The 288358-nt window shown below is 33.3% G+C and overlaps 2 protein-coding genes and 1 pseudogene across 3 annotated transcripts; 2 read left to right on the plus strand and 1 right to left on the minus strand.

Annotated features, from left to right (window-relative positions):
• Positions 1-20202: 20202 nt before the first annotated feature.
• LOC119635525 (roundabout homolog 2) lies at positions 20203-131175 on the plus strand. 2 transcript variants are annotated; one of them, XM_038030353.1, is made up of 12 exons: positions 20203-20274; positions 89263-89456; positions 105955-106057; positions 120157-120441; positions 120661-120801; positions 123113-123244; positions 123348-124670; positions 124867-124965; positions 125189-125429; positions 125789-125949; positions 127099-127282; positions 128666-131175. In XM_038030353.1, the coding sequence occupies exons 1-12, from the start codon at positions 20220-20222 to the stop codon at positions 130368-130370; spliced, it is 4623 nt and encodes a 1540-aa protein (XP_037886281.1). In that variant the 5' UTR covers positions 20203-20219; the 3' UTR covers positions 130371-131175. The 2 variants fall into 2 exon arrangements, with proteins under 2 accessions (XP_037886281.1, XP_037886282.1); XM_038030354.1 differs by lacking the exon at positions 123348-124670.
• A 13381-nt stretch (positions 131176-144556) lies between these two features.
• Positions 144557-148822, minus strand: LOC119635422 (annotated as a pseudogene).
• A 52774-nt stretch (positions 148823-201596) lies between these two features.
• Positions 201597-204613, plus strand: LOC119635275 (carboxylesterase 1E). The gene is made up of 3 exons (XM_038029994.1): positions 201597-202525; positions 202583-203044; positions 203103-204613. Exons 1-3 carry the CDS (start codon positions 201647-201649, stop codon positions 203808-203810), a joined length of 2049 nt encoding a protein of 682 aa, XP_037885922.1. The 5' UTR covers positions 201597-201646; the 3' UTR covers positions 203811-204613.
• The last annotated feature ends 83745 nt before the right edge of the window (positions 204614-288358 follow it).

The raw sequence follows: 288358 nt of genomic DNA on the forward strand, positions 1-288358 counted from the left end.
TCAAATTAAATCATAGCATTGGAAATTTTTATAGGTTCCTGTCAATAATACTATGAATTTTAACGACCATCGGTTTACCTATGCTTTCCACCAAGTCTTACCAGCAACAATGCTTTTGTAATTATATGTAATAAAATTTAAATTAAAGAAAAAAAAAAATTCGGAAATTTTTAACCGTTTTGGGGCTCAAAGAAAAAAAATATTTTTTTTTTTTTTTTTTTTTTTTGTAAAGCATATTTTTACATACTAATGAACAAATAATTATTTTCGCTTTTTATTGTCTACCTTTATATGCGCTGTTAACAATTTCTTTACAGACTTGACTTTGAATTAAAATGTTACCCTTGAAAACGCACACGCACATACTTATGCATGTGTATACAAAGAAAATAATTCCCAAGTTGTTGTTCACAATTAGTGCTGCATTAGCGAGGTGAAATTACAGGTGACGTAGTAACGCGGCGTTCATTAGTAATACTAGCAAACAGTAGACTGGCGGACAGACAACTAAAAAAAGGAGAGATAACAAATATTTCTCTTATATGTACTAACTTAAGAAATAATAATATATGCGTATAAAACAAAAATAATGCCTGACATGTGAAAGATTGCGATGGCAAATGGTTGTACTCTCTAGCAATTACTTTTAGTGTCAGTTAACAGGGTAAAAAGGAAGAAGATGGGTAAGCAAAGCATTGGAGGCACAATATCTAGAAGAGAAAATTAATTTTGGATCAGGTCGTATCTGATGTGCATTTCACTTCAGCGTTTGTACAAACATTGTAAATAGAATTTTAATGAAGACCGTCAACCTGAACTAACTTAAGGCACAGAAGCTTCGTTAGGTTATTAGAGGGGAATAATTAATATATTGTTACGGAAGGATAATCTACAAATATTAGGGAGGCATTTTTTGCAAGTAAGACGGCTAGGTGGGCAACGGAAATGGATATATAACGAGGAACAGAAGAAATACTTATTTTAATAGAAATCATTCAACACAACGTTATGAACGCTTGTTGTTTAAGCCAAGTAGAATAGATTACTTACTTTATCTATATGGGTGCTTCGAAGTATCTAAAGTTCTGTCATGATCATGTTTAAGGTAGCAGATCCGTAAATATTGCTTCGCACCACATGCTGCCGCTAACTTTTAAACCAAATATTTACTTAACTCATTCAAAAGCATTGTGGCTTTCATCTTTAAGGCCAGAGAATACTAACTAACATTCATTTTATAGGGGCTATAAAGTGCTAAAAGAACATCGCTTTGTTTTTTGCGCTATGTAAACGCATTGCTAAAAACTGTCGTACACACTCGCATATATGCGCATACATATGAGAGCAGCAATAAGCTTTAAGGTTGTGAAATGAAAAATGAAACAATAACAGAACGATAAATAATGCATGTATGTAATCGGCAAATACACGAATATACAGCAAATACACAGTTGCAGTCAAACACATGCACTCATGTACACAATTAAGTGCAGTATGAAGTATGAAGCCATGCAACATTAAAGGTTGGTAAGATAGGTAACGTTAACAAGCAAAAATATATGCATCGGAAAAGTAAAAAAAAAAACAAAAATGGGGGGAAAAACTAGGGAAAGACGAAAACTGAAATTAAATGCATTTAATAAAAAGTTTACGAGTGGTAAGCAGAACACACACAACAGTAGAAAAAAGAATAAATTTACGTTTTGTTAAATCATAAATAAATCTTAGTTTTTGTTAAATTTTCCCCGTCACTGTGCTTGTCACAGAAATTAATGGTTGTTGATGTAAGCGTGTATTTAGTGAGTGAACGAATAAACACGCACACACTTTTATACAAGTTATGAATATCCCGTACACACTACCGCATGTAAAGCTCTCATAGAGTTTCGTGTTTTTTTTTTTTTGTTTTTTTTTTGTTTTTTAATACGAAGCACCTGCAGTAGTTGGAAAATTCAAAAAAGCAAAAGAGAAAAGATTTAAAAGCAAGGGAGGAGTAAAGAAAAAGCACTTTACTCAGGCGTAGCACTTAATCTTAGCAATTTAGTTAACAACCTTGTTCATTGATGTTGTTATGCCGAGGTATGCAAACACAGTTAAGTAAACATGGATATGAGGTTAAACGATTCAAGTGTAATCGCAAGGCATTCTTCTCATATACAGCACAACAGTGGCTATTGAAATATAACAGAGCCGTAATTCAATTTCATGTAAAGAAGAAGTTTTTCATTTATTTTTCATTTCTTTCATCTACGATGTAAGAAGTGTACAAAGCCCAAGGTTAAACAATCCATGCGGCTTCTATCTGTTTATGCTATCTACTATTCGAAATGACTGAGATACTAAGAAGAATGTAAATAATTAGCTCAAGGTTTCACAAAATAATCGCTTATCTACAAAATACTAAGCTTTTGCAGATACAAAGTTAGTACATTTATGTATGCATGTATGCATATATATATATTTCTTCGTAAAGAAAAATGAAATTGTGAAAGCATCCTTGTACGGGTTTTTGTCGGCAAGAATTTCCGATATACCACAAAATTACTATTCCAGTAGCGAGCTCTATTATGGATCCAATGTATTTCAACTAAGTTCTCTCCGTTTCTGGCGACTCCTTTATGATGTTACATGGGCTGCTCTTTTCTTTTGGTGCGGTTATCCTTTTTACGGAAAACGATGTACATAAGAATTTGACTCTCAGACTTTCGTCACATTTTACTTCTACATGTGCATAGCAGAGGAGGATTCAAGCGTGGCGATGTGAGGATTCACATTTTAATCGAGCGAATTTTACATGGATTTGAAAAGTGGTAGACTATCATGTATTGATTTATATAACATATTCAGCTAATATGTGATGGCTTTGATTGAATTCTTAGACAACTTTTTTAGAATAAGGCCTACTTTGCGTGAGTGAGTATATATGGAATTTTTCAGAAGACCGCTATTGACCCTCCTAGTACTTGCTATGATTTGTCGGTGTGCTTATGTTGTAAGTCATTCACTTTTTTAAATTAGTTGTGCTACGGAGGACGTCCGCAGCAGGGTGCTTAGGATTTACGAGGTAACTTTTTTATTATAGATTAAAGAAATAATCTTTCAAACACAATTACAAAGTTTTTATTCTTTTATTCATCCGTTTTTTTAGTCCTTGAACGCATTGCACTTTAAATCGGGGAAGAAACTTGGAGGAGATGCTCGTGTTCTACAGACATTTTCTCTTATGTAAAAATGATTTATCTTGGAGCGTAGAAATTTGCATTTAATTCCATTTCATTCCTTACCCGGACACTTCCCTAAACATTAATTATTTTTATATAAAATCAAATCAATTGAAATTTGTGAACTGAAAGAACCTTAATGGAAAACAATATGAAACTCAAACATGGGGTCTCCCGTTTTGATTTAAATCACACTTTCTTCTTCTAGCTAGATGCGAAGAATTTGTGTCTTTTTATTTAGCGGTAGAGGTAGGCAAGATCTGAACTCTCATTATTCATTTTTTGCTTAGCTGGACTGTCCCGCTTTCCGTAAACGTAACTTAAAAAAGTTTCGGAAATTTGTTGCGATTTTTTCCGACGCTAGGTTAAACTAACCTTTTTCAGGTAGCTAGACAGATAATTAAGGCTAAAGGTATATGAAGCTATGTAGAGCAGTTTTATGTTTATTTTGTAAAAAACCTTCAAAGCATTCGATTATTCTATAGAAGCGAGATGTAATTTTTACAACGAAAGATCAAAATGAGTATATAAGATACGTTTTACTTTTTTATTTCGAAATAGATAAAAGAGCTGCAGAAGCATATAAAAAAATACTTGTTGCCTATGCAGTGGAACGCGAAATTTCGTTGTGGAAATTTTTCAGTGAAAGCTTGATCGCATTCGAGTAAGTCGAATACTATTGGTGACGACCAAGTGAAGGTTATGATTGATGCTGATCCACACGCAACAATTCTTGAGATTGCAGTAAAACTTAATTCATCCAAACCAAAAAAGCTATATGTTTGGTTTCCACATGATCCATTTAACCCAAAGCGTTAATCTCTAAACGAAACCAAAAGGATCCATTTTTGAAGAAAATTACAACTGGTGCTGAAAAATGGGTCCTATACGAAAATAAGCAAAGCGACAGATCGTAGTCGTAGTCAAAACAAGATGAGCCAACTCAACCAACACCAGCAGCGGCCAGACAAGAAAAGAAGATTTTGCTGTCAATGTGATGGGATTAGAAAATAATTGTTTACTATGAGCTACTGCCGCATAACAAAACGATCAATTCTGAAGTATACTGCAAACTATTAACCAAATCAAATGAAGACAAGCAGCAAAAATGTCCAGGAAAAAACTTGATTTTTCATTACGATAGTACAACTCATACTTCTTTCCTTAGTCGTGAAATATTATTTCAACTTAGCTGGAATGTATTAACAAGTGCACCATACAGTCATGACATTGCACCATCAGATTACCACCTCTTTCGTTCTCTGCAAAATTCTTAGATATGAAAGGAGCTCAGTTTTCATATTATCTAACATTTGTGACTCTAATGGGTTATTTCAAGCAAGAGACTCAATACTTTTTATGTACACTGATAAGAATCACAAATACGTACAGGTAACCGCACAAAATTATCTATTTTGATTAAAAAACTACTAAACACTTTTGAATGTTTACACTTAGATGTTAATTTTACATAAATATTCTATAAAAGGCCTTACCTTCGGTGCTAATAACAATTTTGCAAAATATCATAAAATATTTTATCCTTGGTGTTAACATCATTCGTAAGTGTTACCATAAACTCGTAGGATTTGATTGGAATTCACACACTAAAATTATATATACAAACACGCATGTAGAGGTAACGTTCTTTCAAACGAAAGCAGTCGTACGCAGTAAATGCTCAAGTAAATTATTGTCCATTAATTATACGTGATATCCAAACGTACACATGTGCATTATTGTTTTGAGTTCTCCATACGCTTACTTCAATGTCTATATGCTTAAGCTTTGTGTAATAAATATCCTCATATGCATGTATACATGTGTATATCTGTATGGTTGTATCATAGATATCGTCGTCATCATCGTCATTATCATCGTCATCATCATCATCATCATCATCATCATCGATATCATCGTTTGTTTCGTAACATGCACAACATGATGAATGTCTTACTGTTAATGTCTAATGGCAAATATTTAATGTACAAAACACACATTTATACGCATTACGTAGTTAGGTAGCTACGTATACGCAATAATTACGGATAAGTGATATCCACAAACAAGCATCTACACGCGAGCATGTTGTTCTGACATTCTTGTGCGTTATAAATTCATAGAATAATATTTCTATGTGTTGTATGGTTGTATGTGTGTGTGTGGATACGCGTGGCTACGCTTCTAAATTCAATTTTCCAAAAAAACTCAAAAAGAATGAATAAAGGAATGTTAATATGAGAAATTCGTTATAAATTTATTAAGACAATAAAATCAAAATTTTTAACAAAAATTATGAAAGAATTTTACTTTAGTAGCTTTGGTTAGCTACACTTTACAAATAATCCGCGGCTGTCTTGTGTTGAACTTTAGAACATCACTCAAAAAAAGAAAAAAAAAAAAACCCAAATCTCCCTGAATGCTTAACTCGATAATCAGGCACATAAATAACGTAAGCTAAAGAAAGAGAAAAACGAATCGCTCATCTACCACAAAGCTGTACGGACGTCATATCACAGGAAGTCTGGGAGAAAGAAGCCAAAATGATTACAAAAGACTGCCTGACGTAGTATATGATGTATGTACGAAAGGAACACAGAAAAAAAGGGAATTTTACCAAGCAACGAAGAGAAAAAGAGTAAGAGTCCTAGATGAGGAAGAGTGAAATATGTTAACTAAGAAACTTTTGGCAAAGATAAATGCGATTTTTCATTGGGCAGGGCAAAATAAGAAAATGAGCGGAATCGCAATTCAAAGAACTAAAATCATTTTGTTACCTTTCTATAACGAACTCGTGCATTCCGGGTAGGATTAAAACATGTATCGAATTTTCATATCAAAGGCTCTTTGCAGCTAATTAGACAAAAAATAACATATTGATAAGCAAGAAAAACATTCTAGTGAACTATATGCCACTAATAGGTCGTTGCATACGAATTGATTGAAAAGCCGTTCCCAATAGTGTTCGTCCTTGGGTCGAAACATGCCAATACCTATACGAAAAAAACAAGATAGATGGACGGACAAGCTTAGATTAATTTAGAAACTGTCCCTTTTCGGTATTGGACAAGAGGGCTTGGTATAGACCTAGTTTTTATTAAACAGACAACAAACTTAATATGTTCTCGTACCACAAAGTAGAAGAGTATACAAATGGCGAATGGGTTCAGATATGCTCAGGAACATTTTACTTCAGTTAAGCACATAATTTGAATAACTTTCTCTGCGAACTTGTGGCAAAGTCGATTGAAATTAAACAGTTTCTTTTGTCGTCCTACCTATCATTTTCTTGAGATCTGGTTCCAAGCAATTACTGGTCCTGTTGAAATTCTCAAAAGGATCATTCTGCGGAAAAGGATTAGGATAAGCTTACTGATATTGATTGATTGGTTTTGTAAAAAATGCAAGGAAATGTTGAAAAAACTTTGGACCGATTATACGGACTTGGAAGGGGATTATATCGATGAATAAAGTCATATGTGACAAAAAAGCTTTTTTGGCTTTACTTACTACAATGACCTTGATGTTTCATTTTATAGTAACCCCTAAAAGTACTGCTTCAAGCGCAATTAGAGGTATATTCAGTTCAATGTGTTTGTGTACGTGTTTGTAAAAATCGTGCCGGTTTTTTGCTTTATAAGTATTTAGCAAATGTGAAGGTAGTAATGGTAAAATGAATTCAGCATAGCAGTATGCAGCTGCTCTTAACAAGTTAATAAGTAATTGCACTGTTAGTTAAGAGACGTTATCTATCGGATTAATTTCTCATAAGATCCCGTTCTGTTCACGTATTTCCATAAAATATTCACTCGAAATGTATATATTGCTTGGTAAAAAAATGATGTGTTGTCGAAATCCCATTTTTATGTTTACACTCTTACGTGTTGATTGAGATTTTGACTTGAATTTAAAAGAAAAGAAAAAGTAAAACAAGTTCTGCCTTAGAACATCTAGCTGGTAATGACATCTCTCTTTGACACACTTAATAATCATCAAAGGGGGATTTGTTATGAGATGTAAACAATATTTTCGGACTTTCTTTACCAAATAAATATACAAAAACAAGTTTATTCAAGATATATATATTTTCTTCGTTGTCTCTATGTATTTACTAAAAATATTTGCACAAGGCTACACCTTTGTGAGCACGATATGATATTACATCAATGACTAAATTTTTTTCTTCTTTTTTGTTTACTTTTCTTTCTATGTAGAATAAATGCAACTTTAACAAATTTTAAGAAAAACAAAAAAAAGGATAGCAAAAAAAAAAGTGTAACCTCAGGATTTCTAGATGACAGTGACAGCCAGCTTTGACACACTCAATAGCCATGAAAGACTTTACGAGGGAAAGCCACGATGCATATAATACCTTGGAAAATGAAAACTAGAGCACGAAACGGAAAAATTATTCACATAGAAATACTTTTTTAAGTTAAGCAACATGTAGCTTCGGTAAGGAGCTTCGCTTCTACTACAATATAATGCCCTTACACTCTGTTTAATGTCAATAATGAACGGATGTTGCACGTTATATGATTCGTGTTCTTACCACATCAACAGTAACAGAGTAAAGTTCTTGTCACGATCCAAGGAAATATGTAATAAATGACACAATTTCGTTGGCAATGCTTGGTGTCAACTAATGACAATTTGGCACATATCATTCTGGCATTAGGATGCGTGCAAAACGGAGACATTAAAAGCAAGAAAAAGAGAATGAAGAAAAAATGCAAGTAACACAAGAAGAAGATTAAATTAAAAAATCATACAAAAAAAAAAAAAAGTTAATATTTGTTCGGATTTTCAGCAGCTGTTCATAGGGAGAACATTTGAATGAGTGCAACGGGAGAAAAATATATATATATATATATGTTTTTTTTTACTCTTTTCTCATCTTTTTTAAACTGTTACACATGTTAAACGATTGTGTCACTTACATATGTATAAAAGTGTTCCTCAATCTTTCCACTTTTCAAGGCATTTTCAGGATAATTTGTTATTCCCGTGCACACAGACGTATGAGCCAAACCAAAGTCATGCATATAACACACACACACGCTTTACCAGCATTTTCATCTACATCTCAAAGCGTTGGTGAACGTGTCTGCTTTTGATTTTAATTTTACTATTTTCCTCCTACGCTCTCTCTTTCTTTCTCTGTCTCTCTTGGTTTTCAATTCATTTTCAGTTTCTTTTTTTTTAATTTAACTTTCGGATAGAAACCATTTTACTTTTCTATTTCATTTTTCTAAATAGCCTTTAATTTGCAGCAATTTCTTACTTTCAAACTTTTTGCATTTCTATGCTTTTGTTAGACAACTATTTTAATGTGATAAGTTAAACTGATACGGCAGGCAACATGTGAAATCCTTTTCATCTTACGAGCAGTCAAAGTCATTTACACATTGTTCTCGTATACACCCATAACGGTACACAATTTTATGCTTTTGTTATCTATTGTCGGCCTTGTGTATGGGTAGACAATTAATTAAATTAAAATGTTAGAGAAATTGTTACGAGAGGGAATTTCTCATGATACAAAGGAAACGGAAACTGGCCATGACTATGTGTCAAAATCAAGTTTCCAAAACTATGCAATTCACTTAAGATTTTTATCAAACATGCTTAGAATATGGGTCATTTTGGGAAAAAATTAATTCCTTAAGGTCCTCGAAATACAAGGAAATTTAAACACAAAACAAAGTAAATTTAGGCAATAAATAAATGATGTTAAAATTAAAAGAGGCAATCGGAAGCGGGGAAAAAAGGGAAGTGATGGGAATCCAGTGAGTGTGTGTTAATCGACTAGTGTTATGCCTTTACTGTCTGAGAGTTGAACTCGCGAACACCGACTTGGTAGTCACGGCTCTTATTTACTTGATAATGCGGCACAATATGAATCCCATAGATGAAACAGCATCATTTTCCAACCAAGAACAAAGCTAGACAGAAACAATTAGGTAAATGGGCGGGAAAGCTTTTTTTGTGATTTTTTGCAAGCCGAGACTAACTTTAATTTTTTGTGCCATGTTGGTAGCTCACTGAAGAGCAAAAGGCAAAAGAACAACAACAAAACTGTTCTATGCGGGCGAGAGAATTTCGAACATCAGAAAAGCATTGGGCTCCTTTTGGCTTTGGACTTATCTACCAGCACAGTGGACAAATTGAACTAATAGAATTTTTCCGAAGTAAAAGTTCTCGTCACAAGAACAACACGGCCAACGATGTACATGAGTATCGGGCCAGTATAGGCGGAGAAAAAGCAAAGCTCTAAGAGAGTAATGATTTCAGAAGCGAAATGTTGTACGTGAAGAAGAAAAAAAGATGAAATACTTACGGTGTCCTCAGAAATGGCTCGCCATTGTTAATATTTTCAATGAGAATAGAGAGGAGAGATACTAAAAAAGTGTCCTGTCTGCAGGCTATATCGGTTCGCTACTTAAGGCGTACGGGATAAGTGCGATTGGATTTGTTGCCACAGCCTGGGCTCTCTTTCTTTCGCGGTAGTTTATACTTTAATTACAATTGGTGTAGAAACGCGTCTATAGTGACTGCACATTGTGCTCGCTTCCGGTCTCTCTATCTCCCGTCTTCTTTCCAATTAGCAGTGTGTAAGAGACGTCCTCTAAGTGATTAGTCATTTAAAAGAAAAGTGGCCTTGGAACTTTCTTTCCAATCCTTTCAGTCCGCAAATCTTTTACATTCACTAATTTCTCAATAGGACGACGCTTTGCCAAACAGGCCGTTTTAGTGCCACCATTCACGTGAAGTCCAATATATTTTGAATGAATGAAAAGTTTTCATTTATTGTTACGAGTAGTTAACAGACAGTTCGCTACACAGACGACTTATGTGCCTTGGGGCTTGAGCTTGTGCAATGCATTCGAAAGATAGCTAAATGTTGGGGCTTTGTATTAATTCAAATTTTAGGGTGTTAACTCGTCGACCTTGATAATAATCAACCAAAATAGACAGGTTTCCCAACCAACTGAAGGAGTTTAAAAAAGAAAAAATAGAAATAAAATTTATAATCAATTCCCCCCAATTTTCTTAACCAAGAATTCTTATTATTCTTTGCTTTTTCTCCGAATTGCATTTTCTTGTCAACCCCACAACTTGGGACGTGCACAATTACTCGCTGCTGTTGTTCTATTATCAGCATTGAGCGGACAGTAACCCGGTACAAGTGAAAGGTCACGTGTGTTAATTTTTTTTTTAATATTTGACATAAAATTGGCAGCTTACAAGAAATATGCTAGTAGCACTTGCTTGATGGCACTTGCAAATTCAACTGGCAAAAGGAATTGCTCACTGAACTGACACCTGCAAAGACACAAATGTCAAAATCAAAAATTAATAGCAAACAAATGACGTAATACACAAAGAAAAGTAGTATATATAGATGAATAATTGAATATCAGGCTAAAAATATGCTTTAAAATTTAACATAATTTTAATTCGAGAAGCAAATGTTACTTTGGCCCTTAGGTAATACGCGTATCTTTACAGCTTACTTGATGACGTACAAGAGAGTAATTAATTTGCTCTACATTCGTAGAGAGGAAGTACTCAAACGATTTAAATTTTCATGTAAATATTGTATTGAGCGGCATGGAAATGAAATTTTTTTTTTTTTCGTTTTGTTTAAGCAATGAATTTGTTTCTTTTCATGGCATTGAAGATAATGCCTCCAGCTTAATAAAATAATTAGTTTCGTATTTCATTATTAAGAGAGTTTTTAAAATATTTAAAATATTTCGGCATTCACACCAGTTCATAAAAATTATTGACATTTCCGCATACGACACTGAAACATCTGCTAAAGTTGTTACCTACTATGGACTCAAGGTATAGGCCATAATTTTTATTTTCGTTTTAATAAATATGACCAATCCCTCTGTGGATGACGTCTACAGGTAATTTGTGGCCAATATGTGCGTTTTCAATTGGTACCATTCTGAGAACTAACTTCACTATAACTGGCCGCACAGCAGTAAGATTTATGCCCGCGAATACTAAACAGACACTAAAATATTTCAGGGGCAGATAACTCTTGCCACAATTTTTAGTTTCTTTTTACATAGGAAAAGATATCATAATACAATGTCTACTGAATTCCTTCTTTCCTTTGAGAGGATAAAATATCATGCCAAGCGACGTAATTTTTGTTTACGAATTAGTTAACAAAAGGCAATAATACTTTTAGAGTTATCAGGAAATTCGGCTTCAACACACCTCAGGTTCTCTTTTCTATTTAATTTTTTCGCTTTTTTTTTATCGTTGTACAATAGTTTTACTAACCTGCTCTGTTTGGCATTTTACTACTTTCTCTTTTTTTTTTTTCCTAGCGCTGGTTTGCAAATTTATTTGTTTAACAGTAGAACATTTTTCATTTTTTTTTTTTTTTTTGTTGTTGATATAAAACTTTCTCTGCAGTTTGGTGTTTTTTTTTTTTTTTCGTTTTTCATTTTTACATTAAATCACGAATTGCTCTGCTTAACTATGGACCACAAGTATTTTTCATTAGCTTAATTTGAAAATTTGCAAAATTTTTCCTACAAAGTACACAATAAACAAAATTGTTCAAGTAGCTTGTGCTGATAATTTTTAAATTAAATAAAAAAAAAAATTCTTTTAAATTAAATTTTATGGAGCGACTAACCCTATGGACATTCTAAAATCAGCTACAAAACAGAATATCAATATAATATATTATTTTGTTAAAACTATTAGGCTCAATATCTTATGTACTTTTATAAATTAGAGCCGATAGCTAGTGCTCTATGTCTTTTTTTTTTAAAATTATAATAATAATAATAAAAAATTAAATTTTAAAAGTTGGAAAGAAATCGAATTATATAACAATTTTCCCCTTGTGCGATTTCATAACATGTTTTTCGGCAATTTTTAATGCTCTTTCTATTTGTTTTTGTTTTTTTTTTTTTGTAATTTTATGTGTCGCTAGCACATGCTTCCCTTTAAAATTCAATAATAAATTCAACCTGTACTCTTAGCGTCGGTGTCCATTTTCGTTTTGGACGTATTGTACGTTCAACAATAAACATAAATCAGTTCATAAATTTAATATAATAATAATAAATACTTTTTATATAGAGGGGAAAGCGAAAGATGAGAATGTGCAAATTTTATTAATCCATTTGCAACAATTCATAGAAAGCATATATGTCTTTGATTAGCCCTGACATTCCGAAGTCGAACAAGCGACGATCTTCTACACATTTATCTGTTTTTGGATTTATGAAGAGTCTTTCGTTAAGAGCGAGCCCATGTCTACGCTGAAAAGCTATAAATTTGGGAGCACTTGGAGGCAAACATTCGCCACGCTGTCGCAGACATAACGCAACTAATGTTTGACAAAGTGATTAACAAGTTGACGTCTCGTGTGCACATCAGTGTGTTGAAAGCCTTGTTGAACATTTCGTCACTATTTCATTCAGAACATAACTGCAATCCCTTAATTCAAAATAAAGCACAATTTACTTTGATACGTTAAGTTGTTTTTTTATATCCTACTTCACGTGTGGTAGAAGGGTATATTATGTTTGTACGGATGTAAGAGGTACTAAGAAAGACTGAGTGCAGATGGATCCACCTATTATTATACCGACCGATTCAGAATAATTTTCTAAAGTAATTTGAAGCTTGTCCGTCCATCCATCCGCCTGTTCATCTATCCGCCTGTCCGTTTTGGGTTTGTTTGTTCAACCTACAGGCCGAAATTGTTGAGATATTTTGATGAAATATGGTAGACCGATTTGTTTCACCTCGAGGAGGAACGCTATACGAACGCTTGCCACATAACGCCTTATTTTGAATGTTTAGGCGACCCGTGAACTTCTAAAGTTCTTTTACTTGTGTTTTTCACATTTTACGGAAGATCACTCGTAATGACAGACCCTCCACAAGCTAGAGGAACTCATATATTTATATATATATATATATTTTCTAATCTAATTTGGCAAATCGCTTTGGATTTCATTAACTTAATTCATCTAGAAAAAGGCCTAGAATTTCAAGAGAATTCTTGCAAGCCTATACCCTTACGGGTATTCAATAATCGGGTAAAAAACATTTTTCTATTTATTATATTGACATTTTTGTTATCTCTGGGAGACTATGTTAGCAAATCCTCTAGAGACTAACCATAAAAGGGACAAAAAAAAAAAAAAGCTGTAGTAACGTTAAGGCAAAATTGTAAATATTTGTTTTAAGCTTTAAATATTTATTTTGCTTTTTTCTTTCTATATCAACAGCTTCAATTAAAATTGCAATTTATGGCAAATGGAAGATTGTTACACTTTCATAATTGGGTTTGTATGCAAGCTCATATATGACTGACTTTCTCTCTTTCTCTTTCTATTCTTCTACGTGCTCGGCCACAACCTATAAATATTTCCGTTACGCTTAAGTTCCGTTCATTGTGTATCATTTTATGGTGGAATCAGTAACGTGAACAAAAGAATTACAAAAAAAAAAAAAAAAAAACAAAAGTGTATATAACAAAGCAAAACTCACCGTACATATTATATAATAAATAAATAAAAAAAAAAAAAAAAAGCCGACAACAATTGTTCTACTTTGCATGGCAATAAAAGACAAGCATACACGTAAAGGAAAGTACAATGCAAACAATACCTTGATAATAATAAAGGAAATTAAAGTTAAAAAAGAAGAGACCGGTGAAGTACATAATAAGAATGGGAAATGAAGCGAGGAGGAAACATTCAATAGTACCTGAATTTTTCAGGCTGTGAATGCATTCTTACGTAAAACAATAAGTATTTAAGGTTAACCGAAATATATGACTTAAATTGAGCAAGAATTTATTAATCATTTCTGGTAGCGATAGACAGAGATTAGCTCGATCGTAGTCTAGAATAAAAGTTTGGTATTTGTTTTATAAGCCATAAAATTTAGATTAGTAGAAAAATTGAGTAATAACGGGATGTTCAACAGTTATAACGTTTGCATTTTCTCGCTGCTTATTTATTACATAGGTTATTAAGCACTATGCGTAGCAAAACATCATTCAATAAGTTCGTAGGATCACATAAAGATGGATGGAAAAAGATATTGACGAATCCATATGTTTTTTTAGATAGCAACAAGCCCCAAATTATTATTATTATTATTATAAGTTTAGCCAGAGAATAAATTCTAAGACTAAAGTCTTAAAGCACTAGCTTCAAATTAAATATGTGGAAATCTCATGAAATTTCGATCATTAATTTAATTACAAGCTTTCTAATGACGACGCTAGAAAAGAAATTCAGATTTCTACAAAAAGAAAAGTAGTGTGTTTACGATTGTATCTTATCCGATACATAAGAATTCAGCTTGAGTGGCCTGTGCCCACTTTTGTGATTATATGAATTGTGGCCACAGAAAGATAAAAGGCGAAGAGACGTTTAAACGCGCAATACGCATTTATTGGCAAATGCAGTATTGACAGGCACTCTACAGAAATAAAAGTGTCGACTAAAATTTTATATCCAAGACAATTTTTTCTGACTTCGTTAAGATGAATAGATCGATCAATGAACTGAGTTAAAACGCGAACATTCTGGTGCATTGATTCTGTTGTATTTTCGATGAGAACTGACTTAATTATAGAAAGCCTATCGACTCACTTCAAGATCTGCTGATCAGCCTAAGAAGCAAGTTTGGAAGCATACATTCGGAGCTAATCATCTTTAGAAGAATGTTGCCATGTAAAAAGATGGCAACGTGTTGACAACAAGGGCCAAACGCAGCACGCAAAAGCAATGTTCTAATGACTTATTCGTTCGTTATCAGAGAGGATAAAGAAGATTCTAGCTCCGCAAAACTTTTTTGAAGAACATCAGCATGACACGGCTATACCGAATTAAAGAAATTTTCAACACCTACAATTCGTTCTTGTTAACATCATAGTGACGTGTTCGTTGGACCCAGAACAATTTATGTAAGATCCCAGGATTGTAGCAGATTTTAAGCTTTGAAGCCTTTATGTCCCTCATAAATAGATAACTGCTAGCTAAGTGGAGAAGAGGATTTGTTTCTAAACCGTCTTTGCCTTTGCCTCTTCCTTTTCGACACTTCTTATCTCTAATACATTTAGCAAACTCTTAGGTGGTTACAAGCCTGACGACTCTTCGACGATAATACCCTTATTCATCAGTTATGGCTATTAAAAGGGTACGTCGATCATTTTGTTTTTACCACCAGCATATAATATATTTAAAGCACAATTGCATTTTAAGACGCAGTAGGACAGTAAATAACCAAGAAAAAATTCATTTTCTTCTGTTTTACGAACAGTGGAGGAAGAGAGAGAAAAGTAAATAGGATATTACAATCTGTCCGTTATATCAATATATTGCCGCATCGATTGAAGAGTAAAATTTTTGCAAGTATGAACTAAAATTTTTTCTTCTTTTGAACTTTGGAGGATCTTGTTCGTATCATTCGCATTCATCTTTTTTCACTGTAATTCAGAGACCGGAAAAGGCGTATGAGTATTAAAGCAATGGCAGATATCACTGCATTAATTTAATAATATCTTATCGTGTTCATCTGATTGCAGGACTACAGAAGTACGTAAGGGTGCTCCGTAGAAAAGTGGATTATGGATTTCATCTCACGAGTGATACGGAAATGTGATGAACAATTGTCTTTCTTAGGTTGCGTAGACTGCTGCTATTAATTTTATATGAAGTAGGTAATTTATCATTCACTCAACGTTCTTTAGTTTCGCACACTTACATGCCTATAAGCAATCTTACCAACCACAATCTTAAGTAGCATGCGAAGCTCAAACGAGAGAAGGAGTGCGGGCTTGAATATTTCATTACTAGGTCGGCAACTTTAAGACGTTATAATCATATCGTACTTATTCTCTTAAGCATGCTTGAGTGGGAGGGAAACAATTCATATTTCTGGTGTTTCGCTTCTTTTTGGTTTTTCTGTACTGTATTAAGCGGATGACAAGCAACAAAATTATCGCAGGCAACCTCCGCACTTCAACACACAAGTTAAATGAATGATGGTGCAGTTCAATGGTTTTATATAAGGATAGAATCCTGTATAAGATGGCAAGAAAATTTATACAAAAAAAATAACGTAATTGTGTATATAACGGTGGTAAAATCAGGTCACAGAACCTTAGGTCTTCATTTTACTTTTCTTCTTTTTTCTATATTTTATTTATTTTTTTGCTATTTTATTAACAAGATTTTAAACTTTAGTCATAAAGATAAATTGGTATTGGAAGAGTGGAGGAGAACGTGCTGCAATGAAAGCTGAAAACATAAATTTCGAAGGCAATGATAGCAATTAACACCATTTTAATCTGTAAACATAAAAATTAAAAGTCAACAAGAAATGATGGCCCGTCATGGCTTAAAGCTAAGAACTATTATGACTGTTCGCTACGAAGACAATGAAAAAAACTAATGCTAATGAAGTTCAAGTTACGACTACAAGGGTATTAATAGCAAAGTTAATGTCGCTCAACTAAATCTTTTAACATACACCTATACATAGTTGTGTATAAATATGTATAGAAAAGCGAACAGGAAAGCATTTCTTAGAGAGCATTGCCCCCAAACAACATTGAACTCTACCACGATTACCACCATTATATGCGCGAAGAGTAAAGACAAAAAAAAAAAATATGCCACATAACTTTATATATTACTAAATGCCTAAAGGTAGGCAATACATTCCTACCGTTTCAGCAAACTCCTACATATATCCTACGTATAATTTATATGTATACATATATATATATATATATGAAAATATGTGGGTACACATGTGTTAGAATAAAAAACAAATCAAAAACCATAGCAGTAACAAAATAAGTAAAAAGAAGAAGAAAACAATCAGTGAAAAAAGCCTCTTTATATCTCTTTACTGTTCGTCGTTGTAACAAGTCCAAGTTTAACTTTGTCTTTGCGTTATTTTTTTACATTTTTTTTTTTTTTCTTTCCATACTGGATGCATTTGTATTATATACCAGATTGCAAAGATGTGTGCATGTGTATATGCCTGATGTGTTTTTCTTCTATAAAGTTATTACGATAATTGAGAGCATAAATATTCAAGTGTATATATAGAGTGAAGAGTAAAACAGAATATGTAGTGATGAGAGAACGTAAAGCAATTATTGTAAATAACTGTTGAAGTACTATAGTCTATGAGAGATAGAGCGAAAGAGTTTTTACATGTAAATATAAGTATAGGAATTCAGACCGGCATTAAGTAACACGATAAAACGCATGCTCACCAATTACGCCGGTCCAAAAGCAACAAATGACTAAATTATAGGCAAAAATTATAGGAAAATACAGAGCGTACGTGTACCTCAACAAAGTTTACATACTCACTTAAGGATATGTTGCCAAAGAACGCAGATACTTTCATGTTTCGGAATATAGATATTCCGAATTTTACTTAAGTTTTTTACTTAAGTTTTACTTGATTCTGTAATTTTCAATTATTAGCAAATAAAATTTGATGGATACCTCATCCCCGTGGCCTTGAAGCTTGCATCTAAGAAACAGGCGCGATAGCTGGTTTTATAAAAAATACGTTCATTGCTTAATTCCCTTTTGAAAACAGTATGATTCGGAAGGTTGTGAAAAGGAAAATTTATAATCTGGCTGGTCCAAGTTCAAATAGTGGATACATTAAAACTTCCCAATCAAATTTTTTATTCATTTATTTATTTATGTACGTAATATTCTGCTACAAGGGAGAGTCACCAGAAATAAAAAAAAATTACATTTGTAGGTAGCTCAGACTGTTGTTAAATCCTCTTTATCGTAAAAAAAAAAAAAAAAAATGAAACAACAGAAAAAATTTAATAATAACACTAGATGGAAGTGGCAGCTTTTATTATTTTTGTACAGCGTATGACTGTCAATGGAATATATATGGAAATTGCTACCTTTGTATTGTATCGATGGCGTATGCCTTGACTCTTCTAGCCCATGTTAAATGCAAGAGTGCAAGCAACAACTTTCAATATGTATGCTAAACGTAAACATAATAATATAGAGCAATATAATGTATATAGAGGTCAACAATCCTTAGTGATTGTAATCAAACATTGATGTGTTTTGGCCGGAGGGCGAATACCATCGGAAATGGATCAGATTGGGCCAATTTTTCGACCACGAAGGCCTTAGTTTGAAAAGTCGTTATATAAATAACACTATTAAGTGAAGTGGCGTGGCATACTTGGTAATGGTGAGCTGTATGCTACTATAGCTACTATGTAAGTTGTTTTTAAAAAGAAAATTGAAGTATTGCTTTGTTGTAGTTGTCGCATTTATCTACATTTCTTAAGCAAACTTGGCTCAAGTAATAAATAAAAGCAACTCCGAACACTTGCACTAAACGCATGCAATGAACTTCGTATAAAAAACTCCGAAATGTGTTTGCCACCCACACAATATTCAACTATAACAGAAAATTTATTTAGAAAGAAACTCACCACATTTTCTGCTGTTGCATATGTATGCATGGATAGAAATAACTTTAGATTTCCTGTGCGTTGGCTAGTTTCCTGGCAGGATACAAAAATTCAGTTGAGCTTTGATTATAGACGTTAACGGTATCACTTAACGGACAGGTAAACGTTGCTAAGAGAAATCAAAAAAATAAAAAAGTATTTATATTTTTTTCCCCTTTTAATTATAAATTTTTAAAAATTTCAAAAAAAAGTTTAACGTGAACGAAGTGAAGATAGGAGTATAGAATGAAGTTCAAGTGTTATGTGATATGAATATTAAAAAAATATAAAGAAATGTGTGTAATAAAAACGATAACTACGACGAAATATCGCAGGGAGGAAAGAAGTAAATATTTGAAGTGTACTTAAGGAAATAAAAAACAAAAAAAAAAAAAAATTTATTTTACGATGTGTTGTTATTGACTGGTACGAGGGTGCATGTGGGGTGCGCGAATGCGGAAAAATATTGAAAAAAGTGTCAACGCGTAGAGAGAGAAATTCTATGTGAACGGCTTCGAACGAAATTAATGAAATGTTAATAATAAAAGATTTTGGCAAAACGTCATTTAATGAGCCTTTAATAATGTGGACAAGACCTGATTAAGGGATCGAAGGAAATGAAATAAATTTCATTTTTCTATTTATTATTATGTTTTTTTCTCTGCAAAGATAAGCGCCTGCAAAAAGACATGAACATAATCAAAGATATGTTAAAGAAAAGGAAAAAATTAAGAAGCAAAGAGGACTCGGAAGTCCTTAATAAAAATTAAATCACTTTTAAATTCTGGAAATTGGCGATAGAATGAACTAATAAAGTATAGAAGCCTTCTTACACATCTACGCAATCAAACTAAACTAAACTAAACTAAACTAAACCCACCTTCCAAAAATTAACATAAATAAGGATAAAACTATGAAGAGAGTTAAATATTTACAAGAATTTTTTAAATTTGAAATCATAAAATCATACATTTATACAAAAATTCATTTTCATATATCCAAGTCATGCTAAATTTCCTGATGTTTTCCAAGTGCGTCTAAGCATACGAAGAACAAAAAAGAAAATCATACCTTACTTTGTAATGTAAAATAAAAAACTAAGTAAAACTAAAACTAAAAAATGTATATATAGTTAGTTATATACATATATATATATATATCTATATATATATATACATATACATACGAATAAGAAGAAATCATATTCTCACCCTCCTATGCACACCTAGCTCATCATACAACAAATATTCAACAACCGTACAATAAATATTACGTTTTATTTTACCAGGAGTTATTTCAGTGGTTTTACCTTAAGCGCTTCTTACTATCGTCTCCCTCATCTTTACGTTTAACCGTCCCCTTCTTCCCACAGACAAATAACAACTAACTACAACCAGCAAGTCTACTCCTTATATATATATATATATATATATATACATATATATATATTGTTAGAAAATAAGTAGAAGAAGAAAATGGATATACGTTTTATATTCATTGTCTTTCTGCTAGAATGGACGTATGCACAAGGTATGTATTAACGAATATGTGTAAACAAAACACATTACTATCATTTATCAATTTAAAAGGAACTATCAGAGACTTCTTGAAAAATCCGTCGTTTATGTACGCATTATTAACCAGTTTTGCACTAGTGAAGCATATATATAACGTATTCCCCAATTTTTTGAATTTTTCATCAAACGATGAATTTTTCTTGTAGTGTTTGTATTACAATAATTTTTTGCTTCTTTTATTTATCTTCCTATATCGTAAACTATTTTCAGATGGAAATTTTTAAAGTTCTCTCTCATTTTCTTGTCTTTTTTGTAAGTGGATGCTTGGCAATTTGTGAAATTATTTATAAATGTACAAATAATTTTGTGACTAGAAGAACGCTTAACCAAGACATTTCTCGGACGCACAGACGGACATGCTAAATTGATTCGGAGTTTAACGCTGATCAATCGTTTATGAGGTCACCAAAGCGTCTTTCTCGGTCTTAGTAACATTTTAACAGGATGAATATAAAATACATATATATCTATATATTTACATATATAGATATGTGTGTGTTCTGTGACTATATAACAATGAAAAGAATATGTTTTTGATAAGACACTTGACTTAACATTGGAAATTAGGAGCTTAAAATTGACTTAAAATTAAAATTTATTAATCAGATATGCATGGTATTTGGAAATATTGCAGCAGAAAAAATGATGAGCTTTGACAAAAAAAACAAAAACAACATGAGTGCACAAATTGTAAAACCTTTTGTGAATACCGAACTTGAAGACTAAATTGGCAGTTAATTCTCATAGCAAATTAATCCAAAATATAATCTGCTCTCCAACATATGAAGTCTCACCTGTTTAGGGTTAAAATGTACTATATATTTAAAGATCAAAAACATTTAAACATACAAATGTTAAAATACACATATATATTTATTTAAAATATTTAAGTAGTTTAACATGTTTTTATTTTCACTGAGAAAACTTTAGTTTATATATTTTATAACTACTTACGGTAAAACTATAATGGAAAAATGAAACATAACTTGGCCTTCTAAGGTTCCTTAATCACATTTCACAGCAGCAGCATTCTTGAATCTTAAGGGGTCTTTACGGCTGTAAATATAAAGAAAGTTGTTGATCTGATTATTACTTTGTATATATGTTACTTTGCATTCGTCTGTATTAGTAGGGCTAATTGAAAAATTCGCTGCATCACACACATCAAGAAGTCTACATGAACTCGTGGAAAGTTTAAAGTCAATTCACTAATCCATTCGCACTAATGCAGCAGCTGAACGTCAAGGCGTTAATATAATTATATAAAATAAAATATACTCTAAGGTCTTACAACGCTAGCAGAAGTTTTAAAAGCAATGCAATTTCATAGTGCAACGAGAAATCTATTGGGAAGTTGAAGTTTCTCTGTAAAAGGGAAGTGAATCCTACCTTGCCTCACCCACTTACACGAGTTGGTTCCAAGAAAACCACGCGCAATGATAATTTCTGCATTTGTTAAATTGTAAACAACGATGAGCTCAAAGAAGGCTTTCTATTCTAGACTCCGACTTTGTTTTGGTTGAAATCATAGAATATATTATGTGATTATAAATGACACTGTTAGTTTTCTTACTCCGCTTGCAGCACTTAACTCGGTATATGGCTTAGCTCGGCAGCTTTGTTTGAAAATAATGTTCAAAATGAATATTAACCGGCAAAATTAGATTTTTGCGGAAACAGATAATTGAATTTCCATTAGCACCAGGAGAGCACATCATAAAGTTTCGCACTTTATGGATTGCAACAATTCTGGAGAAAACATGAATGCTTATGCGAGAAACATGAATCTTGCTTGAAATTAGTAAAACATTTAGCCTTTCTAACCTAAGTACTCTTCAGTAACAGTTTACGTTACACATTTGATTGAATTTGGATACGAACGTTGATGGATGCGAAAATGCGCATAAATCTGTGCAAGGTTAAGGATTCCGAAGGAAGATTAAGATGTTTTAAATGTCGTACAAAAACAAAGAAGTGCATATATGTTCACTTCTATAAGTATAACGCTTTAATTTTAGCTTTCTCATCTGATTAATTTGACTTTGACAAACTAATAATAGTAATAATATATTAAAGAGTAACGTAAGTAATATGCGTCGATAGTAAGCTTTTCGCTTATTACTCGTCCCTACAAAAACTTATTTTTCGCAGGGAGCTTTGTGGTTAAAGAAAAAATATGAATCTTTGAACTCTCACTTATGTTCACCTTTGTTATATACAGTAAACGAAGGCTATTTTATTACTATTAAGTATTAAAGCTTTGTAGTGAAATGACTTAAAAGCTATTTAGCTAAACCAAGATCAATCTCTAATCTTGATCTTGACCATCAACTTTACTGTTATTTTCTTTCCTTTTCTTTGATTAGATATTTTGAAGCTGCCTGGTAAGGAATGTATGATGAGAAATAAATTTATTGCCTATGCCGCATCTAATTAGTGTTCTTGTATTCATTTTAATCTATAAATAAAGGATAATTTGTCGTTAAAAAGGCGAATCCATTAGAGTCAGCTGTTGCCAACATCCGGGAATTTATTTATATTATAAAAAAAAAAGAAAATGAAACTATTTTAATAAAGTTTACATCCACAGATATATGCAGATATCTATGCGCATATGAATGCGTTTATTCCACCTGACATAAAGGTCGCACAACTAAATTTTTTACATTTGATATACAATATATGATGAATACAATTGAATAACATCCTGTCATATGGTTGCTCAATATGACATTTTTATCTGTGCATAAAAATCTTAAATCACACATAACAAAACACACTGCCACTGCACACTTAAACACACGCATGCATAATGCATAATACAAATATGTGCACGTGCATGTAGTTTTTGTGTCGATTTTTGCTATGCTTCTTTTTTTTTTTTTTTTTCTTTCTATTCAATGGAATGGTGTTGAGGTGTACGAATATTACTTTTATGGCATGTTTAACAAGAGAGGGAGACAAGCTCTACGTGCGTATGTATAGTCTCATAAATAAATTCAACTCAACTGTGTCATAAAATTCATTGCAGAGAGATACACTTCTGCACAAAACTCAAGCAAAGGCAAAAAAAAAAAATAAATAAAATAAAAATAAAAATAAAGAATAAAATAGAATCCATTGCATATTTACAGGCACTCATGTATACTACCGAGGCAAATATATGCAGTTTTTCTCTTTTATTTTGTTTTTGTTATACATATTGTATTATTACTTACCAAATACACGACTTTCACATGCATGTGTGAGTATATGTCGTTAAAAAAAATAAAAAAATAGAAAATAAAAAACGCAAATAAAATTGTTTATGGCCGTTTAACTATAAAATTGCAACAATTTCCACGGATTTTTTTACCCTATTTAAACATTATTGTGTAAATGTTTTTACGCAGAACGGCAATAATCGACCTAACAAAAGCATTTAGCAAAACAAATGATCTTTCTCGCTTTAATACGTTCGCTTTTCCATTTCAGTCATACTTTTTAATTGTATTTATTAAACTTTTCGAGTTGTCAGTGAATATATTTCAATGAAAAATGTTATTAATGAATCAAACGTTAACTCAAATAAGTTGGTTTTATGAAGAGTACCATGTTATCGGGTTCTGTTATTCGATAGATAAGGGTCCGAACTATGGGATTCATATAATTTTAATTACCATGGCGCAACCTTTAATCATGACGGTCCAGCTTTGCAACGATGATAGACTTCTTGCAATTCCCATTAGTTTTATTTTACTACTCACGCCGCATAGCGATATACAAAAGAGTTCTTCTACCACATCACGAATCGAGCCTGGGTCTTTCGGTTGAACGTCCTAACCACTAAGCTACACGACAGCTCACGAAGTCAGTAAAACTTACTTGGCCCTAAGTATAGCGAATGCGAGTCGTTTGGGCACACATCTACTAGCTGCGCTGCCTCTCTAGCTGTTTTTCTTTTCTCACTTCATGATGACAGTCAGCGTGTTTCACGTAAACAGGACCATACCCTAACCGAGTGGCAATATAACAAAGAAAAAAACATATTAATTTTTGCGATTGCAAATTTTCAAAGATGCGAACCGTTGAAGGGAAACCGAAAATTGAGCAGTGTCTGCTCTTTGTTGGAGAATACAAAAGGTGTCAGAAAATGAGCGTAGTCCGAATGCTTAATCTTCAGGTTTCTCTTCTCTCTTATAGTGTTCTTAACATTCAAAAGGACGCATCGGAAATTCAAGAAAGTAAGTCTTTCTACCTTTGGAGGTAAGCCAGCTCGTCTGGGAGTAACACTACTAACAGAAGGGCACGTAACCAAAAATTTGTTTCTTATAGAAAATTTATGTATGCGTAAGTGTTAGGGATCGCAGATTCATGACGAAAACTGATGATGTTGTTTTTGCCATATTATAGACCTTACTCTTATCCACGTAGAATTTGATTTAGTTGTCCTCCGTCCTCCTTAGTTGGCCTCCGTCCGTTCATGTATTGTCTAACTCTTGAAGTCATAATAATTAGAGCAAAAACCCGACGTATCGTCCTGGTCAAGCTTGAAGCAAAAAATTGACTGAGAAGCACGCGAAGTTACTATGCGACACTTAGGCGTTTTAGTCTCAATATTAAAAACAATTACTGAACCTTCATCACGACCGTTAATCGGAATTATATATGTGTTACGAGTTCAAAGTGCTTGGCTCTGAACCTGATACGTACGTTCACCGCACTTCTAGGGTATAACGTAAGCCGGAAAGTTCCTATGAGGTTGAGCAAAGGTTAACCTAAGTTCTAAAATCGCGATTATCTGCCGGACATGCCCGCCCTGAGCAGAGTACTTTGCATATTTTATATATTACCCTCTGGTCATGGACACATAAAAAAGGTCGCGTTGGAATTATAATTTTCTGATGTGATTTATTGGCTTGGCAAGAAAGTTGCTCACATATTCAGCTTACTGTACCAAAGTTTGGTTCGAAGCATCGAAGTAGATCGAATGTAAGAAAACATACACATGCATTTACATACCCATACACTTACACATGCATATACAAGTCCTGGCTTGCTTTTACTTTTTTTTTTTTTTTTTTTTTGTAACACAACATTTAAATGAACAGTCAGCCACATAGTTACAATATGAGCTTTAAACGACCATAAAGTTGGCCAAAGCGAATCCCTAGAGCAACCCAAATCACCCTTTTTTTTCATGTTACAATGCAAAGTCATGTTTACTAAAAATGAAATGTGTTTTATTTATAGAATTTTGTGTTGCATCTGATTGTAACAAAAACGTAATACTAAATGGGCGGTTCTTAGCAATAATTTATCATGAAAATCACGAGTCACAAGTGATTTTATACATGTTTTTTATTCTTTTTATTATTAAGTAAGGAAAGGTTCAAATATTTTTTCCCTTTTTTTTGGTTTGCCTCTGTGGAAATATTGCATTTTTTATGAATGGTGAACAGAAATCGATTGTTTTCGTAACCCAATTAGAAATACATAGAAAAATCAATCAGTTGTATTTGATATTCCCAGTAAAAAGTTCTCCCAACAATTTTTTGAATATTATCCAAATAAATTTTAAAGACAATTGATTTATATAAACTTTAGGTAAATTGTAGCTTTTTATTTTTGCAAAATGAAATTTTTAAATATTACTGCATACACTAGTGGAATCATTGTAAAACTGACATGCATTGCAGTAGAATAAATAGTTTTTTGCCATTTAATGGGAATTTTTCGGTACGTTGCACATGAAGTTGATTAAAAGATGGTGTAGTGATATATTCATTATTTAAAATCCTACAAAAAGAAATGGTTTTGGCAAACGCTTTATGTGATGGGAGCGTGGAAAAATTTCTAGAAAAATTATCCTTACTATCTGAGCCGACTATTAATAGAAAAGAATACAAATTCCGAGCGAATTCAGAAATTTTGTATTAAAAACCCTAAGAAAAAAAATTAAATACGTTGTTCTGCATCGATTGCAAAACCTCGTGAAATTTTCTTTATTAGAATTTTCATATTCTCTTTATATCTGTTATCAACGACTCTTATTTTGATCGGTAATATTTTGACATTTCTCCAGTGACTTACATCGTCACTAAAGAATTTTTCTCAATGCATATAATTTTCGCCCGTAACTCCTACACTCTGCTTGGGCCTAATATTATAGCAAGTACCCAATTTGACTGAATTTCATCAATTGCCTGACATAAGAGAAGATGGTTGAAGATGTGAGACAAGGTTTAATAGAGAGCATATATTAAATAAACATCTTTATCAAGTTTACAAAGGACGTGTATAAGTAATATTGGCTTTTAAAGGCTATATTCATTGAGTACTCGCTGTAACATTTTATTGGTAGATATACGACATAGTGCACACTTTTGCATATCATATGAGTTTTCAATCAAGGCTAATGAATGTCATGGTGCGTAATCCTGCAGAGAGCTTGTGCCTTAAATGCTACACTCTGAAGTCGCTACAAGATTGAGTTTAAACGAATTGGGCATTGGGGCGTTGTTTCCTATTTCTGCTCTCAGATCCTTTTATGCAAGCTCAGTACTACAGTTACGCAAAGTGTTTTTCCTTGCAAGGTCGTTTAGTAAATAGCAAATAGTATTCATAAAAGAAATATATATATATATATATATTGTTTCATATCTGCATTAATGAAATATTTTCCTATACCAAATGGATTAATCAATCATCCAAAATTCTCGATTCGCTAAGATGAGTCGTCAAAGGGCATTTGTAACCACAAACCGAAGCAATGAAATACACGAAATTACTAAAAGTTCTGATTAAACATTTTTTCATGATAGCTTTTTTGGTTATGTTCCGAGGCGAACACACTTTAATTGGTTGTTTGTTTCTGAGAAAAAAAAGCAGAAAATTTCATTTAATTGCTTATGCTAAAAAAAAAAAAAAAAAAATAATGAACATAGAAAAGCGTAAACCGCGGCTCTGGCTTATTAACTTTCATATATATTGTTGTTTGCAAAGCAAAATCAAAAGTCATTTGCATTAAAAATGTTATAATCCTTTAAAAAATATTTATTTATTTTTTTTTTATTTTTTTTTCATTAAAATATGCGAATAAAAATATTATACAATATATTTATTTATTTGCATATTTACCGCAATTTATATAAATTGGAATACAAAATAAATAAATAAAAGTTTAAATTGCAATAAATAAATACAAACGCATACAAATGCAAGGGGAAAAAGTGGAGAAAATAGCCAATACATAAACACAAATGCAAACAGCTGCAGCAATCAATGAAATTATCAACGGAAGTTTACACTAAACGAACACAAAGCTATTCTCGGGCTGAATGTACACATAAAGCGGGGCAGTGATAACGTCAGAGAGGAGGAGAGAGAAAGAAAGAGAAAAAAAGAGAGAGAGAGAGAGAGAGAGAGAGAGATCGAGAGAGAAAATGGGGGAACGTGGGCACATGTAAATGTATTTGAATTTAAATGGATTGGAAGCCAACACCAATGTAAACAAAATCGAAAATAACAATGTTAAGTTTATTGGCATACGTTTGGTTTGCCAGACGGCAAAAAGTAAAAACAGTGTGTACACATAGCATACACATACATTATAAGCAGATACCAATACGAGTTAAGTGAGTCGGCTCGTCGTCCGGCCAGCCGGCCGCTCGGGTACACAAATTGGTAAATATGCCAATGCCAATTTATTGGAATTTTTTTTTTCTCTGCAACCAAACAAAATATTTATAAATCAGTATCACTAGGTCTAGGTATGGAATTGTAACAACTTTATGGCTCTTTAGGCGTGCACGCACACATTCATGAAGCTGTGCAAACAGAGAACGTATGATGTATTATATTTGCATAGCTGCTTATACAACTAATGATTGCAAGAGAAATTCATAAAAATTTAGAAAGCTTTAGGCGATGCACTCTAAATATATTTTGCAATTTTACATCGCAACTCCTTTTGAAGTGTATTAAAATTATCATTTATTTTGTAACACCCTCAAGTAATATACATGGTAGAAAACTTTCTGTATATTCTTAAAAACTTCGACGTTAAATCATTAGAGATTAAAATTGAGGGAATACATATATACATATATATATATATATATATTGGAAAGTACATCTCGAAGAACACTATAACTCCAACTGCTACGAAAGTCTTTTAAATTGTGGAAGCGGTCCCTCTTGAAATCCCATTAAGATCAAGCGGAGGATTCCGTAGAAGATGAATGAACAATGAAGTTATCAGTTAGCAGTATCGAAAATGTAAACACTGCCCTACTTAAATTTTTCACGTTTTGGTGAGGTCCCGTAGCACCCATTGCAGAAACGATTACGCACCATAATGCGAAGTCGCTTGTTTCTATAGGCGTAGAGTGCTTTTTTTTACTATGACCTATCACTCAGAGGATGTTCTCCGTACGTGCAGAAGCAGATAAGTAGCAGCCCCATAGGTTGGCGTCCGATCGATATGTATTCTTACGAATACGTATCATTTAATTGCACTGAGATTTGAGCCCGGAGACAATGATTTCGTAGTCGTGACTGTTACCCAGCCGATGGATTTTGCCAGTGACCATGCAACTGGTTTAATATCTAACTCTTTTCTTTTCCTCTTATGAGTCACGTCAATAGGAGCCCGAGTTCCTTACTATTCAATGGACAGAAAAACGATTGGGAACTTTTTTTTTAGTCCACGACAGTCAGTTGCCACGACATCCATATATAGGCACTCTTTTTAAAAACAGTTTCACGTTATAAGTTTCTGGACGACATTATGAATGATTAAATGATTGGAAAGCTGAAAAACGTTAGCTGTTAGTAACGTTTGCTTGGTATGAGTTTCAGCCAAGGTTAGTGCAGATTAATCAAAATTGCTTCGTCTCTCCTACATTACATTGTTGCGCTTTGACGGGTTTTAAACAAAGTCGTTTTTCCCTCATAATCAAATAAATCTTTGTTGCCCACTTTGTTACTCATTATAACAAGTCGGCTGACAATGCAATAAAAATTATGCTTATTAAATATTTGTGAAGCAATAAATAAAATAGAACACAGTTTAATTAAGGAATATGACAATACATGATGACATAACGTGATAACAAATACTAATTAATTTTATGCCCAGTTCATCAGTGTCGGCGATAGCTCCCAACTACAAAGAAATGTGATCGACGATGCCTACTCATTGTCTGGCAATCAGCCCGCTTGTGTATACGGCGTTCTTGGTCAGGAAGAGAAAGCGGAGCAATTCTTGTGCTCGTTCCACTTGAGCTTTGCCACAACATCACTTACTTTGCGACTAATAAACCAGTGTTGGCGGATTCATATCTCAGTGCAGTGAAGCATGTTTGGGCGTGGCTGTGTGGTAAGTGCTCAGCCAGTGAGAGCATAGCTCTTACCGGATAGACACAGATCCCCTAGCCTGCAGACGCTTCCTCTCACTTTATCTTCCGCTGCTTCTCTGTGACCGTCACCGTGTTACCCGAATGGGGGACATTCACCGACTGATGGGTCATATTGGAAAAAAATAAAAACTATTTTCTATGTATTAGCCTCAAAAGTTTAAAATCTAAGATTAATGGCAATACTATTACATCCACCATCAAGTCAGTGAATTATTGTTTACGTAGGAATACTTTTGATAAATCCACTGAATTGTTTTTTAGTTCCCTATAATATAATATTTATATCGCCTTTTCATCTACTCCAGGCTAGAAGGTATTCAAAATTCGTCTAGAAGTAGATGTATTTCTTATGCACATTTGTTTATTAAAATGATAAATACGCATGCAATGAAACCGTAATGCCACATATATGAATGCGAAATGAATAAATATAGTAATATTTTTGAAAAACTGTTATTTACATTTAATTTCCGAATACGTCTGAGCTGAGCTATATAAAACGTTTCTAGGGCTTGCACACATCTATCATCAAAAATGTATATGGGAAACTTGTGCGATTATTGAAGCAAAACGAACTGTAAATTTATTTAAGTCAGATATATAATTAATGCATGGAGCCATTACAATAACAAAAACAAAAAAAAAAAACCAAAAAAGGGGAAAAAGTAAGAAACATTTATAAAGAAAACATTAATAAATGGCAGACAGACAAGCTTACTTTTTACGCTGACTGATCAAGGTGTACACACACGTATTATCAATTGATATATAAAAAGAATTTCTGCTGGTTTGCACAGGCACAGTTGCGCATGCAGCAAAGAAAGAAAAAAATAAAAATTGCTTAATTAAGTTAATCAAAGTATTGGTGATGTGTTGCTATGGCTCTCGTAGCCGGCATTTGTTTCATGCGTTGTATATATGTGGTCAGATATTTCGTATCCATCCACACCGGAATAATAAACCTGGTGTGATTTTCTTTTATATCTTTTGTATTTTTTTTTTCCTGCCTCGCATGCAATAAGACCACAGGTAAAACTTTTTTCTTTATATCTTCGTCTATGAAATTGTCATAATTCCAATATCAAAAAAAAAGAAAGAGAGAAAAAAAAAATGTTTTCTCTTTCTTTTTCTTTTTTCCCTATTTTTTCTCGTTTATTTAAAATATTCAATCTTTAACATGGAAATTGTATGTATGGTCATTACAAGCAGATATAGACATCATGTTAAATGAATGTACGAACACATATACATTTGTTCGTATTTATAATACACACAATAAATTTGCATTATGTTGTGTTTATATATGTATACGCAAATATTCTGAACCATTATTGTACTTATATCAGTTTACATAATATTATCATTTACAGTTATAAACGATTCTTGCATACATATAATGTCTATGTATTCATACATTGTATATATATATATATATATAAACGCATATATATATATAGATATTATGCTTTTTAACTTTGACGTAAGCATGTACGCATGTATGTAGTCAATAAAATGAGTTGTAAAATTCCGATGAATTTAAATAATTAATTTCATGCATTCATATTTATGGGAATTCGTCTTTTACAAGGAAGAGAAATTCCTTTTAAATATTGTACACGAGAATGGATTGGGAAAAAAGGCAAAATATTGGATTACGCTGGTCGCCGTCATTCAAGTTGGGTCTTGGATATAATAGGAAGTTTAAATAAATAATATTAGGAAAGATTGGAAGCCATCAGCCAACTCACAACTTTTCAGTAAAACTTTCAGTAAGGTTTACTCCATTAGACAGACCCACAGCTATACGTTCGTTTTTCAAAGTAAACTGGGCATAGAAAGTACCAGATCTAAAGCGTAATTAATATTAGAGATAACACAGACTTCTCTTCCTTACGACAAATTAAGCAAAGCATAGGCGGTGAAAGCATGAGAATTGTGTCGATGAAACAATCTTGCTCTTTACAAATGGACGAAAAGAGTAAGTCGAGGTATTAGGGCAAACTACAAGTTTCCAAGCAAAAACACATGCATCTTAAGCATTTCAGCAAAAAAATACTAATTAGCTTAGTGGCTTCCCGGTTGACTCTAAACCAGGGTACATGTTTGATCAGACCGGCAGCCAGCTCAACCAAAACTAGCTTCATCTATCTTCATCGCTCAATCGTCCTAGAGGAGTCTTGCAAGAGACAGATAACAATTCTACCTGTAGAAGAGATTTCGTCGAAATTTCATGTGAAATAAATCTTTCAGTAAAGATTCAGAGTTTAATGAGGCTTTAGGATTTAGGTAAACAAGGGATAAACCCAACTTCTATTATGCCGACCGATTCAGAAGTGATGTGAAACTTGCGTGTCCGTCCATCACGTTGTCCATTTGTTCACCCGTTTGTCTTGTTTTCTTTTGTTCACCCTACAGGCCGTAATTTTGGAGATATTCTCATGAAAGTGAGAACAATGCCTTGTTTCAGTCCTAGGACGAGCGCTATTGTAAATCGTTCGAATCGGACCACTTTTTCGGAAGCTTGTATGAACCGTTGTGGTATAGAGTATTTAATGATGGCTGGTGGCCTACTATATTGATTGATTTTACTTGTTGTTTCTTTCTGAAAGTCTGCAGGATAGTTAAGAGGCTTTTCTGTAGCTATAAAGGGAGAAGATTACTAAAAAGACCAAAAATCAGTATTACGTGTAGCTAGAATTTGAAAATTTGAGAAGACATTGTTGAATGGGTCTCACCCTCCCAGTTGAATAATGCAGCAGAAATATTATTGAATTGACGACAGTCCGCAGAGATATCCGCAGGAAAATAAAAATGAATTAGAAATAATTCTCAAAAATTCATTTCATTCAAACATCGTTTAACCGATATATTAAGATCGACTTTTAAAAGCGGGTTTCTTTTATTGAATTCAAAGCAATTTCATTGTTTTCCATTCATTAATGACTGATAGTTCTTCACTTTTATGTAAATATTTTCCTTTTTGATGAGTAGAACGCCATCTCAACTTATTTAAGGGTCGCACCGGTACAGCAGCCTGAAAAAAAAGTGTCTTTTTAGTAAATTTTCGTATTTATTGAATGGAAGGGAGAACAATGGAGTCATAGTATTCGGTAATATGGTTCCTTGTAAACTTTTTATGGAAAACTATTATTTTTTCTCAGCCTCTAAAAAGAATAAATTCTTAATCGATCGGTTGGTTTTCGTGATATCTTTTCTTCTCTATTTTTAATATTGCAAGTTTTAAGGCTGGTTTAAGCTAATATTAATCTCTTGCTTATATTTTTATCAGAGTCCTTCATGCCACGCAGCAACCAACCAGCTAAATAAATAATAAAAAATAAATCAATAATACATTGTCGTATATAATAATAGCATTCATTATAAACTATTAAGTATTTAGGGAAATTATTTTTGGAAAACGTTAAAAAATGGCAAATTCAGTCCCTCTGTAGCCTATAGTGTAATGCAAATAGTTGGGTGAAATTTGAATGTAAAAAAAAAAAAACTTTTAATCTACATATACATAGCTATTGTGATAGCTATCACACTTCAAAATTATTAATTTTTGTTGTAATTGGCGAATATATGTGTGAAACCATGGAAAGTCCAATATTTCCCTACTATCGCCCGAACTATTTTTAAATTAGCTTATTGAAAACCTACTACATACCGCGCTTTAGGAATTTGTTTTAAGGATGTATAGAGAAAAGTCGAATAAAAATTGTAGGTTATGCTGCCTGCTTGGAGTCTATATATGTGTATGTATGGTGTCCCAAAACTTACGCAAGATTTGATTTTGCCGCCATTTGTGCGGTAAAGTGTTGGCAACAGCCGACAGTTCAGGATTAGCGAAAATGGGGAATTGCGCGAGAGAACAACGCGTTTTCAGATTCGGCTATCAATGGCTGTTAGTGGTGTTCGACATCACGCTGTTAACACTGTTCGGGACGTGCTAGCAACAATGATGGGCTAGCTTGTACTTGCGATCCAAGCAAAAACTCATGACTAAAAGACTATCAATGGAAACATCGATGCCACCAGCAGTGTCTCCTTTTTTGTGGTCAAATGAAAGCAATATTGCGCGATCGACTCCAAAGCACTCTGTCTTGCACGCGCTCCTCTTTCGCATTATTGATGACCGTCGTCGTATAGATTTGAAAGAAAGTGTTCAACAAACGACTTTCGTTCTATTTGGCGGCAAATTAATATAAGTTGAACGCTGAAGAGGCCTTAAAGTTTTCGGCCAACTTTAACCAGAACAGTAAGCAGCGTAACAATAAATACCAACAACAGCAGCATTATATGGTACATTTCCAGGATTTTTGGACGTATGAATTACATACATCGAGTACGGATATTTCAAGAACCCCATCGAACAGTGTGGCCGAAATTGCAAAGCTGGCCCCAAGTCGGTAACATTCTCATCAACCAAAAACATGCCATCACTTTGTCTTCTCTCTTTAGATTTCCCATATGAATTGTGATTTGAACTGCGCGCAACTACGATGTCAACCAATGTTCCATTCCCTTACAATTACTTACAATACCCTGTATGTGTGCATATTAGTCCCAGGTGCCTATATTAACAAGAAAACAAAAATCTTAGTTAATAGGAAGTGCAAAAGCAATTTGATTTAAGCCGAAATTATTCTTCAATATAACGGCGTTACCGCCGATTAGCTTTGCGTTTCCTTTTAATTGTCTGAAACTCCTTTAAAGAGTAAGTTGATGCGTGTTTATTGAAAATTTGCTATTCACCAAAATGAATTATTGTTTGCACTCATGTTAACATTTTAAATTTAAATTACATAAACAAACAACCATAGGGTGCACACTCCCTGTCTTTTTGCTTGAGCTTTCGCCATTTGGCTGTTATGTTCGTACGCCTGTCTGTCTGTCTGTCCCTCGCTTTAATGGCTTTTCAAAATTAATGTCTATTATTAAAATAAATTAAGTAATCCTTTAGAGAAGTCCAATAGAGTGTATGTATGTATGTATGTATGTATGTATATGCTACTGATATATATATACACGCTCGTGTACTACTATCGCATGTATGTAGAGTGAACAGAGCGATAACCTAAGAATTTTAACAAAGTCACGTGAACGAGAACATTTTACAGCAATTATCGGTAAATGTGAAATAAATGGACGCAAACAAAAAAAAAAGAGGAAAACATGGCAACAATAATTCCCTTAGCTGAGCAAGTAGTAGTAGTAGTAGTAGTAGCGGTCAAAGTGGGCTAGCACGACAACATCGTTTACGTACGGCAACCTGCCAGTATATATCAAGCTGGTAAACAATATTATTGTGAACTAGTTAATGAACACGAACCAAAATGAATACATAAACTATCAAATGAACCAAATAACGATTACACAGAATCATAGTCATAATGAAATTGCAATTTCCGTGCATTAAATTTGAACAAATTACAACAAATTGCATGACGAATGCATTTTAATTGTACCGCTATTTTATGATGGTATTCCCGGTACAGGTAGATAGAAAGAGAAAAAAACAAAAAAAAGAAACGGGAGAAAGAATGAGTTTAATATATTGTGTTGCAAGGTGTAATTAAATAAATGAAAACCGAAACGAATTGAATGCACTACTGGTCAGGTCAGTCAGCAAAAATCTTTACCTGCAGAGGAATTTTTCAATGCAAGGCAATGCAATGCAAAGGGCAAAAAGGGTTGATTCGATTGATTTAAAAAACGTAATTATTTTATAATTACGAACGGAAAAAATTTATTAAAAATTGTATCATTTAACAAATACATGAAATTGTATAAATCATGAGCAGCAAACAATTTTATCATGAAATTCTTCTTCAACACGCAAAACATTAGTTTGCGAATTTTGACTTCACTTCATTTGTATTCATGACGGTATCTCTGTTATATTTCATCAACAAATGGATTTAATGTGAAGTAGCACCGCAAACATTACATATACAAGTGTAAGTGTTGGGTATAGGTCGGGGATTCGTCGTTCTATCGTGCAGGAAAGGTGGTCACTGTTCTTTTTGTACTTGTGAACAAGCATTGCATCTAAATAATGTGTTATGGAATTTTCATGTTTTAACCTTTCACGTAAATTATAATCCACCTACCTTGCGATTTGCCATTGAAAACAATAGAATATTTATGCAAAAAGGAAATGAAAAGAATTATGGAGAGAATTCATTTTTTATGTAATATTGGAAGATGAGATTTCCTTTTTATTATGTCATTCTTCTTCTCTTTACTAAGTCTCTATATCCGCGTGCACAAGCTTTGAGAGGTTTTACAAACAGCAGCAATGCCGTTGGACTTAAGCTTAAGAGTGCCCGAAGGTATTTAACAAATTAACCATGAGATTATGATTCAAACGTCGGATTAGCGTAGAATCTAAGATTACCAAGCGAGTGAATAAAGAATACTAGGACGAGAGATCCTTCAGGTAAATCACGTAAATACTTGAGTCTTATTAACCAGCAAGGAACAAAGTAAGCGTGTGCAGTTTCTCAGAGATTAATCGATCCCTATCGACGTCGTGGCCATGTCGTAAATCTTTACTCGCAATTAGTGTAAACAAATTTAGAATTAGCTTGGAACGAATTAGCTTGGAAAGGTCGATTGTCTGCTGAATAAAATCCATAAAAAAGCTGCTTGCAAACTTATGAATGAATGTCAAAGGTTCGATAAATAAAACGGAACGAAAGTAGTTCTTTATAAGAATCGTTGATATTTCGTATCCCTCTAACCAAAAAAAAAAAGCTCCTGCAAGTGTTTCTAAAGTCATGTGTTTGGTAAAACATATTTTATGCTTCGGCACAGAGAAATGCTAAAAACAGTTAATTAGCAAATAGCGAACCTTATCCTAGCATTGTTATTAATCGCAATGAAACCTTTCGATGTCAATTTTACTATAACACAAAGATTGTAAAGTCGCGACAACCGCATTAAACAAAGCTCGCTTGTGAGTACCTTGTAACTTGTAGTGTTGATCACCAAACGATTGTAAAAATACAAATACACAATAGCTTATTATAATATATATATAAGACACAAAACGCCTCGAATCCCTACCACGATATTATTGGTATCGCATTGTAAAATTAACACAAACATTCAATTTTAAGTTCTTCAAAAGTCTCGACAGGAACTTTCAAGTGCAAAATTTTGAGTATTATCGAGATATTTCATTGTTGATAAAAAAAAGAAATGTTTCGTACACAATTGTTCGCATTTTAGCTGAAATTTACCTGAACGTGCTTAAAGAAATAACCGACAAAATAAATTTAACAAACAAATTTGAGGGGAAAAGGTAAAAAAAATTACTTCGAATTACAAAAAATTGTTACCTTCCTACAACGTACATGTGTGCTTATTATTGCGAGAGAAACAACCACCCAAAGGCTGAAAAAAAAAGGAAAAAAATAATTGTGTATTCTTCCATAAACTTTTTTATCATGTGGAACGAATTTACATTAATGTTATAATAATATTGAGGATATTAGAACCACCTTAGATGCTATATTAAAAGGTATTCAACGAATTGAAGTATCACTAAACTCATATATGTTCACAAATTTTCCAGATTTTCCAAATATAGCCTAACGAAGCTGCTCAATCTAGCTCAATTAATTTGACAAAGAGAATTTTTTTTTTTTTTTTTTTTTATTAAAGACGAAGCTGGTTGGAAGCAGCTGGGAGCACTCTTCAGATCAAGAAATACATGATATAACTCGTATTAAAGCTACATACTTTTGATAGGGATTTTCTCTGTCACGGAGTTTGTGGAAAAAGGCGAGACTTTACAAATTCCGCTTACTCTTATTAATTGTAAGCCTTCCAGTGCTTACGACTACTTTGGCTTATTTTCCTCTTCAGTAAATTTCGACGAAATATCCATGCAGACGGAAGCATGTAATCCGAGGCTTTCCCTTTCGCCATTGTTTAAAGAAATCTTCGCGATCCTTTATCTCTGGTGACTGCTTTGTGGCAGCGGCTTCTCGACTTCTTAAAGATACCAACATTTATGCCATTTATTGTCTGCTGGGCTGAATTTAAAAATTCATTAACCTGATATGCAGGAAATGCTTCCAAACCTTTCGCCAACTCCTTTGAAAAATTGTTTCCAATTCTACCAAAATTTTTGGTCATATAGTGATAACATTTTTTTATTTGTTTTTTATCTCCGAAACGTAAATACAAAACCTTAAGTAAATGTGAAATTTCTCTTCTTGTGATTTTTGTTTTTCAACCACACTTACCTGAGGTGTGTATGTAGTATATATCTATTTTCGAAAATAGAATTTAATATGAGACAGTTTTACTCGCGAGATTTTTCTGCTTCTCGAACAAAAACTAAACATTGAAGTAAGGCAATGAGAAAGTTAGAACTTCAGAATCTTGAGAAAAAAGCTTTTTTTTTTTTGAATAAAGAAAGCCAAGTGTACTGCAGTATTTGGCGTAGCAAGTACAATTATTGCAATTATCAAAACAAACTTCAGTGGCTCGAGATATCATAAAGAACGATTTAATGCCGAAAAATTTTTATATGAATATTGATGAAGCATCATCGCTTCAATACTTTTATAGCAAGCACTAAGATACTGAAGGATGAAAATGTCTTTTCAACGATTAACGTGCACAAGCCGAAGTCACAAAAAATGACTTTTATTTTGTTTGGAAATCCAAGGACGGGTTAGCCGGGTTGGGAGTCAGCGCGAAGGAGCCATATATGGTCATTCCGCTCGAAAGTTGCAGCAACGTTTTTCAAAATGTCAATGTTTTTATAAATGAGGAAAGTCGGCTACTAGTCATCTGCAGCCACGAATATAAGAAACATTTTTTTGCGGAATCTCAACGGATCTTCCAGAAGTACAGCTTCTGAACGTAGGGCTGCGGCTTAAAAACTGCTATCCTTTTGTCATAGTCTCCAAATAAGGTGCTAGTGACCCGACGAGCCATTGCGTGGAGTGACGGAATAGTAAGGAATTACTTGTTTGGGAAAAATATCCTTGGGCTGACCTCGAGGTCATTACTTACCATCATATTTTAGGATTAACTTGCTTGGCTTATGTCTGCTTAACAACGAGTTGATAGGCTAATACTCTGACGGGTTTCGTTCATCACTTAAACATTTAAATTACCTTGGTTTACCAAAAGAAGGTTGACGTGTGTATGTGATATGATGGCAAGAGCAACGTGACATACTTTGTTTTTGAAAATTTCAAATTCTCTAAAATTTCATTCGGTTTACATAATCAATAGTTTGGATTCATTTTCAGCTCATTCAACCTCGGAGTGGCTACAGACACTTTATTGAATCCCTCTAGGAGACATAAGAAAATGTGATCTCGTTGCGTCGCGGTCTGATTTCCATTTGATGCAAAATAAATGTACGACTAGCTCTAGATTACATTTAATACGAGCGCAAGACAAACGAAATTGAATACATTTATTAAATACTTATTCGTAAAGTAATGAAAGATGCTTGCACATGAGAAACTGACTGTATGACTACATCCCACCCGCAAGTCATGTTAGTTCCTTGGTAACAGTCAAACTGTCAATGGAGACATTTTACAAACGCCACCGGCTTCTATTTGCAGATATTGAAATGCATATGCGGTGTTGCTAAGTATATTTTCTTTTCATTTATTTTTAGCATTTTTCGTATGCCAGCACGGCGCTAGCCTATACGCGATTACGTATGAATATGCAGAATTGTCCTTGGGAAGTTTTCATGCAGTTCAGCATAAAACGAAAATTCCACTTGCTATGTGAGGACAATTTTTCTAAAAGTGTGCTAGATTAAGCAAATATAAAATAAACTGTGTAAATAGTAAATGAAAAAATATTTTTTATTTTTTTTTTGTATATTTTTTACACGGAGCTTTTGTCAAACGGTCTCATTTTACGACTATGATCCTGATGCTGATGCTGATGCTGAATTATGCAAAACAAGACATACGAGCAATTAAAATAAAAAATTTTTTGCGGTCGAGCGTTTTCACTACGAAAGAAAAAAAATTAATAAGTAAATAAAATGCTTATCTTTTTTAAAATAAATACCGACATGAATTTCTTCATAATTAAACGCAGTAAATGTAAATAGCACTAACACCCGCTCACATATATGCATTTATGTATTCATAAATACGTAAAATGTTTTATGCCATTTTTAAATGAAATTTTATATAATAAAAACAATTAAAAACAAGAACGAAATTTGTATATAAGAAAAAAATTGCCGAGCCTGAAGTTAATCCACTGCCCATAACCAACATTTGAATCGTTGCTGAAAAACATAGCGATTCATGTTTTTGCTAAAACGTAAGCTAAGGTATGGAACGAAATTTGTGATGTGTTTTCACCAAATCGCAGGCGCATTTTTCTTATATTTAAAATAAATTTCATCAAACCAAACCCGCCTCATTTTAATCGATAAACTTTTCCCATACCACACTTGCATTACAATTCTGGGGTGTTCCCGAGTTTGAAATTGGACTAAGCGGTTAAACTTCTTTTCAAGTCAGCAAGGCGATGTCAAGAGGGCGAGAAGCCTTTAAGATAGATTTGTCAAAACTTAGTTTCACTTTCATCGCGCTAGCAAAGGTGTGTTTGGTCTGGCATCGCCGTGATGGAAGGCAACACTTTTCCTGCTAGTCAGTTCATGTCAATTGCCGTTTAATGACATTAGTCGCAGAAAGTAGACAATGCAGTCAGCTCATCAAGTTGGAGTTATGCACGGCTCCTCTCCAGGCCTACCAAACTCAAGGCATAACGTCATACGGTATGCGAGGTTTTTGCTGTAGCTCGTGCTTCACACTCAATGTTTTGACACGGTGTGGTTTGGAAAGTCGTATGTGACTCCCCCGTAATCAATCTCTTTAAAAACGGGGGGGATATCGTTTCCTCTCAGCAGCAATGGGCGGATGGAAGTTCGGGCCAATTAATTTTTCATTGTTAGGGCATGAGATACGATGCCGCATCTCCTGTATTGGGCCCTATACAAATGGTTCAAAACCGATGTCCGTTTACGGATCGCTTTAACAAGCTAGCTCACTCACTTTTCGTCAAGCAACTTTTAATGAGCAGGGAGTTGATTGTACTCAAAGTATATAAACTTTGGTCGACATAGACTGTAAACTTATATGCTTGTGTTCAAACGATCGCATCACGCTTGTGTTACATGTCACGTGGACTAGCTCGATAGTTGTAAACTTACCCTTGGGTTTCGCATCAAATTTGATTCCGTCGTAACGTAAAAGATACCGATTTTTCTCAATGTTTTGAAGAATTTGATGGAATTTGTGGTCCGTATGTCGACCAGAGCACGATGACTTTTTTGGATCCAATTTTCAATCCGATAAGCGAAATCGAACTGAAAAGTTAATCTTTTGGTTCTTTGCCTCATTTTTTTCGATTAGAAGATTTCATACAATTTGTAGGTAGGGGAAACTTAAACCATTCAAATCTATATAGAATTTACGAAATGAGTATTTCCCAATGTGACCAAGTACTAGTTAAGCGAACAAAATTACTACGGACAACCCGAAAACTCGATATAAAGCTATTTTATCAACCCGAAAATTATTTTCAACTAACCTAACAATTTCTTATTTTGTTTTATTTTTTTTTTTTTTTTGCACATATAAGAGACTGCATATTTTAAGTTAGTATTAAAAGAAAAATTAGATAAAAACTGTAAGCGCATGCATTTTTTTTTTGTTTTTTTTGAATACCGGCTCTGCGCCAACTATGATTCAGCACAGATGAGAAGTAATGATAAAAATTTATTTAAGCCCACAGGCAGTGTATATGCAAATACATATGTAAATGTTAACAGTATAAAAAGGAGAAAAATTCTTGGCAAAATAAATTCATTAAATTCTACATTCATATATAAAAAGTAAAAAAAAAAAAAAAACAGAAAAAAATGAAATCTTGAATAAACATGGATTTGTTCTTCTAGACGTATGTAAGTAGGAGTAATTTAGAATTTTTGGCTTTCGGTCTTTTGCAGGAAAAATTTGTTTCTGCTTTTTTATGTGGTTTATAAACACCAAACCAAAAATGCTCCTCTTCCCCCCTCCTCCATACCACCGTACGCTATCAAGCAGCCACTTAGCGTAATGAAATGCAAACTGCAATTTTGTTTTAGGAAAAGGTCTTTGAACTTTAGCAAGTTTTTCATTTAGATAATGATTCGAGAATTCTTATATAAAAATACAAATTTCGTTTTTATTACTTTAGAGTATCAGTTACCACACAGACCACAAAAATTTCATCGCTTTATGTGAAATTCGACAAAGACCATTAGGATGACCTAATTTGCTTCAAAATATATATTTTGAAAAATTTAAACGCTTAACAAGTCATTCGCGAATTAATGATTTGTGGATTATGTCTTTTGTATTCAAGTTTTCATGCATAACGTACGCGTGTAAATAATTGAAATTGCCACTGCACCCTTTAACACATCATGTTTTCATGTTACGCTAAGTAAGTTGTAAGCTTTATGAACTATGCGGATAGTTCTTTTCTCCCTTAAGCCAAAAGGCCTTTAAGGCATTTTTTTAAGAAGTTACTTTTTAAAGTCTGAGATAATGTTTTAGTCAGCACGTAAAGAGATGTGCACTTGAAGTATCGATACAATAGCCCTCCTTTTTCGACTGCCTACACGGTAGTCTTTTACCGACTGTCTACACGGTAGTCTACCTACGCAATGCTTCGATTCCATCTGCATTATACTCTATGTGTAACTTTCACTTGCCAGATTCATAGCGTCGGTCGTACGTGTAGTAACTAAGGCAACTTACATAGCATTGTGTATAAAAGGTAGGACTATTAAAAAAGAAGCACTTCTTTCGATCCACGGTGGTGAGGGTATCATTGCCGAGAAGTATTCTTTGTGTGTGGTACGGAGCAATGTGTTAACGGTATAGTCTAACTAGATGCTTGAAGTCCAAAGGGGCGAAATCCTAATAATTATCGAATGACTTACATCTGATATGCTGCAAAAAATTAGCTTCTTGCGATCCTACTGCTGTAATCACGATAACGAGGAAAGGAAGTGAGTAGATGAATAAAAGAGTATTGAAGTTGCAAAGAGAGGAACGACGACATGGAATGATAGTAGGTTGTTGAGTGCATGGGTCCTTCAGGCACAACATCTCAATACAGTCACTAAAAGTGGTTAGAGCACGTTAACACTCAGGTCTCACGGTTGTTAACATCCATCATTTGATTAGCAATATTTTGAAAATAACATTTTAATAATTTCCGATCAGCGCTTGCGTTTATCAATCACACTACAACCAACAACAAGTTTAATAAGCTTGGAAAGGGTTGCTCACTCTTTCGAATTAAAAATGTAAAACTCGTCCGATAAACTTTAATCACAAATTTTACACTGCTCTCTATATGTCTGGCAATTGTGCAAGCGAAAAAACAATTCCTAACGATAGTCTTAGTAAAAGATCAACAGGAAGGCTACTCTACAAAAATTAGCTGCTATGAACTGGGATCGAATAGTCATAATCTTGTACTTGAGTCTAACGGGTAAATCTCTTCATAACACTCTTCAATATGTTTGCACAATTTTCTTAAAACTATTGACCGTAAGGACTGCTGGCAATACGTAACACGTTTTGTCCATAAAATAAAAGGAAAAACTGATATACTGTTAAGTATATCGGCGTAATATTCCAATTCATAGCACAATAATAATAATATGAACATTAACTCTTCTGACACCAATACAACGCGTTCAGCCGTGATGTCTGTCACATTCAAGCCTTCAATTTTGACTTTGAAAAGTTTAAACTCATCTCCTTGTAGCAAATACATTTCAGATCAATTGTAAACAAAATTTAATGCAACTTCTTCTTCTTGCAATTTAAAAATTTTAAATCAACCAATTTATAAAAGGAAGAAACGCAAAAATACTAATTTTGTTTCGAAACTCTTTCCCGTAATGGATTTTTCTTACATTGACTTATAAAAACATCTTTTTCTTTCATACATTCAAACTTAACCTCCTTCTGCGTACGACTATATCGAAAAGTGTTACAAAAAAAAAAAAAAAAAAAAAAAAAAAAAAAAAAAAAAAAAAAAAAAACAAATCTACAATTTTGCTTTTAATATAAGTCACATAGTTTGAAAGAAAAAAAAAAGAAAAACAACCGGAGGCAAAGATCTTTATAAAACTTCATGATAATCCTGCTTGACATATGGCACCAAAGTACATTAACGTGGTGCTAAAATATTCCAAATTTTTAGTACAAGAGCTTATAAGGTTGAATAATATTTTCTTAAAGATTTAAAGCAAGCAAGTGTAACACAATATCACAGCACAATGTGAGGGGCAATAGCATTAGCGTCTGTATAGCAGCAAGCAAGTAGGAGCAGCGATAGGGCTAGCAAGTGATTTGAAGTGGGGAAAAAGACTTTTCTAGGCAATCGTTGTCTTGTAAATCAAGTCGCATCACACATTACAGTTTCTAACAAGTCTATGACAAAGTCATCTTGGCATAAATGCGCATATGCAAGCTGAACGCAATGCTCAACCTTGTAGGATTAATTGAACCCATTTTCATAAGTGATACATACATACAGTAACACGCTAAGTTTCTTTCTCATGTAAAATCTTTTTCTTTTTTTTTTTGTTAAAGTGACAAAGTTCCCTTGAATTTCTTCTTTAGCACAACGATCCATGCTAAAGGAGGTCCTTGGAAAATTTTAAATATAAAGCTTTTTTTACTCATTTATATTTAAAAGATTTGATTTGAATTTGCACCCGTCCAATCTTGTGTGCGTACTTTCTCCTCGCTTGACTCTGCATAAATGTAAAAATGCATTTTTCATTCGGATTATTTTCTTAGAGAATTTTCCTCAATTTCGTTTTGTTTTTATTAGGCGTTAGTGCTGCACACGATGACTTCTTCTTGGAGTATTACCTTTACGAGAGCATCTTAACATAATTTTATGTTTATTTTTAGCTCTCAATATTGAGCTCAATGCTTACAAAGGTAGAGAATTTTAAAAGCGAACTGCAAATGTTTAGCAATAACGAATGTTATAAGCAATGCATAGGTAATTATGCAAAGAAAATAATTATATAAATGAAATATTAACTTTTTTTTGTTTAATTGAATAAGCTCAAGCGATATTCATAAGAACAGAAGCTGAAGACATTAAATAGACTTCTAAACTTTGACAAGAAAAAACATTTTCGTAACGACTTTCAGAGGGGCATTGCCACCTTTGTCCACCTTGAAAGGCGATAAGTGGATTTGAAATGTGGCAGCCGCGAAGTTTGAATTGGAAAGTTTTAACAGTGGGTAAATAAGCAACGGAGACGCCGCCACAGCAAAATTGATTAAGAATTTTTATTTACTTTGTTTACATAAATTTTATAGAATCTTAAAAGTGAATATCCAGTCATTTCTAACCAGCTGACTATGTCGATCTCTTTAGCGATGTGCTCGCATCCTCGTTAAATACAGAGTACGTTTAATATGAAAATATTTTGTAGCGAAATGACTTGACTAAATGGCAAAAATATTCTCTAAAAAAATTCTACGAGGAAATCTGGATGGATGGATCATGACATATACATATACATTAGTTATAAGCAGTTAAATGGCTAAGATCATCTACATGCTATTAGGAGTATGTCTAGATATTGTTGCTACGTTACAGATTTTAAAGGAGCAGTTCTAGGTATTGTAATGTTGTTTGTGATATATTTTTATACTTTTACTGTTTGAGAGATCATAATAATACGCGTCTTAAACTAGATAGTTTCACGCTTTGTTAGTCCAAACGATGAGCGTGAGCATGTGGGCTTGGCTGAGATTAAGTTAGGTCATTTTGATCCGCAGAAAAATCAGTATTCTTTGGCAGCCTTAGACAGATATGTGGATGCATTTGTAAAATGCCTTCACGTTTTGAAATAACATCGTCAGAGTTTACCTTTCACTTGTGAACATCAAATTACAGCATTATTCCGATCCTGTGATCGTTCAACGTTTCGTCGTTTCTCTGCCTTTGCATTAAATTTTGTATTTCGAAACAAAAGTGACAACCAATCGCTTCAATATCGATTTTACACTAAACAATGGGTTGTTAGGTTATGAAAATCACAAGTTAAACCGTACAGTCAATGACATAGTGTTCCAAAATAGAGCGAGTTGAAGTTCTTATCTCTTCATGGTTTTGCTGTAATCTAATAAAGTTGAACAATAAATAATAAATTATTAAATAGAATAATATTTTTTTGTACGCTTAGCTTTGTTTATTTTCCACAGCATTCCCTGGAAACATTACAATAACAAGTTGTTCTATAAAGTGCACACTTTTCTTTTTTATTATCTTTTAATTTTTAAAAATTTTAAGCGATAACATTATATTCTGTTATTATATTCGCAGATGAAAATACTATAGCAGAACAGCGCTCACCCTTAATTACTCTCTATAAGACTACAGTATTTCAAATTTCAAATTAAAGCGTCATACTGGAAGTGGTCGAAAAAGCGGTCCGATTCGAATTATTTTCAATAGCGTCCGTCCGCAGGTCAAAAATATGTTAGAGTAGGTAGAATATAAGCAAAATGGCGGACGGATAGACAAGCTGAAAGTGCCCCTAAATCGATCGATATTGTTTATACTCGCACAAACTTAATATATCCTTGTAGTACAAGTGATGTAGGGTATACAAATGCTTACTAATCTCAAGAGTAGAGCACAAAAATGTCAAGTCTCTTGTAGTCTCCACATTCATGCTTTAAAGCTAGAATACCAAAAACGCTTTAATACCGATTTTACTTTTGTTTGGAAGAAAGCCAAGGTCATCAAAGATTGTGTTCAATAGAAGGTCGGTGCGGCTGACATCAGTTATATTCTTGGAACGCTGTGCTTATCTCATTTCTGGTTTTGCGTAGGAAGCTTCGCCGAAACTTGACAAAATATGCACAATGGTGCACAAGTTTCTTTTTGATTTTAAAACGTCAGCCTTTACGTTACAATATTAACCTAACGAAATCCAGAAAAGTATTCTTCTGCTTTTTGAATTTTGTTTCTTGCAATCTTTTAGTCAAACTGCTTTTTAATCAATTGTATTAGTGATTAGTGATTTTTAGTTGTCTTTTACAAAAGGATTCCTATTCTTTAACAACGCCCCACCACAAGTTAGTTAGCAACTAGTCGGCGGAAATTCTGTAGTAAAGCTTTTAACATATATCGTGTCCGTGGTTTATAAAGCCTTCTTCGAACGATTTCAATGCGTATATCAAAAGAAAGGAATATGTTTAGGGTAAACTAATTTACGGTTGATTGCAACATCATGTAGCGATCCGATCATGTACATCCATTTTGCAGTATTCAAAAACTTCACATGTTCCATACATCCAATGCTATCCTGGCAAACAAAAAATAGGTGTGGCAGTGACTGTCATGCCAAAAAAAAAAAAAACCAAACACGCTTATGGAAGATAGAACAGATATGTGAAATGTATTTGATAGTTCACGTTGTCTCTTCGGAATTATTTGTTATTCGAACAGGTTACCATTTCTTTCTCATCATATAATAATGTTATATAATGTGATTACCATTACTTCCCCGTAAAAAGGAGTTTTTCTAAAACCAAATAGCGTACAAACCAAACATACATGTCACGATAACAAATTTTGTTTAAATCTTTGTTAGTTGCCTTCTTTCATATTACTGAAGGCTGATGATTTAACCCTTATAAACGAACTACTATTTGAGTGAATATTTGTATCTCATAAGTCAAGTAAATGAAAAACCTTTAAAAAGCTCATCTACAACCAGAAAACTTAAATATTTGATGTAAAAAAAAAAAAAAAAAAAGCAGAAGAAGAAACAATTACAATAAAGATAAAAAGAAATAAATAAATTAAGAGTTAAAGAATAAAGTAAACTGACTTTTACATTGTAGATGTCGTAAACATTCCCATCTCAAAGTAAATAGCTTAAGGCGTAAACTTTACCAGTGAATGGTGTGGTCGGTTATCAAAAGAATTGCAATTTTGTGTCGTTGTTGTATCATCTTGTCTCTATACTCTAACTGTTATTATCGTTGCATTGTTTGTACGGTAGTGCTCACATAAGCAACTACATATAGAAGCATTGTCGATGATCTGCAATATAGTCAGAGACTTGAGGAATACTAAATGAATGACAACACAGGAAAATGTATTTCTCTTGCTTAACGCCAAGTGCACTTCAAAGTGGAATTGCAAAATAATGTTTTAATTGATGTTAACTACAGGAACGGGAAGCAAAAAAAAAAAAGAAAAAGTTTTTCAAATATAAGTAAATGTGCGAAGTGTTTTAAGATAGATTACTACAGTCGTCTCCAGTCGAAACTTTATCTACCATCCAAGATGACGGATAAGATCTATAAAATGTTATTTCCGATAATCTGAAGTGACTGATGTATTCCGCCAGATCTTGACCGAATTATTTTTGAGAAGGTCAACAAAGTTCAGGCAATGACAATGCAAGTGTTTTCTCATATAAGATAATTAATAATAAATTAAAATTTGAAAAAGTCAAAAGTCTTTGCAGTGTTTTCATTGCCAGATATATTAGTTTCAAAAAATGCTTTTGCTGAGCAAGAAGGTCCAGTGTATTTGTAAGTAAAGAAGAATACTGCAATTTCGACGTTAACTTGTGCTTCTGCATTATCAGTAAGCAATCGACTGGACATTAAATAGCACATAACTGATCATTTGTTGTTTTTTCTAAAGAACAACTTGGTAATGTTGTCTGCTTTGCTAATTTTTTAATGTTATAATTCGATAGAACAAAGAATGGACATATAGGCTTTTATAGGAAGAACTGTTGTCATCAAAAATTACCCATATGGCCCCTCACAACAAAATTACAAGCGACAGGGCGGCAATTGTCGTTGGCTGTATACATTCTCCTCGGCGACAGGGGTCCTCTCCCTGCAGAGTCATCAAGAGCACCGGGGATCGTCTGCTTGCAGACTACCTCACTGCATATTCATCTTCAGTGGAGGCCAAGGGTATAGTCGGTGACAGGTCTGTTATCACATGACTACGGAGAAGGCTAAAGATTCTAAAGTGTGATAAGGCGCCTGCTGCATTCTACCTTGGTATCTTCTCCTTGTACAATAAATCCAAGAAGAAAAGTAGTTCGGTGGCATGTCAGGATAGATAATCGGAAGGCAACTGTAAACACAATGGCAGACGCAAGGCCGATAATCCTAAAATCTGCTACAATAAGACTATGAAGCCCACGGGGTTTAGGTTGCCCGCTTATTCAATGTCACGAGCACCTGCTTAGGCGGGTAGAGGTAGCTGCAGCGGTTAACATGGACCAAGAATTGGTGCTTGCCAAGATCCCTCGCGGGAAAAGCTTGCACTTACATATGCCAGGCAAAAACTTCGGTGGAAGCGGGTTTATACAAACATGAACTATACAACTTTCATAGATGATTGTTTGCCTAATAAAGGACGGTTTTTATATACTTGTCTTAAATGAAGAAATCAAACGGTTCAAATGAGGGGGCATTAAATGATTAGAGATGGTTGGTAAGCCTCGTCTTGCTCAGAAGGGAAGGTTTCGATCATATCCAAACTTTTATTCTCGCATTTTTGTTCTGAAATAGGTTCTGTCTTGCAGGATTGTCTTGCAAAGCTGAGCAGCGTTCTAATTCACTTACTAATAGTCAATGATTCCAGGGAGCTCGTCTGATTAAGGCTACACGTTAGCTGCAGGCGTTAACAATTAATAATATCTAAATCTATACATTGCACTTGAACACATAGATGCTTGTCGATAGGAGAATACTAAGAAAAATAACTTTATGGGAGCGACTTTCAAGGGTGAGTTTGTGGGGCTCCCCACACAAAATTATGGACCGAAGGAGACCGCAGGTAAAGGAAGGTGCAAAATAGCCTAAGCTATAACATCGGCCCGTTCGGTAAGAAAGTTTGCATCGTTTGTCTGTTTCTATAAGCGTTTCTGCACGTCTATGCCTTTAGTGTAACCGTCTGTGGACTGTTTGCTAGATAATCTGTGAAACCCCTCTATTACTGCTACACTAGCTAGCTGACCGGCTGGCCTTTTGACGATATTTCTATAATATATTATTCCGGGGCACACAGCGTGAAGCCTCTTGCACAAAAGCGTCTAACTTTGATCGGATGATTAAAAATATTACGTTCCCTGACACAAAGTAATTTAAGAGATGATTTTGTTTATATCGCAGAGCAATTTTGTCGAAAAAATGTGTTTCGCTAAATTTAATTTAGAAACTTTCTAGGAGATGTTTAACATGCCCTAACATATGTCGGTGTATAGTAGCAAAGAAGAAAAAAATTATAGGGAAAAGTTCTATTTATTTTGCGCTGCATGGACGTTATCGAATTTTAGCGATAGCTTTGATATCTGTCTAGGACGTAGATGCAGTACCGTAGGTGCAAAAAAAATTCGTTCTAAGCTAAATGTAATTTGGTTCCGATTATAGATTAGATTAAGCCTTTTTACTTTGCTTTAGGACATTGTTTAAAAAAAGTCATAATAAAAAACAAAAACAGCGAAGAAGGAAACCTAGAATAGGTAAATCCCCTGTCAACACTTGCACTTTTTGCCTACATGCGAGTATATGCACATGTATAGGAGTATGAGTAAAATAGCAAATGACACTGTCATGTGTGCCGCTTTCACTTGCTGACGTTACTTGTCAGCCAGCTAAGCGGAATGAATTTAGAGTGAAAACACAAAATAGGTAGAAGATGTAGGAAAAAACAATGACGCAAACAAAGAGCTGGAAATATAGAAAAATTCTCTGCAGCAAGGCAGACTTACAACAGGAACAACAACAAAAACAAATGCCAACTACATACGAATTTCTCTCCATAATATTCATAGGAATAGTGGTAAGTAAGCGGACGGAATATACACGTATGTGGAAAATTCAAGTAGAAAACTTCAGAATGCCTGTAATTGTTATGTAGGAAAACGTGAATGTTTCGATGTATATTGTGGGTGGGAGAAGGTGGTTGACATGTGTACTCTGCGTTGATATGTTGTAGACTGTGGCTGACAGTCGTTTGTAAACATGTCGAAGCCATTATGACAATTAGATTTTTCTTATGTCTATCTCCGCTTGTTTTTCTCCACATTTTCTGGTACGTTCCATAATAGGGAATGGCACTGAACCAGTTTTTGCATTACGTTTGTACCACTCAGAACAATGCACGGAAGACTCTGTAAAGCAAATAGATATTAAATTGTCGAGAAAGTGAGTTTTATAAAAAAGCGTTTGTTAATCTCAGAAATCTGTGTGAGGCAACATGAATTGAAAACATATATCATAACCAAATATTGCTTAAAGTGTGAGCAATCCGTACAGCGACTTGGACGATCTATTACTTCACTCGTTTACACGCGTACAACTTGATTTCATCGCTATGGATTGAAAGGTCGAGATTTTATTGTCAATTAATTAATAAATAAGTATCTCTTGAATTTCAGTCTTCAGAATCCCATTCACTTTCGATCGAGCAAAAGGCATTACAGGAAACGAAATAAAACCATGTGCTAAAATTTAGTTATACAGCCATTTCTCGATTGACTTTCGCTTGGGAAATGATGTCAATCATATTCATAAGCAATTTAATTGTCATAAGGTAAAGGTAAGGTAAAGAAAGGAATTTGTTTCGGAATTCTGAGATTTAAAGGCTGTTTTATCGGCATTTTAGAATTTCATCAGAGTGGACAATCTTTGTGAGATTTGATGAAAACCATTCCTCCTATTTAACTTAGGTAATGATTATTTTACGTTCGTCTGAAATCGATTATGATTTCTTGCTAATTGTGCCTACGTGTTATGTCGTGTTGTGTAATCCAGGAAAAGTTTTTTTTTTTCCTATGCAAACCGACTTGGTACTGACGCCAATGTGTTAACTGTTATGAAAACCTTATAAAAAAATAATGTGGAAACAGTAAATGGTCAGTAACATCCGCACTTTTCCTTTATGGTACTCAAGTGTTTGTGTTTTAAATGTTATCGTTAATAGTTTTAATAGTAGTATGCGGATACTACGCGGGGACGTGGACGCAAATAAAAGTACTTTGTCCGAAATTATGATATACATTCCCGAATATATTTTGGGAGTAAAAAAATAACAAAAAAATAGCGAAATGGAAAATGAAATTCGGCAACCGACAAATAAATGTTTTCTCTAATTGCTCGCAAATACGGTATTCAAGCAAAGAACTTTGCCTTCGCATTGAACATTTTTTAGACAGCGCAGTGAATCATCTGTTGTTCATTTATTGAATTTAAGAAGACGAAAAAGAAAATATGGTCGTCATTTCGTGAAAAATTTGTGTTAAACACCATTCCTTTCAATTCATTTTCTTTATGTGTATAAAAGTAAATGAATCCTAGAGAAGCCACTGCCCATAAATTACGGATAAGCTATTGCGTTGACATTTGGATTAACGGAAACTTTTTGTACCGGCTGCTCTGACAAAGGGAACAATTTTCATCGTCCTTCAGCTGAATACTTTTTACCGATATCTGAAACCATTTCTCAAACTCTAATTAATTGAAGTCGTAAAGGTTTGTCATATTTTCAAACATGGAAAAATGAAAATTGAAATCATGCTTTTGTTTTAATAAATTTATTTTTACAGTTTGAAAAAGCGTAATTGCAAGTAAACACGCGACTTATGTACATAAGGAGCGCACGTTTACTCTTTAAGCTATAAATCATTTGTAATGGAAGGAAGGATATTGCGCAAGATCAATTGTAACGAAAAGAAAACATTTAAAGGGAAAAAGAAAGAAATCGACGTGATAAGTGCAAATAAACATGAAAAGTGCAGAACGCAACTATGAGCATACACTGAAAGAAAAAAAACGGAAAGGAAATAAGTTGTAACCGACGTTAACGAATCTGTTAACGTGCGGCAGCGCATTTGTTAAGGCCCGGGATACCTTCAACTTCCAGGGGTTTACAACAGCAGACCCCCGTCTTTAACCCCGCAGTATATAAACCCGTACAGTACGAGTCGCTTAGATTATACAAGTGCAAGACGTTGAGTTTTATAAAAAAGACCATCAAACCCCTTCGCATTCTTTTGCAATCAAATATCAAGCACATGCAAATTCATATAGAACTTGCGCTGAACATTCAATAATTTAATCTTCTATAAGCTATCACTTATTTTAGGGTACAGCCAGCACTCGAAATGAAACGCTGCACCTTCTAACTTTGTCGAAATAACTTAACGCTTCATTTTTCGTGCAACAAATTCTGGAATTAAACTTGAGTTATTTGCCTTCTAGATATTATCTAAAGCAATTTATGTCGATGCTTGAAAACCAATATAGAAAACGTTTTTAATAGATTTAGAATAGAAGTTTACTTCAATGCTTGCATTCCGAGTGCTTTGCACATATCATAATATTATGTGACATACTTCTCCAATAAAAGGCACCTCACAATTATATCATAGAAAGTTTTCGTTATGAACTACTTTTACTCTCTGCAGCACTATGTTCGTTTATTAAACAAAAAATATTATTTATTTTCTAGCATAGACAGACGAAAAATACTGCAAGTAAAATAAAAACTTACTATGGCAAAAAGTCATTCGAATGCAAATTCTCTTAATTAAATTAAGTTGGTTTACATTTTTAAGTCTATCAATAACGAATTTAAGTGTGTTAAGCTACTCGCAGTATTTGTATCATCTAAATATAAATTAATGAAACCACAATAGTAATATTAATCAATTGTGTACACGCTATGTAGTGTACGATACGCTATAATATATAGAAGTCGACTTTCCCCATCTATCCAGGGTCAACTCGTACCGTTTTGTACCGAAAACTTTATTTATTTAAATTTAGATACAAAATGAATGAAGGCATTGCGTGCCATGTTGCATCGAAATGTGTCTTGACATTGAAATAATATAAACCAAGGCAATGAGTACCGTATAATGTAGCGGCCAAGTCTTACGATATAAAATTCTATAATAGCTAAAATTTCGTTCCAAACATGTAAGAAAAACATTTAATATACTATGATGACATAGAAATATTAAAAATATATATAAAAAATTAATATGACGATCGCAATATTAACTTTCGTCAAAAATTACAGATAGTCCAGTTTTTCTCTTCGCAAAGTTGATCGCATCTTCTCTTATTAGCGAGCAAGAAGGCATTGAAATAAAATTCATTGGAACATACATTCAATTTTTAGATATCGTGTTATGTCAAAACAATGATATAACAATCGCAAATGTGGTCCTTTATTATATCGGAACTGTGTTTGACAAGTACCGCGTTGTACAAGAGAAACTCGTATCTCCTTTGCGGGAAATTCGAAGTTAATTAATTCATTTAACCGTACACCTCTCTTGTCTTTGGCATTATATCTCTGAGGGTCTGTGACCATAACAGAAGTTTCCAAGTGAGAGTATAGTTGCAACACATTATATAGATATCTATCGACGTACATCGCTATAATCCAAAATCATATCGATAGCCAGGCGAGTGGAGAGAACGAGCGAAAAGCGACTGAAGAGAAACGTCGCCAAAACATGTACAACTTGTTATCATGAAATTTTGAAGATTAGTGCTACCTGGAAATCACATGGATCTGTCATCAATGTTGCTATATATGTTTGCCAACCGGTTACTTATTGAATTGAGAGAATTATAAACCTATTCGCTGACGTGTGTAGACCAGTTTATCATATGCGAACGTATGTTTCTATTAAAATCCCATGGACTAAACCAAACAAGACAATTAAGAAAGTTTTATATGAACTATAGCGGCTCTTGAATGCTCCTAAACGAAAATTTCAATAAGAATCGCTTGAAGAAGCTTTTTGTCGGTCGCTTTTCAAAAAAATCCACGAATTGCGTAAATTTCTTCATGGTGACGCAGTGGAGTCTATTTCTCTTACATATGTTAGAATCTTCTTCTTCTTCTTCTTGCAAATCAGATCTTTTTAAAAGTCAGCTGCCAAACGAGGATCAACTTCATCTGTTATCACACATGTAATCCGATGTTTAGTTGACCAAATCCTCGCATGCTATAAGCGAAATGGATCAATACTTTTTAGATTAATATTGTACTATGAATAGATTTGTGAAATTTTTTTGAAGTTTTCATGAACAAAAACCAAAAAAAAATCTGATGATTAAAATTTGAATTTTTTTTGTTTATCTTGAGCATATTGTTTTGTTCCCATTTTGATTGCATTTGTCATTGATCGATGGTACTTTTACAATAGTCTTTGTTGAACTTTGTTCAAAGCCTAAGCATAGAGAGAGAGCCATCGCAACTCTTGCTGTTATACAAAACCACCGTCATCATTGCTCTTCATTAACATCATCATCGTCGGCATCAACGGCACGAGAATCAGTATCTGTCAAATCCTCTTTCTGTCAAACCTCATTCTCTCTCTCTGTTTTTTTCTATTTTAATTTTATAGAGATTTATTCACGTATGTGTTTGTGCTTCAGTTTGATGTCATTGGTGTTGGTATTTTTGTTAAAAGTCATTGTCATTGACCAGACAGTTTTCTTTTTTGGTCATGCCCACCGACATATGAAAATCGTCATCATCGTCATCATCAACGACAACATTTCATTACAAAAATTGAAATTCAATTGAATTTCATTCATTTGAATGATTTATTTCTTCAATATTTTTTATCATACTGTCGTTATTCAATATACGCACACTATTCGGTGTTTTTCCTGCTTCCGTCGTATGATTTAATATTTTTAGTGACATTTTATTAAAATTATACAAAAAGAAAAGGAGAGTAATTCTTTTACATCACATTTTCAGATACCGGTACTCAACTAATTGAATGTTATGTGAAAGAGAGTTTTTTTTTTTTTTCAATTTTAAACGATTTATTTATGAAAGCAATTTTAGGAAGATCCATATTAATAAGTAGAAAACGGTATTTGCTTTATGTTTATATGATGTATCTTTGACAGTTCAATCAATCAATCCATTAATCAATCAATAGCGACTATTATATTATAGTTATTGTACCTTACGTTGTCAAACAACAACATAATCTGTGTGCTGTTCTTAACTCTTCTTCTTCTGCCTTCTTCTGGGTAATTGATCCATACCCATATCAAAAGCGTAATGCAATATTGGTAACTAATTGCTAGTTAGAATTTATTTCAATTTATTTTTCTTTTTCTCTAAGACGTAATTAAAAGAAACTTAATGCTTAAGCTGATTGTCGACAATTGCTTGCCGTCACGGGAATACAAATTAATCCGTCTAAGCGTAAGCATGGCCGTTTGTCATTTTCACATAACTATTAACTATTATCGTAAGTTAAATGTATTAAAATAAGACAAGGAAAACTAGACTAACTAATCTAGCAATAAAATAAACTAATGTCTGACATTATGTCCGCTAATGATTGGTCCGAAATAAATTCTATGGTAAATCCACTAATAAGATAAGGATACATGGATTTGAGGAGATGCGTTTATTGAATGAGTGTTTTATTGTAATTTGAGTGCAAAATAAAGTAATATCATGTAATGATTAGACACAGGGGTTCAGAATTTCAATAAAATGTTGGCCAACGAAAGTGGACACCAAAAATTCAGAATCTTAAGTTGGTGAAGTGTACGCAATAGGTGCCCATATATATGTAAGGAACTAAGGTAAATACCTTAAAAAGAATTTTTTTACCAGTGGTTTCGTTTATAATATTTTGCTCCGTAACGTGTAAGTGAGACCTGATCAGGGGCGTCTTTGCAGGGGCGTCTACTTGTTCAAGTCGTGATTGCTAGCAAAAAACATTGCTTATAAAATTTGATTTCAATGTTTAGGGCAAGAAACCGGTAATAGTTCTATACCGAGAATTGAGCATATAATACAAGTGTTGCCCATTGGTAAACCTTGCATTGAACGTGTACCCTGGAACCCCGCCTTCGATTTGATATTTAAATCTATCTATCGTTTGCCGTGCATGAATATGTGTAAGAATAGATAGTGGGTTAGAGAGAAAGAGCGGGAGAGAGAGAGAGAGAGAGAGAGAGAGAGAGAGAGTGAGAGAGAGAGAGAGAGAGAGGGAGCAAAAACTAGAACGACTCGTATTGAATTATGAATATTTTGGCAATATCTACACGGAAATCGGAATTTAAATCATTTTTAAAGTGAAAAAAGCTCATATATAGTCACTAACCAGAAATCTAGCAATAATTAAACGGTAGCAAGTAATATCAAACGAAGTGCAGTGAACATAAAATGGGGTATAAAAGTTAACTCAGTGAACTATAGACGCATCAAAATACCCAACAGAAGCATTTTTGCACCGACCAAGCAGATCTGTTCTGTTGAATATTTAAATAGCAATTTTCCAAAAACAAATTCACGGGATCAAAAGCTGTAGGCGAAAATTATATAAAAAAATTGTCAGTGCTTTGCGAGTTCACTTTAAAATTCTTCTACATTGTACGCGTGTATAAATAGATCACGCCCATTTTGTAACCTGATTTTTCGATTCCGATCAAGGAATATTTATACCAAATTTTTGTGACGATGACTGTGACGACTCACAACATTTATGTGTCAAAATGACAAATTTTTGTACACATACGCATGCGACATCTAGGATTAACAAAATGGGCGTGTTCTAGAAAAAATGAGCAGACACATGTCCGATTGCTGCATTATCTCATTGAAAATTAATATATAATGTCTAAAGCTATGAGTATGTGCTCAGTACTTTCAAGCTTAAAATCAATCCAAGAAAAATCCTTCAAATTGATGAGTACATCGAGTGTTAAATCGAAGAATTCACGTAGAGCGACAGGTTTCTCAGTTCTTATATGGAAAACTTCGAATCTATTCTAACAAATATGGATTTTTGAAAAATGCTGCCATAGCGACAAGCTTAGTAATTAAGAGTTGTTCGCCTCAGCTGGAACGCATAAATTTTCTTAGAAATTAATGTAGATTCCTTCCTAGTATTGCAGACTTTGCCTTTTAACCTTCATATCTCCTTTATGCAATGGGAAAAAACGTGAAAAATAGGTTGAAAAATGTGTAGCGTTGTTATTACGGTTTTTATTTTTTTTCACTTTTTCATTTCAAGATAAAAGATTTTTTTATTATATTTTTTTTTTATTTTTATATCATTATTTATGGCTTCTAATCAAGATGAGTGAAAATAAAGAAAACATTACGTAAAACCGTACTTAATCTTTTATATGTGCGTTGCTATCGAGATTTTCTATGCTAATGAATCGACAAATATGCTAACGCACGCATTTACTTCGCATTTCATATTCTATTTTATACAAATATTTGCTTACCATCGATTTTCGTTTGCTTGTTTCAATTTCTTGACTTGACTTGTATCTGCTTAGCATAATCTCCAAACGAGGGAGAAAATCAACGTCGGTCTTCCCTTCTCCCTGCTGCGTTCAATTTATTGATTTCATTTAATATTCTATCATTTTACTACATGTGGTAAGTTTTCTTTTGCGCATACTTTCTTTTCTTTTGCTATATACGAGTTTGCCAAAATTGAATAGAGAAACTTAACGTACGTATTGTTTAGAATTAGCTTAAATTGTCTTATGCATGCGATTGGATTAAGTGTAAACTTTATTTTGTAAGGAATAACAAAAAACAAAATTTGTGTTAGTTTCAGACTTTCTAACAAAAGCAGAGATTAACAAGTTTTTTGTGAAAAGTTTGCAATGTTAAGTAATTTCCTTAAAAGGCTAAGCAATATTCATTAAAGGATTAAGATTTAATATTTATATCCACTATGGCGGTCGTGCGGCATACTGAATTAGACCAAACATTTGTAACGTATATATACGAAGATATCTGTGTAGTACCGGGATGCAAGTATAAGCGGAATTACTTTGAAGCGCACAAAACAGGTATTGATGAATAAATATATATTTTTCAAGAACACACCTCGCATATATATCGCATAGGATAACAAAAGCAAAATAAATCCAAATGTTTTCCGTTCATCTGTCGTCAAATCCAGATCAATTCATGAGCCTCATCAATTCGCTTATAATTAATGCATCCGTAGGATTATTCTTTGCTTGTTGGCCACTCCCGCTCGCAGCACAATTTGGCTTTAAACTAAAGATATCGTGAACTCACTGCATAGAAGAATTCTTCTAATCAGATCGTTTTGAATGTGAAAGGAATTTGACAAAGGTCGATTCGTCAATCACTATTTATCCTCTTAAGGATGTTGAAAGCAATCCTTTCAGTTGAATTCAACATTAAGATAAGACTTTATTTGCGCGCATTTGTAACTTATTCGCCCATTTTTTCGCAAATAGACGAAATATTGTGACGAGAGACAGTTTCAGTTTTGGAAACATGCAATTCGGAAGAATCAAATAATTGTACTGTTTCGCAAGTAACATGAATTACCCGTAAACGGCTGAATGCAATGAATGCATTTGCATCGCCCATCACTCCCTTTGATGTATGTGTTTCCATTTAGACGAACATATAGCTTGCATTGCGTTGCTGAAATAAATATACAATAAAAAAAAAAAAAAATTATTTTGCATGATGCACGATGTGAACGATGTAAATTCATTGTGTCGAACGTTTATCACGTGATATATTATCTTAACATGATTGATTAATCCTTTGATTAACAGGATTAAAATGAAATTTTAATAATATTGACATTTTTATTGAAGTATTGCAAAATCTACTTGTATCATCAGCTCTCCCTGACTATCGTCGAATTCGAAAGCCATGAAGTTGTTTTTGCCAGCATACCTAAAGACGAGGCTTAATTGACCCTGAGATTGCGCATTTGTGAGGCCTTTATTGCACCGACCCATTCCGGATCTCTTTCTACGTCGATTTAGACTAGTCTGTCCGTCTTGTTTACTTGTTTTCAAAATGCAACTTTTGAGATGGGTTCATGAAATTTAGCACATTCTACGCATTATGGCTCAACAACAAACGCTATTACGAATGTGTCTCAACCGCTTATCAGGTAACGCCTTTTTTGGAAAATTCCAAGGTAGTATCGGGTATTTGCTGATAGTCTGTGATTTATTGTAGTGTTTTTACTTGTTTCATTTTCTATTTTTTTTTTAAAAATTGAAAGTGGTGAGGCTTCGTCCTAGTCATGATATATAGACAAGCGGCTGGTTTATGACTGTCAATATCAATGTCTAAGCCCGATTGTAGTTGGAATATATTTAACGATCAAGGGGTTTTTTGTACGATACTAAGAAGTTTACACACTTTACCGACGGCTGTAAACTAACTCACTACTCATTACAGCAAGCTCATGACCCACAATTAGCTATGGTACCCAATATCGGCAGCTATAGAAATTCGGCCCTAGCGTGTCAGCAAATAAATATAGCCAGTCTTAAGTCGAATAGAACTGCTTTACATTCCGTAACTCTGCAGACGGATTTATTTAATTAATTTGTGGCAAAACTGCATAAAAACTTTGATTTAATATTAATTTTAATTCAATTTTTCTTTCTCTCTCTATCTTCCAGGTAACGAAATATTTAATTTACATAAATTCCTGATAATGGTAAAATAAACATTTAACAAGGAGAGAAAATTTGCATAATTTGTATATAAATTAATTAAAAACCTATTCTCCTTTATTTATTTCCCAAAGTATTTGTAAACATTTGCGTTAAAGACCCAAAAACTAAAAGCATTTGAGAGAAAATCTTAAGCTAAGTTTTGTTCGAAAACTTTGCGTAAATAATAAAAAGATTGTTGTTGACCTAAGTATTTTTTTTTTTTTTTTTCAGTTTAGGCCCCAAAAACAAATTCATATATTTTTATTAAAGCAATGAATGAATAGGGAAAAGGAGAAAAAAGGCAAAATTCTAATAATTTCATATCCATTTTAATTATTTATGTGTTTAGTATTCGTGGACAACTAAAGAAGGAAAACTGCCGCTGCTAGGAAATACACCTCTACCCTGCCCACCACCACCAACACCGCTCTATCCTCGATTTCGTTTATAGTAAAACGGCACCAGCCGGTTAAATAAGCCTCATTAGTGAAACTATATAAACGACATTGAATTAAACGTATTCTAGCAGAGAGCTGCCAGTTATCCGTTGCTAGACTTTTGCCACAAAAGACATAACACAATAGCGAAACTTTCAGTCAAAATTAAATAAACATTACCAGTCGATGATGACAGCATGTTTGGTATGAGATTGTTTTTGTAGCCACTACTGTCACTGAAGCACGGAAGTATATTCAATTTGTCAAAGCACTTGCAATGCAAAGAAATAAAGTGCAGTCACTCTATAAAGCGCATTTATGAGAATCAATCTAACTCGGCTGTTAATTTGTCTTGGCTGAATTTCGCGAATAAATAAAATTATAAATAAATATTTAGTGCAAATAATTAGATGAATAAATAATTAAACATATATTCTTAGTCATTCTCATATACTGAGTTCACCGGGGCAAGTCGGGCTGTCCGTTTGCGCATAGTCTATGGCATGCATTCTCTTTCAGTTCTTGCACGAAAGTTGGTAATGGAAAAAAGCTCAATCGCCCTATGGACACTCTTACAGTAGCAGACGAACCGGGAACACCTCTGTTCTCAAAAGCCAACAAAACAGATATGCTACAGCATTTGTTTGGAAATAAGCAACAATGGACCATGCCATTGCAACGTTATTAAATACTGAGGGTCGATATTTTCAAAGTTTTTGTTATTTGTTTCTTCTTTAAGATTAAGATATTGGGTATCAGGGCTTCGATCACAGCCGAATAAAAATTTCCAACTTGGTTTTCAATTGAGCTGCTTACTCGAATGCATCTGTTATATAAAAGCAAACAGTCCTCCACACCTCTATTCAAAGTCTATTGAAAGCCTGTCATCAACCCTAATTTACTTTTAATAACTTGAATTTTAAAAACGTACACAAAAATACTCAGTCACCAAGGGCTTACAAAAAACACACGCACACACACACACACACACACACAAACATACATACATATATATTCGTATTCTGCCTTTAGCAATTCGTATTGTAAAGCCTAAAAAGTGTCCTATCATTAAAGAATCATAAGAAGAAGAAAAAAAGTAAAAAAAAAAAGAAAAAGCAAAGAAACGAAGGTTTATTCTTCTTAATGTGCATCATAAACATTTCGCATTGATGGGAAATATGTGCAAATGTTCACTTTTCTTGATATATTTTAGATAGTTATTAACGGAATTATACATAGTTCGGTGAGAAGGCTTACTAGTTTTCGTTGCGAATGCTTGTTCATATAGGTATGGCCTCGGAAGGGAGCGGATATTATGTTAAGTGAATTTAAGACGCAAATCTGCAAATGCAAATCTCACTGCAAGCTTTGTTGAATTTTTTGCAATTAACAGCTTTCCGAATTTTATAGAAAAGCCTTTTCTAAGGGCGTCGTATTTAAAACTTTGGACTTGAACTTATATTATTATCAATCTATAGCATAATGGGAGGTGCTTGGTATTACCTTAATTAACAGGATGCTTTTTCTAAAAGAGTTCGCCACGCCGATATTAGATGGCTGTCAAATATGTATTTTTTAAATGATGCAGAAGCAAACTCTTCACACACTTGACGCAAACTAATCAAGACGTTTTAGTTCTTCTTCAAATTTTTTAATAGTCTAACATGTTTCTCTTTGATTTTCGAAACGTACACTTTTCTTGCGTTGCAAGTTGAGAGATTAACAAAGGTTGCCTCTAATCTCCGAGGGTTGGATAAAAAAGTGGTAACAATGACAAAAAGAAACTTACACAGTAAGCTGATTTAAAGTGAAAAGAGAACGAAAAGAAAGGAAAGAAGGCTTACTTATATGCAGGCGTACAATATGTGTGACGATATGCGGTTGTGTAAGGATTCTGTCTATAAATTTTTTATTCGTTCATATATATACGAAAGACTATCGCACGGCTTATTGAACACAATTTGTTAATGGGGGAAAAGTGAAAGCGTATATATCCACATGCACAGAGTCACAACACGATGGCAATTATATATTCTGTTATACTGTGCATATAATTACACCGTTCAAAGTATAAATAATTAATGAGTTCATCATATGTGTGCCTATGTAATGCGCTTTTGTGTAAGCTTGAGTTTGGACATGCTATTGACAGTATGTATGCAGCAACAAATCTCTTTGGTGCTTCTTTTTTTTTGTTTTTATTTTACTTTGTATTGTTTTATGCGTGATTTCATCATTTTACCACCTCAGCATTTCTAGGTTTGCTTTACAGTGGCTTTTGTGAGTATGTTAACAAAATGCATAGAAAACGTTCGAAAGAAAAACCTTCTTTTATAGCCTCAAGCGCGAACAGCGTTACAGATAAACTCATTTTGTTAACATGTTCGCAACATTGAAGAGAAAGTTTCAAAGGCTTTATAAGTTCCATCTATCCCCACCCCTGTCTGCCCAATATGCCCTCGTCGGGAAAAATTAGGAATTCCCTCTGACATTTAACAAAAAAAAAAAAAAAAGGGATGAAGACGAGCCAAAGAGCACATGTGAAGTGCAATAAAGATTGAGAGCATTTTTACTTTCGGTCTTTTTAGTCATTGTAGCACTTCTTGAAAAATGGAAAACTAATCACGCCCAACCAATATTATAATATATCAAAGTTTCCTTCAGTGGTGTGTATAAAAGATTTGGCTGCACTTTCTATAATCTTTGCACTGATTTATTTTATTTTGTAAGTAACTTTTAAATATTTGGAAAATGTACGAGAAGCTTTTTTTTGGGGTGTGAGCTTTCAGTTGTTACTTATATCCCCTTTCTTTTGATATGCTTTCGTTTTTTTAGTTAGTGTAGTTAAAATTTAAAGCAGTTTAAAAATTGATACAAATCTTCTTATAAGATCTTAGCAGCTGTTTTCAAAGTTGAAATACTAAAAGTGACAAGAGCATATTAAACGATTACAGATCTTTATAGACAATATGAGAAAAGAAAAGAAAAGAAGAAAGAGCATAAAAAAATGGACACAAAAGCAAAAAGAAAGAAAAGAAGGGAGTATAAGAGCGACAAAATATTGGAAGGGGTAACGATGAACGTAATGATAAGAGAGCAAAATGAATGGGGCCATAAACGAATTAATTTTAAAACAAATGAAACCTTGTATTCAGCCATAGCCGCGCATTAAATATCGTACACCACTTCTTCGTCTAAGAGAATACTTTATTTAATTTTCTGTGAAAGTTCGGAAACTTATAGCTTGTCTCCAACATGAAAGCAAAATGCAGTTTTCAGATTTGTACGCGAGACGACCCACAACGTCAGCTGATGTTAACTGTTTGTAATAGTGTACTAAAAGGACAATATGCCAATTAGATCCTCACTTCCCATATAATATGGGATACAAAAACTTAAGCCACTTGTTCCAAATTTGTTGCAGTTAGTTTCTATCTCAAGTTGTTCTTGTGGACTAATTATCGTAATAAGATACCAACTGCTTTCTTATCGGAGCAAGTTTATAAATTTTGCCCATTTAAGCGAAATTTCTCATTTCGATATAGTATGCGGAAATTGCAAATTGTTTTATGCTATAAAAAAAGGGTTAGGCTACAATATCTCACTGTGCGAAATTTCCTCAAAATATTTCGAAAATGAAAATATAGAATGGGCACAAAGTACATAGACAAACATCAGACGGATAGGTAGGTAGAGGTGCTTAAATCGATTCAGAAACACAGACATGCTTAAGTCAATTCGAAAATGCAATAACGTTTACCTTTTCCTCATTTCATTTTTCAGAGCTGAGAAATATAAAGAAGTAGGATGACACCGAGCATTTTCAATAAAATGAAAAATATGAATGAACTGATGTTGAGAAAAAACACTAGACATAATCACAACTAAATACTTTTCATATATATTATATATACACTTCGGAACTTGCAAGTTTATAAAGTAACTTTCAACAAAAATAATTGAAGAGAGTATTTACCTTTACGTTGACGTTGGAATTTTCACAATCAGACTTGTTCACACTTTAGCATATGATCTACATATATAAATATGCACTTGATGTAGTGGGTAATGAGAGCACGATTTCGTGTTGTTTATCTGTCGTCAATTAACACTATATTTTTTCGGTTTGGGGAGAGACATGTAAAAGTAGAGTAACTAGGGTTAAGAAACCCTAAAACCACAGAATGTGTAAATAACTTTAATGGTTCAACTAAATGCATACACATACCAGGACACCATAGCGGCAACTATGCGTTTAGAAAGATAACGCCTCTCTTTGTCACCCACTTAACTATTAAAGCAAATAAAATTTTAAATTGAAAAAAAAAAAAAAAAAAAATGAGAGAAGAGGAAAAAACAAAGTACAGAATACACATATACATATGGAAAACTCAAATAGCTAGACGATTGCATGCACACTAACATTTATATGTCAATCGAAAAAAATTTTCCATCCCCGTTGTCAAAACACCTGCAACAGATAAATAAAATTTTCCAAATGGTAAAATTTCTCTTTTCAACTTCCTTTCCTTCCTCCATACTTTTCACTTTTTTTTTTCAAAACAATTATTGAACTAGAAAATTCGATGCGAAAAGTTTTTTCTTTCTTTCTTTATTTTATGCAAAAACTTCACTCACACATGTGCAATACTATGTTTTGAAAAATTTTCTTTCTTACATAGTCATCTCGAAGCCAAGTACACATTTACTCTCAATGCTGATGCATTTATGCTTTTTTTTTTTTTTTTTTTGCTTCAATTCTGCTCTATTGCATGCTCTGGTGAATTCTCACATATATATATATATATATATATATATAGCATGCATGAGCGTATGTGTACATTTTCTGATCAATACGGTATATGTGTGTATGGGTTTATGTGAACCCAACGCCTAAGCAAATACTTTAACATAAAAACTAAATTTTGTTTACAACAACAAAAAACTTTAGCTACAGAATGCATGCATTCTTTGGTGTTGCCTTACCATGACTTATATGAAATGGAAAATAAATGTTTTTTTGCGGGATTTTGACTTCAAATCCAAATATGTCAAGAAGTGTTCGTACACGTGTGTGTAAGAAAATGAGAAAAAGTTTGAGAAGATAGTTTTCATTTCGGGCAAAAATTTTATTCAGTTTATAAAACTAAATATTGTCTTTAATATATATGTATTCTACACAATGCAAAAGCTAAGAGGATTTGTTTAACTTTATTCGGCATTAACCAAGCGAAGCTTATTTTATTATAGATTTTTCAATAAAAAACTATTTGAGCCATCTTTTATAATTTGTTAATAATTTCTTCCCATTCAGACAATGACTCCTTATAATGACTATATTGACTTGGCCAAGAAAGGTATTTAAGAACTGAAAATTCTATATAGAATGATTTGTAAACGCTTCTTTTCTTTTAAATCCTTGCACTTTAATTGCCAAAACTGTTTCGTGCCATATCCAGCCTTTAAATAGCGATGTGGAAAGGCAATTTAATTTGTTAGAATATGTTGTGATGTTAGTACTAGCCTGTTATACTTGTGGCCTAATTGTTTTATACTTTGACAGAGTCTTTGGTCCGACCGAAAAAGAAATCGACAGCTTGCGCCCAAATTGGAAACATACGCATATCACATTGAATTGATAAGGAATTATTTATTGCAGCCTTATCTTTGGTTTATTCTCGAAACAATATATATAATAATTTTTTTATATTTAATTGCTTAAGGCAAATATGTCAATTACTAACTAATTAAAATTATATTTAATTATGGGAAAAGCGGAGGAACCGTTTTATTGGATATTAAATTCGTCTTCGCCGTCTACTTCGCGTGTCATGAAGAGTTCAATTACAAGGTTATTAAGAGCGACTGCTGTGTACCTTTTACAAAAGTGAATAACGGAAAATATGTCTGCAAGTTTTCTTGTGGTTTCGTCTCCTTGTCGTCTATTATACCGTACTTGCGCCTACTGGCTGCTCTATCCATATGCATCTCATTTAATTTCGATCAAGACGACACATCCCATAGAGCGATCCAAACGGTAATGCGTAGTGAGTGCATGGGTCTCTTTCAAATCCCTCTTGACTTGTGCTCACTGCAAATGCCATAATTTTACTTTTTTACGTAGGTAGTGCCTCTTCAAAAAATATAATTCTCTTTCCATGGATGGAATTTTTTCTGGCATAGGGAAAATTATATATGACTTGGCAATGTATAATAAAAATTTAGTTTCTTTTTCTAAATAAGTTAAACGTTTAATTCAGAGTAAGATGAGTCGCGCGCTTATTGGCGTGAACCTTTTATTTTGCAAGTAAACTTTTAAAACTACGAAGATTTCTACATCTAGTTTAGTAAGTTCATGTTCATTAAGATTCTCGATTTTATATTCCGCGGACTCAGTATTCTTTGAACAACGTACTATGTACACTTAATACAAAATCCAATGCGTATTTACAAAGAGAATGAAAAAAATTAGTATCTCGTCATTCCTCTCAATGAAAGGTATATAATTTTCTTCCTCTTAACATAACGAACGCGATGAAATTTGTTTGCAATTTTTTCTCCTTTTTTTAGGTAAGATATAGAAATGAGTGAAAGGGTGAATATTGAAAATGAAAGTAAAGGAGCGTAATTAACAGCAAATTGAAAAATCTGATAAACCAGGCAGGCAGCAGAGAGTGTACTTTAGAAAGCCATCAAAGTCAATAGCAATCAGGCAACAACACCAAGAGCACATAATGATGATGATAGTAATGAACCTGAGTTCGTTTGGATTTCGAGAGCTAATGCGTGTGTTTTAGGAATAAATATTTTCAGATAAAACAAACCAGGAGAAAAGGATGTTATTAGAACAGTGTGTAACATTTTTGCAAATTTTAACGCACGTTTGCTTGCCGAGTTGCCGGCACGTAATTCTTGCCCCAATCTACATAGTCGAGTAAATATATTTCTGTATACGTGTATGTATGTATGTATACTTATTTCAATTGTTTTCCCTTTTTCTTTTTTTTTTTTTTGGTTGAAAGATAGGGAAGAACAACACTTAATATAGACAGTTATTTGTTGTTTCTTTAAGGAAATCACGTTTTCGGTATCATATTTTTCAGCCGAAAATTTTCAATTATATTTAATTGTTAAGCACAATGTAAAGAACCTTAAAAAGTGAGTATGTATGTATTTATCCATTCAATGCTTTGTTGTAGAATTTATTTATATGTATATGTGAAATGAGAATAAATTTATGACAAGACTACAAATCGTAAAAAGCCTTTGTGTCCTATTTTCCCGGAAGGGTAAAATAAGAGAGTTAGAGATAGAAATCTAAAATTTATTTTTGTCTCTAACTTAATCAACGTATATTTAAACTGTTTGTTTGGTTAGGCTGCGTAAAATATGTCATCACTTAACTTAATTAAAAAACAAGGGACAAATGCTACATTAGTATAAGTATGAGAATGAAATTCACTTTTCATGGTTTTATTGTTTTTCTTATGGATTCGCTCAAAGAAAACATACATAAAGTGTATTAAAGTTTTTGTGATATCAGTTAGAAAAGTAATTGAAAGAGAAATATTTAATTACAAAACAAAAAATATTAAAATAAATTACTCTCAGTAATTACTAAAATTGTTCTTCGCCTAATAAATGTGTTTTTTTATTTCAACATTAATTTTTTAAGAACGCAATTTGAATTATCTCGGATGTTGTTGCCGTACAGAATTTTGTATCTGTTAAGTGAAAACCGAAGAAGAAGAGGTGGACAGACGAATAGATAAAGTTAAATCGAATCAGGAAGTGATTCTGAATCGGTATAGAAAACGGTAGATCTATGTCAAGTTCTTCCGGGTGTTATATACATACGAACAAGCTTAAGCGGTGCAGGGTTTAAAAGCAGTTTTTTTTTTATATATTTTTTGGATGGAAGAAAAGGCAACCGGATAGCAACGTTCAATAATGCTAAGCATATATTTAAATATTAGTTCGAATAACAACTAACTTCCGTTTTTTTATCAAACATTTATTGTTCTTTCATTGAGCACCAAAATTGTATTAATTTATTATGTAATCGCAACTATTATGTATGACCTTCCCCCAAATTCATTACAGTTTATTAATTTCTTCCTTGTAAAATGTGATTGGCTTGGCGTGGAAGAAATTTTTGACAACCTAAGTGCCTGGCTCTTCAGAATTGCACACAAAAAGTTTTGCAAGAAACAAAAAAGGGGGCGTCCTGTTTGAGCAAGGTCGGGGGAGTAAGTTGCGTGTGGTAAAAATAACCATCCAAGCTCAAGAAAATTTTCTTGAATCATTATTGCTATATCCGGTCGCCCATTGCCATGTAAGAGAATGACGTTTTTGCGATTGACAAGTGCTGGACGCCTTTCATGGAGTTTCTCTTGCACTCTTTCCAGCTGCTGGACGTGGTAATGGTGGTAATTGATCAACAGCACAGTGGAAGCCTTATGGCGGAAGCAGTCAGTTGATCAATTTGTGAGTCCTGACTGCTTGGGTGCGGCCCTTCGGGGAGTAGTCGTGGTGGTTGTGGTTGGCGAGTTCCTAGCTAAAATGGAACAATTGAGTGCAGCTAGGCCTCGCCATTCACCAGAGTGGGGTTTATTGTTCCATACACAATAAACTGTTCTGGACTCTGGTGCTGTTTAGGCCCCTACTCTGTGGGGATTGTCTAAATCGCCAGGGGGCGTAGTACGCTTAAAAGTGGCTTGGGCCACCGTGGGGTTAAGCCTTTCAGGCAGGAACCCACGTTAAACCCTTGCCACAAATTCTGCTGGACGTGTCTATCTGAATATGCCTCGACAATCCAATGGATGTTTGTTTTCGGATCTGGTAGGCGTGGTTGATTCTTTCTGAGCTACTATCTTTTGCGGACAATAATACCGTTGACAGACGAATTACTGAATACGAACAATAGATTCTACCTACCTGTATCGGAAGTTATTTAGTCCGACTCGACCTAACATTATAAAAGCCAGTTATTTAAAAAACAGGTTGAAAAACCTTGCAGTATTTCGTGCGTACTTTCCCCTATCATGGTTTTAAGGGTGTTGTAATAACTTAAAAAGAACCATAATTTTGAAAATTTTTTTCGATTAGGAGCCAAGGCAATAGAATATTGGAAAAGTTAGTTAGTGTACATTTAAGTATGAAATTATTATTTTTATAAAATATATAAGTAGGTAGAGTTTTTATACCTATTATAGACACGTCTTTTGTTATAATATGTAGATAAATTTTTAAGGGTTTTCCTCATCAGCCTGCAGTCCTATCATTCTTTCATGTTCAAATAATTTTGTTTATCCCAGCTCGGTTACAAGATATGTAGTTATCGTGTACACTACGGACGGAAACTGTACTATGTGAAGATTCGACTGAAGGGCCGCTATCCGGAAGTTGGTCTACACGATTCCTAGTAAATATTTTCTGCTATCAACAGATTTAATAATGTGGTCGATTTTATGCCCGCAAGTGGCTTTTTTAGAGCATCTGTAGAAGACAGAATAGCGCCTTTTGTTCTATACAAGTTGCTAAATGATGAAGAGAACGACAGAAAAATAGATATAACTCAATAGCTGAACTGATAATCAACACCAACAATTTTATTGTCAAACTTTGAGTTTCTTGGCAGAAGCTTCGAAAACTTTCGAATCACTCTCAGCTTGATGTCCACCCAAAAATCATTTCGATGCAGCTACACTCACATATTTTTAATTGGAAAGGCTCTTAAATGAGCAAAAACATTTTGTAAGGTAGTCTGGGAGTGAGAAGTTTGGAGTTAGTAGATAAAATCTTGGGTTGCCACTTCCCAGCAGGCACTCATTTGAACCCTAGACAAAATCTTGGGTTGCCATTTTCCAGCAGGCACTCATTTGAACTCAGGCAATCTTTTCTGAACGCTGGAGTCAAAAGCCCGAAATTTCCAAGAACACTTTTCTTTCAGATAATGACTTTTATTGGATATACTCTATAGGCAAAGTTTTGTCTGAAGAATTTACAGTCTTTTCCACCCTAAATAGTTCTTACTATTCTCACGATTATGGAATCTTGAATTTTATTGTCAAACACCTTCGACTGCAGCTTAACTGTCATTAGTTTCGATATGACTAATAACTGTCCATAGGAAAAATGTTTTGAAAGCATTTCCAAATTGTTGTGTCTTTGCACCTCAGTTGTAATACTTTACATTCCCCGTCCTGTAGATATATCTATCTGGCAGGTTTTTATTAACTTTATAAATTTCAAATTTGTTGTACAAGAAAGTCTTTGAAAAATTAAGCTCTTCTCTAGATTACTAATAAATCTAAAGCCTGCATATGACATAGAAAAAAAATTAATTATTGTTTTTAAAAAGATTTCAGCTCTTCTTAACAAGGCATTAATTTAGTGCTAATTGCTGGATTTACTCACAGTATATTACACAGAATATATGTACACGTAAGCTGCTGGGGTTACTTTAGTTATACCTATCCTGTTGTTAATACTGTGCCGTTATTGTATAGTTTTATGCTTGAAATTAAGTTTAAATTTGTTGCGCTTTTCCAAGGGTCATATAAATAGTTTTTATTATTGTTGATGTTGTTGCAGTTGAAAGAAAGTTTTACTGCCACTATTACTATAATTCTACAGTTACTGCTACTGTTGTTGTCGTTTAGTCGTTTTTCACCCTCACTGACATTAACAAATTGTGTGCACTTGTTAGCACAATTTCCACATACTATTTTATTTGGTCATGTTTGCTATTTTCTTTGTGTACTTGTACGTGTGCGGCTGCTTGCATACATATTCGAGCTAATGCATGGTTAGTTTAGTTGGCAAAATGATAACACTTAGCGTTAACTCCAGACTTTTATATGCAGCAATTAAACTGTATATATCTATATATATATAAATATAAGCAAGCATATGCCTGCATGTATATGCATACGTTTGAATAAATATACAAAACAACGAGTAAACAAGAAAAAATTAAAGAATGAAAACAAACAAAACTATATAGATCTTATGCTCCGGTTAAAGTATGCCCTCAGACGCACTTGATGTTAAGGACTTTAGAGAAAAATTTTTTTATAGAGAATCTCCTGAGGAAAAATTCATATAAACCCATTTTTTTCCTATAAAAATGCATACAATATGTTTTGTTGTACACTTATCCGCTGAGTAGAATTTAAAACGACCTCAATATGTTTGTGGGAATTTACTATAGTTTCTGGTTAGTATTTCGAAACTAAAGGAAAAGTTGAGATAGAAATAAATGCTTAATGATAGGAGAAAGTAAATGAATTTTAACTGAAACTATGTAGAGAAGAAAAACGAACAACACAAAAATTGCTTGAAACTTTCCAAAACCCGAAGCATAATATCTTACAGAGATTTTATGCTTGCAATAATTCATATGAGCAAAGTATTGCTAAGAAGAAAGCTTGCACAACAATTCGACGTCTAAGTAAAAGTTTAGACTTGTCGTATTGCTTTAGTCGCGCTTTTTATGTTAAAATAATTAGAGGCATACGTTTTGTATATTATTATATAAAAGAAAATCTTTTCCTGCAAAAACGCTAACACGAAAGACACACTAGTTTTATAATCAAGTTTTCTGATAATCATGAAAGAAACCAAAAAAGCCAGCCATCCAGATATGAGCTTAGTTAGTTAGAAGAAGCCACAAACTTGCCATTCCCTTATCAATTTTATAATGATATAAATCGCCGCAACATCGGTGAAATTCTCTTTGCCTTTTCAAACTTTCTGACTTTGGTGGACACACCTCCAAGGAATTTTAATTCACTGCTGATTAAAAACACATCAAAGTTGACTTGAAGCAAATATCATTGAGATGCAGGAGTATCACGAAGCGCTGTTCTCTTTTCTTCCTTCTTTCTGATGCTCTGTGGATGATAGGAACTCCCATTTATTCATTCGCCGATGATAGCATATTTTCTCACACATGCGAAGCAGGGAAATGCACGATAAATCGAGACCTCATAAAAACATCAGAACGGGCTCAGGCTTATACGGTAAAACTTTAATATCGGCAGAGTACCATGCTGTCTTTTAAAGCATAGTATCGAACAGGCTGTTTCCTCTGACGGCCTCACGGTGAAAGGGTTAGTGCGCCCTCATGTTCTGTGCATGAGAATACAAAATGATGTTTGTTAGACAGAGGTGTCAAAAAATGCAGGGAAGCTTGGCTTTTTCCAAGCGGTGCGAATACTATTTCGCCACAGCTCATGTCCTTATCATTTACAATGCCCCTATTGGGTTGATATTACAGTATCACTTACATGATCTCATATAACGAAGATTGCAGAAATAAATGGGCGATAAAACTACGTTCAAGGCTGTCGGTATCTCGGTGACACAAGCTGTGTAGTGCTTACATTTAGGTCAACATTTGCTTTCACAGCGTTCTCACTCACTTGCAATAGAATTGTCTGTCCTATCAACCATTCCCGCGTCATTCTTTAAACGAAACAGCCGCCTTTGAAGCAAGCATCGCACCTGATACGCCAACACTATTCACGTTTACCAATTCTCTGCTCCTATAATCACTTATGACCACCGCCGTACTTGCACGTGCGGGGGACATCATCTGAGTTATATACAAAGAAAAAAGAAAGAAACAACAACATATTTTAAGTCTGTGGTGCATATATTGTGGTATTGTAACAGTATAACGAAGTTACAGATCATCGCACTCTCCACCGACTGCTACTAAAGTGGAATTAAAGATGTGTGTGGTAAAGTCAGCATATCTTATAAACTATATGATGGTTTGAAAATCCGTTAGTCGCAAGTGATGTAAAGAAAAAATTTGCTTCTTAAAAATGTAGAATAAAGTCTTCCTCAAATTACAAGATGCTTTTTAGCTAAATGTTTCGTATTGCCACATGCTTTGCACTCCCTGAGGACATTTTACTTTTCTGCCATCATTGTAAGATTCACACAATATCTTGTTAATAACTTGTGCTCATAATTTAATAACACATAATGATGTCGTATGTATGTGCAAGTATAATAGCTTTTTTTTTTTTTTTGTGCTTAAGAAAATTTTGCAACATCATAAAATATCAAACAACATGAATATGTGAGCATATGCTTATGAGCGCACGAGCATACCAGTGCACCCGTATATTTATTATGTATTTGCATTTTCGTCATTGTGTGTGCCTGTTGCGTCTGTATCTGTGTTTAAATATTAAATAAAATGCCAAAGTTATGTGGAGAATATGCACGTTGCACATGTTGATACATAACAACCATCACCACAACACAACAAAACATAACATAATTTTGAGATCCTTTAGAATATCAGCATATTTCACACATAAGTCATAAAATGTAACCGGTACACAGAAGATTGCCACAAAATCTCTTTCCACAAATGTAATCTAATGCACCCTTGCAGTCACATAGCAGTGGTTACTTGCACACAGAGTAAAGCCAAAAATAAACTCATTTGAGCCCTAAATAAATGCAATATGTTATGGTGGCTCTGAATAGCTGTATTTGGTTGCGTGTGCATCGATGCACACACACACACACACACACACTCTCTCTCTATCTCTCTCTCTCTCTGTCTCTCTGTCTCCCTTTCTATTTATATTATAATTATATGTATGTATGATAAAGTTATAAAATAGGATTTAAAGTCGGGGGAAGGGATATAAACTTCGTTTGATGTCATAGCATAATTTCATGTTTATTCTGCATATTCAAGTGGGTATGCTAGTTAGTTCTGCTATCACATATATAGACAAATACGTATAAACATCGTTTCTCTGATGATTCTTGCTGAGCCCCCCTCCGCCCATTGCTTGTTTGTTATGTTCATGTTGTTGAATTTCTTCTATTCGCACAGTTTCTTACATTCGTAGAAATATGTAGTTTTGTTGTTTACATTACATAATTAATTTAATGTATTTGCTGAAGTCTCAACAAACAAACACATGCAAAACTTTTTGTCAATTAATTTATGTGAGAGTTTTATTCGAGAGCATAAATATCTTTACGTACGTGAGAAACAAGAAATTGCATAGTGATGTGCGCGCTGCAATGGGTTTGCCAAAAATATCTTTATCTACTTCTCCACGCACTATACGGACGTGTTTGTGAATACGGGAATTAAATGACAATTTCCAACAAATATCTTCAAAAAAAAAAAAAACGAGACAATAATTTCAGTTTAGTTTGATTTAAAGATAATTAAAACGAAATTAAACTTGATTTTCTAAATCAAAAGTGAGACAAACTCAAAATTGTAATAACAGAGTAAAATGTTATTGGATTTCATTATTAATAAGTTAACCGTTTTCATCAATTTTTATTGTTCAACTTTGATTTTTAAGTTCAAGTGACGTGCTATGTAGAGGCGTCATAAAGTTACCGGCCTGAACATGAAAAAGGAAGCATTTGTTTATAAAAGTGTGGGAATACGTCTGTGCATGCGTTGATTAGTGTTCATCAGAATTTCAATCATTTTATATGCTCAGTTATTGCTTGATAATCGTTTGAATGGGTCGATGCGAACGTTTTAATTAAAATAGACAAAATCGACTATCGGGCTGCTGGTAAGTGTTTGCTTTTCAAGGTCAAACGCCATACGTCAATACTGACAGACGAGTTGACACGCTGACAGGGTCGTGGCTAGGAAACGTCGTTGTACCAGCTTCGGTGACGATCAATGTTCGGAATGACCAAAAACTGCCAGCTAAAACATGGCTGGATGACTTCATGGATGAGCGTCGTCCCGTATCGTGACAAAACTGTCTCAAGAGTTCATAGACAAGTTTAATCCATTCGATTTGTCACAATAGTCGTGCGTACAATCGTAAATAGGGTTTCTAAGCATGTTATCGTGGAATCGAACCCCCTTCGAACTCCCTTTGGCTGTCAACTGAGAATATATATGACAAACTTAAACTTTCTCTTCCAAAGTTCGCTTCACGCAAATTTGTACAAGGGTCTACAGGGTCGAACAGGTTTGAGGGTAATATTAAATCCACCTACGTTGCTCATTATAATGTTTATTTTATAGTGTCTTTCGAGCATGTTCCTCAGTGTTGCAAAGGGAAGGTTATTTTAAGTCCAGTGCCATACTTCATTGATATATAAAAATATTACAAATCATGTAATTAAATTCAAATAATATCATTATTCAGAAGAATCACCCCATTGCACATATTCACATTTCCATAGTAGGTTTTCTCTATTTCCCTTGCTTCAATTTGGGCTATCATCTTTGCCTATTAATACATTAGGTATTCAAATAAAAAATGATGGAAATTTCGTGATTTCAAAGCGAAACACTTATCGATATTGTATCGCCCATCTTCAACTTTGCAGAACCGCTGATCTGCTAAATGTGACTACATCGATTTGAACATAGGCATCAGAAAAGGACATGTCTGAGGACTACGCCGCAATCGGGATAAGTTCCCAGACTGAGTTGAAATTCTCCTCCTAGTCTGTTTTTGTTAGAGACAGATGGACGACATACAATACGAACCCATACGAACGTTCATCAGACCATTTTTCAACTGCTTTATAACTTGATCCACTTTCCCTCCCCAGGACAACTTGATCATCTCCGTATCTTCTGCATTTCTTTTCAGTTTAAAATAGAGTAAGACATTGTGTTTAAATTTTCACAGCATGGTAGAAAGAAAGCCAGACTCGCCTTTCTATGCTGCCAGCATTAGTTGTCGATTCAAAATCACAAACGAAACCAAGCTTCTTTCTCCTTAAGACCCAATAATTTTGGAAAAAACATTTTTACAATTAAAACACGAAAAATGAAGCGAAATATAAGTTTTTTAAGCTAATTTTTTGGAATAAATTTTTTTTTTATTACAATTTTCAGGCGGCAAATGGTGAAAGCAAAAAAGGACAGAAGGGCAACAATATTTCAATAGAATATCAACGCACCCATTCATATGACAAAAGCAAATATTTAAAAATGTTTCGTTTGACCGTACTATGATTACTCACCTAATGTTACTTGACGGACATATATTACAGATATGTTTGCCTTCTGACACACTTATATAAAAGCCATGTATTGAATGTTTCCCTGTACCTAGGAAAAAGAAAACCGAAAGTCAAGTTAAACAATCATTTTTCATATTTTCACTTTGGCTAAGTGTTGATATTTCAATAGTTTATCAAGGAGAGCGAGACAAACATGTCGAAATGACCAGCAAAGTATACAAGAGACACCCTTGAAAAATGAAATTACGACCAGCGGGTCACATTAAACAAACGACCCGCCATTAAAGTCAGAAAACTACAAAACAAAACTAAAAGATAGATCACATGCATTAAAAATCAAGAAAATGAAGAAGAAATGTTCAAGAGACAAGACCTTCTAAAAGTATTGAGGGTAGAATTCATGTATTCAACGAACCGGAACCGACTGGGTTGAAGGCTGGGTGTTGGTCTTTATAACTTTTGCAAATAATGGTTTGGTTAAAAAAGCAGACACGCCTTAATTGCACACAAAGTATAATTTAATAAATTCATTGTTGTTGCGTTGACATTATTGTGTATAGTCGTTGCCTTAACTCTCATTGTTACACAAAATGACACAATGCATAATTGTGCATAAGCACATAAGGGGTCTTTGTCGCTTTTCATATATTTTATATTTTTCTCTTTTTTTTTTATTCTCTTCTTTTTTTTTTCTTCAATTTACCCCTCCATGACGTTGAGCAAACAAGAACCCACATATATGCATTAGCTGGGCTTTAAAATTCTCTCGATATTTTTTTAATTTTTTTTTTTATTATTTATTTCTTATTAGTTAAATGCAACGACATTCGCTTATGATTGTTTCAAAAATCCATTGCAAACCAAGGTACAATTTTTTTTCTCGCTCTCATCCGTCTCCCAGCGCACATCAAACGAAAATATAAAAAAAAAAATTTATTTATAATAAAACGCGTGCACAGTTACATACGACAGATAGATATAAATGTAAGCGCTTATGCATGCATGTGCATGGGTATGTATGTGTTCTTATTCATTGCGGCTCTATGTGCTAAAAAGACAAAAGCAATAACAGCAATAACAACGAATATGACGTGTTGGACCCTTCGGCAAATATTGCATGTCATCAGGGTATAGAGTGTTAATAAAAAGGAAGAGAACGCAATCTAACCATTTCAAGCGGGTGCAGCTGGTTTGGGGTTGAATAAACCCTTATAAAATTCGTTTGTAGGTGTGTATGCTTTACGACAGTTTGTTAGCACCCGTGTTTTTTCACTTGTTTATTTTTATTATTCCAAAAAATGAAAAACAGACAATTATTTAAACAAATAAAATGAAAAACGTATACGTATAATGCAGCACCACCCAAACACACACAGACTCAATATGGTAACCATAGAAAACCTCAGACTGTCAAACCGAACTCTGCTCTTTGACCTCGTATAGTGGTTTGCTGCGTATTTTATCTTTATATTATACATATGCATACGTATCATTTGCACTGTGCATATAGTTTGCATGTTAATCTCATTCCCTCTTCTAAATCTCTGGCTTTTCATGCTTCTCTTCTTGTAGTTAGTAGTCTACCAACTGTCTGTTACTACCGTGTTTGCTTTTTTCTCATGTTTTTTACCCAATTTTCATATCTATTGTTTGAAAGACTTTCGTGTTTTTTTCACTAATTGTTTATAGGGAGTGTCCTGCGGCAATGTTTAACATAAAAAGGGTTTCCTGGGCATTATTTTTTATTTCAAAAAAGTAAAAAAGAATTCTTTTTAAAAAATTATATGAAAAATAAACATTTTCATTCTACAGTGATTGAATCATCGTTAAAGATTTTGTTTGATTTTTATACTGATGGCGGAGAGAGATATCACACACACACACAAGTTAGGTAGATGCAGCACGGACATGTATCGTATATTAAAGAGTGAAATGAGTAATATTTTTATTGCATTAAAAAAGCTGTTCATCATGTCGAACTGCATACCTACATGTTATATTTACTTATAACTCATACGTAATGCCGTCTTGCCGTTTTATTCTCATTCTTGCCTTCGCTATTACAACATAAGTTTGGTATTGCGCTTATAATTAAGTCTTGGGAAATTTTTAACGTATGGCTTAGTTAGTATTGCATATATTGAATATGTATGATCAACATGGTCTTTATTTCTTCTTCTTCTTAATTTCAAAGTATAACTTCCAGTATTTGTAAAACGCAACAAATTAACGACTATGCTGAGTAGAAAAGGCTCAGTGTGAACCTTGCGATTAGCTTGAGTTGCAGATATATCTTTATCTATTTATTTAATTTGTTTTGCATGTTCTTCCGTCCGTCACGTAAATGTGATCATTTTCTGCGCAGCATTTTTTCCATACTTTCTTTTTTTTTGTAATTTCATTGTACACGCTTTTATGTTCAATAAATATGGGGAATTTTCATCTTAAACACGCACGCTTCAAATAGAAATTTATTTTTGTTTATTTGGTAAAACAAGCTAACAAAAGTTTCGTGCCATTCACTTTGCTAATTTGGGAAGAAAAATGTCGGTTTGTAATTGTTGAAATTGCTAGCGAGTTTTCTAAAATTTATTAAGCAAAGAATTTTTATTAAAAATATTATATTGCTTGTGCAAATAAAGGCATTACGGAAGGGACGAAACAATCACACATTTACAAGGAGTAAAGAGCCTTCACAAATCAAGGTGAAGACCGGTTGCAAATGCTAACAGTGGCGCACTGAAGCTGTTTTATAAAGCTTTTAAGAAAGTAAGACAGAAGCTTGTCTCGGACGACAACAATACATACATTCTACAATACAAATCAAACTGATGTCGCGCGAACAGCAACACATTTACCTTCGTATTTAGTTCGAAGCAACTATTTTCTTGATCACGTTAAAAAGAAAACGCCACATCAATCACTACAATCCCATAGAAACAGTCAATAGAAGCTTTTAAGGATAGTTTTCTGTCTGATTTGAAGTACAGTTACATGACACTTTTGCCAGATTTTGATAGCAATTGTTGAAGCTTAGTAAGAAATGCCTGACAATCATTTATATTTAAATTGACATTTTTCTGACATTTTCTGGACTACTCAAAGTCTGAGAAATAGCCTTTTTGAACACATATATATATATATATATATATATATATATATGGATAGCGCTGCTTCATGGAAACTAGTGTGGAAAGTTATCAGCTACACTTATTCGATAAAAGGAGAAATAGTGTTTTGGACAGGAAAGACAAATAGTTTACATACCATAGAGAAGGGTTTGAAAAAGAGAATCACAGATGCTACTGCAACTACTTGATACTTCTTGGAAAATTATTTCCAAACGTTGTAAAGCGAACATGAATGCGGCAGAGTCGACGAAGTTGAACGCCATAAAAATTAATATCAGACCTGAACAAACGCTGCAAAGCAGCTAACACAGCGCTCGATAAATTCGTAGGACGACGTACAGATGTATGGTCACAATTGACAAGCTTGTATTATTATTCACAAATACAACTTTCAAATAAATTGTATCGAAATGGCATGACATTTGCTTTAGGACCACTATTCGTGGTCCTACGAACTTATTGAAAACTGGATGTGAAACTTGAGTGGCAAAATCGAAACGAAATGTATGCTAGTTCGAGCCCATATTAGTTATTTCTTGAAATAAGAGGAATACCGTGAAAACTCATATAATTAAAACGAACTTTAAAGCGTAGCCATAAGTCAAAGGACTTTATTAGATTATTTTTTATAGGGAGAAGAGGAAAGAAAGGAAAGCGCTAACACATTGTTCCTTCGGGCTACCAATTTTAATACTAATTCAGCTCAATTTTAGATTTTTGTGAGATTATTTTATAAAACTTTTACATAGAAGATATCCACGTAGATGAATTAATTTTCTACAAATTCAGCCTAAACGCAATTTTATAACGGATAAAAACGGTGCAGGCATCCCGATTATATTATTACGTATTGAATGTTAAAAATTGTTTATATTGCATTTATTTACAATTCTTCTGTGTGTTGGCTTTTTTTTGGACATTATTTGGATGGATACATGCTTTGCAATTTCATCAATTGAGTATCAATTACAAAATTAAAAAAAAACCGAATGGTTTAATAAATTTATTTATTCGTCTGCATGCATTATTGAATTCAATTATTGGAAAATTCTATCAACAGAAACATTCATTTGTTTCCTTGCCATAATGATTTGAGTAATACTTCAACAAAATGATCAAATAATGTGTACGATTTTCGGTTATCGAAAGCCATTATTGAAAACAATTTGCATTTCATGCGCACAATCACATTGTAGAGTTAATTTTATAAATTTTATAAATACTTTACATACAACTGTCGTACAACGGCGAGAAGAATGACAATGCGTGATGTTTGTCCTGATGTTGTCTGGGAGAGAAATACGCACTAGAGATTTCCTAGAATCTATGCGTGATATTCTTGATTAACTAGGCCTTTTTTGAAATCTTCAAGGCCGCGAAAGTTGAAATGGGGAGATGATACGCATGTTTGAGTTAGTTACTAATATATTGAAATCATTTCCAAGCTTAGCTGATACGAATGTTATGCAAACTGATACCATATGCTCTAATTGTAGAATTAATGGACAATAATTAGGCAAAGACGGTCGCTAGGTTAGGGTTGAGCTGACTTATACAACATCATGTTCATCATTTTGGCTTCCTGATATAGTTCGTTAATAAAGCGTCTATTAAATTCATTGAAGAGTTTCCCCATAAGTACTAGGTTTTCGCAACTCTCAAATTTCATTCCACATTCAAAAGTTCGTCGGCAAATTTTTTAATCATGCGGCAAAATAATGTCAACTATGAAAATTACTGAAAACATCTGCAACGTACAATGGCTGCAATAATTCTCTCTGTCTGCCTGTATATCGAATTACTGACTTTATTATTTTTGGGCCTAATCTTGAGTATCATTTGAAGAAGATCGAAGTTTGTGAAGACGGACGCACGACGTGTCATTGTAGAGCTAGTGTTTTAAATTTTTGTTCAACGAACACCCCAACAACAGTTGAATCTAAAGGAAATACATGTGCAAAACCTGCTTACCGAACGGGTACATCATAAGCCTTGGGCCATTCTGTACACTGCACTATCTAAAGCCTCCTTCGGCCACCGATTTGCTATGAGGGATCCTGAAAGTAAATCCGACGACTCTCTAATCTGCTTTCCTCTCACAAAAAACCAAAACTTTAGCATCTTTTTTTTTTTAAACTTAGCATACTTTTTTTTTTTAAATTCATATTACTTTCAGTAAAAAAAAAAAATATTAATATCTGTAAGCATATATGTTTGACTACCTGCATTATATCAGGTGCTAAACGAATTATGTAGATATGTTATATACATAAAATAAATACGAACAAGAATATTATATACCAACTTTTGTCTGCTGCAGACGATGACATTGATATTAGAGACGATCAAGTTAATAATGAAGTTAATGCAGTAACAAACAGATCTTCTTGTTAATATGTTTTGGATCCCATCTAGCAAAGTACTACCTTCGGTGCTTCCTTGCGAAAATGAATGCAGAATTGTGTTAGGAGAACTGACGTAGAATATTTACAGGTCGGCTTTGTCTGAAAGTCAGTCGGTCCGAACAGATGCAAAGGAAAAACTATCGGTTTAGTTCTTCTTACATTCTGCATCTTTTCTAGATGGAGTAAGATACATAAAACAATTTTAAAGCTAATGATTGACATGAGTAAATCAACGAGTGTAAGTATGTCACCGAATTTCATTTATATGAGAAGTTATAAGTACAAAAATTGAAAAAAGTAAATCAATAAGTTTCATTTCAAACACTACACGCAATTTTTAGCACTAGTTAGAGTATCTGCCAATAATTATGACATTATTCTTCGTGATTGTATAAACTTTGTCTGCAACAAAAATTTGCAGCATTTGTAACATACCTTAGACAAAAAAAAAAAGCAACCGAAGAAAGGGTGAACAGAAAAAAGGACGGCCTTCTCTTAGTTACGACATTTGTTCGTTTCTAAAAAAACAATCAAAACACCTTGCATTAATGAATTTTCTCGCCAAACATTAACAGTTTAATAGCTGAGAGTTAATTCTTAATGGACCCTCATGCATAAGCAAAATTAACAAAGAAAAAAAAAAAAAAATAAAAGAAAAAAAAAATCACAAAAGAATAAAGTTTTCAGATGAATTACACACAAAAAACGAACAAAAAATAAACGAAAAAATTACCAGTTTTTACGTTGCTAAGAAAACTTTACTTTTTGATTTTAAATTTACTGCACATTCTTGGCGGACGTGTCTCGTTCCCCCCTCCCATTTGCATTGTATTCCACTGCTCAGCAACTGAAATATGCATAAACGTGCTCGAACGCATACGTAGAACAGTCGTGGAAATGCAAAGCAACAGAGTCAGCTATATGTGCATAAAGTATAATTTACAATTTACCGTTATACAACGGTGTGAATTGCAAGCAACTTAAAAAGTGGAAAGTGGAACAATAAATAGAATAGAATAAAGTAAAAAAAAAAAAAGCAACAACAAAACAAAAAAATGCAATACAATACAGGCAAAGCGTTGAGTTAAAACTTTATGAGTTTACTTTCAGAAAACACACGCACATACCTTCGCACATTAACATACGACTCCTTAAGTAAGTTCGGTATGGAAAAGTGTTCTTATATTTGCATGAGTCAGCGCCTTTACTGTATTGTTAAATAAAAAATATAAGAACTTGCCAACCAAGCGTGCAAAAGAGAGAAAAGAAAAAAGTGAAATAATAATTGTGGCGCCTATTTTGTGTGCTACTATAAAGAAAATGTTAAAAAAAAAAAAAAAAAAATAGGAAAGAAACAAGTAAACTTTAAGTTTCTATGTTAAATTAAAGCAACAAGTTTTCACTTCACTCAAGTCAAAGGGGTGCAGTTGACATTCTATATGCCCGTAAATTTGAGACAAGCAAATGTATTATGCTTTAAAATAACAAAATAAACGTACTAAAGAAACTGTAATTTTTTCTTCCTTACAGCCTTACAAACAGAGAGAATCGTGTTAAATAGGAAATTACAGACGACGTTTCAAGTTTACGTATAAAGAGATGGTTTTAAATTACTTGCCGCAGTCAGTTCTGCATATACATAAGCCTACATGTGCTCGGGCAAATGGCGTTCTTCCACCAGAACGATGTGCGTAACAGCCAAGAAGGGCTATATCCGTTTTGTCTGCAACGTTTGCAACGCTCAGAAGAAAGCCCCATCTGTCCTATAAAGTTTATATATTCTTAGGCAATGTTAAGTTCTGAATCCAGTACTAGAGATGTCCGTCTGCTCTTTTGTCACTCTACGTAATGTCTCTGGCGAATATTGCCCTGGTTGCAAAAATTAAGACAATGCCTTTAAATTAGCTGAAATCATTGAGGCTGCTTTCGTTCAGATTGGTAGCCAATGTGGAGCCAAACAGTCAAAATACGGCCTTATAGTACTAAGAACACCTCTGCTTTCAAAATGAAGAGATGGTTTCCTGCTCATTACCCATAACCTACAGTAGATGCAACGATAAAAATTTGAGTGTTGTTACAGATCGAAAAAACCCCACCTAATATTATGAATCATTGAGGTTTAGTTTTTCTCGACTTTTTCCTTTAGAGTAAAAGTGTGGGCATAAAAGATTCGATCATAGCCGAATATTATCTTCGTACCAGGTTTTAAATTATAAATGAGCCAATTTGAACCAGAGGACAAAGTTTGTGGCGTTTTTTATCAAATTTCAAAACAAGTTGGTTTTGTATTTTTAATGAATTTTATTAAAGCGAATGTGTGCCGTTATGATTGATAAGGCTTTGCCATTTTTCCGATAATATTCCTAAGCGGTCATTGTATAGTTTTTGAGGTTTCCAAGCAAAAAATAATTCAAAAGAGCTTTATAGGCCTCGTTGTAGTCAATTTTACACAGATAAGAAAGTCCTACAACTGAACTACACAACCATACACCAATAAAGTTCGCAAACGAATCGCCAAAAATGTATATAGTTCTGGGAGAAGACGACGCCATTTTTATAGATCAATTCTGGGGCCTTCGCTTTAATCGCGCAAGTTCCTAAGAGTAGCGAAGGTGGAGACTAAAATCAATCATTTTAGTCAATAATGAGTAGAAGGGAGTGAAGAATTCTATTCCAATTCCACTGACTAAGCATTATTTCAACCTAGTACCCAGGGTTCAAGATTATGTTTTAGCTAGCATGTAGGATTATAGAGGTGTCATGAAGTGAAATTTTTGCAGAATTTCACTGCTTACCACTTAAAGTCTGATCCGCTCAAGAATTCAAAAACATCTTCAATATTGAAATTTTTCGTGCGAAAATAAGATAATTATATATGTGCTATTGATTTTGATAAAGAATCTTTGCCATAGCCAGCACGAAATTTCCCATCGGTTTTAAAAAATCAAAAATCTAGCTGACTAGCCTCACAAGTTAATCAAATCTTCAAATTCTTTTATTCTAAGGATTGTGACCTTTTAAAACGCTCTAGAGTTCCACTTAAGAGTGTTGCGCAACTTTACATCATTTATATGAAAAGACGCCGCGAACTTTTTTGTTGACATTGTAGATAGATAATACATACATAGTAGACACATACATACCTAACCATACATATACATATGTAGATATGTATTGTTCTACTTCAAAAAAAAAGTTTCATTGCACTCGGCATAGCCGTAATTTATCTGTTGAATAATCCGTATTCAAGAGGCGCAGATGCAAGCACGTTTATATGAAAAAAGATTTATATATATATACATATATATACCAAGCATATGGTATGTATATATGCTTGGTAAATTACGCTGGCTTACAAATACACCTAATTCTAGATATAAAGCCGAGTGAAAAGAGTAACGGGTTTTATAAACAATCGATAATATATACGGAGGATATAACACAACACAACACAACATACTCTTTACTTTTCGTTCTTAAGAGAAAAACACTTCTTCTACTTGCATACACACAAACCATCCTAATGTATTCCCCTATTAGTGTTTGTATGCCTGCCACGTTTGGTCGGTTATGTTGGTATATTTTTGTTGTGTTAGTCTTTCGTGTATAGCTTAAATTTGCATTTTGGCATAATTTTTGCCAACCTAGAAACTTTATGGCAATTTTTGTGTTACCGCAACTATATTTATTTCTTCCTTTTTTTACTCAGGCCTTTCTCGTTCACTAACTAAAATCATTACGCAGACATGCATAGCCAAGTTAAAGAGTATATGGAGGGAGTATATAGTTACTGCTATTGCTATTGCTGTTGTTGCTGCCGTTGCTTTCTGTGTCAGCAAAGTAAGCGGCAATTATGCCATATATTCGTTCCGAGGAAGAAAATGAAAATAGGAGAACTATAGATGCATGTATACATGTACCTAGGTGCTTAGGTTTATAAGCGAGTTTGTAATTACAAAACAATCATGTTGTAGAGACAATCATAACATATATGCTCAGCTATGTAAACAAGTTTGCTTACGTGAACAGCGCAAGCATCATATGAAACAATCTGTGCACGACGATATTCAACAACTGGAGCGCAAGAAATTTAAAATTCCAAGTTTTTTTTTTTATAATAAACATTTTGCAGCTTTTTTTTTTTTAACTTTAGTTTAATTCATGATTGATTCTCTAAGGCATTGGTATATAATCATTGAATCTGATTCGATTATAAAGTTCAATGGTTAACGTTAATTAATTAAAATGCTAAGCTGGTCTTTTATGTTTGACAATCAATACCTTCCAGCTATTAATAGTTTAAAGGAAAGGAGAACCAATTAGTCTATCATATCGCACGTATATGGTATTTAATATATTTTTTTCAAGCATTACTTGCGTGCGCGTTTGTTCGTTTTGCTTTCGTGTGCTTTACCTGCAAGCTGTCATTTTTGGGGTATTTTAATGAAATTTGGCACTGTAACTTGTTTTGGCCCAAAGACGAGCGGTATTCAAAATAGTTTGGACCGAGCTATTTTTTCGGGCACTTGGTATATAGCGCCCTATTTTGAAAATTCGTTATACGAATAAGTGCAGTGTTGCGTAGGCTATTTTATGATGGTATATTTCCATAATGCGATACTGCACACAGATGGCAATTTAAGTGAGAATCTAAAAAAGGTACTTGGGCGATATGACGTTCAAAAAAAACAAATCTTATTTGATTACCTTATACAAGCTAATCAAATTCGAAAGTTTCATCCTATTGATGCAAGTTTTCTTTCTTTTTGCATTTTCTGGAATAAAAAAATGAAATTGAGCCGTTCAGAAGTAAGACTTAAAAGGAAAACAGAAAATGTAGACGCCTTTTTTTCAAGTAGAAACAAGGCCACACATTAAACATCCGACCAACTTCGTCTAATTCATTCGTTTTCATCATAATAATACGCGAATAACGTTACATTATTTTCATGTAAAAGCACACTTGCAATGAAGCCCTCCTATTGGAGGATGTCCAAACCGTCAACTGACATGACCCGATTAAGACCTTCGTCTTTGGCAGACAGAAAAACTTAGATTGATTCAGAAAATGTTCATCTTTGGAAAATGATTCTAAATCGATGGGTGTAGTAGAAGGTGGGTCCATCCTTCTAAATCAGTGTCCTCCTGCGTGGTACATATATGCAGCTGTCATCTGATCACACTTTGTAACGGCATTATCTATTCTCTTGAGCAATTTGTGTAAATTTTCTCCCCACATACATACCAGTCGGCACTCCCTACAAAAGCAAGCGCAAAAAATGAAAAAAAGATCCTGTTTAGTGGTTCTTTTCCGAAATAAAACTCAATTGTACCGAGGCATGAAAATGACGCCATAATGTGTTAATTATAATGTTGCTATGTATTTAGCCCGGGAAGTAAGACTAAGTCGTAAATCGCCAGCATCTAAAGTTGTCGGTTTTATTGAAGACTCTCCTGTACTTCAGATTTGAACTCACGTCCATTGAGTTCTTAATTATACACAAAAAAGAAGGCATTAAATTTTTTAAGAAAAAACTTTAGTTTAAAAACTAAAATAAGGGTTCGGGTTGGTTTTTGTCCATCTTCAGAACTATTATTTACCGGATTATTTGTAATTGACTTGCAAAGAGAAAAAATTCAATTTCAAATTTTTCTTTTTTTAGAAGGTTTTTTTTTTTTAAGTAATTGTTTTTCTTGTAAACATTTGAGTTTCCGACTACTAAACCTAGTTTCAAAAAAAACCTATGTTTACCATATGCAAATCAGTACATGACCAATTAAAGAACACATGCATATAAACTTGTTTATTAGAAGAAATAACAAAAACCTTATGCATGTATGTCTATGAAATCTGAGCTCCTGATTATATTGTTTTTTATGTCAACTCTGGAGGGGAATGTGTGTGAGTCCTTCTTCAATATATTGCATGTTTCTTGCTATTATTATACCAACTTTCTCTATGCATTTAAGGAATTTTTCACATAATTTCTTAGTTCAACAGGAAATCATTGCAAACATGTAAGAAAGAAAAAAAAAAAAGAAAAAATTCTTTACTAACTGAAAAACTAAACTATAATCAAAGTAAAAACAAAAGAAAATATTAGCACAAAATTAAAGTACACTACCAACTAAGTAATGATTGTTAAAAATGTATATCATGCTAGGTGGGATAAAAGTGAAGTATAATTAAGTATATGTGGCTTTTAAAGCGATTTACAAAAAAAAAAAAAAAAAAAAAAACATGATGTATAAGTGAAAGGATTAGAGTTGATGATAATAACGGTTATTAGACGATGAAAGGCCAGGAAATAGATCTTCAAAGATAATTGAAGAATTATAAGTTTGTTGTTGCTTGGGTTTAAGGAAAGTAAAAATATTTTTTAATTGCAAGAAAGCATTTTCGAAATTCTGTTCTCTCACTCCAACTTTCGCTGTGGGACTCCCTTCCACGAGCTATGCCCATATAATATCAATTATAATAAAAAATCTCAGTACAGCTTGATCACACTTCCTTTTAGCCAATCGGTAAAGGCATAATACTTACAGGCACCCACTAACCAACGACCACCTTTTTCCTTTCTTCTAACCGCCACCGTCTGTGTTAAACCGCTAGGGGTTAGGGGATATAGCGCGAAATTGCAGTTGCTAAAGAGAAACTCGAAATTATCTGAAATTTTTTTCAAGCTAATATGTAATATTGTGCGTTATGAACAAGAAGAGCAAAGCTAAAGGTGAAAGCGAAAGCTTGCAAAAGCAAAATTTGATGCTTTAGCGATGTGGTTACGTAAATTCGTAAAAATTTAAAGAAATTCGTTCCATTCCGAGCCTTTTTACATCCACTCGTTTTAATTCAATGTATTTATGTACGTATGTATGTATGCATGTATGTAATTTGAAATTTCATTTTCATTCATTTTTTATATTCTTATTTTTTGTTGAAATTCTTTACAGGTTCACATCCGCCCCGAATAGTGGAACATCCCATCGACACCACCGTACCGAGACATGAGCCAGCGACGCTTAATTGTAAAGCGGAAGGTTCACCGATACCAACCATACAATGGTATAAAGACAGAGTACCATTGAAAATATTGCCAGGTTCACACCGGATTACCCTGCCAGCCGGAGGATTATTTTTTCTCAAGGTAGGAGCAAAATATTGAAAAAAAAAAAGAAGACAACATCAAACCAATATTAATGAACAACAAAATTAATAGTTGAACACAGACGGGGAAAAGTGACACCTGAAAAAATGTGAAAATGTAAAAACGTGTAGCAAACGGAATGCACGAAGAACGTAATAAAGAAAAACGACATAACATTACCGCTGCCGGTAGCAGCCGTTTTTGACTCTATAATTATCCGGAGGTTACTCAGATGGTTGCCTCAACTCTTGTTTGTGAATGTTTACTTCTTCTTTTTTTTTTGTTTTTTTTTTAAATAAATTTTATGTACATCTACACCTATATGTGCGTGTATATAAAAAATTCATATTTTTCCTGTTGGCTGCTGACATTGCAAAAATGCGAAATTCTTAAGGCAGACGCACATACCGGGCGGCTGTTAGCAAAGTGCAAACGATGCAAAACTATAATCACACATTCCTGGCCTCTCATCTGTTGAGTCGGTACGAAACAGTTTCTTATTTTTTTTTTTTTTGTTTTTCATTTACTGAAATTATTTGTGTATAAGCTCTTTATATTGCTACTCCCAGTTCCCCGTTCGTTGCAAGTTTTTTGTTTTTTTTTTTAATGTTGTTGTTGTTGTATACGTATACCCGTGAGTCAAAAATGTCGAGTGAATTTAAGGTAAAACAACTTCATTAACGCAAGATAAACAAGAGGAAACCGTTTGACTTAAAAAGTACTCGGTGGTTGTGACGTTGGCGGCTGATTGCCCCAGCGTTGAAGCGATCCGTTAGTGTGTTAGTGTGTGAAGCAGTGTGAAGCAACGTGAAGCAGCAATGTAACACAGCAATAATGAGGTTTGCACATATACAAAAGGCTTTTTTGCGTATGTTTTGTGTATTTAAATAAACTATACATATCGAAAGCTGACTGACTTCATTGCATTTACTACACACACTCGTACTCATAAAAGCATTCAAAAAGAACTTGGAATTGTTTATTTGTCTTTTGTGAACAAATACGTACGTGTGTATACTTAATTTTTAATTCCTTTTAACTCGTACCGCCAACATCTATCTCTATCTATCTATGTCTATTTATATTTGCTTTTGTTAGTCTACACTATGCATAGTACTGCTATGCCATCGTCATAATCATCATCATCTATAGCGTCAGCATACTTTTGTCATGTGTTTATTTTCCCCATTTCAAAGTACTCTCCTCTCTATGGGTCTGTTGAATTTCATTCATTTACCTTTTGAGAGAGAATGTGTTTGTTTAGCACTTTTAAATACGAATGTTTTTTCAGCTCTTCCGCTGCAAAACTCATTTACATTTCACTCTTTACTGCTTTGAGATTTCATTTCACATTTGCACATTATTTAATCTGGCCACCCAACCATTTAAATGAATTGATTCCGCTACTTTAATTTTAACTATAAATGCAAATAATAATAACTCTCTCTCACATCCCATCATCATCATCATCATCATCATTATCATCAACATTCTACTTACCATTATAATTGTTGCTATCATTTTATTTCTTCCGTTTAAATTATGTATTATTATGATTCCTAATATTTTTTTTTTTTTTTTTTTTTTTTGCAATTCTGTCTATTTATAATGAGTTAACTATTTTGAAATAATTACTGAATGGTTTTCCAACCATTTTAATATTATTTCTTTTTTTTTTTATTATTTTTGTTGAACCCTCAGGCGCTCTTTTGTAATTAATTATATGCATTTTAAAATGAATAAAATTATAGGGAGGGAAATGATTATAAAAAATTCAAAATTAAATAAAAATATTATGTTTTTGTGTTTAGAGAATAATTTAGTAAATTCTTGTAAAAAGATTAATGCAAATTATTAGGTTGTTAAAAAAATAATTGCAATATTTTTTGCCAACTGCCCTTATGTTGCGTGTGTGTCAACATGCATAATAACTTGAATTTTTGCCTAGAAAATGCATGAAATGCATGAAGTCTTCTACGTATTGTCCAGTGCGGGCTTTACATTTTTCCAACCTGTCATATGGCAATGCCAGTACTTTAAAAATCTTCCCTAGAGCCAATCATTGGGTGGGTTTTTTTTTACATATTCCTATGGTCCAAAGGGCTACTTAATAAGTGCACGGCCAATCGACATAGATAAAAGGTGATAAGAACGAGTGGGATAGTATGAATGTAAACGGGGAGACGGGCATTCCAAGACTCTACGATAGCCGCATGGGCTGTATGGCGAACAAGTAGTGCTGTATGAACGTATGGGCGGATGGCAAGATCTGATCTTGTGCCACCTTTCTTAGTCTTACCGTCAACTGAGGATGCGTCAAAGTCCTCCCGTGATCGCCGGTGAGAGCTTTTCACTAAACAAAGGCACCATATACGTGGGTTAAGTTAGATACAATTGCCCATCTGTTTTGGGGAAGTTTTATATGTAAATTACTTCTTATAATTAAATGTAAAAATATTCAATAATAATTCATTTTCTAAAGATATTTCAGTTAACGATTTAGTTAACAGTTTAAAAATAGTTTTTCCTATCAGAAGTGATATTAGTTTGCTAGTGAGTACTACAAATTAAAAAATCACTGGACTCCTATTAAATTGATGCTTTGGAGAACTCCAAAAATAGTTATACCAATTAACTGAACAAATCTCAAGAATAACAGACGAATCCAATAATGGTCAAATAACAACTACAACACAATGACTAACTGCTACTTGTCTAATGTTATTAACGTGATCGTACGTCTTTCAATGAAAATTTTGAATTTTTTAATATTAAAACGGAAATAAGTAAAATTACTGAAGTTACGTCTCTGGCTGACAGACAATGGTGAAACAGCAAGTAGAGAACGATTATTTTATTCATGAACTTTGAAAGCAACAACGTTAACGTTGCTGTGTTTGGAAATGAAGGGAAACACCCACTGAAAATGTATTAAAAATCTATAGGAAACTTTTACGAAACGAATGCAATTTGAAAAGTAAAAGAGGACGAAGTGGTTTCAATTTGGCTATAGTCACAATTTAACTGTAGCATGCTTTCGGCTTAAGCTTGAGTAAAAGTTCTTATTGTCATTATTGCTGCAGCCATTAACAGAAAACGAGCCGGGCTACTGAAGCATTCAGAATAGATGGCATACGTAGCTCATTTATTATCCATGAATCAAACAAACTAAAAGTCAAACATTCAAATTGTTTACCATATAGTGACTTAGTTTTGCTTTCTGGTGATTCCATCACACTGTGTTTATGGCTTTGGTTGAGGAGGTTGAGGAACATTCATAGATAAATAAAAATTTGATTTAAATCAGTTCCAAAAGCCAAAAAAAAAAAATATATATATATATATATTTTAATTTTACTAAAGAAAAAGTACAAAGAGTTGGTTGAAAATTCCCTAACTATGTGAATATTACATGTAATGCTAATGTTTTTTTTTTTTTTCAATCTACCTGCATTTAATAATCTTGAAAATACTTCAAATCGGATTTCACTTTTCTATTTTAGTTCATTTACGTCTCTGGGTGCATATTTATTCTTCTTTTGTTGTTTTTCGATTGTGTGACTTTTTCCGTTTCATTGCAAAATTTGTAAAGAATGAAAGCAAAGCAACTGACGACGTCTCATTAAAGGAAGATTTACGGTATTGAAAATTTTATATGAAAAGTTTCTTTCTCTCTACACCCGCAAACTATACACAATATCACCGCTGCACATTGCATGTTTGACTGCCTAGACTATGCAGTAGTTAGTTGATGATGATGAAACTAAGTTGTGCTCCTAAAAATTTTTTATTTTGTTTTTTATTATTTATCTTTACAAGAGAGTATTCTTTCAATTTATTTCAATGGCTTTACGAGATTTTTGTATATTTCTTATATATTTTTTTTTTTTTTTTATTTTCTTATTTATTTATTTATTTTTTTTTTAGTTTTGTTTGATGAAAGAATGAAACACAATAGTAATAAGATTTAGAGATTTTCCTTTAAAATAATAAAAAATACTTTAATAATATTTATATTAGTAATACATTTTTAATTTTCCTTCTTTCGATCAGATTTAAGTTAAGAAGTAAAATTTATTTTCGCATTTAATTGTAATTTTTAAAGATTAAATTAAATCATATTTAAGCTTAGCAATCAGTATAATCGGAAAGAACAAATGCATTAGAATTCGTTATTTTCGAGCCGACTTTCCTTAAACGTAGAAAGGTCTAAAAAAAAACAAAACAAAAGTATATTCGGTTTTGACCAAATTTTATTTTATGTTGTATATAATCCATATCTTCCCCTGGAAGTCGGCAAATCAACAGAAGCTGACCCATCGAGTTGAGTAATTCAAATCGTAGCCCTGCTGCTCAGTGTAAAACTCATATTTTTCTACTTTGACATATCAGTTGAAAATATTTTTACAAAACAGTTGGAAAAATAAAAGATTTATAAGACGCAACAAGGTAAAAGCTATTTTATTCAATGTATTCAAATTCAATTATCAACGACTAGTCTTTGTCGTAAGCAGGACACATCTGACACATCACCGGCATTATCGTTTATATTATAAAATTTGGTAGAAAAAATATATTATTTGCAGTAGTATAGTGACAATCGCTAGCTGCACACTTTGCACATCTAAGAGCGTCCGGACGGCACGACTAGCAAACTGTTGCTCTTTCGAAACAAACGAGCCATCGAGCCTTCTTCGTAAAAAATGAAGCGCTGCTCAGTGAATGCGTGTTAATGGAACTAAGCGTGTCTGATGATTAAGCTTTTAGATCCTCATACGAACCAAAGCGGTGATTAGCATGCGCGTGAGCATTTCATACAAGCAAGTGATAATCGGAACAATTTGAGCTGGAGCACACAAATCTGGAAACACACACCCTAATCATTAGACTATACGGTAGCCACATAAGCCCGCACTGCCTAGTTAAGTGCTCCCAACGTATCGCGAATCGGTCTTGCGATAGATATGGATGGTACACCTGTAAGCGTTGGAACCTTAAAATGCATCTTTCGCCTCTAGAAATAGTATCAACTTTCTATTACCTTGTCCGTGCGAAGAAAAAATGCACAATTCGACATTTTTGTTATCGGAAAAAGTATGCGATATTTGCTAGTACTGTTCCCTGATTTCTAGGCTGTAAGCGAGGGCCATCTATGAGCTAATTCTGTTATTTTATTTGCGTACTTAGAATGTATCAGCAAGAGGTTTTTTATAACTATATCAGAAAATTTGTTTTCTTACTTTTCCTTATTGCATTCTTCTCACTTTTCATTACCTTATCTAACTATTTTAAACCGAATTGTGCCGAAGTTGATGAAAAGATCAAGAAAAAAATGGACAGAAATTCTAGCAATGGACAGGAGTTCCAACAAATTTTTTTTTAAACCCCTTCCCCGATTGAAAATTCTCCTTAATTTGACATCATACATATGTATGTATGCACGTATGTGCGGCTCATAAGTACCTAAGCGTTTTGCTTTTACTCATACATTTTATGCTTACAAATTCAATCTGTCGGCTTAATTTGTAACACATTCATGTTTTCAGACATAAAACATTGCACATATTTCAACATTTGGTTTTTGGTTTCATTGCCGACGTACGCAATATGGAAAACAACCAAAATATTGTCGCATTTATATGACGTATGATGAACATTTATTTCCCTATAAATAATTAATGTCACTCATACACCAAAAATAATGTACATAAAGCTATCGTTTCTACTAGCATGTCTCGCCATTATATACAATGCAACAAAGCATTGAATAAGAAAAACAAGTTCGATGATAAACATAATTTTCATTAAAATGTCATAAATTATTAGTATTATGGCAAAATTTTATTATCTTGTACAAAATTTCGTGTAATACATAAGTAAAGCAACAATAATAAATGTCAACATGCATGTTTTGTATGCGTAAGTTTGTGCCCTCAGACAGACGTCCATATACGTTTGAAAATAGACGTAAACCTAATTGTAAAATCATTAAATCATAAAAGGTTACTTTACTTACATAAGAATAACTAACACACTCAACATAGCATGTAAGTTCGCATAAGTATCTTAAAGTTGAACGGATTCATAGAAACTTAGATCTGTGATGTAATATTTTAAAAGCGAAAAAATTTAAAGCAATAAGTAACAACAATGCTTCCACCGTATAAAGTATTTTAGTAGCGTTTAGTAAAAACGCAATAAAAACGTTATACAATGGGTACTAAGGGCCACATTACACAGTCTATTAGGACATATACACATACAAAAGCACGTATACATGCACAAATATAATATAAACACTTGCCTAACGAAGCACAATAGCACATTTGGGTGTCTACCAGGGGGAGAGCCTAGATATTTATTACATATTCTCAGGTCACGCATGCTGCAAGCATGAATGTTTGTCCTATATTTTCGTGTCGTTTCATTTCTTTGCACTCCTCCACACTCTTCTGTACTGAATCTTAGTCAAACTTATTTTTTTCCTTTTACCCGCCAGCTGACAGTTAAAGTAGCAAAATAATACTTTAGCGTTGTCGGTAAAAATGCTGCCGCTCAGCCGAGTTACATATGACTGGGCGTACAGCGTCGAGCAGTATAAAAGCCTCTTCAAAACTTTCTGCTACCATTGACAAAATGAAAGTACGAATAAAAAACTTCAAGTGATTTAGTAGTTCTATAGCTAAAGATAGAAAATAAGAGAAAAGTAAAGCAAAAATAAGAAGAAATTTTATACTTTTTCTAACAAAAATAATAATAATAATAATAATGGAAGAAGTTTTGTGCAACTTAAAAAAAAAAAAAATTTCTTCAATTACTGCCAGTTTAAACGCGAAAGCTGTTTATTAAATACTAATTTAAGCGAGAAAATAAACCAACGGTCGTTCGACAACATCTTCGGCAAACTTATTGCACTGTCAAACACTGCGCTGCATTATAATTATCTGCCTGTTCTGCATTACGTCGTGACGTAATGACGCATAGAGGGCATGCCTCTGAGACCTCAAGTTTTTCTAGGTTCCGTTCACTTTTCGTTAAAATTCGATCGTTAAGAGGTAGTCTGTGCTATTTATCAGCCCATTACAAGTCATCTCAATATTTATAACAAAATTTTACAAAGTCTGTTCGTGAAATTTCTCCTTTAGATTTATATTTACTTTTTTTTTATTCTTGATATCTTTAAAACCTTCTGAAATGGATGAGTCATCTTTCTCTACTTAACATAGTCAAGCGTACATTGATTTGAAGAGAATCACCACTCTAGATGTTCTAGATGTACATTTGCTATAGGCGATTATGGCAGAAGTCTAAACTAAGATTAAACAATTTTTGTTCTGTTCCGTAGTCTTTACAAATTTTTCAGAGATATATTTTGATTAGAAGGATGCAGTCGTTTCGGGTCGACATGCTGGTAAATTGACGAATGTTATAGACGAAGTCTAAATAATTATGGTGAGGAATTTAATATATTGTTACGAAAATGCCATATTTTATAATCCGAGTTTCATGAAAATTATTTGGTTTTAGCAGAAAAAAAATTAAAGAAGGGGAAAAATCAAGTGTTGTAAAGATAAGTAAATTGTAAGTACATTTTAAATGCTGCATCTAAAAATTGTAGATAAAATCCACAGTGTTCACGATCTGCTGATACGAACCTCGTCAAGATATACAAAAAGGGGCCTTTATAATAACGTAAAAATATTATTATATACAGTGTTGTTTTAGGAATATGTTAGCAAGATTGAGTGATGTGTGAAGTGTGTTTGCTTGAAAAATAAGTCTTGCCCCATGCGGAAGCACATCCTTGCTAAAAGTTGGAAAATGTTACCCTAGATACGCTAGCTCTTTAATTAATCCAATTTTACATCGTTCGCAAAAACTTAAACGCAGCTTTCGAATTAGCCATCTCATTACACAGAGAAAGAGTATAAGGATATATTAATTTTATGGTAAATTGGGCGTATTGAGTTTGCAAGGATTTATGTAATAACCAGAAGAACTTGAGATAGACCATGGTGTTAGGACCCGTGCCAAACTGTAATGTATTCATTTGTTCTTCGAACATTTTTTGTACAAATTTTAGTAAATGATATCCCGAAAGCCTTGTCACTAAACCCGCACTCTTCAAATAACGGTCAGTTTGATTCTTAGCTTAGAAATATGTATGTTAAAGGAAGCCTTTTCTGATATGTTAGATTTATGACTTTTCTCTCCAATGTCCTCTGCCTGTAGACGCGGAGCGGCCCCTTAACCCTTCGTCTATTTACAGTAGTATAGCGGTATGGCAAAATACGGTCAAGTATGGTACTGGTGCACCGACGCGAAGTTGTTAATTAGAGAGAGATAAAGAAAGAGTTACGACACTAGAAAATTGAAAAAGTTATACGCATGCAACAACTCTTATATAAATTTAAATTTACGTTAAAATTGTAAAATATTATTTCTGGTTCTGTCCATCCGATTCCTTCGTCCAGTTGTGTTGGAGTCTGTTAGTTAAATGTGAATGAAAGTCACGGGGCGCATTCAAATATCCAGAAACTTCGCCCTTGCCGCCATACTGCTTATGCTAAACTTATTTAACCAACGAAAGCGAATAAATATATTTAGGCATTCAACTGTGAATATTATATGAATAATATAAATGCCTTTAAAAAATAATTTTTAATTAATATACAAATTAAACAAAATTTATCATTAAATACATAGGAAAAACTAGAGGAATAAATTTACTAAACTTTAAATAAAATAATAAGCATTTTGTATGTCATATTATTTGAGAATGCTTTCAGTGCAGCAAGTGTTGTTAGGATCGCGAACACATTGAGGTGAGAAGTAGTGTTTGGTTGAATGTAACCGAACGCTTATGAATTTACGAGCAAGAAAAAAATGAATAAATTTACATTAACAGCATCGCACGCGGTAGTACGCAAATATTAATGAAATCAAAATAAAAAATGAAAATAACAAAGCGATCTCCTTTAAACGCATAATTATACATGTATGTAAACAAAATTTTATGTGTAATAAAAGACCTCACCGAACAACCACAAAAACCCAACACTCTTGTTACACGTTCGTATATATTGAGGCACATTTTATAATATGATAAATAAACCAGTAGAGTGGTTTTTATGTGTGAGTGTACATATATATATATATACGCCTGAGTATAGAATGTGTAGCTGTTTTGTCTGTAGCGAAAACCATTTTAACCGCAATAACGTGTGACAGACAATGCATTGTAAAGTTTAAGTGTCTCTTTGTGCTTACACATGCACATGTGTGTGTGTATGTGTGCGTATGTATGTGAATGTAAGTGTACGTTATGATGAAGAAAAAAAGGGCAACAATTCATTTAAGTGATAAAGTGGCATTTTCGAAATTTAAATAATTACACTTTACTCTGAATGTATCGCTTTTAAATTGAGAAGTGTTTTAATTTTCTTCACTTTAATTTCATAAACAAGCAAAAGCTCTTCCCAATCAATTTGCCGTTTAATTTATTAAACGACAAAAATTCGAAGAAAAGAAAACATTGCATCCCACTCCAACGTAATCGCGCTTTTAATCAACTGAAAAATTAATCTCTTTGTTCAGTGTTCATGCAAGCGTTAATTTCAAATTCAAAGCTATTGATCTTGTCGTGTAAGACAAGTAAGTTATATCGAAACTCTTCGCTTGACGATGTCGCCAACCTTTTGTTACAAAATGCCTTTTTTTCTTTCCCATTCATTCTCTGTCGTATGAAGTACAAACTTGTTGCCAGCAACTGTTCTATTATTTGATTGCTCAGCGATATTCCTCCTATTGTTCAATGATCCAGCTAATGTTTAGTACGTTTTTGCTCCGAAGAGTCGTTACAACTGAAAAATGAATCAGTGAAGAAGAATAAAAGCAAAGTTTTTTTATTTATACTCAAGCAAGTGTCACAAGTGACAAATTCCAATTGGTCCGTTTTTCTGTTCTGACTTCATTGGCTTGAACTTATTCTTGAGTTACCGTAAGCACTATAGATAGCCTGTTTTCTTTCAGTCAATTCAGGTCAAAGAGGTAGCCCACGTCCGTTATTTGCCAACTCTTAAGTCATCTTTAGAGGCAAATCAAATTTAGCTCCCAGAATTCTGTTGTCTCTTATGCCTCATCATCACAATTTTCCCATTTCAATATTTCAAATTGTTCTCAGCTTATGTACTTATATTGCGATTATTGTTGTTTATCTGCTGTCAGGCGATATGCCTCCATCTCCTTAGAATGGCCAATCGCCAAATTTTTACAATGCATCAAGTTCTCCAACGGATTTATCTATAATCAGTCAACATGGTTTTGATTTGAAAATTCTCAAATCTATCCTTGATCGCTTTCCTGCTCAGATCCTAAGAGAAATTTTCTCATTTCAATATTTCGTAGAACAACTATCTTTACATTAATACCTACTTATTGAAATCTTTATATATACCAGAATAAAGCGTTATTTCAGAACACAAAAGTCGCTTGAAAGTCGCTAGTAATTAAATTATCAGTTCCTGAAAACATAAATTTAAAACCAGAACAAAAAACTCAGCATGTGTTAGTAATTGCTTACTCTGCCACAGTAAGCCCAAACAGTATAGATTTCCATATAGGAAAGGACGGACAACAAGAGAAGTAAACAGTGGTAGCAGCGAAATGGAGGAGCAGTCAGGCATTCTAATATAAAATGATATTTTTACTTTGTAGAGATTAGAATAGTCATTAACGCGACGTGGGTGATTCACCGCATAGTTGGCAAAGGATTGTAGCTTGGAGAAAAGGCATCAGTTACAGGTTAACGTTGGCGAACTATGAATATTTATCTCGTTTGACCAAATAACGATTGAATTCCGCTTCTCATAATTCTATTATAGTTCTATTATCTATCTAATGTAGCAAATAGTAGTGAACATAAGAATGCTTATTGAGCTTCTAAATTTTGTCTAACTCTACCTCCAAGCAATACTAACCTAGTCCTAGTGTTAATGATGTCTTTCTTTCAGTAACGTTCTTAAATTTAATGCTGTTAGCAATTTGTTTACATATATTGCGATAAGCATTATTATTCGGTTACGCTTGTTCATAAAGAAACATGAATCCATTTTTGATGAGTTCCGTCCGAGTTTCTGCAACTTTGTGGTTAACATTTAATATGATTTCTGAACGACTCGATTTGTAAATAATTTGCAAATTTTTCGAAAGTTATGAGTCTTGTGTGGGATGTATTCTGCGCTTGACTTTCGTGTCTAATGGTCTGCTAATCCGATCAGAAATAATACCTATTAGCCGGTATATGTAATTTACCTTAAAATAGAGATCTATGTGTACTGGTTCATATAAATTGCTTGAAACGAAGAGTTTTTGATGTTTTTTTTCAAATTGTTATTTTGTCGGAGTAACGAACTCGCGTTATTAGCCTGCATGCCTTTATCCAGGTATTCGTCGTTCAATAAGTTCGTAGGATGGCATATAGATGTCGACACTATTGACAACTCCATATGATTTTCGGATAGTACCAATTTTCAGCCAAAAATGTGAAGAGTGTCATGATACCTAGATTTGAAAGAAAGAACAAAAATGGCCCTTCACGAAAACAAAGCGTTGTGCCGCAAGTCGGCCGTGGCAATGACAAAATTGCACGAATTGCATGCTCACGATTTGGCCCCAAGTGACTGTTATATGTTTGCGAACCTCAAAAATTGATTTATCGAAGGGAGTTATGGCTCCAATGAAGATTGCCGAAACTAGACTATGCGTCCCATAAGGCATAGCAATGGTCGTGAATGGAAAGAGAAGAAAAAAAAAGCAGAAGAAGGTGTTACCCTTGAAGGAGATTACGTTAATTAATAAAGTCGAACTTTGTCTAAAAATTTTTATTTATCCAGTGACCCTACGAATTTATTAAGTGATATACTATGGATCTTTATATAATATTTATATACAGTAAACCTGTTCTATACCGTTACAAGGAAAGTAAAAGAAAAAATATACCGTATCTCTTAACTTTCAGATATAAAAACAGAAAAGCTAAGAAAAACCATATTCAGCAAAAACTTGCTATCGCTTTGAAAGTGTGTGTCAACATGAACAGCTGCACATTAATGATAATAATAAAAATAAATAAAATAAAAGAGTTTTTTTTTTTTTTCAAAGCTCTTTTGATAAAGGAAGAGGATGTGGGCAAAGCATATAATACACACATGTCATGTGGAAATTGTTTAAAAATTAAATTGGGAAAAGCAAAACATTATCTTTTTAAAGGACATGAGCCAAACCTAAATACATAAGCAAACAAACAAGTCATTGTATAAAGGATATGTCGCATTGCTAAGCAAATAAAATGTTGCAAACACATTTGGATAATTATTGTGTGTGTTGAGTTTATCAATGCACAAATGTTTTAATATACGTAGTGCTCTCTTTCTAGCACAATAAAAAACTAATAAAGTAAAGCTTCTAAAATGACAAACGTAGGCAGAATTTTATTTAAGAGAACTTACGTCTTTTCCCGCCTATTTGTTTAAGGTTTCATGTTTAAGGTTTCAGTTTTGTTTAGAAGAAACTTAAAAAAATGGTAAAAGGCTTTAAAATTGTTATTTCTGAATAATGTACTTTAACTTTATATATATGTGGTATATATATTCACTAAACATCATTTTCACATCAACAACACTGGCGCTCAGTACGTTCTACGTCATTTAATAATAAAATCAAATAGCTGTGCTTTTCATTTTATACGCTGTATGCATTTGTTCAGTTTGGGATCGATGTAAGTGCGTGCAATCTTTATGGGTATATGCGTATGTGTGTTTATACATGTGCAACAAAAATACATTTATATATATGTAATATTCAAGTTGCTAACTAAATTGTGTGCTGCCATATGGAAATATCAAATGGAATTACAACTCGGTTCTGCCAGTAGCAAATATTTCACATTTCACTTGGAAGGAAAACACTAGAGAATGTAATTGTGGTTGTGGTTGTAGAAAATTGAGAATGTGGGTCTTTGCGAGAGGAGCATTCAAGACGTTAGTTAAATTTAAATAGATTTTCTGTCACTTTACGTAAATGTATAACGAAAAATATTTATTGTACAAAAAGCAATCTGTAAATAAATACAAATAAATAACATTTTGTACAAAATTCTCAAAAGATATTTAATTCAAAATTGAAAACAATAAATTGAGAATTTACCAATGTTGGCCGACTTTTCTAGCCTCTGCAGAAATGTTTAGATTGCTTTCTTAAGACTGCATTCAATCTCCCACTTTGGAGTGTTTTATTAAAGCTCATTGGGAACAAAAAAGCACTAATAACATCAAATCTTGCACCTAAGTTTTGTGAAAAGACGAAGAAAGCGCGTGCAATTTAATTGAACAACAACAAAATTAACCTCAACTAAGTGAAGAGTCTATCGTAATGAAGATAATCGATTGTAAACATTTCACATGATTAGTTAATAACAAACGATTCAAAAATTATGTTAAAGGGATAGATGGTAATAAGCGGAAAAGATTTAACTATCTGGTCGATAACTTGAAGCTGGGTATGGCATTGTTATGCCCGTTGCAGTTGACAAAAGATTAACACTATGACCTATGCACCTTGAAAGGTAGTTAGTTTCTACAAGTTCAACTTTTCCTATGATAATAGAGAATAGAATTGTAACAACAAGCAAGGAATCACCAAAGCGCTTAACCTATCGCTTCTACTAGCTATAGAATAGTATTACGACCTAATAGCGGTGGACCATTAGAAAACTGAGCCAAGTGAATGAGATATTAAGCCATTTTGCGATGACGGGGTGGTTCGAAATAAGTCTCTTGTTTTCCAAAAATGTATTTTGTTTATATAGTCACATTACTGTTGAGCTCTCCGATTTGATAAGATTATCAGGATTAGAAAACTAAGAAGTAGTAGCCAAGTTGAGCGCGTGGTTACTGGCTGCCATCTCAGTACTCGGCTACTCCATCCTTATAGCTCGGGTCGGCTCTTTGAGGAGGTTTGTGCTAGCTGTGTCCCGAAATAATTAGAAAATTAAAAATCAAAGCACTACGTAGGGCTTGTCTAGCATATATCTCAGACCTTTTACGCTATTCTTGCTTTTTAGGAAGGACTAGCGCCCTAAAACTCAAGAAGCTTCTTCCACTTTCTTAGAAGCGCTGATTAACACCTTTCATTTATATACTCTTATCAAGCTTACAACTTGGAAAGCTTCCAATCTTTCTCCTTGAAGATAATGTAAGGTAAATGACGTTCTTTAATAAATATTTATATTTCAGTCGTGAATGCGCTTTTTTAGTTGTTCCGCAGTTACTAGTAGAAGTCATGCTCTTACGAAAACTATCATTTGCCTTCCAACAAATGCCTCATTAAAGTTAGCTTTAGAACTTGAAGAGATTTGTTCTCTCATACATAAATATCTTTTTACTACAATTTTATTTCTCTTCTTCTAATTATTTAACCCAGAACTGGTTCGCCCGAACTTAGTATCGTAATATTTGCAAACTCTGTTATCTAAAAATGCCTCCTTTAATTAAGAATCTTCAAGAATTGGTGCTGAAGTTTAAGATTGTGCCTGTAAAAAATTTCTAAAATTTAAATAAAAAAAATTTGTGCTTTTCACATTTAATCTCAACATATTAAATTTAATTACCCAGAAAAGCAGTCATGCAATAACCAATAAATAAAGTCGACATAACATAACTGCATGGAAACTAATGCAAACTGAAAATATTTAGTTACTCAGTTTACACAAATCTAACACCGTAGCAGATGCAATGAGAGTTTGCATTAGGAAAAGAAAAAATCTTTAAAGTAACGCAAGAGGTTTGCAAAATGTTCTCCGTGGACGTGAAAATTAATCACAGAGTTTACTTTGTTCAACCTATACGCGATCTTTTCACCGTTTCAACCGGCCGGTATGTCTTAAAGACTGCAAATTAGAATTGTTTGCGTACCGTAGCCTCGCCCGAAATATACCACAGCTTTTCACTATAACCTTAGGTGCTAACTAGGATCACATTACTATGTGCGAGAATTTGTAAGTTAAAGTTTCGTCTACCGAGGACAAGATTGTAAAAGATTCTATATCACTTGACAACTTTGATCTGTAATCTATGGCCATGAATCAGCAATGCATAGGTCAAATTTTTACTTTTTAAGTGAATTGCTGCAAAGATGAGCGGTTAAAAAATGGATAGCAAGAGGCACAGAATCAAGTTGACTTAGAATTCAGAGTTAAGATTATCTATACTTTATAGGATCTCTAGTTGGTATTTTTGGATGATATGGAAGGACAAATCAATGGTTTTGTTTATATATTCCTTTACATGCAAATCGATGATCCATTGGCAAGACACCCGCCGCAAGTCCCGGATTGTATGCGAAAAGAAAATAATTTAATATAATTTTTAGCAGAGCACACATACTAATCGAAAATTGCACACAAATTGTTAAAGAAGTATAATACGTTGCTAACCTTGTGCACCGATTTCAGTACACGCTAAAATTTTTTAGTAAGCCACGATATTCAAGTGTAATGATGTGTCCAACCCTCATCGATCTGTTATTGACATTTATTTCTTAACAGTTAGGCCAAGAAGGTATTAAAAATTCGTTGTAGACGATGCGCCGATTGGTTTATTAATAACACATCACGGCAACTAAAATATGAATTCAAAGTTATGAGTATTCAAGAACATAATTTACTTACTATATTATATATTGCATTATGGATTGATCTAAGACGAACAGAATTTCCTTTTTATTTGGTAATAGAGAACTTTTTACTTTTCGTTTACCGTTTCATTTATTTGATTTTATTTTGTCATTTTTGGCATTTTTGCCCTCCCACTGGAATACTAAGAACACATTAAACTGATTTAATATTTTATCGATAAAGCTAAACATCAATAAACCTCTAAGGAATAATTCAAAATTCAAAAACTCTCTTTCCCAATTTCAACCAAAAACACATTAAGGGTGTTCATGAGAAAGCACACCCTTACACTGCTTTGCTATTTTGTAGAGTTGAAAATAGGTCTTAATAGTTGGTGAGTGAGTTAGGAAAAGTAAGGAAAGTTGAAAGAAACTCACGGTCTTGTGTAAAATTTCAATATTAATTTCAATTCGGTACTAGAGCCAAAGCAACATATATGTGCTCGCTATAGAGCGAACTTGAATTGGTTCTTAAACTAAACTCTTTGCTCGATGAATCTGAAGAAGTTTAATTTTTATTAAATACCAAAATAGCTATGCATTTCTATATGTGTACACATCGACGCTTTTAGGACTTGAATAAACCTTAGATGTATTTTTTTTTTTCAAAAAAAAACCTACTTCTTCGTTCCTTTTTATGTTAAGGGAAATGAGAGAAGAAAAAAAAAAAAAAACATATCCTTTAACCCTTAATGGAAAAATGTTTATTTTGATACAAGTTTTATTTATATTATTTTTACTACTATTTCCTTATTTTTACTTTCAGGTTGTGAATTCAAAACGTGAAACGGATGCCGGCGTGTACTGGTGTGAGGCTAAAAATGAGCTGGGTGTAGCGCGTTCACGTAATGCTACCTTGCAAGTGGCGGGTACGTTTTAACATAAATTTGCATAAGAATATACATTAGCTTATCAAGCATGAAGGGTTACGACTATGGGTTATTCAAGCAATTGTTATAAAAGAACAGAAAGAAGTTTACAAAATTCTGCCTTAACAAATATAGAAAATTTATAGCTTGTAGATGAATCCTTCTGTTATATATATGTATGTATTATAACAGTTGAATAACGTTTTATGCAATGTTTAAAATCAAAGTACAAGATTCGAATACAATTCCTAATGCTTTCGCATTTGTTTGAAATTCTCTCATTTTTCTAAATAGTACGTATAGGCGTCACCATTTTCTGCGAATGTCGCGTGGATTATTAATTTCTGTTTGCCTAACTAGTTTTTTTTTTTTTTTTTTTTTTTTTTAAATCGATATTGGCTTTTTATATGAATGTTTATATACATGGGAACATATGCTTGGCAAACATCTTAAGGCTTATAAACGGTATTTTCAATATTTGCATAAAAATCACGCATAGCGGCCTGCTGTCACTATGCATGTATGTGCTGAACCTGTGTATTATATTATATTTCAGTTTTTCAACGTACTCTCAGAACTCTTACTCTTTGTAAGAAAGAATTTTCATATGCCCGGAATATGTGTCAGTCTTTTTTTTTTCATTTTTTTACATTTTTTTTCTTTTCTTTTCAACTTTTTCACCTAAACCAGCTGTCACATATATATATATATATATGTATGTACGTATATATACATATATATAAAGTAAACATATATAAGCCTCTGGCGGTTAAATTTGTGGCAAATGTGGTTTGAATTATTAAATGATGAAAGCAGAGGGTACGAGATGCATACACACACACACTCTTCATATGTATATTTATACATGCACACTGAAACGAAACGAAAGTATTTGAAAAAAGAATCAATATAAAAATTGCCACGTCTGCTGTTGATGTTGTTTTCTGCTTCGCTCTAAGCTATTTTATTGGAAATAGATTTTATAAAATTTAAGTTATTTGATTTAAAAAGAAATAAAATTTTGATATGTGTAAGAAAATGCTGATAAAACTGACATTAGAATGCCAAGTGCGACTACAATCTACTTAAATTTTCCCGGATTATTTTTGTTCAATTTTTTTTGTTATTTTTTATTTTTTTTTTTTTTTGGAAACATGGAATGAGCATAGGTGCCTACATTTGAGTCCTTTTTGTTTATCAAAAAACTATAGCTCTTAAGCGAAATTTTGGCGACCATCAGGGTTGCACTAGAGAACTAAAGTGTGACACAAAAGGATGCTCCGTATATCATTACTCATAAACTGCGAAAACACGATAAAAATTTTAGAGTTTGCTACACAAAATTATAGGCTGAAGGAGACCGATATGGCAAGGTAAGAAAGGTTCGATCCTCTATCTATCTACACAGTTTTAGTCGTTCGTGGAATGTTTATTGAATTGTTGTTTTTTTTTTGTTTTTGTTTTTAAAGATAAATGTGGGTGTGCAATAGATTCAGTCAGTGGCATTGCGAATATGATTCTCTGACTTGTCAATATGGAAAACATGGCATTGACTGTCTAAGCTTTCTCTTATTTACACATACATGTGTTTTTTATGGAAACATAATTCAACAAATCAGTCGATTACTACTGCTATTATATGCGTACATTTACACGTTTATTTACATTGTCTGATAATTTTTTTATTTTATTTACATTACTTTTTTATTTATGTGTTTTTCTTCTTTTTTTTTTGTATGTAAAAAGGATACAACGTTTTCGTTATATTAGCAAATTAAATTTTGTCGTAAAATCAATGTAAAAATTACAACAACCTCAAAGTACTTTCACGTTTTTTATTAAATTATGAACAATATCGATTATTTTACATCAATGCACAAAAGTGTAGTAATTTCCTTTGAAATTTCCTGCTCAAACAAATATTAATTTTTAATAAATTAATATAATTTACACTTCTATCAAATCGATGCAGCACTATCTGATTGAAAGCAAAATATTCATTTAATGATATTATCACCGATGGTGCGGCAACTAATTGAAAGATTAAAGGTTACTTTCATATTATTACTGTTACTGATTATATCGACTGATTTTTATTACTTTATCTCAATCGTCTATAAATTGCCTTGCCTTCTGCTGTATTGCATGGTATGTTGACATGTTCCTTATTTCTCTTAGAAAATGTCTCTCGTAGAATCCTACTAAAAGGATTTTTTTTTTTTTAATTCATTTATTTATTTTTTATTTATTTACACATGAAACTCAACTAAAATAAAATAACGACTTTAATTGGCTCTTAGAAGTAAATCTTATATAAGAAAAAAAAATAAAATAAAAATAACAATTAAATGATAATTCATGTATAAATAAATAAAAAAGATAAAAGAAAGAAAAAAAAAGAAAAAAGTGCACAACTGGCACAGAACCAAACACCCATCAACCAAATTGCAAGTGAACCCCTAAGCCATAGCAAAGATGCGAAAGCTTGACAACCGATACAGTGATCAACACCAATTAATTTTCGAATCATAATGAGATATTAAGATTAAAAGTTCATTTAAATACGACATAAGCAAATCGCGCGTATTAAGCAAAGTTGTTTAGATAGACCTTGAAGAAATCGATATCGATATTAGGTGATAGATGTTATTTAGGTTTCTGCAAACAACCCTAAACGGGTTAAACAGCTCATGATTTCATTTACATTGACTCAGCTTAATGAACGTAAAGTGCGGTTAGGGACATTAAAGCTTAGCTCACAAAGTAATGTGGACTAATCGATAGATTTAAAAAAAAAAAACAAAATTTGAATGACAATTTTGAGCTGACTAGTCTGATTTTCGATTTAAGGAATTGAGTACAATTTTTATTAGTAACTGCACAACTATATATATATATATATATATTTAAAATAGTTGAAGGAAAAGAATAACGTCGGGATAGCGGAAATTAAACACTGCATATGTGTAAATAGAAATAAAAATTCAATTATATATACATATAAAATTAATTATGAATACAAATATAACACATTTTTATGATTTTATACATGTTTATAAACATATCAATTAATGAAAAAGAATACAAGCTATGTAAATATGTAATCGGAATTTGCTTGTGAATGGCCCTAGCACTCCACGCAGAGGACAATGCCTGAAGTTGTGTTTTTTATAGCTTGGACATCTACCACCACATATCGCAGCTCCCAAATACTTTTTCCAACAACGAAAATATCGAGTTTTGTGTACGAACTCTGCAAAAGAAAGTCTTTAAAAGTGCGTCTAATTCATAGATAAATTCTTATCCTCCTTATCAACTGCGAAAATGAATCCCTTTGGTGGTAAGATGGTACTCTGCGTTTCTACGGGACCAGAAGATTGTGGCATCTACCAATTATCAGACCAGTATAACGAAACATATAGCTAGCTGTAGGCAATAATTAAGCAGTAGATTTGTTTTTTTTGTAGCAAAATTGCGATTTCATATGCACACATCTCTATGTGTCGTAAGCGTAAACGTAAAATATTTCGTGTGCTTTCGACTTTTTATCGGTTAGCTATCTGTTTCTTTCTTATTTAAATTTAACGAAAAATATTGTTACGGAAATCCCAAATCCAGTTCATTCCAGCTAAGTAATAAAATCCCTAAAGACGGAAAAACCAAGTGCACATACGCAGCGCGTCATGCAGCTGCCGGCCGAGGAAGACGAGTACCAGAAAAGCAGCTTAACGAATTAAAAATGAAGCTATAAAGGAAGGGAGAGGCAGTAGAAAGAGGATTTAGAGTTGAGCCGTTGAAAGTATTGCCAAAAATAAATTGCGAATAATCCTATATTTAAAGAAATATAATTGTAAATAAAATAACTTTGAAGTGTATTTCGCTTAACCAAAATATCCACGATCTAGTTGTACGAATCTTATAATAGAAAAGCGAAAATTTCTTTAACTTGTAACACAAAAACAAAATTTCAAACTCTTTGCAATTAATACTAACCTTCTTTTTGACAACTACTGAAATAAGAACTATTAAAAAAAAAAAAAAAAACAATAATAACAACAACAACAACAACCAAAAACCTTAAAACTGTTTAAAACTTTATGTTTGATTTATATATTACTTTTACTTTGACATTTTTATAACGTTCACTTCCCTCTTAAACTCAAAATGCATTAAGACAAATGGTTTTAAACGGTTTGACCACAAAAATACGAAATAAGGAGAGAAACGAAGGATAGGTTTTTTTTTTATACATTAACTGGAAGACAATCAGTATAAAAAACACAAGTTATCATACAGTTGATGACAAAATTACCGAAATATTTGCCAAAACTCATACAATCAGGCTTGCCTTAGGATGAATCTTGAATTCTCGCTGACAAGAATACATAAATATATGAAAATTGTACAAAGAAGGAGCTGTTTCCAGCTAAGATTATTACACGGACTTTGGCGAGAAGAAGTGTAGGGCAGAGTTAAGCACTTAATAAAAGAAAAATTTAAACAACAGAAGCAAAACCTAATTAGTAGCCCGCAATCCCACGATGCCAGTAAGTAAGATTCAGCAGGTAATATATCCTATAAAGCAGACCCTACCGAGCTTTCATAACATATTTGATTCAATTTTTATTGTTTTTTTTTTTTAATCTTAGTTGATATATTCAAACCAAGAACAAAAATAGATAGAATTGAACATTGAAAGAATCTTAAAGTTCGACTTTCACACTTTCACATGACGATTAGAGGAATAATTTATATACAATTCATTAAGATCAGTATTAAGTTTATTTCGATTAAATTGTGGCAGAGATGATAAGTGCTTTCAAATCTACATTGCATTTGTTAAAGGTAGATGTGTTAAGTTTCAGTTATGTATTTCATTTCATCCGACTATTACAATCTCAATGGATAGATCAAGAATGTACTTTCTTGTCTGCTATCTTTTAGCGGGCATGAAAGTTCAAATGGGCCGATCAAAGCAATCTTCCTGCCATCAATTCACCCCAATGTTTGTTCTTATCTATAAAAGAACAAGGACTGATCGATTTTGCAGAAAAAAAATTACAATTGTTTTCTTCGTGACTGTGAGCATATACATCGTAGGAACGCCCCAGTATGACAAGACAGATTTACGAAAGTGACCACAGTTACGTGGCGCACATGAACATAAAAATCTAAAGTCATGTTTCAGGTCTTTTTTACTCTCCATTTAATACTAAAAAAAGAAGCAAAAATTTTTTTTTAACAGTTTTTCAGTTTACTTTTTGTTTAAATTTCTTTCTCTTTCTTTTTTGTTTTTGCCGCCTTTTCCCTGTGAAAAATTTTACTTTGGAAGACAGAGATGAGTAAATCACTCTTTCAAATGGTTTTATTTTGTGTCTCTTGCAATTTTTTTTCCCTGATATTTTCAGATTGTGTCTATGAAAACGTAATAAAGTGCAGTTAGAGTTAGAGTGTGTTGCTTGGTCTGTCTTTCCTGTATAGTCATAAATCATTTTGATTGTGTGTTCAAATAGTAATTTACATTTTCACACATTACGGGAAGGATTATTTCATGAGGCGACAGGTATTTTATAGAGAATTTAAACAATTCAAGTTATGTTTGAATATCATTTCATTAAGCCGTAGCCGTTTCAAACTGACATATCCACTTAAGCTTTATATAGTATGGTAATGACGAGAGAGAACCGTCTGGAAACATTTATTACAATTCTCAATGTTCCTGCAACAACATTTCTGCAATAAAACAGTTTAAAAGGGAGGGATAAACCGAAAAAAAAAGAAAAAAACATTTTAATTCATTTCAGTTTTGAATGAAAGTTGCTCAGTTCGCTTGACTACCATCGTTTTCAATTAGAGGAGAAGAAGAGAGTTTCAATTAAAAACAATTCACTTTTGAATTCATAAAAAGTTTAAATAATGAGGTTTGTAGATGGTCCTCGTTCTCGCAGTGTTAAGAATCAATTTGGGTATTACTCGAACTTAACCTAAAGAGAGTAAGGAATGAAAACTTAAGATCAAATTTATTCTTTTTACGAAAGTTTCGACAAAGTAATGAGGAGTTCCAAACAGGGACGCATGAAATTTGTTCAAGAATACATCTGTTAAGGATAGCAAAGAATAAAACGTTTGACACCTGATGACATTTGCGATAGTCTTTCATGATGTAACAAAGTCCGAAAGTAAAGAAATTTTTAAACTGTCCTCCATTCCATCGAACTAAGCTATACAACCATAAAAGTACAATTTATAACGGCCCATCTCACCCGGAATCCGATGATTGTGTGCTGGCCATCCGGAAACGACCAAACTCTTTTTATGCGGTGGGATTGATTACTGTTTTGATTACTTTTATTATTGCTATTAATTTAGTCAGAGAAATAAATTTTAAGATTAAAGTGTTAAAGCATTAGCAAATAAAGGGCTTTATTCAAAACTCTACCGTATTTGGGATTCGAACTCACGACTATCGAGTTGTTAGTGGACACCCTTTGCTTACGCGGCCATTCAGGCGGATTATTGTTTTCAAACATTTAAGGATTTCATAAAAGTTAATTAATTTTTGGACATTTAATAATAAAAATTGCCTCACCGACTTTTAACCAGAGAGTCACCAAAAATTGCATAAAACATGATTATATGTGAATAGGTTTTCCATTGTGCTGCTAGTGTGCTTACAGCACTTTAGTCCAAGAATTTATATTTTTTACTTAAATAAATTGTGTTAATAATAATATTAATGAAAGATGACGAAGAAGCGGAAGTAACGTCAAATTTGGGAAATGTCCGAAGAACCGATTTTCCGAAAATGGTCATAGAAACTTATGGCGCCAATTTTGAGTGCACTGGATACTTTAATAAAATCAAAGAAGATGAAGAGGAAGAAAGCAAACAATTTTGTCCCGCTCGTTGATGTATGAAAGCAGTAGAAAGCGTAGAGTGGTTTGCAAGGCTAACGCTCCGCTGGCTGTCTTCAAGGATCTTACAATTTTAGCTTAAGGAAAGGTCTATATAGGAGATTTTGGTGGATATAAATTCCCTCCACAGTAATGAAATTACGTTTTTTTAATTATTTTCAACGTGCGTTGCAAGAGAATAGGTGTACAAATAATTCCTTCTGTTATTTCATAAAATTCGACTCTATTTAAAATGTACTTGTTAGGGCGCTTGTACCATTATTCATATAATAGGAATATTATCCATATATGCCATAAAGCGGGTAGGTTTCCGGCACAAACTTGCGTGCTTGGAGGCGAAATAGCCCTCGACTTATTTTCGTGCATCTACAACTTCTCCGATCTTCTAAGCTAAACATGAGCTCATTTACCTGACCAAGTGGTAACCGGAAGCGGCCAAATCGGGAAAATAAGCAAAGTGCGGTAAAACTTCCCAGCCTAAGTTGAAAATCACTTCCAACGTTTCCTTTGCTGTAAACAGACGGACGTATGCGAATTTCATCGTACTCAAAATACAAATTGTTTCGGTTTTATGATCATTTATTTATTTATGTATAAAAACAGAGTTAAGCTACAGCGAAAATTCATATAAATTACGTAATTCACATAATTGACGGCTTAGCCCACTTGCAATGCAAGTAAAGAAGAAAATTTCTTTGTACACTAAAGAAATAAACATGAAGATCATTACTCATCAAGCTCATCCATAACCCAACGGGTAAACTACCAGCTTTTCTAAACATGAATCAGTACGCTGGTGGAACGCAACACACTAGAATAGAATTTAAATTTTAGTTTAAATACGACGATGGCAGTAAAAGGGGTTTAAGAAGATTAGTCTTAATGGAAGGAACATGATCTCTGATTACGAACTTAGGTTATAAACCTCATTTAAATTATTCTAGAGGATCCTAAGTGAATTAAAAAAGCTCATAGTTTAACTTACATTGGCTAAGTTTTATAAAAAGAAAGTTACTTGTTGAGCGGATAGGAACATTAAAATAGACCTTACCCACCAAAACCGGAGAGTTCGATAACACAATGAATTCGCTTCACCATGAAAGGAATTCGTGATAGCATCTTACGTTTCTCGACTGACGGCGAAGATATAAGTGCAACCTATTCTCATAGCGAGGTAAAGGGACACGTGCAGCCAAACCTAAATTTCTGAGACCAAAAAGCAGAAACTGCTTCCACAAAGATTCTATGGACTTCACATGGCAACAAGGCGAAGGTGATCATACGACCGAGGCGTATTCAAATGCAGATCGTACTAAGCTAACATAATTGTGTTCGCATAATTAAATGTTTGGCGAGTCTTAAAAGTGCATGCTTGCAGTTACTTTTTTACTTCAATGCCCTTTTTGTTGGGCCTTTTTGACTTTCCGGTAGGTAGTAAGTTAACAATCACACATTCCTTAAGAAATGCGAAATTATCTCGTGATCTAAGTTCACTGCAGCAATTGCATGTATTGTACCTAACCTAAGAGCACAGAGCTAAAGGCAAAATACTATCCGATAGCGAAGATCATCGATCACATGATTACTTTATTAACTGCTTGTTTATTTTGAGAGTTCGGCAAGCTTACCGCGTAGACGGCAACGCAATTAATCCAAAGTATTAGCCGTCTATCAACTCTGCATTATTCTGATGCATAAAAGAGACAATTGTAAGCAGATTATCGACATATTATGAATGATTAGTATTAGTACGAAATATTCAGGAAAGATTGCTTTGTCGTTATATTTTTTATTCACATTTTAAAGTGCTAGAAATTTTGTAAAAGCTTCCCTTATTTTCCCTGGAAGAGCCTATAACACACAAAAGTATTGCTTTGCACAAAGCTGAACCGAAGTCAAAATCGCCCCAACGCTTGAGAATTTCACGGGCATCGAAAGTCTTTGTTATTGGTTTTGTTGAAGTGTCTGGTGAATACACTTCCTTAAAGCGATTATTCATAAGAGTCATGTATAATTTGACGCGCTCCCGTTGGGCATCTCTCGCTGTCATAAATCCACTCTCAATAAAACGATAGCGTACAGAACACGCACAGCGCTTGGGTCATCATTCATAATTTCTAACCCCCGAACATGCACTTTGAAAGGAGTTTTAACATTTGCTAGGAACTCGCGACAACTTTGTAATATTGTGGCAGCCTTATTACGTTCTACGTCATCCACAAACACACAAGCGCCAAGAGTGGCATGAAGACTTGAGTCAAGTTGAAATAAACTTTCATCAATGCTGGGTAATTGGGCAGACAAAATTAGTTCTTTGAAAACTTGAAAATTCTCAAGTATTTCATCATAATTTAAGGCTACTCCATAAAAGTGCGTAGCATTCATTCGACCTCGCAATGAGGCCACCAATACATCAATTTTATGTTTAGCGGTAGCGACAGCATTTCGAATTTTGCCTGTAATTACGACATTAGTTTCGCGACTTTTATTCCCTTTGTCAGCGACGCGAGGGGTATCATTATTTCAGTTGACGTTTCGGTTTCCAAACGGCGTTTAGTCGCACCCTTAAAACCAATAAGACCGCCATAAAATGAAGATGCTACGTGTATCTTCAGCTTAAAAATCGAGTTTTGGCATTCAATGTCACTTAGATCATCATCTATTTCGTCGTTATGTTGTTCCCCATATAAATCTCGTTCGTTGTTCGCTTGCTTAGCGTTGTGAAGATTGCTCTTCATTGCGGCCTGGGAAGCTTGGCGTTGATCGTTAAAATCTTCATGAACCAAATTCACCCGGTAGCTGCGATTGTTACTTATATACACCAACGGCGGAGCTAATATATTCCGGCTCATTATTTCAAACAATTTAGTAAAAGGAAAAATTCGAAGACTTTGCCAAAATCTAAATTACTAGTGAACGATAACTCGCCAACTGTTATGTTATAAAATGTGCTGAAAGACTGCTTTGGCGGATTTGTGACTGAAGTGGAAACAAAATCGGGTATGAAACGAGAAACGTTAATTCAGCCAATAAAAAATGTTCACATTTCGCGTCAATTACTACTTTTGCGTATGTTGGAAAAGCGTATTAAGCAAGAACAAAAAAAAAAGGACCGCTTTCTTCAAATTGTACAAAGGCCTTTAAATCGCTTTAAAAAGTTCATTTCAAATTAGTTTCGAATACGAAAGAAACAATTCATCAAAGGCTATATATGTATATACCGATACCATAGAAATGTCTGAAAAAGTTAACTGCAAACACTAAACGAATATGAAATGCATTTCCAAATAGTACAAACGTGGTATATACATACATCCAGAAACAATCTGAAATCAAGTCGTTAATTAATGTCAAAAACTTTACTCTTTTTCAAACGAAAGTCAACTGCAGCATAAAATCAAGCAAAATATTACATAAAAAGCAAAAAAAAAAAAAAAAAAAAAATTGAAGAAAAAGTCAAAAAGCTAAAGTAATTAAAGTTGAATATTAACTTTCTCTCCAAGCACAATTGCAAATGATTGTTAGGAAAACAAAAATAGTATAAGCAAAAAAAAAACCTGAAATGAAATGAATTTGGAAAACATCAAGATATCGATCGACCTCAAGTTAAGGGTAGAGCTCTGAAGAAAGAGATTAAATTGAAATGTTAAGAATCAGAAAAGACAAAGAAGAACAACGAAAAACTATTTAAGATTGATTTATGTTTAAAAGTTAACTTTTTTTGAATGTAAATCGCATTTACGTAAGTGTTAGCCACACATGTAAAGCGAGACAACACACAGGTTACTTGTTAGATTACTACATAGATGGCGTGCTACAAACTCTTTTCCTTCTTCTTCTTCTTCTTCACTCTCTTCTTCCTTCTACATGCAATTATAAAACATTATTTGTGTGACAGACTAAACGTTAACTTGACAGTGATAATGTATTGCTAAACTAAAGTAAACCGATAAACGATAAAGCAGATGGAAGCAGGAAGGATATAAAAGAACTAAAACCAGACACTAAAGCCAGACATTATTTGGGGAAAGTCATTTTAAACCATACGTAAGTACAACCATACTTATGAGAGTGCGAGAGATGAGTGGGGTGAGACACCAAGTAGCGTAAGAATAATGTCTAAACGATGATTAAATTTTTACACCAGAAAAATCAATTACAATAATGTCTGTCTAAGGACCATTTAGTGCAATTGTATGTTTCCTTACGTGTAACTGTATTAAACCGTACTATGCATAAAGAAAAAGGGACCCTATCGGATTGCAACGAATGTTAAATCATTGACAGATATATAAAAAAGAAGAAATAAATAAAAAAAAAAAGGGAAAAATCAGTAAAAGTTTGCTTGGCCATTAGAAGATAACGACTTTAGAAAGACTTTCAAATATAAAGACTGTATATATAAAAATTCCACTAAAATCGCTTAGATCCTGCAAAACATATTGAATTCTATAATTTCTACATTGCTTTAGAAACCTTGTAAAAAAATTCTTTTAATATTTGACAACAATTTCAATATTAACCAGTCGGTCATGCTTAACGCCGCTAGACATTTGCCCCCCCTTCCGGATTGGGTCCGGCGTCTGCACACAATCGCAATTTTATCAAACACATTATATTTGATTTTCAATGCGTTGACCATATCACCCACATTCTACTCCTGTTTCATAATACGTAATAGCCAGACATTTTCTCCAAGCATTTGCGTCGTTGACATTGTTATATATAAATGAATTGTACAACAACTTTCAACATTGAACTTATATAATAGAAATGAGGGTCTGTGTGCTATGTATGCTACAGCACAGTATTGCCTTGAAACTTATTCGATAAGAACTGAAATGGTACGGAATGAAAATGAGAAAAAATGAAATTAAAGAAAAACACAAACAGCAAAGAAAAAAGCGTAAAATGAAAATCAAAATAGAGACAAAAAGAATGAAAATAACAAGATTCATTTTCTTGGGTGCCATGCTGGGATAGTGTTATAACTGAAATACTGTCTACATTCTAGTGTCGCTTTTATTGTATTGCGAGGCCAAACTCCACTGAACGAAGTACATAATGCTATGAATGTTTTCTGACTGTCTCTCGTTATAAGTATATAACTATGTATAGTTTGTTTTGCTAGTATAGTTGCTAGCCTTATACATCTTGAGGTCTTTATCTAACAAAAGAACACACACAATCAAATATTATTATTATTATTGTAGTAACGGGTAATGCCGGGTGTCCAATGTTCTTAGTTATTATTGATGACAACCGTCATTAATGCCTATTAATTTATGAGAGAGAAATAAATTAGTATTAAATCATCAGAAACCTAAAAATCTAAAAGTGTTTATCATAGTTTTAATGATTGATTAAAGTAAATGTATTGAAAAAAAAAAAAAAGAAGAAACCTAATGAAAATGTTGTCGTCACTTTAAGTCATAAACATAATCTAGTGGCTAAAGAATTTTAATGCAAAGAATAAGAAATGAACTTTGAGCAATCAATGTATAAATTTTTTTCAATTTAATAATACTACGCAAAATGGAAATGTATAAGCTGCACTGACAACTCCTTAAGATTGTTAACAAAAAAAAATTAACTCTTATTCCATTTCTTAATCAGAAGGAATATGACATATTTAAAAAAAAAGTTGAAAGAAAATCCCTCTGATATCATTCGCTAAGTCTCCCGTTGACACGTAAATGGGGTCATTGTTCAAATATCTACACGATTTGTGGATAGTATTAGTCTTCACACGGTTTGTGGCCACATTTTTGTGGCATTCTCACAATTACTTTACAGATTACAATTTACAGTTAATTGAAATTAATTTGCCTCTAAATTTATCTATTGACGAATCGCTTATTGACGTTCATGAAAAGCTGGAATTTTTGAATGAATTGGTAAAGTTTGCGATTTTCTGCTTATGTTGTTTTCTTTGCCAGTTTCATAGATCTGGTAAAGTACTATCCCATAGTTTCATCCCAAGGATTTTATTAACAAAAATACGACGTCCTCCTATTTAATAAATCGTCTTTCTGCCTCTGATTTGTAATTATAAACTACAATTATAAGACACGCTATAATCAGTCATTCTCTTCATTAATTTATAAATCTAAACTTACGTCTCTGACCTATTGATCCTTTCTCACACGATTATCCTATTGGTTTTTATTTTAACTATTACATCTTTTTAAAGAACTCGTGTACAAGGTACACATTTGCAATGACTGTGGCATCAGCTCCTAACTCTCATATCCGCTTAAAATTGGCCTTAAATTGAGTGCACGCTAGTGTTACTCTCAACTTCCAGTTTATTAACTTTATTGGCTTGGTAAATTTGCTCCTAACTCCTGCGTGTAATTGTAAAACAGAGATTTTGCTGCTTTGCTGCCGTTTCGATAAAGAAGAGAGCACATGTCATTAACCATTTTCAGAGAATCTCCCTTAAAAAAATTGGTGCCTATAATCGTAACCTTCCCAATATGATGTCACAGCGTAACACTAACGAACATACTCCTACACTTGGAAATACGTAACCAAAACGAACTTGCGATCTTGGTAATCGCAATAAATATTCGATGTCCAGGGAAACTTATGAGACAATCAACTTTCTTCCTCAGGCGACGCATTCTCTCTGTTCTACGAATTAAATCAAACGCATGAAAACATTGCGTTATTATGGGTAGGCAAGTTACATTATCCAGAAAAAAGGGGGACAATCCCACCTAATCACAATCTGCTAAAGCGTAAAACTTATGGGATACGGCTAAAGCGCAATTAAGCAAGTAAAGGTCGGTCCAATGTTCATATGCGTGCAGACATTACTAAGAACTTATTAAGTTTAATTTTATTGGCAAATACAACTGCGCCCGCGTCTTACAATTAAAAAGAAAAATAATACAACAAAAATAAATAAAGTTTTCTAGATTTTTGCAAAAACAAAAGAAAAAAAAAAATATCATGAAAAGATTTTTTGTTTTTCACAAACGAATACAAAAAATATGAAATCTTAGATTACTTTTCTAAATCTCTTAAGCGCAGACATAAACTTATTGTGCGTCACGCGTCAATTTTGTATACATAAGAAAATCTTTCTACCTATCTATGATTCTGTAGCAACAATATACTTTCACTTTTTGTTTATTCTCTTTTGGTTTTCTATTCTTGTTTTTTTTTTTTTTACTTTAGTATTGCGTGATGACTTTCGCTTAGAACCTCAAAACACACGCATAGCACAAGGTGATACAGCATTACTGGAATGCGCTGCACCCCGTGGTATCCCCGAACCGGCGGTATTGTGGAAGAAGAATGGCCAAATTTTAGACTTGGAATCGTCAAAACGCATACGTTTGGTTGATGGTGGAAATCTGGCCGTACAGGATACCCGTCAAAGTGACGAGGGTCAATATCAATGTGTAGCCAAAAATCCGGTTGGCATACGAGAATCAAAAACAGCCACATTAAAGGTTCACAGTAAGTACATACAAATTTGTTTTCAAATGTCATTTAGATTTTATATCATAAGTGCTTCATTTAATTTATTGCCATTCCCAACGGTATAAATCTCTTTACCAATCACACACGAATATACACACAAACGCACACGTAGAACAAGATTGCATTCGGTTTTCAACTTGAATGAATGATTTCTTTTATGATATTCTTACGTTTTGTTTTATTGTAATTTTCTAGTTAAGCCATTTATTATACGGGGCCCTCATGATCAAACCGTTTTAGAAGGTTCCTCTGTAACGTTTCCTTGCCGTGTTGGCGGCGATCCAATGCCTGATGTTTTATGGTTGCGTACGGCTTCTGGTGGCAATATGCCATTAGGTAAGTGCAATTATAACTATTTAGGTTAAGTGTGTTCTGTATTCTGTGCTACAATCGTTTGCCTTGCGACATATAACGCACTAAGCCAAAGTCGATATTAAGTTTTAAGGACTTTATCAAAATCTGTATAAACCGCAATATAATTGCGATTAATATTTCGATTTGTTAGTTGAATATTTCAATAACAGATCGATTGCTTTTGTGTGGTTGTGAATAATTTCAAGGAAGAATAAATTTAGTTGTTAAACAAAGAAATGATTGAGAGATAATACACGAAAAGGAAAAATTAATTGTTGCGGATTTAAGGGAAATGTGATTATTGAAATACGTTTTCTATGACCATTTTATCAAACGCTTTAGTTAGTTAAGCGTAATTGCATCCCTTGCGGTCACTATTCTGTCAACTCGACAGTAAAACAACTGTCAGGTGAGTTAATTGATAAGAAGCTTTCTAAAATGTTAGTTAGATGAGTGTCTATTCTTAAGCTCATTCCAAAAGACAAAAGAAACTCGATTCCTTTGATACAAGTTGGCAAGTAAAGGTAACTAGTCCACTGGCTTTGGCAAGTACGAAAGCAAGTTTGTAGGGAAAGTTTAAGAAAGACCCGCTTTCTAGTCACACAGTCACAGACTCTACGTTTTTATGCGTCGATCGTAAGCAACCATATTTAATTAATTTTGATGAAAGCAACTGGTTTATCATTAAGGACAGATATTAGTGAGCTTAGCTCTGAAACCTTAGGCAATATGTAGCATTGTTTTCTTGAACGCGAATTGCGGGCGACTACTTTATAAATGTAGCATCAAGCATCATTACACAGATTTTCATAAAGAGACATAATATAATAATAAGTGCGCGGCGATGCTGGATTTTTTGTAAAATTATCAGCCTTTTGCTTACTTGAGCTTAAATTGTAGCTAGCGCACCTAATGCTGATCTAATCTTCAAATATCACAAAAACTCTAACTTGCTTTAGTTGATACATTTTCGGGAATAAGGTCGTCAAAAGAATATATAATAAATGTCACGGAATAATCTTGATTTTTTTTTTTTTTTTTTTTTGCCTCCTTATAATAACTAAGAATTGTTTTTGTTATTTACCTTAGTTCAATCAGCGACGATACAATACTTACGCAATTAAACGCTTAGTAGTTTATGAAGTTTTTCACTGACGATCATTATATGGTGCGTACAGGACCCCTGCTTTCGTACTGTATTAGTGTAATGGCACGTAGTGTAATGCGACGTGCTGTGAAGTCCAATGTAAGAGGACGCTAAGCACGTTGAAAGCTGAGTTTCCGGTTAACGATAACTATAAACGGACTCCTCCCAACGATGATTTTGCCCTAAATTTTACGTTTGTTGAAGAAAACTTTGTCTGGCAAATTTCCTAAAATTATTGCATAAGACATACGGCGATCCATTTAAACAAAAAACTTACGCATATGAACAGTGTAAAAATTGCGTAGGATTCCAAGAGGTAACCACAGTTACCACAGTTTCGTTCACTCTGATTGACCTCCAGGGGCTACGAACAATGAAAAAATATTATTAAGACTACCGTTCCGCGTGTTTTAGATAGGTCCTTCTAAAGGAACATAAGCATTTTAAATTTACTAATGACAGTCTGTCTGGTATGAGAGCTATATAGCACTGTTATCGTATGGATGTTGTAATCCAAAAATCGGAAACATGGTAATTGAACACACAGCTTATTCTCTTGCTCGCGGTTTCGAAAGCGGGATTGGCACTTTCAGACAATAAGTTGAAGGTGTGTAACAGAAATTCATGCAAGGGGCTGAGGGCCTGCTAAAGAACTATAGAGAAGGTCAAGCACCAGCTCAGTTGTATATTGAGCTGTTAATTAGGATAATTACGATACTGTTGTTTTACATCTTCGAAAACGTTTTATTGAAGTTGTATATTGGCTTGTTGTTTTGAAATTTCTCTACTAAATAATTTGTAAGTTTCCTGCGGCAAGGCTGCATCCTATATGGTGGTCTACATGTTCTTGCATGTATTGATTTCTTTAAAATATTGATGTCCAGGCTACTTTTTCTAAAGTTCTTGTTCACATTTCTATTCATTCCCATATAATGAATTGGGTAGAGCGAACGAAACTATTTAATAATTCACAAGTCTTCAAATGGATTGATTAGTATCATGCGGGAAGATTAGTTTTTTTCGGATAACTATTTCAAATAAGGTACCACTGACTAATCTTACTATGATATATTCTTTTATTTCTTCCACATATTAAAAAATAGCTCAGACTAGCTGTACATTCATTAACTTTTTGTATTTTTGTAGATCGTGTAAGCGTTTTAGAAGACCGTAGTCTCCGTTTGGAACGCGTTACCGTCGCTGATGAAGGAGAGTATAGTTGTGAAGCTGACAATGTCGTAGGTGCTATATCGGCTATGGGGACATTAACAGTTTATGGTATGTAGTAGTTTCTTTGTAGTTATTCCGCTCGTCATCTAAACGCTAGTCGTGTAGTTCACCTGTACTAATTGAACTCCACACTTTTGCTTCCGTCACATAGCACCACCAAAATTTATACAACGTCCTACGAGTAAATCTGTAGAATTAGGTGCCGATACCTCATTTGAATGTCGTGCTACCGGTAATCCCAGACCCACCATATTTTGGACCATTAAAAATAACAAATCAATTATATTTCCCGGAGCACCTCCATTAGATAGATTTCAAAGTATAAACACCGAAGATGGTCATTCAATATTAACTCTGACCAAGTTTGATCGTAGTGACAAAGATTTGGTGATAGTTTGTAACGCCATGAATGAAGTGGCAACCATAACAACAAGAGCTCAATTAACATTAGACTCACAAGAGGATCGACCTCCACCTATCATAATAATGGGACCAGTTAATCAAACACTACCCGTCAAATCTATGGCTACACTACATTGTAAAGCAATTGGTTTACCTAATCCCACTATCTCATGGTTTCGAGATGGTATACCAGTACATCCTAGTGTAAAGATTAACATTACCAGTGCAGGCGATTTAATAATTTCTGACTTGGATAGACAACAAGACCAAGGTCTTTACACATGTGTGGCAAGTAGTCGCACAGGCAAATCCACATGGAGTGGTTATCTGCGCATAGAAGTGCCAACAAATCCTAACATAAAATTCTACAGGGCACCCGAGCAAAGCAAATGCCCCTCCGCGCCTGGCCAACCGAAAGTATTAAATGCTTCTGCTAATGCTTTAACTATTGTATGGCCTACAAGCGATAAGGCAGGTGCCTCACCGCTGCTGGGCTATTCAGTAGAAATGTTCTCGACAAACAAAAGCAAAACTTGGATACCAATTGCGTCACGATTGACTGAGCCTATTTACACAGTTGATGGATTGACAAATGGTGCAGCATATATATTCATTGTAAGAGCTGAGAATGCATTGGGCTTCTCGCCTCCCTCACCCATTTCGGAGCCAATTACTGCTGGGCAATTGATACAGAGAGGACACCGTGGTAGTGCTGGCAACAACAACGGACGTAGTGGGCGAGATGATGTTATGCTTGTCGAAGTGGAAACTCTGCTGCAAACAAATGATGTCATTGAATTGCTGGAAGCAAATGCTTCCGATTCCACCACCGTACGACTAGCATGGGATATTGATAGTGACCAATACATTGAAGGCTTTTACATATATGCACGTGAACTGCATTCAGCCGAATACAAAATGATGACGGTATTGAACGCAGGCGGTGGTGCCAGTGCTTGCACAGTGAATGGCTTACAGAAAGCCAGCAAATATGAGTTTTTTCTTGTGCCATTTTATAAGAGCGTCATAGGAAAACCATCTAACGCACGTTATGCCACAACAATGGAGGATGGTAAGTTAAAACGGATAAAACTTGATGAAGATGGGGAAGAGCAACGTATAAAGTAGATGTGTGAAATAGAAAATCACTCATATTTTTATATATTCCCTTAGTAAAGCTTTTAAATAGCTTATATGTATGAGAGCACATTAAATTTAAAAAAAAAAAAATTTAAATAATCTTTGGTTTAATTATCTTTTATGTACAGTTCCGGAATCGCCACCTTATGGCATGGAGGCTATACAGTTTAATCGCAGCTCTGTGTTTTTAAAATGGCAGCCACCCTATCCGAACAAAACACGTAATGGTGCGTAACATTAAAGCATTAGCATTTTTTTCTGTTCAAAAACAAAAGAAAAGAAAAAAAAAAAAAAACACAAAAATACTAAATAAATAAATAAATAAATGAATGGATAAAATTTTGTACATTTCCATGTCTTTGTTATTGAGTTTTTCTGTGAATTTATTCTCTTTTAACTTAATCAAAAGTAATTTATTATTCTCTCTTTCTCCGTATGCATGACATGCAGGCGTATTAACCAGCTACAATGTTATTGTCAAAGGCCTGGATTCACATAATACCACACGTATCTACAAAAACATGACAATTGATGCCAGCTCACCGACTCTATTGTTGGCCAATCTCACCACAGGCGTCACATACTACATTGCTGTGGCCGCAGCCACAAAAGTGGGTGTCGGTTCATTCAGTAAACCAGCCATATTGCGTATGGATCCACGTACACAATCATTGGACACTGGCTACACCAGGTTCGTTAATTTGTTGTTGCTATTATTATTATTGTTGAGGTTGTGGCTAAAATTTTTGTTAGTGCCATTGTTGTTGTTGTTGTCGTTGTAGTTATTGTGCATACCTAATATCTATCAGGGCAGCACATTGATTTAAAACAATACAACAAACAATACAATTCAATGTGTGTTCGTTCGTTATTCCTATTAATGTCACTAACATGCTCACACGCACAAAATATATATATATATATATATATATATATATATATATATATATCTACAAATGCATACACATACGATCATACTGATTTCTTTTGTTTTATCTATTCTCTTTGTATGTTTGGGGGCTTTATATGCATGCGTCTCAACGTGTTCAGATATCCCATCAATCGCGATATTGCCGATGACTTTCTAACACAAACATGGTTTATCGTTTTACTGGGCTCAATTATAGCAATCATTGTATTTCTGTTTGGCGTTTTGGTCCTAATTAAACGTTATCAATTTATCAAGCAAACATCATTAGGCAGCTTACACGGTAAGTTTGCATTTATGCGCACATGTGTTTGTGGAAAATTTGTTTTTCAAAGGCAAAATAAACAATTTTCCATTAATTTTAATTATTTTTATTGCGTCAAAGGAAATTTCTTCATTTGCTATACATGATCAATCAATAGCGAATTCTCTAAGTATTCTCTAAACACCCATCTAAATGTCACTATGGGAATGGGACTCTTCGTTATCTGTACTTCCATAAAGCTCCTTAGACGTATTATTTTATAATATGTTATGTACAATATTACCTAAGCACAGTTGATCCTTGACGATCGCAGTTTATTATGCGTAAAACTGACGCGGCCGACGACAGCATTACGAAATCGGGACTAAATATGATATGTAAAAGAAAACATTTCCCTACGGTTTCACTTAAACGATCATGCACCCATTCACAGTGATTTCCGATGTTTATTTGAGACCTTTGTTCATGTGTAAGGTAGAGCTGACGTCAATCACTCTGCTTTATTGCCATTGGATAAGGGCGCACTCGTAACTGAAGATTACTCTCATATCACGATTTATGACAAAAAGAGCAAACTACAAAGCAATGTAACGTTCGTCTGTAACAACACCTACAGTCACTATTGTTCTTACTCGCGTGCACCTTATAGTAGTTTTCACTAATTTCGATGAAAATCGTCTAAAAATTGTTACACTCGGAACCGAGCTCTTCTATCTAAAATTAACTGATGTGATCAGAAGGAACTTATTTGTTAATGAATGAGTGAATCTAAACAATTGTGATCATTTTTTAAGGAGTGATATCATGCAACATTAGAAATACGGAGAGACAGTATCGCGTCAGACGCGATAATTCATCATCAATTTTTAAAGTATTGCCAAACGATAAGAGGTTGAAAATATTAATAAAAAAGAATATATTACCGTTACACTGCATCTGAAGGAAAATTTTTCATTTTTTTTTTATTACCAATCACAAAAAAAGTGATTAACCTTTCGGACTTTCTCCTAAAGAGTTTTTCAACGCACAATTTATTCTTTTTTTTTTTAACGCTCTTAAGATAGCGTTTACACAGGATGTAAAGAAATCGTGCTGCGTCTTCTTTGCTAAATTTTTAATCTACATGTATTCTTATTTACCCAATTTCTTGATACCGTTCTATCTAAGGAAATCATGCAATTGGAGCTGTACGCAAATTCCCCACGCTACCTTTAAACGCAAACGGCGTGTGGATAGATCCAACTGGCGGTGTTTGGCGTCAAACTGGTTCGCCATGTACAACAAAGGAACAGCTTCCAGATTATGCGCAGGTTACGGGACAGGGCCAAATGCCTTTGCCAGATTACGAAAGGTAAATGATTAAAACTATTCGAGTAAAATGTAGTTTTACTAAATGTTGATTTAAAATCTTTCAAAACTGTTAGAATTCCAACAAAAAATAACTTAGTAAACGTTAACGACACCATTGATTTAACTGTATTTGCTGAGCCTGATCAGTTCCTGGGCAATTTAATTTTTAGAAAACTTATATGATATGTATAAAAAAGCCCGAAAGCTTTATCGGAAAATTTTTTATCCAAAGTATTGACCATAACATGCTGCATACATTGCCCTTTTTCATGAATTTCTAAAGGGCGACGCGTACATCGACAATTTTTTTAGAAATTATCATAGCGATAGAAAAACAGCAGATTGAAAAAGAAGAAAACGTGATGGACAACCAAAACCTAGATCGATTTCAAACGTGATTCTGAATCGATCGGTGGACGAAAAGTTGGGTTTATCTCATGTCCTTCTGGAGGTTGCACATACCCGTACAAACTTAATATATCATTGTGCCACTCGTTATCCAGGACGGTGTTACCTTTAAAGTTGCTTCTATAGAGGATCTTGAAAGTTTGCATAAATGCAAACCAAATGCCGCAAAATGATCACGGAGGAGTTACGTCCTCTTTTAGAAAAACAGCTAATGGCACTTTTGTACTCTTCACTATTTTTCTTCGTCATAATCGAAAGGGGAGGAAAAGTCGCCTTTTTTCTTTTTTTGTCTAAACCTGGTAATTGACCTCGATAATAAATAACTTCAGTTCTTAAATTAGATGAGTTTTTAATAAATCCTTAAAAAATAAAAAAGTGAATTAAGATTTTATTTATTTATTTATTTAATTTTACACTTTGTAAAATATATAAACATATTTCTCTCATAGAATTTTGAGTACATTTTCGAGAAAATTCTTTTGTTTGTCTTATCATTATTAAGTTTTGTGGTTGAAATTTTTCGTTATATAATTTCTATAATTAATTGCCCGCGTCAAGAAGAAGAAACTATTTCTTACTATTGCTTATGATGGTGTGGTGATAAATATTCCTTTAAACTCATTCGCCTCGCTACTGCTCTGCCATTTGTTTTACTTCACCTGGTTTTTGAGTATACTCGTAATACTGCAAGAAGTGTTAAATTTTCAAGAGTTTTTTTTTTCAAATTGGTAAAGAGAGATAAGCAATATACTATAAAAGCTAGAAAGAATTGAGTACAATGAAGTAAAGTAAAATGTGGAATTTGTTTTTTTATGAAAATAAAATACTAGACATGATTTTAAAAATATTGGAAACATTTTAGACTAATAATGATACGATAACGGTTCCCTAGACATATTAAAATAATGATTTTAACATAACCGCTAACCTCTTTTTGCTATTTTCCCTTTTTTTTTTTTACTATTTTATTGTGCAGATTAACTCCACTTAACATGCCTGATTATGCGGAAGTTGCATGCTCAACATTTAAAAATCCCAATAGTTCGAATGGCAGCAATGGCGGTGTGACGACGGCAGCGTCAAATGTAAATGGGCTGGCAACGACAAACGAAAGTGCATATGATGCTGTGCAACAAACCTCAAACAATAATGCCTCACTCTATGATAGCTGTGGCGCATATGCAACAACAAATCTTGTGGCAAATGCAAAACTGTACCAAAATCGTTATGCGACAACAGTATCAGCATCTGCAACAACAGTAGCATCTACATCATCATTATCGTCGTCGGCAGCGACAACAACATCGACAACAGGAAATGTAAATAATACGACAATGAGTAACACGGCAATACCAACAACAACAATAGCGAATGCGGATAATATCAGGAATAATGCTAGAGAGCTTGGAGGAGCAGGTGGTGGTAGTATTGGAAGTTTTGGCCAACAGAAAAATTCGCTAACACTTCATAACAGCTATGTCAACGATGATTATCGTTCCACAATAACGACAACAACAACGTCGGACAGCATTTCATCGGGTATGTATTCAGCACCACCCAGTCATCATTATGCTGCGGGTGTTGAAAGCACTAGCAATGAAATAGGAATAATAAGCGATGCTGCAGGTGCAGTGCACGAAAGTAATCCCTTTAGCAACAGTATGTTAACACTGCCCGATAAAATGACAGCCAGCACAGCCTCGACGGCAATATTGAGTGTTTCGCCAGCAAAAGCGACGTATGGGAAAAAAACAACAAAAAATTTAAAAGGCAATGGTAGCCAGAAAATTAACATTACCGAAAACCGTTTTGACCTGATGAATAATGAGCCCTTAGTGCCGACACGTCTCAATCCCTTTAATAGCAATAGCATGCAAAGTCAGCGGCAGCAACAACACCAGCAACTCTTGGTAGCTAGTAATGTTTTAAAACAGGGTCTTGGTGCTTATGCCAACACGACATTGGCTGCACAAATGATCACTGGTGGTGGTGTTGGCACATTGAAACGTCCTCGTAATCCCAAGATGTTCAAAAGTGAGAACAACATCAACTTTGGCAGTTTATACAACAATAAATCGCAAACGGGGCCTACTGCAAACCAAAGCCGTACAAACAACCACAACAGCCACAATACTGTTTCGCACTTGGATTTTCTAACTAATACACACAACGATAGTAGCTCGGCGAATAATGACAATGACTTTACCGGTTTTAGTAGTAACTCTACCAATCAATTGTTAAACGATTGGGCGTCTAGTTCTTCCATAGCTACCAGCGATTATCATTTCGGTAATAAGCTACCCAGCAAACAACATTTATATATAAAATCCAAGGATGGCACTTGGTCGACCGTATCTTCAGATGCTTATCAAGCGTTTAGAGATCAGCAGCAACAGCAACAGCAAGCACCTCCCTCCTATTCTCATGCTGCAGGTGACAAGCCGCTTTTAATACTACAACCCTCTCCCAATCATAATCAAACCATAAACCAAACAAATTCCTATAATTCAAACACCACCACCGCTCCCTCTAGCAGTATTCACAATAGTCATCATAGTAGTAGTCATAATAATCACACCAATAGCTCAGTACTCAATAATGTCACCACCGCTAGTGATAATCCCGCGTCAAGTCATAGTAATAAGTATTTCAGTAGTTTCAGCTCTAGTGCTCATGTGTAACTTCACAAACACTATTATAAATAATGCGAACAAAACAACAAAAAAAAAGCACGTCGGTTGATAGCACAGTCTATTGATTTAGTGCGAGCAAAATGATGGAATAAGAAAATCGAAATCGTTAGGAGTAAATGAAAGGAGTGAAGATGATATAGGTATAGTAAATTCAATAGAATTTTCTATATATTCTATAGATAACTAACTAAATACATACAAAACTATACTCACATATAAAGCAAATATATTGTATAACTATGTACAGTTATGAATGTGATCTTTCTTGTTGTGGTTAAAAGATAAATAAAAAGATTTTTTTTATTGTTTTTGTTTGTAAGTAAACACAGTGCGCATCATGTTCTCAGTTAAGCGAAGAAAGGGCCCAAGTTTAATATTTGCTTCAGAAATAGATTGCTTTTATAAATTCACGAGACGAATACGAAAATCAAACAAATTTCCAATTACAACGAATAAGACAGTGATCTAACGCAAAAGAAATATTTTTCAATTTGCAAAGCTCGCAATCTGGAATCATAACTGAATTGCTATTTCTTCCTTACCTTTACCAAATCGTAGCATACCGGAAAATTAAAGAACGAAAAACGTAAAAAAAAAAAAACCTAAAGCATTCGAAAGTTATTGATTGCATTATTTAAGCATATCTTAGCCATTATTCTAATGGCGTTTGAAGCCAACTTTAAGCAATAAAAATTTCTTGCCCAGTTTCGTACACAAAAAGGAAAAATTGTGAATAATGACTTGTAAATAATTCAGATAGACTCGTAATTTATATATTTATAGCAAAAAAAAAAAAAAAAAAAAGAAAAAAGAAAAAAATGGACAATTGAATAAATAATGAATACAGCGGAAGCTAATGAACTTAAGTAGAGACTAAACTAGAGCAGCGAACTACTAATAGAAGAGTAATGTATTAGCTTTTTTTTTTAAAGAATATGGAACTGTTGTCGAGAGAGGAAAACTATCGAATACTTTGCAAAAAAAAAAACCAAATTCTATTCGCGTTAAGGCGAATTTCATGAGACGTCCACCCGATGGGAAAAAAAATCATTAAATAAATCTCGAAAGATTTTTCTTAATTATTGCAAATTTGCCTTAATTTGACTTCATTTTTTGATACAAATTGGGATGTATTGTGAAAGACATGTTGGCCAATCAGAATATTCTGCATTGCCAGCCCATCTTTTTATAGCCTATGAATGCTGCCTCGAAAGAACAGCCTTGGACACTATCTACGGAAGGAGGGTTTATTTGAGTGCATCCCAAAGGAAGAAGCTGAATAGATGCTGAAATCGGCTTTTGAGACATTCTTCAAAATTAATAGTAATCCGAAGAAGCAATGCCTGGTCAATATAGTTGAGCTTCTAGTTTACATTGCCTATGTTTTCTTCCAGTATTCGAGTTAATAGCCTTAGTTATTGTCAACAGGACTGCTAAGTGATTGTTTCGCAACACAAGAGAGGATTGCAATATGCTGCACGTGTTATTAGCCATGAAGACTTGCGTTTTTTACAAAGGGTGTATTTTCGTGCACAGTTCTACATAAGCCACATTGAATACACTCTGCCAAAATCACATAAAATATAATGTAAAGCCCAAAGGGACTTTGACGTGGAGCGACCACTATATTGCAGAGCACGTTATAACATTGATAATGTCGTATCTTGTGGGAGTGTTTTCAAATGAATGCACACACGAACGTGCGTAAATGAGTTCATTAAGATTTACGTAAACCCCATATATTGTCGCTGAATGCGAGTTAAGCGCGCGTTAGTACATTGCTACGGAATCAATTTTCACTTTTTCAACTAAAAGTTTTCGATCTAAAGAAAAAAAAGGAAGTCAGAACTGTGAATCTAAGAATCTAAGAAATAATAGGACACGTAAGAACCTCCTGTGACTTAAATCCAAATTGCTAAGGCTTGCGAGTGAATGCGTTTAAGCGCTGTTTCGAACTTTTTGAAGTTTTCAGATAGCCTTGTATTTTATATAATAATTTGTATTGTATTCTATATGTATATGTATACGTATATGTATATGTAAAATTTGAATTTTTTTTTTTGTTGTTTTTAAAAGCTCAAGAACACATCCTTAAAAAGTGGATTGTGTTGGTTAAAAAGCCAGACATTCTCCTTTTAAGTGAACCTTTAACACAACCACCCTAAACGATGAATCCCAGAATATATATTCGGTTTTGTTAGCATGTTCAGTTACTCGGATAATAGCCTCTATACGCGCAACACTATGGTGGTCAGATAGAAACGGGGAAAAAGGAACACTGAGATATAAACATGCGAACCTTGGCGTGGTATTCGCAACTGTCCACTACCAGGGTTCTCTAATGCTCGTAGAATACTCGAAGGATTCGGCATTACACTCAGTAGAAATTAGGAGAGCAGACTGCTTCATTGCTTAGATAGATGAAAACAAAGAATGTCATACAAGATTTCCTGTCATATTATTTTCACCAACAAAAGCGGAACCTAATTAAATAAAGTCGTTAAATTACTACTATTACATATGTCTATGCCTATAAATTCTTGACTGCACCATCGAAGCCGTCGACAAGGAAATGGACGTACAGAAGGATAGACAAGTATGATTAAATCGTTTCACAATCTCATGGTTAACTAAAGACGAATACGATAGATAAGTGTTTGGAAACATTAAGAACATAGTAAACACAATAACATTTACACAAACTTTCAAAATTCTGGATGGTGGGTATAAAATATATAAAATATATAAAATAAATCTCTACACAAAATGAAAAGAAAGCAGGAATAATCTCTGAATGAAATATGGAAAGTTAAGAAAACACAATTAAAAAAAAAAAAACTTAAAAACCTATTTAGAAAGTAAATAAATTATTGAAAAAAAAATTTCTTTTTTTTTTTAATAAGGCTGTTAACTGTAAAAAGGATATGATATTTAAACGAATGAAAAAAAAGAAATTTTTAGAGAAAGTATCGCTAAATGAAAGAACTACACTTTAAATAATCGTATAACTGCCATACACCCAACAAACAGACAAACAAACAATCACCTATATATGTAGATATATATTGAAAAATGAAAATGCAAAAAAAAATGTAATAAAAAAATTAACAAAACTTTAAAGTAAATCTTAAAAATATATATAAAATAAATATCGAAATAAAACTCTAACGGAAAAAGAAAACTGTTGTTGTGGAAGTTTAATTAATTTTATCTGTTTTGTTTTTTTCTTTTATTTATTTTTTTTTTTTCATACCAATTTATTTGCAGCTACAATATGGCCATTAAAGCGACCTCATAGTGCTTACATAGTCATGGATAATAGCATGGAATTGATAGTGTGAAACTTACTCCTCTAAACAATATCAATGAAATATAAAAGCATATATATACATATATATATATATATGTATATGTATATTGATGATGACAAGTAACTCTATTGAAACATATAAATAAAAAATTAAGTAATAATGTTGTTCGGCATAATGTTCGCCAATTAAATTTTCTAAATAAATATTTAATTTAACAGCGTATAAAAGAATGTTTTCATTGACAGTTAGATACATTTACATAGCAGCATGCAATCGAATGACAAAACGAGCAAATATCGTGCAAAGATGTAAGAGAAAATTTCAATTTTCAACACAGCACAACGCGCACACGGTTGGGCATCTTTCTCGTTCCCATAAAACATGTAAGCAACATAGGCACACAAGAAAAACTCCCCTCTCCCCTCATCACTTATTTGATAAAAATCAAAAAAGCCAAAAAAAAATATTCTGGCATATGTTAAATTAGATTGCAGTACAGCATCATTTACTTCGACTGAATTCAATTCAATTGCATTGAAATACATTAAAATGAAAATAAAATTCACAAAACGGAAATTGCATGCAATGCAAATTGTTCTTTATGAACAATGTACGCCCAAATATGAATATATACATACATATATATGTATATATATATATGTATATGTTCCGTAGATATATGAGTGTGTATACATTGGTATAGACATACTTACAAGCAGAAAGGAATATAAACGTTCAAAGTACAATATTTAATGCATTTGCGAATACACAAACAAACAAGCAACATACTGAACTACATCATCCTCGTCATTATCATTATCATCATCATCATCATCATCATCATCATCATCATCATCATCATCATCATGATCATCATCATGTTTCTCTTTCTGTATAAAGTGCTTGCTCTAATATAGAATTTATTCTCAATTTGTGTAGTTTGTATGTACACACAAACCCATAAGCGCATACATCTTGGGCTTGTGTAGCTAAACGTAAGTATTGTGTGCATGGGTTTTGTTTTGCTTTGCCATTATATTGTGTTGTGTAATAATACAAATTACACATCTTTTACTTGAAAATCTCATTATTCATTATTTCGTGTGTGTGTCTCGTTTTCTCATTTCCGTAAACACGTCACATATATGTACGGTACGTGAACTATATATCGGTGTTATTTATACATGTGGACATATGCATTAACAACATCATAACATGAACCAATGACATTCACATAATTGTCATAATGTCATACGCACTTAATCCTCAATTTACGTAAGTTTTGTGTGTTAAATTTTCTCATTAATTTTGTTATTACATTTATATTCATATATATACATGCACATCTATATATATATATATATATATATGTATACATTTATTCATATATTCAAGTTTACAAAAATTGAAATGAACAACAGAAATTTGATACAAACATTTCTTTTTATTACCAACAATTGTGCACCAAAATGGGTAGAATTTATTAATTCAAAGATATTCATTCCCGTTTTCTATGAAATTAGTTTTAATATATTAGAGAGGAGATTAACTTTTTTTTTTATCTTATTGATAATATGGGAAGAAATAATCATATAATCATTTATTCATAATGAATTGGGATACTGTACGTAGACATTCATACAAATCATATATCACATATATACCTATGCCTATACCATGCTTATCAAGGCATTCATGTAGCGTGTAAGTATGTAAGAGATACACACACACACACTTTTTTAAGCAACATTATACCAAGTTATTAGTGCTACGCTCAAATCCTATTCACTACATAGCACTTTGTATTTAGAGCTGCTTTTGTGTAACAAACTTTCAAATATTCTGAGATTTCTGCTATAGGAAATTAGTTCAACGAAACGTTTCACTTAAGTTTTGTAGAGCAAAGGAAATTTCCCATGCGAATCGCGAATACAATCTAGCAAATCTTTACTTAATCCTATACGTAAGAGCTCTGACGTATGAATAATATAAATTCATTCAAAAAAGCTTGAAAACAGTTGAATAACTCGATCTGTCCGACTTTCAATTGCGCACAGCAGAACACAGCTCAACTTCAGCAAGAGCTTCTCATATGATTCCCTGAGGTATACGGTATTTATTCATTTATTGAATAAAGATGTTCGCTACAAAACTATTATGTTCACAGTCAGCTTATGAATCAAAATAATAACTATAATTGTAGACGTAAGGACAACAACTGCAATAATACCCCTTACTGTACTAAATCCTAAGATGCACAAGGTGACAAACACATATTTTTTTAGTCGCGTATACGAAACTGAAACGTTGCATTAATCAATGTCGCAAAAAGCATATTTCAGTAATATCTCGCCTGTCATTGTCCATCGGAGAAAGTATTCGAGAAGGATATTAGGGCTGTGGTGCGATAGTCTAATAGGCAAACAATGCCTAGCACACTTACTAAGGACACTAAAAGAGATATTACCTAGAAAGATCGTACATCACTTCCTATCAGCTCAACCACAAATAAGATATCTACGCATTCACGTCTTTTCTTATAAGCGCCACTAATGGCAATCATAGATTCGTAGGCAGCCTATGTTATATATCAAGATTTCATAATATTTCGACCGTTAGTTGACGATTGCGCGAAATTGAAATTTTCCATGGTCTCACAAAAACAAAACTATCGTCACTATAGCAAATGTAATTAGTAAATTAATCTTCGGAAAGTCACGAAATGATGACAATACTGCAATCTAAGCAGGCATCGCGAAAAGCCTTACTAGAAGGGATGAGTACTATGAAGCCTGAAGAAAAGTGATTGAAGAAGTTAAATACTATAGGATTGGACATGCCATAGAGTTATCTCTTCCCTTTCCTTTCTACTAACTTGTCTTAGCCAGCCTACGCTGTATACCTCGGAAGAAAGTATTATACTTTGATGGTCTCCGTTGGATGCTTTTTTGCGAATAATAAACGAACATAAGAACACGGGAAGAGTTTGCGTCTTTTCAAATTTGGCCCAACTCGTCTTTAAGCTGGGTTTTCAAATTTTATCCAACGTATTTGCACGACTTGCGTGACACAGCCTGTCATTTTGACTAAATCGATGCTCATTTTTGATGCTCAATAATAAGAATTATTACTGTACTTATATTTATAATCTGGCAGTCATTACATAAATTCGAATTTACATAATTTCGAAATTTAAAGTCCTTTATAAAAAGATAAAAGCCTTTTGCATAATTTATAAACTGAAAAGCGTCCGTTACTTTATAAGCAAACAAGCCTTCCTAAAAAAAAAAAAAAATAAAAAATTGCTTAAAAAGCCAATTCGATGAGAATTGAGAAGGTATAGAGCACACAACAACACAACTATACATTTTCATGCATTTACTGAACGCATAACAATATATATAAGGGATTTACAAAGATGACATATATTATGAGGTAAAACCGAAACAAAATATCCTGCAAAGAAAATCTATATAGAAAAGTAAAGTAAAGTAAAGTAAGCAGCCTGCAATTGGTTTCAAATCTAATCTAGGGATAATTGATTCATTTTGCAAAGGGATAAGTTTTACAACGATGCCATGAAACTTATATTTAAACGGATATTTCGTAAAAGTTTCGAAAAAAACGTTTTCCAAAAATTTCCAATTATAATACATTTGAAGTCCTAGATGTATCCGGTTTCAAAGTCCTTGCAGGAAATTTTAGTTGGAAAGAGGCTGCGGAATAGTTCAAAACGTCATTCAAAACGTCAGAAACACATTAATCTGATCATATCGCGTAAGCAGGCATTTGCAATGTTAGAGAAAAATGAGCACACTTTAGCTAATACATAAGTTAGTATATCTTCACTTCTTAGCTCCCCGATAAACATATTTCATCCAGTTTTTTACATTTGTTCTTACATACAACAAAGCAAGCTGATGGTCAATGAAGCTATAAAACCGCACGAAAACCTTCACAAAGAATGTCTTTTTTTAGTAATCTTTTCCCACACAAACCTCTTCTATCGAGAAGATATCATGCTTTTTATGTTTATTATAAATATTAGGATTTCCTTACATATCATATATGCTTAAGTATATTGAATTTACGAACTTCAATATCTTATGCATAAATATGTGAATATTTTATTTATCTTATTATGAGAATATTTTTATACAAACCCCAGTCAACATTTGGATTTAACTTGATTGCATTTTATTGTGACAGTTTATGATCATCTTCCATATGTTTCCAACCACATTTGGTTAAAAAGTTTTTTTATGTGTCTCTGCTAAAAAGCATACGTTAACATATGCAATAAAAATATATCTAAATCTTTTTACTTTGATTGTTTTCATAAAATTGGCTTTGCTTTGCCCATTGATGGAGTATAAATAAGATGTGTCACATCCATGCTTTCCACGATTGGTCCGTCATATTTCGTAAGCCAGTACTTACAAATTGCCAAATGTATAAATTGCCCAATATTCGTTAACCATATTGAAGAAATAATTAATGCAAATTATGATATGCGAATATTTACGCTGTTGGCGCATCATTTGGGCACCGTATTACGCTGCTGGCGGGTAATGGAAATTCTCCGGTACCAAATAAAAGTGGAAATCTCGCGTTTGGGAGAATTGGTAAAAATTTTAGAGCATGTATTCGCCACCTACTTCGAAGTTGTTACCAGGCAAGGATTTACTGGCTTGAGCCATGATCTTTGGAGAAAGAAGCCTGGACAAAGCGTCCATTCAGGTAAGCGCTATTCTGCGGATTAATAACTCTTCGATTGCTAAGGATAACTTTCTTTATCTCTGCAAATGCTTTCCCTTTACTAACAGTCCCGTTGTGTAAGCCCATAGCGCTGTTTTAGAGGAATAGTCGATAATTACTTCTTAATCCATCATACTGGGCTCTTCTGGGATCTGTTATCTAACTTGAGTCGTTTACATTCCAAATGATCGGCTCATTTCGTGTTGATTGCGAAAGCGTCCAACGTTCTTCACAACAAATACGTGGAATGATCTCATAGATCTCATTCTGGGAATGGCTTGCATCGACCCCATCCTAATTTTAATTGACGCATTTCGAGAAAATTTTCATCCAAATGTTTATTCTGCAATAGTTAAGAAATCGAAAATCAAAACCGCCAAGCATTGAAAAATACCAAGCATTATTTGAGGTTTTTTAAAAACACGTTGAAAAATCTTCTTCTAATAAGAGATTAAAAGCCGAGCACAATCGAAATATTACTTGTTGCCTTTCCATCAGTATCTATTGAAATTACTTCACGTTCTCCAGTTTGAATACAAGAAAACCAGAAAGTGCTTCAAATCATTTGATTAGCATAATAAAAAATTGCTCTATCCTAAGTTCTTCTGAGTGTTGCATACATCTGCAAGAAGTTTAAGATATCTTTGCACCACCAGTGGCATACGATATAGACCCTACAATCTATTATAAGCTCAGCAGAATGAAGAGAGTTGTTAATCCAAAAATACGATTTTTTAGTGGTAAGAAAGCGAGCAAACTGTGATGACAAAAATTTGAATATGAAAACCATAGTTAAAACCCAATACTTCAAAAGAAAAAATTTCGACACTTGAAATGTTCAAGTGTGCTACAAAAAACAGGCGGTTGCTTGGAGCATTGCAGGATGAAAAGAGAAAATGATGAAATGAGAGAGCGAAAGCAACGCAAGTTTTTTTTCTTTCAGTACGTGCTGGTTTAGAAAAAAGCGCGAAACCTTGTCGATGTACCTACATGCGGTTTGTCAGGTGAGCGTTACAAACTTTATTTAAATTACGATACAGTGATGATATCCATGAAATATCGACGAAAATTTTTTGAAATCATGGAAAAGTTGAAATTTCGTTCGCCCTTATAGGTGAACCATTTGCGGCCGTCGTCCCGACGTACACAATCCCAGGTATTTGTAGCATTTTCACGATTGGACTCGACGCTCAAAACCTACACCGAAAGACAATGGTCAGTAAATACCAAATTCCGGTAAGTAATTAAATTTTGCGACACATATGCTAAAAGTAGAGCAAGGTAGACAAAACTGTTCGAAACAGAAAAAATAGACGCAACGGATACTTTGGCTCATGCGTCCCTTTCTGTATGTACATCGGCGGGTATAGGTTTGCCGAAATATTCGCGCAAATCAAACTGGCACAAATAAATGCATCTTCTACAGTCACAGAGTGCAGTTCAAGTTCGATACCGGAGGTAAGATAGCACTAAAAGTAGCCATGCACATATCCGATGTAGAAAGTAATCTTCTTTCAGGAACGTTTGCATTTAGTAAAAGGAAAGGAAACAGGAAACTTTGCATCCGTAGTGTCTCTTAAAAAAGTCTACAAGTCTGATTCTATATTCTTGTTCGCTTAAACGAAAAGGACTTAAATCATTGACATCACCAATTAGCAATAAACAACAATGTGTAGTTATCGTCAGCGACGGATCCTACACGCTGCCTACCTCATCCGCATGAAGGAACAACAAAACTTTGATGTTCATTCATATCCATGTGTGCAGTTCAGTGCAAACGCAAGAATAAAAGTAAGATACTTAGAGATCAAGCGCTTACGAAAAGTATGAAGAAAAGATTGAAAATGCTAAACTGTCCAACAAGCCAGCCATAGAATACAATGAAGTGCCTGCACACAAAAATCGCAATTTTTTAAGTGTACAAACATGTCACAGAAAAATAAATACTACTTTCAACTCAAGATAAAAATATGGAGCTCAGGAAAGCATACGTCAACGATGAAAATCAAAATGAACAACACGTTAGCTAAGAAAGCCAAAACGCACAACTATACATGCGAACAGGCAGAGGTTGACAAACGATATTGTTAAAAAGTAGCAACAAAAAACAATAAAAACTATACACTCGATCTGAAGAGGTCCAATCAGATCATAATATCACAGGTGCTGAAGAATACCAATTGAATAACGTGGCACAACATAACGAATGAAAAACAAATAGAGATGCTCTAACTTCGGTGAATAGAGGAAAGCCGCGTTAGCTGAAAACCCAATATTTATGAAGAATGGAATATCGATTGTAGCAAATCGAACGGGTAATAAGAAAACAGTGATTTCAAACCATAATGTAACAACAAAGTACAATGAATGGAAGAAAGCTATGAAATACTATTCAAAAATCTTATTTTCCATCCAGAGCAGCAAAAAGCGTGCCGATGTCAGATAAAAGTTCATCAATTAAACAATAGACAGAAGCATATAGGCGCGGAGGATTATACGCCTCCATGCATGCTGACAAAGGGACTGCCCGTAGCGAGACAGTGGAGAAGCCCTTGGTTCTACCCTTAGATCCTTAGTTTCTTCTTTACTTAAATTGGCAGTAGTTTCAACAAGACCTGTGGCAAATTTCATGTTACTAGCGTCGGCAATCAATGAGACCAACACGTGCGAAGTCGAAATGTAACTTCCTTACCAACCGTCTTCGGTCATTTCAAAAATGGAAAAAGTTTTATATGAAACTAAACGAGGGAGAGTTTCACGAACTACAAGAAATATTGCCTTCAAATTTGGGCAAAGATTTCAAGGCGACCAACTTAAGAAAAAAAACCCTATTCGTTACTAGAAGAAATTAAAGACCGTGCTGTCTCTTGATCCTGTCTCTTCACACCTATAAGTGTTTACATCTGATACGTTTGCGCAAATTTTTATTTTAGTTCAGTAAAAAGCTCTCTAAGAGTAAGTCTTATAATAATATTCAAACAATATTCAACGAGACTGGTATTAAAATTGACTCTTTCAGTTAATTCTATTGTATATGGAGGTCTGTGTACGCATTTGCTTGTTCCTTCATGAAATTTTAATTTTTTATTTATAGAATACAAAAACGCTTTCAATTTGAAGTTGGAAACTTCCATAGTATTTAAATTAGATGCTGATTCATTATATCGGCTTGAATTAAAATAAAAGTTCTATGGGCAGTTACCAAGTTTCTTCTTTAAGGATTTGATATGCAGAAGCCTTTGCGTTATTGGCACTGATAATTAACATTTAAACCCAAATCATTTTTGAAAAAAAATATGAGTTTCTGCTGCAGCAAGCTGAGTTGTTTTAAAATTTTTTTATTAGTGAAGTTCATGAAGGCAATATTCAAAAGGCTTCTCTGATGTCAATAAAATAGTAGAATGGTGGAATGTGTGTAATTCAAGACATTAATTTAGATTTCTTCCCAAGAGCAAACCAAGCACGCATTTCGCTAAATAGAAAATTACTCACACCACGTCGATAACGTGTTCTCTTCTTATAGTTGCTAAAGTCTAAGTGTTATATAGCTTTAAACGAAAGTGAAAAGTAAAAGTAATTAAAAAATCAGCAATTCTTTTATATCAAACAATGAAGCGGTTTTATGAGTCGAACTCCCGGTATTCGTTTAACAAGAAAGAAATTAAAAAGATATTAAAAAAGTTTTTTTGCAGAGTGCTTTTTAATTTATTTAGTTCTGCTTATGCTTAAGCTCATACGAGCAGCTTTCATTTATATGTTGCATATGTAAGATTTCCAACTGTTACTGTTTAAATTTAATAATACCTTAAAAAAGCTTGGAGTTTTTGCGCCATTGTATTTATTAATTAATTTTTGTGCAATAAACATTTGATTACATTTTCAGCTGAAAGTTTTTGCTCAATTGAATTGGGAAAATAAACAATTGAAAGAAAAAAAAAGCAATTGTGGATGCACGTGGAGTAATCATCCACTATATTAACCTTGACACCTAATTCGTATCAACTTACGGCATTTTCTTCAACTCTTTTTACTTCTTATTTATATATTTATTTATTTTTTTTTTAACAGCCATCAACTGTCTACTCTGAATAAAAAGTCACATTAATGTATGTTAAATGTGCAATTATTATTATTTTTTATATTACTATCCATACTATCACCCTTGGTGATAAGTCTCCTAACTTTTCTGCTTCTATATGTATATATATAAAGTGTATATATGTAAATATATACATATATATATTAGTTTGGGGAAAAAGAAATCCATTATTTTTTCGGCAGATGGCTGCACTGATAGATTTCTCGTAAAGTATCGATCAAACTATTTCCGATACTGTACACTTACATACTGTACATTTCGCAGTAAAAAAAATTCTTTTGCTGTTTTTTGTTTGGTGCATTCAGTTGTGAGTTACAGCGTGTTAAAAATGGAAGTGAACAAAGAGAAAATTCGGTACATTTTACAGTTTTTCTTTGACAAAGGCGAAAATGCAAGCCAGGCGGCTAAAATTGTGAATGGTGTTTATGGTTCCGATACTGTAGCAGCCAGTTATGTGCAATTTTGGTTTCGTAGATTCCGTTCAGGAATTTTTGATGTTAAAAATGCACCTCGCACAGGTAGGCCGGTCATCGAAAATGTCGATAAAATCGGAAAAGTGATCGAAGTTGACCGGCATGTTAGCAGTCGTTACATCGCCCAGGAGCTAAAAATCGACCATTAAACAGCTTTAAAGCATTTACACAAAACTGGATTCAAAAAGAAGCTCGATGTTTGGGTGCTACACCAATTAACAGAAAAAAACATGATGGATCGAATTTCCATCTGCGAAGCCTTGGCCAAACGGAATGAGATAGACCCATTTCTTAAACGGATGGTGACTGGAGACGAGAAATGGATCACATACGATAAACCTGTGCGGAAACGATCGTGGTCAAAGAGCGGTGAAGCACCTCAAACGGCCAGAAAGGCTTTGCTATGCATTTGGTGGGACTGGAAGGGGATTATTTATTATGAGTTGCTTCCATATGGCCAAACGCTAAATTCTGATCTCTACTGTCAACAACTGGACCGTTTGAAGATAGCGATTGACCAGAAACGGCCAGAATTGGCCAACAGGAGAGGTGTCGTGTTCCACCAGGACAACGCTAGGCCACACACATCTACAGTGACTCGCCAGAAACTTCGGGAGCTTGGTTGGGAAATTTTAATGCATCCGCCATACAGTCCGGACTTGGCACCAAGCGATTATCATCTTTTTCTTGCATTGCAAAATTTCTTTAATGATAAAAAATTGGAATCTAGGGAGGATTGTGAAAATCGACTACTAGAGTTTTTTGCAAATAGAGACCAGGACTTCTATGAGAGAGGCATTTTGAAGTTACCTTTAAAATGGCAACAAATCATACAACAAAACGGTGCATATTTGACCCAAATCAGACAATCCGAAGCATGTTAAATATAGTCCTGAAGTTCATATAAAAATAATGGATTTCTTTTTCCCCAAACTAATATTATGCTTTTTTTTGCTTTTTGTTTTCTTGTCATTCTGAATATATTATTGAAAACTTCACAGCAAAAGCAACCTCGGAGAATACCCTAGAAAACGGAATATCAGAAATGCTCTCCTGTTTTACGAATTTAGATATCGGGAATACAATCTAGTTTATTTTAATTAAACTATTTTCAAAAATAATACACAACAAAGAAAACAAAAAAATATATTAACTGGAAATAAATCTAAAACACACAAACACTTTTAAAACAAATATAAGTTTTATATAATTAATTTAATAACATAAATCTTCAAAAACTGACTTTGCCTCCTAAAAGGAGGATTTTACTTTGATGCTGACTTTTTCTCTTATAAACATATGTTTTGGAAGATTTAAACCATTTATAACTTAGTCCTGTAATATATATTTTTAAATGGTATAGTAACGAATTCGCGCACCCATACGTATGAAGACCTTAGTCGTAGTGGGCGAGAAAGTACATTGCAGTACATTGTTGATTTGGCTTTTACAGACAGCATTTGAATGAGTTCTCCAACATGACATTTTTGAAGGAATGATTAAACAATTGTAGCAAGTCATGTGTGCGATTTTTTACTCCTTGCTACCCATTTTCACTTTGGATGTTATGTAGATGCCCACTATTAAACCAAAGAGACCAATAGCGGAACCAAAAATTTCTACGATTAAGATTCGAATTTGCCGCGTCAGTCAAGGCGGCGCCAGAGCCAACAACTCCAACCGAAACACCGCTTAACAAATTGACAGCCAAACCGGCGCCGAACATCACATAGCCGGCGGTCCAACTGCTGTTCATAACGGTTTCTTTGGAGAGAGGAATTTCCATTTTTGACTCTTCCAATAGCCCTGTTAAGACGATGGCGGTGATAAATTGGCCATAAATTGCTACGGCCTAATAAAAAATTCCACAAATAAAATTTTTTTGTTTTGATACGAGGTGCTCGGACGCCACCGTCTACACTACTTGGGCCCGTGGTCTGAATGCCCAGAGCCGCTCCTATCACTGATATAGCCACTGTCAAACCAATTCCAAGACTTCCTCACATATACGGAGAAGTTGAAGTCAAAAACCAGCCCACACTAACACGTTCACCCTTTCCCGTGAATACGTGATAAAAGATAAGTACAACGGATGTTGCCACAAATAACGAGAGGAACGTTTGCGTTATAAGTGTACGTAATTGAGTGACTGCTTTTAAGGACGACTCTTCCCTTATTATTTTGAAGGAGGCACTGTTTCTAGGAGAATAATTTTCAATGACATATGAATAGTTATGTAGAAAAACTTCTTCATGAAAAAAAAAAAGAGGAAAACGCAAACATTTTCGACATTTTACATATAACGTTTCTTGGTTTGTATCGGTCGAACATTTTTATGAAGCATCAGTAACTGACAAACTAAGTTTAGTTCAAACAATTGTATTCTTCTTATGCTATAGCAATATAGTCTTTCTTTAGTCTATTATCAATCACTTTCTAAGTAGACAAAAGTTTACTTTATATTAGCCTCTCTTTGCAGTTCCTAAAGTTCTTCTACTACACTCAACCGATTTTGTTGTTTATTAGTTTAATTAATGACTATTTTCTCTGCTTCAAAATTTTCCCTATTACAGTAGAACACCAACCCCGTTTACCACAGCTTATGATTAGATGGCTTTAGCCCCGCTGAGCACTCACACTCTTCCTTTTAGGTCCTTTCTCGATTCAAATTTTTTATGCCCTTAGCAGCTTGCTTTTAAATATTTGGCTTTTTCATTTTCAAAGACGAGTCTTCCCAATTTTACTCAATATTTGAAAAAGAATATTAAATTATTAAAGGGAAAAATATTTGGCCGGATTTGGTTGCCATATTCTAAAAAACTTTGTGCACTAAACTCACCTGTTACAAAGGAAAGCTTTTTATACATATATTGAATATGAACATTCGACAGAGTAGCAGTAACAATTTTAAATATTACATTACAACACAGTAAAGAATATTATTCCACTAAAAAAAAACAAGAAAAAAGAAAAGCTCTCTACGTTTGCTTTGTGTTTTGATACCTCATTGAAATTTCTTTTGCATACACCATACCACATAATATACCTTCATCATAACACATACATACTCGATACCAGGCGCACCAAAATGTATTGATACATGTTTCAATTTTTGAATAAAATAAACTTTATATTCGGTAACGCGATAAGGTTTCCTAACACCAAGCGTAAATTTATCTTGCTATGGCGATCCTACATAATTTGCGATTTCCTTAAAATACATGCATGGCATTATATGCAATTTTTCGGCATATGATAGTTCCTTAACTTGAGAGTTCAATCAACAAATCTGTACTCGACCCGTCGACATCGTACTTATCGTCGTTTTTCTTATTATTATTTTTTCTGCCCAACTTCACGGCCTCAATGAATAGTGGCACAGACTTGTTGAATGTATTATGTGTTTGGATATCTAACAAGTAACGGTAGCTTAGAGAACATTTTAAATTATCTCACGATAACCAAGTTATCAATTCACTTTGGCATACCTTGTGTAATGTGAATTGTGTTACGCTATGTTAGAAATTCTTGACTTTCGACATTTTTTAATGAAATTTTATACGAAAGGGAAAATTTTTCTGGTACTTTGCTACGTAAAACTCATTCATTTTTAATATACACAATTTAAGGCTTAAATAAGTTTGGTAGGTACGTTCTTTGCACACATACACCCACATATACGCACCCGTATACACTGTACTGTTGTACGTATTTACACATATTCATTTGGTTACAAGCTGCCTTTCATATTTGTTTGCTTAATTAGATAAAATGTTGAAGATGAAAGAGGAGAGAAATGTTTTTTTTTTTTTTTTTTTTTTTTTTTTTTTAATGAGTTCGTAACCGTTGCCGGGGTAGTTTTAGACACGTACACAAGAATTCCAAATGAATTTGTATATATAAATATGTGTGATTATTAGTGGGGGGAAAATTGTTATAATATATTTCTATAAGCAAGTGCCTGGATACGTGTGTGTGTTTTTGAGAAGAAATGCACAATTATTTGAAAGTAGTAAAGTGCGTAAGAGTATCTGCGTTAAACCAACTAGACCATCACACTTGAAATCAAGTCTGGTTGAAAGTATTCTCTTCCTGTTATTACGAAAGCTAGTAACCGTTACGATACTTTTCTTGTTTTTTCATTCTTTCCTCTCCAATCGTAAAACCACTGATACTTCGCTAAAAAGTATTGAGCTTAGAGAGCCCAATATTGAAAAGAAATGCGTTCTTATTAAAAAATAACATAACGAAACCATCCTTACGTAATCATTGGGGTTACCACGAATGCAGGAGGAGGCTTGGCCTTTACAGTAACGGTTTAGTTGACCTTCTCGATTAATTCTAATGCATCATATACATGCATCATATACATCATTTTTCGCAAGAACTTTCTGCTAATATTTTGACTTCTCGAACTCGATATTTTCACCTAATGAACTATGTGATGACCAAAATTGTTCCTCATCTTGGTCCCACACCGTTTAAGTATATATATATATTCATATATATATATATATATGTATATCGTATTGTAGGATTAAATTAGAATTTGCTTTAAGTCAACTTCAAATAACAAACCAGCCAATCGGCAAATACAATCTAAAAGAATGCCTTTGAGGAAAATCGAAGATTCGAAAATTCGTTCTTCATTTGTATCAAACTATGGACGAGTGAACTGCACTCTGTAGAAGTAGTTAAAATTAGCAAAATGTGAGTTAAGGTCACGGAAACAAAGTGAATGAGATGATAAAAGTATAATCTTATTATATAACAATTAGAATAAATGCGAGAATATTAACTGGTGCAAAAAAAAAAAATAATAATAATAATAATAATAATAGAGTCGGATGCGTTAACTAAGGTGGATTGTCAAGAAAACTCCGATAAATAGAAGGATTATTCAGTTTAGGTTAACTAGATTATAAGTCAAACTTCAAGTGATTCGATCACTTGTCGATGAAGGTGAAGTAGTTGATGGTATTACGAATGGGTTTTCGTTGTGGTCAACTTTTTCCAAAATACCATTTTGTATTTCTATTGGCAGCTTAATCCAGTTGATCTCTAGACAGCAGAAGTGCTTAAGTGCTTTTGCTTTTCATATCTCATTAATAATAAAGAGCATGGTTCCGGGAATAATTTGCAAGTCTAGTAAAATGATATTTTATTATGAAGCGATGTTCTGCAAAAACTTTGTTCACCTTTACGATGCCCAAGAATAAAAATTGTATTAAATTTTAGAACATTTACTACCTTCAGCGTGCATCCTAAACTTTTTCGACCTTTATTAATTTAAAATTACGAATAGAAACCTAGAGCATCTAGTGAATCGTAGGCTCACCACTTTTTAGAGGGTTGGATGTTAGCGAGAAGTTTAAATTTAATTCGCACCGACAGTTTGTTCATAGTTTTTTATTTAATTTATTTTCTTTTTAATTTTTGGAAAATAAAAAATCAAACATAGAATGTTTTACCCCGAAATTAAAATGCGTTATAGGTACTGTTAGCTGCCTCTCTGTTTAACTTTCGTGTTACCAGAAAAGAAAGCAAGTATTGCTTGTATACGTTTGAGGTATTGTTTGGTTTCAGTTCACTCGCTTCGTACTGTTCCATTTACCTCGCCTTTGTCCGCGTTGTTGTTCTGAGGTCGGCCATTCATTCATTCGTATGGATATTAAAAGTGTTTTTCCTCCTTATTTACATTAACGTTTGTTGTCGTTTCGCAGCAGATTCATTTTTGCTATTCCATTGGGAGCTTACATTAAATTGGTTTATTTTACCAGAGCATTGCGCTTTTCTCATTTTCCCACACGCACACAAATGCTGAAACACACGTATGTTCTTATAAAGAATATTTATTTATATATATAAATAAATATCTTAACTGAAGGACTTTTGTGTGCTCACTGCATACGTATTATTGCGTTTTTCGGTTAAGTTGTTCAGCTTTTCCTTTCTCTTTTTTTTTTTTTTAAGTTTTACTGTTTGCGGGCATTACGAGTTCTTCCGCTCTTTTCAATTAAAAACCAGTAACAGCATTGCAGTCGAGCAAAGCCGTCCTTTTAATACCTTAAACCATTTCATTTAACATAAATTTTCATATATTTTCTTGTTAAAATATCAAAAATTCTATTTTTTCTCATGTAGAGGCATGCTTCTCATGGGAACCGAAGTCCCAAAAATTAACTAATTTAATTAAAGTTAATTTCTAAACTACTGCCATTGACCGATATTCATTATAAAATATTGAAAAATATAGCTTTTGATCACATGAAAGCTAACTCATTCATGCGAAACCTTATGTGAGATGTGGTACAAAATGAGTACCTATAAGGTCCAGATTCAGTAAGATTAATTTCTATGTCAAATTTTTACCATGTGCCACATGAAGATTCAGTCCTGGTAGGAACAAATATGTTTATTCAAAAAATTGCCTCATCCGATCCAAATCAGAATAACGAAATGCTATGTTGTTGTATGGGAGTAGTAATCCGAGTTAATTCCTTTCAAGCAGGATTCGTCCTTGTCACAAGACGCGTCAGTTTGCTAACGTCGGACAGAATATCTGGAAAATTTCGATATACAGAGGCAGACATACATCAAGTGGACAGAGGGACAGACTAGGGAAAATTCCTTTCTTATAAGACTTAACCTCTAGTAAGTCCATGTGAGTGTTACGTACATGGATATAAACTTAATATATCCTGTATCACAAATGGTGTAGGGCATAAAATACGAAGCAAGAAGAGGGGATGAGTTCGAAAGTTCTTAATGTTTTGCGGTGTCTAAATGTCTGACTTTGCTACATCTCGAAAACATGTATGTGTGTGTCCATAAGAAATTAAAAATCATGTTTTCACTTTATGCAAATTGCTCTGAGTTGTTTAATTTTATTTATCTTTCATTCTTTTTTTTTTTTTTTATTTTTCTTGCGCACATTACTGGTCCCAATGTGATGATATTTTTCACTAAATGGCGCTAAACATGGAAATATGCCTTGCATAATGTAGCGCTTTGCGTACAGTCACGCTGGGGAAAACTTTACATTTCGTTGAAAATTCATCTTTTTTCCTACAGCCGCAATTCTAATGATTAGCTGTCGGTAAAGGGCAGTTATAAAAATTATGTACACAATGCGTAAACTTCTCCCGTTAGCCTTTCCCAAAACCAAAGCGTAAAGAAATGAAAAACCATGGCAGACAATTTAACAGAATTTAAGTAAGAAGTGGAAATCCGATTTCAAGTTTGTTCATGATCATGTTTCTTTACTACAAAAGTTACACAATGTCTCGTCTCCTTGCGAATGCATACAATGTATAAGAACGAAACAAATATGAAATAAGCGGCTGAGCAAACCTTTTCATACCTTCCTTTGTCTTGCAAAAGCAAACGAGAAAACTTATATTCGATTTATAAGATGTATTATCTTCTTGTTGATTGCTCGCTATTGACTTTTAATGAAACAAAATATATCTTCTGCAAATCATGATTATGAACATCATATCTATATTTATCGTTTATGGATGAAATGTAGAAATGATTCTGTTGTGAAATAAAGTGAAAAATATGTTAAGCCTGAAACATCACTCTTTCTGCATAAGCGAAAGAAGACATTATTATTCCTATATACAACAGTACATTTTATTAATCTAAAAACGCGAATAAAAGATATCGCTGCAATCCGCTTCTGTAACTTGATGCCAGTTAAGTTTAAAATTAAAAGCTATCTGCGGTATACGGTATCATAAGCTGTTTTCTTACCCATTTTTGCGATTACTAAGGTAGAATAGATACTCAAACAAAGTAAAAAGAAATTCGCCCCCAGTTTTCTGATTAATATAAAATATCATGTAGCAAATTGCTAAAAACATTGCTGAGAATATGAATCGTGTAAATCAAAAATTGGTGAGCTATGACAGTTTCTTACTTTCCCGAATTTATAATAAGATAGTTACTTCTGTTGTTTAAGATACGTGCGTTCTAGTCATTCTTAATATGATATTGAAATTTCTAAACATATGTTATATTAATCGTTCACACTATATATGACCGCGAAACTCTCATCATAGGCTGGCGTCAGAAATTTCTCTCAACGTACCTTTTTTAAGAGTTGCAAACACAAGTGCACTACTGGCAATTTTCACTGTTTTTTAAAGAAGAGAAATTTCTTATAGAGTAGCCATTTTAAAGTATTCGTGGTACTTTTAGACGCCTCGTTGCATCTTGGTCAGCTTAGACTGTTGATAGCATTAAAGAAAAACTAAATAAAAATAATGTTGTACGTAACGTTTTAAACAACAAGTTGAAAAACCAAGTAAAAGCAGGGTAGTGGGCCACGGCCCACCATCAATCATCCTACGTCACCCCACAGTTATTCATGTGACTTCTTTTCCAAATGAGGAGAATTGAGAAGTGATCGAAAAATTCGTCCGATCCGAAAAATTTTCAATAGCCTTCGTGCATAGGACAAAACTTGTCTTTGTATCAAATTTCATCAAACTATCTTAATTTTTCGAATTCTTATCTGATGTTTGCCAATACGATTCTGAAAGATAATAAACATCGAGACTATCCCTTGAGTTAGTTGTTGTGCTTGGCAGCAAATGTGACAATGTATATAAATATACTTTCCTTGTTTATTATACGAATCACACCTCGCCTCTCGTCGCTTATATGCCACAACATGAATATTTAGAAAATATGTTGAGCTCTTGTTGGCGAGTCAAAACGTCAGTGTTTGCGGGTTACAATCTCAAATACGATAGAGCTTTCTTTGGTGGCATTTATAGGGATAATCACCTAAGTTATTGGCCATATTTAAAAACAAAAAAAAAGAAAATTCTCTGTCCTGCAGAAGTTTATCTAACACAATTTCTTACCTATTTGGATCACAAGATACTAAAAAAACGATGTCTGGTGTTCGTAATTTTCCTAAGAAAATTGTCACACGAGTGGTTCTAAAAAGTGAATAGAACGTAAAGAAAATTGAAAAAATTAAGTGAAGGGATAATAAGCAAATTTCTTTGTAACTATTATCGTAATTATGAAGACATAGGCCAGCAGCTAAAATGAGCATAATGATCATGAGCAAGGGAGTTTATAACATAAGCGTGCGTACAATTCGACCGAAGGGCACCTGCTGCAATCACCTTGCTCCATAATATCGCCAGTAACCACTTCCTGCCGGCAGCAAGAGAAATTTACGCTTTTACGAATGTAATCAATTTTTTTCTAATCGCATTTAGGGAATTATCAGCAATATCGAGCTGCACGGATAATAGAGGATAGCTCAGCCAAAGAAATAGAAATTCGTGGTATTACTATAAAAGGCTTCCTCTCTTGCTTAATGTAAATTTGAAAACAGTAACCATTCTATTATAAAGTTGGGTGATTGAGATCGAATGACTTTGTTCACGTAGATGAGCAATTAAAACTTTAGGTAACGAAGGAAGGGGACTTTTAAAACAATGTGGACGAACGAACGTATTTTTTTGTATGTATCCAAGAAGACAATAGAAGAGAACTTTTTATAAATTCATTAATTTATTTAAAATTTCTAATGAAATGCAATTTTAATAAGCAAAATAACATTTCGCAAGAACAACTCCACAAAAACATATCATTAACTCAAATATTTAAATGCGAAATTTTCTATAGTATAAAGAGTCTTTTGAATATAATGAGCCATTAAGATTTATAGTCTAAGGTTAACCGCACACAAATGAATATCGTATTTTATTAAAGTCATTTATCACCAAACCAATAAATTGTGCCGGCTACCATTGCATGGAAAAACCAAACATTGATGGTTAAAAATCAAATTAAATTAAAACAACCATATAAATAAACATTAAATTATGCGAGCGAATGCTCTCTCTCTCTCTCTCTCTCTCTCCCTCTCTCTCTCTCTCTCTCTCTCTCCCTCCAAATTATTATGAAATATCTTAAACAATTAAAATGCAAAAAGAAAAATTTCTTTCCTAATAAAAATTATACTCAGTTGGCCATACTGGCGAAAACAATACAATTTTTACTTTTCTAACTTTTTTGGTGAATGAGAAGTTTTTCAACTTTTCAAAGCAGTTCACTGGTGTGATCTATGACTGAATGGATAATTGCTTAAGTATATGTTTTCGAGTTGAGGTTTTAGGATATTATAACAATGCCCCATGCACAGGCATACATACACTCTTACTTACTTACTTACTTACTTTGCTATTGTGGTATTTGTGCCAGCCAATCTGTTAGTACTGGTACAGGATATCAGTGGGCAGAGCGTAATGGTGGCAGACAGGATATTCCTTTTTAAATAAATAGCAAATACTATTATTACCATACCAACCAACCAACCAACCAACCAACCAACCAACCTACCGACACTAACGTACAAATTAGTGTAATAAAACTTGTCCGAAGTATGCTTTCGATTCTTTTAAAGGAGAAAAAGAGTGAGAGGAAGATGAAGAGGAAGATAAACAGGGAGTTGGAGAGGGAGTGGGAGAGAGAGAGAGAGACAGAGAGAGAGAGGAAGGGAAGAGAGCACAATTACCGATGGCATTAACAGGCCAAAATACCGATATCAACACAAGCAGCCAAAGCAGAAAAATATAGATTAAAAAAAAAAAAAAAAAAAAAAAAAAAAAAAAAAAAAAAAAAAAAACAAACTAACATTTCTATGTTATTGTCAATGGTGCCATAAGTTTTTAAGCTCTGCTTAATAGTTTTGTTTGTAAAGTTATATTTATATGTACTTTTCTATTCCCATTGGGGGAAAAGTAACAAATTTGGCAAAAATAGGATACACTGAAATCAAGTTTTTACATTTAATTTGCTGACGAAATCTGCAAGCGTTTGATAGGATATCAGTAGAATTGCGACAATGGACAACCACAGTTAAGGAAACGTCTTCGAGTAAAATAATATGAAATGCTTAAGTCCTATCAAAATAACGTGATCTCAAACATAGCCCCGTGCTAAAAAGAACAGAGAAGCTTCTGTTAGTTTTTGTGCAATGTGCAGATACATGGAAAGGAAACTATAGATTCTTCACAGATTCTTAATAATCTTTAAAATGCACTAAGAAAAGTGTATATTTAAAGAAAATTCTGTAATAAATAAACAATTAAGAAATTATCATAAAAAACCTTAAACAACACCTTTAGCGACACCACTGGGCGTTTTCACTTGCAGGGAAAATTAGAAAATTCAATCAAAAGGCAAGAGTAGCTATAAGCTCCATAATATACATAGAAATGCGACCTTTCCTTTAAAGAAAGGTGTCCATTTATAAACGTTAATAACCTGGGTCAAATTATACACGAAGTGAGACAAAGTCCTTGAGCCCAAAGCAAGCAAGAAAGTTAAAAGATGGGACAAACAATGCTCTAATACCTACAAAGCATTTATTTTTCTCGTTTGATGAAATTCTTTTTGAGCCCTTCATTAATGAATTTTGCCAAATATTAAGGTGACATCGGCAATCTTTAAATAACAGAGCAACTTTGTCGTTATCGTGGCTTTGTTTGCACGCAAACATTTTGTAAATTTGGTCTACGATCGTGCATGCTCTAAGGAACAATCGGTGGACAGAGGGAGCGTTAGACATTCGAATCTTAAGTTACTAAAAAATGTATGCACGTAAAACTTGCTTCATAATAGATCTCCATATTTTTAGACGTAATCAGATTTCCCAATGGATTTTAAGTTATATTCTCCCAAGAGAATATTAAATAAAAACATTCCCATGAACACGATAACATTTTCGTACGTCATCCAAATTTAGATGTAAATCCGATCAATGAAGTCAGAGCCAGTAAGGCCCACCATATTTACAAGAACGTGGATTCTGTAAAGATAAAGATCCATTAATATTAGTAAATCAATATCCGATAAGTACGCAATAATGTTTTACATTACCTTCATGGATAGCATCGGTAGAGTACATGAAAAACAAGCATCTAGCACTTTGAATAAAGAAAATCTTTGTTTAAGTAGAAGATCGCTTCAAGAGTAAAGCAAAATATGTAAACGTAATGAGGATTTAGGTAATACGTTACTCAAAACTACTAATATCAGTATATTCATTAATTTTTTACCCTTGAGCACTGTTTGCTTGGAATAATCAACAATGTTGGCTGCATGTAAGACTTAAGTTCGGCGAAACAAGGTACATAGATTTTTTTAAACATTTGCCTCTAACAGCTTAGGAGTTTTTCAACTATTTTGACTACTTTGGTTAATGTTGAAATTTCGGACGGTTCGAATATAAATATTTTCACTCGTATTTATTTTCTTTACGTGTATTAACTATGACAAAATAAAATAAAAATATTATTGTCTTTTATGCATTCCTCCGTTTTCCGTTAGTACCTTTGGAGCTTACTGCTTACTGCCTTTGCTAGTACTTTTAATGATTACAATGCCTCTTTTTCCGTTTCCTCTTTTCGATGCATTTACAACCTAAGCAAAATCTGTAAAACACTTAAAATACTACTCTACCTAACAAAATTCATACACGTTATGTAATAAAAGGGAAGTTTGGGACAATAGACATTTACGTAATTTATCGCAATGGTCGCGGCTTCAACACAACACCAACAACAACGGCAACAACAGCTACAATAATAATAACGTGGCTGCAAACTTGACGCTTTGGTAATCAAGTGAGTTGTACGTAAAAGAAAAGTTGACACTTAAATTATATTAACGTCGCAGCTGTTTCATGTACGTTTTACTGACTTTGTTGCCAAAAACCGCATCGCAAATCATTTACAAATCTTGTCTCTCAGCAAAATGAAAATTTTTGTTAATTGAAATCATGAATCATAAATTTTTTTTTTTTTTTTTTTTTTTAGAAAAAAGAAGAAAAAACCATTCGTTATAATTACTCAAAACTGTTTGATAGCGAAAATGGAAAAACCATGATTTACTCTCATAGCGATGTTAAATGAAGTAGTTTCCTTTAAAAGAGGTCAGGTTATTTTGTACTGAAGGTCTACATTAAACTTGGAAATATTTTAGTTAAATGTGATAAGATGGATTACTTAGGCTGGCCATTGTGTGATAAATAAGGTAACCTTGCATGCCAGCTATAACTTTATCAACACCATACTGCCTCACCAAACCTGATCGAAAATCGAAAAAAGAATAGAAAATTAAAAATCCGTAACTCTATGGTTTATCCACACAGTTAAAATGAAAAAACTGTTAAATTCAACATACATACAAACGTACATCATATATCCTTCGTTGTCATAACTCTATCATCCTCAAGTGCCTATAATGAAATTTGTTCCTTGTCAAAAGTCTCAAGTGAACCATTAATTTCTCTTCGAAGTTTATTATTATCCAAGACCATCCTCGGATTCGTATCTGATTTATATTAAATGATAATTTACGATACTCCGTCGAACCTGAGATAACGATTAAAATACCGAAGGACAAAGCAGATATTTGTCAAAAATTAAATACGGACATCATATCATCATTCGGGTCAAGTAAGATCCGTGATAATAATTTTTCATATTTTTCTGCTTACAACCGACAAAAAATTGTTTCAAAGTCGGAGTGTTGTGAACGCGACAACATTGTGACAGATAGGCGTAAAAGAATATCGTGCTACTGTGATATGATTTTTTAATAGGAAGAAAGGTTTTTTCGATTTCATTTTCGGAAAGCTGAATATTTTAAGCCTCATCTATCTTTAAATAACGACAGTCAACATTAATTAACAAATGGAAGTTTTAGTGGAAGACAAACATGAAGTTATTTAAGGCGAATAAATCGTTGGCTCTATTTATTTATTTTTTTTTATGTTCCGTAAGCTTGAGTATGAGTATGCAATAGAAATGAAACCATTTACTGAATGAATTAATGAACGCATTACGCGTTGAATTAAGAAAGCTATGGGAAAGGGTGGAGTAGAAATGTTGCTTTTAACCACACTACACGTTATAAAAAGTAACATGCTGTGAATGAAGAAATGGCTTTTTCGGTTGCCAAAATCGCAATAATCATTGCTGTCAGTACAAAGCTGAAGCACATTTCTGCATTACTACCATTACACGTACGTACGTACAGTAGTTGTTTTATCTATCTGCATGTGTACGTATGTTGTGCTCATAAATTATGAATTTTTATTTTTTGGTTTCTTGTGGTTTTACGAAGTTGTTTATATCTCAACGACCACCAGCGGTGTTGTGGACACACTTTTTAAGCATAATTAAATTTTCGGTAAACGATGATTTTCTTTTTCTGTTTCTCTCTTGCTCTAACACTGAAAATTAATATTTCTTGCCAACAAACATATTAATTATCCTGAATATTTAATTTTTTTTTTTTTTTTTCGGATTCGCCAGCGCACACTACCTTTTAATTTATCTAAATACAAATATAAAAATTCTGGCAGTAGCAGACACAATTATATTTCATGTCTGATTTTATAGTCTAGCAATCGCGCAGTTATTTGCCGTCATCATCATTTTTTAACTGACTTTACACTGAATTACTTATACGACCGTAAAGAAGTCAAGTATATGACTGCGTTTTTTATACAAGGACAAGTGTATGTAGGTATATGTTTGCATTATTTTTTCGCTTTTTCCTTATTCTTCTTTTCTTTAGCAGTCTGGGCTTTGTAAAATTTTTATTTCAATGTTTCAGTTGAATAACAATAATAAAAGTTGTGCAGTTTTACATTGTTGGGTGCTTTGTTGTTAGACTGGTTTGCATTTGTTGATTTGTTTATTCGTTCGCTTACTGGTTTGCTGACTGGTATCACAAAGCTTGGGTTGACAGAAAATGGCAGTTGGCATATTTTACAAAAATCAGTTGAGTACTTAAGTAGTTGTATACCAATCCCAGACGTCATCCAGTATTATGAACGAATGGATAAATAAAATATAAGAAAAACACTAAATTTTTCTTTTTGATTCCGGTCAAAGGAAAACAGTGACGATGCAACCTTATTCTTTAGCACCTGTGTGCGCGACACGTACAATAAATTGTGCACACAAAGCTTTGTAAAAATCTCTTAATTTTTCCCTTTTTTCTTTGTGTTAAGCACATTTTATGGTTTTAAGTTATTGCTAACTTTTCTTAAATACAAAAGCAATTAAAGCCAATTGTTAAACAATTATAAGCCTAAGGTTTCCATTTGTGAACGGATCAGTTTCGAAGAGACACATTTTAAGCGTTGCACGCCTTGAATCACCTAATTATGTAAAACAGAGTATTCTACATTTATAATCAAAGGTTATCCGCGGGATTTTTAACTTTATTTATACGAATATAGTTGAGAAAATTGCCTTAATAATAACGAAAAACATCAGTCAGCTTAAAAAACTTTTGAATATATAGTAGAAAGGAAAGAATGTAAGGTTGTTTTAACTCACTTATAAATATATTGGACGATTCTGTAATCTATTTCCTTCATTTATAGAGGTTGGAGCAGCTAAGCTGCATTTCTGGACAGAGGAGAAAACTTAATATAAGGTTTGTGACGATCAACTTGAAATTTAACCCAGACTTATACAAACGTTACTGAGCTTTAATAAGAAGTTTCTACGTAAGTCTGTCGCCAAAGGCAACGTCCACGTCAAATGCTTTACAACAAGCAAGTATCAGTCGAACTTTACAATCGAATCCTGGTAAATTTTCGAAGGTTGACCTTTAGAAAGGAGCACTTAAATAGGAGGGGGAAAATTGATACACATAAGAGATTTAATGTCTTCCAGGACAAGTCGAATTTTTTACTGTAACCATATAAGGATGATGAAAAGCATTCACACTGGCCTAGGATAGAGGTATACTAACTGTAACCTTTCATTTACAACAACCAGATATACAAAAATTTATTGTTCGTTTACAACAAGCAGATAAACAAAAATTTACATTTATTTTCATAGACTGTATAACTTTTTCAATTAATTTAACCATTACTGTCGCTAAGTAAAACTTAGAACAATGATCGCAGAACTGGCTAAGCGGGATTGGCAAAAATTAAACATTGAAATAGAGAAGTGAAGAGTGGAAAAGAATGTCTTTAGTGCACATTTAAAGCAAACTGTTTTACTGGTTCAAAGTAAAAGTATCTTGGGACTTTAGATGAACTTAGACAGTTTGCCTGAGTGGGCAATAATCTGCTCGACTAACACCGTAATACTCGCTCTCGAAAATTTGTGTTCTGTATATTGAACACAAGTAAACAAAGCAGGTAAACGGGCGGACGGACAGACGAGCTGAGATTCATTCAATAAAAAGAGGCTTTATCTCAAGTCCCCCTGAGTGTTGCATACATCGGCACAAATTTAATATACCCTTGTACCGTAAGTGGTGTAGGGTATAAAAATGTACATAAAAAGTCCATTCCAAGAAGTATGCAACTTTCTTGCTCTTGCTCTTAACTATAATACCGTTGTAAAACATTGTAGCATTCAATTCTGCTATAATCTTCATGAGGCTTTAGTTAAGCTAATAGATAGTAAAGAAATTTTATGTTTCATCGCTATGTTGTTTTGCGTCGCGATAGAAAAGAAAACTTGGTACAGAAAGACAGGCGAAGCTAATGCAAGCCAAAGTTGTACGCTAAGCGACATCTAAACCATGTTCTTTCTGATATGGCAAATGCTTTAACAAATACAGAATACTTTATTGTTTGATAGTAATCGTAAAAATATTTTTAGAAACAAAAATTTCCATTTATTTATATAAGTCTATCATATTTTAGTATTAAAGTAAAATCCTGTGTATCGGACGACAGTAAATTGCGAAAAACATTTAATATATGTATAGAGGTTGGCAAAATGAATATTATAAACAAATACAAATACAATATGCAAATAACATTGCAACACAACCAAAAGAATGAATGACTAAAAAAAGGTACTGCAAAGCCAACAAACAAAGTAAACATTTATGTTTTATGTTAATGAGAATATATGACTGTGAATGTTAGTATATAATCATAATGAAAAAAAAAGCAAATAACATAAAATGGACAATGGTATGTAATGGGAGCTCGTCCTCTTTCAATCGTTTGTTTATAGTCAAAATGCTGCAGACAAGTTTTGTTGTTACAATGAAATGAAGAGTACACGACTTGTGTCGTGTTGACCGTTGTGTTCACATGAGAAACGTTTCGATCCGAAAATGCTTATTACTGCGTGTGTAAATTGTGTAAAAGAAATGATAAATGCGTCGGCGTTTTGTTAGCGGCAGCGTGCGGTTACAATTTACATAATTTTAACATACACAGTTATTATTCTTTCTGACATACGTACATGCATGCATATGCATATAGACCGAAAAACACAGACAGACAGACAGACAGATAGGTACACGCTCTCCCTTGCTTAACTTCCGCAGTGATTGCTTGGTAGCGGCATGTTGCCACCAACAGCCTAATAATAAAAATAGTGTCTCCACATTATTGATATACTGCATGTGTGTGTGTGTGTGTGTGTGTGTGTGTGTGTGCCGGTGCGTGGGTATGTATATGCCTTGTCCTGTATGTGTGCATGTACTGTTTATATATTCACGTGCATATATTCAATATAGCTACTGTGTGTTGGTTCGTAATTTATTGTTGGTATTGTTGGTTTTTCTATACCTCTTTTTTTTTATTTTTTTTGTTTGTCCGCTTGTATCAGTATTGCTGCTTTTTACTTTGATTGTTGATGTTGTTGTTATTAACCAATAATAGCTTTCTCTGTCTCTGTTTCGCTTTCTCTTCTATGCAGTAGTTTACCTTCTTTTTTCTTTTTTTTTTTTGTATCCATTTTTGGTTTTTTTTGTTTGTTTTTTTTTTTCTATCCTTTTTATCCGCTTTTATTTGTGTTTATCATTATGTTGAGGCAGGCACATATACTGGATTTTTGTTGTTGTGGTTATTTTGCAAATAATTGACAATTTAATTTATTTAAGTGGTAAGTGTAACAAACAACAACAATAACCAAACAACATATTGTATGTGTTTTGCATACATGAATATGTTACACTCTGAATAACGTTTATGCGTATGCCTGAATATATTTATATGAAATGTATGCGCAATCTTGTAGCATATTGCATTGTTACCGTTATGCATACATATACATATGTATGTAATTAGTGTTGATTTTGTTGTAACCATTTAAGAATTTTAATTCATTAATTAGATGATATATGCAGAGGGAGATTAATTGAATCGATAATAACTTAATTAACTTAAGACTTTAAAAACTTTTTTTTAATTACAAATCAATTGCAAATAACCGCATTTAGCTCATATACAAGAAGCATTTTTTAATAAACATGATTTAAGTTTAATAGTCAATTAATCAATATAAATTAAAAAGAAGGTTTTTCCCTAGGGAAGATTCCAAGCTACTGCGACTCGCAACTTAGTCTAGATTTCTGACATATAGGAAAACAGAAGAAAAGCAAGAAGCATGGACTAGTGGATTTTACATCTTTAGAGCGCAAATATCTACTTTGGCACTTTCCCATTATTTTTACGTATATTTAATGAGTCATTTGTATTGGTTGCATATCCAGCTCATGTTATTATTAGGATAAGTAAATAATTCATCGTTGCAACGTCGAATAAGCTCTTGCTGTTTCATAAGAGCGAGAGCGAGTAGATATGTAGGGCAGTAAATGTGACTTCTACATCGAAAGGATTATCTTTTACCTTGACTCATTAATATAAGTTATATTACAGAGAGCACCATACATTTTTGAAGAATGGAATGAGTCTGTTTCTGTACTGCAAGCCGCCATTGGTACGAGATTTTTTAGCTTAAATCAAAGGATAGTGCTTCTGTCTTGTGACATGTGATTAAGCGAAAAAACGCTGATCCAAAGATGATGAATCAACAACATTGACGGTAAGACTGAATAACCAAAGTATCTCAATTTAGGTGTGCCAACTACACTGTCTTATGAATTGCTCCAAATATAGTGATTGTACCAAACATTAACGTAAATAAGCCAAATAACATGCATTGGATCATACCAAAATGGATCATACCGTGAACTCTCAGTGTGAGGGGGTTCGACCCCATAAGGTAAATCCCGCGAGAGAAGCTCCAGCAGCACCTAATTGGAATGGGCAATCCTCACCACTGTATTCACAACTCATGTTCGCCTTGTGATGAAAGCCGGTTTCAAGCAATCATTAAAAACCTGTTCGAGCAGTATTTCCATTCTTAGTAGAGACAAAACATTCTTCTTTTCGCGAATGGCTTCAAAGGCCAGTTCTCCTTCTCTCTGCACAGAATTCTTACTTTATCTAAAGTAGGGGCTGGCGATGGAAAATGCTTCGAACAAAACATCTCGTACTATGTTTTGTAATAAACGCCAAAAAGTCGGCAGGAACTTCGTATACCGTTTGGACGTACGTTGTTAAGTTTGCTTGTTTACATTACCTGCTTACTCTATGGGCGAATAGAAAGACATGAAAATAACATTAAGAGTACAGATGTTATAAATTCGCTGTTGCCACACTTTTTTCGTAAAATTTGTTCACCATATTCTACATCATTCATACTACAACGATATATTAAATTTGTTCGATTATATGCATCACTCAGAAGGACTTAGAATGGACCCACTTTTTATTATACCGCTGTATTCAGAAACACTCTTTCAATCGGTCTGTCCGTTTTGTTTCCTTTTATTCATGGCTATGAATCTTTAATTTTTGATTTATTTTGATGAAATTTGTTGCACTGGCGTGTTTTGTCCCAAAGGCAAACGCTATCGAAAATGATTCAAATCGAGCCAGTTTTTCGACCATTTTCCATACAATTTTTGTTGATTGCAGCCCATTAAAGCGCCTTTACCTGTTTTTATTCTAAGAATTAGTCATTAAAGAACATAAGCCCAAAACAAACCTAGGTTAGTCACCTTTAAATTATTTTTTTTTCCCGACTAAAAGCTATCGCTCAGCCCATTTCTTGTATGCTCTTACTGATGACTTTACTAATTCGTTTAATTTAATTTCTTATAAAATAAATTTTTTTTATATTTATAAACTTAAAAGTAACTTTTGAGCTTTTGTATAAACGTATAAATTGAAGACTTAACTTTGTATACAAGTATCGCCTAAGTGATCACATAATGTCTCGCGTTTTAACATTACATACGTGATGTGATTTCTTAAAAATTCCCCTTTCTTCCCAAAAGAAAAAGTAATAATACAAAAAAATTAAATAAATAAATAAATAAATAAATAAAACTATAATTTTTGTTGCTCATATATTTCAATGGATTTGTAAAAGCTCTCGAACGGCAACACAGCGGGATTTTATTTGTGCCAACAAGTAACAACAATATTGGCGATATGCCATAATACTTACAAGTGCACTAACAATATTAATCATACGCAATGTAAACCTGCACAAATATATTTACCCTACCGAGCACATACGCAAAAGAACGTTTTCCTTGGCAAACGCACACACTAACGAACGAAAGAAATTTTGTTTTCTGTATGCCAGACGCGCAAAATACCGAGGCTTTTAATATGATTAATGTTTATCGGTCTCGAACACACATACGCATGTATATAAACGACGAAGCGTGTGCTTGGTAGTTAAAAAAAAAAAAATATATTTACACATATTCGCACATACAGTCGGTCTCCTTTTTCAGTCAGACATACATATCCTTATTCCTTATTCCGTACTCTTCGTGCTTAGCAAAAGTCTAGTGTGTAGTGTTTACATTCACATACCATCATAAGAAGTTGAAATATCTGTCTATCTATATGCTATATTTGTACGTATGCGAAGGATGATAACTGGCATCATAACTATCACGTTTCTTTTTTCTTTTCAGTTTCACTTGAATATTGTTTGCTTTTCCTCTTGCCAATGATATATATACATACGATAGGTTTCAAGATAAAAGTTTACTAATTTTATTATTTTGCTAGTGACATTTTAACTTGTGCGTAGAACTACCTTGCTGCTAGCTTGCTTCTACGTCTTCCGCGAAGTTTCATCAACAAGCGTTTGTTTGTCCCCGTCTACCCATTAGATAATTTATCGTCAAAGTACGCTATTGGAGTTATTTCGATTCTGATGTTGATATTAAGCATCCTTATCCGGCCACAAAACAGTTAAATTTTCCAAATCAATAGTCTATAGCCTAAAATATATTAAACTTCAAATATAGAAAAATCCATTTATTCTTCTTCTTCTTCTTCTTCTAAGTTTATACGAATTAACCCGACCTAAAAAAATTATTGGACGACTTCCTACGGCCGCCTTAAACGCAGGATATTCAAAAGTCGGCTTAACTGGTTTAAAATTTTCACGCTCTTACGCTATGCGATTAGTATTTGATTTTTAACGTCGCTTATTCGTTGACAAATACAATTGTGTGCAAGTAGCACTACTTGAGAACGCATGCTTATGTTGGTTATCATTTACTATTTTTAGCTTTTTCATTATTATTTAATGCACTCAAGTTCTACACTTATCTCTATTGCAATTATAATCACAGTTCTATATATATTCTTAATATAAATTAAATCCATAAATGAATACTTTTCGATAACTTTGATATTTTCAAATGCAACAAAAACTTTTTATTTCATTTCATGTCATTTATCTCAAATGTATATTTTGCATATTATGCAATGATGGAATAAATTGTGGATGACATCGAATCTAGATGTTTTATCAAATTTAAAGCTTGGCAAGCTGACTGAAAGGCCTAAAGCTAACACTTTAACTGTCACGGCCAATGTTGTAAGAAATAGACCAGAATGATGTTGTGAAAGCAGGACATGTACAAACAAAGCAGCGAATGGAAAAACAAAGTTAATGCTAAAATGATGACAAGCATATTTACGGCAAACGTGTGGAATAACGACATTAAATGCAATAACAACAGTAACATCAACAAACGGTAACAACAACTTGTTAGACAATCTCTGCGCTTCCTTTTTACATTACTTTTTTTCATCTTTTTCCCTACACAAATAAGACGACAGAAGAGTAAAGAAACGTAAGTGAAAAAACGCAAAGAAATTTGTTTCATAATCATGTTGTCTGATGACTGGTGGGCTCAAGTGTTCAATTTAAAGGAAATAATGAAAAATGCGTTGACAACGAAACAACAACGACAATAACAACAAAATTCATAATATATAGGAAGTGAATGCTAACAATTCTCCGGTTCTATTGCTATAAAAAGTAACTGCAAAGAGCCGGAGAAGAAAGTAAAATGAAATAATTCCGTCTGAAACTGAAAAAACAGAAAAAAAAAAAAAAACAAAATTCTAAAAATCTATGGCTCTAAGGCTAAAGTAGCAACTATGCGTTAGTAATACTGCAGTAGGAACAAGTAAAAGAAAAAAAAGGAAATCTTGTTTTACATATCAGCAACTATGCAAATGCAACAGAATTTTATTCCAACGTTACACGTTTAATAATGACACCCATAAAAACAACGACGACAACAATGAGACGGAAAAAATTCTTTTATGAAACGCGACTAACAATCTTATGGGACGTGTTGAACGTGTACAGCAAATACGTTCCCCATGCTCTTGATAACGAAACTCCTCTTTCCATACATTAGATAGCGACTTCTAGGTACATGTGCACGTGTAGATAAATATGTAAAATTAAATGCGATGTTTATTATCCTACACAAGAGAGGTTAAACTATAAAGTTTCCGTTTTGTCTGCATGACTTTTTTCGCTTTATTCGAAAGGAAATTCCAAGTTGGCTAAATTTTGGCTCTCTCTCTCTCTCTCTCTCTCTCTCTCTCTCTCTCTCTCTCACTCTCTCTCACTACAACTCTCTTCACTATGATGATCGGCTGCAACCCACTCTGGTGCGAATCTTACGGCCAATCCTTAAGAAAATGTTCCATGGGCGTGTACCGCAACAACGGTCCGAAAGAATTGAGAAGAAAGAAAGATAAATAGTGTCACTCTATAGTGGCACTCTAGTGGAAGAATCCACAAATATTATACTTTTATCGACTAAAATCATAATATTGCTACGACCAATTACAGCTATAGAGCGCTTAAGTTTGAACCCGGAAGCTGTGACAAGAAAATTTTAACAAATATTCTGTAAAGCATTTCTTAACATTTATCCAAGGGTTTCACTCAATGCTCAAGATTACAAAAAACATCAGAACATATGACTAATACTTTTCTAAACGCAGTGGGGGAGACAGAGAGAGAAATGAAATCAACTTTTTTAAGCTTAATGAGTTAACTGTTACTTGCCCTTTTCTGTACTGAATAATGTTATTTATCAACAAAAAGTTTTACCGCTTTAATCGCTTTGGCAACAACGACAAGTCACTTGGGGCCACAGCAACATATTTACGAAAATCTTTTGATTAAATTAAAAAAGAATTTAAAATTCAAATAAATAAAAACGAAATAAAAGAATAAACGCAAAAGTTTTTATCACTTTTACAAAGTTGACACTTTAACTGTTTCTTTGCCCTTAAAACAAATGCAAAAATACAAACGAATGTTTGTATGTGCGTTTCATATGTTGTTATAATAATAAAGAAAAAGTTCTTTCGGTTTTTTGGTTACTCAAATAAACCTTCCGCCTCAAAGTCAATATTCGTATATATATATATATATATATATACATATATATATATGTATGTATGTATATATGGGTACAACAAACAAATTAAAATTATGCAAATTAACTGCAAAGAAAACGAACTAGAAAACGTAAAAAAAATACAACAAAACAGAAACGAATGAAAAGAAGAAATACTAAAACTGAAGAAAACATAAATAAAAGAAATTTTAACATTTTTACAACACGAAAAAAAAAGCGAGAAAACGAACAGACTGATTTCGAATGTTCAGCTATCTTCTTGTCTGTCGCATACAACGCGAAGGAATGGAAAAAAAAAACATCAAACAACTGAAGAGTCACTTATATTCATATGCAAACACAGCGACGACGACGATAACAACAACAACAACAACAACAACAACAAGAAAACGACACGACATATTTGGGTATTGCTACACAACGTATACGAAATTTTTCTTTTTTACTCCTTCTTAACGTTGTTTGATCGTTGTGTCGTGCATTTTAAGAAAATGTAACCAAACGAATTGTTTGCATAAACGATTTAATCGAATTCCAATGCAAATTTGAGAAAATTTCATTTCCTTTCTCTAAACGGAGCAGCAGACATACACGAACAAATACGCAAGCACACACATTCATATACAGATTTTAAAAACGATGCTACTTTAACTGTTCAGGGTAATAACATAAACATTTAATACACTCGTGTGTATTTCGTTGTTGTAACTTGTGTCTGTGTTTGTTTTTTGTGGCGGAAATCAACATAAGTCTCGCGGTAATAAAAACGTTTTATGCAGCCAACAGTAAAAAAGGAAAGTTTCCTCTTCATTGAAAGCATTGAATTTCCCTCCTTCTCTTTGTCTTGGGGTATCTTTCTCTATCATCAAAGTCTGTATGTGAATCCCTTTCTCGAACCAAGTTATTGTTCTTCGAATGTGTACACTTTGCTTTGCCTGTCCAACTACTACTGGGTATGTGTGTGTGTGTTTGTGTGTATCTTGCTCTCTACCGGAAAGTATCATTTATTTATTTATTTGAAATGTTTTATCATTGTTTATGTGTATTTGTCGTGCAAAACATAACTTTTCTAAAAAAAAAAAAGAAAAAAAAAAAAGAAATCCTTTCATCCGTATCATATAACAACTCATTTAAATCGTGTTTTGTTTATTTACATTTTACTTACATTAATAGTATTGTATGCAATACAAATGCTATTCTTATATTGTTATTGCTGCTGCTGCTATTTAAGTTTTAAGAAGGGAAGAAATTAATATGTTAAGTTGCCTTACGTGTTTGTATAACGATATCCTCAGCCCATCGATATCCGACCATGCGTATAAAGATGAAGGCAACGAAAGGTTTCTAATTATTACAAGGAACATAAAGTTGTTGTGTGCGTGTTTGCCAGTAACTTTGCATAAATTAATGAATTAAATAAAGTATTTGATTACCTGAAACCTGATGGCTTTTACAAACAAAGGGCTATATATGTAGAACGTAGGCATGTAGAAAAATTTCAATAATGATTAAACTTTAAACTTCCTAAGCAATATTAAAGGGATGACCTTAAGATTACTTAGCATTATATGGATGTCTGCTATTTCTAAACGAATAAACAGAATTGTTCACGAAGCAATTTCGAGGCGAAATCGAAAATATGTGACAAGGTAAACCAGGTAAGAGAATTGTTTTTTGATAGCACTGACCGGCATCCATTCTCGGGAAAAAAATGGCATTATTATGTACTAAAAGATTTACATTTTGCGAAAACTTTACTTCTTGTTTGCTGTGTACACACACCGATATAATCTACCGAAATAATGACTAACATCTCGAGCAGAATCCTGAATACGTAAAAGTTAAAACCAAATTTTTCCCTCGCATAACCTCAGAGCAATCACAAAATCTATTGTCTCAAGTGGGCGCCATGTCAACCAAACTTCAAATAATATTTATAAAGGACACTCTACACGGCTAATATCAAACCACTTTGCAACTTTCATTACTTTCAAATTCCTGAAAGTACCAGATTGATAGTAATTTTGCCTTTTCTGTGTAAAAAACGTATTTCAGGGTGCGCAAGTAAAGCGTAGCCAACTAGAAACTCTAAAACTTTGAAGCGCCGCCATGGAGGACACGCTGAACACTGCCTACAACTGCTTATTGTAAAGTCAGTTTAATTTTTCTCAAGAACTTGATACAGTTCATTTTAACCTTAGCATAATACCATTTGCTTTGCTCCACAACAGAAAAAGATATAGAAACTTTCAATCTTGCCAAAAAAATATTTTCTCAGATAACTGCAATGAACTTACAACGGCAACCGTAAAGGTAATTTAAAATCAATAATTGTAAGCCTTTGAAGGCATTTTTAAGCGATAGAATGCTTGGAGATAGCTCGCAAAGACAGGCCCTTATTTTCAAGGAAATTAACAATCGTAATGTCAACTTCAATGCCTCACTGATTTCGCTTCCAAAAATTCTTTAAGAAAATTTGGACTATACTGTCCTTGGAATATCTTAGAAAATCCTCCTTGTTCTCACTTATCATCACAAGCAAAAAGGGAAACAGTTTTCTTTTCTTTCTCTGGATAACTTTTGTCATTCTACTTACAATGATGAATATATTGCCTATCGGTCGGATGATGGATGATAAAACTAATACCGCCCTTTATAGGGTTGACTTGACTTCTTGCCTTAATAAAATAATCGTTTTTATAACAAATTCTTACACAAAAAATTTTTTCTTAAATGTTTTGGAAAAATTTTTGCTCATTTGTTTAATAACACTTTTCATTCACTGCACCTCTTGGCAATTGTTATTTGTTTTTTTATATTTTTTTTTCTATTAAATTTTATTACTATTACTGGTTTTCTTTCTTTTCGTCTTCCGTTGTATAGTTTCTTGGTAAAGTTTTGATTGTGCGGCGCTATTTTCAAGCATCATTAAAGTTTTGGCTGACACTACACAACTGTGGCCATTACTGTCATGACCATAACGTAGGACAAACTGCAGGAGGGAAGCATTTATCAGTATTGGATGAACGACGGCATACAAAAAGTTATTCAAGTGCAATAAAAAATTTATTTGCATATTTTCTTTTATTTTTTCTCAAACGTTATTTCACTTAAGATTTTTATTTTTTCTTCAACTGTTAAAATTTATATGCAACGGTATATAAAAAATGTAATTAGTAAATTATTGAATAATATTTCTATTACACTAAGAAATAAGATTTCATTATTTACGAGAAGAAGTTTTCGAAAGCACATTGTATTCAACATTGTTTAAAAAGTATTTACCTCCTTGCTCATGATGTGACGCTAATGCAGCAAATGCCGATAGATCATCCTGAGTTATTTTAAATCAAATATATTAAGTAAATAAATTAAGGGTCGACTCACAATAATATTTATGGTGCACCATAACATAGGGATTTAACGAAACTCCTAACCACTAGACTGTGCGGTAACCATCTGTACATGGACAATTCCTTTTCGTGTTCTTTATATCCAAGAATTTATTTGAGTGAGTCTAAACTTTAGAAATGTCAAAGAAATCAATATTCCTAAGGTGGCGGGAGAACCTCATTACATCAATTTAGAGTGCATTGGATATCTTGGCAAAGAGAAAAGTCAATTGAAGATGAAAACAATTCACATAAAAGGCCATTCGTACGGTACTTTGCAAAGTTGGCGTACCGCTGGCGAAATCTTAACCGGGGTTTGAAAATACAATGTTCTTGTAAACGTCGGGTCCGTTTTCGGATAAAATCAAACGAATAAATCTCGGATAAATTTAACGGCCGGTTTTCCAACAGTCCGCAAAAGCTTTATTTTTCTGAAATTTGTAGACTCTTTTACTCTTTTGGCAAGTACACACTCACTGGATGATACTTGGTAAAAGGAGATTAGTTTTTTAGTTGTGTAATGCTAATATAAGATTTGCGACCTTATTCTGGATAGCAGATCCGCTATCATAGTAAACGTGAAAATGGCCAAATTGTTTGCAGATTTTCTCTTCTAAATAATAGATTGCATAGAATGCTTGTCGAATATATATCCACTTCGAAAACCCGCAATATAGTGCAAAATGTCAAACACGTAGACAAAAAAACAGCAAAGAATCGAACATACATTTTCTATATATTTTATTTACAACGACCAAACATGTATGAAGTGAAATTGAATACCCTTCGCTACGTAAGTTTATTTATATAACCACTTCTCAAAATACGGTGTTATATACAAATAGTCGAAAAGGTGGCACGATCGAAGCTATTTTCAATAGCTTTAATGTTTGTGCTGAAGCATGTCCGTCAAATTTCATCAACATATCTCACAAATTAGACGTCTAGGTTGAATACAGGGAAAGAAGACAGAAAGGCGGACAAGCTTAGACTAATTCAGAAGGCGACTATGAATTCGACAGCTGTAATGAAAGGTGGGTTTGTCGCAGGCTCTTCCGGGTGTTGCATACATTCGCACTAACTTTATATAATCTTTGGTGTAGGTCAAAAAAAGGGTAAGAAGGTAAGAGAAAAACTCTAGACGTAACGCAACAGCAAGAAATATTTATATGTTGTTTAAAAACATTGTAGCTTATACTCCAAGAACCAATCAAATATTAAAAATAATTAAAAATATAATTAATAAATATAATGAATTTTTTTTTTTGAGTATTTCTAGGAAATCTTGCTAGAGTAGTCAAAATGACTTATATATCTATTCGTTTCTCTTTTCAAATAGAACCTATGCCCATCAAATAACGCCAGATCAGCCATAAAATTTTGCGTTTTAGATATTATAGCAATATTTTCTCAAATAGTGTTAGCATTTACTACCGATAATATCATTTCCACTTTCAGAACGATGGAATTCATTTTTCTGTCATTCATTGCAAAAATATAATTTCTAGAATAAAAAACTTTCCTTAAATGACTTTTTACTCAAACTTATGAGCCACAGCAGAGACTTCTAGCATCTAGAATTAGGACTTAGCTTCGGAATTTAAAATGATTTTCTTTAAGTGATTGGTTTTACTCTGCAAGGATATATATATATATATATATAATTTGTATGTATCTATTTATAGTTTATATATTTTACACCCATCTCCACATGTATAGAGAGACGCAAGAAAAAGTTCCATAACTAAAACTCTTCGCAATAAATATGTTCTTCTTAGCAAAACATGCCTTATGGCCCTATAAGCAAAATTAAAACTTTATCCATAAAGTACGAAGAAAAAAACCGTAATGCTTGCTTTAAAATTAGGAAGGGGTTAAAACTTATGGAACTTGTTGTGTGCGATAAAGCAATATTTATGCAACTGCTGTTTAAAAACAGGCAAGAAAATATCCGTACCATTACTTTTTAATACCTTAATATTTACGTAATGGTCGTTAAGGTATATTTTCTTTAAATATTATATACATGCACACGCACATCAAGCCAAAAGGGAAACGTTTCGTTTATCAATTTAATACGTGCTTTACTTAAATGTTCACACACGTGATTTTAAATGCACTAAAAGGCTATTGCCAGTAAAACATATATATATATATATATATATATATATTTTTTTTTTTAAGTCTTAATTCAAAAATGTTCAAATAACCATAAATATTGTAATTACCACCGCAAAAACTTTAATCATTTTTAAATATTCAAAGTTACAGAAGGGATCTTTACAATAAGACATAAAATGCACTCAATAATATAAAATAACTGCGGGTGTACCAGGTGCCTACGTTTCTGAACATATTAAATCAAAATTTCTGTATAAAAAATGCACGTTTATTATAGGATAATATTTTATTTCATTTATTGCCCATCTTCAGTTATGTAATTTTTCCAATACAATAAGTAAATAAAACAAGTGTGTAAATGATATCCGACTGCGACCGAATCTTTTATACCCATCACTGTTATCGTAAAAAAGATTAGAAAAAGAAAGTAAAAATATAATTTTTATCCTCTATATTATTGGGTGGGCATGGCTAAGAATTTATTTTTTTGTGGCATATAAATTGAAATTTACACAACATCGCAACAACAGATTATGTATATATATGATGAACAACAACTTTTATGTATCGACTTATCCCGATGACGGTTACGATAACATACTTTGCTTCAACTAGGATGTGACCTCTTTCTATCTTCATCTCATTCCCCATTTCTTTCTAACCAACCCCATATTACAGATATAGGGGATATCTCCTGTATAATTATTCATCTTAAAAACGAATAGCATTACCTTAGCTTAAATGCTTGTCCAAAATTGCCGTTCGCTAAAGCAAAATCATAATAAATAAATCGTTCGTATTTTTCTTCTTTTTTTTTTTAACGTTTAACAAACTATCAAAAAATTACTTAAACATCCATTCTTACCTCTGCACACTTTATCACTTAATATGATTTCTTGTGGATGGTGATGATAACTTGTATAGCACACGATACGTGTATTATAAAACAAAGAATAACCATAATCGTAAAAATTCATTCATACTCTACAACCCCAATATAATAACACGATATAACGCCATTTAACATTGATAACCCTTCAGATAGTAAACTTGTGTTTTAAATTTTTTTGTTCTAACGTAAGCGCGAAAGAGAGAAACAAAGACGGGATAAAGGACAGCGATGATGAAAGTTTAACCAAGTTCTTAAAGAGAAATTCTGTAGATTCAATGTTGTTGTTCTTCTTCATGTAGTTTTTGAAAGAAGACTCTGAACACTATATACATATACATACTATATAATATATAAGCATGTATATATTACGTTGGTTTGGCGAAAAAATAGTGGTTTGTTTTTTTTTTGTTTTTTTTTTTTTTTTGAAGCTATTGATATGCACAACAAAATAAACGAAAGGATGAGGGAACGCTCCGAATATACCTAACGTTATACACATATATATGTAAAGTAATTGTGCCAGCGGAAGACTACCGAAAAGAAAATTAAAAACAAATACTCTTTGATGTCGTAATCTGATGTGAAAAGAAAAACGCGCGATAGCCAACATTGTAGAGCGAAATAGTTATATATAGCCTATTAACTGAACAGTTGGCAGGATAAAGAAACTAAAACCAAACAAATGAAAAATAATAAAACACGCAATTAAAAATTGGCAATAAACATACAACAAGCAATTAAAGGGCTGTCGTTTAAAGGCGGTCTTGTTTAACTTTTAACAAATCATTAAATGTTAATCTCTTTGAAACTTAGTAAATGCTGTTTGTTATAAGGATATCAGCGATGACGATGGTGCAAATGGTATTCGAAAATTATGACTTGATAAATGCGGCAGCAATTAATAACTTTTGACAGTTCTCATTGAACATAACGGCAAACAAGAAACATTATTCCTTAGGCTATTTAAGCAGTGATTTTAATCATCAAAGAAATTGAGTGAAAAACAGGTTTTTCTAATGGTTTAAGTTTCATGTTATCAGGGAGTTCAAGTCAACGCAATTATTTAAAGTCCGAATAGCGAAAAATCGTTAAGGGTTAGAGCAGCGGAAAGTGATGCAACACTTTAGGCTTTTAGAGCCACACGCCAATAAGCAATTTGTCTCCATTTAACTTGCGATAAGAACCGGGAAATTAGTTTGAAGGCAAAACAACCCTCATTCTATTTATTATCGCTGCCAGTCTTTTCATATTCATTGAAATTTATATGTTGTTACTTTTCCACAAGATTTTTATTTAATCGTCAAAATCATTTACAAAATTTTTTCATCGTAAAGCCTCTTGAAGAATATTGAAATTTTTATTTTTTATTTGCCATAATCCTCAAACTGTTCTGAAAATTTTTTTTGTCTTACCCAAGGTATTCTAAATAAATCACTATTTGTTACTTTACCAATTTTCTTACCTTCTTTGAAAAACTTAATCTTTGGCTGCAACTCTTGTAAGAAAATGTCTTTCTCTGCTTTGCTCATATAAAAGCTTGTGTGTCTGTTTGGCATCTTTTCTTTAACTTTTATGTCAAGCTATTGTTTGAGATTATCAAGATTATTTTACGGTTGACGCTATTTAAAAAAGGTTTCTGTTGTACTACGACCTTTCTATAGACCTTGAGATGGTTTTTATCTTTGTCCTTTCTTTTCGACGATATTCATTGCATGCTTATTATACCTTTCCTGCGAGATAAGCTGAAAAATATTCTCCAAAAACTTTCTACAGACAGGTTTGTCATGTAGAACTTTTACTTTGGTAACTCATTTAATGTGAGACGGCGGTTTTTTTTTTGTTATTAACATACGTGAAAAAGAACAATTTTTGATTATAAGGCGCACTAAACATCATTCTACCTCTAATGATTATATAATAAAAGGAATTAATTTGTAACAAGAGTTGTAATTGCAAGAATTATATAAATTTCTTAGTCACCAATGAAATACGTCACAACGATAATTAAGTGAATTAATTATAAATTCCCATTTACTCTTAATTCACTGCTAAACCAAATAAGGAATGCGTTACGAGTGGTCATAAGCTTCTAAGTATATTTTCAAAACACTATAGTAGTTAAAGGTCCTCCCTTAAAAAACCTACATCAACCTACAGATATTCATATAGAGATTTTTCAAACTAAGGAGTTATATGGGAAGTGGTCGAAGCAGCAGTCCGACGCGAATCTCTTTCAACAGCTTACGTCCTTGGGCCAAAAAACTTCTTGGTTACAAAATTCATTGAAATGTTTTAAAGATTGTGGTTATATGCAAAAACGCAAGACCGACAAACGGACAGACATGCTTAGATCCATTCAGAAATCTTTCTCGGTTGTTGCGTACATCCGCACAAACTAAATGTATCCTTGCACCACAAATAATGTAACATATAAAAATTTAGATAGTTTCAAACCAACAGTCAGCCGAGAATACAATTTAGTCTAACATAATAGAAAACAGATGGAAATTCTATCCATTAAATTTATCATTGTTAATTTATGCGGGAGAGCGAAACTATATGAATCCTTGGAGGATCATAGACGCACCGAAACGCTCACCTCTTCATAGCGCTCTCTATAAATGTTACCTTTTAGTTTGCTTTAAATTGAAGCTGCTCGACTACTCGACATAGTAGGTTTATAGAGTTTTCTCTTGGAAACCTAAAAGGAGTATCGGAAGAGCTTTCTCTTCTTTTCCCATTCGGCTCTCTATCGTAGATGCCATCAAACCTACTCAAATTCTAATGGTTCTGCGAAGTGTTAGAAGGGTAAGGAAAAACCGGATGTGAGTTGCATGATAACGTCCTCGGAAGGACAGAGGATAGTATGCTGGATGACCTTGCGCTGTGAATGAATGGTCCAAAGGCAAGCCTGCCTCCGGCTGCTTACAATAAAATAATACCCAAAGCCGTATAGCATGGTGTAAATCCGAAGAACGATAAGTCGACGCTCTTTTCATCAGACTACCTGGGTGAGTGCCTCTTTACGTGACTGCTGGTTGTGGCACTTCAGGAAGTATCGTGATGGCTGTGGTTGCCCCGAAGTTTCCTGGAGCCATTAAACAATCAGGTGGTCGCTGAACAAGCTGGAGAAAATTGACTCACGCTCTTTTTCTCATATCGAATCTCAAGAGTACTAGGGCCTCCTTCAATGGCGATTGTTATGCTCCTTGGGGACGAAAACTAATGCTTATTGAATGGACTCGTAAGCCATTCGGCGACGTGACGTTAGGCTTACATAGCAGCTATTCACATAAAACTCTTAATGACATCTGTTAATTTGTGCAGCACACAAATATCGCGCTTTATTCATTTCCTACCTTTATCAATTCTTATTCGGGACAGATGCCAGAATATCTTTAACATCGAAAGTGTCAGAGCGGAAAGGAAGACACTTTCGAGTTTCGCGCAAGCTTTCTTAAAGCATCTTCGTCATACTAACAACGAACTTTTCGCCAGTTTCCTGTTGTTCCTGTCGCCTTGGTTAGGGTGATAATGTAAAAAAATGAAAAATTTTTTTCGAAATGTTGCTTTTTGTTTCAAACGCAATTAGTTTCGACTGAATTAACAAATGTTGCAATGTTGTATTTTTTTTGTAATTATCTGTATTTGTATGGAATGCCAGGTTGCGATCATGCAACAGTATAGTTTCAAAAGGTGGTATTCAGAAAAAATGGACGACTTCTCTCTTTACTTCTACTGTGATTTTTTGATCACTACTAACGACTGAGCCCAAAACCCCGACTAACGAAACTTTAAATATTGTCAGTTTATGCAGAACTTAAAAACACATGTAAAGATTCCCAGGAGAAGGATTTGAATTTTTGGTAACCCCAAATTGGGCGACATTATTTAGCCGTTTAACTGCTTTTTTAGAGGAAAAAAGGAAAGCAACATGAGAATGTTTTTGTTTGTTTAAACTGAGTTGCTGTCTAGACGGAGTTAAGGAAAAAGACAGACAACTGGTGCAAGCTGAGCAAGACTTTGTATTTATAATATACTTAAGGGGCTCCTTATTACACTTTTTACGATTTTTACCAAAGAACTAAGGAAAATCTTTCAGGAATGTCTTGTTCTTCAATTGTCGACTGATTTATCAGCTCACAATGTCGCAACCGAATAATATTGGAACTTAACTTTACACAATTGCATATGGATGCGTTTTCAGGTAAGTATTTTCCGATATTTGGATTTATTATTACCTCTATTATATAGTTAAGAATAGAAATTTTACGTATTTAATGCTTTGCCACTCATTAAAAATAATAATCAGTAAAATCGCAAAAAGCATTATTTTGCCTAATGAAGTGAAATCGAAACCACAAACTGTTATTACCTCCTGACTTTTTATTATATAAAAATAATTAAGTTAAGGATTAAAATCTTATCGTCAAATATCAGTTAATTAAAAAATATATGCATTCAATCGCAATCCTAAATATAAATTTAATAACATTCATGACAACTACACCCTTAAGCAATCCTAGTGCTGTCACTTTTTCGCATACTTCCTAATTACAGATTCCAAATAATTACACAAATAGCGCGCTGCCATTACAAAAACTGTTCAATTTTCCGCATATTAATTGAATAAAAGGGAAAAGTGATATGATAACGAAAAAAAATCGCGTCTACATACCTGAAAAAAAAAAAAAAAGAAACAAAAAAAGATGAGCAAAATAGGAGAAGGAGTGAAAAAACGAGATGTAGATAACAAATTTTAATTGAATTAATTTGAAAGGTATTATCGTGCATAAATACATGTGTGTGTATATAATGTGCATGATTAAATTTATCAGTAAATTTTATGGCAGACACAATAGCGCTGAAACTCAATATCAAAATATTGTGAATATGGCTGAACAAAGACAATAAAAACAATGAGAAGACATACAGACAAACAGACAGAGAGACACACAGAAAGACAGGCAAACAATGCACGTATCCGGTAGTAGTGGTACGATCTATAATACAATGAAATACTTTTAAAACCAATTTTAATGTAAAGAGATAATACTTTCTCTTGCTTAGATGAACTTTAAGGTAATCCGCTTTTAATTATCAGCGGAGCATAACTTTTACATTAAGAAAATTTTAGGAAAAATTATTATTAATTCATTCCCCATTATGTAATGCATAGTTTGATAGGAGAAAATGCACAAATAGGAAAACAATAGCTTGGGTTTGCAAAATGAAAGCAAAGGGCCTTACTTTCAAAAAAAAAAAAAATAATAATAATAATAAAAAAAAAAGAAGAGCTTGAGACTAATTTCAGGCATACACTGCTGGTAATGCTGTTGACTACGTAATACACGATATTTGCTAAGCGAGGTGAAATTATTTTGAAAATCGTGCCACAAGAGCAACAACAACAACAATAACAAAACAGGAGAGTACAAACACTCTACAGCACTTTGCCGAACACTAGGATTTTATGAATTTGAAAAGTGCTTTAGCGGCAACAACGACAACAACTTGGTAAAAGCCGGCAAAGTGGTTATGTGGTAAAGTATACAGCAGCGTAGAACTTCATTTGCACTAAAGTTTTTAACTCTTGAAACCGACAACAACAATTTGTTCTGAATAACGCAGAAGAGGAAAATAAAATAATGAAATGAACAATAACAATAAGCTGGCCTTTGCATTACAATCACCTCCTAGCCCGAGACGCCGTTGTTCTCATCGAAATAAAATTGTATGCCAGCTGGTTATTAACGTTGTTGTTGTTGTATATCAAGTTTTGCTTGCTTTTATATTAGACTCGTAGCGCATCTCTACCTGCGAGGGTGCAGGTGAAGATGTGTACATGTTTGTTATGTAAAATACTTTGCAACAGCTCTTTAGAGGTGTTCTACGGTACATGCAGTGTATTGTCCTAGTTTTAAGAGAGAGTTTTTCTCCATTGTTTTTTTTTTTTTTGTTGTTCTTCTTCTTTTTCTCTTAAAGTAAAAAATAATTTTTGCTTTTATGTTTGCTTATATTTAGCTGGGGCTTAACCACTCATGCAACAATGATAACAATCAACCAGGAACAACAACAGCCATAACTGACTGGCTGACAGGCTAGTAACCTTTAGGAACCACAAAAGAGGGCAGAGAAAAAACAAAAAATTGTGAGACAAGGGAATGAACACAAAGCGATTTGACCGGTTGTGTTATGTGGCCTATATTGCCCTTACATGCCTTCATTTTGCTATTTTTGGCATGTATCTCAAACATGTGCACCCAGACACATATTGTGAAAAATTCCAATAAAACCATTAATTAAGTTAATAAGATCTGGGAATATGCTAAGCAAACGCTGTAACGGTATTGCTTTGAAAGCATCAAAAAACAAACATATTTAAGGAAAATATATCTCAGTCGTCAAAGTGAAATCTTTATAGAAAAAGGGGCAAATTATGATGATGTCAAGGCTTTTCTAACGAACCGCAAACAAGCACAACTGCATCGTATTAAATATAAATATAAAAAGTTAAGATCTCTTCGCTATCTTTCAATAATTTCTAATCTTTTTAATCTTTAAATATAGTTCACTGTTGGTATATAAATAAACAAATTTATAAATAATATATAGATAAATACATGTAGCTATGCATACAGTATATTATTCGTGTAATATGTAAGTAGCATATCAAGAAGTATAATAGTTTGTGACGATATAAACAGAATAATGGAAGGGTACCACAAATTTGTGATGTGAACATAAAAATATTAAGAGTCCGCTCAGCAAAGAGTTTAACTCTTAGTGAAGGATAATTTTTTCCAATCGCTTTCTAATAGAAGCAAAAAACACTGTACGGGTTTTTTAAAGGAAATTTTTATGCTTTTACTTAAGGGCCTGCGGCAGTAATTGCAATCGTCGCCTGTCGTTGAGGATAATATGCCTCAACTCTTTCGCTTGGTCACTGTCAACGTTCGTTATTATTAACTCTCACAGATATACTACATCAAAATAAGCATCGATCGCCAAACAAACCAGTAAGAAAGTTTTGCTTGCCTTCGATCCAGCCCAATACTTGTCGAAAAGCCTCAAAGTTGGGCGATCACGAACTTTGCTAGCCAAATTTTACAGTGTTTTGCGTACTTGTGTACATTATAGTGTCTCTAAACCTTTCACTGCCCTTCTAAATGATCTCCTAAATATTTGGCATTATCATCTAAAACAGATGCTGCTATCTTTTTTCGCAGTCTTAGCCAATTTTCAAACACGATGTGCATACTAAGCTCCAACTTTTCATTCCAACTTTTGGCACCGACCACTCTTCTTATAGACAGACGATGGACAAGATGTCGGACGGACAGATGGGAATTTACTCACAGCGTTATTCTTGCCGAGAATATCTCTACTTTACGGACTATACGATCCGTACTACTGGGCGTTATAATCAAAAGAAAAAACTGAATGCTTGTTTGGGAGTGCATACGGTATTATGACGCAAGGGCAGTTTATTCCATCTTACTACCACAGTAGTGCTATTAATCCTAAACTGTTATCGTCCCAGATCTCGTTATAGCTCTTTTTAAAAATTATGAAGCCTTTCGTCGGTTCAATCGAATGTTGATGACTTCCTATCAATTTCAAGGTTTTTCAAAATCGTTATTTTCCAAAGATATTTCATAGGTAGAAATTAGATTGCTTGATTGTTCTTGCTTCTTTTGTTTTTTTTTTTTCTTTTTTTTGAGAGGATATGGCATCGAGATATCCTAAATAACTATTCAATTGCTTTTAGGGAAATGTTGTAATCTGAAATGATATCATGACGAATGACCATCCACTTTTTCGGTGATATATTGTCTAATGCAAAGAGCGTCCTGAAAATTAAAAAATGAACACTGCACCTACTACAAAACTATCATCAAAGCAGAAATTGATACTGAAACCCAAATAGCGTTTCTAGCTGAAACTTTCCCCATCCCCTCGTTTCTATCAACATAGCTACTAAAAGTAATCAGGCCGTCCAATATAAAACTCCAAATCCCAATAAAAATATGATTGAGAATCTCGTTCTAAATCATCAGCAAATATAAGGTACATTTAGAAATTCAAAACCTACCTGCGAGCGGCATACTCCATTTGTATCGCTTCGTTTACTTATTAGCGATACGTGTCGTGTTTTGTATTGTCTTAGGTAGCTATTAATTAGTGACACATCCATATGATGAGTAAGCGTTTAACTTTTCTCTATTGTATATTAAAAAAACAGATTAATTATTACCGACTTTAGTACTCAAAGTTAATTGAAGCAATTTAATCTGTCGGTGTTCGTGAACGTGCTGAAGAGATGGAGTTTCCTAAATACTGCTGCTTGTATTGTCTTCCTTTCCATTAGTCGTTATTTTAAATTGGAATTTTTATACAATCGTTAATTCCTTCCCTCTTTTAAATTTTCCAAAGAATTAAACTCTGCTTTTTTTTTTTTTTTGTAATTTTCTTTAAACGATTGCTTATTTTAATGTCATTTGATATTAAATCTCATAAAAGAGAAAGACCAGGGAAAAGCTGAAAGACTGAAAGAGCAAATTCTCGTCACCTCTAGTCCACCTTGCATTATACATATATATACTTACAATAGCTCAACGTTGTCACTTGCTATCATATTGAAAATTTTATCGACTGTGAAATAGTTTTTCGGGGTGGCGACAGACACGTCGTTGCTCATGAATTTTTCTTTATCCTTCACCACGACGATAGTGTTAAAACGTTGCATAGAACGCACTCTTTGACCTCAATTCGAGAGAGATACTAACATAATAGTTCAAGTACTTTTTTTGTATCTCTCTTTTTCTTTCGTTTGCAAAATGCATTTTAAAGGTTTTTGCGGAAAACGTAAAACATTTTAAGCCATGACAATAACAATAAAGTAATTGAAATTTGCAATCTAAATAATACCCTGCTTAGTTATATAAAGTACTGCGGCTATATCATGGTAATGTTAAATCGTCAACTAGTCTAATATTCTACAATAAATTTTGGACCATTATCATCATATTTCAATTAGTGTTAATATTGAAATGATTGCATTTCAATTAATGCATTTGTACAACAAAAATATATATATTTTCACCAAAGCTTAAGAATAATAACACAATAATAGTAACCACAATAAGGTGGTTGTTATTGTTGTATTATTACAAATGCATAAATATTTTAGGTGTATGTCCAATGGGAATACGAACATCCAAACATACTCTTATGCATGTATATAGATATAGAAACGTTGATATATATATATAAATTTTATCAATATGTTTAATAATGCATGTCAGAGTTTGTGAAAATTATTATAATAACTCTGAGATTGTATACACGTATGTATAATGCATAGATTTATATATAAAGTATGTATTATACATATACATTCATATAAATTTGCATTTAAATGTACATTTATGTTTATAAATGCGTTTAACCAGGTTGGCTTACTTTTCTATCATAAGATAGAAAATCAATAATTTTAAAACGGTTGCAAGCTGAATATGAATATGAATATGAATATAGACGTGACGTTAGGGCGGCCCGTATCAACCTCTTCACTTCATAGAAATTTTGCTCGTTTAAGCAATTGGAGTCTGTCCAAGTCTATCACTACCAAAAAAAGTTGAGAGTCTATGCCTAATAGATGACATTCTTATTTGTAGGGTTAAAAAACCCATTTATTTATATATCAAATCAGACTAAATATTTGTAATTTAAATCGGTTGAATCTCTGTGGAAGTCGGACTAGTGTCATATGCAAGGCTTAGACAAGGTCGTCTTTGGGAAGTAATGCTTTCTTCATATTTGTTTCGCAATTTTTCACCCATGAAAAAGAAACACCCTAGGCATGGGCACAGTAAGTAGGGAAAAATGAGACCTACTTTCGATAGTTAGTCTTTAAAGAAAGTTTAGGGATTTCTATGCCTGGTTCTCCTCTCCATCGAAAAAATTATACTCATTACACATATATGACTGCCTCATACACAACAGACTACATTCCAATTTTTTGGGTAATTAACAAAAAAGTATCAAGTCTGGTTTCCTTGATCAGCCTTTTTGCCTTTTATGTCTGTCCGCCTTTCTCTCTAGCTCATACACTATGTTTCAGCTCTCTATAAAATGTTCCAGAAGAATGTTTACAAATTAAATTCGAGAACAAAAATCGTCCACTTACAATTGCATGGAGTACATACTCTTGCACACTTTTCTCGGAATCATGATGCGATGTTGTTTATCGATTGTTGTTGCTGACGTAACTAGTGATTGCAACGATAAAGGATAATATCAATCAGCTAATTGACGCTATTTGGACGTATTATTAATGCCATTATGACCACCGTGTGATAGGCATTTCCATATCAGTTGCAAAGACACGTTTTTTTTTTTTTTTTGTATTTAGTTCTTTTTAAGGTATTATTTTATCTTTTTGGTTATTACTTGTCCATAATTTCATCGAACGCAATAAATAAAAATACTTCAAAAAATCATATACGGATGTGGCCGAATCGATTATATTCATCATCTTTGCCTTAAAAAAACCTGAAAAAATATCTAAATTTCCGGGCTCTATAACGTTGGTGGAATGTGGTCTCTTGTTTCAATTCCTGTACGCTGCCCTATTGTCATTGAGTAAACTCAATCGTAAATTGAATATATTACTGGACAGCAACTCTTCGGTCGAAAGATTTTTTATTCGATAGTAAGGAAAATGAATACTTTATCGACAATTGTATACTCACTTCACTTTTTACAGATAATCAATAGCTACCAAGCTTACTCGATACCAACAGCTTTGAACGAACACTAGAAAGTATGATCGTTGTGTATGCTGTATGACAAATAAGGAAAAAAGCCTGCTGTCAACTTAAACCCTGTCCTCAACTTTTGTTGTACTACACGCGTGTCGTTCGACCGATTCGAACCATTTTTATTACCGTGAAATTTTAACCTATGAAACCTACATATTAGTTTTTGTGATCATTAGACAGATCGGCCAAACAGACAGACGGACAAGACTATACCAATTCAAAATGTAAAACTTATCAAAAATATTTATATTCCGAGGTTTCCCATCTTCCGGTACTAGATATAAAAATAACAAATAATTTTAATCAGGAGATTTTTTCTATCAGACTGAATCAAAATGACAAACTCAAAGCATTTTTTTCATTACTAACAACATTCAATATAAACGAATTGAAATTTCGACAGTTAGATACATTACAACGGTATGTGTTCCGATTTTTGAGTATTTACTGTCCACAAATTGAGCAACTTGAAGGTGTAAAATTTTAAACAAGCTTTCACACATGTCTGCAAATAAACAGATGGCCACTGTGAACAGTTTGGCGATAAAATTCTGTGAACTTTGGCTTACGTCTACTCGGGATAAAATTATAATTGCACTCGATGAAAAGTGGAAAGTGGAAATTAGCAATTATACTATGTAAAGACGCAGGGAGCTTTGCTTAGGCAACTTGTTTCATCTAATTCCTCTTCATCCCGTTCTAATTCCTCTCCCAAAAAAATGTTAAACAGTCATATGAAATACTTCTAAATGTCCAAGGCTATTTAGATGAAATAAACATGTGGCACTCGCACTTATTGTGCCCACACATCCACGACAATCAATTAAATTTCACTCAAATGAGAATAGAAGTGTAACAGCATAACTCCGAGGGGCGATAAAGATATGAAAGAGCGACCGAAAAGAGTAAAAAAAAAATCTAATTTTAAGTGCTATTCTAATATGACATTCATTTTAATAGGCATACACGTATTTAAGAGTTTGTTTTTCTAAATACATATACCTACAATGTATGCCGTCATGAAAAGTGTTCGTGTGGATGTATAAGACGCAAAACACAATTGAATTGCGTGCAGTTAATTGCTAAAAGGGTGCTAAACCTACCACATTAAACTATTTATTAACTTCATACTGTTGCTATTCCCACTTACATACATATATGCGTGCAATAGCAATGTACAAACCGTGTACTATATATATTGCCTATATATGTTTTAATAGGCATAAGCGTGCATGTGCATGTCTTTACGACCGTCTGTCTGTTAGAGTTTTAGTTCTATTTGTTTAATTCTCAATTTACAGTTCAACGCATTTCAACCATTGCACAGAATGAATTTTCATTGCTTTTAATTGAAACTAATGTCTGTACGTTCAACGTTCATATTGTATCCCTGTATAGTTACTTAACTCGATTTATTAAATATTTATTTGTTGCCACAACAACAATGAAGGTGTGAGTTCAACTCTTAGCGTACATAAAGACTTCGAAGGTAATAAATCACTTTCAAATGAATAAAGTTTTATTTAAATTATAACTCATACATACTATCATAAAAAAAAAATTTACATTTTTCATATAACTTATGTGCAAGGCTGGCGTTAAAGCAATTCATCCATTTCTATATGCTCCGGCTTAGTTGAGTCTATAATGTGTTCCATCTCGAAGAGAGATATTAACCGATCACCAACTAGTAACTAAGGTTTTTTTAGTCGACTTAAAACGCTCTGGTACTAAGTACAATGTTAACAAACGTATCCACACACAACCACCAATAAACGAAACTTCATATGTCACTTCATTGGCCTAAAAAAAAAAAAAAAAACCCTTCTTTAGTTTATGAAACTGAGAAAATGAAACCTAACGAATTTGTTCGCTTTGGCGATCTAGCTTAACCTAGGATAAGTTCAAAGTGTAAGGTAGAAAAATCTTTGCGTTATCTGCTTATGAAACTCAAGAATACTTACTTTCTTGCCAACCTAATATACATAATGACAGATATGACGTACGGACTAAGTTATTTATTTTACACATATTTCGGAATTTCATTAATTACAAACTTGGATATAATTTATAACAAAAATAACAGATTTGCCTGTGAAAAATGAAATGCAAAAATACTTCGCCTTCCTATAATTTAATATAATGACAGTTATGGATACTTTTCGTTAAAAAGGAATTATATCAACTTAATAATGTGGAAAATTACTAATAATTTGATGAAAAGTTTCTCGTTAGTAAATTCAATTAAATATTGCAATAATTGATGATGTCTTTATGAGTTTTTGAAAAGAAAAGGTTTCATTTTGCAATGCGAATGAAGAGTAAGCGCTGACAAAACTTTCTTTTAATATCACAATCATTGTCGAACAAAGGAAATCAGTTGAAAATGTGAAGAACTTCAATTTTGTCTTTAATGACACTTTTGCGTGTTTGAACACAAATAAATGCTGCTTAGCATGCATTACTGTCAGCAACAGGGAAATTCAAAAAAATGTGAAAAAAAAAAAAATTTAAATTTATTACTTATTCTGACATATTCGAAAAAAAAATAAAGAAAGAATAGTAACGAACTGTATTGAAATGTTATATAAAATATGTAGAGAAAGAGAGAGAAGAACGAATTATATGAAATCCTGTACCAACTGTCGCTAACATTAAACATCTGTCGTGTTCAATATGCGAATGGAAGCAACCTCAGGTAACGACAAAAATTCTGAATGAATAAAAGTTATTCTGTCGCGAGTGCAGCGTAATAGCAACTTAGTTTTATTTATTATTTTTTTTCTTATTTCTTTTTTTTTTTTTTTTTTTTTTTTTTTTGCGATATTGAAAATATCATAAACTGACAAAAACATCTGCTAACTTTTATTTACGTTTTTCAAAATTTCTTTTCCTACGCTCTATAAGAAGATAGATATTTAAGCTGCTATTCCACATACATGTGAGCCGTTCATTTCAAAAGTAGCTTAAATTTATTTTCAAAAAAGTAACGTTTCATCTGTTTTAAGGTTTATCAACGTTAAGTATTTGTTTTAATGTTTTTATCGCCATTAACAAGCTACAAACATGTAAGCAAACGTAAATAATCTTATTGTTTATTCTTTACACTTTATAATTATTTATATCATCGATGAAAAATATGTAATTATTTCATCAAGGTTTTTATTTTGATTAAATTTGTTACAAGATATACAAATAAGATATGTATAATAAACATATATATATATATATGTAAAATATAATAAATAAAAATATATAATTTAAATATATTACGTCACCCTAAAGTTACCTCCATTATAACTTTTTTAACACAAGGCATTATATGGGAAGCGGTCAAAAAAAATGGTCCCATCCGAACAATTTTCAATAGCGCTCATCCAAGCTAAGACACGTCAGTATACCAAATTTTATCAAAATATCTCAAAAATTGCGGTTTGCAGGTCAAACACAAGCAAAAAATGATGGACTGAAGAACGAATCAAATCAAAATGCGATTCTGAATAGGTTATTATAATACAAGTTCTGCTTGATATCAAGTCTTTCTGGGTATTGTATTCATTTGCACAAACTGAATATGCCCCTTTACCACAAGTGGTGTAGAGTGCAAAACTATTTTTATCGTGTCAATGCCTGTTATATTGGAGAAGTCAAGCGAGAATATCTGTCTGGTGTTCATACGCCTCTTGAAAGTACAGTTATGATTCTGTTTAGAGGAGCAAGCTCTGTTGACCGAAGATGGTCCAAGTTAAGGCTTATACCGTAACATTTCTACTTTATCAAATAAATTAATTATTAATAAAAATATTTAGTATATTAAAAACCATTAACATTTTTTATATGGAAATAAAGGCAAAGTTTATTTTGGGGCGATGAGCATACATAATATTAAATATAAATAATAAACATAATTGAACGATAAATAGTGAAATGTGATGACAAATGGTCAGCTCGATATCTAACTTTACCGAATGGAAGGTAGCGATAAAATGCTTTGAAACTCTGTCTGATTTCTTTCCTCACATTTTGGTGGGAGGGTTAAAATGACAAGAAAATCCTAATTGAAATACTCATTAAGCATTTTGCCTTAAATTAAAAAAAATTTAAAACACTCTGACGCTCTCTTAAAAGAACTAATGGTTTATTTAAGCAAATTATAAAATTTTCTTCTCTTTTCTTAAGAAAAAAATGTATATATAAGAATTTACTAAAACCAGATTATGTTAATCATAACGTATGTTTTTGTATTTGTAACTGACATGTAAGCAAGCAACGCATTGCATTGCGTACAGCTATAAAGCCATAAAATATGCAATGAATTTCTGTTTTTTTTTTTTTTTTCGTCTTTATATATAATCTTGGAGATAGGAAGTGGAAAAGAAACTCTCTTGTTATCATACTTTATTGCTTGGTTTATGCTTTTATATAATTTTTTGTTTTATTTTCATTTTTTTTCTTTCATTATTATTATTATTATTATTATTATTATTTATAATACTAACGAGTATAATCTAGTACTTGCTTTTGTGTATATACATACGCATATATATGCATATTAAACGACTGCAATAGAAGTGTAATATGGGTATTTCTATACGCTTTTGGCATAAGCAAAATATTGCGAGTACCGATTTACTAATGGATCCTGCTTTTGGCCTGAGCAATTTGTGTGGGGCCCGCTTCTTTCCTTGCCTCCTTGCCTTGCAAATAGAAAAAAAATTTACAGCGACAAGCGGAAAGAATACGCTGACGAAGAATTAATAGAGAATTGAAAAAGTGATTATTGTTTTCCATAATTTTTGTAAAAGTTAGTTCAGTTTCGAAGCGGCAGCCAAATATATGAGAATTTTTGAATCTCTTGGGTGCAATCATTCTCATAGAAGCCTTTTACGTAAGCCTTTATTTGCACGGAAGTCTAATTTTCAATATTCGGTTCCCTAATAGTAGGTTCATGTAGAAACAAATTAAAATTTTTCTGTTCTATAGCAAAAGTAAGGATTATGTTAGACAATGTGATAATGTTTTCACTTGTTATTTTTATAGTTGGTTAAATAGTTTGTTCCCAGCATTGTTTTAAACCATTTTCTTGCAGTGCCATTAAATTATGAAAAGCTACCTTTTGGCAGCGAAATTGCTACTTGTTTATAGAGATTCGGACGATTAACTAAATAATGATTATGCATTTCATTGATTTTGCTGCCACAATGCTATCAGCAAGATCATCCGCCAGTGAACTACAGAACCTATTACGTTCATAATGTCACTGATGCACAGAAAACTTGAGGAGAGCTCGCGCTCCGAGATTCCTTAAAAACTTACACGTGATAATGGAAACTTAGGTAATCGTCTGTCAACGTTATCGTTACCCCCTCAGTGCATATCAAGCAGCCGCGCTGCTTATATGAATCATACCGTTCTCTCTACTAACAAATCAGAAAAAAGCGAAAGATTCGCAAATTCGAAAGAAAACTCGGGGAAGAAGGAGAAACGTAGTTTATATATAGTGTAGTTACGGCAGAGCTTTAGATAGATCCTTTTATCGCCAACTTTCAATCATAAGGATGTGTTGCAAGCGATATGTAAATGAATATTAAACGAACTATTGTAGCCTTAAGTTTCATATCAGAAATGGAGAGACTCATGTATACAAAATAATATAAAAAAAAGAAAGGCAAATACTTTAATATTAATGTATGTATTACCCTTGTTTGTCACACAATGTTTAGCTTACAATTGCAAGTAAATTCTTTCTTACCTCGAAAAGCACACATGTATTTTGGACGTTTATACTTCTAAAGCACCGTTTATGTTCGTATTCGCTAATGTTTGCAGACTTTGCTGACTATTGCGAAAGACCGACTGGTTTATACTAAACTATGTATTTGCTTTACATGCATGTATTTATACATACATAGAAACATACTGACATCCCTTGAATATTTATGTGAATAGAATTTCTTGACATTATTTTATATCTACGAAGTAAAAAAAATGAATTTTCATGCAATTTTCGTTAAAATTTATTACTTACCCTCCAAAAATATTTCTCTAGTTTCAATGCAACAGAGTATTGATAGAAAAATAACGAAGAAATAACGTAATGTTCGTGTGAGAGTATAGCGCCAATAGCGTATAGCGCTGGCATGCATACATGGATACACATTTATGTGGGAACAAGCGTAAAATATTCACTTCCGTTTGTCATTTTCCCTTTTGTCGTTAACCGACTGATGTTGGTTGCAATTGTATGAAAACACATTTCTTTCTTTTTTTTTTTTTTTTTTTTTTGCTTTTCGAATAAATGAAAAAAAATAAAATAACAGTCAGTCATTCAGTCACAGTCCATGAATGTATTGTAGTATTTTTACATATACAACTACATCCGTCGGAGTGCATATGTCGGTGTTATGTGTGACTCCATTTCCTCAACTCATTTCATATGCATTTTGTTTTTCTGCTTTTTACTTCAGTTTGAAACATTCACTGTTGTCGCTCTTACTGTAGCTTTTATTGTCATTGTTGTCGGATCTGTATGTTGAACTCTACTTTCAAAAATGAAAATTTAAAAAAAGGAAAAATTGAAATGAGTTCTTTTTTCTTCTTCTTCTTCTTTTATTATTATTTTTTTATTTTTTTTGTTCATTTTTAACGCGACATTACAGCCATAAACGATTTTCTTTGCTCAACTGTGACGATAATGAAAAACACAACCAGCAAAAATTTGCGAACGTTTTTCTTATTTTTTTTTTTTCTCTTTTGCTTTGCCATCTTTAACGTTTGTCATTTTATTTGGGTGTAGCTGCTATGACATGCCTTTGCATGCGAATACTGGAAGCGTTGCCAACATTTAATATATTATTGTAAAGTTTCCCATCAAAGATTTTGCATTAAATCGAGAACTCTCTTCAATGTTTATGGAAACACATTCATATAACTTCAGAAAAGAATTTTGAATAAAACGAAAACTTTGTTTCACTGTTTGTAACAAATACAAATTTCATTTTCCAAGTCTCCAAGGCAACTTAAGGTTTCCAATTGATCTAAATTTATCCTTGAGGTCTCCGATGACTATCTACGTTAGGCTACTTGCCGCTGTTTGCAAAGCCTTAAGAATGAATAAAGAGTTGAAGTCACTTCAAATGCAGGTAAATTTTTGTAGAGATATCAAGACAAACAGAGAAGTATACTGTGACCTATCTGTTATTGATTTAGTGAATTCTAGAAGAAGAAAGACAAGTCCTGTTTCAAGTTGTTTAAATCTATGGCTTACAATAGTAAATCCTTAAATGAGCTTCTTTCGTTTCACTATCTATGTCAGCTCAGGCTTCAATTTCCCGCTCATTTGAAAATCTCATCATCGTGTATTAACATATAGCAAACAACAAGTTAGCTTAGCCTCATTTCACGCTATGCTCATTCCACAGAAAATTGCTAAAAAAATGTTTTGCGAATGTCAGGATTTGGATTTTACAACTTTCGAAATTTTTTTTTTTTCTAGATATCTAATTCCCTGACAACTTCAAGCTCAACTAATTGCGTTCAAGAGACAACTAATTTCGTGAAAAGTTTTGCTTGCAGGATGGATGTAGATTTAAAGTTCAACGCATCATGAGTTCCCAAAGTAATTACAATAATAGCAATCACTCGTACACGAATTTAACCCGTTGACATAAATGACATCTGCAGACATCCATTGCGTATGCCTGTAAATGTGCACGCGACGTCTATAGCAGCCCTATACTCTTATTATTATGAAACAAAGAAAAAAGAAGTGTGTTTTTCGAAGCATTCGTTGATTTTGAAATGAGCGTGAACTTGTTGAAGCTCAGAACAACCAGAAAAATTGACTGATAACGGGTTGCCTGAAAAATTTCGCTCAAGGACCCAAATGGAATCCTTAAGTAAACAACAGTAACTTTGAAGTTTAGAGCATCTTCAGTTTCCAAACTCATAAAAATGATACCAACCCCTTACGAGCTTGAAGCCAATGAGAAACTACACATTTTTCACATTAGATAACATATATAGCAAGCAGTTCTGAGCGCAAGAAATTTTTTAAGAAAATACCGGGAGTTCAATCGGCTTGAGGATGACATCGATGGCGAATGGTAAAAACAACAACATTGCTTGTTCGCACTATTTATAATAATCTGTTCGTAATAGCACCCCTGAAAACACGGACAAAACGAATTGCCGAATTGATCATTGATCTAACACAGACACCTGACGCTTAGCTCACGAAGGCGGATAAGGAAGAGAAGGCTTAAATTTTTAATATTAATCTACGCATACTTGTGGCAAAATTGCAATACCTGCTACCGATTCTAGCCCCACGAAGCGACACTTTCGACAGAATTTGTAAAAATCACGAGCAAAGTGCGCCCGCAACCCTTGCAACACTTACATCCCCACTAGCTTTAAGCTTGACTTTGTTAAGAGAAAAAGTCTACGCTCCCATTTAGTGTACTAATTAAGCTTATGTCGCCTTATTTTGGAAATTGAAAAAAGTTGATTGATTTCAATTGTCATCAAATGTATCCTTCTTTCGTTTATATTCCGCGAAACCTTATTTCCATAATTTTGATAAAATTGTTTTCGCATTTTTGTTCGCTTAGCTTTTTGAATAATAATTTTGAGTTAAAAATTTTTCTCAAACTAAATTTATGCGGATGTCGAAAAGCTACTCCTCCTCCCTTCAACATTTGTGTATCAAATCATTGTAAAAGCAACAGTATGCACAGCACTAGTAACACTTGGCAAATGAAAATTCATTTGTCACTTGTCACATAGCTGATGATGCAATTGTTATTTTCCGTCGCCGTCATCTTCGCTGTCGCTGTTGGTGTCGTCTACTGAATGGTTTTTGTGCACCTTTTTACTATTTTTCTATGCACTGTTTTTATGCCGCTCACCGCATACCGCTCATTTCGTCAAAACGTTTGCAACGCCCAGAAGGACCCCCGTGTGCCCGTCTGCCCGTCTGCCCACTTGTGTGTCTGTCCGTCTATCTAATTTATGTTTTAAACATTTCCATAGCCGCAAAATGAAACTATTGAGTTCAGATTTAGCGAAAACATTGAAAATTCTTGCGCGCAGGTTGATAATGAAAATAGACCAAATTGGTCGAAGGACACGCCCATAGCACTACGTAAACTGATAACACGTTTTCAAAAGTAATTGGTTGGATTTTTGCTCATTACTCATAACCTATAGCAGATAAATCTACAAAAATTTGTACATGTATTCTATGGGCGGGGCAGCAGTATCTGTGCATAAATGCAAAAAAAATCAAACTTTAATTTTTGTTCAGCACCTTTATTAGGTGCAGAAACAAACTTCAACAATCGCGTAAAGTATATAAATTCTAAGCCAGTTGCAAATTTGGAATGCACCATGTCCGTCAAACATGTTCATCTGTTCGTCTGTCCGCAATTTTGTACTATTTGTAGAAAACATTCTCCCGTTAACGCAAATGAAGATATCTTTTCCAAATTTGTAAAAGAGTTTGGAAGGGACTTAAACTTTTCCCAGGAGGGAAAAGTTTCGCCTACAACGCCCACGCGACTATGCGATAAAAACTTTTATTTCGAAAATTGAACAAATCAACCGCGTCCACACCCTTTTTATAGAGCTTGAACATTTAGTTCTTTTACTTTTTTTCTCATTTTTAGAATAAGGGCGATGCGTACAGAAGATTCGGTCACGACCGGATATAATTTTATTATTTGTTTTCTTTTTTTCAGCTCACTAACATTTTACATATTCATCTGTAGCAGTTAAAGTTATGTACTTAATGTAAATATATGTAAATACATATGAACATTCCAATGAAAAATGCTGTGAAAAATAGCTGATTTTTATATTTTTTTATATTTTTGTTTTTTTTTTTTTTTTTCTACTTCAATTGTTTTGAGATTTGATGTACTCATGAATTACAAATAATTATCAATTTTAATTGAAATGATCAAATATATATTGTATGTGTGCATTATTAATAAAAATCCCCTGGAAATTATTTGCTTAAGTTCTTATATATAATTATTATAATGTCATTGCAATCGTTCAGAAAACAAATACAACAAGTCAATATTTGCGATACTATTAATGTCCATTGTACTCATATCATATATATCTATATAAAGGAGCACATTATTATTTTACTATTATTATTTACTATTATTATTAATTACAGACGAAATAAGTAGAAGTCAAATTAAAAACAAATAAAAACACTGTAGTGGCCCAAGACTCGTCATTAAATTCCCTACACCACGTGCAGTTATTAATGTAATCGAAAAAGTTGTCCGATCCCAATCATTTTCAATAGAGTTTGTCCTTGGGTCAAAGCACGTCAGCGAACAAAATTACATTAAAATATCGAAAAAAATAACGACCTATAGGTTATGTACAAAAATACATGGTCAGGCATCAGAAAATTATTCTGTATCGATTCTTGCACCAAAACACATGGGCATGAAAAATTTCATCGAAATATCACAAGCGGACATGCGGAGATACACGCTTAGGCTCGGTAGGCTCGTTATAATAAAATTTAGATTTATCTCCATGCTGCATACATCTGCCCAAGGAAAATGATTATACATACAAAATGTGTAGTCCAATAATCAAAGAGAGTACAAGCCCGTTGTAAAAAATTTTCAAAACATAGGTCCATATGACGATGTCAAAAGGTTGCAGAAAGCGCGAATTTCATTGTGAGTGGGAGTGCGCGTGTGTGTGTGAGTCCGTCATTACCCGAACCCAAAATACATCTCTTCTATACACAAAAAATTCTAAATCGATTTAAAAAAAAATTTAATGCTTTGAAGACTTTCGACATATCTTAATGTATTTTACATTACGTTATACAAACGTTTTATTAATGTTCGGCTTTTACATATGAAAGTCGTAAGTGTTAAAACACATGAAAAGATTTTTTTCAGAATCTTAAGAATACAATGCAGGCGTGGCAGTTTTCAAAAAATAATAGTTTTTTTACTTGGTCCCACTTGCTGTAGCCCGATCAATCACAATTTCGCAATAAAGACAAGAAAATAGAAATAATCTAAAAATGTCTCACTTCTCTTTTTTAATTCTTCGTCGTTTAATAAAACGAATGCATGTCGTTGCACCAGAAATACTTGGGATGAGATGGGGTAATATTCATTTACTCGTTGGCGTTAATTTTTCCAACTTACAGTGCGACAGTAACTTGCACATCGAAATGTTAAAATCCTACGAATTTCCTCTGTCTTTATAAATTTTCTCTTCTTATTCACATATATATGTGTGTGTGTGTGTTCATATGTGTTTTGGAAATGAGTTAATGGCAATCGGCAACATGTGTACCCATATTTTATTCGATTTCCAATTTCAATTTTCTGCTCCAAATATTTTTATGCTACCGTCAATATGTTCTGCAATTTTTGCATATCATGACGATATGATAGAGCGGCGCACGCCTTCTCGCTATCCAAAAATCTATACAAACATACATACATTACTTTCCTTTGCCAATCGACTATAGTACAGTACAGAGGCAGCGAAGAACGAAAGTGAATGTTTTAATGGCTGAGTGCATGGAATGCTTGCAACCGCGACAACAACGGATGCTGTGCGATGATTACAAAATCAGCGTCACATTCACAGTCATTTTGCTAACCATAAATGCAGTTACCAGATGGCTTTACGTACACAAGCTGACAAACGCATTTTTCAGACAGTCAAATGTAAGTTCATATCGCTATTACAACAAATCAACACAAAGCTTTGCTTCGTCTATTTTTATATATATCTATCATCGCAGTTTAGGCGCATATATTCACTTTTTCAATACGTTTGCTACATCATGCAAAATGCATATATTCTTGATCAGTATCGAATGCTGAACTGAATTAAGCATGTTTACCGGTGCGTATGTTTGTTCTATGTCTTTAGAAAACCTTCTCACGAGCGCTTACATTATTAAAATATCGACTTGACAGTTGACAAAAATGCCGGAAGTGCTAGCGTGCAGGCGTCCTCGAAGACAAGCCTATACCACACACTTCAATGACATCTATAATAAATGGAAAATATCGTCCACGCCCACTCAATAGTATAAAGTATTAAAATTTCATTTTTCTTTTCGAGCTCATCGAAAATAAAGGCAGCGTGCAAGTATAGTGTATTCGATCATAGACGACTGCAATATTTTTTGTTTTGTTTTTTTTTTTTTTTTGTTTTCTGCGCACATTTACACAAAAAAGGTATAAACGCGGTTAAATTTTGTGCAACATGGAAATTTAATTCGATTTGTGTTTTGTGATGTTTGAGCATTACGTACATTACAAATTGTCAATGTAAGCAAATTGATGCATAACTGCACTGCATTCTGGCTATGGATGCACGTATGACATATGGAAAGCGAATGCTTGGATTTCTATAATTGTCTATTTATATTTGCTTTCATTTCATTTCTTGAATTTCAAATTAAATTTTCAATACATTTTAAAACTATTGAATACTCACACAATTCAACATTTTGGAAAATTCGTTTAAATTGATTCCAATTTGCCGTACAATTTGCGAGAATTTACCATTTAATTGAATACATTTGTATGTAATGAAACTATTTACCTACAAATCGGTTGTAACGATATTTAAACATTCAATAAATTTTCAAATAATTTTTGAACGACATTGAATGTCGTACGAATGATTACAGTGATAGCACAAATACTCTACTAAACAATGCCAGTGTTTTATAGAGAAAAAAAACTATTTATAAATTGTGATTCCAAGTTCGGAATCGAAATTCTTTTCTCTTTTCATGAAAGCTTCGCGAAAAGACATCATTGAGAAAATGAAAATCTAAAAATGATTTCTTTAGAGGATATAATAAGGAAGACAATCCAAAATGTAATTAATTTTTATACCCTATACCATTTAGATTAAATTTGTGCGCACGTATGCAACACCCAGAAGAACTTGGGATATAGTCATCTTTTATTACACCACATTTTGAGTCCATCTAAGCTTAGCTGTTGATCCGCCCGTCTGCACATTCAGTTCTATTTACAAGTTGTAAGTTTTGAAATATTTTCATGAATGTTATCCTATGTAGTACTTTTCCTACAATTTGAAGCATCGTTATACGAACAACTGTTTCAAGCACAGTGGTTTAGGGTATGTATTGGTAGCCAATATATTATTTTTACCTTTTTTGTCTGTCAAATTATTCACCGTCGCCTATTTCCTCATTAAATACCAAATATTGCTTCTTCTCGTTAAAGATTGATTTTTCTCTGGAATTCTTGTGGTGACGAAGATGCACACAAAATATACTAATGTCATCTAAATTTAACACAGTAAATTCATGTGTGAAATAATTATTCTTAATCCTACAAAACATTACAAATTAGACGTTGTAGCCAAGTGAAGACTTGTTTATGTTAGAAAGAGGGTTCAAAAAGTGGTATCACCGCCCAAAATTCAAATTTTACACATTAGCTTACTGTACAACGATATTATTTTCCATCGATTTTGAAAGTGTAAAATCGATCACGTATGAAAATAGAAGTCAAGATATATAAAAATAGATCAAACTACACCAACTACAGGTTTCTGATTGACACCTGTGCCATAATGCTTTCCAACGTAACATGCCCCTTTGCGTTTCCAAATTGCTATTCAGCTTCTTTTGAGATTGGATTGCGGCTTCTTAAGTCAATGTAGCCTTCGTTTACGAATCTTAGAAGATCTATTTGCAATGGTTAACTTACAGCAACTTACATTTACCAACTTTTTTATCGTCTTCTGATTTTGTCTCTTCGTATGTTACAATTAAACTTGACTTTTCTTTTCGTAAATAATTCACTAATACACTTTTTACAAGGAAGTTACCAATCCTAAACTTCGTTGTGACAATTTCGTGCAATGTTCTCTTTCCGCGAACTATTGTCAGCTTTTTCGCCAATCGCCAGCTGAACCCCACTGCATTTTATGACGCCGTCATATGAAGCATCATTAGTGGCTTTTCCATTTTAAAAATTTCGTTTCTCAAAAATTCGATGAGTTTTTCTGCGGATTCATTTTAATAAGTGCGCGAATTTCGTAAGAGGATAAAACGAATGAATTTGATTTTTTAATTTTAGCTGTTGTCGAAGAATACCACCAGCTAGCGAAACCTTTTTACCTTTGATATAAAGTTACATAATCAGTCTTCCTAAATATCAAAAATATAACCCATTGCAAGTACACTCTTTTGATAAAATACGCTTGGGTTACCCATTACTGCATTTGTCTTACGAAAATATTGAACGTAGATATAAAAAAAAAAAATGTTGTTTTTTGTTTCCCTTTTTTTTCTTGGTGGCTGTATTTGTCATGTTGCCAACATTTTACTTTAGTTGTTGACAGTTTCATTTTCAATATATTCCTTTAGATTTTTTCTTTTCTTTCGCAAATTCTTTTGTAGTAAATTTGATTGCAAGCAAACATTTGCTTTTAAATAAATCCTTTTTCCACGCACACATACACACACACACACACCTATATAGGTTTTCTCGATAAAGCATTGTACATGTGTATGTGCATGCATGACAATCTCACTTTAAGCTTTATTTGTTCGTGCAGTGAAGCTGTACATGAGAGAGTGCACGCACGTATATTTTATATAAAGTTTTAAAGTGATCATACATATATTTAAGGTAACAATATGTGGTTGTGTATGTTTGCATATGGGTATCTGTGTGCGTACGGGTACGGTAAGTTTTTAACCTGTCAACTTGTGCACAGTATTGTTATCTTTTCTTGTTAAATTGCTTACCCACACATACAAAGTCTATATGCACAACATGCACCTTATCCGGTTTTTTGCTTTCTTATCTTCTTTTTTATGCTTCCAAAGAAGATAAAACTTTTCTCTGGAATTATTTACAATATTTGTTGTTAGATATTACACCAGCTTGTGTGCTCCTACGCTTATTCGTATATTATGAGTGTAATATTTAGTGTACCGGATTTACGATCAACGTTGTATTTATTTGCATGTATGGATAGATACGTGTATTTGGGATCACTATTTATTATTTCATGTATGTAAACGAAACGCAAATAAAAGTTATTTAAAACTATACTACTTTTTCTAGAATAAATTCATGTCTAGAGATGTTTCTTAAAAATTAAAGTGATGATAAAGTATATCCACATTTTTGAAACTTTACGGCAATTGTATTAGAAATTTAATACTAAGACATTATGTAGCATTTATTAGCAAATTACTGTAAGGTACTTTTGAAACGAACTAAATAAATTTAAAATTTTGAAAGGTAAAGATTTTTTTAAGGATTAATTGCAAAGATAAGTAAAACAGTTAAGTTTGTGAAAAACTCTCAATTCTTATAATGTCGACAAGCTATATTCATAATGGCGAAAAATTATCCGCCTTTTAAGTATAATTTCCTACATAATTTTCTTTCGTGCGGAAAAGAAAACTCATCTTTAAGATTAACCTCTAAAGAACCCGTACTTAGGTATCTTCATAAGATTGAAAGTATTCTTCGAACAAATAGTAGGCCATCTACTGAAACCCTCGTTAATCGGAGAGGTTGACGTGTGCTGGCAACGGCGGAGAAGGCGGAACAGGACGAGTCTAGAACTGCAAACATTTCTTGACGAGATGTTGCTATATGAAGGCACATTTTCTCAAAGTGAAAACTCACGATATCATGTCTCTTGGTCCGCCCTTTTGCATACGTACGCATCAGTTCTCGTTGGTACCGTTCGTGAGTGTTGATTGAGCCTTGGTTGAAATAAACTACAACAGATCACGCTCAGCTAGTAAATGTTACTGAGCTTCTTGCATCAAAGCACAGGATCTCCTATCCAAAATTATGAGCCAAAAGGGACCATAGACAGGGTAGGTTGGCAGGGTGGGTAGGCTCATCCGGTGGATGTAACTATCTACGGAGTGTTTGTTGGATAAAAAGTGAAAGCCACCATTGCGTTCGAACTAGCTAGCGTTACAATAACACGTGCGTTTATCCGTTACAACCTCCGACCTTTTAGCTATAATCATATAAAATATTATTCCGTTAGCTGAAAGTGGCTGACTTTTGACTAAATGATTAAATATTATTTTTTCTTACATCTCTCAATCCCAAGTAATTTTGCTAAAGGAGAAGCAAAAAACCCAGCCTTCTGTTAAGATTATTATGAAAACCTTGCCATTCTAGCAAAAAGTGAGCTGAGCGATTTCACAAGAGATCTTTAACATAAACTCTGCTAGAAAAATGCTAAAGAATATTTTACGTAGGCAAACCAAAATCTTAAACATAAGGAGCTGCCAAGTCAGATGATGATTCCTGGATTTTCCTGGAAACTACTATTTATCACCTTAAATATGATTTTTCCTTTTAAATATGCACGAAACTCATATTCTGAATAAAGTAGAAAGTTAGCTTTCGTATGAAATAGGAATTGTTTTCATTCGAACTGGTTGAAAAAGTGACCGTTTCAATAATGTTAGTGCTTGGGTCAAAATACGTTGGTATGCAAAATGTCATCATACTATCTCAAAAATGGTGGCCTTTAGGTTGAACACAAGAATATAGAACAGACAGGCCAAGTAGGACAAGCTTAAATCATAAAAGGTACGTCTATCTCAAATTTTTTCGGGTGTGTTGTGCACCACGCCAGCATAAGTGATGTACGATATAAACATTTTCTCCTGCCTTTGCCGTTTAATCGCAAATGCTTCTCCATATGAATTGTCATTAACAAGTGAATTTTTGGTAACCAATCATTAAACTGAAACCGGTTTTTGTAAATTAAAACATAAGCCATGATATGAATACAATTTTGCGTTTATACCTTTTTTATCAACAACAAATATATCATTAATACCGGTTACTCGAAACGGTAAAGATGACAGAATTAATGTCCAGAGATGAGCACAAAAACAGATAATAAAAAAATTATAAAGCAAGTTTTAACGTAGAAAGTCTACGATCAAGCTTTTAAGCTTTGTATTATCGAAACAATTTTTTTTTTTTTTTTTTTTTTTTAGCTATGCTTACGTTTTCGAACATATCGTGAGCGCTGTATAATGGAAAGTATCAAATAAATTTATTTTAAAAATAGCATTTGATAAAGTACAAAAACAGCGCAACAAAAAAAAAAAATTAAATCAAAGTAAAAATAAAAAATTAGCAAAAAAAATTCTAACTTAAAATCTTACATTACAAAGCAATAAAATAAAAGCAATAACAACAACCATAAAATAAACTAAAAAGAGAGGAATTAAAAACCGTTTAAAACGATTAAACTCAAATGAAAGCTAAATTCACAATACCCTACCATATGATTAGGGAGAGCTAATTAAATAATATTCGATTTGAAAAATTGATTTCAATAAAATAAAACAAATGTTGATAAACAGAATGAAATATTAATTTGCCGATGGGTATAAAATATATGAAATAAATAATCGAGCAACAAACTTAAATCATCAATTTAAGTTTTTTTTCAATTAACACGTTATACACTATAAATAAAATATAAAGTGACCAGGCATTCCTCTTGTATAGTGTTACTGGATTTCAATTTTATCAAAATTCTGTGCATCACACACTTTCGATAATAATAAACAATAAGTAATGAGTAACATAATAACAACAAAAAATTCCCAAGGTATGCATGCATATATATATATAAATGAAATATAAAATAAAAAATTCAACTTTTAAATGTAGAAAAAATTCTATAAACAGTTTTGAGTGAGCTGTCGCAGAGAACGGAAATATATTTAAGATAAAGAGTCGCCATGTATAAAGCACTTGGAAATTGCTTAATATTATTAACTATTTATGCTCTGATCTTGAGTGAAGCCAGTAGAGTAAAACGTATTGTAGGCGGGAAAAATTCCAAACCTCCACCTCCAGATGATCCGGTGATTTTTGCGCGATTGTTCAATCGTGATGCCCGCGTAGAGGGTTTTCACAATCCCGCAACGGGTGTTTATACATTTTTGGGATTGCATTATGCAGAACCACCAACCGGATCTAATCGTTACGCTCGTCCAGTGTACAAGCGTTTGGCTGGTGATATAAATGCTACCCGGCATGGTTCACCTTGTATACAACCGGATCCATATAATCCAAATCGTATTATAGGAGATGAAGATTGTTTGCTACTGAACGTGTATACACCGCGCATGCCTGATGAAACTACCGACATGCCAGTTATAGTATGGATACATCCGGGTGGATTCCGCTACGGTTCGGCCGCTCAGTACGATGCTACACCGATGGCTCAAAAAGGCGTGGTAGTGGTTGCTCCTCAATACCGTTTAGGGTCTTTGGGCATAATGGGCGATGGCACTCGGGAATTTGATGGCAATTTGGCCATGTTTGACATGGCTTCGGCTTTAAGATGGGTTAACGATTATATATCCTATTTCGGTGGAGATCCTAAACAAGTGAAAGCCGTAGGTCATGGTTCGGGGGCGGCTAGCGCTATGTATTTGTCCATGTCTCGTTCGGCTCGCAGCGCTGGCGACATTAACGGCGTAATGGCGATGTCCGGTACTGCGTTGGGTCAATATGCTACCGACAAAGAGCCTGTGCAGAGTGTCCAAGAAATCGCCGAAATAAATGGTTGCCCGACCACTAATGAAATTGAAATTGTGAAATGCTTGCGAGAGGTTATTATATTATTTGCAAAGGTATTACTGTAGATTGAACCACGTAGTCTTTTTCAGAAATCTGCAAAAGATATTATTGAGAATGATTCCAAAATACAAACGGAACGTTTGGCTGGTAGGGCCATGATAAAAGGATTAACTGGTGGCTTAGGATTCGAACCTCATATTGAATATGAAAATGATCACCGCGCTTTGCCCAGTTTAATTGAAGCTCCAGCGGAGCAACAATTAAAAAGCGGAAATTTTACCCCAATACCTTTACTAACGGGTGTTACTAAACAGGAGACAGCTAACGCTTTCAATTTGGATATCATAAACCAAGTTTATGGTTCGGCGGAGAAATTCTTGAATTCAATAACCGACACTTTACAAGAGTTAACCGGTTTTCTACGCCTTGATCAAGTCACGGGCCAAATAACGAAACCGGTGCTGCCTGGTCTCACTTCGGCTTTGACTCCTTCATTACAAGATCTTACCAAAATTCCAGAAACTTTCAATTTGGATCAGATCTTAGGAAAGGTAATGCAAGTGTATTCGTCTTCGCATAATATACTAATAGTTTTGTTATATATTTTAGGTTATTGAATCTACTACCGATATTCTTTTTAACCTACCTGCAGTTCTAACTACCCAAGTTTGGTCTCAAATTGCTCCGGCTTTTATGTATAGTTTCGAATATAATGGAACTGTTTCGAAAGGTATTAATTTTTTGCGTGGTCTGCCTATTGTATCAGCATCTGCAAACAACACAAATACACCTGCAGCAGCGCATGGCGATGAATTGGGTTACATGTTCGATTGTAATGATATTTACGGTAATCCTTTACCCGAAACCCGCTTAACTAGTGCCGATGATTTACGAGTCCGAAATAATATGATCGATATGATTGTTAGATTTGCTTCAGCGTCTGGACAAAACGAGACAACTGATAGTGGCTTCACTGACAGTCTCTTTAAAAGTGTAACTGGCAAAGGTATACCGTTTCTTAAAGTGGACACAAATCTGCAAACATCAAATGATTTCCGTTTTTGCGAATTGTCCGTGCTCGGAGCTAATTTAAGTCCCTTGACCTCGATCAGTTGCGAAGGCTTGGGTAGCATATTTTCTTCCCTTACAGACACCTTAGGTAATCTGGGCAAAAATTTGGGAGGACCCAATTTTGGAAATACAAATTTGGGGGGTATTCTAAACACTGGCTCAAACACAGCCAATAAATTTGGTGGCTTCTTTAACCGCCCTTTAACAGTTGACCGAGAAAATTCAGGTATAGGGTTATTAGGTTAAGATTTTTCCCATGAATTGTATAGGTATAAGTTCCGCAGTATGTTGTTTTCAATAAATTATCACATCGCTCAATTGGACTCTTGGAGTTCTGCAAAACCCGAATCTATCAGAAAGAAATTCGTTTTATCAAGTCCAGGAATATTATTCGTACAAGTGTCGTGTGTTTTCTGATCCAGGTCATGTTAATTTAACTACTTGTAACATGTTTTGTGGTTAATAAATATTGTCGATTGTGCCCAGGCATCTGATGAAGGAATCAAAAGATCGAATCGGTTAAAAGCGAAATTTGGGAAGTAGGGAAGTAGTTTTATGAAACCGCTTACATATAATCATTGTTTCTATTTTTTAAGAATTGGAAAGTGTTTATGTCAGCTGCTAGTCTTATCATTTTTTGGAAGATTGTATGTGATCGTTTACTGTGACCTTATGCAAATGGTAGAAAACATAAATAAGTTACGGACTAGTTAAGGACTTCAACGTCAAGTTAAAATCGCAAAGCTTCATATTGGTGTTCTACCTACTCAGTTAGTAAAGTTCACTGAATTCGAAAATGAAACCGTTATTAGTCTTCACCATTTGAGGGACAAATCAGTGCTTAGTGCACTTTTAAATTTCCTAGATAAACCCTGATAAGTCAGGGTAAAAGTTTTCTACATTTTATCTTAATAAACGGCTTTAGAATTGCGTTCAGTTGGCAATGCTAACCCTGTCAAGTTATTCTGTAGTGCGAGTATCATTGTTATTATTGTTATTATTATTATTAGTATTATTATTAATTTAATCAGAGAATGAATTCAAAGACTAAACTCTTAAAGCACTAGTATCTAAAGGCTTTCGGCTTTATTAAAAACTCTACCGCCCTTGAGATTTGAACCCACGACCGCTGAGTTGCTGGCTATTATTATTATAATCTATTTGCACCAAGGAAATAAATTCGAGCCAGTATCTGAAAAAACTGCTAACGGGCGGTGAAAATTGTTTCGCACATCACAGCAATGTCAGAAAACGATCACAGATGTATTTGTACCAACGGTAGCAAAAGCCGGATTGATGCTTTTTAAGATGATGCATTGTGCATTTGATCGGACTGAAAGGTTATACGAGCGTTATGCGTATGGATGTAACTTTAGAAGACACAAGGCTCTGAGAAGCATTTTTTTCACATTTTGATCAAATATTCAATGGGTTTATCAGAAAAATGCAAAAGGTTATTTTTCCAAATGGCACCTATTTGGTGTTGATATGATTCATAAAAAATATTTATGAATTTTAGTGAAAATACTCGGGGATTTTTTTTTTTTTCTTTGCCTCTTAATTACGAGCACTTGCAAAAGAAACTCTCTTGTGACGATATATTGTTTGTTTCCGTTTGCAATTAATTTTATTTTTATATATAAATGTTTTTTACTCACACAGTTGCTGAATTTCTTTACGTAAATCCTGATTTTATTCAATTATATATAAATATCATCAAAACGATTTAACTGAAAACTCTTAATTAAGCAATTAGTAGTAAATTAATTGTTTATTTAAGTATCAAAAAAGTGTTTGCCATGAAATAAACATAAAATAAAATCAATAATTGTGTATTTATGTGGATACAAATTTATGTATATTATGAAATTTTATTAAATACAAAATAAAAGGGAAAATTTTCAATTATTTTAGTTGAGTATTTAAAAGATTTATATATTAAAATAAAACAGTAAACAAGAAAAACAAGAGAACAACAGCAGCACTTAAATAAGTTATTTACCAACAATTCATTCAAATGCTTAAAATTCTTGTCTTCATTATCCAATAATAATTTTACTGGAGACAAAAACAACAATAACAATTTTGAGAAAGAGATGATAATAAAAGAAAAGAGAAATTTAATTAAGGTAGAAATTCTATACGAAGTTTGAGACGAATACTGAATCCTTATCTCCAAAGGAATTCGAGAGAGTTGCAACTATCTTCCTATCTTGTCGGAGAATGTGATGTGGACAGAACACATTGAAATCCTTACAATACTTTGAAGATTACGGCCAGATCTTTTTACATCTATGGCTAGATCGCGCTCTTCTTAAAATATAATTTGAATGTCATGAAGACTAAGACTAAATCGAACAACGAAAGTAAGGACTGGCAATGGATTGGAAAACACAAAAGACTTTTGCTTGGCAAGATTATTGAACGTATGGCAAAATAATGGCAACGAAAATGGATACATTTTTGAAATAAATTGAAATGAAGTGTACATTTAATACGCACAACGCATATCTAACTGTAAGGAAGGAAACTGTTCAAAAAGTCATCAAACAATACACTTAATCGACATAATGGAAAATATTTTATTGATATGTGCGCCCAAGCAAGGAAAATATGTAAACAAAATAATTTCATTATAAATTTTCGAAATTAATGAAAAACAATAAGTTATATCCTCTTAACTAAACTTTTCTCCATACCTTCTGCTATCATATTCTTTTGCATTTTTTAACTTTCCTTACACCTAAAGTATCAATAAAGCGCGGACTTTATGTGGAGCTTAACTCATGACGCTGCTATTCAATTTGGTCATGTGGGCAATGAGAATTTAAATCAGGTTCAAAATTAACTATCAGTTTCATACCCGCATCGAGTCTACAAGCTTGATAAACTCTCTTCAAGAGCTTGCGATATTTATACCTATCTTATTGAGAAATATATTAAGATATTACACGCTACACCACTTGTGTAAAATGTACAAGGATATATTGAGTTTGTGCGGATATATGCAACACCCAGTAGAACTTCATAAAGATTTACCTCTTATTATACCGATCGATTCAAAATTACTTTCTGACTCGATTTAAGCTTGTCTGTACGTCTGTCCTCCTGTTTGTATTCAATATACGCGCCGTAAAATGCTGAAATATTTTGATTAAAATTTGTACATTGGGGTGGTTTGGTTCAAGGGCGCACTCTATTGAAAGCGGTTCGGATTGGGTCAGTTTGCCGATCACTTTCTACATAATCCCATATTTTGTAGGATGTAGAGTATTTTATGGTGTGCCGCGGTCCACTCCAGTGTTTTTGCTTCTTTTCCAGACCTTTGGGCTAATTGGTAGATCACATTTACAAAATTCATTTATAAAAAAAATTACTTAGACCTTCTCTACAGAGAAAATCACATAAGTACCGAAAATCGTCTGACCTTATCTTATCTATCCCTATCTCTTCACTTCAGCGACGAATCAGATTATTTTTAAAAATCGGGTAAATTAACTCAGCTGTCCACTGTTACCGAACAATCGCCTATGAAAACATAATTATATTGGCCCTGCGGAATGCTTTGGCTCCCCTACACAGATATTGTGAAGCATCTTGCGAACTTCAAACATGACCATTTAGACGTTTCTGTGTGAAATTCAAATTCATTATCTCTTCGAGCACATAAGTTAAAGTTTTTTTTTAATGTTGTGGGCATCATCGTACCCGCATCATTTCAAAAGGTTTGTAAATTGCTAACCATTTTCAAAATACGGTGTTGCTTCGGGGGTATTTGTAACAGCGGCCCAATTCTATTGCTTCTCAAAAGAGGTTCTACTCGGACTAACCCACATTAGTGAACCAAACATCTCAAAAATTTTGATCCGTCTACAAACTATATAGAGGGATAAAAAGGCAGACGAAGAAGGTGCAACTCGAATCAATTTAGAAAATAATTCTGAATCGACCAGTATGTCTATTTTAAGTCCTTCCTTAAGTGTTGCATACATTTGCACAAGCTTAGTAAACACAAGTGAAATAGAGTATTATCAGCGATATGCCACCAAAAATTCATAGTGATTTTGAACTACAATGAAAGGAGGAAAAGAATCCTAATGAATATTGTGGAATTGATAAGCATTGCTTTAAAGTTAAGTTTTACTTGCATTAAAATTGTTGAAAGTCTCATCAACGTCGTTGATAAACAAATGAAAAAATACGCAACATCAATTTGACATGACACTGCCAAGACAACCGTCAATGTTGTCAGTCAATATGTCTTTTATCCATCTATCTACGCAGCCACACACATCTGCTATTTTATTCACATAGCTATCTTACCCAAACTACCCGCATTGCCACCCACAGTTACTTATGCTTTGCCTACTTGGCACTGTTTGATAAGATTAAAATTTATATAAATATACAAAATTTTGACGTGCGTGGGCGTGTTGCCTGTGTCCTCCTTCTATATAAGTTTTCAAACGAAATTGTTTGCGTTATGGATTTTGTGGGCTTAAAATTGCTTCAGTTAAGGCTTTAACTTATATTTCGCCATCTCGTTGTTATTTTGCTTTCACAAAAATATTATTATCACTCCCTTTGCCTTTACATATTTATATATATATATATATATATACACTCAAATGTTACGCTTTGTCCGATAAGCTTTACTAATTTTATTTCAAAAAAAAAAAAAGAAGTAATTATTTAGCATTTGTGCATGCACCACGATGTGTAAGTGAGTTTACGTTATTTTTATTTAAAATTTTTTTACTTGAAATTCACAACATTGACAATTTTACATTTAACAGTACGTGTTGTATACGAAAAGCATTTTCCGTTTTATTGACTATAGCCTTAACTTTATGACCGTGTTAATACTTTAATTGTCTGATAAAAGTTAATATTATTATACTGGATTAAAAGAAGCAAACAGCAGATCTAAGAATTAACACTTACTTAAGCTTTATTTATATAAAATTTGTATTTTATATCCAGCATTGGAAACGAAGGAAGGATATTGTCATTTGGTCTTTTTTTGTAACTGTTACCAGTAATCAACAGCCGAAACAGGCAAACGGCTTTAAAATATATATCGACTTAATTGTGGTCATTGATTGAAGTCTCTCGACCTGAAGTAGTATACCGAAAACACAATTTGATTCCACGGAAAAACGAAATGAGACTGTCTAAATAATGTCAGTTTCGTGCGCAGCTAGAAAGAACTATGTACGCTTTGGAACAAATGCTGGATGCCAAGCACTTTGAGCAAGCATATAAAACTCCCAAAGCACTTCATTAGTAATTGAAACAACTGGAAAGATTAAAACTATCTTTACATCAAATTTAAGTCACCGCAATATACATTTTCACCAAATTTTGACAGCTGCCATGAGTTTGTACTAATTGTACGTATTTTTGTGGCGAAGCTTAATCTTTAACCATCGATCAAAAATTTCTGATAAAAAAGTAGGACACGGTCCGCCATTAAATTCCCTACACCACTTCGCTTAATACAATTATTCCTATAACGACTACTTCAAATAAGGCTTTATATAAAGAGTGGTCTTAATATTGATCCGATCCGAATCATTTTCAATAGCTTTCGTTTTTCGGCACAAAAAGTGCTTTTGCACGAAATTTCATCGAAATACCTCAAAAACTTGCAGTCTTTAGGGAAAAACATTATAGCCCGCCATTAAGCACCCTACACCACTTACCTTAATACAGCTATTCATAAAGCGATTTTTCAAAATAAGGTCTTGAGCGGCAAGACAGACAGACGGACGAATGGACACACGGGCAGATATGCTTACATCGATTTCGAAAGTCACTCAGAATCGAACGGTATAATAAAAGGCGGTTCTTAGGTCCTTTTGGGTGTTGGATACATCTACACAAACTTGATATACTCTTGCACAAGAAGTAATGTAGGGTATAAAAAAGTGTTTATTAAAAAAATTGGGATTTCATAAATTTTGCAAATAGCCTCGATATGTAAACAAACATAATTAAACTGAATGAGAGTCTCACGTCCATTGGAATGGCAAAGCAACCGTTTTAGTCGGTGCGTATAAAATTACTCGTTGACATTTTTATTAACTTATGTTAAGCTGCGTACATTATACCCAAGTTATCCTCGCAGCTTGGTTTTGTCTCTACTAGTAGTGTAAAATCATGACAACGAGGCTACTTACCTTAATTATATGTACTATAGTTTTTTATACCGTACGCAATGAATGTACAAGTATACGTGATTCATTCACAACCGAACGTAGAAATACAAACACGGAATAAGACCTTAAACCACATTTTTTGTAAATTTTATATTTATTTTCTAAAGTTGATAAATATTTCTAGCGATAATTAAAAGCATAAAACATATAAGCATAAAAAGTTGTTAAAGCGACGACCAGTGCAATTGAAAACGAGTGCTTCACTACTAATCGATGGCAATTAACGAAGCAAAAGCAAAAACGTCACAAATAATTAAAGGAGTAGTTTCTCTTTCGTACAAAAAACAAAAACAGATCTTAGTCACGAATTAATATACAACATTAAAGGGTTGCTTTCCTTTCTACCTTAAAGCATTTAAATATTATGTTGATGTTAAATGAAGCAAACAATAAAATACACAAACTTCGTATTTATTGAAAAGGCTACATGGAACTTTGAGCAAAGGGGTTGCTTTCTTGTTGTTTGAAAGAGTTGCGAGAGACCCATCTTTCATTATACCGATCGCGTCAGAATTATATTCTGAATCTATCTACGCTCCTCTGTCCGCTTGATGTTTGCCCATGTATTCGTATATTCATTTTTCGAGATATTCGGAGAAAACTTGGTGCACTGACGTGTCTTGGTCAAGTACAAGCGCTGTTGAAGAGGATGCTGATCCCATCACTATATATTATGCTTTATTTTGATAAGTCGTTATGAGTAAAAATAGTGTAATTGTTATAATTTCGCGATAAAATTATAAATTGCTAATAGTGTTTGGGCATTATAAATTGGTGTGAAAACTTTGAACCGCATGGGGCAATCTTTTGAACCCCTTGCCATATAAACGTTCCTACGGAAACTGAATCTTTACATGGTAAAAACTCTCAAGCTTTGAGGGAGTTAAAATTCATATGTTTTCATTTCTATTCTATGATTCTAAACATACCCATATATAGAGACTTAATTTTACAAGCTACAAATATCAGAGTTTTCATAAATAACATAATTTGCTATGTTTCAGGATGCAGTTTATGTGGTAGATCGTCAAGAACCATGCCCGTCATTCAAGTATGGCATTAATTTTTGTTACTCTCACAATTTTGTTTAATTTGTCAGTATTGACTTGCAAGCTATGCTAAGTCCATTTACATAGCCAAGCGTAATAAACAAAAGTGTTGAACCCTAATCACTCCGTTTTTCAATCTAAAAATGTGAGGACATTAAAGTGCTCTCAGTCACTATGTTGCTTGTAGAAGAAAGTGCAAGAACTTGTACTTCCGTATCACGTGATGGCTTTCCTTCCTTTTTTACTTCTTTTAAAATGGATTTAAACATTCAATCTTATCCATTTAAATAATTTCATCTTAAATTTTACTTTTTAAATCCTTAATAAACCAGGCAGAAAACAGTTAACCTATTCATTTGTGTACTCATTTACATATATAGTTCATATCTGTAAACATGCAAACACGCAGATAAAATTGCAATTTACAATGAAGTCGTATTGCGAGAGAATTTCAGTGGTTTCCAATTAAATTGAAATCAATTCAATAATGTACAGTTCAGTGCATTTAAAGTGGTTATTATGACCTCTATACACATACAGATTCGTATGCATACCCAGGCAGTAACAGTAAAATCATAAAATTTTACCACCTGGTAGGCCGCTTACGTATAGAGATAAGATTGCCGCCAGCTATAAAATCATTTATGAACACATAGAGTCTAGCGACACCTAAAATCGTGTTTTTTCCTATTACACATCACAGACTTTGGTTTGGAGAGCTACAGAGCGCGGCAATAGCTTTTCGTAACTGACAAGGACAGAAATTAGAACACCGATAGATGCTATTGCTTGAAATGCATACATACACACACGAATGATATGAGCAACGTAAGGAAGACAATCGTGAAAATTTATTAAAACTGACTAACAACACAGAACAACAATCAGCCAACTTGAAAGTTATCAATTTCGTTGAGATATTTTCTATATAGTTTTTGTTGTATACCTCAGTATGTACAGTTTAAGTTTCTGAAGTGTTGGCAGCGCCTAATAATATCCCTTTATAATTTAAGAAATACAAATTCATGTTTATCCTGTAGGGCACAATAAGTTAAAGCAGGTGTCTGTCTGTCATTTGATGTCACCGTCGTAACGTTACAAGTTTATCTGAAATATCGGGGTTTATCTTAGATTGAGCGCGTTTTCTTTAAAATAAAAATAGGTCAGCTTGGTCCATAATTTCCCAAGCAATTAATAAACATCTGAAAATTGGAATATTGATGTTTGAAGTAAGCGATTGTTCTTTTGTTAAATATGTAGCTTTTCGTATATCTTATGTTAACTTGAATTTTCGCATACATGTCTATTTGAGCATTAGAATGATGATCGAATCCGATTGCAGTGATCTAAAAACTTTCTTGCCCTTGTGGTAGGTTGCTGTTATTGTGCTTTGAATGATTTTCGATGAAAAATGTTCTGTTTAATTCAAAACAATAAAACGATAAGTATCATAGGATTCGCTACAAATTGAACATGTTATCTAACGTGTGCATTTAATTAGCTTATGGTCGCAAAAATAGGGTTAACTTTACGTAAACATTTTCGCTCCTAATTTTTTAATTTATTGCTGTAGCTTGGCTTAGAAGAAATGTCAACTCACCACATTCATCAAATATTCGAATTATATATTTAATCGAAATAAACCTCGACCGGTTAAAATGTTTATTCTGAACGCAATGATGCGGTAAAAGCTAGATCCTTTCAATTTTCTTTAGATTTCCATGCAGAATAAATTCCTACTTACCGAAGCTTCTATCATAAACGCAATATTCACGAACTAATCACGACTTCCAAAAAATGGGAAAACATGATCAGCGGCCCCTTCGGCTAAGCTAACTTTAGCTTGACAAGTGTACAAGTATTGCGATCTTCAATAAGCTATACACATATGAAATAAGTTCTTAGGTATTTTTACCGACTGTGGACCATGCAATTCTGGTAGTTGTGAGCAGACATTGAGTGATAAGGAAGACGAGAGCGAAGTAACCTTGCATGTTACTTAACTATAAACAATAAATTTTGGAAAAGTGTAAGAAGAGGAAGAACAAAAAGTATGATGAGGACTTTTCAGAGTCTTCAACTACAGAGTCTTTAACTGAAAACAAAGTAGGATTTCCATTTCATTAACCTAAACCTGCAGGTTCGTTTAAAGTGCCACTGTGAGTTAGCCTTTTGGTCGAGGATATTTCAGCGAAGACAAAACAACTAAGAAAATTATATTTGGTCGTGACCGAATCTTTTATACCCACCAATGTTATCCCAAAATAGACTAACAAACTAAGTTTTCATAACCTATAATACTGGGTAGGCGCGGTTGATACAAAATAAAAGTGAAAATTAATGTGGCGTAGGTGTCGTACTTTATGAGTAACAAGCAAAAGATGCAGAAAGCAAACGTGGTCACACTTTTTGTTACATAGGCGCGTGGGCGAGTTCTCTGATCGGTTTGTGTCATTCTCAAATTCTTTTCCAAATTTATCAGATATATGTACTGTCGAACAGACGGACATGCTTAGGTGCATTCCGAATTTGAAACTGACCACGAATTTATAAACATTATGGGGTTTTTGTAGACTTCTGCCCATTACAAAGGAATTGAAAGAGCAATTAAATTTTGACACACTACCATATTCGATGGCCTTGGCCAATTTTGAATACACCCTTCATCCTTCAGTCATGGGTATACAAAGCCAGTCTTGAAAATTTTTTTACATTCTTAACCGTTGGTTACCTGAACGGAAGAGTAACGACCTGAAGGTACCTAATGTTCACTCAAGGAGGTAATGACTGAAAAAACTAAATGTTCATCTCAAAAAATTGTTACAGTCATTTTTATTAAGCAGTAAGCCGTAACCTAAAGGTTAGCATAAATTTTTCTTTACATTATTCGATTAAAACCAAACCACTTCCAAATTTAATCATTAGCAGTTAATTAGGCTACCGCATAGGCGAGTAGGTAAAAGTTGCGGGTACCAAGTCGATGCTCGAAAGTTATAACCTCATCCCGGCAGCTATAACAAATATTCAGTCGTCATGATGGAGCTGGTTGAGTGCAACGAGGCAAAATACAAAGGCAATGCACTGAACTTACACTAACTGCGCGGAAGATGGTGAAGGTGATTATTCCTAACCTAAAAATCAAATATATATTTTACTTACGCTAGTCATAGGCAAACAGCACTAAATTTCGGGCAAGCGGAAACGTCTTAAGCACAGTACATACCCCTGGGAAGTATATTAAATAAAATGCACCTAAACTCACTTAAGCATCTAACAGCAGTTATTAAATTCACTTTAAATTCAATTCAATTGGATTTCCATGTTACACAGAGGTGTAGACGCAAAGAAAGCGGAAAGACTAGTCCCAATTGTTTTTATAGAGATAATAATTATTTCCTAAAACACACACAAAGGCTTTTTGCATGAATAAATTTTTAAAGAAATTTCTCCGTTTGAAAGCGCTTTTCATTTTCCGTTCACCCGGTAAATGCCTGTCTGTCTGTTTTTTTTTTTGTTTGTTTGTTTGTTTGTCTTAGCTTTTAATTGACATAAAAGTAACATATTGAAATGAACAATTTACAAAGTGTCTGTTGCTGCTAAAAATGGGTCGACAATTTTTTTTTTTTTTTCCTTTTTTATTTACATTTATTTATTGTTGAGCTAAGTATGAGGAGAGAAAAGAAAATAAAATTTCCAAAGATGTAGTCATGTGTGTATGAGTAAGTGTATGCGTGTGTGTATGCCTAACGGCGCCAACTGCCTTCCACACCTATTTACACTCAAGCAACCTGCAATCGTTATGCCTGAAAACAGAAAACAGTAGAAACCTTAAAATGCTTTCAAAAATGCTTACATTTGACGAAAAAGACGTAAAAAAAACTCTCATTTCACGCACATCATCCACAATTTACGACAAGGTTGAGTACTGCAATGCTGCTGCTCCGTTAATGATAAGAGCCTCATTCCATTATTCAATACATATTTGAAGAGGTATTTAGAAATTGACAGTTTCTGTTTTGCTGGTGCTTTACCTTTTTCGAGATTTGTCAGAACCACTCTACTAAAAAGTGTTGTTTTCATTTCCAAAAAAAAAAAAAAAAGAACACGAGAGTATATTGAAATGTATGCTTTCAACTGAAAATTTGAATAAAACCATAAAAGTGGTGATTTCCTTACTTGTCATCCGATTGAAAGAGAATGATTTTGCTGGAATGACGGCCATGGTTGTTTGAGTGACATAATGCAAAAAGATATTAAGCTGCTTAAGCATCCTTTTGATATTTTGATTTTGATTAGGTTATTTTAATAATGGTCGCCGTATAATGTGATGATTAATATCGATATTTGTTTTTTTCTTTCTTTTACACCCACCAGTGAAAGATAGAGATGAGAGGTATACCCGTTTTGTCATAACGCTTGCACACGCCAAAAGAAATCCCATTTAGATGGTTTTCAAATTTTATGGAACATTTTATTATGGACAGGTTTAAAAGTTCACAAATTTTGAAACTTGTACGGCCATATCAATCAAAGGAGAAACATACATACATCTATTACGCTTTACATACTAAGAGAGAAAGAACTCGATCTAGTTTGAGGGTCTCGAAGAAAAAGGGCTTTTACTGCATCTCCAATGCATATTTCAATCTAAGATAGTCTTCGGATTGGTTATAAAAGGAGTGATGTAATCTTTTATTTAACGACGGAAGTTCCTTAGGGAAAACCCCGAAAGAGCAGCCGTTTGGTCCTTCGAGAAAGACGCTTAGTGGATTAAACATTTGGAATCGACATTCTTTAGAAGGTATACACTTCTGACCATCGTAAAGATGGTAACCCAACGTTAACCCGATAGAAATTCGCAAGGAGACACCAGTGATTGATATTATTAAGACAACTGAAGAGAGAGTAAGCATATGGCAATAGATAGCAATAGACAGGATGAAAGGGAGAGCGATAATTCATTGTAAATTTTTTGAAAATTTTATTGATGAGCAAGATGGTTAAGGCAAGTGCGATGCAGCTGGAGGCGATTAATAGTGTCATCTTTCCTCACAAGAGCACTCGGTGCTGATTGCTACTACAAATGCAGTTAAGTTGGCCTAGAAAGTTATATTCTGACGTTTTTTTTTTTTATTATCTGTTACAGGCAAATTTTGTCTACCGACAACACATAGGATTCGGAGAGCAAGTTTTCTTATCGGCTGTAACCAGATGCATCCACGTTTATTACCTGAAACAATAAACTAAGTTGGTGGTATTCATAGATCGTGACGGATATCTCCCTCCGAGGGGGTAATATCTTTCTTAACTCACTTGAAGGGTTTTTTTAACTATTGGGCAGAAGATCATAACGTTCCGGGTAGTAAAATAAAGCGCAGATTGCGTTACACTGCATACTTTTATGAGTAGAGAAAGTCTCGCTAAATGTTCAAAAAGTCCACGTTCCTCATACAATCCAAATTTAGAATGGCTTTCAAGATGCAACAAAGATAGTAATAACTTCAGCAAATGTTTTGCAACAACTTCAGAAAAAAGGGATTTTCCTTTTTAAAGCCGATTTTTGTTTGCCACCTACTGCACAATAAAGCTGAATGTAATACTATTTATGCCCTTCTCCCATTCATTTTTCTAACTGCTCCCCAAGCTATAATTAAATTCAATTTATTACTTACCCTGCATAGCATAAAACAAACAAAATGACAATTTGTAGAAAAGCCTTGACGATTTTGTGGCGCCCATCCCTATCATAAAATAAAATTAATCACCTTTAAATTCACTTAAACGAATTGATTTCTAATATATTGAATAAGATCTTTACCTCACAGCCTACTAATAAAAATGAAAAACTGCAAACGTTATAAGAAACGAAAGTGCATTTGATTGTTCACTTTTCTTTTCAAACATTTATTCTTCTTATGTCATTCGTTCATTCGTTCATTCGAACGTTACGATATCTTGGAAACGGTAACAATAAAACTATCTTTGTAAACTATTAACCAACAATAACTATTAAGGCAAGCTACAATACCAATAAAAAAGAAGATGAGCAAAAAATTCTTGAGAATCTTTTATTGTTATGCACATTTTTGTTTGCTAAAGAGTACTTGTAATCGGAAAAAAAAAGAAAACACGTCCCTGTCATTCTGTACTTTTCCAGGCCTTTAGGCATTTTCTGTTGCATTGTTATTGCTGTTGTTGTTGTTGTTGTTATTGTTATTTCACATTTATTTCCTTTTCCACTTCTAAGATTTTTCTACTGTATATTGTGTGTTGTGTGTATGTGACATGCAAATGTCACAAAAGTTGAAATTGGTTGTAAACTTTGGTTTGTCGTCTATCAATGAAATGTTTACATGTTTTCTCTGATAAAATCTTATTTGAACTTAGTAGACGTTGTAAACTAACCCAAGTCTATATATTAGAAACCCAGATATATATATATATATATATATATATATATTCTCATGCATATAGATGCGTGTGTGTGTGTGTGTGTGTGTGTTAAAAACATGCACATATGCATTTATGCATTTGGGGAAGTTGATGTTTGGGGAATTTTCCTTAGTTTACTGTGAGGTCGTGCCATGTACGATCGCTCAACTGTGACATCGACATTTGAGCGACACGCAGCATAAGACAACTAACAAGACAACATGCCTTCAGCACTATAATGCAAAAAAAAAAAAAAAAAAAAAGAAATAAGACTAAATAAAAAACCTACACATATATTGTATTTACAAGCAAATGTGTGTGTACACATATATAAACAAAGAGAATCAAACAGATGAAGTGGGATTTATACGATGCCCAGAAACGACTTGAGAGTATGTATTCCGAATACAAACGTATTGTAACGTAAAGTGAAAATATGCATTAACCGAACTTTCAACCTGCTGTTACGGACATACTAACATGCTTGCATGCCGTTAGCAATGTCAAATGAATTTCCTATGAAAACTATGAGAGAAATAAAGATTTGTTTCACGACGACGACGACGACGACGACGACGACGGTACAAAATATTCGAATGCCGCAAACATTTAGTGCGGACAAGAGAGGCATAGATAGTGTGTATTAAAAAGACTGCTACCGGACAAATGTATCAATGTTGGCTAGTGATGAAGTTGAAAACAACGTGTTTACTTTACGAAATGTGCAAAGAATCTACTGCTAGCACATATTGCGCACATATAACGTATACATGTATGTAAGTGCGTGTGTTAACACTGTGACAGATGCAGAATCAACAATGAAAGGGAAGTTTTTCATTACAAAAAAATTTATATTCTTTCCCTTTGTTTGGCTTCGCTTTTCTTTTCGTTTTTTTTTTTTCTCTTATTTTTTTGGTTCTTACGCTCCACTATTCCACATTTGTAAATTTAAAAAAAAAAAAATGTGAAAAACTTATAGAGTAAACTCTCCATCACATATAGGTCTATTTGCATAAGCGTGCAAACACCGATGTTGTTGGCATTTCCTAAAGCCGTTGCATTTATTCGACTCCCGCACATTTCCATATTTACACAGTTGATTGAAGACTTGTGGGCATTACCCACAACATTCAAGTAAAATTGTTAAATAAATCGAAAGGCGTAACTAATTTGAAAATGACTTGAAATAGGCGGACAATCAACCGCTCCACCACACACGACTACCCATCCCGACAGATATAATAATAGAAACTACATACATATATATATATACATATATATATATATATATATATATATATGTATAACAAATCACAGCATGTACTAGGGGAGATACGTACTTGTATTATAACAAACAAAACAAAAAAAAAAATAGTCGTAAAAATAATGGATAAAATTTCCTCAAATAAAAACAGAAAATTACAATTTATCTCCAAAAAAAAAAAAAATAAATAAAAAAAAATCCTCATATCTCTGTAATAAGAGTCTATTCTTCAATATATATAAATATGTACGTGTATATATAGAACGTACATACATACATACACATGAATCTCTGTGGTTACACAAATTACGTTTAGGCATTTCGAGAAGTTATGGCAAAAGTTACGCCAACTTTTCTTTTTTTTTCTTCCAATTTCCTCAATTTCCCCAATTCATATAATAAAACCACAGCAAATTGACAAATAATACTTGTATTATGTTATTGGCGTACGCGTACGTGTGAATGTATAATATAGAACAGGAGGGACGGCAGATGATGTTGGAAAACCACATTCACTAAACAATCAAACTATATTGATATTATGGGTAAATACATAACAAAAGTAACAAAAACAAATTTTTTGTTTACGACATTTCTCTCATAAATATGCTTAATCGAAATTAAGTTAAAAACCTCGTGTAATTACTCAGAAATTTCGGAATCGCTAATTAGGTCGAAGATATTACTGCCCAGGGTCAAATATATTCCCGAATTTCTTATGCCTGAAAGTACTCTCCTTTTACAACTCATTTTTTTCACTTGTACGATTTTCAGAAGTTCTCTAAGAAAATTTTCCTTTAAACCTATAGAGATCCTTCCGACAATTTGTCAGAGCCCGTACAACGGTCCATCCGCGAATAGTTGCTGTAGTATGGTAAAAAGATGGCCAGCAATTCCGCAAATTTCCTTTTTTTTTAAACAGTTAAATAAAAATTAAAGAGACAGGAGAGTCTATGAAGATGGTGGAAGAGTGTTTGCCACATATTTAAATAAAATTCGGCCATGACAGAGCTGAGCGCATTGGCCAGTGGCAGGATTGCTTTAATGGTAGTTTAATTAACTCTCCTACTCACTCCATTCTACAAACCTAGTCCCCCCAGCAAATATTATCTGTTGTCAAAATGATGTTCCAGGGAAAAAGTTTTATAGCGAATGATGACGTCATTATGGAAATCGTATAGCGTATGTGGAGAGTCTTCACAAATCGCTCATATGAAGTCAACATAAACAAACTAAGAAAAATTTGAGCAAGCATTTGAGATTCATCGATCGCTCCTGGAAATTAATTTGAACAGGGCTGGAAGTTCCCTTAATAGATTTATGATCAATATCTGCTTTGGATATTTTTCAAAATTCAATATTCTATTTTCATTTTTAGCCTATAGATGACACGAAGATGAATTTGCTGACAAGCAAACTGAATGCCTATGCCATATAAAACCTTATTCTGATCAAAAATGAATGTATGTTACTGTACCTTATAGGTGGTTCCATTAGAGCCTTCCACTTTCCCATTGCATATTCCCCGGGGAAATAAAATGCTAGAGATTTTTTCGAACACCATGACGATGTGAATATTGAGTTTCAGAAGTTACAAATTTTTCCGGCCTAGATATCCCTTCTTAGATGGGAGACACCCATATATTTAAAAAAAATAAATAAATATCCTTAATCCGTAATGACCAAATATTAACGAATGCGTGCGGTAATGAATTGTTCATTCTCCTTCCACAGCACTCAATACACCACAGTCACCGCCACCACCAATCTACCAATTCTTACGAACGTACGTATGTATACGCATATAATATATGCATATATATATATATATATATATATATATATATATATATATAAAATCTGCAATGCTTAGGAGTGGTGGTGTGAGGAAATTAAACAACAACTTAACTGTGTCCTGATTTATGTCACTTGTCTTACATTTATGGTCATCGACATGTCCGCTTGTGGTTTTTGCAATACGGCCTGCTCATCGGTCAGACTATGTGCGGGCTGTATGCTACCAATGTGTATGTGCGTCGCATGCTACTTAATGTATGTTTATGCATTACAAAGTAGATATAAAGCCAAACAGTGACGGCCAAAAGCAAATAACTAACAAGTAAATTGCATACTGTTGGTCAGACAAACTGTCACTTGAACTACCACTTGGTGAGTCACCTCCATCTACATCATTATCGTGCTTGTTGTGCTATTTGTTGTTGCTATTGTTGTTATTACTGTTGTCTCTTGAAGAAGGCCAACTGCAGTTAAATGTGGTTAAATAACGTAAGCTCTGTTATCCTCAATATACCGGATGCTTATAATAATGAAAGTTGTAATTATTTGGCTACTTGGGTATTGTACACAAGAACATAGGCACTCGTATATTTACAAAGACTAACTGCCTATACATGCACAATACATACGTATGCATGTTCTAGATTTCTGGTAGTTTATGAGGATGATCATCATCTTTTTTTCTTTCATTTCTTTCACTTCTATTCTGCACTCTATGATTCTAGGAGAAGACCGTAACAGAAAAAAAAAAAAAAAAAAACAATTTGATTGGATAATTTGTCTACTAATTGAATAATTATTTACATTTAATTAGAGAGCAATTGTTTTTTATTCAATTATACAAAACGTATCAAGAGGGAATAAGAAATAAAAAACAAAATGATGAGAAAATATGTGCGCATAAGGCTCAGATTAATTGTGCAGCAAAACTTCTGAAGAAAAGTTATTCAATCGCTTAAACTTGCACTTTGTGAGAGTTTTTTTTTTCTTTTAACATACATATTGACAAATTACATTTTAATAATCCGTGTGTGCTTTGTGGACATTTGTCGCACCACCTATATAACTCTTGTCGCTTTTTATAACATAATCTTCACTAATACTAACACTGCTAACATTATTATTATTATTATTATTATTATTATTACTGTTTTCATTGCTGTTTTTACAGTGACGGGTGGTTATTGATATCATAATGTAAATATTATTATTGTTATATGCAAATAGAGAACGCAGAACAATAACAGCAGCAACAAAATCAACAGCAAAAACGACACTTATCGTATAGATGCATATACATGAATGCATGAAATCCTGAAAGTAAAAAAGTTACAAAAGCATGTTCATTTACTATACATACATATATGTATGTATCTATGTATGCATGTATGTATTGCATGCATTTTCTGTACATATATAGTGCCGTATGTGTGGGTAAATTGTGACAGTTTGACTAAATGGTTGGCATGTGATAAATGATGCTCTGCTCGCTTGCTTGCATATTTTACATATGCTATAGCGTCTTTACTATTGTAGAACCAGGGGCGAAAAACAATCATATAAAGTTAAGCATATTTGAATACGACTGTAAAAATACTATGAAGTAAATAATACTGATATAATTCATATGTAAATGTAAGCATTAAACATATGTAAATATTGGTGTTAAAGAGGGAGAAAAAAATCGAGAGATTTGGTGGAGAAAAACAAAGTGGCAAGACCTACAGAAATGCAATTTAAATGTATATTTAAAGTAAGGTTGTGTGCAGATAGTCAGGCAAATGTTTATTAAAATTTATGCCTAATGTTTACTAGTCAGGAGGTATTTCTCAGATAACGAAGCTGAGAAACTTTGCATGCAATCCGCAATAAGGAGAGAGGAATAGCATGGAAGTGGAAAATTATCAACACATAGTACCTTATAAAATATGTATGTAGATCAGAATATAAGCAAATGCTGTCCTTGCTCTTACTCGAAGGAATTTCCATTTTTTCCCACAGGGAATCTTGTCTTACGCATAGGGTACATGACATGACGTGGACATGGGATACGAAATTTGCATGCGGTTTGTCTTGCTTATGCATCCGAATTCCGGACAAAAAAGTAGAGAAGTCTGCATAGTTGATTATTTAATCTACTTTGTTAGAGTAATGATAGATGGGTGAATGGCTTTGCAATTGAAATGATGCGTGAGTCAATATTCTTATTTATCGATTTCACTACCAATAATGTCCTCAACTGTAGTACTGTAATGTCCTCAAGTGTAGTACTCTTATGAGCTTTAAGAAAATAACTTTTGATGGGCACATCCTTCAAAGATAGTTTTGATAACGTGCGAGGCGAGCCATCACACATGCTGAAATGTAGTTTAATAAACTGTTCTTCCATAAACAGTTTATCGGCAATCAATAAATCTCTCGGCCCGCGTTACACTTAGGTCTAAACTCTACATTCTTTGAACGCCGGAAGCGGATACGTTGAAGTCGAGAAGAAAAAAAATGTTGGAAACGAAGCTTCACGATTCATTTCGGACGTCCATTTTCAGTTGAGGCTTTCCATATATTGTGAAAGGTCTACTCACTGTAAGCTTTAGCAAGTGCAAGCCCTTTCATTTGTTCTTTTCAATATGAATACGAAAAGCCTCGTCTTTCGGTATTTCAAAGTTCAATAAACTGTATATAACCTCCGGATCTCGTCTAAATCTCTGAATGTCTGTATATTCTTAAAATTCAAAATTAAACAAAAAAATTTAATATAATTTAATTAAAAATTTGAAGCAAATTTAAAAGTTTAAACAAATAATTACAAACAATACTATTCGAAGATTAGGAATGATGTTATTTATTAGAGTCAACATTTACTCAATTTACATAACATCTCTGCTTTTCGCACTTCGTTTAAGGAAATATGAATAAGCAGATATCTGGGATATTGCGTAATCTTCGTCGTATCCTATTTATGGCGAACGTTCTAATTACAGCGTTACGATAAGTTGTATTTTTTTTAAAAGTATTATAAGCTGTAAGTTTCTTTAATTATAAAAAATTTAACAACGTTTTCTAAATGGAAAGTGCGAAGAAAAGTGTAAACGAAATTTATGTGAATAAAATTAAAATTTTATAAAGTCTTACAGGAAAAAAGAGAAGGCAAAACTTTTACGACACACAAAATTGTTATGCAAAACAGTAAATGTCTAAAAAGTTTTCAATTACTTCGGATGTCTGTCTTATGATGTAGTTATATCTCTATTCTGCAATTCCTTCCAACTCATAATACAAAAGTTTAGTTTCGAGGAAATGACCCGCTATTGATGGTTAACTGTCTAGAAAAACAGCAAAACGCTTTTACGTTTGCCATCATTTATTTAGAAAAATGAACTTTAATAACAACAAAACAACAACATTCTCGCAAAATTTCTAAAATATAAATTTAGATTTGGTTTTTATCATCACATCTCTTTACAAACTCACTAAAAGCATGCCATTTAGTTGTATGTGTTCACATTTTTATGCATTAAGCGCCCACCTCTACCTCATTTCTCTCTATTCATTTCATCCTATCTACCATTGGTAGTATGTAATGGATGTTGATGGTAATTCAATGTATATGAATATTCTATTGAGAATAAAATCACATTTACTCGTTTACAAATTGTAGAGAACATTTTTATTTTTTTTATTTTTTTTTATAGGTTTTCTTCTCTCTTTAGCAGAATTCTCAAAATGTCACACAAAAACACTTACGTTTTAAAGCTTATCTGACATTTTATGTGTATTTACGTTGCAATGATTGTTATCAACACTTTGATCACGCTAGTGCCACTAAAGCTTATCTGTATATTATAGTAATTCGTACATACCATACATATGCATGCTTACATGTATACATATACATATACATTTACCCTCATTCTAATATAAACTTGACTGAGTACCTTTTAAAAATTCATAAACAAAGTTGTTGAAGTTTTCTGTTTTCTGTATACTGACATCATCTCTTGCCTCTCCTGTATGCCGTTTCCTTATTTCCCTAACACGGGTTATTGTGGTTTTTTCTTTTCCGCTTTAGGAAAGTATATACAGAAGTCGACAAAATTGCTTATGCATACGAGATGTCTGCACATCCGTATATAGATAGATATGTATAAACTAACATGCATTCAATTGGGATTAACTACTGTTTAAAGCATCTCAAGCTTTATAAGATTTTATTTTTATTTATTTTTTGAATATTTTTTTTTTTTTTTTTTTTTGTTTTACTAAAAGAATTTTTTGTTTACTTAATTAATTGATGAAGATTGAAAGTCGACTTTAGTTGATTTTTACTAAATGAAAATGCGAGAAGCATAAGAACATTATTTTACCTATGCAAGTATAATCATTTATAGATACATTTTCAACTGAATTATAAAGTTATTTATCGCAAACTTAAAATAAAAAAATTCCAGTTTAAAAATTTTTAAATTTAACAAAAATTATAACAAAAGCAAAACCACAAACCGTTACAAAAAATCGTTCACAAAGCAGACAGGCATCAATGTATTTATTAGGTGTATTAACAAATTCTCTCCGTTAAAATTGGTTGCTGCATAAAACAAACACAATGCGTCCAATTTGCCCCAAATTTCAGATGTAGATAACTTAGAGATCGGTGCTTGTATGATCTAAGTTTCATTTGATTAAAAGTTCCCTCCTTCAGTGTATCTCAAAGCGCAGAGAAATGGACGTCTTCTGCGGCGCTGATCCGTTCGCTATCGAGGTCCACTGGGTTAAGTGTCCACTACAGTACAAGCCTTTTTTCTCAGGAATCATTTTTTTCAATACGCCACACGTTTTAACATGTCTTGATAAATTGTGAAACAATTATATGTGCGCCCTAAGATTAGAAATCGCTGCGTTACATATATGTGGCGTCTGATAGCGAGAGGCTGATAATTGAGAAAACTGCAAGTGAAGCTACGAAGATAATTAAATTGGCTTGGAATGAAAATCCAACAAGCTATGAAACAGTAAGAAAGTGGCCCAAGAGATTTCAACCAAAAAATCTTTCTGGTGCAAACCATGAAATTCGCTTAGGTCCATTCGTCTCCAGTTTCTGTGACTTATTCCCAAAATCTGTTTCCTCCTAATTTGCACTGATTCAGATCGATGCAGCCATATTTATCAGATCTTCCCCTCCACAAATTTTCTACCCGAACAACGCACATAAACTAGCCGATAAGAGACAAAACATATTAGATAATGATTGTGAATATTTCGACTAATAAATGTTGTAACAAATACACTTTAAATAAAATTGAATTATATTACGTGAAACATACAGAAGTTATTAGCTCACCTAATACCTACGATGTATAGGACTGGGGTGATATTAGCGATGTAAGGAAGCGTTTTCCTTCCCTATTAATAACAAATCCGTCCGCGTAATTGTCCGCAACCATACATATTATGATACTTGCATAGGCATATATATAATGATCTATATATTTTTTTACCTACCCTCGTTTCTCAAGTGTTACTTGCTAAGGCTAGCATATTGAATGGTTTTTACTATGTAGGGATTAACGGCTACACATTGTAATATATTTGTTTTGGTACTTGCCAATAGTTCCCATACATTAATTAATTATAGGCGAAAAAACACATACAAATACATATATAGGAGACATTAATATACCTCCCAATGCATACATAAGGTAGCATTGATATAACTTATAGATAGGATAGCATTGATATATATGTTCCAATGCACACATCAGATAGCATTGATATAGTATAACACATATACATTATAATACACATAAAATGCGTGCCACCTTGCACCAGACACAAGCAGAGCAACAGAGTAATGGGAGAGAGATGGTGATCGCGACTATAAAAGAGCGCGACACAATACGCTCGCGCCTTCGTTTCCGTTACAGCAGTCGAGAAGGTATAATCTGACAAAATGATTTTTTTGGGTTTTTGGCCTTAAAGAAAGGGAATGACTGGCTCAGCATAGTCATTTTCCCTGAACAATACATAGGTACTTGATTTACACATAGGTATTTGGCTTACGGATGGCAGGCTCAGCTTAGTGGCTATTCTCCTCATGACTGTTCTAACCGTTACGGACAATAAAAGCAACTAGGACACAGACAGGATCGCACGAGTGGTCCGATTGGCCCATAATATTGTCTGCTGTAACATCTCCCATGTATTTTGCAGAATTTTGTTACGTACGGAACGCGAAAAATAATGTCTGATAAAGTAACTACAAGTAACAATCGGGTAGCGAAATACCACGCTAGTTTTCTTCGTCAGTATGAAAATCATAACTATTAATACATTTAACACCATTAAAACGTAAATCATGATTGTCTATCAAATAAAAGTGGTGTATGTGTTTTACTTTTTGGCTAAGAAGCAAAAAACACGGAGAGCAGATGTGTTCACAGTTTTTGTTGCAAAGTTGTAGGCGATATCTTCACGGGAGTATATTAACTATTAATACAGCGTAACTGTAAGACGGATATATGGAATATGACGTGAAATAGACGGACATGCTCAAGTTCATTCCGAATTTGAAGGATTTATATATTTTACGAAATTTTTGAAACTTGCCTCTGCGCGTTGTAAAAGCATTGAAAAAAAATTAAATTTTGTGACACTCTATTATTGCGTAGACATGATCAATTTTTCTCATTGTTATACAGATAATGGAGCAGTATTGCCAATAGGATATGCCTAAGTAATGATCAAAAAACTGATTTTTTTATTTTTTTGAAAAACAGAGACGCTTCTACTTTATCTCGTACTGTGGAAGTATCCTTCGAACGATTTGACCCATTTTCAATACCAGCCTGCGTGCAAGAACTTTCAATATTTCTGCTAAATTTGAAGTCGATAACTTCATTTTTGCAACGGCGGAAATGTTTACGGAAGGCATTACACAGTTGGGCTGACGGACAGACGGACAGACTGAATTCGATTTAGAGTTTGATGCTGGTGAAGACGATATACATAACATTTCAGCTTTACAAAAGAACATACCCCTCATGCTTCAGTGACGGATATAACAAATGACCACCGGCGATAGTCTTATAACTACAACTTTAGTGCAAAAATTAAATTTTTTGGGCAAAATAAATTATAGTAATAATAACAACAATAAAAGAGAGAGAGAGTAATGGCATCAAGTTTTAGAAATGCCCAAAAGATCCTTATGTCGCGAATTTTGATTCATTGCGCAGCTTGGCAAGTAGTAAAATCAACCGGAAAGAAAAAAATCGTAAGGACAACCCAAGTCCACGTATACGTGCGTTCAGACCAATAAGTTAAGCGTGTAGTATTTTGCATAGTTAGCGTTTCGATGGCTCTTTCAGTTTCCTTTCACTACAGCTTCACAGTGACATTTTCTCGTCAAACTCCACATTGATCGATGGCCTGATTTTTCGGAAACTTGTCGACGGCGCTCTTTCAGTAACTGTTTTGCTTCATGGGTGGGAGCAATAACTTAGTTGTGTGGCGATAATATTAGATTTAAGACTCAATTCACCTAAAGAAAAAAAGTAGAAGAGAATTAAACGTACGAAATATTCATCACAATCAAATAAAAAAAAGTTCTCCGGAAACCAAAAGCAAAAACTAATTTGTATTTTGCTAACAGTTTATAAAGCTGATAGCTTGATCTACGTTTGAATACGTTTGCGTTACGTATATTAAGTGAAAATGGTTCTAATCTGCAAATAAACTTATCATCGAAATGCATAACGTACCCGAAGTTAAATGGAATTTTGAATGAGAATCGTGAAGCAGAAGTCCATCGTAACCTTAATATTGTCCCTTCAGATGTTTCGAATCGTTTACGCAATTCATAATGGTGAGTTAACAAGACATGCCCATATCCGCAACACAACTTTCGTTTCGGAAACGGTTGCCGATTGTATTTGTAGCGATTTTCACCTCCAAACTGCTATTTGACCAGCTCAACCATTCAGTTTTAATGGTAACGAAGTCAAGGATCTGATCGAAACAAACCGGTGTCTGACGATTGGAGTATACTTTTAGCTTTCTTATTTCTCCTCGTCCGTCTGCGATTTAGTGAATCAACAGCAAACGATTGGGCATCGATCCCCTTTAGTGCCTTCGATAGCTCAGTTGATAGAGCGGTGCACAGTAGCGTCAAAAACTGGTTTTGAGACGTAATTATTTCAATGTAAATTTCAAAATTATTTAAAATTAAGGGAATTAAAGGCTAACAGCACTGTAAGTTTTCAAAAAGAAATTGTTTTGCTTAATAGATAGATGCTTTGCACGTTCTTGAGTATGTGGAAACGATTCATAGCAAGCAAAAAATATTTCCCCTAAAGTTACAATGATGTTACTGCTCAGGGGCGATTTTATGGCAAAAGCTTTACCTTTCCCTCAATGGTTTTAAATGTGATGGAAAATATATAGATAGCTCTATGCAATCATTATACTGGAGAGGTTTAATGTAAAACAAGTAGGGAAGTTTTTTTTTACTCTGCTGCGGATCTCTGCCATCCCTAACAACAAACCGACACATGAAGATTGCAAAATATATATTAAAATGAAAGCGCGTCAGTTATATGGAACTATATCTGCGAAGACATTTGCGATGATCTTGGCAACTATTTGTGCACAACTTAAATAAAAATGTAGCGGTTTTTATGGGTACATGTTCGGGCTGACTATATAGATCGATAGATACATACATTAGAGATTTTAGATTAAGGATTTCATTATTCACGGATTCAGGAATATTTGGCATTGGCAAATGGCCAATATCGTTCCTTCATAGCCTTCATTTATTCTCCAGTAATATTATTGAGTATCAATGACGAAAAATTTCGAAAAAAATAAAGTAAAGGCTTTGCATTAAAATTTTCAATTTCAATTCATGAGAAGATAAGAATAAATGTTCTTTTTTTGTTTTGTATTTGATGTATCTGAACAAACATTAAAATGTTTTATTAATTTTGTTTATAAATAAATACAATATCCTTAATCTGACGGAATTCGGTATAATCTCATTAATTTCGTGCTTTTCGTGCAATCGTTTACACAAAAATGGAAATTTAGTTAGAATTTATGTGTGCGTATCGAAAAGCAAATATATTTAAAATTTGTTAATAACTTTTGTGTAGCTTTTCGAAATTTTATATAAAGTCAATATTTATATAATTGTATCTGTATGCATGTTCGAGATTTTAATCAGGTCAAGTGAATATATTTTAGAAATTTAGATAAATGATATTTCCAAAAATAGTTTTTTATACCCACCGCCGAAGGATTATGTTCGCTTTGTTCACGCGTTTGCAACGTCCTAAAGGTAGCTTCAAAGACCTCATACAGCACTGATCGAAATGCAATTATCGGATTCAAATTTGGCAAACACCTTGCAAATTGTTTTATGCGTATTGACATTGAAAATAGTCCAAATAGCTTAAGAGGCACGCCGACAGTGCAATATAAGCTGGAAGCACCTCCGCTTTTTGGATATTTTTGCTCTTTGCTCATAAATTACAACGGACACACGATAAAAATTTCCCCGTAGACTCTACAAAAGAAAAAGAGAAAATCAGCCGAATCCACTAAATATTTTACTAGGGAAAGCTCAGTTTCTTTGCCCTTTTTTTTATGATGGGTAAAAAAGCTTCATCAAGAGCAAATATAATTCTTGTACTTGTTCTTGCTTTTATTTACATACTTTGAAAATATGATAAGGAATTTTCGTTTAATATTCGAATATTATTAACTTTTGTACAATATCAGCAATAACAATAATGTAACCATTGCATGAAAAATTTGAGATATTTTCATTTAAAATAAATAACTTTTACAACACACACAACTTGTAATGCAAGAGTATATTAAGTGTGTGCAGAAGTATACAACATCTAGAAGAACTTGAAATAGACACACTTTACGTTGTACCGATCGATTCAAAGTGAGTTTCTGAACCGATCTAAGCAAGCCTTTGCCCATTTATCTGTCCATCCGTTTGTCCCTTTTGTGATCGCGTATTCAGATCGCAATTTTCAAGACGCTTTGATGAAACCTAATAGACCGCCATTGTTGAAAATAGTTTGGATCGGATCGATTTTTCTACCACATAAAGTGTCATTTTTAAAACTCGGTATGTAAATAACTGTATTAAGCGTAGTTAGATGGTGGTGGTGTAGGGAACTATAATATTTGCCCTTGTGTTTATTTATTTAAATATTCTTATTATAGATCAATCAGTGGAAAGTAGTAAAATGGTAAACTATAATGTGCCCATATCAACAGCCCACTTGACTATGTTTATGAACAAAAAATGAAACTGTAAGTTATAACGAATATAATTCAGTAAACTATTATCAGTGATTATGCTGGATTATCTAGTTGTAAATTATTATAAATAAAAGTAAGTTAAATAAACACGAGATCATAATGAGTGTAAGTACTTTAACAAATAAAAGATTTTAATTAGGATAAGCATATTAATAATTTTAAAAGTGGATGAAATTTAGAAGTAAAGTATCGTTTACTTATTAGTGATGTTCATGCGTATGCAACTCTTTAATTTTATTTTACTTTGCTTGGCTTTAGTGCATTAACGCTCTGTTCTTTTAATTACAAGCTTTAATATTAAGTTTAAAAAATCTGGGAATTCTTTGCTCGTGTTCACAACTTAAGTTGTTCATTTCAATTCTAGTCTACATGCAGGAGCTGCCAATATTCTTGCCAAATTTGATGGTGATGACTTCCTTTTTGCCAGGAACCCGTTTACCAATGGCAATTAGCTTCAGTTTAACATCTTTTGTAGACTATAAGGGACAGCTCGCCATTTATTGTAAGCGCTTTTGCGGGCAAATTATGCGCATCATTTCTCCAAAGTTTTGCATAGTGTCCTTCTTTTTACCAGGAATCCAAATAATTGTTTCTTCACTACGGGCGCGGTTAAGGAAAGATCAAAGCCTCTTCAGAACTTAATTCCTCATCATCTAACAACACATATATACATAGAACTTTATTTTTGTATTCCATTTGCAGCGAAACTAACGATAGACAGTTCAAATTGACACAGAATTGTATGATGATCAAGGATATGGACACGTATTTAATGGATTCTTTAATGAACGTTTCTAAGCTTACAAAATAAAGCAGCAAACTGTCATACCCGCTTTCAACAATGGTGAATATAAAGATAATATTAAAGTAAACGATTTTAAAACAATGTCTAACTTGTGATAGCCGCATGCTTTGAACAACCAATAATTAGTAATATATTCCTAAAGGAGAATTTCTCACAGAAGCGTTTCAAACAATAATTCAAAAATAGTGTCTATGTGCAAACGTATAGGCTTTAGTGATTTGTTTTGCTTTACTCACAAACAGAGTTTTACAAATGTCATGAGGAAAACATCATATCATCGATAAAAGTCCTTGAAAGAACAACTAAGTTTTTTCTTTTTTTTTTTTTGCCAATCGAACAGTTTGTCATCTCAGGCTTTCCTTCAATTGAAGCAAGCGGCCTAAACGTTATAAATGCTATCACGCAAAAAGCGTTCAGAACTTCAATTCAGAAAAATAGCTGTGCTTCAAATCTCTATTCAAATGAATTGCGTATGCTAGGATTTGTTCAAAAAGTGGCATAGATGCTCAAAACCCAACTTATGATTGATATGATTGACTGATTTAGTTGCAAGCGTAAGTGATAGTTTTGGTAGGAGAAGAAAAAGTCACTAAAACTCTTAGACACAAAACTACAAAAACCGTTAAGCCGATGGAATCTAACCATTATGTTATACTCGGATGCCCAAAGAAATAACATCCTTAAAGTGACATGCAGATCCCAAGCAATGAAAGTTTGCACATTTCCCCAGACAATAAACGGGCAAAAAAAAAAAAAACAATTAGTTACGCTTATAGCGATTCATAGTTTAAATTATTTACTTAAATTATGAAAAATTACGTAAAATTTTATAATAAATGTTCGGACATATTAACACTTTTACCCACGTTATGTGATCTTTTCCCTATGCATTCGTTACTCATCTCTCTATATAGGAATTAAAAATCAGACATTTTTATTGCTTATCATATATCACAAGTTACCAACGGCAAAATATAATAAAAAAAAAATAAATAAATAAGAACAGTAAAGTATAAAATGTGAATCCCGCAGAAGAGCAGGTTAAACTCGCTGATGTGTAAAAAAGCAACAAATACAATATAATTCGAATAAACGCAAATAAAAGCAACAACAAACAGAGAATTGTTGTCGGTTGGTCCGTTATTTATTTGAAAACAATTGAATAAACCAGACAACAGCAACAGCAAAAAAGGCTCAGCGACCGTCTAAAGCCCAACATTAAAAAAAAAAAAAAAACTCGATAAGAGAATATAAAAAACAGGCCAACAAGTTGATGTGATCAGAAGGAAAAAAAAAGTAAGAAGAAATATGAAAAAAATGGCAGACACAACGCGCTTAACAGCAAAATGACAAAGAATCTCAAACAGGGCTAAAGTGACCGTATACGCAACAAAACGCAATGACTGCAAACGCCTGCGATGGTTAACTTTCGTTTTATTTGTGTGCATATAAAAGCATGAGTGTAAGAATGGGATAGAGTGTTTGTGTGTATGTGCGCGCGTATGCTTGATGGTGAATTAAATGTCAAGGCAACCCTAATTGCAAACAGTGACTTCAATAAAGAAGGATTTCAGTTAATGGTATTACAATAAAACGCTGAACGAAACTATGCTGGAGTTTTTATGCTGAGAGATTTCGTCTGGAGGGCAAATGGTGTTATTCTGCTTATATTATTTCATTCCCAAGCCAAGCAAAGTTGATTTGTGTTACTCGCTTATATATATATATATATATGCGTGTGTATATAACTAAGACAAAAATGTCAAGTTGTTGTTTCACCAGCGTAATAAAAAACAAAAGCAAAAAAACACGTATAGTTCGTGTTGTTATTCCCATCGCCGAAGAATAAAGGGTATATTCACTTTGTGAAGACGTTTGCAACGCCTAGGAAGAAGCTTCAGAGACCCCATAAAGTGGACATATTCTAAATCACCATCAAATATTGAATCTACTTAAGCATGTCCATCTGTCTGATTGTCCGTCTGTCCGTTTCTATAATCTGTTGTAAACCTTCTTTTGGCCGCAAAAATGAAGTTATCGACTTCTAATTTAGCAGAAACGCTACAAGTTCTTGTGGACGAATTGCTATTGAAAGTGAACCAAATACGTCGAAGGGCACGTGTATAGCACTGCGTAAAGTGAGAGCACCGCTGTTTTTCGAAAGGAAAAAAAAATCGTTTCATGATCACTGCTCATACACTATAGCATATAAATGTAAATAAATAAAGTGTAGCATATAATGTACAAAAATTGGAAAGCACATGCCACGGACGATGCTATAGTAACTTTACGAAAAATGGAAAAAATTAGCCAAGCCTACCCAATATTATAGTGTATTGCAGAAGCAAGCTTCAAAAACCGCACAAAGAATATAAGTTCTTGGTCAGTTTCAAATTTGGAATGCCTCCAAGCATGTCCGCCTGTTCGACTATCCCTCTCTTAGTCTACGCAATTGTATAGCGTCCGTCGTAAACAATCTCTCGTTAACAAAAATGAAGATATCGTCTCAAAATTTGCAATAGAATTCGAAAGTAACTAAAACTTTCCCGGACACGTATACAATGTTTACGCGCCTATTCGACAAAAAATTTTATTTTGAATATAGAAAAAGTCAGTAGCACCCACTTCGCCTTATAGAGCACGAAAATTTCTTTCTCTTACTTTTTTGTCACTTTTAGTATAACGATGATGGATATAAAAGATTCGGTCACGACTGAATTTAATTCTCTCACTTGTTTCTTATTTTTTTTTTTTTTTTTAGTACACCGTAATGTGTGTAACACAATAAAATGAAAGCAAAAAGTAACACTGAAAATTTACTCACAAGTGGTTGTCACAATATCGCAACAATAATAAAAAATTATAGTACACGTCCATTACAAAGAAAAAAAAGAAAGCATTGCCGGGTTTGAAAATAGCAATAGCAACAACGACAACAAACAACATATGTACGCTTTGTTGATGTATGAGTGCTTTAGCAGCATATCTACTTACATGTATACACCACTTTGTCCCGGTTACAGTTGTTACATTTTTTTGAGTAGCGTAGAGACTATGTGACAAATTTCCCATACACACATATATCTACATGTATAAGCGCGTATGTATATAAGTACATTTGGGGATATGCATGCATAGAGTAAAAGTCATGCAAACTGACATTTGTAAGGTTCACTCAAGTGGTCCGTCTCTTGTGTGTATTTTCACATACGAGCATCACATGTGTGTGACTCTTATTGCTATGATTGTTATTGCTCTTGTTGCTGTTGTAATTTTTGCTTTTATTTCTCGGTTCTGTTCATGCTCGTAATACTATTTGTTTAACATGAAAAGTTAAAAAGGTTGCAATTTGTTGCTTACTAGCTGACTGGTTGGTTGGCTGGCTAGTTGGTTTGTTGTCTGGTTAGCTGACTGGCAAACAAACAAAATTACACGAATGACTGATAATTTGTTTAAACTGCCATTAATTTGATGTTTTTTACTTTTGTTTTTTTTTTTTGTTTTTTTTTTTTTTTTGCAAAATTTTGCTTAAAAAAAACTGTCCTCCAAAAATCTCGGAACAAAAGACAACAAGTAAATGTTACAATTAAATCACATTAATTAAAGGCTGCTCGGCCATTGAAGTGGTAACAATTTTTTTACTCAGGGATTGCAAATGTTAATGAAAAACTAAACAAATTTTGAAATTACGTTTGTACGATATTTTAAGTTCTTTTCTTCACTTCAAGAAGAAAGGACTTAAACGTAATGTAAATCTTTTGAGTAAAAGAAATAATAATCGAATATTTTCTTTCATATCTGGAAATTCTAATGAACAAAATCACTTCCATTTTATATGCGAATGAGTACAAAGTGAACAAATCCAAAGTGTTTATTTTCAACAGTTTGTTTTGTCCGAATATAGTGTATACATTTCATTAAAAATAGATTATTATCGTTATTTTGTAAAGTTCCCGTCTAATTTCTATCGATATACGGAACGAATATAAGTAATTTATCGCTAAATATATTTAATCGAATAAGGCTCAGGAGAAATTAATGTAACAACAGCTCTGGTGAACATGAGCTGCATCGTAAAAGTCCTAAAATCAAACATTTGAACTTTGCTACGTGGTGAATAGTGTGAATACTTCTACAACATCGACTCTGATGTTATTAAATCAAAACATCTCATCTAATTTTTTCTCTACCACAATATTATGAATAATAAATAAATAAATAAAATCATTGCTATTATACCTGAAACCATAAGATTTTTGTTAATATATGTAACGCCCAGGAAAAGTTAAGGTACATCAGTCGATTCAGAATTATTGTATAAACCAATTTAGACCAGTCTGTCTGTCCGCGTATTTTGTATTCCATCACCATTGACATTATTGGACATGGATTGGATGGGACCACTTTTACGAACATTCTCCATATAAAGCCTCATTTCAAAATAACCCTTCAACCTAGCCATTCCTACTAAACAGTGCGCCTTTATATCGTAAATATATCAAATGTTTATTATATTATTGTAAAAATTGGTACTTTATAATAATTTTAAGTGAAAGTTGATTGTAGCAAATTTAGATTTTTGGATTCCATTCCATACAGGAATTGTCACGCAACGAAGCAACAAAGTTTATTGTTTTAATACTTCATGAATGAATGAAAAATGTAAAGATCTTTAGCAGGAGAATTATTTTGCTACATGTTAACCACGTCAATTCCACGTTCTAGTCCTCATTCCTCCTCAAAACACCCTTGAGAAGTACGATTGTTAGTTGGATTTAATTAGAAAAACCAATGACAACTACGTTAAACCAAGGCGTTTTTAAAAGCCACCCAATCTCCCGCCCGTAACTCGTGGCATTTTCATAAATAAGTCCAGGCATTCAAATGAATTGTGAATTCAGAAACAGTTTAAGTGAACTTAGACAGCGATTGAGTTGATAAACCATTTTTGATGATAAAAAGGTTTATGTTTAGTTATAATCTTTATTCCAAGCCTCTGCCTACTACGAATTTTAATAATAACTCACCAAGCCAATTTTATAATTATATCTAAGCGCGTAATACAATTTGTTCATATTTTTATAGCCTACACCAATTTTGGTGCAATAGTGTATTAAGTTTGTGCGATTATACGCCACATCCAGAGTCACTTTAAATACTTTTGTCTTTTATTATACCGATCTAAGCTTGTCTGTCCATCTGTCCGCTTTGTTATTTTATTTAAGATATTTTAATCACATTTAGTAAACCAGCATGGCTTGGCGCTATTCAGATTGAATCAATCACTTCCCGTATAACGCCTCATTTTGAAAAGTTGTTATACGAAAAGGTGCATGGCTGTGCAAAACATTCATTGGATAGTCGAGGCCCATTATAATGTTTTTACTCGTTTTATAAATATTTAAAAACAGCAAACGTACAATTGGTATCCTCTTCCACGATTTACTCTTACATTGCAAAGTAATCTATAATCGCAGCTGTGACTAACGTCTAAGTAAAAAAAAAATATCTTTAAAATTATTGATGTAAACCTTATAGGCAAAAGTATCTATCCTATTACTTAAATTCTGCAAAATAATCTCGGACGTAAAATCATATTGAAAAAGTCTCTAATACAATTTTGAAAAAGAACCCCCAACTATTTCATCATTTTTGCATGCAAGCAAAAGGATGAAAATTCATTCATTCAATGATATTAAAACTAGTGTGTAGAATAACTATGTTATAAAAGTAAAGTATGTTTTTTCTTTATTAACCGACATTGCTCAATAATTAAATATGCTGTAAGTGCATTATGTGATATGAAATTCCTTAAATCTATCTTTTCAAAAATATCTCTCAAATAACGGTATAAAGCAAAATCACAAGCACAACCAAGGCTGTTCATATCTTTTCATTTTTATGAGTGCATCAAGATTAAATTATCCTTCATATAACCTGCTCATCATGTGTTGTATATAAAAAAAAGAGCAGCAGTGTTCTCTAAAGCTATAACATATCCTCTTGTTTTTTTTTTTTTATTTTTTTTATCTATTTATGTCTACTTTTTAGGTAAGTACATATATGTTCAACAACAATTTTTATCACCTTGAGCTATTATGTATGCAAAGCAAACGACGAAGAGTAAATGAAAAAGAAGAAGTGGAAGAAGAAGAAAACTCTTATTACTATTTTATATATATATATATATATATATATATATGGCAATTTGAAAGCTTCGTGGATATATACAAACATATCAATGTATTATATATGTAGATGCATAGGGGCTGGGCTGCGCGCACTACAAACATAAGCTCATATTGACTGTAGGGCTTTATGGCATATCTTCTGTTCCTATGTTTTCAAGTTGCACATATGTTTGTGTACGTATTTATATTTAGGGGCTGAATATAATATTTCTTTCAACATACTGTTGCGTATGTATTTGCATACATATATAACAAGTATATATATATAATATACATATATATATATATACATACATATATGTTTAATGAAATTCCCATAAATCTCAGCTGAACTATGCTGAAAGTAATAATTACACACAAGATTGAATTTTAATTTAATTTTCTTTTAACATGCAGCAATTTTCTCTTACATTACATGACGGTACATAGCCATAGACACATATACCCGTTTGTGCTATTTTCTTCTCTTTTTTTTTCCCCCTTCTTTTTTTGATTTTCGTCCTATTTTGCCCTTTCTAACTTCTTGTTTTAGTTTGTATAGAGCAACATCCTGGTCCTGGTGGTAGCACATAATGTTAATGATAAGCTCAAAGTTTGTTGTGTGCACAGATTAACTTGCTTAGGTGTAGAGAAGAATTGTTTTTAATATTAGCTCGAATGACTTTTTTAAATATTGCCGATATTAGATTTTCATTCAGGAAGAACACAAGTTGATGTTGGTAGCATTCAAATATCTCTGCCAAATAGTGGAGAGTACATGAAAGTGAGCCGTAGATTCTGAACTATAATGAACAATTCAAATCGATATTTCATTTTATTTGAACATTAAAATAATTTTCAGAATTTTTCCTCTGCAAGAAAGGATGAAACTTGCGCGCGTTTTTTTACCAAAGGCAAATTGTGTTCATGAACTTTTCAGCATACGGAACCGAAATTATGCATAATTTCGAAGTAAGTGCAGTGCGTAATAGAAACCTTTCCTCACAATTGAATAACACCCAAGAAAAAGTTTTAAGTAAACAAATACTAGATTAAAAGGTGTAAACACATTTTTAGCTTCAAAACTGCAAATTCTTCTAAAGAGATTTATTTATTTATTTTACCTTTGTGCGTGCCTGTGTGTGTGTGTGTGTGTGTGTGTGTGTGAGTGCGTGTTTTTCTGTTTGCTTACACTTCTTCTGCCATTCTCCCCCTAGGAAATACCGTACGATGCATAGGTGAGTATCACCAGATCGCTCTTTTGTGTGTGTGTGTGTGTGTGTGTGTGTGTGTGTGTGTGCGTAAAGATATTGAGTTCGAATTGCTCACTTATATATGATTCCGTGATATGCATAAATTTTAACAAAAATTCATAGATTCGCAGCAAAAAACTGAAATTGCTTAACGTTTCAATATTTTGTAAAATCGCACCAATCAATTACTTCGTCAATGTTTTTCTTTAGAATGCTAACATGTCGCCCGAAGTCAATTGCAGCTTTCGTATGGCACCGACATCAGTATTCCCTTAAAAGTGAAAAAATAACCTATCTATACTAAAGTCTTTGTTTTTTTTTTTTTTTCTTCTATTTGAAATATCGCGGAGACTGTTTTATTTCCTTTTGTTGTAGGCATCCGCTTAGCGCATCCAATCGTAAAGATATGTCGAATGAAATCGTCTGGCTTTATGTAAGACAGCGATAATAGAATTTTACGTTTTTTGGCCAAATAGATTTTAATACCGCGTTTTCGAATTTACTGAAAAATAAAAAAAAAATAAAAAAATAAACTCTACAACACAATTTAAATTCGCAAATAACCTTCACAATCTTCCCGTTTCAATAAAGCGAATAAGCTAAGAAATCAAGACAATACGGACCTTAAAGCATTTGTTTCTGTCGAAGCTTCAAAAAACTGATTTAGCCACAATTAGCAAAAGACTTTGCGGGACTCGTTCCGAGGCTTTCCGTTTATATCATAAACTGAATGAGGGAAAATCATCGTGACATTTCGCCCAGCAGGTGTATTTATCTCTTCATCTCGTTGCAACTTTTGTCAAAACCCCTCCCACCAGGCCATACTACACCCTATATAAAATATGATGGCCCGTGGATAGACTGACATTTCCTAAATAAGTCGAAATTAAATCGATTTAATAGATAATAAGGGCAAATTTACAATATGGCTTTAACTAAGGTGGAAGCGTTTCAAATGCATAAATCGTAGCGCCTATGATGAAGATTCACAATACCAAGCATGTAAATGGTTTGCTCATTTTTCTCGACCTGCCTCGTTATGATCGCTCAAACGATAAAGTCAATGACACTTTTAAGAAAAGTTTAAAGAGATTAATACTTTTCCTCTTAGAATTTCGCCCTGATCACCCTGACAGTGGACGTTGATCGAAAAACCATTCTACAGCTTGTGCTTAAGCCAGAATGCAATATGAATAATAATAAATAACTTATTAAATTGAATTTCTACCCGCAAACTACTAGTAAAACGAAACAAAATTAGGCCGCCGTTCGACAGAATGGTCGCGGGCGACGAAAAGTTGGTCACATAAGACAATAGTGGCACATAGGCTAAGCTGAATGCAGTTGTACAAACGGTGGCAAATTCCGGATTTGCACCATCTAAGATAATGCTTTATGCTTAACCGGTGTAGAAGAGAATCGTGTGTGAGAAGCTTTCCCTATCGGGTCACAGTACGAACAAACGCGAGTAACATGCTCAAGGAGTCGAGAATTGATTGAAGAAACCATGGTGAATGCTACTTGAGGATCGGGCATACACTTTCCAATCTGCGGATGCACCTTACCCTCCCTGTACCTATGAATGTATAGGTGATATCCTTTGAGTTAAAAAAAATCTTGAAGACTGTGCTCAAAAACTGGAAAATTTACTTACGTGTGATATGTTGGCTGGCATTCCAAAGATATTAAAAGCGGGAAAGGTTTACTGGAAAATGTGAGCAAAAGAAAGATTTTTTTCCTAATACATGTCGCAGCAAAGGTTTTATTGGTGAAAACATTGCATGAATTGAAGTCCAAATTGTTACTACACTCACTGCGTAGGTATTCTCTAAATGTGACGCTCATATTTGTTTGGAAATCCCGAAAAGATATTCTAAGGAAAACGCATGAGATTAAATGTTGAATTCATTAATGAATTGGTTTTTTTGGGCGTTTTAACGGAACGTTCTTTAAAAAGGTTATTAAAATATTAAAAGATCGTTGAATCGTCTTGAGCTATTCATGACTTAAATCGAATTTTGGAAAAAAAAAAATAAATTGTCTTTGTTTTATTTAGTTCCGTAAATTATTGACGACGTTTAAGTAAAGTCTAATAAATTTCAGCCTAGATGACCATAACAATAATTTTAATTAATGAATTCACTTTGACTCTTATCTTTCACTCTATTTAGATTTGACATGCAATTACTAAAGACGTGTATATTTTCATAGATCTATTAGAGATCAAATTGATTAATAAATATTAAAATAAATGGATTCATTCATTCGACCACAAATCAGAAACGAATATAAACTTTTACCTGATTTCAGTTCACATACATGCATGTTATCACTTGGATTTTGGTTTGTTCAACTTTGACAGTGATACGAATTTTTTATCTCTTTTTGTATCAGTTTTTCAAAGTTTTCAGCAAGTAAAAGAGCTGCAGTCTGATATGGCAACACAAAGAGGAAGCCGAAGACGAAGAAGAAGAAGAAGAAGAATGAGTAAAAAAGAAGAGATCAACCATAAATAAACTCATATAAAACTTTTTATTTCTTTTGTAATCAACTAAAGCAATGAATAATAGTAAAAATAACAGCAACGAGTTGACAAAAGGATATACAACAGCAACAGTAAACACACAATTCAACACATTCATACAATAACTGAAGTGAATGCAAAAAAAATGAAAAAAAATCGTAGAAACAGAAATAAAACAATAAAAGCGGAAAACAATAGGAAAGTAAAATTCCTGTTAAAAACTATAGAATTCGAAAAGTTGAGTTGAATAAACTCTTCTTTTTCTTCTTCTTTTTTTTTTTTTAATCCATACACTCACATGTATATGTAGCTAAATACTCCAAGCTGCACTGCATATATATATATATATATATATAGAGGAAATATTGGTATGAAATAATATCTCTCAAGCATAATAAAGGTATGAACGTTACCAACAACTGGAAAGATAGAAAGTCAAGTTCATTAACAGAACGGACGGAACGTGAAGAGCAGCCAGAAGAGATAAAGGAAAACACAAAAATACAATAGAAAATAATTTGTCACGGTATACTTATACACACATACTCGTATACACTATTCTTTTCCACCTGAGAAGGTTAAGAGAAGGGTTAAGAGTCAAAATAAAAACGATAAATCTGTAAAAACCAAAGAAGTAGAGATTCATTTGGGTATGAATGACGGCAAACAAAACAAAAGACTAAATGAGAAATAAGAAAAAAAAAAAAAAAACAACAACAACGCACAACAAAACGAATTCATAATATCAACAACTTGGATATTTGAAATTGAATGGGAAGACAAGTAAAAGACGCTGTGCAATCTCGCGTAGTGAATTAGATAATTTCATTTAGCTAAAGTTATTATGTCCTTTACTATAAGGGAAGCAACTACTAATAAGAAGCAAGGTATGCATGGAAATCAAGATAGATCAAGACTACTACTAAGTGAAAGCGAACACTTTTACGAGTGGAAAGAAAAAGAAGGAAATGTCTCATTGAATGAGAGATTAATGTAAAACGAAAAAGAAGAAGAAGAAGAAAAGTTGTTAATATCGAAAAGAAATTTATACCGTCGAGATATTGAAATGTAAACCAAAACGTTGGTTACAGTTACCATTCCAACTCTATCGATTTCATTTTCTTTAGTAAATCGCGTAATGCATGCAAGAGTTAATAGATGAACAGCTTCGTTTACCGTTTCAATACGAGAATGTTACATCAAAAGAAAAGTGATAGCAGTAAGTAGATCTACATTTCTTGTGAGGTGATAAACATTATCATAAAGTTTTTTCCTTACTTTTTAAATGAGTTGCATGAATGCCAAATATATTCCATCCATCCACCTGACGAGATTTAGAAACCTTAAATATCCATCTTTCAACCGTTCATTTTATACTAGTTTCAGTGGAAAGTTTCCAGATTAATGCCCAGAGAAAGAAACAATACACAAAGCACTTTATCTACAGCTCTTCAACGCGGAATTTTATATAAACATCAAGTTAATTTACGAAAACTATAGCGTATGTTATCGTATACTCACTGATTACTTCGATGTGCGCCATCTAGAATGCTGAGTAATTGAAATTAGATTTCAAATATATGTTTGCAGGCACCATTTAAAAGTCCAGTATAAAAATAGATCCGAGATTATTACAACTTTTTGCAACTATTATTGTAAAGATTAAGTGCAAAGGAAACACATCTTTTGTATAAGCTTTTTAAATGGAAAGAATTCGAAAACATACAGTGGTTATAAGCTGATGTTAAGTCCATAACTATGCTGCAGGCGTTTTCTTCTTTACTGCAAAACAACACGCATTGAATGTTCAAAATATTGTCTCTTGCCGGCCCTTGCTTTTTCTCATATTTCAGGAAACGTACGAATCCCTTGATATTTTTTGAGGTTATCCGCGTACATCTTCATAATTCCTTGCTTGGCTTAAACGGGTTAATTTCTTTCTGTACAGATCGTTCATAGTTGTTTCAGACGGCCCTATGCCAAGCTCAACTGGTCTTGCAAATATAGAGCGAGCTCTTTGAACTATGAACATTTGGTTTGGCCGTTTACCTGAAAGCATGGACGGAATGATTCTTGATGATTTTCTGCGCTTAAACTTATCCTAATAAACGCATTTTTCGTCCCCAGTTACAATACGTTCCGGATATCTTGGTTTCAAGTCGTATGGAGGCCAATTTTCTTGTTTCTAAATAATTCCCAAGGCTTTTAAGTCTTTGGAAATAGCTGATTAAGACACTCCCAATACTCCTGCCAACAATTCTTGTACTTGACACGAGCCTTCACGAAGTAATGGCTTTAATTCCGCCTCTTTGAGAAGCTACTCTCTTTCACCACTATGTCATTGTGTGTCATTCTGATGCTGCCAACCTATTCAAATAATTATGACAGCAATTTTGCAATAAAATCATTTTTTTTTTTTTGCAGAGAAATGCGGGTATGGCAGGACCTATTTTTCCCTTTCCCAAGGCTGTGTGTTTTTGATTAGCCTCAGATCGTTTGTGCATATAGCTACGTTCGTCTGCACGTCCCTTGGCCTATCGATTTGCTATCTATTGTGTGAACGCTTAAGGTTGAAAAAGTTGGAATAGACGACTGACGCTTAACTTTTTCATTCATTGCAAGTCCATGACCACAAACTTGCTTCATTTTGCGTACAACGTTGCGTTACCGTTGCCAATAGCGTTATTATTACAATATAACGTACTTAAGTAATCGTTTAAATCTTGCAGATAATTGCGGGGAACAGCACCGACTTGAAATGATTGTTGTGTGTCTTATACCAACCGGCCATAATCCCCGATTGTAAAATTGCCCGGAAATCAGCCTACCGCACTATAATTTTGTCATCTGTTGACGATTATCTATAAATATTTTTTTACTAAATAAATTAAACTATTGCATTACATCCGTTCTAGAAGTCGTTCGTTTAACTTAATATTAAGCGATGATGTTTCGCTTGATAAATAAGTATTAAGAGATGTACAACAAAAATTTATTTTAAAAAAAAAGTGAAACTTGGAAATTTTCAAGTACTTTTGTTTGGCCTATTAGCAGTGAAGTGAAGACATTTTAGTAAAATATTTTTATGTTTAATGGTTAAATATTAAATAGAAAACATTTTCACACTTACATTTATACTTTTTTCTGCTATAAGATCAAAATTTGTTACTAAAGAATATCAACAGCTATTTTATGCATGAACAGTAGCAGTGAAAGTTTTTATTTGTGAAAATTAAAATAAAAGAAACAAAAAATCACAAATAAAACGAAATTAAATTAGTTTTACCCTAAAGCAGATGTGCAAACAGCGCCGCAGATAATGTTGAATGAAAAGAATGCTGTATAAAAACGTTTCTTTCATTTATGTAGGAAAACTTTACTTTTAATTAAAAGTTAACATATTTCAGCATAAGGGCGCCATTAACTACATTCTGAAGTATTTTTATGAACTTGTTTATCATACTAGGACAGATCTTAAATAGCAATTTGGCAAGTCTTCTTACAGTCAGTCATGTAATTGTTATCATAAAGAATATTCGTCATTCCTAAAAGTTGTTGCATGTACCAGCAATTCGGTTACTTGTGAAGTCAAAATGCGAGGCTCAGCTTAATTGCCTATGGAGTAAATTAAATTGCGGATAAAAAAAATGTTTAACATAAAAGCTTACTTATGCAACGATAAGAATCAAAAAGAAACTTTTTTCTTATAAACGATTCCTACATAAACATATGTAACAAGCAACATAAGAATACATTAACGCAGAGTGTGCAACCTTTTAGCTTCCGTGGACCATAGATTACGAAGTGAGTATTGCCTTAAGCCATAAACTAACTCCGAAACTAAAATTAGTGGTTTGAAGTGGTTTGAAGCTTAGTTTTATTGTAGAAAGTGAAAAAAGTCTCATTTAAAAATACGATACATTTGCCCAAATCCTATATGTATGAAAGTTTGATTGGTATCCTCAAGAATGGAAAAATTACCACACAGGGCCAGAAATTTATCGCCTTTAGCGCAAAGCAAAATCCATCATTGAGGTTTTTAAAGAAATTAAATCTCTCAAAAACCCATCCTGCTACTAGAAAAGAAAAAGTGGGGCGAGGTCTAGTACCACTTCTCCTAATACAATGCTTCAGTTTGCTCTTTTAATATGGCCGAGCACTTGGGGGTTATCTACTGACACGATAATAGTCAGAAAGGAGTGAGGAAAGGAAAAGGGAGGTAAGGGATGTCTCAATCGGCAAGTATTACGCCTTTAACGAGTGAACATGTATTGTAGCTACGACGAAAAGATTTGAAACAGCGTTTACCGGCTTGGTTATCACGACTCCAATCAAATAAAGGTTAGTTAGAGAACCCTTATGTGGGAAGATGTCGGAAAGATGAACCAATGCAGTCCAAGTTTATCACAATGAATTCATATGTCAAGTCATTATCTTATACCACATTCTGTCATAAAATGCTAAAAATTAGGTCTAGCTAAGGTCATGCAAGACCTTGGTTTTCTTACGAAATTTTATATGGGAAGAAATTGAAAAAATGAGTACAAATAAACATGTTCCTATAAGAGAAGTTGTTAACGGCCACTTGAATGTATAAAGCGGTTGCATTTGTCAATAACTGGCCATCTTGGTCCTGTATATGGACAAGATCACCTTAATTTAACATTTGAAGTCTAGCAACTCAGGAGGCCGAGCCTGTTCAGAAATGAGACCAAAAGCTAGCTGGACATTTAGTAAACCTGAACAGTTACCTGGTTTTCAAGTATATCTACCATCCGTCATGTAACAAGGCCTCTCTTTAAATGAACCAGACGGCCCGACCATAACTGTTATTATGTTGACAACGTGCAAGCGACAACATTTGAAGTTTGATAGAAAGTCGAACATGTATTGTAACACATACAAGGGTTAATAATATTGTAATTTCTAGTGAGCGTAGAAACCGATTCAATCAATTACTAATCTAAGCTGAGGGAAGAGAAAATTAAATGCGTTCATTAGCTCAAGTTTTTACGCTGGCTTTTAAAAAAGAAACCAAAGAGACAGACAAACGATTAAAACTTTTTTTCTGTTACCTCTCACCGCCAATACAAACAATTTATTTTCGATGTTTTTCGCTGCATGTTATAAACATAGGCGAAGCAAAGTTCACTTTGGAACTTGTTCTGGATTGCATATGTTCCGCGGGCTATTTGTTGGAAAGTCATGATACTGCATAAAGTAAATTCATTAAGAAAACGTTTGTATTCCAGTTATACAAATCTTAAGCCATCTATCTCGCCTTTATAACCAATAAAATACATGTAGCCTAGTTGTCTACTTATTTTCTACCAGCTTTACCGAGCTTCACCATTGCAAAAGCTTATCAAAGAAATTGAATCAAATTACCTTGTAATCTTATCCCTGAGGTTATATTTCCAATTTTATTTACATTTTACACATTTATGTAACGGCTTGCATCTGCTTATCTTTATCAAATATCTTCCGTTTCGCCCGCCCACTGAAAGGAATGTGCTACTGAATGCGTGTCTTTGATATTCTTTTCTTGTATTTATATCTCTTGCTGTGCTCATCCATTACTTGTACCGTTGTATGCTGTGTGAACTTCACTCGTTACATTTTTACGATACACATAAATAGCAATCTTACGTTTCCGTTTATCGCGATTGAAAAGTTTCCGTTATTTTTCTTATGAAATTACTTTTCATGTGGTTTCTTTACGTCACGTTGCGTTTACACACATATTCAAAAAGTAAAAAATTCCTGTCGTCTTCGGTTGCCGTGGTTTACTTTTAAAAACATTTCAAATCAATTTTATAATGCAGATAAAAAGGAAGGTAATGAAGTGAACTTAAGATATTTAACATTTTATTATTAAAATGACGTATTTTTTTCTTTTTAATTGAAAAACATATTATATATAATAAATGGAAAATGCATAATGCAAGTAACTCAAAAATTGGATAGCACTATCAATTTCACTAGAAAAATGAACGGGATAGTACAAGTAATTATGCAGATATCCTTTAGAAGGGTCAACAACGTTTTAAAGCAATACCCAGTACCGAAGGATGAGGAGTATGTTCATTTTGCCAAAGTGTTTGTAACAACCAAAATGAAGCTTCAGACACATCCTAGTGTACGTATATTTTTGATCGACATCAAATTCTAAACCGATTTAAGAACTTCTGTCTGTCAGCCCACAACCGATAACAAAGGTAAAAATTGGAAAAAATCGGCCACGCTTATACAAAGTTATAGTTAAGCACATTTTTATTTTTCTACTTTTTCAATCTTTTCGGCTTATTGCTCGTGAACTAGAGTAGACCGAATGTTAAAAATTATTCTATACATTCCCGACATGAAGATATATTATGTGTCTGAAAATGCGCTTATTTTAAAATAAATACATATTGGACCCCGTAGTGACCAGTACAATCAGTTTCCTATTGAATAAAACAAGCAAGTGTGTTAATTCTAGGTCAAATATCGCGGACGACACGTTGTACGACGGATGGTTGGGATCGCGGCCAAATAAAGTTTTCATATGGTTGGAACTGCTAGAATGGCTCTAGTCTCTTACAACATGCTTATCCAAGTGAAATAAGTTGATTGAAGGTGGTATGTATTCATTGTTGAGTATTTATGATTAACAATAGCTAACTAGAGAGCTCGATTGCTATTTGTACGATTAGGTACAATCTGATCTATTGATCGTCGATAGTGCTTGCCCAAATGTACCAGGTGTCTTGGTAGCAATAACTCAAATAGTTAGTGCCTTTTTCAATTCTTTCAATTAGTATACTGAAAAGGAAGGAAAATTAAGTGTTAACGCGAAATTTAAATAAAATTTATCTAAAATCCCCCTTAAAAAATATAAAAAATTGTAGTATCTCGTATTTAACAGGAGCTACTATTTTTTTTTTTTTTATTTTTTTTTTGTTTTAAATGTGACTACAGTTCGAAAGAGGAAAGTGGACAAGGGCATAAGACACTTGATTAGAAGAGTAATATTTAATTTAAAAAATATTGGTTCAATTTAGTCTCTAGCTGTGGGTTATAAAATCCATTTAATTTTGTAAATCAAAACTTGAACGGTACAAATATTACTTTTTTCACGGTAATTCAAAATATTAATAAATATAATAACAAATGAATGGTCGACAACTTTGCTTTTATAAAAAGGAGCGAATTAAAAAATTAATAGTTAACTTTATATTTTTCACTAGTATATAGTGTACGCAAGCATAGAGTAAAAATTTTCATTTAAGCTTTTTGTTTATTTCACATCATATCATACGAATCAGTTAATCATTTGAATACTTCGAACATTTCACAACACCACTATACATAATTTCTGCGACTGTCGCAAAGTAAATAAAATGCTTTAATGGCTGTAGTATTAAAAAGAGCACGACTTACCGGATTAAAAAAGTATAAAACAATGTCGATTACATATAAAATATATATTATCGATTTGATTTGATAATGTCACAAAGATTGAAAGATTCCACAGTTGCAACAATGTTTATAAACTAAACCACTTACGACATAAGGGTTAAATTTGTGCAAATCGAGAAACACTTGAGATAGACTCGCCTCTTATTGTACCGATCGATGTAGATTCATTTCCGAATCGGTTTAATATCGGGTATTTAATTGCGATCCCTGGCCAACTATAACGTTTTTGTTAAATTATATTTTAATTATGCTTTCATTTAACAACGTGCTTTTAAACATCGTAATTTATTACCCAGAAAATTACTTTTTCACAGCGTAACTTTGCGTTCGAAAAGTAATCAAAGGCAGGCACATTGAAATAAAAGGTTTAAATAATTGAAGGTAAATTTAATAATTTAATTAGGTTAACATCACTTAACACTTTTGTTAAAAAGTGAATTTTACTACGCGCACTGTTGATTAAAGTTCACACAATAGTTTTGTTTGTAATATTGAAAATAATCAAAGCAAGAGAGAAAATATCAGCTGATATTCTCTCATCATTTGTTTACCTTATTGGAAAAGAACAATCAAACGTACCGCGGTGAAACTAAAATCAAGTAAAATTTGTAGCATAATTTTTAGCGCGTTGTATGAATTCAATTATTAAAGCAAAAATATTGTTTATTGCATTTTTGTAAATCCACAAAAAAAAAAAAAAAAAACATAAAACAAAAAATCATTTTTAAAAGAAAATTTAATTTGTACGGAAAATGAAAAAAAAAAAAAAAATTGTCGACGTAGCGTATAATTTAATGCTTGCAGTAAAACAATAAATTATTAAATTCAATTAAGTTCAGATTAACCGCATGCCATTGCATAAAAGAGAACAAAGTGGCCGTATTAATTGATATGATTATGAACATGAAATAAATTTACAAGCGCACTATGAAAACTACGCTATACATAAGTACATGTTCTAGGGACAATATTAATGTGCAAAAAAATCAGTGAATTGTAAGGGGGAAAAAAAGAAACGTTAATTTATGATTTTAAAATTAAGACAAAAAAAAAAAAAGAAAAAAAAAAAAAAATTGCAAATAAAAACGAAAAATAATTAATATAAAATACAAAATGAAAACATTAAAAATTAAACGTAGAATAATAGAGCAGAACATATATATATATATATCTTTCTATGCATGACTTTGTTCACATTTTTCCAATTCAATGAATAAAAATACATATAATTAAAATTGTTTATTCATTTTGTTCAAGGGCCAAAAGTCGTAACATATGTGGTCACATCAAAGTGAAGTAAAACAAAAAACAAAACAAAAATAAAAAGGAGAACACAAAACAAGAAATATACAAATTTATTTAACTGCTCCCCCAATATAACTTCAGTCAAAACGGCTGCTTATCATGCATTGCATGTTCATATTCGCACAACCATATACACAAACAGATGGCTGTAGTCATATTTAAATAAGGGAAAGAAGGGAGGGAACGTAAACTCGAATTGAATATTTGGAAAATACCCTACCTATTAACAATATTTGCATCTGTTGTGAGTACACATGTACATATATTGCGTTTATGCATGCCGGTGCAGCTACAGTTTCACTACAGTTTCGGGAATTAAAGGAAAACTGATTTTTTGAATATTTTAAGAAAATATTAACAAATATTTTTCACGCGAAATTAAAAACATGTCGAAAAGTAAAACCACATCCCGCACACAGAGGAACTGGTGCACTGTTACATATGAAAGGAACCCGGCGTTTTGAGATATTTGCTGTTCGGATTTGTGCTTACACTCAATGTATACTGTACATACATATATATGTCTATATAAGTTTACATATATATATATGTTGTTTTTATATTGAATTGATAAAATCACAAGCGATCCTTTGGTTTTGTTCTCCTTTTCTTTTATTTCTTTTACGTCAAATGTGTTTCTAAAAAAAAAATAAGAAATACAACATAAGCGGTTAGTGTCGAATTTTCTTGTTCACCTACACACGCCAGAAAAAATTCGGCAAAAAAAATTATTTTAAACACTTTTTCCGACATTTACGCGAGTTTTTAACCATTTTAGAGGCGTTCTACCGGACGCTTTAACTTTCTTTTCAAAAACCACTCTCTCAGATTTCATTGCTTGATTGTCAACGCTAGACTTGAAGCTTTGAGAGCTAGCTCTCCAGCTTATATGATAAATTTCAAGCAAAACATTTCGGCGATTTCGGAAAAGAGATTCTACCGCAAACAGAAACCGTGAAGCCAATTGTCTCTTCCGTATTTTTATGCTTAACAGAAGCCAAAGAAAGTGATTACAATTAGCTCAGACGAAGGGGGAAAAAATAAACTTCCAGCCACGGCACAGTATCATTCATACTATATCAAAAGTGTAAAAGCTTAAATTCCACTAATTATTTCCATTCTAGTAAAATTGAACTATTCCCGGTACTTTTCTAACAGCCAAGAGGAGATATGATTTCTGTTATATAATTGAAATAATCAAATTTTCAACCACTTTTCTCTTAATTTGAAAACATCCTTTTTCAATATTTGTTAATAGATGAAATTTAATTTATATGCATTGTATCAGGTGTGAAAATAATTTTTCTGTATTTTTCGATAAAATTCAAATTTGTTTAAGGCATACATTTTACAAAGCTTAATAGTCAGAATGTTTACCATCACTACGTATGGTCTTTTTTCGTTCATCGTCAGATTATGTACGCCCACAGGGTAGAATCACCGGATTCGAACCAGAATATCGATCGAGCGATTTTCATGCATTTTCTGCTTTTGTAAGCCGCCGATATGTTAAATGTGATTGTAACCAGAAGAAACCAGATCTGGACAACAATCTACGAGTAGGAAAAGTTTCATCCCGTCGTTGTAGATCAATTTCTCGTTTACTTATGGCGCATGCCGACGGTGCGTCTTATAAAGTAATCAATTTCAACATAGAGACCTTACTCCTACGCCTGGTTTCTACGAAGGCTTCGACAGTCGCAATTTGAAACCTCCTTTGATTAGGAATCTCTTGACGAAAGAGTAGCCATGAAATTTTGAATCTCTTACAACATAGCTTTTGAGGAGAGAGCTTTATTCAACGTTTGGAAAAGCAAGTATGAAATTTATATACAGAGCCGATTCGAACCCTGATATATATTGAAAGTCCTCTGCATTAACGAATTTAACATTACCATCGACAAATACTCAACAAATTCTTCAACTCACACCACAAACTTAAACTATAGAAAAAAACCAAAAAGAAAAAGTGAAAAAAGAGAAACGAAACGAATCAAAGAAAGCATGTACATACCAGTGTAAAGTGAAAACTCCTAAAAAAACCAGGGTCCCGCGTAATTATCGATTAGTTACAGCAATTACTTCGTCTCCAAGATATTAAAAGCTCTAGTACTTAACAACAATTTCTCAAAGGTTATCTTTTTACATATAATAACCATTAGCTTTATGTTTTCACAATAGCCCAGATCCCAGATTTCATGTTGGATTGGATATGTATGAAAAGAGGAAAAACCGGTTTCTAGAAGCTTTCACCGTACACGTATTTACATCAATATGGTTTAACAAATGACATTTACGCCTTATTCATTTCAGCAATATTTCACCCCATATGTGCGTCGATATGGCGATATGCATATATACACATATATATGTATGTAAGATACAGCATTCAATTACCTTTATATACGTACGTGAGGTTGTGTGCATACGTTGATTCGTATTGCAAATATCTTTCTCTTGATCGCATACATCTTATATTGTATGTGTGTACGTGTGCTTTATTGCGAATATGTGAACATTGAAATTGAATTGAATTTATTTTAAATAGTTGTAACACATACGCATAAAATGACAACTGCATGTATGGTGTGTTTCTGGTTTTAAACCACATACACCAACAGAGTGTTTCTTGTTTCACTCAAAGTTGTGTGTTCGAAACCCATTACACATACGCATACCAATTTATTTGCATACATGATTTACTATAAACGTTTCGATGCGAATTCACATACCATACCACACGCATATATATGTACGCATATATATAAATATATATAAACGAAAGAATAATAACATTTCGATGCCTTTGTGTATGTGTGAGTAACTGGTGTATCCACCTATTTGCCGTTCTTGTCGTTTAATGATATATTTCCAATTCTCTGATTTCGTAAACTGTGACATCCACCAACATGCACAGGCTTCGGCGTACAATTGCTCTTTTATTCATTACCATTTTAAAATTGTTGTTCTTTTTTACTATTGTTTCTATAGTTTTTCAAAAAAAATTTAATGTTTAATGCCTGCATATATGCAGATGTAACGCAGAATACTTCGTGTATATGTGTTTGTAAACATACAGATAACAGAAAAAACAATTATTTGAAGCTATTTAATTCCGTTGATGTGTGTACATGTGTGTGCAGCCACGTTTGTACTGCTGAGGAGGAAATGTTTTTTTTTTTTTTTTTTTTTTACATAAGACAAAATAATAGTAAGTTTTACTTGTGAAGAAAATATGGAAGAAGTTATTACAAGCAAAAAGTCTTGAAGCAATTGACTGAATTGCGAATGTAGAGTTCGAACGTTCGAAACTTCAAATGCTTTTGTAACTTTTCAATTGGCAGGAACGAAAAAGAGCGATGTATATCGAAAATATTATACACTTTTCTTGTAGCATTATTGAGGTTATGTAGAATTGCGATAAATACGGCCTTAGACTAGCTAAGCGTTTTACATGAATTAGAAATGGGCTACCGCATGACTGAGGGCACTTCCCTATCGCATAGTGAACATATGCGTCCGAAGTTGCCTTCTTTACATAGCTTGGACATCCGGTACAAATAAATAGTCAATAAGCACATATCGCAGCACGGAAATATTTCTTCTACACCGCTGAACGCAGCACTTGCAGCTTAAATCATGTAAAATATTTTTTTTTTATATAATTTTTATTCGACTATATTATAATAGTACATGCAAACTAAGTTTTCAATTACATATGAACACATACAATCACACCCTACTTTGAGATTTGAGTCCACGATGTATGATGCGAACGTATTCATTGTATTCCGCGCTTAACAACTTCGATTCCTACTTGTTTCCATAGATGAGACACGCACTTGCTGCGAAAATAGATTAATGAAAAGTTCGCCTCAAAAAAACGAACACTATTGTTTTTTGACTTGATATCCACAAGCTGTCAGGCGACTGTGACGAATGTATAATTAGAAACGGACAATGCCTCGAATACAATGTTTTATTTTTATCATTTTCATGCATGAGTAGCCGAGTAGGCAACGGATAGGGATGAACAACTCAATGGTCTCAAATCTCAAGTGAGAGAGAATTTTCAATGCTGGAAAAAATATAATCTAAGTGATCCGCCAGCCTTTAAAGTCCACAGTTTCTAAACAAAAACTACAAAAATTCCGGTTTCATATTTACATATCTGATCAATATCGGAAACCATGAAAAATATTGCTTGTTGCTAATACTAAATAGATAATTAAGTTACTTACAAACTCTAGTTAACTCTAGTAGATATAACTTACACATCTAAGACCGGTCATAATCCAGCCAGGGTCAAGAGAGACTTACTCTAAGTTTTCCGAATTCTCAATATTTAAATATTGATTGCGGGCCAAATACCAAAATAAACTACATTAATTTACACTATAACATAATTTCTAATTTTTGCTGGCATTTCACGTATTGACAGAATACCGGAAATTCTCCAAATAACTCTGCACATATGTGGAAAATCACATTACCATGAAATTAAACTGCAAAGAGATACACTCAGAATCTTAACATGTATACGTACTGGTATGGTATTGTCATACTAGGTGTACGGAAGGATGGCAAAAGCAAATAACAAAAGTCGAGCAAAAAATAGAGAGAAATAAATACTAGACAAAAATCAAATCAATTTTAATTTAGAGACAAACAATGATAACATCTAAACAAAGTATAAAGAATGATAGGAATTATATGAGCAGACGTTAGAAAGCGAAGGAGAAGGAGCATAGAATAAACGTTTACCCCTGTTTAAGGTTAAAATGAATGTTTAGCATATCAGCATAAATCTCTCTCTAAAAGATTGAAAAACCAGATGTAGAACATTGATGAAGGTAAAGAAAATTAAACAAATGAACGAAAACGAGGGAAACTTTAAATGATAGTCAACTCAAAATCCTTAATATCAATAATACAACGATACAAATAAATACAATATTTGTAACTGTATATATACATATACAAATACATATTTATATATATATATATATATATATGTACGTATATATATGAAGAGGGAGAGAGAATAGTTTCACTATATGCTCTTCATTGACAATTCAAGCGTATAAAATGGTTTACAAGACAAGTGGTGGTCACAGAAATAACATGAAAATCAATGTACCAACAGACATCATAAAATACAATAGCCATGTGAAAGGGATGGCAAGAATGAGCAAAAAACAAAAAAAAAAAATATATATATATATATAAGAAAGAGACGGAAATGTATAAACATAAAATCAAATGTTTAGCTTTGAGAAGATCATCGTTAAACAGCTAAAGGGCGCAGCTGACTTTAAAGAGAATTTATGCAACTTTTAAAGCATATTTAAACGAAATCCCTTTTTGAAGGAAATGCTAAAAACAAGTGAGAGGAACTTTTTCCTACAAACACATTATTTAAAAGTAGAAAAAATGTCACTCCAAAGAAATGGGGAGACAATCCAATCCAATCCAATTCAATCCAATCCAAAACTAAAGCAATGAAATGCACAAATCTTTCTCAACACAATATAAAACATTAAAAATAAAATAAGAAACGCAAAAAAAAAAAAAAAGGGAGAATAGAAACTAAAACGAATACAAAGCAAGCAAAATTAAAATGAAAAGAAACGAAAAGACCCAACTTATTGTGCGTATTTGCACATTAATCAATTGCAATTTGCCAGCAGCTTTGTGCGCCTTAATGTACAACATATCAAAAAAAAAAAGAAGAAAACTCTGAAAAAGGAAAAGGAAGGATGTAACTCCCCATTGTGTAAGGAAACAGAAGATAGACGGCTAACTACGTAAACGAAATACCCAAGAATGTATGCGCGTTCGGTGTTTTCTTTAACTGCTCGAAGCTATATTTTTTCTGTGTTTTCTCTTCTTTTTTTTTTTTTTTGTTTTTTCTGAGGATTGATTTGTAGACTTGACCTAAGTTGGTTCGTTTTGATTAAATTAAATTACGCAAAAGATATTCAAAGAAAAATAAAATGCGAAATAAGAAAGAAAAAATGAAAAGATTTTCATCTCAAACATATGTAATTGAGTTGATGAGCTTAAGACGTATAAGGGATATTTATTTTCTTCATTTTTTTTTTTTTAAGGAAAAAATTTTTCTTGTGACAAATAATACATTTATAACATTTAGTACCCGTCTTTAGCCTAAAGGGCAACGGCTGGGACATAATTTGACAACAAACAAATGTTAACCAATTTGTTGATTTTTAAATAAGTTGAAGTGACACTTTTTTCAGGCTATTTTTCTGGCGCTTGAAAAAAGCAATTAAGCCATTGATAAGAATATAAACTTAAAGGCTAATTAGCTTGTTTCGAAAGATATAGCAGACTAGTAGCAAATGCTTCGCTAGCGTCCAATTCAAAACGCCGGGACTCAGTCAAAGAAAACGCATAATTACCCTCTAGTATTATACAAGTTTCAATTGCACATTGACATTCTCTGTGTGCTTGGATAAAATTCAAGTTTACTTAATGTGTGTCCAAAAAGTAAGACCAATTACCTTTTTTTTTTATTTAAGTCTATTTATTATTGTAAATCTATTGCGTCGCCTTAAATAACATTCCTTGTTAAAAGCGTGGCCGGGTGGAAAGTATTAAGAATGCAAAACACCACATTATTGTTAAGATTAGCTTATTATCAATTAAACTTGAACATTAGTCTCACTTTTTGCTTACAGTATAACTTGTTACAAAGCTTAATAAAAATATTCATCATCATTATCTATGGTCGTTTGGAAAAGGAGTATATGAGTGGGGGGATAAGTCATTCCAGGGCATTCAGAGTATTCGCCATCGTGGTTATTTGGGCTTTGAATATCATAAAGTATTCACTGTTCATCATTTTAAAAGATTTACTAACTGTACCCTTCGAACTAAGATTTCCACAACAGTTGCGACACAATGACAAAGCTCCAATACAGTATATCATATAAGAAGCGATCACAGTTTTACTTAGCATCCGAAATTATTACAGTATACCACTTTAATACTTAGACTCTCTCTCAAAAAATGGCGATATCAAATTCGCACATCCGTATCTCGAAGATTACCAGAGATAGCCGAAGAATCGCGAAGCTTTATTAAAAATGTTATATTTTCGTTATATATCACTCAGCATCACAGATTAGCCCTTTACATAAATCCAAAAATATCGTGACTATTCAGCAACGGCAGAGGCGCGCTGCGTAACTAACTGGACTGAACGTACGTATCGGATTGGCTTGTTGTTAGTTAAATGGAAGATTGAATATTGAATTGAATAATCAAGGATTAATTCAACTGTATATCGAATTGAAAATATCGTATGAGTTGTGAATATCGCACTGCAATATTGATTTGAATTATAACACCCCTATTATATTGAAATCAATTATAAAAACGATATGAAATCCGATTTAGATTAAATCGAATATCAAATATTGAATATTGAACTGATTACCAAAGTGGATTGAATATTGAATGAAATATTTTATGGAATATTAAATTAAACATTGCATAGAATGACATTCGTAACATTCGTACGTACATATCAAATAAGTTTGAACACGAAATTAAATTTCATATTGAACTGAGTAACGAAGCACATACTAAGCGCACGCTTTTGAACTAAAATAATACAGTGTCCGTCCTGCGATGAAAAGGAATCGCAATCTATTGGTTAAATTAATTGTCATAAACACTACAACATTTTGAATCGCGATAGCTATAGCTTAGTACAAGTGGAAGTTTTACTATATCTTGCGGCAGTGAAATGATTCACGTTCATTTGTTTACATAGAACAATTCATTTTTTCTCGTCTATTACGTTTTGACATTGTCGATGATATGAAAAAAAAAAAATCAAACAATATTTACAATTTTAAAATAATATTCAATACGCCCAAGTCATGTACATTTTTAATGCACAGACCAAATCAATCAACAAGAAAATCAATAGACAGCAAGTTCTCTATTGGCTTTTGTTTAGTTTTCTTTTTGGCGGGGAACGCATTAAAAACTTAAAGATAGCTTGCGACTTTAACATCGCTAAAAGCCACTCTACGTTTGACGATAATCCTTCCAAAACTAAGACTATGTATGATGTCGGAAGAATGCTCTCATCCTTAACTCAAATAATCTGCCCCAACTTAGTCATTATCACCTTACCTGTGCCATGTGCTATGCCCCATATATCTGAATGACTTAGCATTGCTGCGATATTACTTTAGTTGACAAATTTATTTTTGTGGTCTAAATAGACTAAACTAAGAAGAAGAAAAAATAAGGAGGAAGCGCGAAATGTCGATATTCCGAATGCAATCGTATAATTTCGTTACGTAAAGTTTGTATGTGTAGATATTGGCAAGTATTTAAATCAATTTCAGATGGAAAGACAATCTGGTAGTCAAATCGATAAACTAGTCGTATCACGGGTTGCAAGATTACCGAGCGTCTGGCATTTTACATATTCCTTCGTGGATCTTAACATTTAATGTAAGGCTTCATTATAAGACTATAAAGCTATAATATTACAATTTTTTATAATTTTTATAATTAGTACCTTACGCATCTGAGAAGGGTGCATATGGGGAATTTTGACAATGATGAATCCTGAACGTAACAGCATATTTACAGTTTTCAATAAATAAAAAATTTTGTAGCTTCAACGTCTTGGTCGTGTGTGCAGTTTTTTAGCTAGTAGAGCAAATTGTACTTGTGGTGGAAAAACAACCATTGGTAACTTTAAGAAGAGGCAGAACTATTTACAAAGAACAATAAACTATTTATTTATTATTTGTATCTTATACCCTAAAGCGAGTGCTCGTGGAGTTGATGTCTACGCGAAAGCGTAACTATGGTTGCTCTTGTAAACGCAACTTTATCCCTTGGTATTTGTATTAGTTGAGTTAAGTACCACTCGTTGAAGTAAGTCGTTATGACTACGCAATATTCTATAAAAATTCGATTTAGTTTTCACAATAAGCGAATAAAAAAGTTTATTTGCTTTTAATGACGGGCATAGAGCAAACTTAATTTATCTTATTTATCGCGATTAGAAAACGTTTCTGCATATACTGCTAAACGTTCAGAATTTTGAGGAGCTTATGGAAATTTCCTCCGACGTTCCCCAATATATATTTCGGAAAATCATTTACTCTTTTTTTTATAAACAGGAAACTTAGTCGCATTTTTTTACAGCCAACTTCGCAGCCTGAAGACTGAAGCGGCATTGTCTTATTTTACGCAACAGTTGCTATTTGATTCCATATCAAATATCGAAAATCCAAAGCGATATTTTGGCCAGCATTTTTACTTTTCTATTAACTACTATTCAAACAAGAAGAAAGTTATTGGTTTTGTTATCGAGAAGATGTATTGACAGAACGCGAAATTGAAGATGCTCCATGCTCTCGATGACCAACTGGATTTTATGAGTGCAAAACCCAAAACTTAATTGGTACAAGCCGCGGAGTAGCAGATTACGACATCGCTGGGAGATTAAATTAATCGAATCGACTATTAATCATAAAATATCTATACTCAGTAACGAAACAGTCTTTCATTTTGAACAAAGAAAAAAAAAAACTAAACTATTTTGCGTACAGCACAATATATTATCAACGTCCGATTAGCAAGGCGGAATGGATATGCTGTTTCATTTTTTCATAACAAAAAGAAAGCCTTTTCGATGCATTCAACAACAAACAAAAAGTAGAAAGATAATCGCTTTAATTTTGCTGCAAATTTTTTAATCTCTGGTACACTCTTCACTTGATCATGATTTCGTTTACCGTCAAGTAGCCAAAAGGCAAGTAGGCAAAAATCGTTACTACCAAGTCAGTGATCGCGGGTTCAAATCTCAGTGCGGTAGACTTTACTTAAGTTGTAGCTATAGTGAATCGTCAGTCAGTGAAGTAATAGCACTTGTCGATTGGGCGGGCACACGTCCCTTTTCCCATCCCTTTTTCATCCTCTGAGTGATTGAGCATACTAAAAAAGAAAAAAAGAAACTGCCACAAGAACGGTGACTAATTCTTTTAGGTCACACGTAAAGGTGTCCATACTTCCATTACTCAATTTATAGAGCTTTTCATTTAAATTGACACATGAAAGTTCTTGGTGTGCTTTATTTTCCGAAAATACTTCACGAACTTTATATCCCCCCGACTTAAATTTCCTGCAGTTCTACCACTATGACTACTTCTTTAAATGTTCGACTAAACATCTGCTCTCTTTTTATATACATATGGCGCTCCTTCTTACTACTCTTTTCCCCCGGATTACAATTCAAAAGAAAACTTTTTCAGGCCAAAATTTAAGACACAGAAGAAGAGAAAACAAGAATTGAATTCAAAAATATTAAATATCATTCTCGATACATTTTTTTTTTTTTCATTTTTAATTAATAAACAAATTAATCTCTTTAAAATTTCTCTGTATATTTATGGCATAATTCTTATAATATTCTATATAGAAAATGTAGAAAATGATGGAATAACTATTAAATATACATCATCGTTATGATGATGAACGACATCAACATCGACATTAATATCAAGATCATTATTATGATTATTATTATTTTAATGGTTACTAATTTGATAACAATAACCGAACATCTGTTACCTATAATTAAGTTTACACTAATTGTACGATTGTAACGTTAAATAACACATACAGTAGCAATCGCGGAACGTCTATGTAGCAACAGTGTAAGATATTATTAAATTCAAGTGTGTACGTGTGAATGAATATGTTTATGTGTATGTGCTAACGACTTAAATGCCATTTGTGTGGCTTTTTCTGTTGGATTTTACCCTCAACTGATTGCAAATACTTCCATAAATATACCTTGTGGCCATGCGTAAGTTATACCCAAAGAACATTTGAACGGTACATACACAACATTAAACCACAGCGGCCGCAGTCAATTAAGCTACAAAACTGCAGCCATTGGCAACATAACACAAGTTTAACAATGCTGCCAAGAGAAAAGGAGAGAAGCAAAAATACCGAGAACGAACCTTAATAAATTAAAACCAGGTAAATTGCTAAGGCTACAAAAAGCTTAACAATACATACAACACAAGTATGACGAGTACCGGCATTATAAACTGTTTCATATCGATAAAAGAAAAAAAGTAAAAGAAGACTCAGGTTGAATGAATGTGTCTTCTCTTATTATTTTATGAACCTAAGAAGATCTCGGTAGTTATAGAGCTTCTATAGAGAATTGTTTTACATTTTTTTTTCTCGTTTCTCAATCTTTTTTTTTTTTTTTTTTTTTTTTTTGTTCCCGGATACATTCCTATGCGGAGCATTTATGGTAATTTTTGTGGAAATATCTTCGCAAATTACCATTTTTAGTATACACGCAAATGCATTTTATTGCAGCGGTTTTACCCTTATCAACCAACATTTCTACGCATTCGCATATACACTCACACACCTATATATGCACACACACACATTGTCACATATTATGCTTTTATACTGAATTATTGGTATTTTCGTTTCACTTAAGCCACTAAGCCCGCAAAGCGATCCACCTAAACTCCCCCAAATAGCAAGTCATCATGCAATAATAATACTACTCCTGATGATGGCAACGATGACGATGATGATGATAATGATGATGATGATGATGATGATGACGACGATTATGACTTTTGGTATCCAACAAAGCCTTTTGCGGGTTTATTGATGCTTTCGCAAAGCTTCGTTGGTCTTTAAAGTTTCTAAGCAATGAATTCTGTCGATTCAGTTGCTATCGCTTAGGCTTTCGTGCTAAGAATCTAACCATTGAATTCAAAAACAATTGTTACGCATCAACACAGGTTGAACATCTTGTTTAAATTGCTAATTTATCCATTTATTCAGCGAAATTAAGGATAATTTATTGCACCAAATTATGTAAGTGTTGTGTACTCGAACAGATGATGGGAGAAAGATATCTTTACTTAATTTCAGATAAAGCAGGAAAACAAGAGATTGTATTTAATTCAAAACAAGTCCTTTAATGCACGCCGCTTGCATCAATTTTATACTGTTGTATTATTTGCTTGAATATATATTAATTTTTGCGTGAATCAATATTAATGCGCAGCCTTTCCCATCTAATAAAGCCTTCCCTCAATAGAGCGTAGTTGTCTATTTGCATTAAGTTCCCCCCCCCCCAGAAACGAATTGCGTTCAAAGGAACAGCGTGCCCCTTACTAAAGTCGCATCTATTGAAATCCAAGAAATACGAGTAAATTTCGCCAAAATAATCATTTGTTGTTATCAGGAACTCTATTGTAATCTCAAAACGAGGCTTCTTCGATTTTAATTAAAAGGAGCTCAGCCGTAAAGAAACATACGTCCGAACGCGGTGAACAAGGAGACGCTTGTACCTGTACTTGTTAGTTCGCGGAGGTAGCCAGCGTAACATATACAGGCTCTTGTACTAATAGGGATATTATTCAATAGATCACTCAATAAGTTCGTAGGCTGACATATAGATATTGCCACTATTGTAACGCGTTTGCAAATTATCTAAATCATTTACCGAAATAGTAGTTCTCTGATGGCTCTGATTAAAAAAACAAAAATCATCTTCTCAGGCGTAATTAATTTTTGTGCCTTAAATTCATCGTTTGGTTTCCGGTTTCTTTTCTTTACACTTCACACTACTATGGAGTTTATCAGAGATATCAAAAAAGATAGCTGGTCAAGCTTCAGCCTAAGAGCAGACAACGACCTTTCGGATAATTTTATAGTGGCTGGCATTACCTTACAATTGGAGGTGTTTAATAGGTCCTGCCTAGAGTGTAGAAAATAGGTCCTTACCGGCGACTTCGTCCTTGCACTGCATGTGATGAGGCCCTCTAAGTGCTGGTCTTTGCCACACTTTAAATTGCCTCATGAGCCATCAACCCCATTGGAATTGATCATATGTATGCACACTAAATTTCAAGAACCTTCTGCAGAAATGGTTTCAATTAGTGCTCACATTTATTTATGAGAATACATTGTATTGCCGCTCGAAAAGATTAAGACATCAACACCCACAACATACGGAATAATTTTTTATTAAAATGTTTTACTCTCTTAATTAAATCTGATTGCAAAAAGGTCATTTAATAACATGAACAACTTGCCAATGAATATACATGACGACATCAATATCGCAAGTGTCTCTAAAAAAGGTCCAAAGCAGAGCTACTATGCAATTTAAATAATTTAACTCTTTAACGTCAAACTAGTGTAAAAACTTTAAATTACTCTCATTGACACTTGGTGCTATCTAGCGATGAGTAGAAAGTCTTTTTAACACCAATCGTGTAACAACGTCGTTAATATCATTTTGCACAAGAAACGATAATAAATGACGTCGCGACAATTTTCCTTTTTAAGCACAACGGTCGGTAGGTTAGCTATCTCTCCCTCTCCCCCCCCCCCCCCCCCCCCTCTCTCTCTCTCTCTATCTCTCTCTCTCTCTCTCGGATATATTATACCAACATAACGTACTAAGCGATATAAACACTCTGCTGCATACATATATATATGAAATTATTTCTTGTCTGCCATTAGAAGTTGCTTTTTTCACCTACATGGGTATATATGTGTGCTTTTTGTTACAGTTTGCGGTTCCAGTGACTGGTTAAGAAAGTGAAATTGCTTGCAAGTCTACTATATTGTTAAGAAGAGGACTTTATAAGGTCATGTGTACGCGCAGCAAAGCAGCACCTGGGTCCATTCACAAAATATCCTTAAAAGCATATTTAAGGAGGAAAGTGTAAACAGCAAACACGTTCGCACACATACGATGGAAGGGAAAATGCGCTCAAATTCTCTCATATACTTTAAAAGCAATCACATAACTTTGCACAACAACCGAAAACTTTACTAACGACTTTTTATTGTTAAGTTATAGTACACATACACATACGTTTATAACATGCATATAAAACAACAACCCTGAGTTGGTCGTAACATTATTTTAAATAGACTAAAGGCGGAGAGAGGTAAGATTTTTGTGTTTGGTGTTTATTTGGATGCCTGGATTATTTTATACAAAAAATATTTTTTTTTTTTTTTTTTCTGCACTTTACGGTCTAAGGCTGTTAAACAAGTCTTAGTATAGCAAGCAAATTGCTATTACGCCACATAAATTCCACCGGATCGTGCGGTGCTTGGCGTGGATTATATGCTAGCAAATTTGTGAAAATTACTTTTTGTTTACTACGGTGGCATATATGTTGTATATGTACATTTTTTTTTTTTTTTTTTTTTTTTTTGTACCACTCGCTTAGACAAAGTTGACGTCAAAACTCTCACTCTCTATATACATTATAGTATAGGGCCGTTAAAATGAGTGGTTACCCAAAGTATATGCATACGATTGCTTTTATCTTCTTTTATGATATTTTAAAGTGCGTTCCCTATAGATTGTTACTCATAATATTCTCTCTATAGGGCTTTCTTGTTATATGTTTCATTTATTTTTATTTTTATTATTTTTTTTTTTAAACATAAATTAGATGGGTGTTCATGTTCACATAGACGACGGGTTATAAATTTTCACCAAAAAAAAAAGAAAAGAAGAAAACCAAAAAACCCATCTCAGAACACGTGTACATGCTGTAAGATGCTGTTCTGAGTTTAAGCGCACAAAACATATACCAGCACGCTATGTGTAATGAAATGCTATACAATTGTTTAGTTTCACACCATAATAATCATAATAATAATCTTTTACATTATAACCCAAGCAGGCAGAATCACAATTACGCCGCTCGTGTTGTATATGAGAAGCGTAACAACATCATCGTATGATTGTTCCTTCCTTTAGTTATGCGGTTGTTAAATGAAACGAAAAACTTCACTGTAGCTATGCATTGAAAAATGAAGCAATAATTTAATACATGTTTCTCATTCGCATCCCGTTTATTATCTCATAAGCATAACTTTATTTGGTCATTAGATAATTTTGAAAAAAAAAAAAAAACAGATGAGGCTGCATTTTTAACAATTACGGACTATGTTACCAAAAACCGTACGATACTGATTGATGGTGCAAACAGCAAACAATATGACAATGCCATCTGTGAATTATCTGATTTCAACATTTTCTAGCACTTTTCCTTCCACGACCTTAACCTTTCCTTGCCAAATTTTCTCTGTTGATGTCAATTTGCTCCTACGCCTGCACTGTCAGAAAAAACGTTTATGGAACCCATCAGTTTGACGCGTAAACTTTCTAGTTCGTCAGAGTCGCAAAAATAAAGATAGGAAGTTAAAATTTGGCACAAGTAATTTATAATCGATTAGAAATGTATGGTTAAAAATGAGCGCGATCCGTTCACATTCGAACATCGAAAAACACAGTTGTCGACGTTGAACGATATCGATTGAGTAAACTAGATGATGACTCTCGACTACCGGCTCATGTGCGAGCTGCACGTGTACATCAAATCTCGCCCGCCAAGCTCATTCAATTTTTATCGAATTTATTGATCAACTCTGGACGTTGTTCAATGACTGCCGGTTTTTATGGCATTAATTGTCGAAAGTAGAGAGTGAAATCAATCATCGGCGCGGAGTGGAGCAATTAGTGATGCATAATTTCCTATGAATTCCATCGAACAAACAACTTCACTTTACGTATCGTTAGCGCTCAGCATCAGCATTTGCTATCGTTTGTGTAGCTTTACTCATCTTGGACCAACGCATTTTTTCGACATCATTATCGTTACGTCGTCACTTCTCATCATCCACCACCATCAGTTTTTCAAAATCGAATCGACTTCACTTCGCGGATGGAAATTCGGTACGTTAAATTGAGAGAATAGCAAGATATCTTCAAGTTTTTTTTTTTTGTGCAGCTCTATGGTGAAGAGGTACAATAAATCTTTTTAGGTCTCAGTACGCATTGCCCATTACATCATTTGAATAGTTCTTCTCAATGTTTCGGAAAATTTCACCGATTTAATTAATGATTGGTCGAACAAAGACCAATCAAGTTACAAACCTACGAAGCGTTATGGCTGTGAAATATACGAATTTTTTTCAAAATTCTTCATTAAAATTGTCGAAATGCTCTCTTGTCTTTTGCTCTAAGCCCATGTATTGAGACATTTGGGACATGGGATACGAAGAATTTTTTTCTTTCGTCTAAAGTAGGCATAGTGTCAAAACACAATTGACTCATCTTTGCGATTAGATTTGTTGCTTGTTAGTGCAGTACAAACAAAACAAAAAACGTATAAAATAATACAAAGCAAGAAATTGAAGACAGCCCACGCTTTTTGAGCTTTGCGTTTTTGCTAGAAATATCTTTGCTAGGTTAGCAATTAGCGCTCAAAACACTTTTTAAAATTAAAGAATTAAGAAAGTTATACTCAGCGCTTTTTGCTTTTTGTTGTTAGTGAGCATAAGGTACCAACAGCAATTCGTCCTTTTAGACGTAGATTACAACGAAGAACTATATGCACTTACCTAAGTACAGTTTAGATCAATTAAGGATTCATGCCTTAAAAGAGTCTAAAATTTGATGTTTAATCGATAATATTAATCAAACTTATTTCTCTGTTGCTGATTATAAAAACATTTTCAAATTGAAAACTGACTCGCATAAACATTCGCTGACACGTATCTTTGCAATATCAGAATGAAATGAACTTTAACGGTCTAGATTTTTTTCACTTTGAGAAAGATTAATCTACCATTAATTTGCATATCCGCAACGAAAATTGACAAGCGAATGAATAAAAAAAGGGAAAACAAGTATGAATGGAAATAAAAAAAAAAACATAAAATCCAATCACAGGTTGTTGATATACACTTTCATTATATTATTTTATCTCGCACCGTTTTTCATTTACTTTGAAATATGAACAATTTCATCGACAAATCCCTTGGGTCAACTATATAACAGACAAATCAAAAGCGTTAAAACGGTGAAATAAACGGAAATTATTTTTGAAATCAAAACGATGATTTTATTATTATTACTACCACCATTAGGGATTCATGTGAGCAACAGCAGCAGTGTTTATCGAAAGTCAAACAACTAAATATGAGTTGAGATGATATGGCAAATGCATGCTATTAAAAATATTTTGCAGTTATAGGAGGGAATATAAAGCACAAAAGTAGCTCATTTAAATGAACAACACGTACCACATATATTTACCATATGGGTAAACGAATCGTTTGTCTCATCAAGTTTTTGTGAGACATAATTTTTTAAAGTGAGTCAGTGTGGCTCACTTTTAAATACCCCACACCACCACACTGTTATTCTTTTCACGACTAGTCAAAATAAAGTTTTATACAATCGAATAAGTTGTCCGATTCAAACTGTTTCAATAGCGTTCGTTTTTACGGCAAAACAGATGACCGGAGTAAATTTAATCAAATTATCTTGACAATTGCAGCCTCTAGATTAAACAGAAGAAAACAAGACAGACAGACGGGCAGAGAATTCACTTAGAATCGCAGAATCAGTCGATATAATAAAAAGTGAGTTTTCCTCAAGTCCTTCTGTTTGATGCTTGCAAACGCATAATCTTGATGTGGCCTTGCACCGAAAATGGTGAAGGATATAAAATGTAAAAAAATTTCAAAAACTTTTCATGGCAGATAAAGGTAAATCCACTATGAAAATATTGGCTTAGGATGTAGTCGTCGTCGTCCTAAAGTACGCAAAAGTATGCTTGACAAAGGAAGCAAACAACAATTATACTGATTTTATTATTTCCACTGTCATATCCCACATATTCATAATCTATAGATTAAAATCGATAATATTTATCTCTCTCCTACATGAAATAATAGCTTCCCATTTAGTATTATTGAGTCATCCTATGTGCGCTAATCATTAAAATTGCATTTTCGACGTTAATTATTTTTTTCATTATTCGATTTGAAGAAATCTGCTGTCGAAGCTCTGCTTAGAAGCTTCCAATGATGCTCATCATATCCAAATTCGGCTTTGGTTTCAACGACATAAAAGTGGTGATTTTGATTTCAGTTGTAAAGAATGGTAAGGAGAACCAAAGAAGTTCGAAGGCAATGAATTCCAAGACTTATTGGACGAAAACTCAGCTCAAACTAGCAAACAACTTTCAAACAGCTTAGCAGTTGAAAAATGATGTATTTTTAGACAAAAACACGCTACCACACGAATTAACTGAAAACGCAAATTTCTAACCATTTCATCTTTGTAATTGTTACGCTCTAATAGCTAGCTATTCTTAAAATGCCACATTTTTTAAACGAACAACGATTTCAAAAGGTTCGCCGTTACGCAAATATATCCTACTTTTTAAAATGGAAGTGTGATCGCATCCTCCCTCCGCGGATTAAAATGAATCGATCCTCTCACGTTAGAGAAAGAAAACGTATATTTCTAGGTGGCTTTGTCTATAGTTAAATTAATAAGAGGCGATAACGCCCTCGATATTATTAAGTAAGACTTTTCTAATGCTCTGAGTAGATGTCGATAGTAAAAATTAGCCACGCCCATCTAACCATTACCGTATATAAAAAATTTAGCTCTTTTTTATTTTTTTTTTTTTAGTCTTTTTTACAGTGACGGGCATGAAAGACACGGTCGCAGCCGTATATAATTTTCTCGCTTGTTAGTGTTAACGTTAAGTTTATTATTATTATAAGGTAAGATTGTTATTGTTATCTTTATGATCAAAATATGGACTTTATATGATATTTTCAGCTAATCAGTTTTTAAATCTTTTTTCATCAATTATTTTTGTTTTCTTTTTTTCTACTCTCAACATTATATTTTTTGATTAAAAGTTGTTTTCCGAATCTCCAATTCTTTAACAAAAACTACGTGTCAGTTACAAAGCTCAGTTAAATTTGACCAGCAATTTGCTCACATTTATCAATTAAATTATATGTAGATATGGTGAAAAATGTTTTGGGTTTTTAAAAATAGCTGAAGGTGCTGCCAACTTGCAGAAAAAATAAACATTTACTGCCAGCGTGTTGAGTGAGTCAAATTACCTTCAAATTATCTTCCCATCAACTATCGTATATCGGCTGATAGTTGGAGTTAAAATGTTCCGAGATCCGAATTACTCCGCTCTTGTCTATTAAAGCTATGTTGGCTTTAATTACAATACCTGTTAAATATTACACTGACATTTGCTACATGCTAAGAATAATGGACAATAATTTAAAATTTCTATTTAGGATTTTTTCTCGCGATTTGACTTTTTTTCCTCCTTTTAAACTTAATTTGTAATAATCAATAAGAAATATATGTGCAAAGTTTCAATGGTATGGTTGCGTCAGTATGCCCTACACAAGATATATTAAACTTGCGTGGACGTATACAACACGCAAACAAAAACCAACGTTATGGAGGGCAATACCTCCTCTGGCTGGCTAATATAAATCTGCTTGTGCTTTTGTGTTCGACCCAGAGATCATAAAATCTGAGGTATTTTTTCGAAATTAGATACATTAACGCTTTTTGATGCGCTATTGAAAATGAGCTGAATCGAATTGTTTCTCATATAACGCTCTATTTGCTAAAAATGTTCTTAAAAGACAGAAATAGATAGAAAACAGTATTTTGGTGTATAAAATAAATGTAGAAAAGTTAATTCGGATAGAATCATTTTTGTAACCTACTTCCATACAGCCTATCCTACAAAAAATAAGCCTCCACTTGGTAAATCGGTCTGATTCTTAATATTTTTTTCTAAAAATTTTTCTACAATAGTGATTTGACATAAAAATCAATTGCACCCAAATGGGACCTCACAGATCTACCTCTTCGGCCTTTCCTCATATAAGGGTTCTTCTGAAAAGTATTCCTTTACCAAGAAGCAAAGTATAATTTTACCACGGAAATAAATGAAGAATTGTGTTAGGTCGAAATGTACAGGTTGCTAAAAGATCGGTTTTGTCTTACTAGAAAACTTTGCATTTGTTTTCCATATAATTTGGTACTGATCAAAGACAAATGAATGTTTTCCATTCCTGTAATACTCTTGGAATATTTCAAACAATATGTCTTTAGATATTTCCCTGCAACTGCCTGCACCAAAGCGCGATGTTAAGACCAGTTTTTCCGTATTTCTAGGAAGGCTGATGCTCCTAACCCCAACTATTCTTATGTCTGCTGGAAAACTTAAAATTTGAACCCATGTAGGTGTAAGAAAATGGATAAGTAATTCGATGTAGATCCAAATAGATTGTCATCAGTGCACTTTTAATGAGCTTGAAAAGACAAAATGAAACAAGACAAGCGTAGACAGTTGAAGAGTACATGTAGTGTGCTAAATACCTACCACCTACTCTTGGTGCTACAAACGAAATATCAAGTTAGTATGTCCTCATCTTTTCTGGCCGCATAATAGAATGGCAAAACTCAATATTTTTATATGAAGATAGAATAAAAATCAGGACAAATTCACAAAGGGAAGTAAACAGTGATAAAAAAGGGGGATGTTAAGATTTGCTTTAAGTGTTAATGTCACGCCATAATATGCCACTGACATTGAGACCCTTCTTCATATATAGCATAGCAATTGTCTGATGAAACTTTCAGTAACCGGAAATATATTGTCTGACTGGTCTCTACACTCACAGAAAGAGCCTAAGAATGGTGATTGAAATTTTCAAACAAACAAAGAAAATTCACGTTTATGACACATGTAAAACCTCCACCTATATCTCCCCATTAAATATACATGATATATGCTTCTAGTTTATCAGAATATGTTGCTGAAAGTATGTATGTGATATTATATATATTTTTATTTTTCATCTTTTTTTTTGCTTCTCGCAAAACAAAAAATTTCTTATTCAAGTACACTTCAAATACCAGCCATCATTTTTATAAGGTATGCATAAACTTACACAATACAAACCCAAGTATATGTCCGTATATGTGTTTTATAGATTTTTCGCTTTATTCTTCTTGTGTTATGTGCGCTCGCTCTTCTCTTCTTGTAAGTTTGCATTTTTAAACATTCCTTACTCTATTTTTTTTTTTTTTTTTTTTTTTCTTTTTGTTTTGCTGTTCTACGAAAATCCTAACGATTTGTTTGTATATCCTCTAAAATCAAATGAGGATTTTCATAGACTTCTACTTGTCAATTGTGTATTGAGAAAAATAGATATTTTATATATCGGTGTATGTACGTTTTACCGTTGTCTGCCGTTATTATGTTTACGTTGTTACGTTGCACACTCTCTTATGCATATTCTTTCAGATGTCTGTGTCTAACATCCCTTTTATTTGTTTGCTTTACGATGTTGTCGCTTATGTTTACGAATTATTTCTAAAATGCTATAATAAATCGCTAAACTTGTTGAGACTTTTTAACACAACAACAACAACAAAGAGACCTCATTGTGAAGTATTTCGATCTCTCGTTGTTTACGACAATGTTGAAATTATCATTAGTTGATAAATTGCTTTCTCTTCATCTCTTACATTTCTTTGTCTTTTTTTTTATTATCGAACATTAGAAAAATTGCAAAATATTAGAGTTTTGTCGAGGTGATGTGTATAAATTAAAAATGCAAATTAAACAAGTCTGCAGTTTTTCCCCAAATGAAATCTGGCATTTTTTTACAACCAGTCAGAAACTTGATTTTTACTTTTTTTCGTATTGGCGGTACCATGCGGTCGCTTACTAAGTCTGTTATCTGCTTCTTTCAAAATATTAAAATATTTTAAAAGTTACGATCTTTACAGAGATATTTTTGCAAAATAATCTCTAAAGCACTGGTGAAAGCATTAATAAGGACAACCTAATCTGTTTCATCGAAAGCAGCGCCATTCAATTATGTCGTCGTATTTTATGTTGCTGACTTAAGCGAATGCTGTAATTTTGCTCGTTATGCACATCATAAGAGCTTTATTAAGTTTACTAAATGCCCACCGAAGACCCAAAGGAGTTTGACTTTCCAGTGGAGGTAGCATTTCATTATATTAATTTTTGCTCTTTGATGCTTCAAAAATATCTATGGTCTCAAGTTCTGGTCGCAGAAGTTCGCTTTACCTGGGGCTTTAGTGGTAGCCGCTGACGGTAACTATGCTTGGCTCATCACCTCGAAAAAAGTGAGGCCCACTGATGCCGCCACGCTGTGAACCACATCACACAGTCAGCTTTTTTGAATGCAGTAGCAACTCATGGAACATTTGTGAATTCCTCTCGGCGCACAAGCGAAAATTTCGCGTATCACGCAATGTCACATGGGTTTAGGACAACGTCTTGTATTTCTTGAGGGATGCCTAATCGGAAGTCACAGCGTTGTGAGTGCCTAGCAAACCCAGGTGCGGCGGCATGTCAGTCCTGACGTCTGGGTACGGTCCCTAAAGGGAGTGACGCAGAAGCTTTATAAATAGTGAGATGCAGATAAATTTCGAATATAAAGAAGCGTGGATTTACTGGCCGTACACTTTAAACCGATCCGCTACTTCAGGTATAGTGTGGCCCCTAGCTTTTAAAGGTTGCCTCAATTGCTGGGGGCCTCGATTCGCGACAAATAACTCATTGTTTCAGCGGAATGTTTGGGGTTATGTCAAGACGCAGGTACTCATGTGAAGCCAGCCTCGCATCATTCTAATTAAGATTTATACACTCATGTGCTAATTGACTTACTTAATGACCTAAATTATAATTATTATAAAATTTAAATGCTATTATTATAACTATGTAACTATTCCACCAACATTTATTTCACTAACAGTTAATATTGTGGCTACAATTTAGCCAATCAAAAAGCAACAGCACAAAAGAACAATGTGAGTTGGACGTCAAGCAACGGTGGTGGCTTTAAAAGAACACAAAGAAATATATATATATACATATATATATATATATACGTTTCAGCTAATAGATAAGTCTCTATCTATTTCTCTTCCAATAATTACTTTAACTGTACATTAACTTTATTTGACTATATTGATGTTATCCCTAGCTGTGCGTGCTCAGTCAAATGGGATTAGGATTCATTGATTTGTGGAGGTAAATTGAGTGTGTATACCTTAACATTGTCTCAGTTTGAATTTTCTACTGTATTTTTTGATAAACTCATATACACGCTGTCGTTGACTCCATTTATATCGCTAAAAAGGGTTCAACCGTTTACTAACATCAAGTCAATTCCAATAACTCTTTTAATAGCAATTCAATAAAATTTGGTATTTCTTTTTTTTCTTTTCTTCTCAATTCATTTTCCTCGTTTTTTTTTTTTCAGCTGACTACGTGTGGATTTATACACTCAATTTTTTATATATGCTTACTTTTCGTTTCCGTTCGTTTAAATACCGGCTTTTGAATTAATCACTTTTCAGCTCATATATGTATGTACAAGTTGCTTTTTTCCTATAAACATATATACGTACGTAAATGTGCAGTCATGGCGTTAACAGTCATGCCGTTCGCTACCATATAGATAACTAACGGCATACGTATGTATGTCTGAGACTAAAGTTTATGTACTCATAGCGGTGCACATGTATACACTATTCAATGTAAATCGCCTAAAATCCGTCGAGACCTTTAATCCGGTGAACGAGCAGCGCGACCAAATGACCGTATCAAAATTTATGCGAAGTTTTAGTGATAGTTGAACTTTAGAATTACGTTACTAAGGACACGGTGATCTAAAGATTTTTATATAAGCCTAAACTAAAAACTGCTTAAAGATAAAAATCCCTAGCATATGCTATTATTTTACAATTTAACTAAAGCACCGGAAAGCAAAAAACACTTTAGAGAGCAACGTTTTTAATTATAAAACTACTCAAATTTAGCCCCTTGGCTGTTTGCGGGAGATGAAAAAAGAAATAAAAAATAAAATGCAAAAGTACGTTTACACGCTTACACGTCGTAAGTACTCATATTATGCATTCTTTTGAAAATTTGAAATAACGCCACAATTTCAATTAACCGTATAACTGCTCTACGCTAGCAAACCTAGACGATACACAACAACATATATTGCCAGTCATTCGTACATTCATACATACATACATACATACATACATACATACATACATGCATGCATATGAATTCATGCACACCGTTACCTATGCAGAAATAAAACGTTACACATTCAAAATTAAAAAAAAAAAAAAAAAAAATTTATAATTAAATTGCTATGTGCAATAACAGAATGTGCACTAAAACTGCTAACGAGCTTAATTGAGTCAACAGCGGGTGTAAAACATTGCACAACACATCAGAATGCGGATGCGGACACGAAAGAAAACTTAGCAACAAATGGCAAAACAACCGCAACAACAATAACGATACAAAAACAATGTTAGATTTTTCTGCCTGTTATGCTTTATAATAAAGTTGGCGAAATAATACAATTTGCTTTTTGTTCTTGTTTTTCTTTCCCCTCCTATATGCAGATACGTGAAAGGATAAACCCAAGATGACTAAGGTGCGAGAGATAGAGAGAGAGAGAGAGATAGAGCCATACAGTTTAAACTATGAAGAGAGAAAATAATTTCGCTTTAATTAGTTACAATGAAAACAGGCGGCTGTAAGTGTAACAATCAGGTTAGAGCAGCAGCAGCTGCGTTAACACACTCAATGAAAGGACGCAGCTATAGTATAAAAAAGTAGACCTAAACGGAAATAACCGCAACACAAAAAGAATATTTTTTTCCCTCACGTAATCAAGAATATATTTTGCTAACAGTTTTTCCTGTCATTGAAGAAAAGAAAGGAGAAAACTAAAAATACATATAAAAATAAGCGAAATCCGGCAAACGGTATTCATTCCTGCGGATACGCATATAAACAAAAGATGTGCTTGTGCAATAACCCTGAAACTGAAGATAGTGCATAACGTAGTAGCGGAAAGTAGTTCCTCTGCAAGCAATAACAATATTATTGGTATTGGCAGAAATGCAATTAAAACAGTTTAGCCTTAATAGGTAGATAACGTGAACATAATGCAACTGCTTTAGTGACAGTAAAGAAATTGAATTACTTTACGTTTTCACAGCAAATATTTAAGAAAGACAAGCAAACCGACTATACTAAGACACAGTACATCACCCTACAGTTGTTCATATGATGACTTTCCAAATAAAGCGTTATATTGACAGTGCTCAAAAAAAAAGTAGTCCGATCCGAATCAATTTGAGCTAAGACGTTGAAGTATACCAAATTTCATCAAAATTGCTGCCCGTAGGTTGAATGCAAGAAAAAAAGACGGGCAGATGGACAGATATGCTTACAATAAATGTTAGGTCTATCTAAATTCTTTCTATGTGCTTCGTACATCCGCACAAACTTAATATACGTTCACCACAAGTAATGTACGGTGCAAATACAAGCAACAAAAAAAAAAAAAAAAACTTACTTGGAAAACCTTAGAAGCTCCTATAATACCATTAGATGAACTTTTCATAATAAATTAATAAATTAAAATAAAGTTTTTTAAATTGCAACCATCATAGTGCGTTATTGTAAATCCCTTAACACATTATATTGCACATATCAAATATTAAAAAACCCACAAAATAAATAAAAATTAAGTATATATAGCGATTGGCACAACGGACTTTGACTATAGAAGCCATAGCGAAAAAATATCCAAAAATACACTCACTTACTCAATGAACATAAACAAAGCGCTAAACCCTAATTTACTTAGCATATATTGAAGCGAAATACTAAAATAGAAACTATAGCATATACATCTGCACGCTGCTAGCTGGCATCGAATATTCATATATTCAATGGGTGGTAATGTAGACAGAGAAGTTTATGCAAAATTTGTGTATTTTTCGGATGGGATTTTGGTATGTTATGCATATCCGTGAAGTTATTGCATTAAAAAGTTCCAGTTGGTCGGTTTACATAAAAATTTTCCACTGCGGTTTCATCACGCTTCGCTGATAAATAGAATAAACGCAACGGGCGGTAGTTTAAAATTTTTCAGGATTTTTTTCTTTTATATTATGTATTTTTATCTGCACATATATTGACTTATATTAAGAGGTATACTTAACTTTAACGGTAATTTCAGCACCATGTTGTGCTCCAATATGTTCCAATGTATTTATTTATTTTTATTTTTTTTTTAGATAACTTATAAATTATTAAATTCATGAAAATGCTCGTATGAAATCCTTTTAAAATCGATAAAGTTTGAATGGACTATGAGGCATGGTGTCCGAATTAACTGTCGAAATTCGGTGATGGTCCTTTACTTCGTAAACGAGTATAGCATACTCTGGTCATTATATCAGTGCTCTCTTGATCCCTGCTTCATACATGATATATAAAACGAAAATTCTTTCGAAGTTCTTTAAAAGATTACATAATTCTGATCATAAAAATTTCGATCATTTGCTATAATAGTCTATCTCTTCATTGCCCGCATTACTCTTAAATAAAGCGAAACAAAATTCAATTTTAGTACATGAAAGTAACAATGCTGAACAATAGCAGCATAGAGAATATCGAGCGATGAGTAGAATTTATCAATTACAGCAAATTTTCACGCCTTGAACGTGTTGCAGCAATGCTTTCTGACATATTCTTGGTGTGAACGTTTAATGGAAAACTTTTCTGAAACCCTTTCGTCCAGATGACCAACGTGCTTCCTACATGCAACTCGCCGTTTACGCTTAACTCGTCTTCTACGCGTAACAACTCTCTGCACTCCCAAACCAGTCTCCTATACATGGCTCGCTTTCCATGCGTAAATCGCGTACATTTTATAGAATGCAAGTGTAAGGGGACTTTTGCAACTCATTAAGCAGTACCATCAGACATTATTGATGATCTCTCTATGAATCTGTTAGCTAACTTATGTAGCCTGCAACAATTGCTACCTAAAAATGTAGCAAGACGAAAGCACATCCTGATGAAAGGTTCCTCTGCAAAATTTTTCCTCCTTAACGAAGTAATCATTAAAACATAGCTGAGCAGATTGATTGATTTGAGAGGTAATGCAGATTCGCTTCGAGCCATATATTTGCATATTTACGCATTGCATACTTTCGGGTATGTTTTAAAAATCACAATTCCAATATAGTTTTTGGTAAATCAAAAATGATAAGAATGATAAACAAGTTAAGATACAAAAAGTTTTTTATTAAATTTTAAAAATTTTTCAAAAATTGCAAAATAGTTTATTAGTTTTCATTTAATGCTTCTTTTTGATTTTTATATATTTTGAAAACAAACTTTACATCACAAATAACCCACGCACAGAGATTGTATAAAATTATTTCAAAAATTTTCCAAATCAACTAACTATCCGCAATATTTGCTTGGCTTGATCTTTTGTTAAAAATTTTATCTCTTGCTTGTGTTGGCTTATTGAAAACATTGAATATATATTGGTATGGTACAAATTTATATACCTATATATATATATATACACACATATTTATCTGTGCATTTATTGTACGTATTTTTATGCCTGATTGCATTTGTATATATATTTCTATCAAGTATTCTTTAAACAGGAAAAACCTATGAAATCAGTAAATGGTTATGAATTTATTGTAATAGTCTTCCGCACAATAAAATTGAAATCATTTTTCCTTTCAAAGGTCAAATCGGGGACGGTTCGTAAGTGGCATAACAATAACACAATAATATTTTCTCGACCGAATAATTTTTAAATTTCATAAAATATTGAAAAAAAAAAAAAATGTTTTCTTTCAAACATTTAAATTGCCGCATCTCTTTTATCAAGCTAATTTATCAATTTCAATATAATAATATTATAATAATAACATTGAACGACGATCGACCATGTGTTCACAGTTTATTAATTTTGCGGTAGAGGTTATTATCGTTTCTTTCCACACATTGATTTTATTATTATTGTATGCGTACGGCTTGAATTTACATGTGTTTCTAAAATAATTTCCATAATAATTATCAATGAATGATATTCTTTATTCAATCTGCAATCAAAATGCAATTGAAAGCTAAAACTACGACAAAAGCCTTTCGAAGAAACCAAATGCTGCCGAGTAAGAATTTTTTTTCAATTTTAACTTCTAGCCGTTCTTTATAGGGAATTGCACCCCTTTCTTTGTTATTCGAACTATCTATTTTAGTTAATGACACAAAGTAATTGATAAAAGAAAATTGAATTATAACGGCAAGAGATATTAGGATTTTTATTCGGCCTAGAATAGCCGCCGAGGCTTATCCTAATGTTATTTTATTAAGAGGTAAATTTTTTCAACGAAGGAAAAATTCGGTTTCTTACAATAAGCTGCTGGACCAAAACGAGCTGCCATAAACTTATGAGAATCCTGGAAAGAATTAAAATTTTATTGTTTTTGCTTATAGCTTACACTCATTTATATACTCAAACAAGAGATATATGTAAGCAAAGTATTATGCACAAGCTAGTAAAGATAACTTGCAACCACTTGGGTGGATGGCAAAGTATTTTGGACCGGTAATGGATCACTATTTAATTATATGAAAGCCAAGAATTTAGAAACAATTAAAAATACCAACAAGGTTTCCAATAAAGCAATTGAAAACCAATATAAATTGAAGATAAATGCAAATACGAAATAATCAGAAAAGTGAAAACTGATCCGAAGATTCTGCGTGACAAGTTTAAGGTTTAAGCTACTATTAAATGTTTATTAGCTGTCAAATATCTATAGATTTCTTTAAGCTTTAATATCAAGCATATGGCAAATTCATAATCTTCTCCTGTAGAGATGAAAACGATAATCAAGAATATCTAGATTGGTGTAAATACGTCAACGTGCTCTCATAGAAAACATATTGGAAATTACTACATGATTTAACTGAGCAAAATTCCTAACAACAAAAACACATCCACAACACACCGGGGAGAATGTATCACGCACGAACTTCCTTTTCAGCTATTAAATGAATGAAGATTTCTGAATATACACCAACATGAATTTGGGTCATTAAGCAGGCATACCACGCATTAAATTATGGGCTTAAGTAAGGAAATTGTATATATAATAAGGAAACAGATACTCACACATACACATACGCGCATGCACTCATAATTATATGCGCATATACATACATACATAGATACGTATATATATATATATATATATATATGTGTGTGTGTGTGTGTGTGTATATGTATATATATATATGTGCGCACACATACTTGAATATTTATAACAAACATATTATTAAGAGTTTCAAACTTAATATACATCAAACCTACAATTACTAAATATTTGTGAAATTCTCACTATGAAGACTTAGTAATTGGCAAAAAACGGAGAATAGATCACCTTTGGCTACAGTCAAGCACATCTCTATTCAATAGCAAATATTTCACCCTGCGTGACGATTCACGGTTCTTGAAGATTTTGCGAAACGAAACCATAATAATAAAGTTCCATTATATTAAATCAAATAGTATAGAAGGTCGCATCTTTATGTTCAATTATTTTTCAAAAGAATGAGGAGAATATTAAATTTTTCTTTTTCTTCTTTACATTCAATGTGGCATCTGGTCCCACGAATTGCGGGGGAGACATTGTATTATTCGCATCCCCTCTAAGTGCTTATTTCCGTTTAATGAGATAATCCGCTGCTTGCTGTAATTTATTGTTATAATTGTAGGTTATTTTGTCTTGAAATTCTTGCAATAATTTTTTAGTGACTTTTCACTTGAGTTGCGAAAGAAATTATAAAGGCTGGAAGTGGGAGCGCGTTTCGGTTTTTTTTTTTTTTTTTTTTTTTTTTTGAATTTGGCAACCATTGCGGCAACCTTTTCCTACAAAGTGGTGTGGTAATGTGCAATAAATGAGGCATGTTTAGAAGATTTATTTGATAGCTTTATATATGCTGTGTTATTAGGTGCAGCTGTTCAGCCTTAGCTAACGTCAGCCGGGTCGGCATACGATACGCCGTCTTAACAATAAGAGCGTAACGTTTGAAATTTTCCAACAGATCTGTTGACATATTATAAACTACATTTGAAGAAGAAGAAGAAGTTTGAAATTTTATCTTTTTGTTGTTTAATATCGCTTATGGTTCTTACTTAACATCAACTAATGTCAAACATTAGTTTGCAGTAAATTCTTATTTGATTGCTGTCGTTTGCGTTGTTTCTGTGTTTTTCTGACAACCAAAAAAACAACATCATCACATAATCGCATATGAAAATCATATAACTTAAACCAAAAAAAAAAGAAGGAAATAGAGAAACGAAAATCTACTATAGACTGCTGTCATCAACATCGTCGTTTCATATATTTGCCAAGCAACGCAGTTTCATCTCTATATATATAACATCTTCTTATATATGTTCATATATAGTTTATAAAATTTTGTACAAATATAGCTTAGTTAAAAATTCATCTCACGTTGAAAAATAGTACTTTGATACGTCGCACGTAATGCGATTTACTTATTGCCATCATTTGAAGAAAAAGTTTCGTGTGTTCAGATATTTTTCTAAGATGTTCAAAAAAAAAAAAAAAATCACAAAAAATGCATACATATCTAAAAATATATATTATGGACGAAGAGCCCTGACCCTAAAGCAATAAAAAGATCATGCAACCAGAATTGGTTGGTAAGAAAGGCCTCGTCTTCCATCATTGTTGAAGTGAGTGCTCTCACGTCCACTAGACCGCGACTGCTCCCTGTCTCTTTTCCCTTTCTCAGTTCTATCTGACCGTCATCGTGTCAGGCGATGCCTGAGTGATTAGTCATATTAGCAAGCACAGAAAAATTAAATAAGTTAGATTGGCGGTATATTCGCCGGACCACCTCGTACCTTGCCGGCTACTTTTAAAAAGTTGACTTCAAAAGAACCCGTAAAAGTCACTCAATTCAGCTTTTCATTTAGTAATGGTAACCTTGTATATACGTGGATACTACAGGTTTAGAGGATACATTAGCTCATACCTGATCGCATCTCGGTTTCATTTTGTAAGTTGGCACTATGTACACATAATTCAAATAAGAAAAAACAACTGCTTGCTGGACACAATAATATTAAGTAATCGGTAATGAATTTTAATTTCGAAATAAAAAAAAAGCCTGATGGATCTATCGAAAAGTATAAGACTGGGTTAGTAGGACAAGGTTGTAATCAAAAATATAATCGTGATTATCAGGCGACTTATATGCAGACAGTAATGCAATATTGTCCAATAACGCTGCTATTGGCATTGGCTGTTAAACATTGCATGTTAATAGACAATGTTTATATAATAGCTGTTCAAATGGAAATTTGGCAGATGCAGTCTATATGATGCAACCACCATTTTCTTTTAACAAGAACACCATACGAATCAAGTGCATTGCATGTTAATCGACAATGTTGATACAGTGGATGTTTAAATGGAAATTTGGCAGTTGAACTCTATATGATTTAACAACTAAACAAACTAAATGCGTTGTATGGATTAAATCGGGTCGAGAATGGGACAATGTTATTATATACAAAATTGTTTTCACAAGAAGTGAATCCGACATTTTCCTATATATTGAAAGGAATCGCGACAGATTCAGTGTCATCGATTTATAAGTAGACGATGGGATAATTTCTCGACACATGTTCTTAAGTAATATTATTTATTTATTTATTAACAGTCTTGAAGTCATTTTTATTGACCTATTATTGTGAAATTATAATATCTACTTGTTAGATGTCAAGAACAATGTACAACAATATAAGGAAATTAGTAAAAGATTTAACAAAGAAAGAAAAAAAGAAGAACCCAAAGAACTTATAGACCTAATGAAGGAGAAACGGTTAACCAGATCCGTAGGTCCTCAGGTCTTTTCTTTTGAATAATATTAAAGAATTTAAGAAGAAGAAGAAGAAGAAGCCGGATTTAATAAAGCCAGAGAAGGAATAACCTACAAAAAAATACTTAATCTGAGATATGATAATATTTCTCCAGTGATAAAGGCATAATTAAGGTTCTGATCACTCGAATTTTGATTTGCGTTGGTATAAAGACATTTACGGAATAGAGTTTCTTAAGTAAGAAATTAAAGCGAGAATTAAGAGAGTTTCTATGTGAGCCGGCGCAGCGATAATTAAACCCGAGCATTTTGAATTGTTAACGATGTCAACGTTGACACTATCTAGCTTTAGAGAGAGCCTTAAATGTATGTTGGGCAGATCGGAAAGCTGCACCATGTCTTTTCGCCTAATTACCTTGCAAGCAGTGCATAGCTATATTTGAAAATTTTCAAAATCGAATTTGAAGTTCTTTACTTTACGTCTAGAAATTTCAGCTTTCGTTTACAGCAACAGTGAAGGTGTCTTAGCCAACAGCCATTGTGTCGTTATATTAGAAAAAAAGAATGTAAACGTATGAAAATTTTTCTTAAACTATGATCTATCCGCCAAAAATAAAAAAAAAATAAAAGTTTACTCCAACTTCTTCTTCTCCACCGTTTTTCGCTTTTTCAAATGCGCCAAGAAAAGTTTAGTTTGACAAAGAGCAGTTTTCCAACTATTAAACGTTAGCCTTTAACACTAAAGCCCATAAAGAGTCTATTCGGCTTTGTGTGACTTAACCTCAAATTAGAAAATATCAAACGTTTTTAGCATTTAGATTGCTACTTTAAAATCATCCGCGTCTATTGTCTCCTTAAAGTTCTCCAAAATTGTAATGAAGGGGAAAAAATTACAATCAACAAATGCTAAGCTGTCAACCCAATACGCATATACTTCATATCTCACCGCCAAAGAAAGTTTGCAACATTTCATCTTTTTTTATTATTATTTTTTCTCCATGTTTCCAACATTCATTTCTTACTTTTTTTATGAAACTTTTCCTTCAGTTAAAAAAGAAAGTACACAAAATGGTGGATACCGTGTTCTGCTCATTTGGCACCTGAGCCCAGCTCAAAGTTTTACAAACTGCTTATCATAATGCAAAGAAGGACAGGATTTAGGAAAGAGAAAGACAATAGAATGATATGCGTTAGGGTGTGAAAAACTCTTGGCGGGAGGTCGCTTTCTGAACTGCAATATAGTCATGTCTTCAATTTTTATAGTCTGATGAACATTATCCACAGACAGCCAAGTAAAGCATTACAATAGTCATTATAATCATCATCATCACCATCATCACCATCATCACCGTCATCATCAGTGACGGTGGTAGACTAAAACATTAACTGTATATGCTTTGCAACGACGCCAAAACATTCTTGTCATTCTCATTCTCATTGTCTCTTATGCTAACACACACGTATATACGGTGTTGCTTTGCTCCTGTCATTGCGTTTAAATCTCATTTGAGTTATTGTTGCAATTATCTTCTGTAGTCTAAAAGTTTAAATGTGATATTTATTCTTTCTACGGTGTATTTAGTATATGCCATTGTCGTTGTTATTTTTGTTGGTGTTATTGCTGTTGATGACGTTGGATTTTCTAGGTGCTCCCTTTTGGATCTGCTCATTTCAATTCACCGTTAGTAGCGTGTTAATGATGGTGTTGATCTAAGCGATTATGATTTTATTATTTGTCTTTTAGTTGTTTTCAGTTGAAGTCTTTATGAGATGAATGTGATGTGAATCCTTAATATATTTAATAGCAGCCTTATAGGTGAGATGGTGAACGTCAGTCTATGTTTTTATGAAAATATGAGTTATGAGAATCTTTTATTACATATATTCCCTGGTTAACAAAATGGAATGTAAAAAGAAGATGAATAACGATTTCTCCACCACTCTAAGCTTAGCAAGAACTTTGAATTCTTTGCAATCTATTGAAAATAAATTCCTTAAATATTAATTAAGAGTTGTAATTAAATTTCTTAGAAGAAATTTAAAAATTGTTTGAAATTTATAACATTTTTTTAACAAGATTGATGAGATGTCAATTTTTTTTGAGAAGAACGCACAGCACGCAAGAGAGCAGCTGTTACTGCTGTTGTGTTTATTGATTGGCTTTTCAAAGATAATTAAAAATTTCGAGAACTAAGAGAGTTACAGTAGTCTTGCAAAAATATTTAAAAACAAGCAAAAATATACTAAAACAAGGATTTCTAAGGCACCAAAATTTTCAAGCTTTGCGTAGGCGAGGCCAACGATTATGTTGCCTGTTCTTTTCAAATATCAATCACTTCAATTTTGCCAAAACGCCAAACGGAAATAACAACGCCTACCGACACAGTATTAAGACCTTCAAGGCTCTTTATGGATCATAAACAAACACAGTAAACGGACTTTACTAATAGTATCAAATAATTGGGCCATCAACTAACGCTTTTCGCCTGACAACAGCAAAATGATACGATTTGTTGATATTAAAGTCCACAATATCAAACACTAACTCAACTAAGTTCTCCAACTAACATTGGTACGCTTGATCTTCTCTATTACTCAACACTTACTGTTAAGTTTTCCTATATTTTTATATCTATTTAATGCAATACAAAAAATGGCACAGCTTGCTTTTTATGCCAATCTCAGATTTACTTACCTGATATCTATTACTTGAATTGAATAACAAATTAATTACAGTAATAAAAAGGTACCACTTGATCCGAAGTAGTTCAGTTGTCGCTGCGGAAAATAGCTTTCACGAAAAATTATTCAAAAATATGTAATCAAAAGGATGATCGCGCGTCTCATTGTTGATAAAACTAAGGAAACAGTCAGCTGCAAGATAATGTCCAAGAGAACCGCTTTCACGTATTTAAAAGTGTTCTAAAAGATTTCCCGCCGTAATTCGTGGCTGTAGACGAGATACATATATTAGGTCTAACAGTCAAACTAGTCGACTTTATACAGTCAATCCGCTTAAAAGGAAAAACTACTACTACTAGTGTTAACTTGATTATTTTTTCATATATTTTTTATTTATTTTTTATTCAACTTTTCGTCAAATACACAAATAAAATAAGCAAGAAAGTTGTGTTCGGCTGTGCCCGAATCTCGCATACCCACCACCATAAAAATCGTCGAAGCTCCACGCATTTATTTATAGTGAATGGTACGCAGTTTATCTTTCACATTTTACTTCTTGGAAAAGGATAGTTAATAAAAATTAATCTACCACCTAAGACGTCGCGATTAACTTAGAATTAACACACTTAGCTTTTCGCATTTTGCTTTCCAAGTGCTTTTATTTAACACCCACTTCGTTGATATTATTAAGATCCACCAGGTCATGGTGTCCACCGTCGTTGTTTTAGAATGAACGCATTTTAATTCAGATGATATATCTCCACTTGCGAAATGTACAAAATAGTTTTGAATATGATTAATAAGCGTATAATCTCAAAAAAGGGGAAAAAGAAAACTTATATTTGCAACTGAATTCATTTGCAGACTTTACATTATAGCTATATCCAAATTTTCATTGTTGGGTGAGAGCACCTATATCATATTTTGAAATGTGAAATCGTATTGATAGTTGATACAGCGAGCAAGTGCAGTGACATAAACAACATGCAGAAATTTGGCAGAACTACGCATTAATCCTTTCGCAATGGCGCAGAAACACCGTACTTTGCCACCAATAGGTGCTTGCAATGTACCAACACAGAGAGTGATTGACATAAGAAGGCGGCGTGAGTCTCTGTGCTGCAGCAAATGTCTACCCGTCGCGAAAGGTTTAAAAAGAAATAGATAAAGCGAGAGGACCGAATAAATACGAATTAGCCACCAATTACTTTGATTAGCTGGAAGAAGAAATTTTGCGCGATGATATCCCCCAGTGAACAAGAAGTTCCTTCCAAATCCTATGCCAAGAAAACTTCCTAAGTAATGCAAGCAATCAAAACCAATCACTTATGATAAACTTATTTATTTCTCAACTTTCCAAATCAATATGGAGAAGTTGCGAACAATCTCTTAATAGCAAGTGTGTTAGTTGTCCGCTGGACCGTGTTTTATTCTCGCGGTGAACTTTAAATTGTAAATATTTCCATTTAGATAAATATCTTTCATAGATCGTGATTAAGGGCTTTTACGACCACCAACTAAGAACTTACTTGCCAAGTGTCGTATTTCTACAATCGCGAAGAAGCGACAGTTACCGTTACATCTACTTGAAACTTTATGAGTTTTGCGGAGGGTTAATGATGGCCTTAAAAATTGAATTGAATTGAGGAGGAAAGACGAAATGGGGATATACGAATGCCCTAACTGAGTAGCAACACCAAGAAAGTTGCACATTGTCTTGGACGGATAGATGAAGTGTTTAATGGACAGCTAGGTGAAGAAACAAAAGTCAGAAGAAATGGTTGCAGAGACTAACCCATACACCTATAACATATATACGTACAATGCATTTACTTGGCAACTCAAACATATTGGGAATGTTTTCTCTTCCACAAGTCTTGCACTTATACATATCTACTCCTGTCCATTTATTGCTGTTGAAAATTAGCTCCTTGCAGATATTGTAATCTTTTAATTAAATACAATCTAGTTTACTTATAGTACTTAACTTAAAAACAATTTAATTAGTTCTTACTTGCGACTGCTTGTCAATAAACTATCGCAACTTTCCTTTCCCTTTTTATGCGCCTCTTTAAATCCGTTTCCTCTCTCTCTCTCTCTCTCTCTCTCTCTCTCTCTCTCTCTCTCTCTCTGTCTCTCTGTTCAGCTTTCATTTAATTTAGAACGTTTTCTTTCTTTGAGATATTTTTCAAGTTGAAAAGTTGACATTATAAACTACTTATTAGAGTTAAGAGAGTTTGCCGCAATAGACCCACAATAATGAAGCGACGTGCTAAGCAACGAAGGAACAGATTTTTGTATAATAAATCTTGAAAAATTCATCTTACTTTCAACTCAAGTATACGTATACGTATATACACAAACGGAGCAATGCATTTCGACGGGACAAACTAAAATGGGGTAACTCTTGAAGCATTCATTAGACAAAACTGTTAGTTTGCTTGTTTGCTAAGATGCTTCTGCTATTTGGCTCTTAAAGAAAATGTTCTTCGTTTAAGTCCTTTTCGTTTTTTTTTTTTTTTTTTTTTTCTTCCTTTTTTACTGCAGCAACTCTTTTTTTAACCTTTTAGTTATTTTATTTTGGCCTTCAAAACAAACGTATAGATGGATGAATGGCTGAATGGCTGTTTGATTTAGATCGGTTAACTTTAGTTTGGGTTTGGTTTGCCGTACATTTGCACATTGAGGTGGTCATAAAACGGTAGAGAATTTGGACAAAAGCGTGAGGGACCGAGAGTACAGGGGAGTGAACGGAAACTTTTAAAAGTAGGAAAAAAAATTAAATAAATGAAAAAGTTCTTACAAAAAGTCTAGAGTGGAAGAAGATGGAAACACATTCAAAAACTTTACACACGACTTTGACCATTCATCTTACTTTCAATTTTAAACAAATGTAAGTGGATCAGACAAAAAACCACAAAACTAAAAGTTTTCTACTCGTATGACTTTATATATATATATATATATATATATAGAAGCCATGCACAGGATGACCATGTATGATTTTACTAAAAACACATACACGCTTTTATTGTTACGTATATGTGCACTTAATTGTTGTTTGTGTTCTATTCATGGACTTAAGGAAAAATTCTTTTAGAGATGATTTTTGACTTTTAAGCTTTTAAATGTATTTTCTCTTATACAACACTTAAGTTCGGTGGTTTCCGTTTCCGCTTTAAACTTCCGTAACGTATTATTCAAATTAGGAAAAAGTGTATAGTAAGAAGCGTTAAAAAACGTGTTGCTATATATATATATTTATATATATGTATACATATATATTAAAAATATAAAATTTCATTTCAATAAATTTCAAATTTTTTTAGTTAATATATAAGAAAATTAATAAAAATTCTTAAGCAAAATTGCAATTTTTCTTTTTTTACTTAACCTTAACTCTAATTAATGGAAATGAAAGCGAGATAAGTCGTCTAACTTCTATAAACCCAACTAAATTGTGTAACAAAGTTTCATTTTTAATTTTTTTTTATTTATATTTAACTTAACGTACAATTGAAAACTTATTTACAAAGAAGTTAAATTTTCTCTCTACTGAGCAAACAAATTTATGTAAACTTGACCATTGATAAAGACTTGCTTTCTTTTTTTTTTTTATTCATTTTTCTTCTTTTTCTTTCAGTTAAAAATGTTGCTAAAGAATTTTAACTGTTTTTTCTTTAAGTTTTTTCCTTCATTCCTATAATTTTAATTTCACAGCATTTTTTATGTGCTTATAAGATATTAT

The sequence above is a fragment of the Glossina fuscipes genome, unplaced genomic scaffold (assembly GCF_014805625.2).
Source record: "Glossina fuscipes isolate IAEA_lab_2018 unplaced genomic scaffold, Yale_Gfus_2 26, whole genome shotgun sequence".
Taxonomy (NCBI): domain Eukaryota; kingdom Metazoa; phylum Arthropoda; class Insecta; order Diptera; family Glossinidae; genus Glossina; species Glossina fuscipes.

Bases quoted from the DNA above. Each gene is read 5' to 3' on its own strand.
- LOC119635525 (XM_038030353.1), top strand. From the start codon at position 20,220: ATGGATATACGTTTTATATTCATTGTCTTTCTGCTAGAATGGACGTAT. The intron at 120,802-123,112 runs GTAAGTGCAATT...GTATTTTTGTAG, and splicing joins TGGTGGCAATATGCCATTAG to ATCGTGTAAGCGTTTTAGAA. The intron at 125,950-127,098 runs GTAAGTTTGCAT...GTTCTATCTAAG, and splicing joins ATCATTAGGCAGCTTACACG to GAAATCATGCAATTGGAGCT.
- LOC119635275 (XM_038029994.1), top strand. From the start codon at position 201,647: ATGTATAAAGCACTTGGAAATTGCTTAATATTATTAACTATTTATGCT. The intron at 202,526-202,582 runs GTTATTATATTA...AGTCTTTTTCAG, and splicing joins TTGTGAAATGCTTGCGAGAG to AAATCTGCAAAAGATATTAT. The intron at 203,045-203,102 runs GTAATGCAAGTG...TATATATTTTAG, and splicing joins TGGATCAGATCTTAGGAAAG to GTTATTGAATCTACTACCGA.